At 40.4% G+C, this 234623-nt stretch overlaps 1 protein-coding gene and 1 long non-coding RNA gene across 3 annotated transcripts; one reads left to right on the top strand and one right to left on the bottom strand.

Moving 5' to 3' along the window:
- The first annotated feature begins 10715 nt into the window (after positions 1–10715).
- ATP10A (ATPase phospholipid transporting 10A (putative)) lies at positions 10716–127511 on the top strand. Of its 2 annotated transcripts, XM_085321522.1 has the most exons (21): positions 10716–11286; positions 57825–58029; positions 76085–76170; positions 82742–82848; positions 82958–83089; positions 85542–85675; positions 87313–87565; positions 97137–97354; positions 99461–99655; positions 101137–101698; positions 107197–107300; positions 107470–107596; positions 109284–109468; positions 110840–111161; positions 112983–113059; positions 117421–117546; positions 122042–122242; positions 124582–124662; positions 124751–124855; positions 125142–125329; positions 126062–127511. In XM_085321522.1, the coding sequence occupies exons 1-21, from the start codon at positions 10844–10846 to the stop codon at positions 126768–126770; spliced, it is 4560 nt and encodes a 1519-aa protein (XP_085177648.1). In that variant the 5' UTR covers positions 10716–10843; the 3' UTR covers positions 126771–127511. The 2 variants fall into 2 exon arrangements, with proteins under 2 accessions (XP_085177648.1, XP_085177650.1); XM_085321524.1 differs by lacking the exon at positions 122042–122242.
- Positions 127512–232778: 105267 nt separating this feature from the next.
- On the bottom strand, positions 232779–233555 carry LOC146586322 (uncharacterized). The gene is made up of 2 exons (XR_014897828.1): positions 233484–233555; positions 232779–232871 (listed from the first exon to the last, which is right to left on the bottom strand). It is a non-coding gene; the product is annotated as an uncharacterized LOC146586322 (long non-coding RNA).
- Positions 233556–234623: the final 1068 nt, after the last annotated feature.

The following is a 234623-nucleotide window of genomic DNA, read 5'->3' on the forward strand; positions in this document are numbered from 1 at the left end:
AAAAAAGAAAAGAAAGAAAGAAAAAATTATCCTGGTAAAACAACACTTTTGCTGATGTCTTAATCTACACTAGGGGTTTGTGCTGGCACAGCTATGCTGGTCACAGCTTTTACACTTCATCACTCTCCTGATTGATGTTCATACCTTGCAACGGTTTGTCATGTAGATCTGGCCAAGGTCTGAGCCAGGAGAGAGAGAGTAACAGGAACAGGCAAGGAAGGTCAGCAAGCAGAACAGTGGTAAGATTTTCATATTGTAACTAGGCGAAGTATGAGTAATAGGGGAAAGAAAATCAAATATTAAAACAAACAATACTTGCCACTGCTTATTGGCTGGATTTTTAAATCCAACCATATAAACTTGGGGGTTTTTTTGGTTTAAAAAAGAATTTCTGCTTTTCCTTGCTTTGTTACCTGGCTGTTTTTTCTGCCTGATGGTATTCATTGAAAGAGAATTATAAGATATATCCTTTCTTAATATGAAGATGCATTAGCCTGTAAAATTGAAAGATATCCTGTTCTTGTTGAATACATGAGTCTTAAAAATTCATAGGCTGGTGTTTCATTACATGTGAAAAGTACTTTATTTTCATCAAAACATTATGTTGCCATTGGAATTCTCCTCCACCCTTTAAATTTATTATGTTGGCTACTCTTCAGATTTCTTCTAACTACTGTTGAAACACCACACTTTCACTCACATCCTTTTGGTTTCCCACATATAATTTATTTAAAACATTAGTTATCTCAAGTCCAGTGCTTTTCCTGCAAGGAATATTGGAGCTTAAGTTCCAGTATGGGATATTATTCCTGAAATTATTGCTGTGGATTAATGAAAGTGATTAATAGAGCCTACCGATGCTCAACTGAATTCTCTCAGATTCAATATTACTATATGCAATACTATATGTCTATATACTAAATATGATCGATACAGTGTGTGTGTGCATGTGTGCRTGTGTGCATATGCATGTATAGGTGTGTGTTCATATAGTGTATGTATGACAGGTATTGTATGGTATGTATAATGTATATATGGTCACTCTCAGTCATCCGAGGAGCATTAGAATTACCTAATAACGCAAAACCACAGATAGTATAAATCTGTTTAAATCAGGCCAGCAGGGCATGCAATGAGGGAAGATTGGAGTAAGGAAAGATAACTAGATCAGTGACACTGCTGATAAAGCAAAAGTAGCAATTTCCAAAGCCAGAAAGCCAGCACAGGACCACAGAAGTACTCTTTGTGAGGAGCCAGTCTGTATGTCTCCCATCCTCTGGGTGACAGAGGAAAACAAACCACACTTTTTTTTTCACTAGTGAGAGTTACTTCCAGATCAGAAAAATGGCAGCACTGATTTTCTGATTTTTCAAACCTGGGAAAAGCTAGTCAGTTTTAAGAACTTCCCCTCCCATTTTTAACTCACAGTCKTTGATGTACAAGCTTCCATCTATTGTGTTAGGGAATGCTGAATTAGAAGTCATCTTACAGGACTTGCAGCTGTTTCTGTGAAGCTGTGATACACATTTCTCACTTGTACCTAGCTGTACCTAATACTTGCATATACCCCATTTGCATGCACCTTTGACAAGCTATTGCTTGCTACACAGTAGAGAGGCCTACAGCAGAGTAAGATGAAGCCATTTCACTATTACACCAAAGTCAGCACCTCTGARTCTTTATCAGTTTTTAAATTCATTTTATGAGATCTTTTTAAGTGACTTCAGTAGAAGCTAGACCACATTTATTTAGCACTGCAGAAACACTTGGTTAGGTACTCTTATTAAAAGCAGGACCCCACTGAAGTCCATAGCTTTAGTGGGCCAGAAGTATGACTTACTACGTGCAATCGGTTGTGCGTAATACAAACACAGACAATAACGCTGACATATATCAACAGTGTTTTTAATGTATGCAGTCTTTTACAAATCAATGCTTAGAAGTTTTAAGCAATTAGCAAACAACTATTTGGTTGGATTTTAGCATTCAGCACTGAATTTGGGCACTAGTGTTAAAAGTAGTACTTGTCAGGAGATGGGGTTTCTGTATCATAAGGAATTCCTGCTTTTTTAATTTGTAAGTAATATGGATTAGTCCCAAAGCCTTTTTTTTTCTTTAAATATTTTACAAAGAGCAAGTTCTTGAACTTGATGGTTTCTCTGCAAATATAAGCAAGCAACTTAAGGACCTTGTCAACCTGACTGAGCAGCTACCTGGGCCCCAGCTGCCAGGTATGGGTGCTGCTGAGTTAGGGATCCCAGCAAGTATAGCACCGTTGCCTCCAGAGCAAGTGGAAGAGCAGACTGCTCAAGGGTCAAACCTCTCCATAAGCAGTATCACAAGTCTCAGGACAAACTCAAYAGATACCCCAGAAAATGCTGTCTTAAATTCAGTGAAAATTCTTCAAAATCATTAAGTTTCAGCCAAAGGTGTTTGACTCTATGAAATCAGATTTTTTTTTCTGATCAGTTCTACTGACAGATGAGTTCCCCTCAGGAAAGGGAGACAGGAAAGTCACCCTTTGACTCTTTTGCTGTTGGATTTTTTCTTCCCTTTCTTTTCAAATCTTTTTTTACAGTCCATTTACACCATTTAGTACTAAGTCTGACCATTCTGAGTCAATGCTAGGGCAGGAGACAATAAATCAGTGCTAGCTTAGACCTGTGGCAGACTTAAGACTTCCTTAGTTTTCCCAGGACGGAAAAGAACCTGTAAACATTTCTTTTATCTGTGTACCCAGCATCTGAACTGAAGTCTTTTCTTTTTTTCTTTTTTTTATTTTTAATCTGTCTGGTCACACAGTCCAACAAGGAACCTGACCTATAGTGACCAGTCAGCAAGCAAACCATGTGGTAATAAAGGCTTGCACAACTTTCTCTTCAAGTGATGCTGAATAATTAACAAACAGCAGAGGAGTCCCCAGCTTTCTTTTGTTAAATCTCAAGCAAAGCATAGCTTTCACAGAACGAAAGAATCACAGAATGGTTGAGGTTGGAAGGGACTTCTGGAAATCATCTAGTCCAACCCCTCTCAAACAAACTRCTTGCAAAAATTCATTCAATTTTGGGCCTTCGGGGGAAACTTTTCAAGAAACCTAGATATAGGAAGATGTAATTGTGATGGGTCATTATGGTCTCTTAATTTGAAACACTGCTACCCAGCTTGGTATTCAGGAACAATATCCTGCAATGGTATTTTCTTTTCAAAGAGACATAGAACTGTGGTTTTGCCTCCATGTATACAGGAAATCCTATGGCAGCTTCTATATGTGTAGAATCATTACCAAGCTATTGCTGTTAAAAAATACCGAGACTTAAAAACTCAGAACTGCTTTAAAAATTACAGTGCTTTAACAAACATACCTTGAATGTATTTATTTTTACATTATCCTATTTATTTTCTGCTTTTAGAGTTACAGATTCAAGTTTTTTCCAGCCATGAAGATTTCTTGCCTTAGTGAGCTAAGATTCTTATAAGATCCCATTATATGAGGATATGCACTTTTAAGAACAGCAGCAAATATTGTGAGACTCACCATAAAATAGGAAGAGTTGGCAGTGCTGCAGTAAGGATATTAACTTTTGTGTCCTCTCAAACTGCAGATTCTATAAATAGCATCTGCCTGTTCTTACTCCTTCTGCAGTTAATTACATAGGTTTTCCTACATTTCCTTTACTGCAGTGTCTCAGTGAACTAGTATTGTAGTTGATGGATTGGATATGGTTGTTCTACAGTAAACATCTCAGACATAAAATTTGTTCTAAAAAAAAATCTTATTTCTGCAAGTACAGACTTAATGAGGAGGTTAAGGGGGTGAGGAGCTGTCTCTGTRTTCCCACTGCAGCATGGACAAGTCATATTCTCTGTACAGCACCACTGTTTTATATTTTTCTGGTAGGCGTGCCTGGCATAGCTGAGTGGCCTCATTATCACCTGTGTGTGGAAAACAGGAGGGAAGTAAGGCACTCTCACATGATATGACTGCCGTTGCTGCTTCACTTATCCCATTGTGTGTGCCCCATCTGGTTTAACCTGATTTTTTTTTTGCAGTGGAGAGATGGTCATTCTGTGTAGTCCACAACTAGTGGTCTTGTTTGGGCAAAGCATCAAGGATGCAATTCACTTCACCCCACTTTGGATAGCTACCAGGAAGACATGTTCCTCTGAGCTAGTCATTTAAGACTTCCTTTATCAGTGGAAGGTAATAAACATTTTCAAGCATGACTTTATCTAACCTATTTACCTACTGACCTGTTTTAGGATGCTTTAGAAGTGCTCTAGAAGTGCCAACCTCTCTCCACAAACTGTGGTGAGAACTGAGCTTGGGTGCTTGTACTTTGTCAGATGAAAACCACCTTTTACTGTTCYAGCTAGAACAGAACTGGCACTTTTTCAGAGTCACTGGAGGTCATTATTTTAAAGTGCCAGATTTTATCGTTCTAAATGTTGATCAATAGTTCTATGTGGTTAGCCCTTACAATTAAAATATTATTGATCATTAAGTATTTGCACAGTGGTATTTTCCACACATCTTAGGCCTTATGCCTAACTATGTCTACTTGAATGCTTTATTTCTTTACTTTCCAGCCACTGCAATACTTTAACTAGTTTCTTACCTAGTTTATTATACAGTAGTATAAATCTTTAAATTCTTTGTCACCAGTCCATGTGGCACCACAGGGGCTAACCAGCTCATTTGACAGGGATGTGCTTGCAGATAGGGTCATAAAACAGATGTGGCAGTTCAGGTGGTAAAGTCCATGGCACCCATCTGCTTTCCCAATACACTTCTTTCCACACAAAACACCAATAAAAGGTACACACGGTACAGTGTTGCAGCCTCCTTCCCACTCTAGCACCCATGTGCTAGATACAACTAGATTGTGAATTTCAGATCAGGCTGAACAGCTGCATATGGAGTCATGGAACAGAAGAGATTCTGCAACATGCAGCTGGCAGGATGCGAAATGCAGGTGCCCTCAGGGAGCAGCAGATGGGAAAAACATTCAAGCAAAACTCATGCAGGATGTGAGAGACCTGCTGGGTCTAGATAACATTGCTGTCACTTTTGAAAGGTAGAAATTGCTCCTCAATAATGTCTTACCGTTACACTGGAGAGTTCTAGTTCTTAGTAGGACTGTTCAGGCTCTGCACATGATCTGTTGTCCGAGGCTACAACATTGAACCTCTCTTTCTTTCACACATGGAACCCTGCTCATGTTGGGATATGAGCTAGAACTATAGAAAATACTTCAAATACAATCAGAGTTGATGACTCTGAGAAGATGAAAAATTTTGATCTCCCAGCTCTAAGCAACCAGCCTGTTCACAGAACAAGAACTGGATTATGTTTTAAAGCTGAAGGGCATGTGGTGCCTAAAAGGTCAAGTTAATTTGATTTTGGGCTAGACAATCCTGCAGTTCCTTCAAACCTTAGATGCAGTGTCATATCTTAAGACTGAATTCCTAATGGTTTAGGCAATCAAAGATGAGCACTATGCATATTATAATCTTAATTTATGCTTATAACCTCTCTTTTTCAACATTAGTCCTTGATTCCAAAAAAAACAATCTTATTCCTCCACACACAGGAGCTATATAGGGCTCTGCACAGTTGAAGACAGTCAGGCAGTGGCAGAGGGTCTGGGAAAAGCTTGACATTCAGAGATGTTGGGCGCTGGAGATTGGAATCTGCTTACTGTCAAGAGAAATTGGGAAGCAGGTACTCAGAGAAATGCAGAGAGGTCTGGGTAGTGAGATGAAGGACAGTGAGAAGCAGCCATGAGTCAGTGAAGGAAGAGCTGTGCCAAAGATGGAGACATTTGTGGGTGGCAGGGACAACTAAATTTGTGCTCCGAGTAATCCCCAGACATTCTCCACGTTTAGTGTTTTGCTCCAGTGACCCAACAAAATGGTGAAGGGCCTGTGTTTTAGTTCAGGTTATGCAGTAAATCTAGTCTTTGGCAATGACTGAGCCTTCTCCAGATAGACTATGTTTCCAAAGAGTGATGCCTTGCAAGGACTGTGCATCTGGACTAATCTAAAGCCAACCTCCTTCCACCCCTTTCCTCCAGAAGACTCCATAAAAAAAGGAGACTCTGGTGTATACTAATTAACACGGACAACAAATCGTACTTGTCATTCTGCAACCCAAAAGCGAGAGCTAGACGTGTGAATGTGGATTTTATACATGTTGAGGGTTGAATCTGCAGTCTGCCTCACATTTACAACCTCATATACTTGGATGGTGTGGGCAGGGAGAGCTTAGATAAGTGCTCAAATATAAACATTTATGCTTTCTCAAACCTCATGTCCATAGCCATACTTAGAAAGAGACAGGAGAGACTGAACTCTAAGGAATGCCTACATTGCCAAAGTCTTGGAGTAGCAAAACCTCGCAAGCRCAGGTTTTTATAGGCATTTATAATAAGCCAAACTCTTGTTTTTATTAATCAAGGATCACATGTCCTTAGGTTTAAAAATAAATATCCAAGACTTTGGATCTCTCATGCAATTGAGAGACTGTTATAGTAAATGTAAAAATGTTCACTGCCTAGTGATATTCTGACTTGCCAATATTAATAAAAAAGCAGTTTAGTAGCAAAAAAAAAAGAAAGAAAGAAAGAAAAGAAAAAAGAAAAAAGAGAAAAGAAAAAGAAAAAGAAAAGAGAGAGGGCAGGTCAGTGGTACCAGAACAAGAGTTTTGTCTGTACTGGACCAGTGGGGTGTTGCATACTCTCTACTCTTTTTTTATGGCTTTTCAAGAGTGACCCTTGAGTTTGGTGTGGTCTGATACAGTCTTTAAACTGTTTAAAAAATAAAGTTTTAGCAAACAAATACAGAAGTCTTTAGAATCTCCCACACAACTGTTTGTTATCATTTCGCTGCTGTATCTATTTGTAAAACTCAATTATGTGAGCTGGGGATTACATAAGAAGTTCAGCTTCAGTTTAATTTTGTTAAACTGAATTTCTCTCCTGTTCCTCCTTTGTGGAAAAAAGCATGTTAATGTGAACCTGGAGTTCTCAAAAATAGAATGCAAATAAAACAGGTTTTAAAATACAGTCCAATGACTTTTAAAGTAATTCTCACAGTTGTGAGGCTATAATTGTCAATTTTAGAATACTTGAGGTTGAAGGTCCAGTCAGTATCATTGAGTCTAAGCACAATTCATCCCTGGCTAGGCTCTCAAAACTTGCCATCACACAGGCATTTTCCCTAAATTAATAACTTAAGGGATATATGACTATTTGTCTTTTCTTACCTTGAGTTCATGTCTGTGATTGAAAGTTTAATGTTATTACATATCCAATCCTTAAATCACTTTTGGTTACTGTTTGCTGGACATGCAACAGAAAACCTTGTCTATATACCATTTTTAATAAAGCAACAGAGTGTGGACCAACCTGTTTCTCAGTGGCTCAGCTCAACAAGATGGTACTTTTACATTTTTGAAATGTCTCTGTGTTGTATCATCTCTGCTAGCACTTATAAAATAATAAAAAGAGGTTGGACCACACTTTAATGAGAGCTATATGCTGAATTTTCAACTGCTCAGCAACCACATGCAGAGCCAGACTTTTTGAAGGATCCAACTTGCATGTAGAACCTTAACTGAATCCCAGGGAGATAATCCAACCATTTTCCAAATTGATGGAGTTAGGAATTCATTTCTAGGTTTTTCTTCTCCATTAAAATTAAAATTCCTAAAGATGTCCAACATGCTGMGCCCTTTCAGAAAAATATGCAACTACCCGAGACTTAAGGGTGAACATGATTCAAACAGCAGAGCCTACAGGACACGGGTTTTGCAGGCATCCTGCCTTCCAGACCCCATGTGTCTCAAGACAAAGCACTGACCTCCTGTGTCAGAGTAGAAAGATGCCCTCCACTCTGAGAGTGGGGAGCAGTGTCTCAGGAGTGAGCAAGGCCAGGAATGCAGCTGGATCCAAGGTCAGTCCAGCAAGGCCAGCCTAGCCACTGGCTAGGCCCCCCCCTCCCAGCAAGGATTCATGTCATCCAGCAGTCTTGCAGTCTTTCTGCTCAGACATGGCATATGTGAGTGGCTCAAGAGCCATGTGGCTCTCCAGAAAAGGTATGAAACTATGAGGTGTGGACTTTGCCATTTTCCTCAAGGGGGGCTGCACCCATGTTAATTGGTGGCTGTAGTTCCACCGCTGTCCACAGGCTCCATGCTCTTAGGTTTACTAGGCCCTGTGCTGCTTGATTTCAACCAGCACAGTGGGCTGGGCAGGTTCAGCACAGAGTCAGATCGGCTTTGCAACTGTGAAGGCAAAGAACAGGCACATATGAGTGTTAAGTTACGTGACTTAAGTTGGCTCGAGCTTCTGTGAAAGCACAGCTTGCCTTAGCTGTCTTATTTTAATGGTTTACATGTCAGTACAATTTAATTATTTCTCTAGTAATCAGCACATAAGACAAGAGGAAGTAGTCTTATCATAAAGATCTGCAGAGTTTGCTTTGAGAGGTGACAGGCATCAGAAATGAGCAAAGATTACTGTCACTTCTCATCTAACCCCTGAATGTTACATAGATGAGGGACATCCCAGGATGGGTGAAGGCTGGGTGGTGTTTCCTGGGGAGGGTTAGATGACTGAGATTCCAGAGCCCTCCAACTCATAGGTAGAGAGTCCAGCGCCTGAAAGGCCCAACAACACTTCTGGGGAAATACCTGCACAGCTTATTACAAACAGCCCACCTTCAGTGTCTCAGGCGGATGAAGCTTGGTTTCTGGGTACTCCGTGGAGTAGTACTGTAGCACAGTAATAGGATTTTTGTTCATTCCAGCTTTCAGTGAAGTTAACCTGAAGTGTAAAGAAAACTGGAAGCTGATTAGAAAAGGTAAAAACTGACATAAACATTTAAATTGGGATGTTTTATTTTTTTCCTATGTTTTATTTTTGTTCCTTTCTACTTCTTTTTTTATCAACAAAGGAGCAGACTTAAGAAACTCAGACCAATTCTCCCTTCTCCCCTTGTACAAATCAAAACCTTAGTGTATTCGAGGAGTTGGGAAGCCTAGGAAATACTTGCACTGGCACCATAAGAACTGACAGCTAAGGTGGTAAAGTACTCTACTCTAGCACAGGATTTGTGGATTCACATTGTACCAGTATCAGGCCAGGTACTTAAGCAACACCTAATGCTTCAGGGCTTCAAAGGAGTTCATCTAAAATACACTGAAACTGCCATGAGCGTATTGCAAAGATGGGGAGGGAGGGATGAAAATACAGCAGTACATTATGACTGTGGGCTATGAGATTCAGAAGTCGAGGGTTTTYTGGGGTTTTGCGATGGCACCATCTGAACGGTGGGACCCACATATTCTTTATTCCCAGAAGATTCCCCAGTCACTTCCTGACCTCGTAGGACGACTAGGGATATATGCTTTATCCCCTTTATTTCCATAACAAGAAACCTGGTGACAAGCACTAGGTGCTTGCTATTGAACTCAGYATCTCTCCAGCTTGGGATATCAGAGAATCAGGACAGATGGTAGCACTACAAAATACATCTGTCCTACAGTTTAGACACAACCTGAAGTGATCTGTGGTAGACTTTTATGCCTCTTTTTCCTGTGTATTCATGCTGGCTTTTCAATTCATTATTCTGTTATTTGCTCATGACTTTACACTAAGTCCTTCAACCTGAATTACTGTATCTTCTGTATTTTAAGCTCRTCTATCATGTTTTTGTCTTTTCCTGCAATTACCTCTCTCTAAAAAATGTGGTGTACAGACCTTATRGTGTGTTGTTCATGTTTTCTTTTCCTCACTGGAAAAACCCACCACTGGGGAATAGAAAAATCCATATAAAAATCAACTACACATTACAGCACACTGCTAGGTGTGTGTACAACCGAAAGTGCGTAACACTTTCCATTAGAAGACTTGGTTTTGGTTGCAACCTCTGTGGCTGGCATTTTCCAAGCATCGCGTCCACTGTGCTTACGTGGTGCGCCAGAGACGAACAAGAATCTGGGAGACACCGTGTTATTTTGCCCATGTTAAACAAACAGATCAGAATAACTAGGGCACACAATTTCTGTCGGAATACTCTGAAATGAGTCAGCCAAAAAAAGTCCCATTTGTCCGGTGCTTTCGGACCTGGGATAAAAAACGACACAGAAATATTTTAAAGTAGATTTTTTTTTTCCACTAAGCCCAAACCTCCTCCTCCACCTCCTCACATGTAATGGAAAGTCCGAAGCAGCGAACAAAAATGTCACGGGCYGGTTCAGGCCCGGGGCCCGGCGACAGAGACCCGCGGCTTCCCCGGCAGCCGAGCCGCCTAAGCGAAGACACTGCCGTAACGGCCCAACGAGGGCGGCGGCGGCAGCGGCGCCCAACAGCCCGCCGCGCGCTTCACAGGTTTCCCGCCCCGCGGGACCGGCGCGGCCCCCCCCCACCTCGCGCCGCGCCCGTTGCTCGCTAACGGCCCAACGGAAGCGCGGGCCGGCGCGCAGGCCGGGCCCGCCAGCGGGCCGGGGCGAGGCCGCGGGGAGGAGGTCTCGGCTCACCGCCGGCCCACGTCCCCTCCCCGGCCGGGGAGGAGAAAGCGAGCGAGGGCCAAGCACAACAGTTAGGAGAAGGTTTGAAAGCGCCCTCCTCCCCCCAACCCCCGCCCCGCCGGGGAAGAGGAAAGCGAGAACCGCCGTGAGTGGCGGAGGAGGATGATAACTTAGGCGGGAGGGCAGGAGGGCGGGCGGCCGTGCCGCGCCGTGCCGCGCCGCGGGGCTGCCGGCGGGCGCGGAGGGGCGCCCGCGCTTCCAGAGGGGTTTCTCTGCCAGTGCCGGGCCAGAGCGGCTCTGAGGGCGGCAGAGATGTCGCAGGGTACAGCTGGGGCAGAGGGTGCGCCCCAGGTGCAGCCGGAGGGGAAGGAGAGGCAGAGGAAGAGGAGGCGGAGGAAGAAGAAGGAGAGTAAGACGCGGCTTGTGCGCTCCAACTTGCTGTTACCCGAGCCCGAGGCAGAGAAGTCCAAGAGGACCATCCTGGCCAGCAACCGCCTCAAGACCACCAAGTACACGGCGCTGTCCTTCCTGCCCAAGAACCTCTTCGAGCAGTTCCACCGCCTGGCCAATGTCTACTTCGTCTTCATCGCCCTGCTCAACTTTGTGCCAGCGGTCAACGCCTTCCAGCCAGAGCTGGCATTAGCCCCCGTGCTGTTCATCCTGGCAGTCACTGCCATCAAGGACCTGTGGGAGGATTACAGTCGCTACCGCTCTGACAAGGAGATCAACCACATGGAGTGCCTGGTGTACAGCAGGTGAGGTGGCTTGGGCCGGGTGCTGGGACGGGGAGCGCTGTGCTGGCAGCACCCCACGGGGCTTGTGCAAGTGCATGTGTGAACACAGCAGTGGGCAGCTCTGCTCCAAAGGGTTTTGATTCATCCCCCAAGTGCGAAGAAACACTCGGTTATCTTTGGGATGGGCGTCTCCCATCTCTTTATCCAAAATTGCGGGTGTTCCTAAAGTTCTGTGGCATCAGATGAAAGTTAGTTCGCTCTGACCAGTAGGAATGCCACAATAAATTACTGAATTATGAGTAAGCAGAATTCTTGTATATGTATATGCTCCGGTCTTCATAGTGTTTTATGTTTTAAAGGGAGGACGGTGCATCACAAAATGAACATAAGTATCACAACCGCTGTTTGATTTGCAAGCCTTTATGGGAGTACTTCACAGTGTGAGTGGTCGATTCTACTGGGGTGTAGTTTTAGGCATTAATTTGCCTTTAGTAATAGGAGATCTTACTCAAGTTTTCTGCTATTATGTCTTTGCTGAGCAAAAGATAGAGGCCAAAGGCTTCTGCGTTTGAGTTGCAGCGTGAGGTTTTGTGACATGCAAATTAGTAAGCCTGAGCTGTGTTTGCTTTTCTAAGGMATGTAAGACAGTCCTTTCATTAAACATTTACTCTGAAAGTGAATACTTTTAAATTTATTGTCTCAACTGTCATAATTTCCTGTGACTTTCCTACCTCCCGCAGTGTTAGGTCATTCAACTCCTCCAGACAGAAAGCTTTTATTTTTTTTTTCTTATTTTTAATGATCTGGGCTGTAGTTTTAGATCACATCCTTGATACCTGTAAGTCAGACTGAAATGACCTTTGTATTAATGTTTCTGTGTGCTCAGAATCCAGCTTCACAGAACCTTTGTTTTGCTTTACTTTTAACTTTGCTAGATAGTCATCTCCATAGTAGCTAAAGCTGAGATTTTTCTGGGAATTGAGCATAGCTTCCACAAGAGCAAGTTTTAGTTCTGTCTCATGCTTGTAGATCTAAAACAGAAAAGAAACACGTGCCAAGAAGCTTACACTGATTCCCCAAGCTGTCTGGGAGGAGTCCTCTGGCTGACGTAAGCATGAAGACAGAGAGTAATTGGCCCGTTGTGGGGAAATCGTGTGAAAAAAAAAAGGAAAACCCCTAAAAAGTCTTATTTTCAACATTCAGTAGACAAAGTTTGTTATTTCACAGACTCGTATTGCACAAGAAATCTCAGCCTGGGATATACCTCTTCCTGTAGTTGCACATGTGTGGGAATACAAGTAAAGTGCCCTTATTTACCTAAATTAAAACTAAAGTAACTAACCCAGCCAAATCACACATGTAGACAACACTAACAAAATGCTAGCTCACCTATAGCCATCTTTAACTCTGTGAATAGTTCTGTGATTGGGGGTGCGTGTGTGGCAGGCTGGCTGATAAGGGATCATTCTTGAAGTAAAGTAAAATAGTGTTAATGAGAATGATAAAATCTAGTTCCCATCAGATAAAAAGCAGTTTAGAAATGGGTTATCCTGTGTCCAGGGTTGAAAAGAAAAAAAGTACCTGTTGCAAAAACTGTTCAAAGTATCAATGAATCCTAGTACCAGAATATTAAGTCTGGAATGTTTCTTCCCCCTGCAACTTTCCATACCCTTGTCTGCAGCCAAAAAAGAGAGAAATGACTGAGAAAAGGTGTACCTTCAGTGCTGAAGTCACTTAGGCTGTTTTGGGAGTCCCACCTAAGCACACAATAGTGCTTATGCTGTGCCAGACTAAAATCAGAACTGTTCCTTAGACTGCAGAATTTGGATTACTTTTGAGTGACATTTACATTGGATTAATTTGGGAGTAGTTTGGATAGCCGCTGCATTTGCATGGATGGCGCRTGTCAGCTTAATCTCTGTGGGACAATGAATGTGAAAGCTCAGGAGCTCTCAGCCACCTATTCAAATACAGTAGGACCAAAGGGTAAAGCAGCCTGCAGAAGCAGGGTAGCAGCTCACCTATTTTCACCTTTAAGCAGTAATTAGAAATCAGTCCTCCTAGCCCCAGTTAAAAAAAATGAGGTAAAATAATTTGGTTTTATGTTCTTAATCTTTSCTCTTTTTCAGTTTTAGTCTTTCTTTAGTCTTTTTAAAGCTTTATAACCTTTTTGAACATCCTCCAGCCCTAGTGCAAGCTAAGATTCTCAGTAACTTGCATGGCTTCAGTAGCTGAGTCTTGAAAGAAGAGAACCAAGACTGAGATACGTGTCAAGCTCATGAAGGTCACTGGGAATGAGTCCAGAAAAGCTGTTTTCTCAGAAAGGTGTAATGCCAGAAGCACAAGCCTGTGATTTTAATTTGTTTCCTTATACCTTTTGCTTCTGGAAAAAATGTTGAAGGATAGATGTCACATAAGAAAGCAATAAATGACAACTTTTCTCTCCACTTATGCTGATCACTTTATTGGTTCTACTACCTTTTGTCCAAGTGGCTCTCTTCGCTCTCCCTCTCCGTCTCCCCCTCCCTTTTTTTTTTCTGTCACTTCCTTGTGGTGTCATACAGGCAGACTTTGATGCAATACTGTCCTCAATACAGATGCTTCTGTAGAGGTAGGGCAGGTTAATGAACTACAGTCATGTACTCCCCTAGGATTGCTGGATTTGCTCTCTCTTCTCTTGCAGATTCTTCACAGGTTTAAAAGAGGCCTCCTGAGAGATGGGATGTGTCTGAGTCCCAAGGAGGTCCTCTGTGGTGTGACGGGCTCCTTTTCCTGCCACCCTCCCACACAGCTGAAAGAGAACCACTTCAAACACGGAGTATAGCAAACGGCAGCTAATTATAACAGTGAGCAGCCTGCAACAGGGTCCTTTGCTATGCTGTAAATCCCACTATCTTGTGTTGTATACTCTTGGCTCTTTCATGACCACATAAAGATTCAAGTCAGATTGTTTTCTGTCATATATCCTGCATGTGTTKCTTTCCTGGCTGCTGAAGTACCAGTTCCCAGTTATACACAATTGGCAATTAATTATGCAAGATCTACATGATGGAGAGAAATTAGGCAGAGGCAGGACCTATGTCTATGTTCGTGCCAACTCATCAAAAAGAGGCTCCAACAGCATGAGAGCAATGTCTCCTGTGAGATTCTCTGCAATAACATAAACAARTAGACCCCATCAGGAATCTGAACGTGAAGGGGGAAATACTGTTCTCCTGCTCTGCAGACTGCTAACAAACTGTTGTGTAGGCTGGGCCTCGTTCCTCCTGCCTTCCCAGTGGTGTGGACTCAGATGACCCTTCCTCATAAAACCACTGCTGAATCAATGACTCAGTGGCTCGTAGTTGGCAAACTTATCAAACACAGCAAAAGATGATGCAACCTGAAGTAAAAGCTAGAGAGAGATGGAGCTTTTTTTCAAAGAAGGAGAAGAACACTTTTGTTTAGAAACTCTGGATGTTTTGGAGAGTCCCTCAAAAGCTATTGCTTTCTAGAGTTGGTTGGTATAAAGGGAAAAGACCTGATTCTTTGAAATAATTGAAAAAAGCTGTTTGAACTGGCAGCCTGTGTCAAGGAATGAAGCATGCTCAAGAATGCACACTTCTGTTGCCATGTAATGGAGTTTGCAGGTCTGCTTCTGAGAGCATCCATGATCTTGATAGACAAAGAATGGAGTTTTTTAGCTAARAGAAGTTAATGGGGCCTGTCTCTGGAGGTCTTTAAAGGCACCTTTCTTGTTTAACTTTATAGAGGAATYTAGGCACTTACTTTAGGAGGCAGCTTCATCTAAAACTTCACCTAAAAATTCAATTCAGGTGCTTAAGTTAGACAGCCTGGATCACAGCCAAAGCTCTTGCTTAGTCAGTTTAAAGGCAGGTTTAAAGTCCTGCATTAGAACCCAGTCTACAGAAAATTCTGTGTGTGTAACCTTCGCAGTTTTGTTATCATCTTTCCTGGTCTCCTCTCTCCATCCTTCTTCCTCATTTCCACCACTCAGGGTTGGAGGAAGTGGAGATGAGTGGAGATCACAAATTCACAGTCTCATGGTGAAATCTCATTAGGTTAGTTGCTTTTCTGGATTGTTCTTTTTGATTCAGAGAATTAGGAGGGTGACTTTCTGTTTGTGGTTGTTGACCTCCAGTCTTTACCACCTTTGGCTACAGATATGGATCACACATGTGAACGTTTTCTCCAAATAATTCTAAGATCTACACATTGCTGCTTGTGCTAATATATGATGGAACTTCATTTCTCCTAGGAGTGGAAGTGTTAAAACTCTTAGGAGCAGGGGCTTTGCTGCTGTTAGAAAGTACAGTATACATTTACATGGTATGTAAATAGAAGACAAATAGTGGTAACTACAATAACAGCAAATAGTGGCAGTCCTCCAGCAGGGAATACTCAGTGCTGTTTTGGTGAAATAATCTCAGCTAACATTTTTCTMGGAGCCTTATATTCTAAATATAGGGGTTTTGCTTTTTCAATCTACTCTCTTATTCTTGCTATGTCCATTGAAGAGTATTGCTAAAGAATGTGATGGTCTCTGCATACTGATCAGGGAGTGGTAACTGTCTCTTCTGTCAACCCGTGACTTAGAAAATTCATGACAATCTGGAATTTATGACTTGATATTTTTCTCCTCTTAGGTGTGGAAGATGTTTAATGGGGCACTCCGGCATCTATGAAAGCAGGCTGTTTTATGCTAAATACTAATTTCTTCTTGCAAAACTCAGGAGGAGAGAAGAGTTTGATGTAGGCAAGTTGCTTCATGCAATTGCCAAAATACACCCTCTTCTTCTTCTCTTTCAACCCCCACAGTGAGGCACTTCCAGCCTCAGAGAAGAAGATACAGCAGTGCTACCAACTTCTCCCAATACCAAAGCATATTCCTTCCATGGGTTCTAAAAGAGCTACATGATGACTTGTCCCATAACCACCCCACTTCTAATCTCCCTGCTTTTCTGGCAACACCAGTCTCTGAGGATTTGGGTAGTGATTATCTCCTCACTCTACCCAAATGGACCAGAGTAGCTTCTGGTCCCAAGAACTGCAGACAGGGCAAGACATTTCTCACCATAAGAAATAAACTTGTCTCATGCCTTCCATAAAGCAAATGTCACTAGATGTGATTCAGAAGGAAACTACCTGGGATTACTCAGTTTCCTCTGTGAGTGAGCTTGGTGCACAAAAGAGCTGACAGCAGAAAACAGTAGTCTGGATCTGTGTCAGTGAAGTCAAATGTTCCCTCCTTCAGTTTCACAGGGGTGCTGTTCTCTTCATGTTATAGTGTCTTTGTCCTTCAGTATGGGCCACTCTGGCAATGAATAAACTAACTGGGAGGTGTAGCAGAGGCTCTTACATTAGACTAAGRAGGTGCAAATTCATTCTGCAGAAAAGGATGTTCTAGTAGCAGAGGAGATCAGTGCTGGTCTTCTATAAGATGTAGGCAGCTGTAATACATGGGAGAAACCATCCATYCTTGCAAGTTCATGCATGCAATATATTTGCTATTCAATGTCAGACAAATTTTCTAAGTGTATAAGTTTCACTACTTGAAAAGAAAAATACTTCTCATTACTGAGTTGCTTAGTTTGTATAGGATAGATGTCATGAGAACGGCTGTGGGCTGTTTCACACACTTCTGGCTAACTGCCAAAGACAGTCCTGCTAATCTCCACTGAAAGAGCTAGCAATGTCCCTGTTAACTTTTGAAGATATAGACTGCATTCTGAAGGGATGTTGCAGCTTGCCTTAGGAAGAAGACACCCAACAGGTATAGCTGGCCACTTTGTGCTCTGATCCAGTTGTTCTTTTGTGTCAGTATTATCTTGAAATTGTGCTTATTGCTAGAGGTAGTTGAAAGAATCAACTTGAGTCTTTCAAAGTACATTTCCAAAGAAAACTATAGAAGATAAAACAATTGCATTTAAGGTTCAACTCTGCCTGATATTTGGTTCTTGATTCCAGTTTTTCCAGGTCTCATCCAATTAGCAAAATTGAAAATGTATATATTGGCATCCTGGCACGTTACAGAACAGTATTTTATGGAACTGCTCATTAGCCAGCRTGGTATAACATGGCCAGGACATAGCAGGCTGGGCCTACAGAAGTACTTTTTAGAGCGGCACTCTCAAGCACTGCTTGGGAGGCTTTAGAGGAAGGATTAAAAGGCTATTTGTGGCTTCCTGTCCTTCCTTCTGACTAATGTTGACTGATAAGGTGAAGACAGAGAAAGGAAGAGGTTCCTTGCCGCTGGACAGTGCATATTCAAATGTCTTGTCTCAGCCCGCACAACCCTTAATGGAGGAACAGGTTGCTTACTCTGCCACAACAGCAGCAGCAGTCTCAGTGCCAGATCTCCCTTGCTAGGTAATCCAGCCTGCTGCCCATTTGCAGTGTAGTTGCTCTGCGCAGGAGCAGGCTGAGAGTACCCATCCCTCACCCCACAACACCAGGCCTTTTGGGTATATGCAGCTCTTTTGTGTATACACAATGTGTGCAATGCAGCTGTGCATTGCAAACAGATGGCTCCAGGGTTGTGCATAATTTTCAGGATTTATACTGTGCAGGTTTGGTTTTAGCAACCATATATATTGAGAACAATTAAGTATATGAGAAACAGAAGACTGTTTCTCTTCATATAGCTGCAGAGGAGAACCAGTTTTGTCAGCTTACCTTCCACCTTGGGATTTTTATTTGGGTGTTTGCACTGATACAAATACGAGTGACCAGTAACATAGTTGTATCCAGAAGAGATCCACAGCAGAAACAAGATCTGGACACTGCTGTTAAGGCTGCAGTAATACACTCTGCCTGACCTTGTCCCGCTAGGAAGTAGAACCAAGACAGTGGGAGTCTCCACACGCTGGGCCAGGGAGAGCGTGTTTTAGTGAATGGCGTAATTTAAGAGTGCAGAGCAGACACAATGCTAAGAGGCAGGACACTGACCCCTTACAGATGCTGTGTGCAGACACAGGCAGTAGCTTTCTCTGATTCATGACAACCACAAGAGATGACCCATAGCCAAAAGGCACCCAAAATACAAATATGCAAAAGACACTAGTTTGCAGCTTTTCCTGATATGGGTGTTTGTGGTGTCAGGGGGGGGGGGGGGGGGGATGGAGGGGAAAGAGTATGACACTGACATCCTGTGCCAGGAGCTTGAGTGGCCCTGCTGCTGAGATCAGCTAAGGAAATGTGCACAAACAAAATGCATCTTTGAAAATGAAAGATTTGATAATGGTCAAAAAAGATTTAATTTGAGGAAGATGGCTCACACAGTCCTAAATGAGTTGGTTTAGTCTTTCTTGCATGTCCAGGAGGTGGGAATGAGAGGTTTTCAAACTAAGAGTTCTCAGTGGATGAAATATCTAAGTTCATAAGCAGAACTCCGTCTTTTTTTACTATCTCTGGGATATCAATACAAAGTCTGTACATGGAAAACTGCTAATTGCCCCACTAATAGTATGTTCTCTCCTGTGGACTGTTGAGGTTATCTAATCCTTAAATAGTATGTTCTCTCCTGTGGACTGTTGAGGTTATCTAATCCTTATGAGCTGGCAAACTGCCATCTAGTTCTTTGCTCCAAGAGGGCAATGTTTTATTCAGTGTAGCGTATTGCAGGTTAAGACCTCCAGCATGGTCATCCTACATCCTTAAGGCCATGCTGTTTTGTCAGAAGACAGTCTTGCACTGTGAAGGCACACATTTTAGAGGCAAGAAGCATCTGCCATCTCCTGTGCTATTTTATTATAGTTTTATTCATGTCTGATTACAATTTCTCCAGAGTGGTGTGACAAGTAGGCCAGCCTCTCCAGTGCAGCAGCCAATGTTTGCATCATGCCCAGTCATTTCATAAACCCAGACTCTGCTGGAGATTTGTTATAATAGGCATGGAGGTCACTTGTTTTGTTTTTATGTTCTGGTTGCCTGGAAATACTGACCTACTTCAAGGAAGAGTTTAAGTACTTGACTGACAGCTGCACTCCAGTTCCGATACGTCTGTGCTGCTATTATTTTAACACTGAGCCTGTGAACACAATTACAGAATATTTAGTTCTTCTGTATTTTTGAGGGAGATTTTAGTTTTGTCCTTTTGGAGGGAAAGAGAAAGTCAATTACGAAGTGACAGTATTTGTAACCTTAGCCCTTTCCCTTTGTTATCTGATGCTTACCAGACTTCTCCTGTGCTGTATAGCCATATACCTATATGCTGCCCCTTCCTGCCTCCCCTTGGCCTGTTCCCTTGAGTGAAAACCACAGTGTGCCTRTTTTGGCTCTGTTAGGTGGTTTGTTCACCAGTCCTTGGGACAGTTTGTTTTGAAGTCTCCCAAAACACTGAGGGCAACACAAGAAGTCCTGAATGTTAGTCTTCTAAATACCACAGCGAGGATGTTCATGATCTGTCAAAATYCAGACACTGAGTATGGTGCCTCAGGAGAGATGCCAGTGGACAGATCTTAGCATGAAGATTTAGCAGCCAACCTCTTCAAAATCTAGGAAGTTCAATAAGCACTGAAGAAAAAAAAATCCATTCTGAGAAAAAGTAAATTGTAAGAAATTTARTATAACCCACCTAAGTCTGATATTGCAGTTGTAGTGCATTACTTTTGTGTGAATCCACACTTACATTTTGAGATTCAGATGATCTCCATATTTTTTTCTCCCTTTCTGGAATTTCCATGTTCTCACTCTCAGCTTCCCCTTGATGTAATTCCTTCTTTCTATACACCTGCAAAGCAGGAAACAAAAGCTTGATCATACAGTTTACCAGAGTAAACACACATTTCATACACAGTTTACCAGAATAAATATACATTTTATTTTTATCTGCACAGTTGAAAGCACTTTGATCTTCCTTCTTTCACTATCATATGTTCATATTTTATCAGCAGTACTTGGAATTCCCATTCTCCTGACAGACAGGTTGTTTCGTGTCTTACCTCTTCTGCATATATAATTAGCTGTCTTCCCCATAAACAATAGTGAACCAGTTACCTGTGGCTGGCTGGCAGGAAAGCCRCTCGAGTGCTAATTAGGCGCTCTCTGACCTGACAAGAGTATTTCCTGAGCAATTTGTCAGGTTCTTTCTGGRACACAAGAGGTGAGATTTAGAGCATGCCACTTTCAGCTGAAAGTTTTGCATCCAGTCTGACAGTGTCATCTAAACTTCTGCCACAGACATTGGAGAGTATTAGGCACCTTGGAGTGTGGGGAAAGAAGGAAGAATCTTTCCTGTTTATCTGAGACAGTTACCTTAGGAGAGGTTAGGAGAGGAGGAGGTCCTTACTTACCCCTCTTCAGTGGCGATACAGCAGAAACCTGACTAGAAGGCTTACTCAGCTAAATTTGAGTAAGATGAATCCCACCTGTAAAGTCAGAAGGGCTAAATTTTAATTCCTATCCATGTTCCATATGATTTTCGGACTGTAGAGGAATGACCTGTCCTGCCAAATGTTTTTAATGATTTATTTAAGAGTTACACTTTGTAAATCATGGCTGCAAGTATATTCTCCTGTCAGGTGAAGGAGTTAACCCAYTCTGCACTATTTCATCTGCTGCCCTACTCTGCCTTCAGCTTTAGCCATTAACATATTTTTCATACTTGTGAATTACATTTACCTCAATTTATCTCAAAGCTGGAAAACAATGTAAAAGATTGGCTGCTATCAATAAATAATTTCCCCCCTTGAATAACTGATGATATTTACATTTCTGTGAAGTTTTTCAGGCTGCCTAGATGGATCTTGATATTTTGGGATGTTAATTGCTTTTCAACCTTTTCAACTTCTGGGGATGGATGTTGAAACATAAGGTAGAAGGTGCTTAGTTCTGCTGACTTCCATTTATCTAGATGTGCCAGCTGGGTCAACTAAAAGGGCTGTGGAACCTCGATGCAAAAGGTCAGTGCAGGCATGCCTGTTGCAAGGGTGAAAGTGAGGCTTTGGCGGCAGGTATCTCACAAATATCAAGTATGGTTATTGGACTTATTTTTATGTCTTGTAGGATCAGATGTTAAAACCAGTAAGGGATAATGCTGGGTAAATAGGTATTGAATCAGGTGGGTCAATGGTGAAATTATTCAGGTCACTTTGAATGTCATCGTTTCACCCTTGATCACCATCTTACTATGTTTGAATTTCAGTTCTTGCCCATATGTGAGCATAGGTGTGTGCGTCATAAAGCCATGAGAGGTGCAGCAGCATAAGATGTCCAGTCATGCCGATGTTTGCTGTGTTAAAAGTTCTAAGTTCTGTTTGCTTGACTGTAGTACTGACACTGTGCTCTTCCTGATTCAAGCATGTATGTACTCTGTCCTGTGGACTTCATTCTTACATATGTCTCTCCTTTATTTTTAGTGCTGTTCTATCTGTCTGTCTTGCCTCTGTGATAGGATCATGGTTGTGTGTGGGAGCTCCTATTTCTGTCAGATCCTGTGGGAACTTTACAAAATAAAAGTTAAACAGAAAAACTATGCCAGGGCTGAACCAATTGTCGGTCTAGTGGACTGATGTTTAATCTCCCTCCCCATTTTTCAAAAATCCAGTGTAAGGTCCAATAACAGCCTCTATCATCAATCCATGATACTGTCTGAATTCCAGGAATCACAGTAGACTCCATATTTGAAGTCCTACCGACATTATATAATAAACCTATTGACATATTAGTGAAATAGCTTGCCTTTTTGGAGTGGAACATCTGTCAGCTCATGCTGGAAAAATGTACATGTACCCATAAGACCCTATCTATAGTCTGCCAAAGAATATTGCAGCACAGGATCCCCAGCCTGACAGGGCATCGCTATATGTAGTGCAAACAAAGCTAGCACTGAAATGTAGGGGAATCTAAGGGAGAAAGTCTAAAAAATTTTGCATATTTGTCCTGTGGTCAGTTGTTTATTTGTTTTTAATTTGGGGCTTTTTATCCAGTTAATATGCCAGGCAGAAATTATCAGTTGTTACTCCAATTTCAAAACTAGTTAATAATCAGTCTGATCATTACCATTCTCGCTAAAGATATTACTCATAAGAAAACTTTAATCAAAAACATTTGAYCCTTTTTTAGACAGAAGTACTGAGGAAGGATCTAGCATGATAAGGACAACAGTAGTGTCTTTTAAGCACKGGCAGTATCAAGTGCATATAGTATCTTTACCTTTTAAAGCCTGTATCCAGTATTTTAATGTAAGATTTCTCTAAAATCCTGAAGGGTTATTCTGAATTCAATCCTCCTTGGAGCACAATGAGCAGGAGAGAAGGAGAAGGGTTCCTGAATTTATTTTCAATGGCATTTATTTTGGCTTTGAGAATTTTTATAATGATTATTTGGTCCTAAAATTATTTATGTCCCTCTGCTGCTGCTCCTAAACTGGAAACTTTCCATTCTACATCTGGCATCTTGTCCCCAGTTTTTAACCTTTGTGCTTTATCACTGGCAGTAACTGTTTTGTATAAGTGAGTCCAGCCTTTTAGTCATAATAACATTCCCTTGAGCTGTCCTATCTGACAACTTCTGGAAAGAATTTTTTTTTTAAACAACTGTCCACATTTACAGAAAATGTGCCTTAGCTGATGGTGCTGCATCCTCCCAAAAAAGYAAGAAAAACATGATCAATGTTCTTCCCTCTTTACCAATGGAGGGAAGTTTAGGAACATAACCACATCTACAGAAGTGATTAAGGCCAATGGTTCATTGCTTCAGCTAGTTGAGCAGTATTGAAACCATTTGCAGACCCTGTTGCTGTTCTTTTGAGGGCAGTATTCTTTTTTTTCCAGTTACTGAATATTCATCCAGATGCCCTGCACTTCAGTGAGATGTCTCTTCATAGATGTCTAATTTTTTTTCTGATCTGCTTTAGTAACTAATTATTTCTAATTAGATTTCACAGCAATTGGTTCCATGGAGGACATGCACAATATGAAAACATCATCTGCACAGGAAGAGTGCCCAGTCAGTGTACCYTGTAAATCTTATGACTGTGCCACATATTTGTACATATTTGTGGGAATGCTAAGGTATGCAGTACACACTGGGAAAACATAAACCATGTATTTAGAAAGCTTAGTCTGTTCRTCTTTTTGCTCCAGTATAAGTCAAATGAAAGGCAAAGGTCAGACAAATAGATTTTTCTTAAATGATGATTTCCCACTCAGTTGCTTCCATGAGTGCCAGTGCTTAAAACCTTGCAAAAGGCATGTTTACAGTGCACACATTTAGCAAGAAATACTATCCCAACTGCTATAGCCGAATGCCTCCAGAGCACCGTGCAGAGGAGCTGCCTTCTATGCAAGCAGTATGGAGCATTACTGCTGTGCTGTCTCTTAGGAGGGCTCATCAGCTCAAACATAGCCAAGTTCACATGAGTAATAACTTTCTGTTTGTGGAGGGGCATAGCTGATGGGAGTTTGGGACCCTGCACCCTACGCTATTTTATGCAGTGCAGCGGTGCYCTTGGACTGAAAAAAAGCCAGTGAAAATTTTCGGTACACGCCAATGGAAATTGCTTGACTACACTTGTTCTTCAGGGGGTTATTTCTGTTTGACTGTAATCAAATGAATGGTAAATGGTGATTTTTATTGCTGGCAGCTAATGCAGCAGTGTTTCCTGAGTAATTTTTGATGAGGAAATAATTTGGAATAAGTAGAGCCCTAGTGAAAGCACTTTTTTGTTGCTTTTTGAGAAGCATTTACAGTATAGGTGTGATTTAGCACATCAGCACAGATCAACTTACTGGAAGATTCATGATGCAGGATTGAAAARCAAATTAAACAGACTGAACTTAAGTTTAAGAGATTCAGATGAGGCAGATGTAAACAAGTGCAGCTACGTGTTGCTCTCTTTCTGCCTTATTTCTGCCATCCAAGTTCATTTTTACCAAGAACTTAAATGGACTGAAAAAGTTTCTTTGGAATTCTTAGGAAGAGAGCAAGACATTCTTAACAGTTTTCTGAGGCTTCCAAAAGGTAACCCAGTGGTGTCACAGCAGCTTAGGAAATTCATATTCCAGGGCGATGTTTATCATGCTTAAAGTCAACAGGACAATTCTCTTTGAGCTATGAGTTTTCTCCGGCTTTTTAAGTAATAACCTTTCTGYTAGTCAGATATAGCAGCATCTGATTTTCCCAATAATGACTGAATCAAATTTTACTAAAAATGCTAAACAGTAATAAAAAGTAAGTTTAAAAAAACATTAATAATTTCAGTTGTGCTATAATCATGTATCAATAACATTGGGAGAGGGCAATCTTCTAGAAGAATAGAATACTTCCAGTAAGCRTAAATAGCAAAAAGGCAGACAGTACAATTACCATAAAAGACTGAAARGTGAATATTATAATACCTCTAAATAGCTCCACTGTCTAACACAGCACGTCTCCCCTCAAAAAAGAGACATACCCACTTCCCTAAAAGAAGACACTTTGGGCTTCAGAAACTCAAGACGGTTTGAGACCTAGCTTTATTCAGTCTGACATTCAGAACATGATGTACTAGGTCACCTCCAGTGGCCTTAAACTTAATGGCCTTTGTAGTTAATGTCTGTCTAACTCTGTACCTGCCCTAAGCCCTATCCATGGTGGTTTGTGCAGAGAATCAAAAAGCACATTTGTGTTGCGCAGCAAGGAAATCTCTGGGCTGGCAGTGAAGCAGACTGATGTGTCTATATGGCAACCTACAACACAGCTTTATTCAGATTAGTGTTTCAGAGATGTTCRGCAAAGTTTGTTTGTCTGCATGAGGCACGTTATGGTTGATTATGGTTGTATTGTTTTGAGATAAAAGTTGGCTGTACAGGAGCTAGTTCAAGTTTCTCTGAGTGTAATTTCCAGGATCAAAAGGAAAGATGGAGGTTAAAATGTTTGCAGTTGTAGGTAGCACCATTAAATGTTCAGTCTTTGAACTAGGAAAGTCTATTAAAAAAGATGATTGGGAGTTCAATRGACCTTAAAATGTTTATGAATGGAATAATAGCTGTTTTTTCCTTCTCTGTAGTGGAGCAGAGGGCATTTTGTAAACATCAGTCAGTTTGCTTTGCAACAAGGTGGGTACAAGGAGAAAATTGAAGCAGAAAAGGATTAAGGCATTTGTCTAAGGTCACTCGGAAAACTGCTGGAAAATACAAGGGAGGAATCCAGATGCTAAGTATTTCCCTTTCTCATAGGCAGAATGACAGTCTTGCTGCATTGTCACGGGAAAATGTGTCTTGACAGTTAGCAGTGATCAAGTAGRTGGCATTTGTATGCTGGGACAGTTACCTATTACCAATTTTTCATTCACTGATGTCCTTAAAGCTCACTCATGAAGAATACAGCTTGCTTGCGTTGGGACACTTGACTCCTTCACAGGTGATGTTCCCATTTTGCTGGAAGGAGAGCTCATATGYTTGTGAAGCAGAATTATAGCATGTCACAATATAGAACTGTCCATCATAAACCTATGTCACCTATTTGTACCGCAGTCCTGTTTATCAGGAAATGTCTGAGTAGACAGCAAGTGACCACCTAAAGCAAAGGTAAGTCATCCTCTGAGGAGTGCAGAAAATAATGGCAAATGTGATCACTGTATTTCCTCCATTCCTTCTTCTGAATGCAGATGATACGCAATAGTTCAGAAAGTTGAAATCCAATCTTCTTGCCATGGCGTGGGTTTATACTTTGGCTGGCTCAAACTTCTGGTCCCTCCATGTCCAGGCAAGCTGCTTTACTATTGAACTTTGAACTGTCAAGGCGCAGAGATGGCTGACGGTTGACAGAGACATCAGGCTGCAAGGGTGGTATGGATAGTCCTTAATTCTGCCTGTAGGGATAGGTAAGAGCAGGGGCAACCTTCATGGCTCACTAGCATTCGCTCTGTCTCCATCTCTTTCAAGATATTAAAACAGCACTCTGTGGCTTTTAAAAAGCATTTTCTTAAATACTGTTTAATGTCCATAATAATCTTAACTGCTGTTTTTCTCTACCGGTGTTGTTTTTCTCTTGATAAGCMATTGTGTTTGGGGGGTTTCTGTCTTCCTTTGGTTATTTAGGATGAAGTAGAAATCAGCTTTGCTACCAACACCTTACAGATGCACACACATGAAATACTTGAACTTGCCAAAACAAGTTATGTTTTGCATCAGCATTCTTGAGTTTTTTTCTGCTTGCATGCTTTCAGAAAAGAATGCCTCTTACCAGCTGTTGTGAACAAAACATTATTTCTACAAGGTCTGCAGACTGATGGCTTTTAATTAGTGATTTAGAGGTCAGTTATGGGAGAGGCAGTTAGAGGAAAATAGGCAAAATTTGATTATTTGAAGGACTTCTTGGATAAGAAGATAGATTAAAAAATAGGGCAAAAGATAAATGTGGTTCTGTCTTTTAAGGACTGAAAAAGGAACTGTCGAAGCTTAGAACCTGGGCCTTGAAGCTAGCCCCAGGAAGAGACTGAGGCTGAGTGATAGCTTAGATTTACCTCCAGCCCTTGATGTGTTTTTTTATGATGAACAGTTTTCTATATTGTGACATGCTATAATTTTGCTTCACGAGCACATGAGCTCTCCTTCCAGCAAAATGGGAACATCACCTGTGAGGGAGTCAAGTGTCCCAATGCAAGYAAGCTATATTCTTCATGAGTGAGCTTTAAGGACATCAGTGAATGAAGATGAGATTATAATATCCTTCCTGTCATCCAAAGCCCTGTTAGAAATGTCATTGGTGCTTATTACTCTCCCTTCTTTTTATTTTTTTTTAATCTAACATCTTGTTAAATTACTGAAGGGCCTTCAGCTGTTTTGGGAGAAAGAATGGCCTTGTGTTTTAAATATGACTATAGAGAGTCAGCAGATCTTCACTGGGGTCTTCAGTCAGATTTTGAGCAAGTTATATTATCCTTTTATGCTCCAGAGTCACAGTCTACAAAATGCGAACAGCATGATTTACCTCATGGGGTTTTTGAGGTTTGAACTGGAACTTTTGAAAGATATCAGTGTTTGAGTCAATTCCCCTATAAATTGAATGGGAGTTCTATGTCATTTTCTTATGCCAGGGATTTTTGAAGGCRCTTGCTTATATGGAAGAAAAATATTTTTCCCTGGATTTTTGGGTCATTAGTGACCCAATTTGAAAACTAGTTTGAATGGGGTAAAAGATGTGTTTGGGAAAAACTACAGTACCAGTGATAAAGAAATTTGTATATCTGCTGTCCATAAGCACTTGATTACTGCCAACATTGCTGACAATATCTGTGATAAATGGGTTATAATTCCTCTACTTCTTTTATAATTCTCCGAGAAACTCTGAAATCAAAGTTTTAAATTGGCATTGTCAAGTACCCCAAAAAGGATYGAGCATTTAGTGTAGACAGTGCAAAGTATTTGGAGGTGCTTTAAGCAGAAGTAACTGTTTTCAGAAATACTTGTCTACCAAAAAAAAATGCTACTGCACAATAGCCATTGCCCTCAGGTAAATATGCAAGAAATTAGATAGAAAGGAATAGAATACAGAATAAAAATGCATGAGGAGTAACAAATGATGAGTAGAAAGTTCTTCACTGTATTCCTTAGCTACAAATAATCCTGTGAAATGTTTGTTTGAAAGGCCAGATAAAAAAGACTTCAAAACAAAAAAAAGGATTATTAGAATCACTTGTATCATCAGACTAGAAAAACTTTTTTTGAAAAACTTGATTGGAAAGAGTGCTGGTATTTGAGGGAAACATTACGCCTAATTCTCTATTCATTTCAGTTCCTAAGGGCTGAACAGCAGCATAAAGGACTTCAGCATCAATATCTGATCAGAGGGAAAACTGGGATTCCCAGAAAGGGAGAGGATAAAGCATTTATCGCCCTCTATACCCAGCAGCAACTTCATCATTTAAAGTGCTGAAATTTCTTGTTTTTCCCTGAAACATTCATGACATTTATCTTGCCTCATTTTAACTGTTCAGATACTAGTTGTTCAGTCACATCTACCCCTTAGACCCTCTTACTAGCCAGGGCAGAAAGATGGGCACCTCCACAGAAGTCCAGCCCATGTTCCCATGGGAAGATTGACCCACCAGAAACTTTCCTTCACTTTCCATTTGATGTAAAGGAGCCTAAATGAACCAGCGCAAATGAGATTTCTCAYTTTGGGACAGATGAAATCGAATAATAATATTGTCTCCCCAGAAAGGCATGTGGGGATGTGCCTAAAGGTTATGTTAACAGGAAGGAATTACCTTTGTACTGTTCATAAGAAAATGCATCATGCAAATAGATCTGGCACCTGCTTGTTTGATTTTGTTGTAACTATCAGACTTAGCCCCAAAGTTATCTGTAGAGGTCCCTGTAGCTATTGCACCTCACCTACTCACTCATATTCCATTGCTTTGCACAAACGAGCATGAGCTTCTTCARATCATGGAATCATAGAATCAGTAAGGTTGGAAGGSACCTCTGGAGATCATCTAGTCCAACCTCCCTGCTCTGCAGGGTCGCCTACAGCATGTTAGACAGGGTTGCATCCAGGCTGRCCTTGAATATCTCCAGAGAAGGAGACTCCACAACCTCTCTGGACAACCTGTGCCAGTGCTCCATCACTCTCACAGTGAAGAAATTCCCCCTCACATTCAGGCAGAACTTCCTGTGCTTCAATTTCTGCCCATTGCCTCTTGTCCTGTCCCGCGGGACAACTGAAAAGAGTTTGTCTYTGTCCCCTTGACACCCTCCATTCAGGTACTTATACACGTTGATAAGATCCCCCCTCAGTCTTCTCTTCCTCAGGCTGAAGAGGCCCAGCTCTCGCCAACATTCCTCCTAGGGCAGATGTTCCAGCCCTCTGATCATCTTCATAGCCCTACACTGGACTCTCTCCTTAGCTCCCTGTCTCTCTTGTACTGGGAAGCTGAGAACTGGACACAGGACTCAAGATGAGGCCTCACCAGAGCTGAGTAGAGGGGCAGGATCACCTCCCTTGTGCTGATGGCAACACTCTTCCCAATGCACCCTGGGAGACCATTGGCCTTCTTGGCCACAAGGCCACATTGCTGGCTCATAGGCAACTTGTCATCCACCAGCACTCCCAGGTCTTTCTCTGCAGAGCTGCTCTCCAGCAGGTCAGCCCCCACCTTGTACTGGTGCMTRSGGTTATTTTTCCCTAGGTGCAGGACTCTGTACTTGCCCTTGTTGAACCTCGTGAGGGTCCTCTCWGTCAGAGCTGGTAAGGTTAAAAGGGACCTCTGGAGATCATCTAGTCCAACCCTCAAGCAAGCAGCCTATACGGGGATCAAACCCACGACCTTGGCATTATTAGCACAACGCTCTCACCAGCTGAGCTAAACCTAACCCCAGTCTTTTCGTGGTGAATGTATCACTGTGCTGCTCATCAATGCCAAATCCCATGTCCCGTTACAGGCCCAATTTTGTCAAAACTCCTGTGATTTTGTTAGTGCATCTGCTGTTTTTTTAAAAATTGTCATGCTTCTTTTCTCACCAGAGTGGTTTTACTTTTCCCATCAAGTGTTTTTGAAGTTAGCAAACTTATCAGCAAGTCAGAAGTCAGGAACTGGGCCTTCCTGAGCTCCCCACTTGCACAATGCCGAGGGAGCCCTCTAATGCCTACGCAGTATTGCCAGCAGACAGCGCTTCTCTGCTGATGTACTTCTGCCACAACCCTAACACAGAAAAAGCAGTTGTCAAAAAGCTGTTGGCCTATCTGAGTCCATGCAGAGCTGTTACCAAAGTAAAGATGATAGATTAACCCTTTAAGGCATCATTTCAATGAATTATTTGGGAGACTTTCCTACATCTTTTAAGAGTACTCAGATTTTCTTATATAAKGTGGGATAACAAAATGCTACTTGTAGATACCACAATGAAGAAGTTTATAAGGAGTGTTGAAGTCTTTCTGGCAAAGACTATCTTTGATGATGCTACAAGAAGGGTTCCCACGTCAGAGATACATTGCCATTTTAAATGTGCTTCCATTTCCCATAGCAGTGAGATCTCTACAAAATGGAGTCCTCTATAAAATGGGAGAGAATCTGAAAATGTTATGTATTTCGAAAAGTTTTCCCCAAACCCATACTATCTGCTAAAGCTAATCATTTTATAAACATTCGGCCATTTTAAGCAATATRGTTATAACTTCAGCTTTATGCAGGGAGAGATTGCTAAGGAATACCTTGACAGAAATATATTGTGGCAGTGTTTTTGAAAAAATACTGAAGGTTTAAATACAATGTGYATTTCTTCAGATTTTTCTGGTGATAGTGACACATCCTTTTGCTTCTTTCTGAGCTCTTCTGTTTTTTCCTTCTGTTTTGTTCTCCGCTAGAAAAAAATGAAGAGCAAGTTTATCAGTAAGAGGAGAAAAGGGGGATCAGCTTTCTTTTTCAAAACAGAATACGTTTTATTTGTTGAGCCCGAAAAATGATCTGTTTTTACAAGATTTAAACTTTGTCAAAATCTGTTGAAAACATTATTTCTAAAAAAAAAAAAAAAAAAAAAAAAAAAAAGTGAAAAATGAAGGAAGTATTTCCAGCCAGGCTTGCAGAAGATCTTTGGACTAGTAGTTCAGGTATGAGAGTGAACGCTAGCATGCAGGAGGGTTGGGGTCTGTTGCCTTCCCCAATTCTCAACAGTATCCCTGTGTGCTTTTCCTCCTAAAATACATCCAGCAGTAGTTTTCCACCTGCATCTACAGATCCCAGGAGATGCGGGAGGCATTGCTTGTAGGTTTTGCGAAAAGTATAAACAAACTTATTTTCACTAGGCTTAAAAATGCTGGGTCTGTACCTCAGTAGAAAAAAAGTGTGCAAATAAAAAACAAGACAGAACTCAAAAATCTCTGCTATCAGTTACACAAAATGAAATGATAAATTTCATAATGTCTAGTGCTTGGGACTGAACTTCACACTGCAAAGGCTGTGAGACAGTCTGCTTAGCTGAACTTACCAGTTGAGTTGTTCTGATCTRTCTCAGCTGAATGTTCACCCAGCACCTTTTGGCTCAGTTATGGAACATTGCAAACACAACAAGTGGACAAAACGTAATTTAGTGCACTCAACAGAACGATTGAGCACATTTTTATCACATTTACTGCCATCACCCCATTGTTTATTTCTAGACYATGCAAAGTTAAACAAATGAGATTTTTGTTTTTTCTTTGAGCTGAGAAGCTGTAAGTTTATTCTATAAATACAACCTGAGTAGACTTGTAGGAAGGGCTGAGTTGYGTATTTTCCTTAAGGAGTGCTGTGCAGGTAAATAATCTTTCAAATAAAGGGATCGTTAGTCATCTTTTCCACATAGAACAGAAAAAATCCTGTTTCCTCCAGCGTACTGAATTGCTTTCTCTTGGGTGGGAGGGGGGACAACAACAAATAAATAGAAAATAGAAGTCTTCCAACTGCCTATAGAAGTTTTGTTTTTACAGTGTGCTTCAATCTTACCGCTTTTGAGGAATACTAGTGATAGTCAGACATTCCTCAGATGGGAAGTGATTAGGGTGTGAATTGCTGTAGAAGAGCACTATTTCTAGTAATAACATGGCAGGTGTTTGGAAAGAATGTTGCTCCAGCCTTTCAGATTGCAGATGCATCCCAGTAAATATAAGAATCACAGTCTACAAATGCCTAATTTCACTTCTGCATTACTAATTAAAAGGGGGGGGAAGAGCAAGAATGCCAAATTTTAAAAGACAAACTAATACAAATGAACAACTTCCCATTTCTGATCTGTCGCTGTAAATGGGAAGGTCATTCACATACARTCTCAGGACCTGCATGCCTGAGTATAGTGCTGTTAGCACCGGTGGGAAACCGAAGTGTAAAAAGACATACACTTCGATCAAAGCTTAAGAAATGCAAATGCATTGCACTGGGGAAAATACATTGCAGTCAGTGGGACCAAGATAACTGTTGCCTGATAATTACATTGTCTTTATGGCACAGGACGCAAATTCATTATGAGATTCTAGTGTCAAGTGGGCATTTGATGTGTGTAATCTTGATTTAGAGATTTCAGCTGACTGCAAATCCACCATATCCCTTTGGAAGTCATCCTGACGCTACAGCGAAAAACTTGCACTTCATTTTCCATCTGACCTTTGTTTAGTTTCAGTTCTCAGCCAGTGAATCTTGATCTTTCTTTGCCTGATCATCTCTCTCAGAAAGGTTCTTCCTGTGTAGATATTAATATATCAAGCCACTTCTCAGCCTTCTCTCTGTTAATTAAATAGCTTGATCTATGACATAAGAAAACCAGTATTATGCTTATCATTCATGTTCTACCGTAAGTTCAAGTTTTGGTTAGATTTACTGCCTGCCAGTTTTACATCTATTCAGCTCACCAAAAAGGGACCTTTATTTAAATGTTAATCCATTTTGACAACCTGAATTATGAATAGCATCAAAAGAATATAGTCTTCTCCCACTTGAAATCAGTAGCACAAATCCCATTATTTTTAATGGATGCAAAATTATTCCTTCAGTTCTGCATTGTAAAAGGGTAAGAGTCAGGAGTAAAGTGTACTGGTAGAGCAAATAAAATTAATTTGTTATTTGTAGACCACATACTATGTGTTGCTTTTTTTGCTTTAGAACAATATTCTATTTTTCATTGCTCACTAAGGTATATTTTGCCTTTAGTTTTCCTGCAAATCAGCCATTAATATAGGGGGAAATTCAGTGTCAAATATTGTGCAAGATACGAACGCTGTGAGAATTAAGCCCATTCTTCTCTCCCACCCATGTTAACATAGAAATGTCAAGGTTATTTCAGAACCTTTTGCGTGGCAGAAATTTGAACTCACTAGAGACCTGTTCCAAAGCACACGGAAATCAGTGCAAAAGAACTCACTCACTTCAGTGAGTTTGGGATAAAGCACTGGGACTTTCCTGAAGGGAAAAAATTGCAAAATATTTCTAATTGTAAGTCATTTTAAAGCAGACTGCTTTGTTCTCYGAAATCACTTTTAAGGAGCTGCTGGAGACTGAAAACGTGTATAACTTGATTAGTTTGATGTCTAGGATTTTTTTCCTGCTTATTCTTTTTAGCTGGTGGAAAAAGAATGTTATTTTCTTACAACCTTATTCCAGATTGATCACAGATAAATTAAAGAGCTTTGAAGTGGTCAGCAAAGCATACTTACTGATTTAATAACAAATACAAGTGTTCTTGGAAAAAACCTCTCGGGCGTATGCTGCAATTCTATGTTTGTTTTTCTCTCCTTTTTTGAATAATAATAATAAAAAAAWTATTTTTTTAGAATGTTTCCTCAACCTGATTGTTCTGATTCAGCTAAGCATACACTCTACAACAGAAAGGATAAACAAGTGTAGCTTTGTACTTGGTCCAGAGCATGAGAAGTTCTAATCATAAAAGTTAYTGAGAACTTAACCTGACTTACATTTCTGTTGCTTGATAGATACTAGGTGTCTTTCACTTGACAAAATTAAGAAAGAACATAGAAAATTATCTTCTTTTCCTAAAATTCAAGGGCAAAATGGTAACATTAATAACATTAACTTTCCATTCCTCTGGGTGTTACTAGCCTTTCTTCTTTAGATGGGGAACTTGCAAATTACAGAAAAGCCCCATGACAACCCTCTGKGTCCTCTTTTAACTGACTACATGACAGGTTGTTTTCAGTTGTTGTTACATTGCTGGTGCTTAGCAGTTTTGAAAATTAGGACACTTACTCTTAGGTACCTGAAAGAGAAATAGGTCTTAAGGCCTTACTAATCTTCGCGGGGAGAGGAACTTGCCACCAGTAGAAACACAGAGCTGTGTAGAGTTCACTACCGTGTCAGAGTCCTCATTTTCAGAAACAATTTAGGTTCCTGCGTGGCTGACCCAGAACTGATCAATTAGTCTCATTCGTAAGTGCATCATACTCCACCTTAAAATACCTATGCTGTTTGTTCAGACTACTGCTGTAGTAGTAGTTAATCTTACTAGTTTATCTTTCTCCGAACCTTAGAAATCGTGTTCTTTGCAGCCTTAGTTTTTGATAGCCAGTTTTATACCTACTGTCTTGTAGGTTTAAAACTCAATCTTGTCTGAAGGCTTCCCTCATATTTAAGTAGCAGGTCCTCTGAAGTTTGCCCTTGTGGAAACAGTCCAGTTACTGTCTGGGCTTTGTTTCCTAGGCCAAGAAAACCAAGCAGAGGTGGGTGAATTTTTCCTTGAATTACCTTGAGATCACTTTAAAAGCTCAGAATGAAAACAGAAGCTTTTTAATGGACCCAGAATGAATTCTGTAATCACTAGGAAATGACAATTTGAAAATAAAAAGTCTTTTAACAGGAAAACATCAAACTATTGACAGCGGTGATCTGTTGGTCAGACATCTCTGRGATTCACTAGTGCCTGTGGAATAACTCTCGCCTTAGTTTTTCCTTTTAAATTAATCCTTTTGCCCCATCGTTAATAGTTTGATTCCTGTTCCCTGGGTTCTGTCCTGAGACCAGATGACAAGGCCCTATACAGTATGCAGAATGGGGACATATTAGAGTCTTGTACTCTGGAAATAACGTTTCTCTCACTGCATTTGCCACCTTGACAGTCCAGTGTGGAGCCCAGGGCTGTGGAAGGATAAAGTATCGGTAATTTCCAGTTTCCAATAAATCATCAGTTGTTTTTGAGAGTGCCAACTCCTGGTAAGTTTCCCATGAGGTTCGTGACCTTGTTTTTATTTCTGTTTGGTTATTTTTCTTGGAGAAATATCTTTGAACACCCTTAAAATGTGTGCTGTGCATAGCTGCTGAATTAACAAAGAGTGGATATACTGAAAACTAAAAGCCCAAGGATTTTTTTTATCCCTTTAAGCTATCTAGTAGATTTCTGTCATGGTTGACTCAAAAACAGAACAAAGTTGTTGGGAGATGCACAAACCTAATATTAGTTTGGAAGGAGTAAATATTTATCCAGGGAGAAGAGGATGACTTATTTAAAGGCTGACCTAATTTATTATTTAGGAAAACCACTTTTCTGTATCCACCCTGCAGCCAAGAATTGTCCTTCTTTTTCCTAGGGAGTATTATAGTTTCAGAAATGAACCACACAACCCAGAATATTTTGGCAGGGGCAGTCTCCCAGAATGGAACTAGTCATTAAACTCATTTATCCTCCTAACAGATCATTCTGAAGGTATTGCAGTGCATTAGGGACAAAGCTGAATTGCTGAAAGGTCACCGTTCTTAGAGATGGTAACTGTAGCCAGAGGCATTCCAGGTTTGGTTTGCTGCTAGCAGTTTCACAGGACACTTGTCCACGATAGCAGTTTCACTCAGCAGTTCTATTTAATGTTCTGTATTTAAACTGCTTGCCAAAAAAAAAAAAAAAAAAAAAAAAAAAAAAAAAAAAAAAAGTCTCCCAAAATTAAGTCTTGGGAAGTATGAAGGTGGTAGGGAGGTTGGTTTTTTGTTTTACTCATTTCATCCTCCATTATGTTAAAATACTGAATGAGATAGGGGATTAGAAACATAATAGAGTTTCTTCCTTGAGAATGATTGGTTTGTGTGTGTGTGTGTGTGTTCTGTCCGGGCTAATAAGAGTAAGGAAAATTTCATATTTGCTGATAGTGATTCAGGTGCCAGAGAGGACCTGAACAGGCTTGGAGAAAGAACTTCTTTCCTCTTCCAGGAGCACCCTCTCTGAAATAGAGAGGGAACAACCGTGTGGTTACACATCCTGTTCTAGCTGCAGCTGAGCCCTGCAAACACAGTTACCCTTCAGACTCCCTTCCACTCTCTCAGCTGCACAATTTAACTGCTTTGATGTTGCTTCCAAGCTCAGTTCAGTGAAAAAGATCCAGATTAGCTTCAACATTCCTAATAGTGGGATTCGCTTTTTGACTGAGCTGACCTAGGAAGCAGTGGCACAAGTAGTTGTGCCAGCAATCGGAGTGATCAGTCATCTGTAACAGGAAGGCAGCGGTGAGCAGTCTGCGGTGAGCTAGAGACAGTAACCAGTGTGCCTTCCCCAGCAGAATACAGCTCAGAAGATGTTACTGCAGTATCTTCTCAGAGCAGTGCAGGGAAAACATGAAGTACTGCTGCCTCTGCTGTGTTAGTGCTTGAGATGAGCCACAGAGCTCTCCAGTCTTTCCTTTCCTCAAGTGGGAATAAAATACAGGTACAAGTTTTTATTGACGTGGCTGGGTGATGTACTGTTTGGATTTCTAATAGTCCCRCAGTCCATACTAGTGTACTTACTGACTAATTGCAAAACACTTAAAGGGCTTTCATCCTGTTGCTTCTGACTGTCCCTCTGTGTCACACTAAATAGGCTTTTCCTCTTTCATGTAGCAGCTCCCAGTATTTGTAAGGTTATCACATCTCTGTGGATGATTTGAATGTGCTGTGCAACACAGTTATTTTTATATTTCCTCATAAAGCCCTTTCCATGTTTTTGTTCTCTGAACTCTGCCCAGATTCTCATCCTTTTCATTCCACTGCTGAGGTATCTGGCAATATTTCAAAATGCAGAGCGGTAGGAGAAATCCCTGCTAGATCATGGGATCATCTCTGCCTTCAGCTGCAAATTGTGCTGACACTCTACTGCTGCCTTTCAAGATAGCATTTCCGTCCTCAGCCTCATCCAGTGAGAGCAGGGCACGTGTGCTTCAGTGTATTCTCAGGTCCTCACCTCTGTCACCTAGACCAGTGACTTGCCCGGACGGTGTCATAGCCCTCTTCCAGCCACACTCTACAAGCCTATGCTTATGTACAGTATTTAATAAGACATTTTATTCCTTCCTCACATGCCTAATTTCTTTTGCRTGTACAGGAGTGGAGTCCTCAGTGCTCTTTAGTGTGCTGAGAAGCCCTATACTTAATCCCTGTATCTCATGTCTTTCCACAATAACTTAAGTAGGAATCACCATCCTCTGAAATAAGGAATGTTCTTAAAAACTGATTGAATACAACCCAGTGCTARTAAAACCATCAGTTTTATTTAACATTGCTGTGTCTATGTGATAAAACAGATAGGAGGCAACWTTTTTCAGTAGGTCCTGTACTTGATGTATTTGATCTATCTAGTTTACTGTGTTACATACTACTGCCTGCAGTTCATTAGCTTTTGTGGTGACTAAAACTGGAGTTAATCARACGCTCCTCTGTGACTATTGTCACTCTACTCCATATGCTGTCATTCATTATTAACGTATGTCAACAGCTCTTCAGCTAATATATGTCATATTATACTGCTCTTTATGCCTGATACCATTAAAAGTAACAGTTCTAGAAAGCTTTCATGAAATGCTATATTGATCACTACACTTACAGTCAGATTTTTATGTACTCTTTTTTTTCTCTTACTTGTAAGCTTTTGAAAATGTAATCACATTTCAAATTAYATCCTTGTAGGTGTTTTTTTGTGCAGGTGTTTTTCTGCTACTGTTTATTGCTAGACAGGCCAACCAGAAATCTGATTGCAAGCAGTAAGAATTTTGACATATGAGTCTTTGAGAGGTCTGTGTTTCTTTTATCACTGTTCTTCATTAAGTGTTTAAATTATTTCTTCATATATTATACCCATACCCTAAAATTATGATTCTAAGTTTCAAAACTCATTATGCAGTTCTTTTTCAAATTGGAACAAATGTGAGAGCTTTGAGAATATCTATATAGTCTCCTGTTACTCTGGGGACAAAATCCAAACCAGGATCTCTCATCACTATGTCAGTTCAATTAAGAAACCATCATAATGGTCCACAATTTTCCATAAACTCTAGATTTTCTCATCAATAGCAACAAAATATTTTTATTAAAAATTGATTAAATACAGTCTAATAATCATACAATCAATAGTTTTATTTACAGTTTTGTCTCCATGTGAAGATGTATACAGTGACTTCACTTCATGCATAAAGTTGAATGAGGCACATTAGCGGTTAAAGTAGTCATATTCCCCAGATAGYTGCAACTGTTCCCATTTTTCCACTAAGATGTTTTAGATAAATGTAAAAGTATGGATGATTCTGCTTGAGGAAGGGAGAATATGACTTTGTATAAAAAGGAGGCATAGGTTTATACTATAAAGAGATCAGAGAATTCACCTCCATAAATTGTAGACATTGTTACATGATCAKAGATTTGCTGGATAATGCATTATTAGATTAGAGCTCAAAGGTATTATTAACCACCTTTTTAGTTTCTGAGCTATATGAAATAGATTATGTCTACCACAGTTAGACCAAGAACAATAGTTTTAGTGATTCTTCCTGCAAAGATTGTATTCCATATACTATTGAAATACGCTGCCCATGAAGTCTCAAGACAAGTGTCACCTGAAAGCAAAATGACAATAACATTATTAAAATATCCCAGCTTTTTTGAAATAGTGTGATTTTGACACTYGGGGAGAATAACAAAATTATCTATRTATTTCTAAAGATTCCTTAAAAGCAAGATTACAYGATTTTAAATTATTTCAGTGTTTGATGGTATGGCAGTTTTGATTCTTTTCTTGCTGTTGTATACTTTTCCTCTTAGTAAATGGAGTCATCGGTATTCATTTTCTCTGGATTTTAGATGATGATGATATTGACCCAATGCCAGGCACAACTTGCCTTGATTTAGAGTTCAATTTTGACCAGTCGTCTGTCACTAGCTTGGCACTTACTGATTGAGTGAAGTTGTAGGTGTAAAGTGCTGGAATCTGGCTAAGCGTAGGTTTCAGTGCCTTGCTTGACAGATTCATGATCTGTGGTAAAGCTCAGATTGCTTGACTATCAGTACCATATTTTAAGCCCGTATTTCTCACTCTAAAGCTGTATTGTGAATGCTAGCTCAAATAAATTGTCAATTGATATAAGTAGGTTTTGTAGAAATTCCGATCTGGRCTTCTGTAACTTGAAATACGTGTCATATGTTGCTGGGGAAATGCTGAATCCAACCTGAGTGCCTAGGACCAGCAAAACACTAGGATAACTTTAGTGACAGCCTTCAGCAAACTGRACTCAGATGAGCTCAGAGTTGAAGTTTAGGTGTGTTTTACAGAGCAGAATACTCAGCCCACTGCAAGATTAAATCATTAGAAGCAAAAAATGTTTTATTTCCTCCTAGTGGTAAACCCTCCTGAACATTTCTGACTCAGAGGTATCTATCAGTGTGTACATATGTAAAGATAAAATATTTTCACAGGAATATTTGGAGTTCTGCTGCATATCCTGCTTATCCATCTGCTATTGTGCTTCACCTCTCAATTAAGGGCTGAGGAAGACACAGAGAGACTACTGTAGCTGGGTTGACCACTGAGAACGATACAGCCTGCTCTTTAGTTTTAAATTGCTGGATTTCTTTGCATAAAATTATCTATAATAAGAAATAAAAAGCATACATTGCTAAGGTGTGCTGATCATGAAATCCCAAACTGCGGATGTTAAATGTTCTGGCCTGGTTTTATCATTCTTCCTTATCCTTCAGGAACGTACCCTTCAGTCCCACCATCCTCAGTTTACAGATTGATTTTAAAAAAGTTTAAATGAATTCTAAATCAAGGCAGGAAAAATATATCTCTATAGTTTCTGCACAGGAACACAAATGTAATGTTTCCCATTTGAACTAGTATGGAAACAAAGTGTGATTGATAATAAAGTGTAATAGGATAYACTGTACATACCTGCAAAACTATTCCTGGCTCCTTTACTTTCACATTAAATGTATAAAATCAAGAATTTGAAATCTCTTAGTACTTGCCCAAATAAGCTAAGGCTAGCTGTGAAAGCCAAGAGTAGGCATGCTCTGTGTTCTAACTATAACATTGTACTTTCTACAGTGGAAATAAAGCAGTATAAAATATTTTATTTTAAGAGCAGCAAACATTTTGTCATTTGATAACTTAATTCCATAATTTTAAGCTTTCTTTGCCCTATTTAATTTCATTCCTCTAATTCTGTTTATATCACTTGAATGTGTTCTTCTTGTTCATTTGTATGTTTGGCTATCAGATGTTAATGAATTACGATTGAAATAGTCAATTCCTGTTCTTTAAAACATAGGTTTTTATTAAATTCAATAAATGTAGATTCCATTTTCCTTATTTCCCTCACGTATCAGTTTACCTTCCTGCTTAATAGTTTATATCACATTTTCAGAACTCCTCTTGAGTTAAAACCAGCTTGATTTTGAAGAGGCCAGAAAACTGAGAGCRTCATAAGAGAGTACATAGAAAACAAGAATTATAATTTATAGCTCATGGATATTTACTCCTACTTATTTTAGGTTTCTGAGTTTTATGGGTTAYGAGTATGGGAGGATATGTGTGATTATTGCTGATTTTAATATCAGTAGAGAGTCAACTGCATATAAATATTGCTTGCACTCCCATTGTTTCAGATTACTATAAAAGTAGACTAAGGTAAGATTCAGTGGTGATTTCCATGATTCTCTTCATATATTGCTATTTTGATTAGATATATTGCCATAAAACCATTTGAATGAATGCTGAGATTCAGATCTTATGAAATACTGGCAAAATGGCTTTGCTTAACCCAAGCATATTATTAGTAGGTTTTGCAAAGGCATTTTCTAACGCAGCTAGGCTTCCAACTTATTAGTAATTAAAGTGAGATTCATAAAAGAACAGAGCCTAACTCCTATTAAAATAAGAGCAAGCATCTTTCAGATTGCAGTTGTTGCCTTTACAGTTGTGTTTAGTGGACAGGAGATTTGGTTTCTATTCCTAACTCTGCTGCCAAATTTCTAGGCCTCTTTCTGCTTTTCTTCATAGCTGTACAAGTTACAAATGCTGAAAAATAGAGCTTGAAGTTTCATCTACCTACATTTTATTGTGTTTCATGACCATTCTGGAGCTTCAGTTTTATTTTTCCCAAAACAACAGATACTGTTCTAGGATACTTAAAGGCAGAGAAACAGAGAACAGTATCTTCCATCCATTCAGTAGTTGAGCTCTCCTGCACGGGAAAGCTATCCCGAATCAAATAGAGAATATTCATCTCCCACATCTAAATGTCAGTTTGTAATGCTGTGCATGCTAAGTTGCAGTATTTTATCTGTAAATTCTCTGGTTCTCKTCAAAAAAATCATATTCATTTCATATTAATTTTTTGTAGATATAGGTAAAAGAGAGATGATTATGTCTTAACCCATAGGAAGGAAAAAAATAGACAAAGAAATTTCTTTTTTCCTTGGTGTCTAGGGAGATACTAAGGAATCAGCAAATCCTTCTGATCTGAGGTGCATCATTTTCAGCCTTGGAAATAAAATACAGCATTTTGTTTCTGATAATTCCTCTGCTGTCCCCTTCTCCCTGAAAACTAGTATGCCATGTAAATGAAAGTGAATATGAATAGTGTATTGAGAAACACTTAAAGTTGGATTCCCTTTAATGTCTCCCATCTACTTTGCAAAAAGTCATGCTGAGAGTGCAGCCYTCAGCATATATTCAACAGGTGAATTATTTCCTACACCTGCAAAGAGTTGTGGCCTCAAAACTGACGTGCCAGATCAGGAAGACAGAGCTGTGTGGTACTACCCTATTTTGCAGTCCCATGGATGAAGCTTAGAAGCCTCCAGCAGAAGTAGAGTCACAAAAGCAGGAACCTATTACCAGCCAGCTTTACAGTTTTCAAATTTTTCATTTCATATAACTGACTGAATTTTTCCAAAAACAGAAGGTTTGTTCTTCTGCTTAAGTTAAAAGACTTTCCCTTGACATGTTATGCTCCACATTTTCAAACAGCCATTAGCTYCCTTTCTCTGCTTTTCTTCATCTTTTCAGGCTCTCTTATGTGTATATCTCATCCTTTCCCATTCTATGTTCATGTACCTCTTTTTGTTGCCCAGTCCCATCCAGCGGATTCTGCCGCTGTCTTTCTCTTCATCACTGTCTGAGATTTGCATACAAACTCAGGGTTTTTCTAAAGGGATGTAAACTCAGTCTGAAGAGGACCTGCTCACTGATGGAGAGATGGGAAGAGAGAAATTGATCCTGTTCCTTGTCAAAAATGAATGAATGAATTTAAAGACTAGCAAACACATACTGTTAGAAGTCATCTTTTAGTCTGAATTGAGTTCAGAAAAATGAGCTACATTGTAACTAGTTTGGTTCCACCAGTGGCTGTCCTAAAAGTGTTTACATTGAACAAAATGCTAAATGGAGATTCCTGCAGGAGTCTAATTTGGTGCTGCCTCAGACTGAGGCAGATAAACAGCATGATCTGAACAGTGTCCTGGTCTTTTACAGCAGGTTGCCATCTGTGATGGAGTAGCGCATGGACAGCAGTGCTCAATTTCATGGGTTTTGGAAAGCGGTTCGTTAAAGTTTCCTCCAAGAATGCCACCCTTTCTGAGGGTTCATTTGACAGTCTCCAAAAACTAAGTATTCAGTCATTAATGTATCAGAGAGAATATTACCTGTACATTAGGAGTTAATATGTATTTGACAGACAACTTTATCCTTGCAGAATGCAGTGGTTCCCATTTATTTTGAGAATTCATCATTTTGGATTTTCTGAAGGCATKCTTTGTAGTCAGATTAAGTATTGGGGGCTGCTTACAGCATTGCCTCTCTGATTAAGATCATGTCACCATTTTTGTTTTGTTTTGTTCTTTGAAAAGATGAAGGAAAATGATACTTTGCACATAGAGTTCTCAAGCAAGGTTTTTGGGCCAACAGTTTTTTTTTCTGTTCTTAAACAAAAAATGATTGAAAGTATCTTTCTATATTTCATAAAATATTCTGCTTATTTTTATGCAGAATAAATGGATGTCAGTCTATAACTGTGGAGGAAGCGTATTTGTTTGGATTATTCTCCCCCTGAAATTACAATATTTAGTTTAATCCTGAAGTATTTATACATCTTTCTCACACCACCCTCTTGCTCTCATATCACAACTGAGCTAGCAGAGTAGGTCAGAGGTTTCTCAAGTTTCCTATCCTATGGCTTTTATCTCCATAGATAACTTAAGGAGGCACCCTGTTCCCATCTCTCTTTGCTGTATAGTACCACAAGGAAAGATGGAATAACATCCCTGGGGAAACTCACGGAAAATAGTTTTCTGTTATTTGTCCCATGGTACCACTGAAGAGCTTGGTGAGAGATTGGGGACCTATTGGGTGGCAGACACAGTGAATTTAAAGAGGGAAGAATATTCCACAGAGCCTACATGATACAAGGTGAAACATTAGGCCCAATTCAGTTGCCTAAACATAGCTGTCTACTGCCGTTTGGAATGCTTTGGGATTTTCAGACTTCCACACCAGGCTAGAAAGTAGGAAAAACGACCCAGGAGAGACCTATGTGTTTCTGGAGCGGCAGCTAGAAACTAGGCACCGTGGACATCTCAGATGACCCTGGATACTTTGCTTAGGCCACAGAAACAAACTCACTGTGTCCATGAAGCTTCCTGTCCATTTTCTGCCTACMATTAGCAGCTGACTGCAGGCAAGCTTGTCAGCAAGAAGTCCAGAAGGTGCCAAGTCGCCAAGTCCCCGTAGGTTCAAGGCAGGTGCAAGACTAGCTGCAGCATGGCTCAGTTAATGGCTCCTGTGTGAGAGAGGCAGGATCCTGCACCCACCCCTTATCAGATACCAGCAAATCCAGAGGCTGAAGCCTGTCAAAAAAAAACAAAACAAAACCCCCCAAACCAGTTACATTCATTTTGTACCAGAGGGGCCTCAGTGGGAGGAGGCCAGCAGAGTTAACCCAGCGCAGTGGCTGCATGCTAGACACTAGCATGCTAACAGAGTGGCTTCTGCATTGGAAGGCCTCTGAACTGAATTTTCTACCAGATGATGTGAGTAATTTGGCATATTTACAAAAGAAGTGGATTGTTTTGTGGGTGGTCAAAAAAAGCATTTTCAGAATTTGCACTATGTATTTACAAAGTAGCTTGGTTGAAATTAGTGCCTGGAGATGGATGATTATTCTTTTTCTTAGATTAATAAGGTCTACCTCACAGGGGAAGTGCAAGCACAAGTTTCAGTTTTAGGCATTTTACAAACTCGGATTTCTAATTACAGAGAATTTTCCTTAGCTGTCTTTACAGATGTGGCCCTAAATGCAGTCCATATCTCCAAGAGTCATAACAGAAGATATACACAGTCAATCATGAGGTGCCAAAAATGACAGACAAGATCACCATCCACAGGGGTGTAGAAAAAGCTAGATAAGGAGGAGAAGTGCTTTGGAGTAGATGTGACTTTCAGCTGGATGTAGCAAAGAGGAGCCACAGGGTTCAAAGTCATTATTTGCTGACAATAGAGAAGGCAAGTGATTGTAGCAGTACCAGTAGTACCAGTGTGGAAGCTGACAAAGCAAAACTGGAAATGAGGGTCTTGTTGAGAGTTTGGCATTAGAGAGAGAAAGAAAAGTGTAAGTTTTTGCTGTGGTGTTTTTATGATGAGGAGAGAAAGAGTAAAAAAGTAAACTTCAGTTATGGTTTGGGGGAATAGAATTGAAGATGGTGATGTGCAAAGGAGGAGACTTCCTATGCAAAGGAATTTTAAGTGTGGGCTGTGAGTGTTAAAATTCATCTAACTGGAAGACCTTTGTGTTATCTAAATATCTGTGAATTTCTTTTTTAAAACATTTTGAATTTCTTACAGACTTGTGGGGGAATGGTTCAGGATAAATAACTCTTTTGTTAGATTTGTAAATTTTATCTGCAGGCTTAATTGATTTAATTTAGAATAGTAAATTGAGGCACCAGATTGAGGTTTGATTTTTAATACTTATATTCCTGAATTTTTAAGTTGTATTTTGCCTTAAGAATGTGACACAGGCTTTTTGGTCTCTCTGTATGCACCAGGCTGCTGAATGCTGGCTTTTCTGCACACAACCAGGGTGGCCTGTCACCTGCTGAGGTGTTTCAGACCTCACATCAGGCTATTTGTTCTCCCTCTATGATTCAAACCCTTCCAATAAATAGTCCCTTTGTAATTGCTTGCTCTAAACTTCAGTTTCTGGGTGTTTGAGAAGAAGAGTTGTTTGCAGTTAGTCACTTTTTTCTTTTGGCTACAGTAAAGACATTGAAGGTGTTTTTGTGTGTTTGGTTGTTTTTTTTCCTATGGTATTGCATTTCAATGTCCTATCTTTTCTTTCACTCAAGGAAGGTATGAATCTTAACTACAGAGAAGTTTTCTTTCTGGACTTTGGCCAAAAAATTGCCTTTCTGGCTGAATTTAGACATAAAATTAGGCACCTTCCTGAATTGAGGCCTAGATTTTTAGCCTATTTTCGGAGTTTAGTGAATAATAGGTGAAAATTATTCATGAATAATTTCTTTCTGGGAATAATATTTGCAAAGAACTTTAATAATTACCAAGAAAAATTTTAACTTAATGAGGTATCCCACTCATCCAGAAAGAATCAAAACAGTGTTCATTCCTATTAATTGACCTGCTTATTTTTTAAAGAAATAAGATACAAGTCTTCAAAAATGAATTTAGTTTCCACGAGCAATCTGAGTGCTATAAAAAGTGCTCAAGAATGACACTATATCTATTTATTTTAGCAATAGTGAAAAGAAAGATTATAAGTGTCCATCTTTGTATTTAAAAACATACAGATACATACAGGCCCGCCAACCAACATACTCTCGAAAATATTCATGCTGTAACTGCCTGAATGATTTAAAAAATGTGGGATAATTATTGTATAAAGATACATTTTGTTGTGAAAATGTATTATCTGGTAAACTGATGGAAACAGACTACCAAAATTTATATTGATGGGATATAGTTCTTCAGAAATTGTCCTCTTTATTGATGATAGTTCTGTAGTTGTGGACAAATGGCAAAGATAACTTGGTTCCCTGCAGAGCTCTCTAATTACAGAGTCTTTGAATAACTAAGTTAACAGGTTGTGATATATTCCATGTGTCAGCTGACTATACCTCATGAACCATAATTCATAGCATTTGGATTGTAAATCAATGCGACAGAATCCGAGTGCATTTATTTCTGCAAAAACAAAAGTACTGTTCCAGCTTAGAATTTCATACTAAACTATATTCATTAATTATCTCCAGGATGTTTGGAATATTAATGAGATGAAGACCAACYATCTTTAGTTCTGGGAATGGATAGGTTGTGTAAAGGCAGAGGCTGTCAGTATAATCAAATTGACATTGAAAACACTTAATGAATTCATCTTCTAAATTTTTCATCTGCAAGTACCAGCCGTAGTCAAATTGTCGAATCAGAACTACTGAAATGTTACTAAAGACATCTTAACATTTCATTTAAATAGTAGGACACTACATTTTGCGGTTTTCACTTCTTCAATGTAGATCTCTATCATTTATTTTTACCAAGAATTTTGAATACACGATTTGCATTCATAGACGTATTTGTTTTGACTCAAACCCTGAAAGATTCGTATCACTACATGGCATGTGCATACAGTTTGGCCTTCTAATTCTTCTCTGATGTGAATGACGAACATTTTTATATTCTATGAATTTGTATAAAAGCAAAACAGTCCTATAAAAGGATTGGTATGTCTGCATTTAGACTGCATCAGCACCTAGAGCATAGCAAATTGGGGCTTCTGCACATCCTTGTTTCAAGCTGACAGAAGATCAGGATTCGATCGATGCATGTACTCAGTCATGAGTACTGAGAATTGTTGCCAGGTCCTGGGTTAGGTGTGGCCTTATCAGTCTTCATTAAGACAACATTCTTGTGAAACACCTTGTTATTAGTTTACACATAATTCTGGAGACTTTTAGACTTCTGTTTTGTTGTGAGAACAATATGGTAATTTAAACATTTCTCAGTACTAATGTTTAGCTTGAGGCTGTTTGCTTTTCCTTGCATGAGTGTTCTTGTCTTGTTGGAGCAAGCAGTGATCCAGAAAGGTAAAGACAAACCACATAACCTGTGGGAGCAGCTAAATATAGAGAAATTGGGCTATACATAGTCTAGGATAAGTCACTATGTTTAAAACTTGAACTATATTTTCCGAATCAGCCTGAAGTACAAGATAAGGCCTATTCTCCTGGCAGCTTCACAGAAGAATTAGGATTCTTTTGAGTTGTAATGCCTTTTACAGCTCCTTCTCCCTTGGGGGTGTACTGATGCTGGAAATAGATGTTTATACTTCSAATCAGGGGCTCCCCAGGGATTTGTACTAGTATTGCCTCTCACAAAGTAGCTTCCAGATCTAGATTGAAAGTGTCAAACAGTTCTTTCACTTTGAGCAGCAGTGCAAGCACTATGAGAGCAGTGCAGCAAGTTCCAGTTCTTCTGTATTTCATTTACATCTTTTCTGAGAAATCTCATTGCTCTTGTGCTTAAAAACCTACATGGAAAAATATAAACAAAGAATTAATAATAGTAAATACTAAAAAAGGCATTAAAAAGATCTTTCTGTTTGTGTTTCAGGGCCTTAGCTGACCTTGTGTGCCTTCATATTAGGAAGAAACCTATGGGAACCCAGTTATCCTAAAATTGCTGACCTGTTTTTACAGAGCCATAGCCAGTTAGGAGGACATGAATGTGGTATGACAGAAGCAATGCCTCAGAAGCGAAGCATTCTGCCACCCTGCTGGGGATTTGTATCAGGGGCCTAGGGCAGCCAGTCATGTTATACCAGGGACAGGGCCCTAAAAGCAGTATATGGCATCTGCTCAACAGATATTTGCCAGTGATACCCACTTTGGCCAAATTCTGAATATTTGGGGGCCTCTTTTATTCTTGGGTAGACATTGAAGGGTAAGATCAATGTTTGCACAAAAATCCTACCAAACCATTCTTCCATGGTTTGGCAGGATTTATGTGCAAATATTGGTTTTATTCTGTCACCATCACAAAAGCACATAGATATGTCCAGTTTGCTTTGCCTGCAGCCTGTAAGCATCCATGAATGTCAGGTAAAACTGTCCACTTTGCCATACCTGCCTGGGACTATTTGGTGCAGGCTTCAGATAGGTGGTAGATAGACCATGGTTTTATCGAGGATAATGCATTACATCTCCCTTTTTACCTCTGAGGGTCAAGAGAGAAAACAGTGCCTGATTTTGAGGTTTCACTCTTTTGCAATTTCCCTCTGATATATCTACTCTGACAGAGAGGAAACTAATTCCTTAGTAATGATACAGTTAAATAAAGTTCATGAGAATTAAGATAACAGTACAATGAAACATGCTCCAGTTCAGTTTTGTGTGGGAGTAGCAAGATCTTGTTTATGGGCCAAAGCAATATTCTAGGAGTACAGTCAGAAGTATTTTAGAAGCAACAACACGTAGAGCATCATCTCAGTTGGTTGAAGTTTGAGCACTGAGACCARTGAGGTGTCAGTTGGTGTTTGGACAGGTTAATATTTTTACTATCCTCAACTTGAAATTTAGATTATATCCTGTATTTCTAAATGTTAACATAAATGTTAACATATAAACACCTTTTTTCTTTCCTTTACTCTTTAGTGAATGTAAGAAATGGAATGGGACACTGTGTGACTTCTTCCAGACAAGAATAGAAATGGAAAAAAAAAATGTAAAACTTCATAATTTAAGGAGGAACTTGAGAAAAAAGATCAAAGATTTATATTTCAGCCTGAGAGGCTGATTTTGCTTGTTTAATTCTGAATTGGTGAATTATTAACATTCTTTTCAACAATGGTCTTGTTAACATAAAGTAGTAACTGAACTACATTAACTTCTGGAGTCCTTTTGTGTGGTGATTAGATAACATGAGCTTCAAAGCTGACTTTAAAGGAGCTATGTTCGTATGCCACAGCTATGTGCAGGAGGATACTTGAAAAAAAATAGTCTCCAAAACTGGATATTAATCAACAACTCCAGCAGGTCTCTGCACGTAATTACCAGGAAATACCTTTCCTGCTAAAATTCTTTCAACTGTTTCATGTTTAGCTCAAGGTACTGGAATTATTTCTTAAATTAAAACTGTTGCATTTAGGAAATGCCTTTCATTTAAGAGATTTTGTATTATTTTACAAAAAACTTTCTGTGTCTGGATAAATTGTAYGTAGTGAATACATCAATGCATATATGATGTGTGTCATGTGGCCCTGAGATCAAATAGGCAGGTGTGTAGAATCACAGGAATTAGAAGGAAAAAAAATTCCATCTGAATCTTGTTAAAGAATGGGATTTCCCTTACTAGCTCTTCGGAGCCATGCTAAATTTACCTTTTAGGACATACAGTTAAGATACTTCAAGCTCCTTTTCAGTACTCAGCTGATTATACTGGTTTAAATGCAGTGGGGGAGCACCAAAGGGTGAGATTTTGCTCACTAAATTTAGGTATCTAATTTGCACCTAAAATTTATGTACTGAAAAAGTTTTCCGATGTTTCTTCATTCGACTGATCATCAGTTTACAGAACCAGGGCTGTGGAAAGCTTCTGCACAGAGATTATTCCTTACCAAAACTGAGCACCTAAGATCTCCCTTGGAGAGGGTTCATGCCTCTCCTGTAATTGTTCAGGAAGTAGGCACAGGCATGGATTTTTATCATTACGTGTCTACAATTTAAATGGCCCTCCTTTAGGCAGGGATTGTTTCTCATCCATGTCTGCACAGCGCTAGATGCAATTGAATCTTATCAAAATGYGTGGTTTGGGGCTCCACTCTATAATGCCTGCAGTGATCCTGAAATTCAGGATRAGAATCTTAGCTGGGTGCGGGTCTAGTGCTGAGGTGGCCATCTCCTTTGTATCTGTGGGTGTTTGGGAGATACCAGGCTGGTAAGCAATGTTGTCAGTGTTGTCAAATGCAGGGGTTATGGTGAGTGATGGTCAGAAAGAAGGCATCAAAACCAGATGAATACTTTGTTGCACTATTTTACTCAGAAGAGAATTTCTAATACATCAAGCTGTTGGAAGCTTTGTGGCATTAATATGGAGGTAACTGACTCATGGATTTTAATATCTGTAGGACAGGTTGGACATTATATCAGGCAGTTCTTTCACTTTTTCCACTTCCCTGTATAGTACCCAGTTAGGAAGCCTCTGTACTAACCATTATTTATACATSCTGCTAAGTATAAGCAATAGATAATCTTCTCTTCCAATATATCTGTTTACTGGAAGAATGATAACAAGTTTATTAGCATTTCAGTCAGTAAACAAAGGAGTATCTAGGATCATACTACTTATAAAAAAAAAGATGGATACTAGATGTAACTCTAAAACAATCTGAGTTTTAAAATGGAGTTCTGGAAGACAGCTTTTCATTCTTCAGTTTGTGTAAAGTAAATGTTATGCTTTTATATTTCATGTTGTTATCTCAACAACAATTTTCTTGGCTGAAAAATCATTTATTCCGGGTAGCAAATGTTTCATTACAGTGAACAACAGTAAGATTTTTTTCAGCATGAGGTATAATGGAGATAACACTGCCAAAAGAAGTTCAGTGATTGCTTCCACATTCCTAACCTGAGTCACTGAGGTTCCCTGACTACATTTTATTTCAGAACAAGTTTAACTTTTAACAGAAAAATTAGCACTTCTTAGAAAGCCTGAATTTATTAAAAGGCACCTCATTATTCCCATACACACACAGGCTCCTAGTCCTTTTGTTAGGATTAACATCTGTAACATATATTTGCACTTGCTAATCCCCCCAAAAAACTTAAAGTCCATGAAAACAAGAAAAGTTCTAAGTCCTTTTAAAATAATGTGAAGATTAAGGAGTCTATTTAGCAACATCAGTCACAGAGAGATTTTGTTCTCTTCGACATTTCTCAAGAACATACACTATTAATCTGTTTGTCTGATTAATATCATATTCAGAGCTTCTTCATGATTTATTTTAATAGAAACAGATGTTATCGTTTATGGTAGAATGAAGACATATTCTGGGCATTAGGTAACCTGCTTTGGCATTAACTTACACTACATATTTTTCCTTAATTCTGCCACAACATTGTAATTGTACCCAAATGGTTCCCAGTGTGTTTCCATAGATATTTATCATGTTCAGACTTAAAGTAATACATGCATTCATCTCGTGGATAAACGAGAGTTTTTAAACTCTGAAATCTGATACACTTACAGCTTTCAAACTATAATTGATATTGGTCATAATACAGTAATTTTTGTGGACTGCTTTGTGGACTACTTTATTATGAGTGTAACAGAGCACTGGAACAAGTTGCTCAGAGAGGTTGTGGAGTCTCCATCCATGGAGRTATTCAAAAGCCATCTGGACATGATCYGGGGAAATGTGTTCTAGGTGATCTCCAGAGGTCCCTTCCAACCTCAACCYTTCTGTGATTCTGTGATATATTTCAGTGTTGCCACTAGCGCTGATTTTGTAGTCTATGATGAGTTACACAAAATCTGTACTTGCTGTCCATGTTAACAGAGTCTTGGGCTCAGTTAGCGTTAAGCATCCACTTCTGCAGTAGTGTCAAACACCAATGTAGAGGGTTACAAAGGAGAACTCTAGCCCAGGCAAGGGCAGACTGGAAAGAAGAGGAGACAATTTGTGAAAAACCCTTGAGTGTGTGAAAGACCTGTTTAGAAACAGCTAGATACTAGAGCCTCTCATAAAGATAGTTCAGCCTGGTGTGGAMCATCTTTTTACTTTGTTATTTGAACAAGGCTCTCTTTCTTGGTGTGTAATAGTGAAGTTGCCATTGTGCTTCAGCTCTGCCAATTGAATCCTCGTGTTTTTTTAGTTAGCTTGTTCCTAACCAAGAGACTTATCCCAGCACCTGTAACCAATCCACTAGAACATGTTTTAAGGCATTGGAGACAGAAATGTTCTTAATAATTTGTTTAGCTCTACCCCACCCTCTTTCTGCCTTCTCAGATGTAAAGAAAGGACTTGGTTGACATCAAGAACTGCTCCAAGGTATACTTTGTATATGCCCGCTGTCTTTGACCTGCCTATTTTGGAGGACTTTTTCTCTTCCACAGAGTTAATTTAGTACTGTGTTTCTGCTGGCTCTGTGACCAATCTGGGCTTGAAGAGAAGGCATAGTCTCGTCTCTTTTGAAGCGAGGACAATTGGTACTTCAAAAGCAGGTCATTTGACAGGCTTGGACTGGGAAACAAACTTTCATTTAAGTGTCCTGAAAGGCTTAAAATCTCCTAGGCTGCAGTCTCAGCCTGTGCAGGGAATGGCATATTGGGTAGGCCAGACTGAGCAGCCCAGGAGATACACATGCGTGTCCCCCTATCTTTTACTACATGCCTTTTCCAAGGCCCTCCTAAAACAGAAGTAAGAGATTATGCTGGGTCTGAGACAGAATGGTGTTACGAATACATAGAGGCTCCCCAGCCACTCCCTGCAATGATGGAGCAAATCTGTGTCTGCTATTCCCACTCATTAAATGCAGTTGTTGCCAGTGGAGAAACATAAGAAGTAAGAAATGATTACCCAGTAATCTCATCTCCTGGGCTTAAGATATGAAATTGCTAGTAGTAAGGCCTTGCACGAGTGGAACAGATTATACTGCACAGCCTTCACATTTTCGACTTAATCTTGCTTGTGATATTTTCCTCTAGACTTTGGGGGGGGGGAATAAAAGGAAGGAAAAGAAAAAAGAAAGGAAGATTTCTCCAAAATTTTATATGCATATAAAGCTCTGTTATCTCCCTTTATGGTTAATTTGGATAATGTCTTATCACACCAAAACAGATCAAAGCTATTCAAAATAAGGAAACCATGTTATTTTTGTGAGGCTTAGTTAGAGATCTTAAATCTTCAGCCTTTTGTAGTTTTAAAAAAGATGTTTATAAGGTGAGAAAAGTGAAATTATTGGCTTAATCTTCATCAGGTCAAGCTGCAGGGAAGACCAGAAGAAGGAAGAGCATGTTTAATAAGGAAGAAAAAAAAAAGTAATATCTGAGTTTCTGTATTTTTAAATTTCGATTTGAAATTTAGAGACAAAAAGTTCATCAGTAACTTGGGAGTTCTGAGAAGTTTTGCTGTTAGCCAAAGCTATTCCTAAATTTGGTATAAACCTGCAAGCTGTACTGGTTCAAAACAGATCACAGGCCTAAGCAGTGGGTAGGGTAACACAAGTTTTTAGACAGCAGTTAGAGTCATTTTCTCTGTGTACACACATTTGAAAGAATGTTGCAAACTTTACCTTGTGTGTTGAAAAGTGAACATGTTAGAATAATTGCACTTCACCGCTGCAAAAGTACATTAACCTCTAGAGGTGCGTAAATCCACCAGTGCCACAGATGCTGCTGGCTGATGGTATTGAAATCAATACAGCTGAGCCAGTCARCTCTTTAGGCTTCCATCTTTAGATTTCAATCAACATCTATCTGTAAAGATATGCACAGAAAAGCAGAATCAGTGGCAATTTCTGTTTCAGATCATGACAGAGAAAAGGAAGATTTCCATCAGTAAGGGTATGCAACCTGAGCTAACTGATACGTTCTCTGCATGTAAATGTGTTGGTGGAGTTTAGGTTGTGTGCAAGGGGGCTGGACATTTTTAATATGTGGGCCCAGTACAAACCTTAGAGTAGTTGGGCATAGCTCTCTGAGCCTAAGTGTTCCGCAAAGTGATTTAACTAGAGAGTAACATGATCTATTCCTTCTTGAAGAGTGGCAAAAGTGTGTGACAGCATTTTAGTTTAGAAGACTTTTATCTAAATCTCCAAGTATGAACAATAAGAATTAGCATCTCTGACCTCTTCCTGGGTTCATGCAGCTTTGGTATCTTGCAATATCAGCGTTAAATTTGTTATAGGTCCTATATCTTGAGGCTTGAGATAAGTGAGGGCAGGTAGAACTAGAGTTGTGGGGTGTTAGCTTCTGACATAAACATCCATGGCAGCATTTTCCGTGACTGCAGGGAGGAGGCTGAACTCACTAACCCAGGAGTTCCTTTCCAGTCCTATGTTCCTGCTAGGAGTTTTTGAGCGCTTCAACAAAATATTCCAGAAAACCAGATGATGTTTAGTTAAACTTACGAGGAGCTGTTAATAAAAGTTCCTTGCAAACAGGACCTGAGGCCCTCTCATGGGAGTGCAGAGGACTGTCATAGACCACATAGCTGTGGACAGAACAAGGATAAATGGCAGGATCTCAGAGGAATAGACCAAGGCATCTGTGTTCAAAACATTGTCAGCTGGGTAATTAAAAAAGGGAAGACAGCAAAATTTTCAGATGATTTTTAGGACATTCAAGACAAAATGAAGACATTTCAGAAGCTCCTACCAGATAAATGAATGGATAGAACCATGACAGGAAAAATCATACTGATTATTGGATAAGTAATAAATACCGACTCGACTGCATTTTGTTGAATATGCTTTGCATGAGTATACTTCCACCTGACAGCATTTTGTTGCTGTTGCATAAGATTATATAGAGTGGTGGTTGTTTTCTGGGCTTGGTCTCCATTACATGAATCCCTGCAGTTGCAATGAACTGGTCTCAGTGATCTAGGTATTCCATTCAGTCCTATGTTTCCATGTTTTAAATTGTTGATATCCTCCAAACTTGGTCATTGCTGTGAAGAGCTCAGATCAAGTATCTGCTTAAACATTACATTTGCTGTTAAGTTGAAAAATAAACTGAACCATTTAAAAATATGTACATGCCACTCCAAATATGTAATAAAGTKGTACATATGCTCACCTGTATTTGATCTAGTTTGCCTGTTGCAACAGAGCTATGCAGTATGCTCCTCAGAGACTTTGCCGTATGTCCTTAGAGACATAAAAAGAACTCCTTCTGAAAAGCATCTAGAAAAATAAAGTCTATGAGGTTACACTGAGACAAAAGTRCTCAAATCACTGAACTCCAAATAAATTTTAAGTCAAGTGTTCTTATATGCTCCACCTTATATAAACACAAAGGAGAGCTTAAATATTAAAGAGAGCATTTCTCTTATAAGAAGTGTGACATTCCTAACTCTTTATATCATATAACTTATGGAAATTACTGGCACAATATAACAGCAAGAATAAATATTTAGTCAGCAGTATAAAACTTGGATGCTAAAGTCCTGTCTGTGCAGAAGTCAATGACAAATCACTTGACAAATCATACTGTATTAGTAGGGTCAACGAAAATTTTCTCCAAATGAACTAACTTTTATGTTCAAAGGAGTAGGATGAGCGTGTTAAAGGAAGAATGTTCCTAAAGGGCTAGAGCATCTATGCTGCATCAATACCTGAACCAACACATTTGAAGATGGTATTGTGCCTTATTTTGTGGTGAATACTAACAGTGACAGTTCATTTGGTGCAGTGAGAAAATTCTGAGTTAAAAACTTTGTTAGAGGATGTGGGTAACTGGTTGAGTAGGATAAGGAAGTAATTTTCCGTGCAGGCAGAAAATTTGTCCTCTACTGGCCCTTGTTAGCAGAGAGAGATGGATTAAGTGGAGTCCTAGGCCAAATTATTTCTGAACATCTACTGAAGGGAATTTTTCCCTGGGGCCCTGGCAAGTGTGCAAGAGTTCTTGCATTCGTTCTATCCTAGCAGAGCCATTTGGCCTGGTGGTGCGAGATACCCACCCTTCCTGCTGCAGACAGAATATGTAGTGTGACAGCTGCCAAACATGTGGGAGATCAGGAAATGCTAAAATAGCAATGCTTTTCAAACAATGGAAGTTACATAAAAATATTAGGCCTTACAGCATGGTACAGGACTACTTGCTAGTTCTGGCCTGGTAGTACTTATATACTGCCATTCACTTTGCGTGCACTTGAACATCACCCAGTTTCACAATTAAATGAAAAAGGATCAAGAGTGATGGCTACRTGTGAAGGGGTTTGGATTTACAGATTGTGTGGCTAACAGACCTTTCTGATCTGTAATGGAGTGATTTGCACTACATTATGGCACACTGGATTTCAAAGCAATTCATTCATTAACAGAGAAACTTAGATGCTGGCTTCAGCCTGAATGTGAAAGGAGTGGGTAATATCTGCAGCTAGTACATGAATTACTTGCCCTTGTTAGAGTATCACGTTTTACACTTTGCTGTTATTAATCATTTTTAGGCTTTATCAAAATAGAAAGCTCATACATGGTTTTCTTTTGTCCTTTTATAAATTACATCTAAAGAAAGGTCAGTGAAGCAATTCTGGGAGGCAAAACTTATCTGATTCATCCTTGTGAGGTTACCTGAGAAGTTACTGCTCAGGGCTCAGGCTAAATAAATGAATGAAAGCAAACTGAGGTACTAATTTTTTTAATACCCTCGAAGGCATGATAAGGATGAATTAGGGATAGCATCACTATCAGTGATTAGCAGGACATCTGTATTTCCACTTAGTTACAAGCTTATTCACATTACTACCAAAAGCAATGTGTTTTAAATAATATACTTTGAAAGAACATAAAATAGCATGTGTGCACGCGTGCGCACACACACACACACGCATGCATACACACACACATTTCAGAATCCCATTCTGCCTGTTTAAGTACTGCCAAGGAAGACTATGCCTCACTGTCAGTGACAGGATGCCAGCACTGACAGTAGCCTAGGTGCTTGCGCTGTCTGTGTGATGTACATCCCAGCAGCTTAGAAGTGTCAGACTAGCCACTTTCCACTTTCAGTTAATATTGTGGCTGTTTTGAAAGGAATTTATTTCAAAAACATAAGGAAAGCGATTTACACAAATGCCAAGAAAGCACATGAATGTTTTAAAGCTAGAAATGTGGATTTTAACTAGAATTAATTAAACAAGCACCCGTTCCTTTTTTCCCTTTACTTTGAATAAAAAGTAAAAAAGTAGCCAATTGTCATGACTTTTAAAAATAGAGAGATTTAGTGGCTATGTCTAAATGAACAACATACACATGTATGTTTCAGTTGGATAAGTCTTTGAAGTAACAACGAAATTGCACTCCAAAAGAAAATGTTCACAGTAACTAAGCAGAACTGAGCTAAGTAACAGATGGTACAATGGTTAATATGGTGGTACTGCAGAAATATTTAAAAGAAATAATAGTGTCCTCCCCCTGTAGAGCACTTGGGGCTATGATTTTCCATTGAAGGTGTTCTTGTGATTCTAGAGTTAGTGATTAATATTGGAAATTTCTTTCAGATACAGTTTTTTGGCTCCTTCATCCAGATTTCACATGTAGTACTATACAAACTTCGTCTATATTGGAAGGAAGGCAAAGTGGGAGCCAGCTGAGGGTTTGTCACAGGGGGATGTATGATGGAAGTCATTCAGGAGYCGAGTCAAGGAGGTATTGTGCTTACGCATCTTCACAGTTGCAATGCTGTTCCATCGCTTGCCCTGAAGTGTGGGAGATACCTCAGTCTGTGACTCATCCTCACTCCTGGTGCACAGCAGCTCCCTCCACTTCATGGGATCAGTGGTTGGACCATTGAGGGAAGGAGGAGAGTGTGCAGCACCCACTTGCCCTAGGATCCCAGCTCCAACAGCCACATGTGGTATTCTAGGCCTTAAAGAGCATCTGCTTGCTTGCTTGCCTTTTTTTTTTTTTTCCCCGTTTGTTTAGTTTTTAAGCCCTTGGGAATTCTGACCCGGTTCTTAGTTGGTGATAATTGGCATCCATGCAGCCTGCGTGACCTTTTCGTGGCATAACTTGAAAGTACTTGAGGAACTTCCAAAGAAGTGCTCCTGCTGCAAATCAAACCAGATCTTATCTGAGGCATGATGATCTATGCATTTTTTTGATATATTTCCTTTAAATGTCTTTTTTTCAGGAATGAAAAGAAATATATAAGCAGATACTGGAAAGAAGTGAAAGTTGGAGACTTTGTTCAGCTTCGCTGTAATGAAATTATACCTGCTGACATACTGCTGCTCTCTTCAAGTGATCCTGATGGGCTGTGCCATATAGAAACAGCTAACCTGGATGGTGAAACTAACCTAAAACAAAGACAGGTGGTGAGGAGATTCTTAGAGCTGGTAAGTCACCATTCTTAACCCTTGCTTATGATAAAAAATTGTTTTGAAAAAGTAAACTACTCACCAATGCATTCCACATCAGATATATCTGCTTGTTCTRGTAGTGCTGATGAGTTACTGTTACGATTAAAATACTAGCACTTGCCAACAGCTGACCTCGTAATAGTAGCAAACGTTTTACCATACTTTTTCCTCAAATTTGAATAGGAATTGTTTGGGGCAATTGTGTGTGACTGAAAAATATTGAGGGTTTTTAATGGCTTCTATTGTAGCTTGATTTTTGAAAACACATTTTAAGTGTCCAATGAGAAGATATTTTAATATAAACAAGTACTTTTTCTGCCTGCAGACCAGATCAGTTTCAATTAGGAATTCTGCCTAAAACTCCATGTTGCAGAATAWCCCTCTAGCATTTGGAGCATTAAAGCTCGTAAGATTTAAAGGGGTAGCATGCATGCATTCTAGAGGTGCTGAAAATTTGTTTTACTGCTCTCTCATTATACTTATCTCTCCCCAACAGCATTGTTTTAAAACAAAGCAAAATCCAGAAGATCAGATGCTGTCAGCAGAATTAGAGGAAATTACCTGAAGTTTTACTTGACTTAATAACGTTTTATTTAAATAATATTTATTTGTATGCTCTCCTCTCCCATCCCTCTTGCCAGCTAACTCCAGTTTCCTGTGCTTTGGCTGGGATATGAAAAAAATATATTTTTTCCCTAGAATTCAGCTGCAATCTTTTTTCCTAGTAGCTCTTCTCATTTGACAGGTTATGCAAACTATGGGAGTTTCTGTCCTTATGACTGTCAGCAGCCTGTTGCTGTACTATTACAGCAGCCTGTAATAGTACTGAGGTATATCAACATTAGTGAAGTCATAATTTAACCAATGGGATGAAAATCAATGTGCCTTCCTAATAATTCTTTATGTCGGGCAAAGCCTTTCTGTGAAAAGCTTGTAAAAACATGAGATAAAGACTTGTTTAATCATCAGTGATTCCCACATAAATATTAGACATCACGTGTCAGTTAACACCACGACAAGAAACTTAATCAGCTGCAGGCGAAATGTTTAAAAAACTTTGATTGTTCCAGAGAAGCTAATTGGGTTGCTTTCAAAAGTCCTAACCTGCTCCTACTGAGGGGAAATATGTCCCAGTGGGTAAAGCTCCTGGGAGGCATTTAGATAATGTGGCCCAGTTCTCTGCCAACACAGAGTTCCTAGATGACCTCGGGCACATTTTAAAGGACAAAAACTAGATGTTGTATATAGTCTACTGAGTACAGGGATGCCTCCATATTCTCAGGTACAGTTATAGGCTAAGGGCATATAACAGCTGTCTCAAAAGCAAGAGCTGAGGAGACACCAACTTCCCCACTCACCGACATTAGATGATTAGTTCTTCATGATTCAAGACCTTCTGRCACACTGAAGTAGATGATGGTAAACACAGTAAGTGGGATTTAAATGTCCAAGTATAGAGTATCTCAAGACTGACTTTTAAAAGCCTTGCTGTCAAGGAGAATCCACTGCACAGTGTTAGGTACCCAAGCCTCCCTGGCAGCAGAGGCACAGTTCAGCACTAGGATTGTGATTCCTGGAACCTAGACAGTAAGAACTTCTAGGAATTAGCACCTTGCTCCTGGGAGCTGGGAAACAAAGATGTGTGCCCAAACCATCAACTGTGGAGTCACTCTTCTATCTCTGTCCCAGTGAATATATATATTCAATAATTCAGCTTTAGCAGGAATGCTGAGAGGAAATACCCGTGCGATCTGGTGTTCGGCRTACTTGCTGAAGTTTAGATTGCTGACCCAAGCCAGGCAGCTAGAAAGTTTAAATCTGGGTGTTTTACGTATCTGTAAGACTGTTGCGTGGGAGTGAATAGCAGTGTCATTTCCTCCTCCATCAGGTTAAAGGTTTCTAGAGACTGAATTGAGCCCCACAGGGGAAGGAGGCTGAGGAAAGAGTACCTTCTAGGGAATCAAGACTAGATTTATGTCCCAAGTGGCTCAGCACACCAGGGCAGATATGGCTTGGCTTACATGGCTTATCCTGCTTTGCTGAGTGGCATCTGAGAAGGAGTTCTGAGGAATTTAGTTGACCTTAGAGATATCTTTTAGTCAGCATTATAGATCACACTCTTTGAATTTCCAGGCCATCCACCTTCTGCACCTCTGTTCATTGTATTATGATAAGAATATGGCATTTATCTGTCTCAGAAGAATGCCCCCAAACATGAGGATAAATAAATCTTTAGATCACAAGATGCCCAGGTGCAACAGCAGTAGGGTCCATAATAAATTTTAAACTGGGTTCAATGACAAAAAGCTCATTCATTTCAATGAAAGCAGGACTGGGCCTCAAGAAGTCCAGTATTGAAAGAAACTCTGAAAGAAAACCACACATGACTACCTCCCCTCTCCTAAAATAGCTGAAAAAGCAGGAAATATCCAAGCCCSGGTTCCTGTGTCAACTAAGTTGTAGGCAAAGTGCACACCTGCAAGTTCCAAGTCCTCAGCAGCTACAGCATCACAGAGCCTCTCTGTAAAAGCATTGCCTAAGTTCCCAGCAGAAAACTTGCCATCCTCATTAAAGTTCTTGCCAAAGCCTGTTGGAGCACACTGTTAATTTATGCAACACCTTCCCTCCACCCCAACTGGTCAGCATATGGTCTTACTGGTTCCTGAAGGTGTTGCCCTGCAGAGGGATACTCAGTGGTGGGATAGAGGGAGCTGCTTGGGAAATGTTGGATGAATAGTAGACTCAGTCAAATGTCATGGAATATAACATGACCCAATTTTGAGGCCCAATTTTGAACTGAAGTTCATTCCTTGTCTAGATATGTCTATGTCATCCTTACTGGAGAGGACTTACTGGTAGATCTCATAAAATACTTTGGAAGAACAAAAATTTTTTGTACCAAATACTGACCATCCTTTTTAACAAACCTCACATGGGCTTGTTCCGAGACCCGTTGTAGAACCTCCATCCCAACCCCTTCATACAGTGGACAAGAATACCTTTATATTATTATATTATCATTTTATTCAGCCGAATAACTCTCACTAGTTCTTCAGTACTGTCTCATTCTACAGTACTGTTGTTCAAGCAGGAAGACAAACAAATAGATTATGTAGTCCTAACCCTCCCTTTCCCACACTGCCAAAGTCTTCCCCCACCAGCCTTACAGTATGACGTGCTTGATCATGCGGTTTTTCATAGGACAAGAAACAAAGATTTTTTGGAAGCCTCTTCTTAAACTATCAGCTTCCCATAGCAGGCTTTGAATAATGTCCTTGTAGCAGTATCCCAAGCATTTAAAAGAAGCTGTGTTACAAAGCTCGGCATTTGTGTGTTTCTTGTAGGAACTCACTGATTGCTTTTGAGCACGTGCCTGGGAAGTAGGTCGATAAAGGATAGCTATTTCTATCCTCGTAACTCTACTGGGCATGGGAAAGGGGGGAGGGTAATAGCAGTTGTTTTAAGCCACTTTTATGCTTTCCTAATTCTGTCCCTGCCTTGTGCCCACTCATGCAATTTAAAGTTCACAGATCTACTGCAAACTGCGTTCCATAGAGAGCCAGGTTACCAGTTTGGAAAAGCTGAAGTGCAGTGTGCTCCGGACAGCCCTCTTCCAACCACAGCGCACTCTCCAAATGTCCTTCCAAGGGGAAAGCAAGCCCAGAGCTATTTTGCTGGGCAGGGCTCTGGACCTCTGGAGTGGTAGTCGTTCTGCCAGCACGGTCTAAAGTATCTTTGCATGTCTCTTTTCAGTATTAACAATATACGAGATCAATAGTCACAGGGAGTGTAAAATGTCTTAGAGTTCCCCTCTTCCAAACCTTTGCTTAGAGAATACTATCCTGTCACTGGGAAAGGTAGTGATCTCTTTTTAGAATGACCCTTGCGGCAGCACTAAGCAATTATAGAAGCAGTTCTGTATCCTTGTCTCCAGTGTTTTGCAGGCATTATTATACTCTAAACATATGCTCAGAAATCCAAGATCAGCATTTGTGGGCTTGGATTAGACCTCTCCGCTTGTGAATTCCAAGAAACTGTTTTCCTTTATAGCACAAGTGACCAGAAATACTGTKTTTTTTTAGCACCACTTTGATTTATCTGAGTAATTTATAGTAGAATGAGAATATATTGCTTGTTATGTTTGTGTATTTCTTAATGAATGTGATTTGTCTGACATGAATCTGTACGTTCTGTACACAGTTCTACATCCTATCGATATACAAGCTGTGAAGACAGTTAATGATGTATTCCTTTGTGGCTGTAAATCTTGTATATCTGAAGACTGTAGTTTGAATTTATGCATTGTTACTCTACATTCACAATAATCAGCACATAAAGAAATTAATTAATAGGATAAAAAAAGGAAAGAAAAAGGAGGCTTTTCAGAGGCTTTTGAACTGTTTCCCCAGAGACTCTAAATCTGGTCTCATTATCCAGATATTACCATGAGAGTATGTGTTAAAATGTCAGAAATGTACTTCTACATTCTCTCTCTTTAAAGTCAAAAAAATAGTGGACTGTCTTCACATTGAAACACAGGTCAGGTCTGTGTGTGCAGCATGAAACACCAGAGAGCTAAGCAAGGAGCAAGTACTTTATTGAACCCTTATGAGTGGTATAATGGTGCTAGCAGTGAGTGGTAAGCATCTTTGGAAAAAACAAGTGTTTCTTGCTTTGACACCAGTTTCCTCCTGATTCCTGATCCACCCTTGTTGCTGTCTAGTCACAGCAGCCACTTCTGGTGTGCTGAACCTAATAGGAGATGCATTATGAAAGAAGAATCAATGTGTTTTCTGTATTACTCTACAGGCTGTTTTGCCACCGCACCCTCCATAATTGCTTGTGGAATGTTTTACATGCATTTGAAACATTTTGTCAGCCACTCTTCAGAGCGTGCATAAGCAGATACAGCTCTGACTGCAAAGGCTCAATCCTCCCTTTCAGGTTTCATAAACTTGATTTAGGATATTTTGATAGTATGAATCTAGACTCATGAAAAATATTTACATTTTCTTGCTGCCTTGTAGTACAAAACAAACAAAATACACCACTGTTTTTGCTCAGTATGTCTTTTAACAAAATCCACAAAGATTCACTGTGGATTCTGGAGCAGTTTATGGTTTATTAACCACTGGCCATGTCAGGGGTGTTTATGTGGAAAGCTTCAGTTCAGTTAAAAGCTAAGTTGAATCCAGCAGCTGCCACCCTTTTTGAGAAGATGCATATGTCCCTCTGAGAACTGATAGGGTAGATCCCTCTCTTTTTCTTGTAAGATTATGCCTTTGTTCAAAATAAATTTATACTATCATGATTAAACAGATTTAGATAAACTTTGCAAATGACTTTGTGGCTGCTTATTTAATTTGTCTAAAAAAGTACGTTTGGATTTGGTGTCTGCCTGTATGAGAGGGTTCACTTGCGTGCAGATTAGAATCCAAATAACTTATCAGTCTGATTTCCTTGCAAATCAGTATGTCCACACTCCTGGAATATGTGTAAACTCAGAACCTGTGTTTACTGCAAATACTTTTGCACTTCCACCACAGCCTGGAAGCTAGGCTGAATGGACAGGTCTAGCTTTCATGCCAGCCCTGCCTATTCTTGCACGGTGTTGGAAGCATACTAAGTACAACTAGTCTTAGAGAAACATTCCCACAGTTCCCTCTTCCACGCTTTAGGCCATCTTTACTGTCTCTTCCCCTGTAAGTCCTAAGCAGAAAGTGGTCAGAAGAAAAGATGAGACTGCTTCCTAAAAGGGCTTCACTCTAAGCCTTACTTTGTTGGTGCTGCACCACATGTGAGTTTAGATTTGGAGGAGGGCAGCTCATACTATCTGGGTGAAAACAGCTCATGAAGTGGACACAATATCTCACTGTAGATATTCACTTTGCATTCAAACTCTTTTTCTTCAGTTTTCTCCCTCAAAATTTTTTTTTCAAGTTCTGATTAACGCTATACTAAACTAAGATTTCTCATGTAGCCACCATCTGTATGGGTGAAGTAGCCCAATTTGAGAGAACGGCTAAAGTTAAACCAGCACAATTCCCGGGTGAGACTAGCTTTCATTCATCTGCTGAGAGGAGCTCTATATCTCGAAGAGTCTGATAGGGTCTTCTAAAGCAACACTGCTTTAAAGCAACAGGCATGGCCCTATCACTCTTTGTCCCGCTTATACCCTCACACACATCTGTAAAGAGCCAGCTCTGTAAATGCATCCAGCCAAAATTATCAGGAATGGTACTGTATAATAATCAAGTGAATGTGATCAACCAGCATGCTCAGCCTCATTTAGACGGTAAGTACTTAAAAGGATAGAATCAGGCCACATGAACAGTGGAGACATTTCTAGTGTCTTTTTGTGGTTGTACCTTGTGTCTTTCTTTTTTCCAGTATTTTGAAAAGGTTCACAAGGCTAAGAAAAATGACTTGAAAATTCCAGACATGCACATGTTAAAAAAGCAGATTATTGCTCCATCCCACACACATTGCCAAAATTAGATTTCCCTGAGGGAAAAGAAAGTTAAAAAAATAACCATCCAAACAAAAGAAAATAAATGTTTTCCCCTATGTACTACTAGCATATTAAATTAAAAACTATTATTTTTTACATTCTAGCTGAAGCTTTTAGTGAAGCAAGTCTTTTAAAAATTCCCAGACRTCATGAATATGATTATGTAGTCTTCTTGTGTTTCTCAGTGCAAAATGCTAGTATGTACATACCATGAAAACCTATGTTCAAAGTCGCATCTTAAGTGTTCAGTAAATTTCTCTGATAAAACCGAAATCGCTACGAAAAGCTCAATGTCTATACTGTTCTTTTTAATATATTTTTGGATAATACCACGTTCAGAAACAACTTCTATAGAAACTATGGACATGTCTGTCTAACAGAGAAACAAAAGTATAGCAGCTGCACACAGAATGGCCTACTGCAGAGCAGGCCTGAGTCAGTGGTTTTGTATTAGCTACAAATCCGTAAGAGATGCTAAGAACAGTTTTTCACTGTGCCATTTTACCGTGGCATTTAGTTAGTAGTCTAGGGGGGAGTTGTTTAGTTTGTAGTTGGGGGGTGAGGGGACAGGATGCAAGTTTTGACAAACTCAAGAATTGTGGTTCACTTCCTGTTGGGTTGGTTTCAAGCAAGATGATCATCTCTTTCTAGTTTCCATTGTGCAGGTGTCCAGACCACAGTTTTGGTTGTCAAGACTCATCAGAGGGACAAAGGATTTGAATAACTGTAACAGAAAATTTTGGGTACTTTAATTTAAGCATTGGCAAAAAAAATAAGAGTCCAATTTGAATGGGTGCTAAGTCCTTAACTTTTACCGTTGACATTGGCTGTTTATTTTTTGTGCCTAATTGTGAATGATAGGAGATAAATTCATGAATCTAAGTTTGAACATCTTGGCTGYGAAGGACCTCCTATCTTTAGGATAATCCTTCCTGCACCAGTAGAACAGTGGTGAAGCCACATAAGGAAATGTATCATGCCTGTTCTTGTGCTGCAGCTGACCTCTAAAGAGGTAGCAGGTTTCATTCTCCGTGTGGCAAGTCTCGCATCTCTCCAATCCTTTGTTTCTGTGAATAAACGTTAGAAAACAAGAAAGCATTTCAAGTCTGGGGAGAAAACGAAATGCTCTACTGCTTTCTTGTTATAGGAGAAGTAAACATATACATTTAAATCAAGTTAAGGAGAGGTTTTCCCAATCAGATCTTCTTTTCTTATTGGTTTGTTGTGACTTTTCTAATCCCCTAGCCTAATTCAATTTTACTAAAAAAAAGAGTTTTATTTCTGGGATTGCTTATTCCTTAGATTTGCATTGGCTTGTCATCTGAGAGGGCAAAATATCTGGAATATTTATTCTTAGAAATGGTATGTTAATCAGATGCTGAGAACTCCTGCTTTTAGAYGGAGGAGTTTGGAGCTGGAAGCATACCACAACTTCCTAATCTGATACCATAACCTAATTTGCAGTATCAGTGATTAGGAAAAGATAGAAGGACTTTCTTTTCCACAGCAGGAAGGTTTACAGTAAGTATTAAGCTGTGTGTAACCCCAGCAGTGGTGACATAGTCTCGCTTTCCTTTTGGAAGCAGTGAGGTAGAGAACAAGTCTTTTTTTTTTCTGCCTGAGAAACTAGAGCAACAGTATGAGGAACTCCTCTGTTTATCTCAACATCTAGGATGTGAACTTAATCCCACTTCTCTTTTCTCCACCTGCTACCCTCCAAGTCCTTTATTTGTTTTAATACTAATAAGGCTACAAAGAGCAGTAAAAGTTTGCATTAAAGTCCTTATTACATGGGAAGTGGCTGACCATATGTCTCAAAACTGTTATTTGTAATAACTTACGAAAATTTCCATTCTTTGGTTATACTCAAGTTCGTACTTTCAAGGTCTGCTATGACTGTGTTGGTTAGACAGTTTATATATGCATGCACATATAYGAGAGAGAGAAAGCTATGGTTTTACTATAGGTACGTGACTTGAGAAGATACTGCCCTCAGCATAGAAGTATAGTGCTTATACTTCCATTTGGTTTTGAATTAAAAATGTCAATTGTGCGTACAAATTTATAGGCAGCAGTGCTGATTTACTAATTCAGCTTTCTTATTGACACACTAATCCCTTCCAAAGGGAAGAGATTTTGATGTTTAACATAGAACATGATTAGAAAGCATGTATAAGTTGCTAGGAGCATTACCGCCCTCTCTGTATTTTTTCCAGGCATGTTTGCCTATTAAATTTTTGGCCTGACTTGGTTAAAGAGCAGATTGAAAAACAATCTATTATGGCTAATGTATGCTCATATGCCTGCATAGCCATGTGGCCAGTATGGTTAAGATCACAGGCATCTGACTTACAGGGTGTTGAAGTATAGCAGGAAGGGATAAAGGTGGCTTTATCTTGCTGGTAACTACAGGGAGTTATTGAAGAAAAGACCTAGGCAGGATCTCCATAATCCTTCTGCGTGCCTGAGGTGTGAAGCTGCTTGCAGGGCTCAAGAGGGAAGTGAACCTTAATAGCTAACCCGGTGATACATGTTTATCCTCGGAGCTCATTTCCCAGCTCTATTGTGCAGTTTTGCAATTGGCAGTGTGCTCATGATTTTCTTTTCATAAGTCTTCTGCAAACTGCTGGTGTCTGCAAAGAAAAACAACGCACTGAACTCCTCCAGCTTTTGAGAAGGTGTGCTTCCCTTTATCTCAGAAGTCTTCAGTGTATTGTTTGAAAAGGTATTTGTTCAATAAAACAGGTAGTAGGTGAGAATGGACAGACAGGACAGCAAAACCGTTACCTAAAAGCGTTTTGGCAGCTCTCTAGACTTCCCTCTTGTACTCTGCATGCYAGTCACAGCCTTACTGTTCTCAGATTGATTGTTAATCTTCATATTCTTCCCACTACCCTCCCAGTAGGGCTARAAGGGAAGTTCAGAAACAGCTGGGATTAAGTGGGGAAGGTGCATTCTTAATGCTGTGTTTGAATTAGGAGCGTTAGTAGAGCAGGCACGCGATGATGAATATTGTTATTAAGATACGATTCTAAGCAAAGACTGCATGCTRGTGTCCAACTTGGAGAGTTTTTCATAGTTATATAACCTTCACACATTAAAGACGCTAATGGAAAGACTGACAAAGCTGTAACAGTACTGATATGAATGCTGCTCTGTAATACTTGAAATGAAAGATTTATTTTCATTAGGACTGCTTCTTTGCCCTACACTTTTCTTCAAATGGTGAGGACTGGCATCTCTAAGTAATCTGGGAGGTTGCTGAGTGTTACAGATTTCATATTACAAATCAAATTTCACTCAAATCTTAGGAACATTTCTTGCACATAATGCCTTGAAATGTAAAGATTGTGTTATCCAGATTTCATGTCTTCAGGATAAGTGAGATGGGCACATCAGGCTTTGGTGCACGTAACTGCATCCTGGCGCTGTAGCCTTTAGTGGCAGGTTTTACCATTCATAAGAAAAGCCTCCATCACRAGCCACACACTCTGCTGCCATGACTCTGCAGTTCTGTTTTTTATTTATGAAACAATGTAAGAGAGGTACTTGGCATTTTCCTCTTCTTCTTGAAGGGTCTTAGGTTTTCCTGTTCCTTTTTCTGGCAAAACTTCGTCCCACAAGTAGTCTGACTCGCCAGCTGCCCAGGGTGAGAGCGTGAGAAGGCCAAGGTATATTTGGAAGCTAATGTGAGCTGTTGTGCTACCAAATTAAAATGACTGTACAGGCACTAAGCAAATTAAATCTTTTTCCCGTCAGTTTTGAAACGCAGCAGAAATACTGTTGGAAACATCTCCTAAAAGAAGAGAGTACTGTAGAGTGGGGAGGGTTGCATCTCACTGCAGACTATGCAAACRAAGCCAGGGAAAGCCACTGGCGGAACAGGGCATGCTATATGCGGAGCTTTGTGAGCCTTTAACAGGCTTGGTCTGTGGCTTAAGAGCTGAGCTCATGCTGAGGTTGGTTCCTATGGACTAGGAACCCATTCACTTATTTCAGCAGCTGGCCTTTGGTACAGGTAGCTACTACTTTGTTAAATGTTCAGATCTGGATCCGTATTTCAGCTTTAACATATTCTATTTCCTGACCACTTGCCTGCGCTGCAATACTCAGTCAGCTGGTTCTTTCACATCACTATCATTTTCAATGCATTGCTAAGAATTGCCATCATTCTACGGGGTGTTAGAGTATACAGTGTTGTATAKGTGTATTTTCAGCATTGTTAGCATTTTATTTTGGGACTGTGTTACCCTGTGACTGACTAAAAGCAGTTTCTTCAGCTGGCTGTCATAGAACTTTTGAGGTTTTCATAGGCCTTACAAACAACACATTTTTTTCCCTACAGGCGGAATATTGTGCTATTCCCTCATAATATTTTCTATTTTTACTTACGTCAGCGAGAGGAAGATCAGCCCTCTAACATGTATTTGGCTTGCTCAGCTGTTCCAGTGTTTCTAAATACTGAACATCTCTGTTCCCTTTATACAAACACTTTGAAAAAATCCAATTATAGTAGTAGTTGTCAGTGTGGAAAACAAAACTATTAAATTCTGATGTATGGCTAGATCTTCTTAGTTCCTAAATAGCATAGATCAAACTGTTTCTTCTTCTTCTTGTGAATTAGTGGCATAGATAAATTCTGCCAGGAAGACTAATGCAGTTTAGACATTAAAACATTTCACTGTTTTAGTATATAAACAGTCTTCATGCTTTGGATATGTAAAATCAATATGTAATTCCAGTTGCACATTAATAAAAGGTCAGATTAATTTTATTTGGTAAATGTAGTGTGCTGCTGTATAAAGCGATCATAGGTGGACCAATGTTTTAAGGGAATAAATTCTTACTGCAGTTAAAAGCTTTTAAACTGGAAAGCTGTTTTTCTGGCTGAAGCAGATTTTTGTCTATTAAGTATTTCCTTTGAGTTGTCCCCTTGACTTCATTTCTCCCTGTCTCCCTCCAGACATACAAGTCAAAACAAATACTAGACTCCTCATCCAGCAGTTTTACTTCAAGGAGAAGCCTGTGTAAGATCCCCACCATATCCCGTAAAGAGACTATGATGAGTGGGTAACTCTGTCCCTCTGATGCAAGGGCATCTTGGTGTACTTATGCCATCCTAGTGAAAGAAAGGACCAAACATCAAACTCAAGTTTCTGCAACAGTAAAGTAGGGCAGGTGAATAAAGGAAAGCATTTTAATGCTATGTATTATTAATAACACTAGCAGGCCATTAAAACACCCATATAACACGCGTTCAATGAAGAGGAATATGTTGTTTGAACATGGTGTAACTGTCAAACTAAATCATTTGGCAGAGCAGCATGTTTTGCTTCTTGAGCTATGACAGTTCGGTACGGTTGCCAGCAGAGCCAGAACGGTTGGCATTTCACTGTCGAGATTCAGAATGATGTTACAGCTGAGGCTCCAAAGTCTCCTTTTTTTTTTTTTTTTCTTTTTTGTGACAGGTCTCTACACTTACTTCATCTCTCTACCTCTTGTTTCCCACTCATCAACAGTCACCTGAGAGATACGGGGCGGTGACTTATTTTAAGGGAAATCTTAAAGAAAACACTTTTCCTTTAGCATACCATTATGTTTTCTTCTCCTGTATACATTTCTGCTTCCCTCAAGAGACACAGCCCAATTATTCAGGACCTCAAGTTATTGTTTTAAATGGAACTCTTTTCAGGTTTAATTGGTTTTAGTAGAGCATTAAAGCCTAGTCACAAAATCCTTTACATCTGCAATTTAAACTAACTTTCATTTGATGTTCAATTTTGAGAGAATCAATATTTGCAGATTTCTACAATCTGCAAAAGTCTGCTTATGTAAGGAAAGTAAGTCTTCCCATTGCTGTGTATAGAATAGGAATATAGTTCCTAAAAATTTAAGAAACTGAAACAAGTATGATTTATAGGTAACTTCAACTTTTTTCCTAGTAAGAAAACTCCTGAAAAAATAAAATATGTTCTGTGGAATCCTTGAGTACATTAAATTGCTACTAGAAGAAGTACTATCTGTCCTTTTGACAAGTTTCAGCCTTTCAGAAAATACTTATGATTTCCTAAAAGGTCAGCACTTTTTCAGAAGAAGGCAGTGAACTAGCTTATGTTACTTCGGTGAAATCAAAATGAAAGCCTGGTATTTGAGGAAAGTGAGGCTCTAACTATTGAATCAAGTCCCTGCTTCTCTCTTTTTTTTTCTACTTTTTCTCTCTTTTTTTTCCTTTTTTTTTTTGTTTTTGGTATGCCATGATACAGCATAAGAGTTAAGCAAGAGTTGTCCTCTTTTTCTTCAGTAAGTGCATTATTTCATACTGCAGAAACCTGAAAGATCTGTTCTTAAAGTGGTATTACTAAAAAAGAATTCTTACACTAAAGTAGTTTAATAATAATCAGTGACTGAAAGCTTCCAAAATACAGAACATAAACATCCAGAGTGTGGGGATATACATGAATGTTTTTGTGCATTCATGGTTGACCAAATGATGTATTTCTACTTCTGAAATGCTCAAACCTTATGGGAAGAAGTGATTGAAATCTTTTTTCACATTTTTCAAGACCATATTCTGACTTAAGAGAACTGTGTTGTACCATGATAGGAGCAGCAACAGGTTCCTGGTGTTTTGACTGGCCACACATCACTGGACAAGACATGCCGCCAAATTTATCTTTTCATCCGCTATGTGCAGGCCTGTGTTCATTCGGTTATTCTGGCAGCATTTTCCAACCAGCCAGCCATTCCTCCAGAGGATAGGCAACCAGACATAATTTTGGGGTTTAGTGTTTGAAGTAACTTGCATACTGTAGTTAGTATACGCATAGTACAGCTTGGAACCCCTGTTGTACTGTTATAATGCTCTGATACCATGATTGTGATATAAAATTGAAACTGCACTGGAGGAAGAACATCAGGCTGAAAGACCAACAGAGCACTAAATTGGAGTGCCTGTGAACGATGCTTGCATCTGTGCTTGCTGTGTCAAAAAAAAAAAAAAAAAAAAAAAAAAAAAAAAAAAAAAACAAAAAAAAAACAGGGACAATACCTAACATTTGGAAAAGAGCTGCAGCAGTTGCAGTGACAGTAATCATTTTGCTAGAGCCTGCAAGTACTAAGATAATGTGAACCACATAGACAGAGAGGTTTACACTAGTACTGTTAACCTCAAAAGAAATGGAAATGTGTTCATTTCCTTTTTCAGCTTCACAGAAGCCAAATTCACATTTCATGACTCCTGAATACGCACCATCTTTCATATTGTAGCTCTTTCATAGTCTCAAAGAGAATTTGAGGTTCATTGGAATGGACAGGGAGAGCACAAGTGGAAATATGATTGTGCAGCCTTAGACTATTAATGCAGGAGCATAAACTTTTAAGTTCTGGTTGTTGTTTCTTACTTTCTGTTAAAGAAATTGGATATGCTTGACTTTGCYTAGACTTTGGCATACATGGTGTTCATGTCAGCTTTTTCAAAGTCAGCACTCACTGCCTTCTGGCCCTTCTTCTAGAACTCTTTTCTCCCCAAGTGGCCTTCACATATCCTTTCAAAGAGTATTTTGCTGTTTCTTAACATTGATGAGTTTGTGCTCCTAATTAAGTCCTACTTAGCAGTAAGAACTCCACCTTAAGTATAAGCAAGGTATTTTGCCTTGATCATGTTTTGCAGATACTCATCCTCAGAATTAGTGCTGACAAAATTTAAATTGCAGCAAAGGGAAAACAGGTTAAGAAAAAGATTTGACTGACATAAGCATAATTTAGCTCTGGCATTTGCCCTGCTACAGTTTTGTGAAATATTTGAGATAGTTTATTTGCAATCAGCAAATCTCTCCTAGGATTTTATCAACTAGGAAGTCAATTGACATTCAAATCAACAGTGCACAAGCCACAAGTTTGGGAGATATACAAAGGTATCATATGATAGATGAGACACCATCACATACCTTCAGAAAAGAAAAAATGCCTGCAACTGCTTTTTATGAATGACCTGATCTGGCTGATGTACACTGGGAGACCTTGAGAACACCAAATAAGTCAAGTTTTCAGGGAGACAGAGCTTTGGAAAGCCTCAATGCAGATCAAGTGAGGCTAGGCATGGAGCTTTTCATCCCTCTCAAGACTGGGACAGCTCTAGTACCTAGCAGTTCTATACATTAAAAGAAAGACACCAAAAATTAGGCACATCAGGCAGTTGCTGCACAAAGCTCTGGGGAAGTACTGTGTTTGACCGTATTTTGTTGTTGGGGTTTTGTGTGTCTTAACAGTGACAGAAATTCCCTGAAGGAGAAAAATCAAATTAGTGGCAGAGTGTTTTTTTTTTCATGGACTTGTACCCAGAAAACAACACAAATGATACTTTGTGGACTATAAAACCAACACTTTACTTTCCTTCTAGCTACAGCTTCCCTTAGCTATTAATACATGAGAGAGTTATCATGGTTTGTTCCACTTGCTGCTGAAGTGTGTGTAGCAGCATAAAAAGGAACAAAATTTTGATCATTGAGAAAGCTTATGTTGACTTTGTGCTTCTTTATAACCACTGAAAGCAGTTACACATGGGCAGCATTTACATATTTTCCCATTAACCAAAAGATATTTTTACATCAAAATGGTGTCATCAGCTGTAATGGAATATGGTGTATATCTACACTTCCATTTCCGAAGGAAGAGATGGAGCTATTTGATTTACTAATAAAACAAAGAGCTTTTGCAATAAATCAGAATTTAGTAGCTTTGTTCCCTTACGTAAACTACTATTCTGATTGAATTTCTCCCCTCCCAGGTATTATCTGATTAAAGACCGTAATCATATATTTCAAGTTAATTGTAACAGAACACAAATACACAGACAGTTAGATTTCATGATAAGGGACTTTTAGTTCCAAAACTGAGTCATAGAAGAGAAGAACCCAACAAATAGAGCAGAAAAGCTACATTGTAGTAGTGTGGAAGTAGGATAGGTTTAGTCTTGTCTGATCTTGACAAGATCTTTGTTTTGTGAAGACTTTAGCTCTACATTTTAAAGGTGTGGGTTATTTTATTTGTGAAGTTACTGGCCTTGTCAGGTATTCCGAGGAGAAAGGAAATTCAGTCTATAAACTTCCAATTGCTGGAGAAGTTAATGTGTCTATACAGCTCTGAAACCAGACTCTCCTTGCTGAGTTCAGCAAGGCCATAGAAAACCTTCATTTGGTTAGGTTGGCCTTTGCTTTTAGGTGTCTCTAGGATTCCCTCTGAGGCATTCATCAAAGGTACTAAGATTTCTCATTTAAAAAAAAAAAAAAAAAAAAATCAATGAAAATTTGTGTGAAACAAACTAGAGCTTGTAACACTGCTGCATATGATCATAAAGGACAAAAATACTTGTCTTTCTGGTCCAGTCTTTTCCTGCCAATTGATGAATGCAATTTAAACTACAGTGGTGAATCTTCTTTAATACAGCATTAGGCAGACAGACGGTATATTATTGAAAAACCATGAGTGAAGTTTGTGTGTTATTTTTCCTGGACTATTTCTTCTGTGAAGAAACATACTGAAGTAAGGAAGGAAAAGAAGATTGTGCTCTGGGGCAGCCGAGCAGGTGTTTGTTATGTAGATAACACAGACTTTACAGCCCCATAAGCTTTGGCATCGCTTGGAAGACATTTACTTTCTACAAAAAGCTCAAGCAAAGCCAGCTGCCTGGTAGTGCTGGCTGCTAGCGTAGTGTCTCTGCAACATGAACCTTTGAACGCTGGAGGCAAGGACACAGGCATAGCGCGCAGTTTAAGTGCTGTGGTAACAGATTTCAGATGCCAAGGCCTGAAAGCTTCCTGATGGCTGTTCTCACTAGTGAGCGAGTCCTTCCTTGTGACTGCGAATGTCTGTGCTGCTCTGAGGTTGCGACTGAGGAATAAGGGTCAGAGAGGATGAATGCGCAGCTTTGCGATGTCTGCCTCGTCCCTAGTGGCGTTCTGTGAGCCTCCCTAGAACGAGGYGCTCCTTGAGTGTTCCCAGCACCAAACTTCAGTCATTGAGACAAAACTAAGACTGACCAGGAAAAACATCTAATGAGCTTAAATAGCAACAGTATGTAGTGCTGAGAAGGCCATCTGGATTTCTTGCTAAGGCTTAGGTATCTGACTGCCTATTTTGACATAATTTAGGAAGTCTGAATCTCAGCATAGTATTCTTCTTCCTCAGAGCTGCCTGTTGTTTTTAATATTTTTTTTCCTGTTTACAAGCTGAATTCAGCATCTAAAAGTGATTATTTCCTCCAGTGGGCTGTAGCTGTCTCTAGATGACAGCCCATCTTCAAGGTTTTCTTATCATCTCCTGCTTCTTGAAAATATTGTAAAGATTTCCGAAGGTGTCAGGTGTGGGTGGTTTGAATTACCTCCTATATACTGTAAGTCTGTCTTTCTCCCAAACATGGTTGGTAGAAAAATAAAGAAGGGGGTTGACAGTGATGCTGGCATATCCTCTAGTTCTTTTACCTTTTATTTACAATCTATTTTCTTCCTCTCCTTCTGAGTGGAGTCAATATTAAATKTTTTTTGATATATCTGTGTTTTTCAGAAAATCTGGCAATGAGACTGTTTCTCTGTTCTTTGATTACTGATCCTTGGCTGTTCCCATAATGTGATCTAAAAGACTGTGCTCAGGGACCTACAGCAGCTGCTCAGTAGAACCATTATAAAAACATAACATTTTCTGTGTTACAACTGTTGAAAACTTAATAATGTGATGATCCACAATTAGTATTTTCATTCAGAAGATCTGTGAAGCAGTTTTTAAAAGGCATTCCTCATTGATGGAGACAAACAGCTGTCTCAGCAGCACCAGAACTACAGACCTCTACTGGTTTCACTATGTAGTTCATTTAGTCTGGCCTATCCATCTTAGTTTGGAAGACGGAAGACCCTTGATTTATATTTAACAAAATTAAACAATTGTGCTGTGATAGGACATTTTTCCTCAGGCCAAGAAGTTTGTAACTGTGGGTAAACATCTTGTATGCACAGTCAGCAAAAATGCCACCTTCAGACTAATTAGCTAGAGAATCAAGATTTTTAAGTGTTAATTAGGAAAAAGATAYTCTTCTGTATGTGAATAATTTTCTGTAGTAGATTAATTTATCTGTGTTGACATAAAGCAAGTAAGAAGTCTTACTATATCAAAAACTCACACTAGCCTTTTTATAACTGGCAATTTATTGGCTGATGTTGTCCTAGATTTGCAATAGCTCCATTTGGACATTATGTGTAGTGAAACTTCTGAATATTTTGAGCCTTCCCAGAAAAATCTTGATTTTTTCCCCTCTAGATAAACTTACGGAACAAAAAATCTTTTTTGTAAGGGAGATTTTCCAAGTCACCTGAGGAATTTTATTACCTGTGTTCCTTTGATTTTTCAGTGTCATTTATATGCTTTTGAAAAGCCTTAACTTTGATATATTATAAAAGCTAGCGAAGAAGGCAGTTCTGGCTRTAAGTTGCAAGTCTTTGCACTAAGTGATTGATACTTTTATTATTCCAGGACTCAGAATTTGACCCCTTGAAGTTCACCAGTGTCATTGAATGTGAGAAGCCAAACAATGACTTGAGTAGGTTTCGAGGTTACATGTGAGTATTTCATATAATATGCTTTAGTATATACTCCTTCTTTCTCTAATACGGGATAAAATACAAGCTGCTTTGGTTTGGACTATGTTCTGCCCCTCACATCATCATCACTTCTGAATGTCTAGAGAAGGATATTCAAAGCTCTTTTAGAGGATCTTCTCTTCAGAGACACATGAGCCTCACATTTCCATTCCTTYGGATGGATTTAGTTGCCAGCCTTGATCAGTTTACACTCTAGAAAACAAATGCATGAAGCAGTGAAGTTACAGACACTCTTTTCCCTTTCCCTCCCTCCACAGATCAAAACAGACCATCTGGAAATGGGAGGAAATAGAAAACCAGGCCAAAAGAGCCAACAAACAAACACAGTCTGCTATACGTTATTTTTATGAAGATGTGTCTGTTTGGTGTTTCTTTTAAAGTAAGTGTCATTGAGGAAAATCAGAAGGTGAAACTGATATTTCAGCTATCCTGCTTTTCTCTTTCTCTCATTCAGACAAAATTAAGCAACTAATTCACACTATGAGTGTGCTTGTTCATCACCATGCAGAATCACATACAGCCACTTGACTTAATTCTAACCAAACAGAACTCCCTTAATAGGATGCTCGTCTCTGGCCCATTAGTTGTGCTCAGTGTACAGAGCACTTTGCTTCTAACACACAGCCAAGGACTGTGCTATGTGGGCATGCATTCTTGCATGACTTTTCTTTTTTACAGTCTGTGACCACATGCAGGCTGAGAGACCAGGATACTTAATTCTTTGTCTAAATTTTGATGAAAAGAGTTAAGTACACACTACTTCTGTTTAGAATACAATGATTTATTATCCTTATGGATTAGGAATGGTAAGCAGTATTGAATTGCATAAATGGCACGAGCTGAAATTGCTGAGGCTTGAGGAGCTTTTTATGGTTATGCTATTTATCAGCTCAGTTACTACTCTCAGATGTCAGAGATTGTGTAGGATGTACTGTCAACTGGTGTAAATCAGGAAAGCTCTTTTGAGGCGACATCAAGTTGTGCTGTGGGAAGATGTGTTGCTTTATTTAACAGCCACCAAGCCCTATAGTTCATTTAAAGATAAAAGTTCAGTATTAGACATTACTGCATGAGGGCGTGTAACTGTCTAAAATGATAGAGAGCTTTCTCTACTGCAGAAATGACATTTCCAGATACAAAAAAAAAGAAAGTTTGGCAGCTTTTCTAGCACACTTCATATGTGTTGATCTTAGTCCCCAAAGTATTGAACAAAAGTAGAATACAGCAGGATGTATGCACAAATTTGTCTTYCATTATGTATTTACTTATGTACTCCATGTGGAAAATGCATGTAACATTTAAGTTACTCAAATTATGTAGCAGATAACATGGAAGCCCTTTGTTCAAGATAAATTCTAATTTATCTTCTCAATGTTTTATCTTTTCATGTTTTACAAATGAAGTGGATGGTTTTTGACATAGCAAGAGGTCAGACATCAGTTGTGAATATGGCAGAAAGCATCAGGTCTCATCAGCTGTGCTGCCAGAGATTTACGACTAAAGGAGCATGTGGTATTTGAAGTGAAAAGCAGGCACTGACTCTCAAAAATAAACTTTGTTTTGAAAGATCCTAGATTCAACCTCCCAGTTTGTCAAGAGAAAGAGGGTCTTTTTCCTTCTTTTATTCTTTTTAGATTTTCTTCATTGGTATCATGAAATCATGGGTCTATTTCAAATCATATGTTAGCAAGATGGATTGTAATTAGTACATCTGAATTGAAATATGTCATTGTCATGTCAAAATCAGATCTTAATCATGTCAAAATCTTTCTGATAGTCAGTGCTTGAAAGACAGGTTCAGATAGCTCTCAGCTGATCAAGTAGTAGCTCAAGTAAAAAGAAATGTTATTGAAATTTTTAAATAGGGATGCTGTGAAACAGTAGACTTTCAAGAGATCCATATTAAAAAGCTGTGCTGACACATTACCGTCAAAATTTGCTTTGACCCCTTCGTAGGTTTCCATTTTAGAAGATGACTATTTTTTTCTGTTTGAAATATGAAAAGCACCTCTGGTTCCAGTGGCTATGCTGACAGTTTTTTAGGGAGTCAGAAATACGTGTGTGTGAGTTGTAAACCGGTGTTTGGTGGAGGGGAAATTTCGTTCCCCACAACTAATCTGAAATGTGATCACTATAGATAACCAATGTAACACAGGCAGGCCAGGATGACAGGAGACATGATAATATAAAACAGCAAAAATACTACAAAACGTTCTGCGACAGGCCTGGTCATACACTTCCCTATGTCTGTAGATGTGTAGCATACTCTCTGTGTGCAGATGGGCAGACAGACTGGCTGTTCTATGCAAGCACTTACTTTAATACTGTTTTGTAATTTCTGCACCTCATATATGCCGAGCATGTTTCCTCATTTTTATTTCCCGTAGAAGAAGTCCTCTATGTGAAACGAACAGAATAAAATCTAGCATGCCCCCTGCCTGTTTGGATCTAGCCAGGTTATGTACAGTATGCATGGCAAACATTCAAAAATCCTATGCCGGATTCCAGAAATAACAAATTTGGGCTTTAAAGTCTCTTCTCACTCTTTTTGTGAGTGTATGTGCAAGGGAAAAGGAGAAGGGGTAGTTTGTATTCAGGCTTTCCAGCTTTTCTCTGAAAAACAGATCTTTTATTATTAACTTTAGACAAGAACAGAAATCTTCATCTAATCATGTGATGTCAGAAGACTTGCCTGGAAAATGCCAAAAGGAGTATACAAGGAGTGATAATAATATATGAATTCATGTGTGCATTTCTACTTCAAAGCTTGTCATAAATTTACAGAACAGTATTAATAAAAAAGCGAATAAAAAAGCGAGTATTAATAAAAAATGAATCAGACTTATTCTTTTATTTAGAAAAGTACAAATCTGTTTCTTGATATCCCTTTGACYTGCTGCAATGACACAACCTCTTCAGAGTCCGGAAGGTTCAGACTGATGATCTGCGCTGGGACTAATGAGGTTTAAGATTATTGAGTCTTTGGGATTATCAAGGAGCAGGAAGTAATGACTGCTCCACCATTTGCTTTGTAAGGACTCAAAACTGCTCAAGGAACCAGAGAGTGAGAGAAAATACTTGAAAAAATATTTGAATATAATTTTGATATGTCACCATGTTATTGAACGCCAGTGAACAAACCAGTAAACAAACAGGCAAAAATGCCATAGAAGGCTGAAATGAGCTATCATAAGACTAATTTTTGAGTTACTGTATTAAACTGTGAGGCTTATTTCTATACAAACACTTCCTYACTGCTGTAGTAAAGTGGTAGCTAACTGCATCTGGTGAGCCCATTTCTCATAATATGTGGTGTGTGTGTATTTTAGATGTTTATATACAGCGTGTTGGTGACATCCATGTGAGAAGTTGCAGAGATAAAGGGTAGTGCACCTGTGCTTACCAACACATTTACATGGGGACCAGCCTTCACATTCCAAACTTCTGAGCAGCTTCAGCAAGCAACTCTTTTAAATACTGACAGAGAAAAGTTTCCTTCTTTGCCTCCAAAACTATACTGACCTGAATTCAGAAAGGGGAAAAACAGACTGTTCAACCTCTGTAACAGGCTTAAGGTTTATAGCTCTGCAGGGCTAGAAATGGGATCTAAGCCAACTCAACATAAGGTTGTAGCCTTGGCAGGTTTGTTACCAGAGTGGTTTATCTAGCTCTAGTTTTCATTATTTTTTAATTCAGACCTTCAGGTCTGTAATTTTGTTTTCCTTTTATCATCTGTGCCTGATTGGGTTATATGTATGTTTGGTTAGTGAGTCACTGAAAATGAGGTACAGACAAGAAGGAAACAATGAGTTTCAGTTCATCTAGCTTATGTCTCACAAATTTTGATTTTATCCATCCTGTTTTTTAAAGGTCTGTGAGCAGTAGGTGATTTAGGCAACTTCATTTGGCAGTGAAAACGTAAAAAGCAGTACCAAATGTGTATAACGATAAGATGAGCTTTGGTGAGAAAGCCCAGTCTGTGACTAAAGGCTAGACTGGCGTCTTGGCACCAACAGGTCAGCTTCAGATGTTGCACCGTTGCTATGGAGTAAGTTCAGATGTTGTRTAAGGCAGGATAATAAGAGCAAATATGTAATTGTATAGAACACATATACAATTAATTGTATATAAAAGTTATCATGTACAATATACCTATCACAGTCCACAGTTACTGTTATGCGTAATGAATGGATGAAGGTTATAAAATCATCAGCCAGATCAATTACTTCTTAAGTAGGTTTATCTTTAAAAAGTCTCTGTATTAGCAGGAGCTGTAACTATGATTTGGAGACTTTATTGGAAATTCAAGCTAGTGTCCTAATGATTTATGAGAAAGGCTAATGAAGAATTCAGTATTAAATAGCAGAGGAATGGCAGAATACTGGTAACTATAATTTCTGCACTATGTATTCATTAAGGAGTGATTTCCCGAAGTATAAGCCCAGCCAAATTCAGGTAATTCTCAAACTGGCAATCAGTATTTACAGGTACTGTCATGCTACAAGAGGGCTGCTGGGCAGTCTTCAGTTTTTGAAGCTCCATTGACAAAAGGTGAGGCATTGAATTAAAGAGGTTTACTGAAGAGGACAGAAGCAGAACTTGCAGCCTCATATCTGCAGGACTGCAGAGAGGATGGGTTGAGCAGGGGAAATTCTCTCCTAATGAAAAAAAAGCTTCACTTTTACATCAATCGTGCAAACTTGATGTTAGCTGTTTCCTCCTCTGTTCATTTTTGGTCTCTAGTCAGATGTTATCACTGCTGCAGCCAGCTCAGTTCTCAAATCCACCGCTGCTTCTCCATTCCTTCTGAAAAAAGCTGAGCATACTTGTTAAAAACCCGTGCTTTGAATGTATACTGTGAGCTCTTAGAAGCATGGAGTGGGTATATTACATTATCCTGAAATAAAGAGGACTGTGTATATATATATACATATATGTGTGTATGTATATAGATACATTAAAAAGTGTGCACATATGTAAAGCATCGACCACAGGCTACTTAACATAACCAGTTCCTTAGTCTGCAGCTGGTCCTGCTGATACAGACTTCCTGCTCCTTGATAATCCCTGCTGATATAGGGAGGAAAATATGGAGGATTTCCAACTATCACTATTTTTTCTTGCATATCTCAGGATGCTTGGTACAGTTCTTCAAGCCTGAGATCCTAGAAGCGTGTGCTAAAGATAGAATTTAGGTTTTCATTAAAAAAAGTTCTAACGGTCAGAGAAAAGTGTAAATATACAACCCAGGTATGAAGGCTCGGAAAACAGGAAGCAAATAAAAAGAACTCAACATTTTTGTAAAAGTTACAATTTTAAGCCAGTTTACAGATTTTGTGGGACACAGGCTACTCAAAATGCTCTAAATCCAGGTAGCCATAAAGTTTGACATGACAACAAGAGCAGTTAAATCAGTCTGTTAATTTTGCACATTACATTTTTCCAGGATTTCTCATAAAACTCCCAACTTTTATTAGTTTTTTTATTGCATTAGGTTTTTAGAAGGGATAGTTTTGATGCTATGTAATTTAAGGCCAAACATTTAAATATTTCAGACTTTGCTTTAATCTGCTCTGAGGCATTAGGATATTGCAGTCTATTAAATGAAATTTTATTCATTCAGAGAAGGTCTAGAATGATTATTTGATTTTTTTTGTCTAATAGAACATTCTAATGCTATTTTTTAAATGTTGTTGTTATTATTTAGCATTTCCCTTGTGACAGTTAATGCTCATAAGGCTACTTTCTATTCTTCTTTGTCTACTGAAATTTGAGTCAGTCTGTATACAGTAGAGAATTAGGAGTTGTAGTGGAAAAATGTTACTTAGTTCCATTTTTCTCATGTGTTCCAGTGCTAGTTGACAATAATCGTAAGGGTGCGTGCCATTTCTTCTTTCTTAACCACTCAGTGAGGCTCTCGGAAAGGAATCTGTCTTATTCTCACTGATGAACCAATGGAATTTTTCTTGCTTTCCCTTTCATTGAACCAACATGTAGTATCCCTGACACATCATCCCTAGTGTCACTGCTTCTGAAACACTGTCCTTTCCCAAATTCACCGTATTTCCTTCTAGGAGTTCTTTAATACAAATGTGTATAGTATGTAAATCATATGCATTGCATATCTGCTCTTACATGGACAGGGTTAATTGTGATTGCGCAGTCAATCTGTGCATGCTTAAAAAGTCCAATGCAATTTCAAAGTTGTAGATTTGACCTGCATGTTTCTAGTAACCATTCTTCCCATACATTTGCACATCCAATAGCCTAGTCAGGGCTACTGCTACTGCTCCAACTAGGCTGCCAGACTTTTGGGATTCCTGTGTAGGTATTCTCAGTTTTCGAAGGTTGCCAGAGAATCTTCCAACAGAGAAGAGGACACATCTAAGGAAATACCTCACCATCAGGCTGACATGACTTCTTAAACTTTGAATATGTTTCCTGGGCTTCTRTTAAAGAATAGTAAGATTGAAAAAAATTTAAACTTTTTGACATGCTGTGCTTTGTTCTGTTTTTAAATCTTCTGCAGGATACATGAAAGTGGAAAAAAAGATGGATTGTTCAAAGAAAATCTTTTGTTACGTGGATGTACCATTAGAAACACAGAAGAAGTAGCAGGAATCGTAATCTATGCAGGTAAAAGTTGCTTTTCATTTTTCTGCCTAAGCACACTACCCTTCTTAGAGTTTACTTAAAATACTAACAAAAATCCATATTACATCATTTGATGCAATTGCTTCTGCAGGGCATGAGACCAAAGCTTTATTAAATAATAACGGACCCCGTTACAAACGCAGTAAGCTTGAAAGACAGATGAATGCTGATGTCCTTTGGTGTGTCCTCATACTTCTAATCATGTGTCTGTTTTCTGCCATTGGTAAGTGTTCTTTAAAAATAGAAGCTTAAGTAACATACTCTCCTAGGATTGATGTGCTTTGCTATGTCAGAAATATATGTATCTGCCAAAACATGACATCCATTTAGCTGCTTCCATACGATCTAATTTTTTTTTTGTATTTTCTTTCTTTGAAATCAAGATGTCTTGATACATAAGCCAATCTAAATTACTTCTTACCATCAGACAGATATATGCTATTAGTACCAGAGATATGAATGCTTAGATTCTACTAGCCTTTATAACATCAAAAAATGTCGAGTCCAGAAGCCACTTTATATGCAGTCCTCTTAAAACTACAGGTGGTAGAGTGTAACATGTCATTAATCAGACAACAAAGTAATGTATGTGCAGAGGGTAAACATAATTAGCACCCTGCTATTTCCCAGTACTGTTTATTAAATCGAGGGCACAGTGTACAGCATTTACTGACTGTCCCTAAGGCTGCAGCTTTAACATAGAAGAAATACATAAAAGTCCAAATCTGCATAAATCCAATTAGAAGACTCTTTAGATTTCATGAAATGTTTAAGAAAATGATGAGGTTCAGGTTAAAACTCTTCAGGCTGTTTTTCTATTCATCTGTGGGAAAGAATTGAATTTTACATTTGGCATCCAAAGTGATTGTTTATATATTGCATATGAATTTCATATTCTTGATGTTTGTGTGTTCTGTAATGTTTGGTATGTGAGTAATACGGGCACAAACACTGGAATGTTTCCTAACAACCATGATGCAGTTTAATAACAGTCTTATGTCATTTTAATATCTCTCTGTATGCCTTTTTCCAGGTATTGTTAAGGGTTACTTAAAGACAAGGGTTTAGAGCTGTGAATGAACATACTTGTTTCCGCTGAGTTCACGACACCCTCCATGTCAGGGAGCTCTGATGTTGGAGGCTCTGATGAAGTCCTGTGGTAGGCTTAATTGCAGGCAGTTGCTGCCTACGCCTGTCCATTCTGCTGCTCCATCAGAGGTGATTGCCCTAGAGCACTGGCAGCAGGGAAGGTGCCACAGTAGCTTCAGTTCAGCTTCAACTACTGTGATGCAGACTGTGAGAGTGTGTGTAGGTGACACACAGATACACCTTTCATTCTATCACTGTTACTACAAGCATAGCGATCATCAGCAAGGGGACTGTGCAAACTACTAGGAGTGGTAACATCCAGAACAGCTGAGACAAATTTGCTAGAACATTTAAAAACCAGAAGTGCCTGGTGCTTCAAGAAATGCAAAGTTGTTTTCTGTAACAGTCAGGCAATTTTTTTACTTTCTCTYGGGAAAATGTAAAGGAGGCATAACACCTCAATAATTCTGTTGAAAATCTCAGAATATTTATAAAACAAGTCTTGACATAGTTCATTGTAAGTGTGGGACTTCAATTTTTGCTCTCAACTATAAAAAGCATAGAGAAAGACATTAATATAATGATATGCTCATACTGGTGATACAGGGGAGAAATAACTTCCCTTCTTTGATTTAAGAGGGTTTTTTTTTAATTATCAAGAGTTCAATGCTGTTTTTATTTAACAAGATTTAAGGGGTAGTTTAAAATATTGTCAGATGTGGCTTACAAAGATTATATTTAAAGTAGGCTTTTTTGTCCATTTTCTGCTTTCTGATGTCATGTGGAGAAGATAATTTGAATGGTTCTTATATTGTTTGGGGGTTTTTTTGTGTGTGTTGGGTGGGGAGGGGAATTAGTGCTTGTTTTTAACCTTTAAAACAGGCATACCATCTTAGATCTCTCCTGGAAGATTTCAAGAAACTGCTGTGTATCTTGGAAGATGCTGACYGCGAATTCTAGCACTGTACTTAGAAAGGCAGCTTCTTGTCCCTTCAAGAAGAATGTTGTTTTCCCAAAGTAATAACAATTATGCCTTTAGTTATTAGCTCAGTTAATAGAAAAAGGGCTTGAGGTCTTCTGTTCTAAGATTCTCAGCTTCCATGCTGATGGCTCTGCTGGTGGTGTTATTTCATTAATTCTGCAGGCATGGTGGGTAAGATTCGTGTGTAAGATTAAAGTCTCTTTTGACTTCATCCAGCTGAAACTAGCCTAGTGATACCTGGCTAGTGATTCAGTCTAGTCAGTGTAGTTCATCTTTCATTTTAACACAACTATCCATTGAAACAAATCACTTTCTGGAAATACCTTTTTTTTTTCTCTGCAGAAAGAGCCTAAACTATCAATTTTAACTAGCCAGGTTTATTTGGATAAAGTTAAGCAAAATGAATCTTACATCATGACCTTAAGAACAGACAAATCTCTCCCAATGAAGAAAAAGGTTTTGGGGCCTTTTTTCAAAAATCCTACAGAGTAGATGAAAACAAAAATCAATTTCCTGTGTAACGCCTCTTAAAGTACAGATTCGYACCTTAAGCATTTTTTTCTTGAGTTAATTGGCATTTTCTTCTCTTTCAACTCTTCTGCAGGTCATGGCCTATGGGTATGGCAATATGGTGAGAAGAAGAAACCAATTTTTGATGTTCCAGGGCCTGATGGCAAATACTTGTCCCCCATTCTAGCTTCAGTATATTTATTTCTGACAGTGATAATAGTTTTTCAGGTAACCATGTTGTACATGCTGTCTTTTGTGTTCATAGTTTGCTGACAACAATAAATGTTCAGTATGTGCAGTATTTCTTCTCCCACTAAGTCACGCACAAAGCTCACCAAGCACTAAAAAGAAGTACATTTATTCACTTTAAAATTTAGGTATAACTATAGGAAATGTGATAATATATAACCAGAAAAATAAAACAGCATCATTAAAGAAAAAAAAAGTCTACCAAATGGTAAAAAGAGGAAAACCTCTCAAAAATAAACAGAATGATCCACACAGAAAACTCTCAGAGATGCATAAATTTTAGAAGGGAAAACCAGTTGAGAACCTTCCTCAAAAAATCCAAACGTTATATTTTATTTTAAACAAATAGGAGGAGATAGGATGCAGTAGGTTCTCTTGTGAGAAAATAAGCTTTATACTTCATGTCTACCCACTGTGGAAGAACACTGAGAAGATTAAGGGTGCTACTTTGGGTACACTGCCCAGTTAAGAACATGAGTCAATATGTAGCTTTTTTAATCTCTTCCCAAGATACATTAGAATGCCAAGAGAGTATATGGCTCTTAACTCCATATCTTAGCTGAATAACAAGCTGAGTAAAAGGTTTTCAGATCATGAAAAGAACTATATTGAATGGTGAAAGTGATGGTAAGTTAAGAGAAGTAACAGAGACTCATGTCACTGGGACATGTGAAAGTAGGCTCAGTAGGACACTAGAGAAAGGTGTATTAATGGAGGCAGTAACTCCTTTAAGAAGAGAATGAAAAAGGATGAGTTAAATAACTTTTTACTCTAAGGTAATGTTTATGGTATTGGTTAAATAAAGTTCACCACAGAATTATTTTAAACACCCACCCTTGTGCTGTAGTTTTTCTTTAAACAACCACATTTGCCAGTTATATGTCTGCCATAATTTATCCCTTACGTCTAATGGAGCAAGCTAAAAACGGCATGCAATCAGGAATTTCTATGCTGAAAAACATCTACAGAGAAAAACTGAAGTGAGATCTTTCATGGGATTTTGACAATCCTAAAGAAACTGTTGAAAATAGTTTCTAGAGAAGCTTCTTACAGTATCTCTTTCTTCAGTAATTATAAAATGTGTTCTTCATTCAAATAATCAGCAGTACAAAAGCCAAGACCAAATAGGTTGTTTCTTTGGAGAACTTTGCACTTTTAATTTTGTTTTCTCTTTTCCTGCAGAGTGAATTTGTGAAAAGTCTATTATTTATGTAGAATAAACTTGATTTTTTTTTAATGCAGAGTATCCTTTCACATTTGCAGGATTCTGACTGTGCTGATTTGTTTTTTGCTGTATTTTCCTTTTCTGGCTAGTTTCAAACTTGCGTTATTAACCATAAAAAGATTTGCTTCTGTCCATGTTCAGATAATCACTCTTCCAGACATAATAATGGATTTCAGCTCTGCAGCTGACCATAGGCTTTCCTGATCTAATGTAGCAAACGCTTCTCAAACTTTCTAGTAACTTTAGTTAGTAGGCTTGTATGCCTGTTAAAACTCTTTAAGTACATAGTCTCCTCGTGTTCTAGTCTATAACCAAGTTAATTAGATTTTACCAATTCAGTGTAGCCTTGTTTCTGTTTTCTCCTAATTCTCTTTCTTTTTATGTATTCTAGGTTATGATTCCAATTTCTTTGTATGTATCTATTGAAATAGTTAAAATCTGCCAAGTATACTTTATTCATCAAGATAAAGATTTATATGATGAAGAAACAGACTCTCAACTACAATGCCGAGCTTTAAATATCACAGAAGACTTAGGTCAGGTGCAGTTTATCTTTTCAGACAAGACTGGGACACTTACTGAAAATAAGATGGTTTTCCGACGATGCACTGTTTCTGGAATAGAGTATTCCCACGATGCAAATGGTGAGCCCATGATCTTGCTTTCTGTCTAACAGTTGTACTTTGGTTCAATCTAAAGTTTACATAAAAGTTACTGTAGTCTTAAATCAGAGAGAAAAACAAAACAAATTGCATGTATCCACTCAACAAGCTTCATAATAGCTGTTTTCAGATTATTACAAATTGATGGCTGTGTTCAGCTGACAATGACAATCTTATCAAAATACTCTGTAACATCTACAGTATGCTGTCAAGACAGTTGCAGCTTCTAAGTTTAGTTTTTGATCTGGTAAAGCACTTGAGCACATGATTAATTTAAGCAAATTGAATATGCCGTTGGTTTCAAGACTGCATTTGAAGTATATTATGTTAAATACCAATTTTAAGCATAGACAGACTAGATGATAGATTTTTAAGCATACAAGACTAGATTAGTCTCTGAATATCTGGAATGAGATTATCCTTTTGTGCTGAGAACAAAATGTAAACAGAATTGTTGATTTTCATATTAACAGGAAACATAATCTGATATAATAGCATTTTTTATGTTAGCTTTGATAGATTCTTTGTGCTCTGAGTAACAAGTGTCTGATTTAAGTTGTCTTCACTACTGCATGAACATTTTAGTTGAGAGAACATCCCAAGTATCAGGTTTTTGAAGTACTAAGAGTCATTCTTTGTCAGAAGGGAATGCGAGGATGCCTAAATGATTTCCTACTATGTGTTGTTTTTTTTTTTTTTTTTTTTTTTTTTTTTGCAATTTGTGCTAAGCTATTTTCTCCTAACATTTTGTTATTATCCTTTGTGCTATAACAGATCTTAAGTCTTCAAATCCTGCTCTGTCTGTATCATGGAAAATATTGATAACTACAGTATTGCATTCTTAATTGCAAAAATTAGATTTCTTATCTACAGAACATGTTAAAATCACTGATTAGAAAGTTTTCTTGAAGAGTCATTACAGAATTTCAGTTTACAAATAAGATATGGAATAAGAAAAATAATCAAAACAGATTGGAAAATCTAAAACGTGCCTTAAAAAGTACATGAGGTTGCCAATTGATAAAAGATATTTTGGAGTTTGGGTTTATGAAGTGATTGTTCTTTTCTGTCCTACTTTAAAGTAGTACTGAGACCTTACATTTAAGACACTTTTCTTCCAAACATTTGGGTAGTATTATTATCCCAGTATTACTGAAAGAAGAATTTAAACGGGGAGAAGCTGTGACTTCCTACCTCTACAGTCTACGTAAGACAGAGAGAATTAGGATTAAGAGTACATTTCTGGATTCCTAGTTCTGCTTGTTCTCTTTATTTATTCTTTTTTTTTTCCTGCCACTGATTGTTTGCTTGTTTAGACGAATTTCAGAGTGTACTGTGTTCCTTGCAGGAATGATAACATTACTGCCAACTAAAACAGTGTAGAAAGGGTACTTTTATAAGCACAGTATCATCAGCTGATATGGAGGCTGAACTCAGGCTCCCAGAACCGAGAGCTCCCAGAGCTTCAGATCTTTATTCTTTAAATATAACACATTTAGTATTTCTATTTGTTCATACTTTCTAGTTGCAATTTCAATTTACGATACAAATGTTAAGAAAATAGAGTGAAAATCACTACACAAAAAAAGATCATTTAAATACATAAAATGAACTAAAAGATTTTTTTTCTTTCACTTACAGCTATGTCTGTGCTTTCTTACAACTATAGTCAATATAAAATTTCCRATGTAAATTTTTTAAAATTAAAAATCCGCTTTGTGCATGGTATTTTAATCATTTATTTTCTCCTCTTCAGAAAATAGATCTTTCTGTGCCTTTCTAAGCATAAATGGTAATCATTTCTATTGATTTTGTTCCATATTCTCAAGATTAATGAGGTAATAAAAACTATTCTTCATTCACGTCTTTGGTTAGTTTCCATTCTCCAGTCTGATTTCTCAGTCATCTCATTTAGATATGGTAAGATGTCTTCAACAGTCCTGTGAGTTGTTRGGGAGTATGTCAATAACATTTCATTGCTTCTGTGCTTAATGGTAAATGATTTGTCAGCATCTCTTCTATGTTTCATACCAGAGTATTTAAGGTCTTCTCTGAGGTATTTGGGAATTACATTATAAATGATGCCATCCAGCTTTCCTCCTGAGATTTTTCTGAGGATTTCTTGAATTACAAAATTCTAAAATCTTCCACCTGACAAGTGATCCAGTGCTGCCGTATGGGATCCCCATGCAGGGATCAAGAAGATCAAGTAAAATGCATCTACCTTTTCTCATCCACTTCAAAGGTGATATATGTCTTTCTTCACTTATCTGGGTAAATATTCAGGCATAGTGGTTTGCTGCTTGGAACCAAACTCTGAGTAGTCTTTCAGATGAAGAAATGAATTCAAAATTTCTGTATGGAAGTCAAGATTCAAATGCTGAAGATAACAAGTCATTTTCTAGTGTGGTATCTTGTAGAAGCAGATTACTCAGGATGGAAATATACTTGTTCTGAGCTCTTTGGCRTAAGTTTGTTATTCTACTGTGGCTGGGTAGCAATGCCTGTTATTACAGTTGCTTGACCCTTCCCATGATAAGATCCTGTTTTCAGTTATGGATAGTTTTACAAAACGTTAACTATTTGGTTAAAGTTTTCCATGACAGATGTCTGCCTGAGGTATGAACATGGGAGATAAATTTCAGTTAGAATAGTCCCATTTAGGCATATCCAAGAAAAAGCTAAGATGAAACACACTTTTTTCCCACACTGAGAAGTTCCGGCAAACTTTAGTTTGAAATGATCTAGAGGCCCTATATTCTGGAGCTCAGCTACCCATACACACAAGGGAGGAAATTTATGCCTACGCTGGCAGCTTGGGCATTTCCTCACTTTGGAACTTTAATTTTTGTTTTAAAGTATTTTTTCTGCATAAGCTAACACTGCCATATATGTCTATTAATTACTCAATCAACAGACTTCACAATGTTTTTCTGTACTGCATTTTAAGATCTCCATAAAATCTGTCCGCTGGTGCTGCCCCGTTCTATTCTGTTCTACAGGGATTATTATACCACAGTTGTCCTCATCATATCTGAGTGCATTCCACCAGTGCAAAGCATTGCATTATGCATAGTCTGTTCTTTCCCCTTCTTCCTCTCCTTGTGTGGGAATTTTGGGTCTGCAGTGTGCAGTTTGTTTGAGTTTGGGGATATTTAAAAGGCGTATGCTGTACTATGTTCTTTTAGGGTTGGCATATTTGAGGAGACTGAAACCTTGAACTAAACTCATCACTTCATGGGTAGGTAGTGTAGGGAACAAGGGAAAGATTTTATGAATTTGCTGGAGAAAACGTTTTGCTGCAGAATGCTGTATTAGCTCTAAGTTTCTTATGGGGCTGATGGCGCTATGCCCAGGAATATTGCATTGTTTTGGTCTAGACAAGAGGTGACAAAGACATGAGTAATGGAGGCCAGTAAGTTCCACCGGTCTAGGACAGAATCTCCTAGCCAACTGGAGATAGTACAAAGTATTACTCATGGATACTGCTATATGAGAGCTTAGCACCAAGAAAGAATCCAGAAACACATCTGAGGGCTGTGAGGAGAGGTTTAAGTGTGCTCAGCACTTTTCTCACCCAGTTCGTTGAGTGAGGCAAGCTATATCAAATATATGTCATTGTTGAGGTCATCTGTAATATCTTGGTGATGGAGTATAACCTGATCAGGATCAAGCTACAGGAGTTTGCCCTGCCAATTTTGGCCCTGTGAATACCATGTTGATAGGAATGGGATTCTTGTTACCTAATTTTAGATACCTGTATTTAACATAGTCACCTAGTGACTAACATCTAGTTAATGGAGAAAATTAAGCATTTATATGATGCAATAGGATGCAGTTCATCAGACCTGTTTTAGACAACTACATTTGTTATTTAGTACATGTCTTTTTCTCTGTGTTTCAGAAGTCTAAAGACAGGTGGGAAAAAATCCAACTTCATATTTGTGGTACATATTTTCTTAATTTTTTTCCATTGTTTCCTTCCAAGGTCCTTCCTGATTTGGTGTGTGAATTCAGGATTCAAGAATGTCATGGAACATTCCAAGTATAAGAATGATTGTCTCATTCATAAATGCTTTGGGCACTTGTGGAATATCTTTTGGCAGTATAYTCTAGTTAAAATGCAGAAATAGATAGATCTGTATCCATAAATTATTTCTTGAAACTGTCATCTTGCTATGTGTTTCCATAATAAGATGATATTGCAAAGGTATGCGACACAACACAAAAAATTATTCTTCTAATCAGTCCATCCTCTTAAGCCAAAAGAATGGTAGCCTCAAAGAAGAGGGAGCTGCTGCCCAGTATTTAAAATTGTGTTGCCATACCATGTGTCTTCTCTTCAGGCTATTAGCCAACTTCTAACACTACTTGAAATTGGCTATGCCCAAGTTTATCTGCTGATCCCAGAGGTAGTAGAWGCCCAAAAGGTGGCTACACTTGTGAAAGCCATTATATGGTTTAGCAACAACCAAATGCTCTTGGCCTAACATTTGTCCTCGATGTTTTCCAAATGCTAGATTAAAACCTTCTTGTCTATGGGTGTGGTCCCTGTTTTTCTAGTTTTTGCCTTTCATTGTATGGAAGTTTTGATTGAATATTGAAAGTGTTAGATTTTAAACTCTTGTGGAATACAGAATAACTCGTCATAGGCATATTTTGAGACAATTAATACTTTCATTTTACCTACAATACAATTGCTCTGGAAATTTTCTGGAAGAATAATTTCCATTTCTAAAGGGAGTACAGAGTTCTTCATGAGAGATGTAGGATTATTCTCTTTAGTCCTGGGAGATGACAGGAGGGATGAGGAAGGAAAATAATGATGTTTCCTAATCTSAAGACTTGTCCGTATAGAGACATTCTTGCAAAGTATTTCTGGTTGTGTTGACTCACTCTTACAAATTTATAGCACACTATTTGACTGACTCTGCATAGACATTAGAGTGCACTTCGAAGTAGAATAAGCTTGCACTCATAAAGTAATAAGGAAATAAGGTAATGTAAGTAGTTACTGCAACACACAGAAGACTTCATGGTAATTTCATGATAACAGTCTTATTAAAATGTTTTGGAACCAGATGGAATCATCCCCGGCCCACATACAAACAGCTGATTTATTCTTGTTTAGGGGGTCTGGAGCTGTATTCTGCTTGGAGGAAATTCTCTTAAGAATTTCCTTTCTAGTTAGTGGAAGATACAGCTGGGTGGCCATGGTGTCTCTGCCAGCCAGTAAAATGGATGCCCCAGAATAGGACACAGGTAGCATGGAAGATACATTTATATGCTAAGTGAAGCAGGTGGTAAGCAAAAACAAAAATAAATGAAATAAAAGAGTTTTTAAAATAAAAAATAAAAGAAGTATCTGTAAAATACTTCAGCAGCTACTACTGGTGATTTATTGATTGTTTACTGTTGTCTTCTGAAAGGTGGAAAAGAGTTCGTGGAATAAGTATCAATTATCATTTCTACTTTGKGCTATAAATATAACATGAACTATAAGACTGTGAAATTTGACTTTCATGAATTGCATTGCTGTGTTTCTAAAGTTGTGTCTTTACCCTTAATAAAAAACTCTCTATCAGACAGAAGATCAAGGCCATCAATTTTCAGTGCTGAAACAGAAAAGCATCAGAACAGAAACAGAAAAAAAAACAATGTCTTTCAGGTTATAATGTTCATAGGAAAAGGTTCTGAATTTGAAAGGGCTGAGTAGGTGGAGAGAACTTAATGTTCCCAAAGAAGCATGCTTTGCACAGCTGAAGTATTATGAACCTTAGCCATAACATAACGATGGAATTATTTCATTATTTCTTCAAGCTTCTTAATTCTTGCTGCATAATGTATAAGCCTGCACTTCAGAAATTGTTGAAAAGTTCTAAGACCTGTTTTTTTATATTAAGCTTACCTTGATATAAAAATGATATTACACCATTCATAACAAAAGAAGTACATGTGTCTTTGTAAAATAAGATTCTAGTATAAAGATTTCAAATTTTTGTCTTGTATCTACTTTCCTTTTTTCTCTTTTTCCCAGTGACAGTAACAGTTAAATGAATGAGCTACCGAGGAAATCTGTATAGAGAATGAGAGATAGCTGGTACCACATAGGCAAAGTAGGGAGGACTTCCCTATTGGTATATTAATAATAAATAAGCTGAGTGCTGTGTTAGGAAACAGCCTTGGCTATGCTGAATAAACCAAGTATTTTTAGATACGATGTAGTAAGAAAACAATGAAGAACACAGAGATAAGATATGCAAGCATAACTGATATTTTGTGCATAAAATGCATTATACTTTTAGCCAGAGAGTTTTTATATGTGGAAAAAAATAATTAGCTCAGAGTCTCCGGGGGTCATGCATTTCAAGATATATTTTCAGAGCGGAAGCTTAAATTAAGTCTGATTATGAAAGATCGTATTAATTTGGAAAGACTTAGCATGGTAGGCAATCACCCAAAAACGTGTGCCCTTTTATTAACAGCTGTGCTTGGAAAAGAGTTTGACAAACAAGGTAGCGCGTTTTGCAAAAGCTGAAAAGAATAATTGCACCTAGACCTTTCCCTGTCGAAGAATATTCCTGTTATGGCAAGGAGTGCAGCATTCTGTCAGTCTGCCTTTCACATGCACACATTCAGAGTAAGAAAGATCATTCCTGTGGCACACCCAATCCTATGCCTTTACTGAGAGAGGCTGAGTGTCCACAGACTCYACCAACTCTTCTTTAGATTGGACTTGCCACTTCAGTCAAGATCAGGCATTGAAATGGGCTTCTCATGATCATTTTAAAAGAATGCAAGTAAGATGGTTACATGCAAATAGCCTCGCTGGTATGTCATCCTGAGCAACGATTTTCAACCTGGGTTTTGCGGAATGCAGCTAGGAGCCCGCAAAAAATAGTTAAGGCTAAACTTGCAGTGTCAGGCTAGGGACTGTCCTCCACAGGCTGCATATGAGGATGCACACTCCATCTTACCTCCTTAGTGCAAAGAAGGACATACATCCTTCAGTGTGCTGCTCAGTTCTTGTACTTCAGTCATCCCCTTGGGAGGGCTTGCCAGGGTTTCCACATGGCTCCTTACTTCCTCACCTACCTGAGTTTTCTTTGGATGCCCCTTGCATTTGGATGCTGGAGGGGAATGGTGAGCAGTCTGGCCTTCTCCCAGGAGGGACTCAGACAACAGCAGTGGGATCAAGGGCCTGAACAGGGCTTATGGGCACTCTGCAGATAATTTCTAGCCCTCTGCRTAGACTGCGTAGACAGAGGCTAACCTGTGATCAGTTGCATTAAACTCACAGAATAGGTGTCTCCACTTCCACTGGGAAATAGCAGAGAGGCTTAAAGACCAAAAGAAGGTGAGAATGAGYGAGCAAGAATAAGACAGGTTGGACCTTTGCTATCTTAAGGTGTGTGCAACAAGTTGTGGGAAGCAGCCTATGTGGGTAGAGTGACCTTTATTTTTTGCACCTCATTAATGTGCAGCACAAGTGTCAAGGAGACTACTGACCACCCTAACTTTCTGAAACATCTTGTAGATTTGGTCATCAAAGGACAAGATGGGCATTGAAAGGGGGAGAAGCAGACAGTGCTGTGCTACTCYATTTGCAGCTGTGGGACTCGCTGTGCAGCTGCCCCTCACACTGCGGGATGTGCCATTGCTCAACTTCTATCCCATCATGTAATACAGAGGCGCATGAATCRCACCAAATAATGCTAATGAAGGAAACTCCAGAGTCACCACAGTTAGTCTGTAACCACCTCAAGATCTGCACTGCATAGCTGTGTCTAGACTATGGGGCAGTCTTTGTTCTCCATGTCTATCTGCACACTACAGCCCTTTCTACCTGCTTGGCCTGAATTTTCTCCCAGTGCAAGCCAGAGTGTGGTGGACAATGTTGCAAATCCAAGCCTGCTCCTRGCATGCAGTTAGAGCAATGCCTGGGTGTTAAGTGTATTCACAGCCAGGAACGGGGAAGCTCTCCCAGCCTCCACGTTTCAGAAACAGTCTATACACGTTCCAAATGGAACTGAAAAAAAACTGACATTCGATGCTGTAGTGATAGACCATCACCATATAGTGTGTGGGGTTTGACTGCTTTCTGACAGCTAAAGCAAGATTGAAAATTACGGTGGATAGGGAGGATGGATTTTTGTTTGATTGTAAAACTAGCCACATTAAAAGTGATCCCATGATAAATTCACTGTATGTAGTGCAAGATTTTTCTCAGGGAATATTCTGATAGAAAAATCTTCGTGTACCAGTTTTCTTTCTTTTTTTTTTTTTTTTGGGGGGGGGGGTGTTAAATGCCTGATAGGAAAATCCAATTTGTTACACCAGAGAACTGAAACAAAGCAGAGCCATGAGTATGTAACTTGTACTGAGTATCTGTGTAAAACACATTATTTTGAGAATGTAATGAAAAACTTTTCAGTGAATACCTAAGGAAGAATTAATAAATACCTGTTAAAGTGATGAGTGCTTGTCTAATGAATAACCCAAATTATTAAATATCCATGATCTTTTGGGAATGAAAAAATATGTTATAGATCAGTTAGAACTAAATGGAACCTGTCATTAGGTGGGCTGGATTCTATGGCTGTTTTACACCTTTCTTTCTGTTACATTTGTATCTTCTGTATATCAAACTGCCAGGGTTTGTTTCTCAGATTAATTTTTTTAGTTAGTTGCTCAAATAGTAATGTATTTGTTTAAACTTTTTCATTTGGAAAACTGTATAAAGCTGTTTCATTTTGTGTACATTTGATATTGCTCTGTGCAGCAAATAATAAAAACAAGTGTTTTAATGGTTGAAGGTACAGTAATTTTGAATATCACAGGCTGCATTATTCTGCCTATAATCCTATTCAAAGAGGAGAGGATAGATTCCAGGGTTATCTTAGCAGTAGGCTAGAAGTCAGGAACCTGGATTTAAGTCTCCATTCTGCAACAGATGGCCCTGACCTTGAGCAAGGCTTTTACTCTGACTGTATGTTGTACTCTCTCTGTATGTAAAATAAGGGCAGCAGTGCTCTTTAGGTGTGTTCTGGAGAAAAATGCAAGACAATTTGTATGTCAGTTAACTGGTACTGGGTAGATGTCATATGACATCTTTGCTGAAAAATACTTCCTATGAAATGTCCATATTTTATTGGAAAGGACAAGAAGGTTTTTTAGATTGCTTATTTCCTTCTCAGACTGCAAGTGAAGACCAAATTATTTGATTGGTGTCATAAAGCTGGACTATGAAATTCACTTCAGGGATACAGTGAGTTACTGCAGTCTAACTGCCTTTCAGAGAGAGTGTGATGATGAGGGAGGCAGCGTATTGCATTATGTTTCTAATTCTGATATCTGCATCAGCCTTTAGGTGTAACCATTCAATTAAGACTAGAATTTTTTATCCCTTGATAACAGAATCATTCATTCTCATCATGAAAGCACAGTCTATTATAAAACTATCTCACTTCAAAAAAATCACTTTGCACCTTTCCCTCTTTATCCACCACATTTAACATATGCAACATTTCATCTCTTGTGTTTTTACTAATAGCTAGACGCTTAGCAATGTACCAAGAACCTGATTCTGAGGAAGAGGAAGCAGCCCCAAAAGGAGGAACTTTATCCCAGCGTGACAGTATCTGCAGTCATCAGAGCATTAAAGTAGTCCACAGAAGCCAGAGTACCAAAACTCATCGGCGCACTGGCAGCAGAGCTGAAGCAAAAAGAGCAAGCATACTCTCGAAGCATACTGCATTCAGTAGCCCAATGGTAAGTCATGAGAAATAAATGCACAATGTCCTRTATCTTTTAATAGAACAATGTCCTGAAAAGGGAAAGACAAAGATATCTGTAGCACATTGTGTACCTCTCACAGATTTCATCTTCTTGGCATTTTTTCCTCTGTAGTCACAGTTGTTTGTACAAAGACAACCAAATGTAGGCATAGATCTTATCTAAATACCTTCTCTTTAGGAAGAAGCTAAAGCAAAAGATAATTTGAAAGCTTTAGTTAAGGTATCTTTTCATTCTGAAAAGGTTTCCCTTCCCTTCCCTTTATTTACAGAAGATGAGGGTAGCATAAGGTTTGAAATCAAAGAGTCTAATAATTGCTCTATGTGTATTTCTTCTCATTTTTGTCAATGGTTTTATCAGAGTGCTGTGATACACTGTGATACTCCGATTCTCAGACATTATGGACATACTCTATAACATCACTTTCAGTATGACTCAAAAGTAGTGGAGTTCATGTGTTGCATTTAAAAAAAAAATTTCAAAAATTTTGAAGATGATGACAATTTTCCTTTGGTTAATTTATTTTACACTATTGTAATTCTGTTTTACATGATCTGAATGGAGCAGAGAAGCTCGATCTTGTCTGTGTAGAGAATTTGCACTGATGCGCTGTTGATACAAATTCACCTTCAAAGTAATTCACAAGTATAGACAGAGAAAGATGCTGTTTGCATTGGTGGAACTTCTTGCTTTCAGTCAAGAGTAAGCTCATTTGGTAAAATTTGGATCTGTGTTCTTTACACATGAGGTCCAGTGTTTGGGCAGATTCATTAGCTGCTGATCATGAACAGATAAAATCAAAATAAATTCTTCTGAAGAAAGAACCTTAGGTCTGTTTGTATTCTAAAACACTTTCTCTATCCTAGCATTCCTGTACAGTGAGAAATACATGAGTTTGCTCTGACAAGAAATAGACAAAACAGTGGAAAGTACTGTTGAAATAGAGTGGACAGTGCTCTGTATTTCCATATAAAAACCACATGAACTACTCTCAAATGTGTGGATAGTTTTTTGTTTTCTAACAAACAATCCAGGATGGTTTCATTTTTCTGTGCTGACATAAGGCCAAGCATTTAATGTCATTGATGTTCAATCTTTCCACACTCTTGGTCCTTGCAGTGTAACACCCTTTAGTAACAGCTAATAAATGTCTTGAATTGGACAGGAGAAAGGAAGGAATATTAGTRTATAACTCTTCCTGTCTGCTACCCCCAAATTGGATGAAAATTGCAGTTATAATTATCAGTAGTGAAAAAGTTGATAACAAAGTTATTCCCATTTCTATTATTTCCATTATTAGGCTTATTATTAACTATATATTGTGCAGAATGGGTGTGTCACAGTTCTCTCCACCAACTCTCTKTAATCACTGACAGGGCCTGGAGAGTGCAGGGGAAGCAACAAAGCGACCAGTCAGGTTCACAAAGTGAAGCTGAGGCTTCTCTTCACCATGCCAAGCTGCAAAGCTCTTCAGCAGCCAAGGCAGTATTTCTGTTCAATAACTTCGCACCCTATCCGTGCATGCATAGTAGGATCTCCTCGTATTGTCCCCAGCTTCAGGCATACCATGAATGCAGTCTGAAGTGGTTCCACATATTCCTTAGGGCCCGATCTGCATTCTCTCCTTCCCTTTTTCTTAGAGCTGCACACGCTTGCACCAGGTTCTGTTCTGCAGCAACTTGTTTTCATGCCAGTCACACTGGAGTTTCTGTGACAGCAGCTCATTTTGTGCTTCCATTGGCCAGAACAAGCATTTTTCTTCCCCTCTATACTACAGGTCTAAGTACTGGATCTTCTCTGAGTTTAGGAGATGAGCAATGTGCCTCACCTGCAGGACTTGTATGAGAAACAACATTGATGTCTCAGAGACATTAATTGTAGTCATGAACCATACAAGCTGAAGTTGAACAACTCCTTCTGGACCCTGTTGTCCCTGCATAGCTGGCAGATGGGAGAAAGAGAAGGAGGAGAGGGTTGAAAATATACTGTGTAAGGCTACCGTAATGTTCTTTGATAGTAACACTGGATGCTGCTTGAAAATCTGCAGAATCACAAATATTAATCACTGCCTTTTATTACTAGGAAAAGGACATCACACCTGACCCTAACCTGTTAGAAAAGGTGAATGAATGTGCAAAGCATCTGGAGATCATGAGGAACCACGAACAGCCTTTAACCCACCTGAGCCCTGAACTGTGTGACATTTTTGACTTCTTCATAGCTTTGACTATATGTAATACAGTTGTGGTTACTGCACCGAATCAGCCCCGACAGAAGGTAAGTTAAAGAAACAGCAAAATAGAGTTTAAATCTCCTTTGTATTGATACTAATTTATCTTGTAAATTGAGGAAGTGAAAACCACCTGTTCTAATGAGAAACATATAATCACGAGACAACTCTTTATACCCCTATGTGAATGAATGGATTTACTCAAGCATTAGCTAAATGGAGTATTTCAGTTGTTTCATTTAACTCTGAGGTATGATTTCATCTACAATTTCAAGATACTTTTGAAGCTTCTGCGAGTTCTTGTAACTTACTCACTTATTAAATTTATACATGTGTATATGTTTGTGTGTGTGTGTGTGTGTGTGTGTATGTAAATGAATTTGTAAATGTGCAGGACTTTCCAGGAAAGACAAGAGTATAAGCTGTCTGTAAATCTTTTGTATATATAGATTCAGTTTTCAAAAGGCTTAGACTTTAAAAAAAAATAAAAGGAAATGCTTGAAACACATTGCTTAAATCTTTCAGATTGTGTAAAAAGTGCCTCTTAAGCTGATTATCATTAATAGTGATCAGCCTAAAACAGTGTTACTGATGAGTAAGAATTTCAAAAAAGCAATCCCCCAAGGATGATCTCTAAGACAAAAATATAATGGAATGTAGTATTAAAGCTAGCCAGCATCTGGAATTTCCATTCTGGAGGAAATTCTGAGATTTGTTTCTGTTCCAAATTGTAATAAAAACTGAACTAGTCTGCAAAATGACATGTTTCTGCACCAGGGAAACATTTGGAAAATGCTGAATTTTGCTGTTTTGGGAATGCTAAACTGTTATAAAAGAATTTACTGTATATTACTATGAATATGTTATTACAATTACTAACATTATATTTGTGTAAAAGATCTAAATAAACTGAGATAAGTGATAAAACTGAAACAGAATGCTTTGATACTAAAGAAGAGAGTAGAAATTGCTTATTTCAACATGTTTCTATTGAAAATGCTATTGACATTGGTATATTCTCATAAAACATTTCTAGTACCACAGTTTTCAATAGAAAACTGTTACATCAACATTTTTTTACTGCCTGCACTGAATATGCACAATGCCAGTTTCCTACTAACAATAGCTCTTATTATGCCCTACTGGTGGTGGTCCAACATTGATAGTCTGTCAGTTGGTCATATCTGATGAGATCAAATAAGAAAAAATGATTTTAACAAAAATGTACGTGCTTTCACACAGGAAAAGACCAATAGTGGTACTGATTTTAACAAAAATGTACGTGCTTTCACACAGGAAAAGACCAATAGTGGTACAGTTCTCAAGTTCCCTTTTTTTTTTTTTTTTTTTGCTCCTGAATCAAATCTGTCCATTTACTCTTCTGTCTCAAAATACAAATGGCATTACTTTTTGCTCTAAAAGAAATATTCTTTTCTAGTTTGAGTTACTTAGGTTGAGTATAAATGTCTGAGTTCTTTTACAGCTTTTCTTTGGGTTTTGTTCATTGGTTTGTTTCTTACTTCTCAAGGTTAGAGACCGATTTGAACTAAAATCTCCAGTAAAAACCATAGAAGACTTCATCCGAAGATTCACTCCAAGCCGCTTGACCTCTGGATCTAACAGCAGCAGTTCATCTAGTCTAGCTACCAGTAAATCAGTGCACAGATTCGGTTTAAGTATTCTTTCCTCTACATCTACTGAAAGCACTTTATTAAAACTGGAAGAGAAGCTGGCATACTCTGCACAGATGAATAACAATGGCTACAGCTCACAGCAAGGCAGGACAGCTATAGGGAGTGGACCTGAGGAAGGAGAACTCCGTTACGAAGCAGAGAGTCCAGACGAAGCTGCTCTCGTCTATGCAGCAAGGGCATATAACTGTTCCCTGGTTGGAAGGCTGTCTGACCAGGTATCAGTGGAGCTACCTCACCTGGGAACATTGAACTTTGAAGTATTGCATACATTGGGCTTTGATTCCATCAGGAAGAGGATGTCAGTAGTGGTCAGACATCCCCTCACAGATGAGATAAATGTTTACACTAAAGGAGCAGATTCAGTTATTATGGATCTTCTTCTACCCTGTTCTTCAGGTATACCACTTACTTAGCTTGGAGGAGGTGGGGGGTTCTAGTTAACTGCTAAAGAACTCATCATGTTTTATGGCACTCCTCTAGCAAGTAGATCTGCCTGTTTGGTTTGTGAGTATTGGGAGTTGCAGAATGGCAACCATCTCTGTTTTTTAATAATACTTTATTATTATAGCAAATTTCCTACAACAGATTACTGGTTCTTTACCTTACAAGAATGAGTTAAATTAATTTCTTTACAAGATCTTCTACTGGCAAACTTTATTTTGAAGGAATGTTTTGAGACTTTGCCAAAGCAATTTACATTTCTTCGGGAAACCTTGCCTGGCAGTGCTTGGCTATTTCAATATTTTATATGAAAGCTAGGTATTTCTTACTGTAGCTCCTCTATCTATTTCATTTGTGAATCTTAACCTCCTTTTGTTGCAATATGTTTGTATAAATTGTATTGGTTTGACTATAATGCTAAAGGACACTGTGAATCAGTCAGCCATCAGAACAGGAAGGTTGTAGCAAAATAAGGAGAGATACTATTTAGACTAGAAATCTTTGCTAGTAGTTGGTGAGTAAGGAGTAAACATAAAGTTGCAAATGTRGAGTATTTTTCCGAAGTGCTTGACACTCAAATGTTGCATTAAACAGACAACTTTACATAGCTACTTATTGTAATCAATCAGTTGGATTCAAGAAAAATTCTGTAAGCTTTCAGAATTTACAGGAGACATAAAGGTTTCAGTTTGCGTGAATCAGTTTGCATCTGATTTACTACATGTTCAACACTGAAGCTAACCAGTGTTTAAAGGTTATCCCAGAGTGAATGGACAGAAACCTAATGTGCTAGAGGTACTTCCCTTGTGTCCCTTATGCATTGACTTTGTGGTTACTTTTACATTAGTTGGTGTAAACAATGGTGAAAGGCTTATACTGTGCAATTTTAGTTTAATGAACTACAGAAAAATGTTGGCATTAGTTTTGTGTTTACAGCCACAGGAGTCAAAGCAGAGCCAGAAAATTAAGAACAACTTGTCCTTAACTAACAACAAAGTATTCATGAATAATATTCTGGTAAAGATCTGATATCACAGAGGTACACAGAGCATCTGTGGTAACTTGTTTGCCTCCAAAGTACTGACAGAATACTGGGAAGACTTACTAACAGCATACCTGGCAAATAGTGTTTGGAAATGAGTTCTTTAGAGTTATCTAAAAAAACCCAACTGAGCATTACAAGAAGAAAAACAAAAACGTGATTTTATGATGAGTCTCACATACATTGTCACCACCTTAAAACAAAAAATAAAATAGACTGCTTAAAGCTACTGTGTTCATTCGCAGTGGATACAATGGATCGAGGAATTTTCAGGCAAATTCCAAGATAAGTCTAGGACTCACCTGACTAAAAGGAACAAGACCAGTTAGACCCCCAAAATTGCAACATTGCAGCATAAGGTGGTATCTGTCAGAGAAGAAGAGCAGTGTTCCTGAAGGTCGTTGTTAGCCGTGAGTGAATTCCATAGCTGGGCAAAGAGAGTGAACTTGCACCATCTTTACAAGCAAATGAATTAAATGTGACTTTAGAGTGGTGCATTTTAAAATGTTTTTAGCCCAAATTGAACTATCAGTTTTAGTATAGTTTGCTTTTTCAAACAATATAAAGTGCAGTCACTGAAACTTCCAAAGTAATTTCCCTTTCTTTCGAGCCTTCTAATCCACTGCTGGCTTGAGTAATTCTGTAAGTTTCAACTGATTCATCTGAGGAACATTTGACATTTCTCTTGAACAGCTTCACTCGTGGCAGCAGATTCATGGCTCCTGTCTGCAGTAGCCTAACATCAGTGGATATTTTGTCAATTCTTGAGACATTTTCACCTTTTTCACAGCATGGGGCTGTATAAAGGGAGAGGGAGTCTCAGCATATCTGTGCTATGAAAATTGTATGTCTTCCTGGATCTGTCAGTGGTTTCATTCTATTCTCATGAAATATGATATGAATATGATCATGAAATACAAGTGTGAGAAGAAATGGATATACTAAAAAAATGCAGACATTTATCATTTCAAGCAATTGACCAATATGTGTGACAGCTAATCCTGTTGTGCTTTTATGGCTATCTTAGTTCCTCAATGACATGTAAATTGTATACAAGTCAGCTATGCATTTTGAGACTTTGCGGTGCTTGTGTTCTGAGACTGAAAGTCCAGAACACCATAATATGTATCCGAAATCTGCATATGCATGTTGCATGACTGAATCCTAACAAGTGACAGCCCAAAATCAGGTGCAAAAATACTGTGGTGCGTTGTGCTGAATGCTGTAGCTTCAACCATATCTTAAGTAAAATCAGAAATTATCCAGTGAGCTTCAAAACTTAGAGTTTCAGATTTCACTCAATTTCTTCTGCCTATCTATAGTCTCAACTACATCTAGTTGAGACTGTGAAACTTGATATTTTTTGATAGCATACAAATATTTTCAAAAGACTTGACGTGATTCCCAAGTGTGTATTGTTTTTACTTTATCTCAGCAGTCACCATGTGGATCATAAATAAGAAAGTTGCTATTTGAGTCAATAACCAACTCATACAGCAACTGTGAATGTAAGTCATTGAGAAAACAATGATTGGGCTGGCTTTCAAAAACTTATGGTTGTGGAAGGAAATAGAGCAAGCAGAATCCTACTAGCTCTCTATCATTCTTCTGTAGATTTGTTTACTTGTTTTCACTTCTGTAGTGCATGTGGTCACACTGCTAGACAAAGAAAACTGCATCCCAGCTAAAAAGGATCTCAGCAACTGGGTGTTGGATGCCAGAGATTTCTTTCCTTCTCCCTTTTAACTTCTGAGCACAAGATGAATTTCACAGTAAGATTGATAAGGCATATGAGGAGCTAAAATGAGTTTTAGCTCCCATTGGTATGCTGATGGAGAAGGGAGATGCAATCCTTCAGGCTGGAATTGAGAATTCACATGGAAAAGGTTGTGTACATCTCTACTTGGAGAGAGTTGCTGCCTTCGTACATCGAAGGCAGAATAACATTTGACATCATAAGCACTGCATTAGTGCCCATAGTATTCAGATAGATCTAGTTAATGGTATCACTTAATGGTAAAGTGATAGAAAAGTTTTGGAGATTTTTAAGCAGCCATTCAAGTTTGCACTAATTGGAATCTATGAATGATTGGAATGACCACTCCCTTAAGATAATTTCTTATGGGATATGCAAGAAATATGTCATTTCTCTCTAGAACAGTAACTTATCACAATAAATTAGGAACAGTGCTTGTCTACTTTATTCTTTTAAAGTTTTAAAAAGCTGACTCACTAATACAAGTCTCTAAGAATAGGTTTGCTGCAGTACTTCTCCCAGAAAAACATTTCTGATATTACACAGCCAAGTCACATATGCCAAAAAAGACTATTATGCACAAATAGAAAAGAAGCTATATGTAACTGTATGAGGTTACCAGTTTAGAATATGCATATTTCCACTGCATATTGCAGCTGAATCTGATGGCAAGCTGTTATAATAATTTCTGAAGGAATCTGGTGGGGTGTGTGTGTAGGAGAACAAGCCACAGTGTAAGAAATGGCTCTCTAATTGCAAATAATTATTCACAGGGATGTTCTTCCAAAATAGTATATCTGTATTGTCCTCATAGTAAAATCTATACTGATAGCACAGATAGGATTGATAGATAGACAAGCCCACTAGAGTTTTTCTGCAGTCTTCAGCACAGGACCTTAATTAGAGATGGAACTGAAATGAAGGAACACATGAAATACCTTCAGCAATCTTTATGTAGTTCTTTAGGAACAGCTAAGTGTGTACACTAGGCTTTACAGACCTAGAGGGAATAAGACTGTCTTTAACAGTGGGAAAAGAGCTATATAATGAGTAAAATGTGCTGTTAGATGGTTGAGATAACTAGACTATTGGGATTCCAAATTACCAGCTCCTACCTTCCAACAGTATCAGTATTTCTAAAAGCTTGTATTGGAGCCTCTAAAGGCCCACATAGGCACTGTGCCTCTGTATAAGTATGAGAGTGCTGAATGTGTCTATGTTTATAGATAGAGAGACAGATAGTCATGTGTGTACATTGTCCCTCATAGCAAGCTGAAAATGAATATGAATACACACTGGAAACATGGGAATTGAAAACAAGAAGATATTCCTATCATCTAATTTAGATACCTGAGTTAACTGCATCAGATAGGGGCATAGTGACCAAAGGTTCCTAGTACAGTCAGTTGAGAGAGGTGGACAAATTTGGTGGTCAGCTCAGATCACCCATATTAGGCCGTTAAGTGTTCAGACCTCTGGTGATGAGTGGCATCCACCTAACTCTGTGAATGGTTATTGTGCAAGTACCAGTAACACTAATACTGTCTTAAGGAACGGTTCTAATTACAAAATTATAATCCTGAAGTAATTCTACAAACTCCCTAAAACATGCAGACTTTCTAAAAAATTATTTGGATGACATCAGGGGATTGGGAAAGTTGCCTGAAGGTACCAGTCATTCTCACTCAACAGTTTCAATTTAAAAACCTGTAAGTTTCCTTTAATGCTAACATTGCAATTCATATTGCTGAAGATTGCTACAACAGTATATTGTACCTGAATCTATCTTGATCCTAGATGATAAAAAAGATACATATCACCTTCTTTAAACTTTCAGAGAACTCAGGTAATGAGATGGAACAAAATGTGTTACCATCATGTGCATTAATCTTTCTCGCTTATGGTGTGAGCACATTGAACTAATCCCAGCTAAAGAGGGAAAAGAAACAGAAGCTCAGTCCTGATTTTGAATTCTTACACATGGCTTTAAATGAGGAGTAAAGTTAAGTAGAAGTTGTGCTATTGCATTCAAGGTAGAAGCTAGTTGTCAGGTCTGCGTGAGTGTAAATTCTGTTATAAATGAAATCAAAGTCAGACCCAGATCTTCTTTTATTGACTCAGTCCCATAGGAAAATGAGTAAAAGAAAACAAGGATTTTAGTAACAGTAGTACCTTCCTATACTTAGATATACAAAACGGAGCACATCTCTGGTTCTTTTTAGAAAGGTCTTAACCTTGGTGGAAACCTACGTGCTTTTGTATAATAAGTGTCATTTTTCTACACATAATCGTATGTGCAGAAATGTTTGCTAATACTCCATTTGAAAACGTACTTCTCTTTCTCTCGTGATTGTTTGCTGTGGAAATTAATCAGGATTTCCCAAAGTACTCAGGGCAAACATAAGAATGAAAGATTTTTTTAACACATGTCCATGGTGACTTCTGAATAAAGAAGAAAGAAAAGACAGTAGAAAAGGTTTTTTTTCTAAACAGAATGTTTTACTTAAAAGTTTCCCAGGAGACATCAGTAGCTCTTTAAAAGTATCAGTTTTAAAGCACCAGTACAGAGTGTACCATAGGCACAATCTTATTCTCTGAGGCCGTTCAGCTGCTGCTATTTTTCAATCACTAATTTCTTCTTTTATTCTTATCTAGATGACCCTCAGGGCAAACATCAAAAAAAAATCCAAAGCAAAACCCAGAATTATCTTAATCTGTATGCTATAGATGGGCTGCGGACCCTGTGTATTGCAAAAAGAGTAAGTAAATGCATTCTCTTAGTTTGCTTTTATGGAGAGCCTTGACAAAGATTACTGAAGGCATTTATTAATATCTTGTACTTAATTTATAACTTTTTTCATTTTGTTCAATAAAGTATGAATGCCTCTACATCATTTTGGCTGTGTCTTCACATCCTCTTTTAAATAGGTTCTCAGCAAGGAAGAGTATGCCTGTTGGTTACAAAGTCATTTAGAAGCAGAATCCTCTATTGAAAATCGTGAAGAACTTCTGTTTCAGTCAGCGCTGCGTGTAGAGAAGAATCTGCATCTGCTAGGTAAAGAAATGAGAGCTGGACATGAAATTAAAATGTGTTGAAGAATTCCAAAAGCTTGGCTACAAACTCTATTCTTTTCTTTAAATGGTTTCTGACAGTACAGGAATTGACTTCTTCTGGACTTTGTCATGGCTGTCTTGTGCAGCAGCACAAAGGAATGGGATTATAATTAACATAACAGACATAGCCTATTTGCTTTGCTCATGCAATCATTTTATCACTAGTGAAATCAGTGGAGTAATACCAGAGATGAATCTGACACAATAGCAAAAATGGGAACTGCTGATCCAAGTACAGGAAGAAGGACTTGGTTTTGCCTGTCTACAGAATTTCATTAGCTTTAGTGCCACTTTAACATGTCACAGGCCCATGACTCCAGGGGCACCAGAGACACTGGTAAAGCAAAGCTCATAAACAGCATTTGTGAGAGGCATCAACTCTCATATACATCAGGTTCAGCACAGGCACTCAGGGCCTGTGGGTTCTGTGGAAAGGGACTGCAGTACTTCACAGTGATGTACTTTGATTCTGTATATGTAAAATGTATTCCAGGGACTAAGTCATACTGTTTCTTTGCTTCACTGAAATATTGAAAGCACTGATGTTCTAAAATGTGTATATATCCACTATTACCAAAAGCAGAGGTAACTGGGACAGTTAAAACACGTACTGGTAAAGATAAAACCTTCACTAATTTCCAACTTTTCAGTCTTTGGGAGAGGAGATCCACTTCATCCAGCTTCTGATGCATCCAATGCAAATATCTAAGGCTCTCTGTATAACCAGTGGAGAGAGAGAGGTGGGGGGAAAAAAGGCAGTTCATTTGATATGTCTTAGATACCTGCTTTAGGATTACATGAATCACACCCAAAATCCTCAGACTGTGATTTGTGTCTTCAAGTGATCACTTATGATTAGCCTGTTGGAATAAAAAAAGTATGCCTGGAAAAGGAACATCTTTTTCCTTAGACACTATTTGGATAAGAGCTTCCATGGCATTTCAGTAAGAATATGCTTTCACCTGCATGACTGGTGCTCAGACTATTGCTAAAATGTTTTTCTTCAAAGAACGACTATAGGAATAATAAGTAGCTAAGAGAATTTTACTTTGCTTTTCCTGTTGCTCCAGGTAATTTGCAGGCCTTTCATATCCAAGTTACCTAATAGGGAGGACTTACATTTACTCACATTAACCTTCTCTGAAACTCAGGGGACTACTGATGTATCTGTGGTGACACTGAACTTGGTCCTGAACTGCTTTTGCTATAGTATTTGAAAATCTTGTCTCCTTCAATTGATGTATGAAAACATAGGAAAGATACTCAGTCTGTTATAAACATACTAGTAGCAAGATACATTGAAAGCCTGAAAAGCAGAGATGCACTTGCCACAGTACACCAGCCTTGTGAAGCTCTGAGACTAGAAATGGCATCATATTGCTTTTGAGGCTTTGAATTCTGGATGTGTTGCTGACTGTTGATGCAAATGTTTACCCCAGCTACTTTCTACTCCTCTGTCTGGATACTCCAAAAACCTGCCCATATCTTGCATTCATTATTAGTTTAGCTGTTTACCAGTAAAGGTGACTGCTGTTGATTGAAAACTTTACCTTCTGGAGTTCTGTCTTTCAGTTTGAGGCAAAGCCCCATTCATATAATGTGGACTAATTTTCTTCTTCTGTGTTTAGGTGCAACTGGCATTGAAGACCGTTTACAGGATGGTGTTCCAGAAACCATTGCAAACTTACGCAAAGCTGGGTTACAGATTTGGGTTCTTACTGGAGATAAGCAAGAAACAGCTGTTAATATTGCTTATGCCTGCAAGCTACTAGATCATGATGAGGAAATCATCACTTTGAATGCTGAATCACCAGTAAGGAGTTCCAATACTATAATTAAGTCTACTTGTAAACTAGCTTTGCTTTATTTTCAACTTGTACAATTAAAAGTTTGATGGCTTTTTTTCCTTTCCCTCTTTTTTTCTTTTTTCCTGCTTCATCCGTAATTTTCAGGTAGGACATGTCTTTGAATACTTTTCAATGAATTAACACTGTTAGATCATAGTGTCATGCATCATAAATCTATTGAAGATATGTTTGGGTAGTGGGCTCCACCGTGAATGAAAATATGCCATAACAGCATAAATGCCTTTCTTGGGTATGCATTCTCAAAAACTTCCCTAGTTTCACTTACTGGAACCACTGGGTCTCCAGTAGCAACCTGTTATTAAACATGTGTTGAGGAAGAAAACAATTGACTACCTATTGAGAATTTATGCTTTATTTTAAGTCACTGAATTGTAGTATTTAGATAACTCAGTCATTCATGTTTTCTCAGATGGCTTTTTCTCTGGAGATAGAAGCAATACTTAAATTTCAGTGCTAGCACTGAGAGTCTGAAAACCACATCTACAGTAAAKCCTTGCTTCCTAACAGACCTCTTCTAACTCTTCTGAATTTCTGATCTTTCCTGTGCTCAACTGGTTGCAAGCAGACAGTCACACAGACTTTACTGATATGGTCAAACATGCAAGGAACCAGACTGATAGTGCTGTAGTCCTTTAATGGGGTGATAAAATTGGACTTCAGATCAGCAGAGGAGAGGTAGGCCAACAGCATCAAGCTCCAATTCCTTTGTAAAAGAAAGAAAAGATAMGAGTATTTTCCCTTCTTGGGTATATCAACTGAACTGGTAAATTGATTTTCCATGTTCTTTTTTTTTCTGTCATGTTTTGCTGTAAGACAACCAATAGTATTTTATATTAAATGTTCAGATATTAGCAATAGTATCTTTTAGTTAAGTATGGCTAGGAAAAAGACTTTAAATTCAGCTTAAATAACCTTTAATTGGCCTTTAACAATGCATAAGTATTTGATTTGAGTTGTAGGCATTTASAGGGTGCTCATCACCATACTTAACTTGGTACTGATACTGATTATATCATTCGCTAGCACTGTTATTCTGAGAAGGAGCTAAAAGAAAGGAGTTTAGCATGCATGTTTAAGAGGAATTAGATTTTAAGTCTTTCATGTACCCCTTGCTGTTGTATCTTCTGCTACAAGATTTAAGTGTGTTAAGAGGGAATAGAGAAGAAGAARAGAGTATTAGAAATTAAAACTTTCATAGTGGAGCACATATACCACATTCCCAGTATTGCTTATACTTAAATGTACAGCAAACACAAATGTTCAAAYGTATGTTCCTTCCCCTCAAGCATATTTATTTTGAATTTTTTGTTTTCCAGGAGACATGTGCTATCTTGCTGGAACAGTGTCTACAATGTGTAGAGTCTAAATTTTCAAACAACACAATAGACAAAGCTACTGGAAACATGACTGTTGGGTTCACCCCTCTCTATCCGTCATCTTCCCCTGTGCTTTCCAGCTTGGGCCTAGTGATTGATGGAAGGACTCTAGCTTATGCCCTGGAACCTACACTAGAGGATAAATTTCTTGCTCTAGCCAAGCGATGCCGTTCAGTACTGTGTTGTCGCTCCACTCCACTCCAAAAGAGCATGGTAGTGAAACTAGTCAGAGACAAACTCAAAGCAATGACCTTGGCAATAGGTAAATATCTCAGTTTAAACTAGCCTTCCTTGATGTATACTTTCTTGGGATTTTTTTTTCTTTTGGCTTGCAAAGGGATCCTTCTAGCTGCCTCACAACACAAATAGCATCTGATTTTGTTTGAAAATTTTTCTGATGRCTCTAGCATTTCTATTCAAACCAGATATGGAACTCTGAAGTAGTATTTGGGCTTCCTTCCTACAGAAGGTAGGTACTGGGGGCCAAGCTATACTATGTGATTTCAGCATGTTCAGACACTGCTGTGAAGAACTGAGTTAGATGATACTGTGTAGAACATCATCTTGCAATCAGTGTATTACTCAGGCCAAACTGTATTCAGTGTCATTTCAGCCAGTCATGATTAAACTCAAGGTCCTGCATTTTCACCACAAGAACCCATACAGCACAGGACATGAGTTGGCCTTATCTGTATGGACAATGGATTTGTGAATGTCATCCTGCCAACTAATACACTTCTTCCCAGCTCTTATTTGATTAACAAAGGAGAGATTTTGTAACTCACTCTGGTTTAAATCTGGCAGCATCTTCCATGTCTCCAGGATTTTTACATAAGAAAAGTCAGCCAACTCTTCTCCTCTCTCAGATTTAGGCTTGTGTTTATTAGAAGATATCTCTATAGTATATATTGTCACAACCACCCTAGCTTTCATCTACCTATCTTGGTTAATGATAGCAATGAAGACACAATGACACATGGGTTGGATCTGTCCTTCAGAATCTCTAAGTACATGCTGTGAGTGACAAAAGGCTGTGACACATCATCAAATGTGTGTTTATTATAGTAATCCTCATGCTCACGACATTAAATCTCACTCAGATCTGCCTTTCTCATGTTGAATTTGTATCTTTGACTGACCATGAAATAATCATTTGCCTGTGCTGCCAAAAAAGACTGTCTGGCTAACCTGAATTATCCAGCATGCTTAAAAACACCAGTGGAGATTGGGCAGCTTGTGTTTTCATTCTTTCTGAGCACCTTGAGCCTGTGGGTTGAACTCAAGTTCCTGCTTTTACTTAAAATTTGAGCTGTCCCATCTCACTTTTAACCAACGTGAGCGAACTTGAGGCTGTCTYAGTCACAAATTGATCAGCTTTGTCAAGTAAGTGGATACCACTCTTATATGTGCCAACAGCAGGGGAAGTGGAGTGAGATGTGAATGCACATCTCAGCCACTGCAGTTTAAAATCCAGGGTGTTTTCATCAACTAATACAGTTTCAGTTTCCACTAGTACACTGGATGTAAAGCTCAGAGATTAAGCAGTAGGTACATGTCCCATTCYGGTATCTTTTCTAAGGTACCTATCACTTGTGATATCATGATGGGAAGTAGAGCAAGGGGTGGTGACTATGAAAGCACTGCTGTTAAATCTACCTGTAGTGATATACCAAGGAGCTCAGACTAGCCAGCCAAAGTCAAGAATTTATCTGCTTTTTGTTTTATTTTATTTTTTTGCTSTGTAGGCATCCCCACTAGCTTTAGGTCTTCTTGCACGTTTCACTTAATCATACCTGATTGCAAGTAGACAATTACCTGACACTTATATTTTAGAACTTATTTAAAATAGAAGTGTTTGGCTTAGTTTTGCTTGCCATGATTAAAAAAAAAAAGAAAAAAAAAAACTACAAAGATCAGAATGTCTTGGCAGCTTTGCCAAGGTTTGAATGTTATATTCCAAACATAGATCCTTTCCAACCCCACCTCTCTCTTCCTGTATGCACCCAACACTAGTTTTCCTTTGCTGCCACTAACTGTTTCTGATATACTAATGGCAAACAAAACTGTATCTTGTCATCTCTAGGTGATGGTGCTAATGATGTCAGTATGATCCAAGTGGCAGATGTTGGCGTGGGGATCTCTGGTCAAGAGGGCATGCAGGTAATTTTGTTTGTTATTGAAACACATTTTCTTGCAAAGAATGGGATAGGCACTTCCCATAAGTTAGCTTGGGTATCTTTGGATAGCCAGCAGAAGCTGTGCTGAGGAGGGCCRGTTGCGCTTCATAAGGATACCTTCAGCTTGAGTTTGAGCCTGCATTTTAGGTCAGTGGTGAGCATAATCAGGGTACTTCCTCCTCAGAAAATTCAACTTGTGAGATCTCTCTAAGCAGTATGTTCTAAGAAATCGTTTATTAAATACTGGTTCTCAAGAGGAAAAAAGGTATTATACAAGAAATGAAGATGTAYCTTATTCTGATTTTATTATTCCTGTCTCCTGCACTGCTCAGTTATCCTCCTGTGGAATAGCTACACCAGCCCATCCAACTGCAGCAGCTATTCTCCATGGTGTGGTGATGTCCCTTAGCCCAGACACCCACACATCTCACTTAAACAGCTTATTCTGACAGCAGAACAGTGAAGAAAGAGAAAATTGCAGGCCTTTGCAGAACTAGTGCTCCCTACAGCACTCTTCCAAGTTTTGTTTTTCTCAGGATTTCCTTCCACAGGGAACAGCAAGWTAGAGGGACTTGCCCCACAGTCTTCTGGACATATCCAGCCTGTGATTACTGCATTTACCACTSTGTAAGAGGAACTTCTCCCATCCTAAAAAGGGAGGATGTGTGTATATAGAGTTTATGCCAAAACTATCCAGTGATCTGAATGCCATCTCTGTCTCTTCCACTGCTAGTTCAGTTTAGTTGCCGTGCCAGCAGTGTAAGAGGCAATAAGCTGCAAAGAATGAGGGTGATAACTAATTTCCACAACTTAACCTTGTAACTGGGGTGGGTGCAGATAGTTTGCATGAGAAAATAGAGTAGTTGAGTATGAGTATGACAAAAAGCTTTTTGGAGAAGATGAGAAGTGTTTCCATCCTGAGGACCTGAGTAGAATCATAGAATCAGAGAMTSRGTAAGGTTGGAARGGACCTCTGGAGATCATCTAGTCCAACCTCCCTGCTCTGCAGGGTCACCTAGAGTATGTTAGACAGGATTGCATCCAGGCAGGCCTTGAATATCTCCAGAGAAGGAGACTCCACAACCTCTCTGGGCAACCTGCTCCAGTGCTCCGTCACTCYCACAGKGAAGAAATTCCCCCTCACGGTCAGGSGGAACTTCCTGTGCTTCAATTTCTGMCCATTGCCTCTTGTCCTGTCATACAGGACAAGTGAAAAGAGTTTGGCCCCGTTCCCCTGCCACCCTCCCTTCAGGTACATATACACATTGATAAGATCCCCCCTCAGTCTTCTCTTCCCCTAGCTGAAGAGCTCCAGCTCTCGCAGCCGTTCCTCACAGGGCAGATGTTCCAGCCCTCTGATCATCTTTGTAGCCCTACACTGGACTCTCTCCAGTAGCTMCATGTCTCTCTTGTACTGGGAAGCTGAGAACTGGACACAGGACTYGAGATGAGGCCTCACCAGAGCTGAGTAGAGGGGCAGGATCACCTCCCTCCACCTGCTGGCAACAGTCTTCCTAATGCACCCCAGGAGACCATTGGGTTTCTTGGCCACAAGGGCACATTGCTGGCTCATGGTCAACTTGTTGTCCACCATCACTCCCAGGTCCTTCTCCGCAGAGCTTCTCTCCAGCAGGTCAGCCGCCACCTTGTACTGGTASCTAGGGTTTTTTTYCCYTAGGTGCAGGACTCTGTACTTGCCCTTGTTGAACCTCTGAAGGTTCCTCTCCACTCAACTCTCCAGCCTGTCCAGGTCTCTGAATGGCAGCACAGCCCTATGACGCATCAGCCACTCCTCCCAGCTTGGTATCATCAGCAAACTTGCTGAGGAGGCACTCTGTCCCCTCATCCAGGTCGTTGATRAARARGTTGAACAGGATGGGACCCAGTACTGAGCCCTGGGGGACGCCACTAGCCACAGGCCTCCAACTAGACTCCACGCCACTGATGACGACCCTCTGAGCTCTGCCTTTCAGCCAGTTCTCAATCCACCTCACTCTCCACTCGTCTAACCCACACTTCCTGAGCTTCTCTAGGAGGATGTTATGRGAGACAGTGTCAAAASCCTTGMKGAAGTCAARGTACACAACGTCCACTGCTCTGCCCTCATCTACCCAGCCAGTCATTCCATCAGAGAAGGCTATCAGATTAGTTAAGCATGATTGCCCTTGGTGCCCACCTAACCCTTGGTGAATCCATGCTGGCTACTCCTGATCACCTTCTTTTCCTCCATAGGTCTGGAGATAAGTAGATGAGCATGCTTCTTGACTTAGTTACCAGGGGGTGATTCTCTGACCCACACTGCATTTTTTGCAATTCTGGGTGGATTTTTAGTTCAAAAGCAAAGAGAGACCTTCCTTACTATGTGCACAAGTTGGCTGWAGAACTTTACTCCATGGAGCTTTGTGAATGCTATAATTTAACTGGGTTAAAAATATAAATACATGGAATAAAAACCTAACCAAGCCATGAACTTCGATACCACCTATGTGAATCTTTTGAGATGCAGATTGCCAGAAACTAGGACAGCACTCTGGTGAAACTCAGTAGGTGTTYTCCATATCCATGTACTCTTCCCAAGGCATCCTCTCTAGACCATTGTTGGAGGCTAGATACTGGGGAAGATGAGCTTTCCTTTACTCCAAGGTCCKAAGGAATCATGCAGGCATTTTTACTATGAACAACTGTCATAATCTTAYATGTGCAGGTACTCAAAAGGCATTGAGCATTTAGGTGACTAAGACAGCAATACTGTCTGTCTTACTTTYCTTCCACGTTCTATGGAGGGAAAAGCATGGGGAGGATGAATCACTTTTTCCTGTGAAAAAGCTGGAGGAAAATTAAAATGTGAAAATCAAGAGCACATTTTGAGATGAAATAAACTTGCAGATGTAATTGGATAATAACTTGATCCAGTTAGAGTTATCTTTCCATTTTTCTCACTCTAATCAAAATGGAATTAAAAAAACAGATACTTTTCACAGTGTGTTGTGAAGTAATGTGATAGAAACACAAAAATGAAAGGACGCTAACAGTTTTGTCTTAACACTGAAATAGAATGAGATTCGGTAGAGGAGGAGGAACCAGATGTAGCAGATCTCTCATCAAACTGCAAGATAACTGTATGTCTGCAAGGCAAAACAGACTGTTCTATACAGTAAGATTCTAACAATTGTATCCCAGTACTTGAGAAATCCCAAGATGGGTCAACATAATAAAGTGTCCCATTGTGTTTATATACATCTTTTGCTTAAATTATATTGGATTAGTTCAACTTCTCTTGCATACTGTTTTACAGTTTACTTTAGTAGKTTCTGAAAACACTTATTTTGGAAAAATTGAAACATTTTTGTGATTTACTAAGAAAATGATTTAGAAAGAATGAAAAGGAACGATGTCACTTGTTCAAAAATACAGCCAAAATACACTGTAGAGTAGGAGGAAGACATTGGTCCTTTGGAGATAATTCACCTTTTGTGATGTTTTGCTGAGCTATGAGAAGAAAGATAATACTGAAATCAGAAATGAAATATAAAACAATATAACATGAAATCTTAATATAATCCTAGTCATATGGAGGCTCATGAAACAACTGTGATGCRTCATCATTTACAAGCAGTTTTCGTCTAGTTGTACAGTGCCTTGAATTTTAGTTAGTCAGAAGTAGAGAGAAATTGTGATTCATTTTGTCAAAGTTATTTGGCAGGCTGCACAGTCCCAGAGGAGTCTCCTCTGGCATGATTTTTCATGGACATTTTTAGACAGCATATAATTTTAAAAATCCCTCAAAATAAGAGACTGATAGGAAGATCAAATAAACTTTGTAAACTAGGATTTTGAATATTAATGAAAACTAATACTTSTATTGTTTTACCTTTTAAAGTCCAGCAGTTAAGATGCAACCACTTAATCTTGTTGTTCTCACTCCATTTTCCTTTGGAAATTCAGTTTCCCTGAGAGTAACCTTGTAGTTTTACAGAGAAGGATTTTAGCCAGCCACCCAGATGTTTACATATACCTTGAGCGTTCATGTTTATGCAGCTGTATGTAACCCTGCCATTCTCCCACCTCTCACTTTTCTGCACTTTGTCATCATCCAGGATGCAGACTGAGATCTCTTYTGGGCAAGGACTGGGTCTTCTCACRTGTTCTTCTCACATGTTCTGTAGAGCAGCTTATGGGTATTGCAAAGCAGAAGGTGCATTTCAGGTGCACGATGATAGATTTGACTCCTCTTCATCACAATTCTCATTGACTTGACATTTATATGGAGTTGAGAGGAAGACTTATTGCCAATATTGAAAGGAGCACTTTGCAGTATTGATTCCAACTCTTCTTTCATTGAAGGCGGTGATGGCAAGTGACTTCGCGATCCCAAGGTTCCGGCATTTGGAGAAACTCTTGCTTGTTCATGGACACTGGTGTTATTCCCGACTTGCCAACATGGTGCTGTATTTCTTCTACAAAAATGCAGTAAGTGTTTGACTTGGCAGCTTTGTGGCGCCACATGTTTCTAGGGTTTATTTTGTGCTAAGTGAGCATTAGGTCAGCCTTCAAATGGTTTATAAATAAGCTGCGAAGAAATTTGCAGAGTTGAAAGACAGCTGGCTGCCATTTGCAGAAATACAGACCCCACTCCATAACAGCTACAGTGTGCTGCTGAATGTGCAAATTAGGTAACAGAAATAACAAGCAYTGCTTAAGAAAAGTTTCTTTATAGAGCAGTGTTGCAGAAATTTAGCTGGCTAGACACAGGAGTCTTTAATGCCAAGGCTATCCAGCATTGGTCCAAAATAGCAGTTGGGTGTGTTTTCTCTTCCTGACCCTGTCTTGTAATCGGTTATGAATCACTGTGCATTTTCCCCGGTGACTTGAGATACTTTGAATCCTCTGTGTGTCTCAGATGCAGAGATTTGGAAAAGTTTTGTAGATTTATCTTACTTCTAACTAACCAAATGTAAGGGAAGCACACTGTGGTAGAGAGCAGACTAAGAGTCTGCATTTCCTCTTTGGTATATGAAACAGGAATTACTGCAGTACTGGGCACTGGGCCAGTAGAAGTTCAACTTATTGGCCCAGCAAAGTCCCTTTGCATTACTCATATAGTACAGAGATGATTGAAAACTGCCTAACACAACAACCAAGAATTCCATCAACTGTGTAGGAGTCACTGGCAAGTACAGAGACCTGCACACTTTCAACACTTACAAATCACCTTGGGAGCAAGGGATATGGAGAAGCAGGAAAAAGAGCAGAGCCAGAACTCTCAGACCTCTATCTGCTCCAGAGGGTAATGTGTGAACCATCAAATGGGAGAGTGGATTTCATTCTCTGTGTCGGTCTTGCAAGAAAACAAGTAGTTCTCACTTTTGTAAAAGTTACTTTCCAGATTCCATCTAATCCTCATTTTTTTCAGTCCATATTAAYTTTTTCATGTAAATTCCTTTTGTCTTGAGTAATCTCTACCTGATCTGAATCTGAAGATAGTTATTTTTTCAGAAAAAGACTATGATTTGTTCAAAAAATTATGAACTGCAAGGAATACTTACAGGAGCTAAAAAATAAATAGACCAGCTTTGTGTTGACACAAGCRTGATAAAGTACCTTCTGTGGTATGATCAGAAACTGTATGCAAGCTCCCTTCCAGGCACAAAAGTATGTAGGGGCTTGCAAAGTCTGAATTTGTCCCTGAGTCTAGAATAGCAAGCAGATTTAAATACTGCTGTGAGTGGAGAGCAGCAGTGAAGTACATGCTGGTGTTAGAAGGCCTGAGTTTTAAGGCTTGATCCTGAATCATTCTAAACATCTGTACTCCTACACCCAATTCTGTATGTTTCTAAGATACCCTTTGGCTTAACAGTATCAAATCTCATCAACTTCCAAGAAATATATTCAGAGCCATCTTACTTTAAAATAAAAAAAATTAAAATACTACACATAAGGCATTCCAGCAATTGACAGCCAGAGATGTTTATACATTTACATTGTTGTAAAATCTTCCATTTCCTGTGGTATAACTCCCCTTGATTACAAGCATTATTTCTTAAGCCATTTTTAGTAAGACATTTKCAGAAATTGCTGCCTTAAGGCTAGAATATAACTGAAGAATCTCTCTTTGTCTTGGCTCTGCTTTTACAGACTTCAGAGCTTTATGAGCAACACTTCTTGCTACTGACTCTAAAAGTGTAGTGGAGTATGCAGTGTATAGCCATGAATATGTCTGACACAGTGGTTGTCTTCCRGAAAGAATATTCAAAAATGTAAGCTGTGAGCACCTGATCTTTTTGCAAGGAGGTTGTTCTGGATGATTGTCCATAGTTTTGAGATAGCTACACTTCATATGTTCTGCAAGTTTTCTACTTCATCAAGCTTTTTTTTTTTTTTCCCAGTTGTTCATATGATGACATTTTCCATTCTCCGCTACAATCTATGTAACTCAAAGTTTAAACTCCAGAATACTGCAAAAGCCATTTGGAAACTCATTTGACTTACTCAAGAAGATGTTTGGCTKGGTGGAAATAATAAAAATACAAATAAAACTTTAAAAAAGCATAACTGGAAATATMTGCGATTGATACAAAGGGGGCTCATATAAACAATCTTTTACCTACACAAGCATGTACTGGTGCTTTCCCTTTATACAGTACCTCTGCAAGGGAGCGCTGGACTTTTTTTGACTAATGCTTTATTCACTGAGAAATTCTTCGGGGCGAAATTCAGGAAATAGTCTCATCTGGAAAAKAAAGAAAACCTTTTTTWAAAAAAATCTCATTCAGTGTTTATGTCAAAACAAGCATGTTTCATTAAATTTGATTTGTTCCAATTGTTTTTCAGAGGGGTAATGCATGAAAACAAGAGGAAACATATTTGGAGTCAAATTGAACACTTTGTTTAACTCAAAATAAAATTTCAGAGAGAAGAATCTGATTTAAGCTTGATTACTGAAATGTCATTTATTTGCACAGCCTTCTCTGACAGCACTGCTGAGGCACGTTCTAGAGGTTGACTCAGCCATAGAATCATAGAATGGTAAGGTTGGAAGGGACCTCTGGAGGTCATCTAGTCCAACCCTCAGCATAGCCCCATATGGGGATTGGGCCCATGACCTTGGCATTAGCAGCACCACGTTCTAACCAACTGAGCTAAACTGGATGGAAAGTTTTCAACTAACTGTACTTTCATCAATATACACATTTTTGTCAAAGCCAAACTGTTTCACCAAGACATGTTAATTTTAGCAAAGTTCTAAACAGAAAATTTTCTGAGGCCCAAGATTAGCTGGCTTTTTGTTAGTTCTGATGAGAAAAAATGTCTAAATCCCTATAGTACTCCAGTTCTGTTTTGAAAAAATACTCAGGAAGTTTTGTTGTATTTTGGGTGTGGAAATAAATTTCAAAATCTATTCAATTGCAAAATGTAATTGCCATCTTCCATCCAACTGCTGTGTAAATGGTAAGCTCTGTTAAGTCAATCTTGTTTTGGCCAAAGAATMCTGCCTAGGATAAGGAAGGCATTTTTCTTGAAATACATTTATTCACAGGAGCACTTTCAGAGGTGATCCTTAAAAAAAGTGCTACMATTTAACAGGTTAGTTTATTCAAAAACAGTGGGACATACATTGCTACTGATATAGAAACTACTTCAACATAGTACACAAACATTGACTCAACACATATATATATGTATATATGTATACAGTCTGGTTGTATATACAACAGGATTGACCCTCTTATTCTGTGGCAATTTTCCTTCACAAGATGTGTTTCCTTGCCCCTTAGCAGWTTTCATTGACTGAGCAGACCATAGCTTTTTTCTCTCGTGTGAATTTCACAGGCATTTTAGGGTACAGATAAAATATATTTATATTTTGCTTTGTCTGTCTGAAGATGATGAAGGGTTAATATATTGCAGCTGATTAAGAGCTTTTGGGAATAGAATATAAAGCAAAGAGGAAATGAAGGGAGAGGCCATGTAATTTCTCTTCATGGTTAAATGGGGAAAAACCCTGAGGGATTATTGCCCAGGTTTTTCTAGTAGATTTCCATTTAGTGCTTATCACTTTACAAAGGATAGTATAAATTACAATTTTAGGAGGACCAAGTCTCGGTCATTTACTTCCTTCTCTAGGAAGGTGTCCATCTTTTTCTATGGCTCAAATGCCCCATCATAAGTGAAATCAGCACCTCTCTTGAACCCCCCAAAACTTTGGGGTTTTGATGCTTTAGTCATAGTACAAGAAATGAGTTGCATATTTCATCCCTATTTGGGTAATTCGAGCCAAATTACATGAACTATCCCTCTGCACCTATGTATGCAATTGATTTCTTCATTCACGTGAAGAGAACAGGAAGACTGAGGAATCTTTAGAGCACTGTTGATTTGCTGAAATTCAAAACACAGAAATCAGAATAGTTAAGCATAACTTTGTTAGACRTTATAGTTTCACCTCCCTTGCTGCAGGTAGTCTAATTAGTCAGTCTTGAAAAAGCTCTGCATTTACTACTTGTAGATCAGCTGAACCTCTTGAAACATCTCAAGCCATCAGAAGATTATAGAAATGGTTATTCTTATGACAATAATATAAGTGCTATGAGATCAGTACTCGTATACCTAGCTGTCAGCAATGGTTTGGAAAGCTTTTTGTGGCGAGCTAAATTGTATCTGAGTGTTCCACTTGAATTGAAAGTTAATTTCTTGTGAAACCAGCTCTTACTCATGATATCTGAGGTTCCAGTGGYGCAAAGATGTAGAGATGTGCCAAACTGCAGCTTAGCTAAGTGGAATTTTCATCCAGAACAGTGTGCTAAAGACTGGGCATCTTCAAAAGGATTGCTTATGTGTTTGAAGTTCATGTGAGTCCTTGCAGAAGCTGGAATCAGAATGATTTCAGARCACAATGGGGTAATGATCCCTCTTTGTCTTAAATTCGAGACAAATCATGCTTACAGCATTGCTGGTTTTGTTTCAGATGTTTGTGGCCCTTCTCTTCTGGTACCAGTTCTACTGCGGGTTCTCTGGCTCATCGATGGTTGATCAGTGGTATCTCATCTTCTTTAATTTATTATTCTCTTCTCTTCCACAACTGATTACTGGTGTGTTGGATAAGGACGTTCCAGCTGACATGTTAATTGCTGTACCTCAGCTCTACAAAAGTGGCCAGAATATGGAGGTAAAAATGCTTTTTGTAATTTTTTCCCTAAATAACATCGGTTTCAACTGAAAACCAACCTTGCTTCCAAAGGATGGATGACTAATAAAAAAATGACTGAGAAGTGACTGTTGTTATTTCTTGATACTTCTTATCTAAGTATCTAGATGTCAAAAGGATATTTAACCCCCCCCCCCCAAAAAAAAACAGCTATATTTTAAAATATATAAAGGAAAGGAGCTGGATGATTTCATTCAAAGCTGAACATCTGTCTCATGGTCTAGGCTCACAACCAGCCGGAGAAGTAAAGCAGATTATACCTTGTAGACTAGTGCAGATATTCACAAAATAACCTCACGGTACTTACTGACTTGAAAATTCAGGTCCTAGCTGTTTGCAGACAGGCAGAAGAGAAAGATGACTTTAGGAGTAAGCACTGAGGTTGACATACTTAGGCTCCGAGGCAACTAGTCATCAGCAGATCACATCAGCAGATTCAGAAAGCTTTTGTTGAAAATACCTTGTCCCCATCTGCTTAGCTTGTACAAAGACTGAAGAGAGTCATTGCAGAAGAGATTCAAGCCAAACCATTTCTGATGATTGCAACTACAATTTACAGTGRGAAGATTTTCTGCTTGGCAAAATGGTCCATATCCAATAATTACTTCCAAGTAAATGCCTTTCTTAAAAGTGTCTGACATTGTGCCTTCTGAGAGGAGACTCTGASTGTCTTTTGCCTGCAAATGTACACCTGCCTTTGGTATGCTACACATCTAATGGTATTGCTAGACACCATTGTGGAAAGACAAGCAGAGAATTTTAGTATGGCTTATTCTTAGCGCTTTAGTCCAAATTCTTTCTTTTTCACCCAGCTGTTGTTTTTCATTTTTTGTATCTGTTTATCTGTTCCAGTGTGTTACACTTTAAAGATGCATAACAGTCATGCCTTTCTTTCTTCCCCACTCTTAAGGTGACAGAAATCTTGTCACAGCTTAAGCTTGTTGGAAAGTTTTATCTGCCTTTCTCCAGCTGGCAAGCTGAAGGAAAGTCTCCCAGGTTCACAGCAGAATTACTTCTCAGAGGCAAGCCTAGGGCTTATTTAAGTTTGTTTGAAATCTAGTGAGATTTTCTCTGAGTACTTACCTAAAAAGGCATTTTAAAWTCCCTATAATTCTGCTTTAGATTCAATGCATATAGAATTATAGAATAATTTAGTTTGGAAGGGACCCCTGGAGGCCATCTGGTCCAACTACCTGCTCAAAACAGGTCTAGCTCCAAGGCTAAACAAGTTTGCTCAGGGTCTTGTCTAGTCCGGTTTTCAATATCTCCAAGAATGAAGATTCCACTGCCTCTCTGGGCAACCTGTTCCTGTGCTTAACCATGTGTTATTTCACTAGATCAAAGAGCACCATAATTTTTTCTTAGCTTCCTTTATATCTCATTTTCAGGCTGAAATGACATTCATCATGGAGTGAAAGAGTTGTGATGAGCCCAGTGGCTGGAGATCTAGCCTATATCCCAAAATTAACAAAATAAGTATTTTGAAAATTAACCATTTACAGATTATTTTCCCTTATACCCAGGTCTTTTGTATGAGCATCTCCCTGAAATTGTATATTCCTTTAAACCAAAATGCTAGTTTAGTATTGTTTCTTACATATATATATATATATATATATATATATACACACACACATACATACACACACACACACACTATATATATGCATATATATGTATAAATTAGCATACTCTGGTGTAAATTATTACTAAAGATCATTGTGGATCTTCTTTTCCAAGTATTTGGAAACAAGCATTTTGTTTCCTCTCTTGTGAGTAGATACTCTGTGTTTGTTTGTATATGGTGTAGAAGGCACTTACTCATGTGCTTACACCTCAGATAGCTCCTCCTGAATCAGTGGTTTAGCTGCAGTGCATAAAGTTGAACCTTTGTAAATTTTTGCTGGTCTGAGTACCCTCTGTTGGGGGTGCAGGGGTGGAAATCAGCAGAAGATTCTCTGCTCCAAAGAGAGGGACTTAATTCATACCTCAACCCAGAGGGTACCTAACTGATTGGCAAAGCAGTAAAGTTGTTTGCACAAGCCCTGAAAAATGTCCATTGGAATATCCCCCAAAATACTTATACCAACAAATAGCATCTTCATTGGGCTCTAAATTTTTTTCTTTTTTTTTTTTTTTTTTTTTTTTTTATTGGAGTACCAACCACATATGTTCTGGATGAACATGATTGTTGCTATGTATCAAAGCCTGGTTTGCTTCTTCATCCCTTACTTCGTAAGTTTGGTTTAAGACAATTTCAAGCATTTTGAGGAGAACTGGTAACATCNTTTGTTCTATAGGAGTACCAACCACATATGTTCTGGATGAACATGATTGATGCTATGTATCAAAGCCTGGTTTGCTTCTTCATCCCTTACTTCGTAAGTTTGGTTTAAGACAATTTCAAGCATTTTGAGGAGAACTGGTAACATCACTTGCACTAACTAAATTCTGACTTCTTCTTTACAGACTTACTATGATTCAGAGGTGGATATTTTCTCCTGGGGAACTCCCATCACCACAGTAGCTCTTTTCACCATCATATTACATTTGGCTATTGAAACCAAAACTTGGGTAAGACATCCACGGACTATACAGAAACTTGCTGACATATCATAACTCTTCTCTGAATGCCATTCTTATCAAGCATTTTAAACAAACATGAAAAGGATTTTAAACTGTGACCTGCAAACAGTTTTGTAATTCTTTACATATAATATGAATTTCTGGAAATAATGAGGCTTCAAACACTTTCATGTGCATAGATTTGTCTCCAGAAGTTAAGAACTATTAATTCATAATCACAGCGAATTTCTCAGAAAATAAAGAATCATTAATCTTTGGTTCTTGTTTGTTCCAGACTTTTCTCCACTGGTCATCTTGCATCTTCAGTATCCTTCTATTTTTCTTTGTGGCTCTGGTTTACAATGCTTCCTGCCCAATATGCCATCCTCCTTCCAACCCCTACTGGACTATGCAAAGGCTGATGGGAGACCCTATGTTTTATTTTACTTGCATTATATCACCAGTCATTGCGCTGCTGCCCAGGTATTGTATCTTCTTTTGTATCTTTGTTATATATGAAAGCAGTTCATGCATGTGATTGGGAGAGCAGGAAAGGTTTCTTGCTCTTCTCTCTCTCTTTCTTTTTCCCTGACTAGCCAAGCAAGTTTTTTCAGTCATTGATTATAAAGCCAGCTTGTGTAACCTTTTCTGTCTGTGCTTCTGACCACAGGAATAGATCACATATCCTGGCCATAGACCACAGGAGTGGGATAATGGTAGATTGTTCAGCAAATTTCCTGGCTATGCAGAGATTTTGGAGAAGGTGGTCAGCTAACATGTTTCATTGTACTACCCTATGAAGTTTTCTATGATGCTTTCAGATGCATTCCATCCTCCCATAACAGTGCACCATACAGATGTTCTGATAGTTTGTTGTGGACTTACATACCTACTTACAGATGTAGGAGCGTTGTCCTATAGACTAATCCCCACTAACTCTGAGTCTGCATCAGAAAGATGAAAGACCATGTGTAATCACAGGTGGATCAATGGCTAAAGATGCAAATATATTACACTACTTGCTATTTATTAAAATATTACCAGAGCATTCAGAGCTTTTCTATCTGCAGTCTTTCTTGTGTCAAATGTAAGAAAAGCACACAAAACTCTCTTATTTTCCTATATGGTACTTTTTTTCATGATATTTTTCCTTAATAATATCTTGGATACTTCCTCTCTTTCAGTTCTTTTCATGTGCACATTCTTCTCTTGCAGATTTCTGTACAGAACCCTTCAGGGCACACTATTCCCAACTCAGCTTCAGCTTGGACGCCAGTTGAGTAAACTATCCCCAGAGATTCGTACCCAGCTTCAGACTAAGTTGAATGTCAGAAGGGAAATGATTCTTCAGACACAGCCCTTTGCAGACAGCTTCTCACCAAACTTTGGYTCAAATGCTAGTGATTGTTACACAGCTTATAACCAAAACAACCCTTTGCCAGCATCTCATCAAAGAAATGTATCACCTTTCGCAGAGCCAGCAAGGGYAGAACATACAACAGATCGGACTGTAGCTGCTTCTCCCCAGGGTGCTCTGTTGTACGGGGAAAACAAACTCTCCTCAGCAGCAAGTAGTCCAGGAAGGCCCGTGGGATTTCATGAGGTTACCCACAGCACTTCAGAGGTGGAGTCACTGTCTGTCGGAGCAGCATTCCCATGGAACTCAGCAGTAGATCAATCAGACTTCAGTTTGCTGAAGTGGATCACGTCAACTCCACTATTCAGTCGCTTTGGAGCAGTTTTACAGGTGTCATCTAGTAGTTTACAAAATGAATCACAAGACAGTATGTCTGTGCTTGGTTCTTCTTTGCATGTAGACTTCAAAGGCTTGAAAGAACAGAGCTCAAACAATTTCCAGGACAAAATGAAAGGGATCCCAACTGACAATTGTAAAAGTGACAATTCTGAAACCACCTTTTTATGACATGGGCCTCAAAGATATTTATATATTTTCTATTTGCACACATTTATAGTGAGATTACTCTATTTGTTTCCAAAGATGAAACAGAAAATCAAAGGTACAGAATGATTATTTAAGAATATGTAAATACAGTATATTGAAATAAGAGCTTTAAATATAAAAAGAAACACTTGAAAGTTCCATTTATTTTATTTTTTCATCTCATTTTGTAAGGAAATGCCATCTGTTTGTTTTTCAGATGCTTCTCTTTTATTCTGACACATACAGTAAAAACAAACAACCTATCTACCATATCCATAAGGATTAGATTCAGCAACAATTATTGATATCAATATAGACCATTCAGTAATCGAGGAGGAAAAAGCGTGATAATAAATAGACACTGTATTCCATCCATCATTTATTTGCCAGGGTGTTTTGTCACAGGAACAAACCATTAAGCAAGACTTCGGAAATATTTTACACTTCTCTGTAAATGTTAACAATATCTTACCATCGCATTAATAATACTGGTATTTAATAAGTGACACCATATTTTGATATTTCAGCCATAGCATTTTATGTGTCATGATAAAACAATAAATAAATGACGGTCCATATTACAAAGTAACTCCTCAGTCTGGCATTAATAGTAACTCAACCTTTCATTTGAAGTAAGTAGTGTTTGAAGGTCATAACCTTGTATCAGACTGTTCAACTTTAGAAGAAAAAGTCTCATTTTTGTGGAATTATTTGGTGGCAAAGAGCTGGTGCAGTGTGTCCACTGTAGAGCAGGACTTGGGGAAGTCTGATCTTCTGTGCTGGAGTGCTACAGAAAGCAGGCTGTTTTTGCCGAAGAACTCAGTCCTGCTTGCTAATGGGGGGGTGGAGGGCAGGCAGAGTGGAAAGCCTTGTTATGCATCTTTTACTGTTGTTTCAGCCAGGTTAAATCAAGCCCTTCCTGATCAGGAAAGGGCATGACCAGCTAGGGCAGGGCAATGCAGTGCAGAGGTACCTCAGCTCGATCTGAAACAGGCTGAAAGCAGGTAACTGCACTGCTTTCTGAGGTTGTGCCTGAAATGGTTGKACTGCATGCACCTCACAAACTACGCCTGGTATATTGGTGTGCGGCTGCACTGTGTCGACTTGATGGATCCCAGGGATTTTTAACTTTGGATGGCTGCTCAGTTCTTTCATATGTAGTCACCATAATTGTGTATAAACTAGCTGTTTCACTTCTTAGTTCCTTTGTCAGAGGTTTTCAGACTGTCTTTGCCTTGTTTACCATTAGTTGTTTAAGGCYAGAACCTTCTTACATCATGCTGTTTCTTGACAGTACAGCGTCAGGTTCCCACGCAGATTGCCTCAACTATTAAACCATGGGTTGTACCATATGCCACTTTCTAGTCCATTTGGGATTTTATTTTAGGATTTATACACTAGCCTCTTCCCAAAAACAGAATTGGTAATGTCAAATTGTAAAATGCAATAAAAGGAAGAGATGAAAACAGATCTAAATAAAAACTTTCAGCCTGTATGTATGTTACCTTGATTAAAAATGGCTCATCARTATGTACCTAAACTATGTTCTGGGGTAGAATTAAATAGGGACAGATAAGCTAAGAGATTCACAAGATTTTCAGTCTTTTCTGTGAAGAGAAAATTGTACCTGAGGCACAACGTCCTCCTTTTAGCCTCTAGTTAATGAAGAATTTTGGTCTACGTGTGTAGATCTTAGCGGAGGGAAGCAAACCTRTTGACTCATTTGTTACTGGCTCAAAACATTATGACATTTTTCTACTTTGTTCTCACTGTGGAAATGAGGCAGTAGGAGTGTCCTTTCATTTCACTGACTGTAGGCATCCACACTGAAGGCATCAATGTATGAACTTTTTGCTATAGGCCTCTCAAATAGTCCTGAAAACAGGAACTACTGGGGCATGCCTCCTGATGTAGACCTCTGAAACAGGGCAGAGGTATCACACCTTGAAAGCACTTGTTTCTCTTCACTGACTGGAGAGGGAGCTGGAGCGACTCAGCACAGGTGGGGAAATCTCCACTGCAAGGGTCAGCAGCTGGGTATGACAATTCCAGTTTTAGACATCTACTTGCTCTACCAGCCTCCTAGGTCTTGAGAAGAACTCTGTTGGGATTACATTACAGGTCATTTTTTTGCAAGGCTAATCAGCTGTATTTGATACAAAATGTGTAGTGATTGCCATTCTAAATAACTCCCCTGTTTGGAACTGCTGTATCTTTTAGTGTCAGTGAGGAAATCTAATGACACTTTGAAATGTGTAAATATTGCCATCTGGTTATAAACAKTCCCTTGCTTGTAAAACAGGACCTCACATAAGGACAGAGTATCAGATATCAAGTAGGTAGATTTGATAGTTTGTGGGACCTTAAATTCACTCTTCAGTCTAAGAGATCTTGGGGTCATAGCAGGAGCTTGCCATGGGTGGTGTGTGTGTGTATGTTTTTCCTCCATGACTACATCACTCAAGGTGGGTGAGGATCTTTCAAGCCTGTTAAATCATCTGCATCTTTCCACAGCATATCTGGTGCACTGCAACACAAAAAGTAGCATTTCTCAGGTCACGTCTGCTGACTGCCAAGGTCTATGGCTTGCTATGAGAGGAATGTAAAATATAAGTACACACACACACACTTTCTTCTAGTTCAGTGCAAATTTAGGCTCATTTCCATTTGATTGTGAATGAAAATTATTATGGCACCTCTGTGCCAGATACCTTTCTTCAAAAGGTTGAGGAGTCCCTAGATGGAATAAGTGAGATACTAGCTTTGGTGAGATCCACCAAAAATGGATCCCTGTAAGACAAGGCAGCTTGCAATTAAACTGGATAAAAACTGCCTTACAGAGTTTTCAGGCTAAAAGTTGCAGGTTCCTTTCCAGAAGCAGAGTTTTCAGGGCTCAGATATTGCTCCTGGCTCTATGCCTGCATGAAATCTCTCCCCAAATATTGCAGTGATTCATGCATATGAGAAAAGCTTTACTGATTACACAAATGCAGCCACTCCAGGAGAGAACGGAGACACATAAGCCATTTTACCCATTTACAGCTAGTACTCCCCCCTAGTGTCTCCCTGGGACAGGCCTGCTGCATCTGCTGGTCTTTGGCTCGGAGTAGGATGTCCTTATCAAAAAGAACCTAAATTCCTGGCTAACAATGCTCTTATTTACTGTTTTTATGCCTTTTTGATACTAAGATATGCTCACGTGCTGCCACTATGACTGTGAGAGCAGTACACCTGTGTCATATGTTTAGGGAGTCAGTATTACCATCAATTTAGATCCTCAGCTGCTACAGCCATCATAGCTCCATCAGTTTCTGCAAGCTGACTTAAACCCAGCTGAGAATCAGGCCTCAGTAACTGCTGTATTTTGCTAAAAACAAAAAAACAAAAATACCCCTTAGAGATGTATTTTGAAAGAAATAAACTGTAAATGTTTCTTTGTAAAAGATACAAAATCTTTTTACGGCTGCAGTCCTGCAAACAGATACGAGTTTAACCTCAAATAAACCAAGTAATCCCACTGACTTTAATGGTGCAGTGACCTCAGTTGGACTGCTTGTGTGCTTGTAGATAGGAAGATACATAACACTGAGGTCTCCATGCACCAAAGCTACACAGCAAGATACCTAGGAGGACAGAACCAGGTCAGTAAAAAGTAAGCAAGATGTTTCCATTTTCTTTTGAGAGAGAAATTTTTAAAATAATATAAATAAAATGTAAATTTAACTACAGAGTCAAGGAGGAAAAAAAACATAGCTGATTTCACATTTGGAAAGAAAATATTAGGCTTCTCATTTCAAATCAGAAGATCTCTCTTCAGCTGCCAGAAGATAAATACATCAAAGCGTATTACTTGCTGGCCTTTAAGGCTTGTCGACAATTTGAAACTGCTATTAATACTAATATTAATATCAATACTAATATTCTAAAAAACAAATACTAATGTTTTCGAAGCTGTATACATTGCTGTATGCGCCAGACATGCACCCACATGTCGTACCCTTGCATCAGAGGTAGAACCCTGGCTCTGTCCCCTCATGGCCATTAAATGATCATTTATGCTTTTCATAGGTTCGCTGACTTCTCACTGCAGTCAAGGCCAGGGACATTTATTCTGGGCTTATACAACCCAAATGTTGTAGGGTGATTACCCCATCCACCTAGAGCAGGCATGGAGGATTTGAGGAAGTATATACATTAAAGGTGCTACAGAGAAGGGTTTTGCACTAACAGTGACTGCAGTGTATGGACACGTTAAGGTTAAAATAAATGATGTCAGAATTGGACGTTGCTTTATTGGACAGTTGAATCATGTGGGAGTAACATTCAAAAATCCGCCTCAAAACCATTACTAAAAAAAAAAAAACATCTTTTTTTCAGCAGCAAGTTCTCAGCTCAAACTGTTTAGAGCCTGAGGCATTACTCAACCTAGCATTAAATTTAGAAGTGTACTTTTGTAACCAAATGCATGCAGAAATCCGGGAAAACACTGCTGGTAGAACACAGTGTGCACAGAGTAGTAGCAGATACATGTCAAAGACACTGCAGAAGCCACTAGAGACAAGGTTATGCAGATGTAGTGTAGCTGGGAAGGAAATACAGTGATAGAAGTTATTCAAAATCCCCCAGATAGAAAGATGAGTGGAATTTTAAAGCTTTCCAACTGTGTTGATTTTATGAATTGCTGCTGCATGTCTCCTTCTCCACCCGCTGGCAGGCTTCTTCATACCAGCATTAAACTTCAATAGCGTTATACCAAGAGAGAATTTGGCTCGTCGTCTGTATCTGAACAGTGATGATGGGGTTGGATACCCCGCTGACGTCAAGCGCTGTAGCTGTATTGACTTTAGCGGAGGTAGGAGGTGTTGGTTTTGCAAACACAAACTTGCTGACTGTGCACCCCGGTTAGGCGTGCCCCCRAGACCTAATACTAAGGCAGCTCCCCGTGCAGTATTACTGTTCCTTCCCACAGCCTAAGCCAGGACCCTCCAAACCCTTTCCACCCCCAATCTTTTCCCGTTCAGCAGGAAGCGAAGCAGGAGCGCCAGCTCAGCCGTTGCCGAAGGCAGATGTCAGATGCTCTGCAGAGGGGCCGAGCTGCTGCCCCTAAAGCACCTGCCCTGCTGCCCTGCGCTGCAGCGTCTGCTCTCCCACCTACGGGGTAGCGTTCACTGCAGTCCTGCTGTATTGGCGYTCGGTAACAGCAACGGGCAGAAGCTCTTCAAAGGGTGGTTTCCCACCCTCATGGAAGTGACCCTTTCCGTAAACAGCTCCTCGCGCAGAAGGGCCAGCACAGGCCGGGGCAGCGCAAACCTCCCTCGTCCTGCTCCGCTGGTTTATTCCTATCCAGGGGGTCCTTTTCTGGGCAGCCTGGCTACTACATCTTTGGCCACGCTGTTGTCTTGATTTCCAAAACCAGCCCCGGTGACTGGCTGCCCGGGGTGACCCAGGTGTCCTCACACACGTGCAGGACCTGAGCAGCCCTCCCCTGCTCACTCACCTGCGCCCACCCGTGGGTTTGCTCTGCCCATGGCCACTCCTGGCTTTCAGTGACCTGACAAAGCAGCAGCTGCTGAGGCACTAGGGATAAACCTTCATGCTCCATCAATAACCTCCTGAGACATCATATAAATGTCTCGTTTTTTCTCGCACACTTTCCAGGAACAAGGCTGGCCACCAGAAAACCTCTGAGATGGGTACACGTCCTGCTGTCGAAGATGTTGCAGAAAATACTGGGCTGTAGTGAAGAAGGGCCCCTTGAAAGCATCTGCACCCAGGGCCACCATGCTGGGGTGCTGGAGGCCCTCACTGTTAGCAATAGCGCCAGCAGCCCTGGGCGTGCGATTCGTTAACTCTCCTGAAGAACAAGCCACTTCATGGCCACAGCCTAGGTATATTCAGTTAAAAAATACATATACATACACATAYACATATACATACATATATAAATAYATATATATCTCCAAATGCTTTCACTCTGACTGAAGAGGCACGTAGTAGGGAAAGGTTTACACATGCCTCTGACTCTGGACACCAGGATTTAGACAAGCACTTCCCAGCTGTCCTGCGCTGTGAAACCCCGAGGCACTTCCCAGATTTCAGGTGCATCTGTGGTGCTTCGTGTGCCTGAAAGCACGTGCGGTGGGAGGCTGCCCACCCCCAAATCCCACATCCAGAACTAGCAGCTGCTGTTCAAAACAGCACCTGGGCCACAAGGACGGTGTTTCATTTGCATGGCACAGGAACAGTCAGCAGAAAGGGCCAGCTTTTAAGGAAGATTTTTCTATTATAGCTGTAGAAGAAATTATCTCTAAGCTGCGCACAGCTTCCTCACAGCTTTAGGCAAGGTTGTTTGCTCTGTTCGGTAACGTCTCCCTCGATACATAAAGTGCAGCATTACGGAAATCCTTCCAAAAGGAAGTTTAGCATATCCTAACCCAGGTGGGCAAAGACAGCCCGGTCCTGCTGTGGGGAGGACTTCAGCTAGCTCAGCTCTTAAAGACCTCTTACCTCAGCTTGCCTTGTGGAAAGCCTGGCTGCCGTTTAGCCTAACACCTTGTTGAAAACAGAATAAAGACGTCAACATTTAGCACGGCCATCCCCATATTATTGCAATACCTATAGCACATGCATGAAAAAAAGTCTCGTAGTGAACATACAACACTTGGAAAGGACCTTTTAAGAGACTGAGAAATGTGCCAGTGAAGAACTAGCGCGAGGCAAATAGAAGCTGCTCCAACCAGGTGGAGCACCTCCTTCCTTTCGCAGGAAGATGGCCCAGCAATTTAACTCCTATTTATTAACTAGGAAGTTGCTGCAGGAAGGACTGGGCAGAGTATATGTTTCCAAACACAGTGTTGAATAACTGTTGAATAACGGTGCCTCGAACACTCAGACACCTAAGTCTTTGGGGCATTAAAAATAAACATTGTGCTGGTGTAACCAACATTATCAGTTCTTGGACTGCTAATATATTGCTTGTGYTTATTCATTACATCTTCCAAAAGCTGTAGGTTTTAAAGTTTCCCTTTTATTCCTGGATTGCCTGTTTTATGTGCAAGATTGCATCTACCTCGTATCGTCTTGGCCTCTGCCCTCCCTCGGCGGAGGGATGCGCCTCCTGCCCCGCTTTCCTCCCCGCCGCGTGCAGGTGGCAGAGAAACGTTTCAGCCTTCACAGCTCTCGACCGTGACTCTAACATCTTCAGAAGCATCGCCCAGGATCTACAGGAGGCCTGGAGGGTCTTTTTGTTAATGCAAAGCAGCAGAGAGGCCCCTGAAGCAGCCCGGGTTTGAGTAGCGTATCAGCGGATCTATCGTCCACAGCCGGCTGCTGAAGGGGATCTGGCGAAAGCTGGAGCTGCTCGTCACGTACAAATGTTTTGTGTGCAAATGCTCAGAGACCTGGGCGAGAAAAGGGGAATATTATGTAAAAAACTGAAAATGCAAAGCACTTTTTTATCAAATTCCTGATGAAAACTYGGGAGTTCGATTTCAAATGAAGAACAGAAACTCTTCAAAGCTGCAAGTCTCCCGTTAGTTATGTTTACGTCAAACTGGCGACGCGTGCAACGTTACGAGTCGGGGGCAAACACGCCGCTGCACAGCGCTCGCCCGCGGGAAGGGAAGGGAAGGGAAGGGAAGGGAAGGGAAGGGAAGGGAAGGGAAGGGAAGGGAAGGGAAGGAGCAATTGTGCCCGTCCGGGCCAGCTCTTCTCATGGGGGGAATATTGTAATTTTTTTTTTTTTTTGAGGAGGAGGAGGAGAATATTTTTGTTTTTTTAAAGCCAGACAAAAAAGAAAAGAGAAACACAGAGATCTTCAGGCTCTTGAACACTTTTTAAAGGTAATTTCAATTTTTCTGAAAGGAAAAGCAATTTGTATTTTCTGTTGTTCCTAGTTTGTTGGAAGTAAGAAAAAAAGAAAAAATAAAAAAACAAGGAGAAATACAAGTGACTGTGTTACCCAGTGCAGACCTTTTTATTTTAAATCAACTGCTTGAAGTTCAAAACGTATTATGTTCCTTTTTCCACCTCAGCTTAAAGAAGCCCATATGTTTTAAGGCCTTTGCTAGTCYGTAGCCCCATGATTCACTCTGGAGAAACAACTGGGGCGCTGGAAATGGGAAGGGAAAAAAAAAACAAAGAAGAAGATGATTTTAAGGTGCCTTTATGCAGCTTCCTCCTCCCTGRCCAGAGACTGGACCAAGGTGCCCGGAGCTATATTAAAATAACAAGCGCAACAGCAACAACGCGTCAGGACAAGGCGAGCGTTCGGTGGGTCCCATCAAACCTCAGAAGAGAAATCATCAAACGAAGGGGAACTTGCCAGGGCCCCTACCGGCTGCGACGGGTGGATTTTCTACGCGGGCCGTTTCCTTCTCGGAGCTCCTCCGCAGCGCATACAGGCGGGCGGGGGTAGGTAGCTTGGCTTCAGGGCCGAGGGGGGGGACCCCGATGCGGGCTGGGGCAAAGAGCCTTCTTCCTGCTCGGCGGGCACCACCTCCGCCGTTTGCGCGCCGGGTGCCGTCCGTGCGCGAGCCGGCGAGGGCTGCTCGGGGAGGCAGGGCCGTCTCGCTAGACCGGCCAGCGGAGCTGGGGGAAAAATAATAAAAAAAAGAGATATCAACGGTGCTTCCTCGTCTGCCGCGAGCTCGGGGCTGGCCCAAGCGCCCGGGAGGTGGGGTGGCCGAAGCGCCCAGGAGGTGGGGTGGCCGCGGGAAGGGGGCCGCCGGCTTGGCCCCGCGCGTGCCCGGGGCGCGGATACGACCCGTGCGCCGAGCAGCCGGGCATGCCCGCGCCTGCGAACCGGCCCAGCACGCTGCCACCACCTGCCCCCGCCGAAGATTTCACCCCCCTCTTTTCACACTGCTATTTTCAGCACTCCGTAACCACCTATCTTTTTGCATTSACTCTAGAAGGAGCGGTTTTTTAAAAACTACTCAGCTCCCTACTAAACAGCTAAAATTAGGTGAGCAAAGCTCAACCTTCAGCTTTCGCCTTAAACCCACCTGTGGTCCATAAWGATCTGTATCGCTTAGGGGCACTCCACATTTTCCTCCCACAAGTCACACAAATCGTAGGACTTTTTTTTATTAAAGCCACCAACACTTTAATTTCCTTATCCTTGAACTCATTGATTAATCCAGGAGGGCAGCCTCTCTGTCCAGGAACAAACCGATTTCCTTTGTATTTATTCACACATTCAAGAGCAGACCATCGTGTTTTTAAGGCATTTGTTTCCTTAAAAATATCAAATGAAATTAAGGCAAAATCAGATACATTCTTTTCTATGTAACATGATTCTTGTCAGCTATATTGATTTAGGAAGGTGCTAGTTGATTTTCATACTTTTTTATTTTCCAGATGAGGAGTTTCTAGAGTTACCGATCACAAAACATCTAGGATGTAAATCAAGAAGTCAGGAGTCCAGGAAGGAACTGAGTGTCACTGTAAGTGAGCCTAGCCTAAACATTGCTTTTGGGTCTGGCTGCTTTACTTCTCCTTCCCTCCTTTTATTTTTTACTGGTTTTGCTCTGTTTCCAGACTCAGTTAGCTAAGGAAAAATCTCTGTATGAAGAGTGGRTCCCCAATCATGCTCTCAAAAAAATTAAGGCTTCATTTAATTCTGTCCTTTCACTGCAAAAACATTTTTTGCTGCAGAACCGGTAGCCCAGAGCCTTGTTCTGCTGGGAAATTCTGGTCTATGTGGGCAATACTGTGCATCTCYGGGAAAATTTAATTAACTTTGGGCTCCTCTTTGCATTCCCTCACCAGAGCTGCCGTTAGGTTGGCAGGTACCTCACGTCCCCCTTGACATCGTCGCTATTTAGGGATGCCCTCACAGCGTGACAAAGGTTAACATCAGTCGGGCAGAGGTTAGTATCAATTGACGCTTAAGTAGATTAAAATAGGATTTCTGCTACCGGCAGTTTTGACAAGAAGGCATTTTCATGGCTCATTCAGATTAAAGTCACTTAGGGCAGGCTGATCCTTAGAGCGACAGCTAAGAAAGGATTTAGGAACCTCATGCTGAAGTGCTGCAGATCCTACTGTCTGGGTTTGTCCTGTTTTCTTCAGCCACTTCAAAAAATGGGTCTCTGTGCCAAGAAAAATCCCTAAATTAGCTCATTCACTTGCTGGCAGCTCTGAAAACTCTGCCGCAGGTATTTTGATCACAAATGCATCGTGTTACTAGGAAATCTGTGAGAAACACTGCTCTTTTTATTTGGGGGGATTTTTTTTGGGGGGGGTGTTTGTTTTACAGCATGCCATTGATACAATACAGGCAGGACTTCCCGTGGTTTGGAGGGTGGAGTGCCAGGATGGGCTGGTGAACGACTTCCACCCCGCAGGAAACCAGCCGAGCCACGGCTCAGAGGGGCGAGGCGAAGCCGATTCAAAACCACCRTGGTCCATGAGGACTGCCAACTCCTCCGCAGCAAGCAGAAGTACCTCCGTTCAGGGCCGGGGTGCCTCGGAGAAACCTTGCAAAGAAAAAAAAAATCACCTTTATAGCCAAGCTCCTCTGTGCCAGGGAGGCCGTCTGGGAGTCACAGTGGCTCTTCGTGGCAGTCAGGGCAAGGGAGCTGTCAGACCCAGCTGGGTTTTCACAGCCATCACTGAGCCTGCCTGGAGCATTATTTTTTCTGCAGATGAGGTGCAAGGATTAGCCCCCCTCCAGGTATGCTGTCCTGGCTGAAGAACTTCAGCTTTAAGACTTGAGCATTTGCTCTGGCAAATGTTTCGCAAATGCAGCAGCTCAGCTGAGCAAAGGTTGCTGCTGAGCTACGTGTGGCCCTGGCCAACTCCCTTGGTCCCTTTCCCATCTGTCCACATTTCCACCTGCGAGGGAGTACTGCAAGCGGAGCAAAATTTGCCAGTGGCCACTGCTGAAGCCTTGCAACAAAGTCACTTTTCTGTGACCGAGCGCTTCAACAGCAACAGCCCAGGCATTTTGCAGAGAGGTCAGGAGCAAGACATGAATTTCATCCCAGATTTGTGCTCCAGTTTAAGGGGAATATTAGGGAGAGCAGGACCCTCTGGCCTCCKCAAGAGAGGGTGCAGAACATCTCTCTAACATGGCAGGACTATCTAGCTTAGAGTCCAGCACACTGTGGCTATCTCAGACAAGATTTTTTGGCAACCTCCAGTTCCCAGGACCCAAGAAATGCATCTGGGCAGTGATAGCAGCAGCCTTGGCCATGTGCACTGCTGCTATGCAGTCAGCTCTTCTGCACTCCCCAGGAGAGTTCCCATGTGTTTCTAACGACCCGGTGGGGAGAGCCCTACTTCCATGCATGTGCGTTTTCACCATAGGACCCAAAATCCCCAGGGGCATGAGTCTCAGAGATCTTTTCAGTGAAACAGAGAAGACAGCAACTACAAGCTGCCTGTTTCTGATTTTCCCCTGGCCCTATTTTTCTCGCAGATCAGTCCCTGAGCCAATCATGAACTCAGGAAGGGTAGTGAAGTACAGGGCCTCCAAAGCAGGGAGATGTAACTACCATGCGATGTAAATACCATACATCTCACTACCATGAGATGTAAATACCCAGCTGGGGTAGAAGAACCACCACTGGGGCTGGGTGCAGATAACCCATCCTGTCCTGTCCCATCCCATCTCATCTCATCTCATCCTGGCCCATCCCATGGCATCCCATTCAGTTGCATCCCATCTAATCCTATCCCATGCCATCTGGGCCCATCCAACCCCATCCTGTCTCATCCCATTCAGTCTTATCCCATCCCTTCCCATCCCATCCTACCCCAGCTCATCCTATCTCATCCCCCTCACCATCCCAGGAGGAGCCAGTCTGCCAGCAGCCTCCAAGGGAGCTTCCCAACCCAGGTGAGAGAGAGACCTGCAAGAAGGTGAAAAGTGGGTTCCTCTTTCCATTTGCGTTGAGCAACAGAGACCTAGACACAAGATAATAGATGTGGGAATGTGTTAGTTTTGGAGACAGTGTGGTGTGGGAAAAAGGCAGAGGGGGTGATTTGTGCCCACCTGGACAGCTTTGGGATGCTAAAATGCATTTAAAACAACTACACCAGCTTAGTATTCATATATTGCTATTTTCAACAAAACAGACTGCTTGAGCCACCATGCGGCTTTTGGGAGAGTGGAAGGACAGATGTTTCATGACGGAGTCCCAATATAAAAGCACAGTCCACATGAGGAGAACATTGGTCGGTATCTGCTCTACACAAGAAAAAAATCCATCCAGGGCATCAAGTAGTGTTTGAGGGCCTGGACTTGTATCTACTTACACCACAGTGAAGTTTGCTACAAAGGCTTGGAAATCAGCAGTAGTTAGGATGTTTTGGGTCTCATTTTTCTGCACTTTTTTCAGCATAAAATACTACTTGGTTCAGACTAAGATAAAGCCAGCTGTGGGGAACATGCTACCTCCCTGGACCTCATCCAATTTAAGCCTGTCCTGGAGTCTTTAGTTGTGCCTTGGTGAAGGGGGTCTGCTAGAATTGGCTGCTGGGGAGATTGATGATAGCACAAGGAATTTTTCCATGTAACAGTTGTCTAGAAATTGTATAAAGCCTTTTCCCTATTCACCTTCCCCCTTTCCCATCTCACTCTGGGAAAATACCTTTAACATTAGCGGTTGGACTTATTTTCTTTCCAGAGAACATTGTGTTCTTACCGAGAGTCTGCACAAACAGCTGTCACATTTCTGTATCACACAATTTCCCTCCAATGTAAACCACCTTTGCCGAAAGGCTTTTTTGTCCTGACTGAAAAATGAATGAGCATTTGCTGTAAAGAAAAGGAATCATTAATGAAGGTACTAAGCAGTTTTCTCCCTACGTATACCCTGCACGTTATGTCCAGATTTAATTCTTCTTCAGCTACCTATAAAGCTCCGAGCAGGGTGTTGTCTTCTCCCTGGTTAGGCTTCAGCAGCCATCTCTGAGTGCAAAGGCTGACGGTGYTCTCCAAAGAGCTGTGCCAGTACAACTGGGCAGCCTGTGGGAGAACTGCAGGATAAAGTGGGTAAGCCATAAGCTGTATACCRTGCGGAAAGCCTATAGCTGAGTGAAGAAATGAAGCCGCGCTTTCTGTAGGCCAGCACTTCACCAAAAGAGATTGTCTTCTCTGTCTAGCAGTCATTGCCCCGGGGTTCATTTTAAGAAATTGCACAAAAAGGACTTACTTAGTCATCTATTCTGTGGGTAGGTTAGGAACACAAACAATCCTGAGCCAAAAGGTTTGGCCTTAAAAACAGATATTTTCCAAGCTCCAGAACATTCAGGTGGAGGCTTTTGACTCAGCCCATTGCACACGCGTGAGGAAACCTCTCTCTGTCCATGGGGCTGTTGTTACCAGTGCTATCGAACAGCAATTTCCCTATAAGGCTGCTGYTAAATCCTGAAATGGTTGGAGTGTTTGTGAAGCACCAAAAAGCTCAGCCCTTAGCCACTTCTGTCACAGGATGCCAGCTCAGCTCCTCCCCAATCGCTACAGCAGTGGCAATGCTGTGGCTCCTGCTTTCTCATTTCAGCTCTTCTCAAAAGGCTGTTAAGGAGAGAACAGTAGAAAACCTCTGTCTGGGTTTTTTTTTTTCCCATTAAATTGCACACAAACATGAGAACAGATTAAATAACATGCATTTCAGGGCATACATTTCATAATACTATAAAGAGTATAAGCTTTTAAAGCAATTCTCTCCACTAAAATTAAAACAAACCATTCTGAACAGCACTTCCGAGGCTCATTGGAGGCAGGGAAGATGCTAATTTCCATGCTGCTCCTGTACAGCTTGTTCGCAGGCATTGCAGAACATAGGCAGTTTCCTTAAAAAAAAGTATTTAGGAAGTTATTATCCATTCTTCAAATTATTTAATAACGTGCACACTTGCATCACGACAACGATGAACTCTGTATCAGTAGAGCAAGCGATCACTCACGGGTGTGCAGAAAGCAAACAAACCCGAGTCCTCCAGCAAACTGTCCCATCTCCCAGCACCCGGCCCTCGGCCCAAGGTGTGGATGGGGAGGCCCAACAGCTGCGCTTTGGTGACACACAAACACAGATATTCAGCAAGGGRGCTTGTTTTCATCCCTGCAGGGACGATGATATAAAAAGTCACCTCAGGCTGAGATTAGATAAGGAACTTCAGAAGGCCTAGAGCCTTGGGGAGGCAGATGGGACACTAGCAGCTGGATATGGTGTGTTTATTTTTTCCCAAGCCCACATGTTCCTACTAGATTTTTGCAAACCCTGCACATCTWTCAGAAGAACCCTTCCCAGAAAAAAGATCTTGAAAGTTTTAAAGCACTGCTTAGCACTTCCTTCCATTTTTTTCTTCCTAGAGAACTGATATYATGAGACCACAAATACAAACGCAAGTATGCCAAAGGGAGAAGAAAATCATAAATAAAAAATGTTACTTTCAAAACCAACCTGCTTTTATGGCAAATAATATCATGACTATAATCTGGTGTCCTGAGAGTACCAGGACTACAAGTAAATGCTATGCCCTACTTCCACTTTAAGGCCTTAAATTGCCTTATATGACCAGGCTAGCCAAGAAAAGGCCAAAGGACCTGTAGAGGAAGCTCAGTATCATCAGCACCAGCATTTATCTGATTCTCTCTTTCAGTCAGTGAGCAAACAAAGCCCAATGTGAAATCCTAGACAGAGGAATTTTCATTACAGCCCTCTTCCAGCAGAGACCCCATGTGATTTCAAAGAGCAATATTGATCTAGAAATATTTTGATAACAAAAGTGTGCATTATGTTTGCCCAAATAAAGCGCTTTGGAAATCAAGCTGCTTTAAACTGTGTTTTGACTGCTTGGAGAGACACCCACATTTTCCACATTTAACTACTGTATTTTCACCCAGGAGGCATTCTGTTCTATAGCAATCCTTTAACATTGTTAGTAACATTTAACTCGGCAGGAGGCACGGTCATAACAGCCACCTATTTATGTGATGGAGCTGGTAAACTGGAGGAATCATATGCAAAAGGAAGGGGAAGCAAGGAGCTGAGCCTAAATAGTACAGGGACCGCTAGCTGTGGTCTTTTGCCGGTAAAAGGTAAAAAAAAACCCAGAATACTAGGTTTCAGAAACAAACTCAGGGACAAAAAGATGACTCCAATTTTTTAAGCTTTGAGATTATAAATTCTGAAAAGCCGGAGAGATGATTGCCTTTAGCAATAAGTASAAGAAAGCTTTCATTTAAAAGCCCAGCAGGAATTTATTTTGCTACCTGTTTGGTTTGTACAAGTAATTCTGAAGCTCTTTATGTGGTTAAACTAGAGACATTTGCTCTTATAGATTGAAAATAATTTAAATCAGACCTGAATATCATGGGACCAACTCTAGGGACCAGCCGGACTTCTCCAGCCGTCAGTTTTGTAGACCATGCTCTGTTAGACAGATTTTAATTTACTGCAGCTTTCATTGTGCCATGATTTAAAGAGTGGTAAAAGAGATGTAGGAAAGCAGCCTGCAGTTGAAGAATGGATTCAGGCAGTTGGTGATCGTCAGCCCTGTAAAAGTTCAACCTTCAGGAACTGCCCAGACACCGCACCGAGATGGGGATGTTGATGCTGGGACAGCACAAGATGCCAGCAGGGGCAGAGCAGGCAGTTGACTTGATGGGTGAACTGTCTCACCAGGGTGAACGGGTCCCACTGCTCCCTTCCCTGCMCCAGAGCCTAACATACAAATAGCAGCTGCCCTAGCCCACAGACCCTCAGTTCAACGGTGCGGATCAATATCGCCTCCATCTCCAAAGGACCCCTATGGCAGCTCAGCACCAGTGAGACTCTCTGGGGTCCTGCCATCTCTCCCTCACATGGCTATGCTCAGAGAAGATGCCTCAGATCTTGCCACCACAAGCTCAGTTCTCCCTCAGCAAAGCGTACGCTGCTGGCTGGACTTACAGACTTAGCAACTGAAAGCAGACCCAAGCACCTGCTCATCAGGACTAGGCTTTCCTAGTAAAAGTGCACCCACCCCAGTCTTGTAGGAAGCTGTTCATCCTTTGTAGAAAAGTCTACTGCCCTGAGATCAGAGGTTTTCCCAGATAAGGTTTGCACATTAGAGGAATGGGAAGGTCACAAGCAACCTTTGCTCTGAGGTTAGAGGACATCTCCTCTGCTGGCTGTGACAGGCCTTCAACATCTCTTCCAGGCAGCTATTGAGAGTCTTTAAAGGGAAATGGAAAATGCTRCACTCGTAGGAGACCACAGTTACAGTGGTTTGGCTCCCAACCACTAGTGGATATGGGATTCACCACACACAACTACCTCCAGTTGAAGATCAGATTGTCTTTTGTTGTTTTCCAAGCAGTATAGAAATTGGAAAGAGGTAGACACTTTTCCATTGATTATASAGGAAATCTCCATCACTATTTTAGAAGGATAAAGTAAGGCTTTGCAGAAGACTCCAGAGTTTGTAAGGATTTTCCCTTCATTTGGAAAATTGGTAGCTTTCGACCCAAACGCCAAGAGTAGACTGTGCTCTGGAATTGCGCAGCTTACAGGAGTGTCTGAACATTTGCATGTAGCACACATCTGCGGTAGGCTTGGAAGAAATGCCTGKTTTTTTTCAAGGTAGCCACATGTGTACCAGTGTAATGACTGTCATACCTTGACCTGGTAGATTGTTGTTATAGTTACTACCAGCAACAATTCACATCTCCTGCTACAGCACACAACTTGGTCTTTGACCTCACAGCTTACCCTCCTGGGAAGTGCGYTATTACCTCGTAAAACAGAACAGCTAGAGAATTACTCCTTAAGTAAACGCGCTACAGTGCTGAATTCCCTGCTACGGTGCAAGTAMCATCATTCCTCCATCTCTCAAGGTGTGCATGTTTTGCTGCAAGGCTTTCAAAAAGTAAAGAGCTTTATCTGCAGCCCTGGAGCTTTTGTGCTTTTTTTTTGCATTCATACTGTAGAGTTATTTCTCCTATTTGGAGAGTAAAGGAAGGATTTTAGGTTCATTCATTTTGCTTATTGTTTCTACCTTTTTGGGGGGGTGTCAGATAAACAGGGGAGGAGATCAGAAATAAAGTACCTTCTCTTTCTTCACTGGACTAATTTTGAAATGTAATCAGCTTCTCAACTACTCTCTGAGGACTATGTGCACAAGAGTTTCTAATTAAAGAGAGTATGTGATCACCGCAGCCGCCCATGATGTGGGGGCAGGCAGCAGGCTGCAAAAGGCATGCAGCCTCGAATGGTGGCAGCTCTTTCTTTGTGGTTTTGCTTGGCTCCAACACAGGAAACACAAATGTGCTGCGGTCAAATATTAGAGAGCTGGGTGCGAAGGTAGACCTGCTGCAACAGAGCCTCAAGAAGCATCTCCACTAGAGAGAGAGAAATTCTGAATCTTTTTGCTAATTTTAGATCCTACGTAGTATTTATCTGCTCATCAGTAAGCCAGCACCACCCCAGCAGACATGACTGCAGTGAGGGCAAGCAGATCATCTGCAGAGGAAGAGCATGGCCCCTGTAACCCCAGGTCTCACTAGGTGACACCTCCCCTCTCTGCTGTGGAGCCTCCCACTGGCTCCTGATGCCATGGATCAGGCCAGCTGCCCACTCGGACTCGCATGGGCAAGAGGCAGGATGCAGCCTTGCAGAGACATGGTGCATGCAGTTGGGTCTAAATGCTGGGGCTGGCAGGGCAGACGGGGCTGTGCAGTTGGAAACTGCCCTTTGCCATGTGACATGGGAGCCAGGTCTGCGGTCACTATGGCCCAAGGACGGTGTGTTTTAGCCCACAGGAAAATCTACCCTCCAAGAAAGGCCTGGGTGTTGGGGAGGATGAAAGGGGAGGCAGCCCTGCACGAGATCTGACAGCTTTGCACTTAGAGACCTTTACTGTCCCTTCTGGAGCCTGGCACGTGACAGGCTGCACCAGCAGAACTAACAGCTGCGTAAGAGACATGATTTATTTTTCCTGTCCCTGACATAGCTAAGTTGGTTAAAATGCCTGCACTAGGTGCAGAGCAGCATTGTCGCTATACATCCCTTCATCCAACAACAGCATAGGGGTTTTTTTCACTGATAAAAAATAATCTCCAACGTGAGGACGGTTTTCATCACAGCATCCCTACAACACCGCTGAAGGAGCTCTCCTACTTTAACTATGCAGAGATGAAGTTGCAAAATACATAGGTGCGGATCTGACCCCAGTTGTCATTCGTGCTTGAGGAACACCTGGAGGCTCCCAGGCAGAAGAGGCAGAGGCAGCACCACTGAAGGCAGCGATGAAGGCAGTGAGCTGCAGACCCAGCTGAGCAGGTGAATGACAGCTGTCTTACGGGAGGGATCTCTCTTGTGCCTCTGTTACGCCATCGCTTGCTACAAACCTAAGAACCTGAGCTGAGACAACCACCTCCAGGGACACGTTTTTTTAAGCTTCCTTGATCTCATTCTTGTTTCATACCTGCTGCAGTCTTTGCCAAGACATGATACTTTGCCATTGTTGCTGTTGTGACCAGACCCGGTCTGTCCATTCGTCCATAATGTCATGCAACCCTCTATTTGCTGGCTCTAATACAGATTTTGAAAGTGCTGAAGAGAGTTATTGCTATATAATGCACTCAGTCTAATCACAGGAACACGCTACTGCTGAAGAGGGGTTGACAGGATTTCTCCAGGGGAAAGTCACCCACTTGCACCTGGCCTTACAAGCGAGGAGCGGTATTTATTCACTCTATTACAAGCCAAGAATAAGCCATCTGGAKCAGCTCCAAGATGACCTACTTCGCTACTAAAGCAAATGCATCAAATCAAACATGCTTGTTCCTCTGCTCTCTACCATTAGAGGAAATTAGTATTTCTTACGCAACCTCTTTCTGGTATTTTATCTTCATATACCTGTGCTAGCTAATGAGCTGATGTTGCTAGCTGAGCTTAAGGCTCCATCTCTTTCCTTGTTTTACGCTGGGGGAGTGTTATGGTGCTAATACTGGAAGTAGGGACAGATCTGTAACGTAAGCGTGAACTAACAGAAGCAGACAAATAAATCTGGCACCTGGCCCTCCTGCCAGCGTTTTTCACCAGACCTTTTTACTCAGTATGCTGGACCTCAGGCACATCAAAGAGTATAGATGGTTAAAGTGTGCTTCATAAAATATACTTTCCCTAGTACTCTCAAAAATTGGGAATGAATTTGTGGGTTTTTTAGTACATAGCAAAAAATAATGTCAAAATTTCCCCCCCAAAAAATGAAAAATAAACTTGTTTTCCAGTCAATCGTCCTTTCCAAAAATAAATAAAAAAATCCTTCTTCTCCAAAAAAAATCCAAGGCCACTAAAATTTAGTATATTTACAGCTGAAAATGATGTTTCCTATACAGACTGGAAAGCTAGGCGTAAGCCACCCATCATTTCTTTTTTGGTGTTTTTTATAGCCATGCATACAACATACATTTTAGATGCAGGTGCTACTGAGATTCCAGAAAGCTACATTGCATAACACACTTACGAACATGTCTGTGAGAACAAGGATAGATTAGACATACAGTTTCCCTCCAGGCAGTTTGCAGAAGGCCTAATTCCATGCAAGGTAGCCGAGGTAAGGAACCCACCAATGCATTACAGGGGTGAAGGGGGGCCCTCACAATGCGATTTCATTTCAGATCCAGGATTAAATCATAGATCATAGAATCRGTAAGGTTGGAAGGGRCCTCTGGAGATCATCTAGTCCAACCCCCCTGCTCAAGCAGAGTCACCTAGAGCATGGTAGACAGGCTTGCAGCAACAAGGACCCCCCTTGCTGAAGCCCAGACTTGAACCCCGGACCTTCAGMTCTTTAGCCTAATGCTCTTCTAGCTGAGCTATTACAAATACTGCCTTTTCGTCTCTTTCACACATGTTTTTTTCTGTGCTTTTATTTCTATGTCTGTGAAAACATAAATATTCATATAACATATGTGTCCATCCATATAAATATAAATATGCCTTGTTTGATAATAAAATACACCCTTTTACCTAGGATATATTTAAAAATATATCCAAGGATGCCAAACTATACCAGGCTCCACAGAAATACATAGATATTCACACTTAAACACATGGATTCACATATGTAGGCTGCGTATAAAATTATAGGAAGCTTAGGATGAAACTTCCTTTCGTTCTTTCGTAGGTGTCGCAGCAGAATTGCATAAACAAGCACAATAGAAAGAAGCCGAAGGGGGGTCATTTTTTATAACACATAGTACTACAAGTAGCTGATTACAGGAAAAATAAGTGATTGCCTCCAAAATTGGAAATCTCTACAGCTGAATGGTGCATTTTCTCCTTTTGACCTCAAGAGCATTTGGGACTGAAAGGTTTTTGTCCTGCTCTGCTGTCTCGTTCAAACCTGGCGCTGCAGCTCAATTTGAGCACAGAACATGTGCTCAAGGACACAGTTTTCTCCCACTTCTGCTCTTGTTGCAGCTATTCACAGAGTAGTAAATTAAAAAAGGATGCCAAAATTCAATTCCCAGAGGCAGGCATTTTTCAAAGATTTCTCGTCATTGACAACAATTTTGTCTAATAATATTTAGGAAAAAAAAATCAGACGCCTTTCAGCTGGTACCTACTTGTCATGAATGTTCAAATTAAGGAAGCTGAGAACTGAAGGGTACATTATCAGCAGTAATCGTGTTAATAGATATGATTGCTGATGGATGTGGCTGGTAGCCTTGCAAATATTGAGTGCAATTCCTTCTTTTTCTTTTCTTTTCTTTCTTTTTTTTTTTTAAGATTGCCTGGCACAACTAGGACTCTCATTCTTCTGAGCAGACTTCAGAGCAAAGAGGTCTCTGTAAAGCTCCCCGGTCCTCTTTGTAGGGTAATAATCCCAGTGTAGCCTTGACAGGGCAAGCTACTTCTCCAGGAAGTATCTACCACAGCATATCTTGCTGTCCTGCAGCTAATACCCCTTGGAAATGCCCGACTGTCTGCCCACAAGGTGGTACTTGTTTAAACTCTAGGTTAAAAATGCTGCCTACAGCCCATAAAAGCCTGGAAGGGAGCTGGGCCTGTCTCCCCACATCATACTACACAGCAGTGTAAGTAGCAAGTGTGGAGAGGCCTGGAAGGTGCCCATGGACCCATAGAAAGGACAAGGCAAAGAGCAGCATTCAGATAGCTAGGAATGAAAAGCAGCATCAGCTTCAAATTTTGGTGGACATGCAACAGACTGAGTCTGTTTGATAGCCTCTTAAGGAAGTCTAGATGACTTTGCAAGGTCTGGACTTAGGTGAGACAAATCCTGCCTTCGGGAAGTCCAGAGCTCTGGACTGCTGTTGCTTAGGCTTATGACCCCCTGGTTTTGAGCTGCAAGCACCCTGGGAGGAACCCGGTTCCCCTTATCCCGGCCTGGGTGCGCCACCTGCAGACAGTGCATCTCACCCAAAATCCGTTCTGTTCAAACCACCGTCAAATATTTGCTTCACAGGGTATCGACGTGCCATTTACCAGTGACCTGTGAGTTCCGCTGTTGGCGGGATCTTAGTGCAGAGAGTCGCTTTAAGATTCCTCAAAACATGTCCTTTCACTTTCCCAAACAAGATACACTGAGGAAAATGATCATTTCTCTACCGTTCTGGAGAGGGATAACACAAATTGTAATGAAGAGAACTTAACYCATTTAATTAGAAAACTAAGCCATACTGGCCTCTTTTTTCATCATTCTGAATGACTTTAGCATGAAAAAAAAGGCACTTTTCTCTCTCATTCCTCCATGGTAGTCACCAAGACTTGCTTGCAGCTCGATCAAAGGCAGCCAGACAGTTCAAAGATTTATAGTATTACTTAGTAAGGGCAAGTGCGAAAGTCAAACGGTAACTTCCCAAGAGAGACTGATTACTCTGAACTGCAGCTAATACAATTCACCGACAGAGAGTTATGAAGACATTAGTTCACACCAGGGCAAAGGAAAACTGCTGCACAGGTTCTGGTGTTCCCACCAAACATGTTCAGCAAACTGCTAGCAAGTTATGATCCAGAAATACCGCTGCTCCAGACACCCGTAGACCTTAGTAAAACTGAAAAACTACTGTTCTTGGGTAACTGTATTTTTCATAGTATTTTGTTCAACGTTGCTGTATTTTCAAAGTGGCAGAGCACACGTAGAGCGCTCTTAGTCTCRTCCCTTTGCCATTTTACCCTCACCAAAGGGCTTACGCATTTTTGCTGCTCCCACCTTTGCCTGATCGCTGTGGAGGTAATCTCACCCGTTCCATTTTCTTCAAATCGATGTATTTCAAAAGCGGTTCTCTTCATTAGCCAGCAGTCAGAGCCATACTGAGTGGGTGTGCAGTCAGGCAAGGGTCATTTCAAGCCCTTTCCCAAATAAAGACTTTGGGGGGACACGCTGGCTGCACGCTGGCATCTCCGTACCCAGCGGCTGACTGGGGCTCAGCTCCAGAGGAGCCCCACATCTGCATAGTTGTTTGCACAGTCCACCASGTAGCCCTGGGGCTCGGTATCCTTACACTCATTTCTGAGATTGCTTCTCTCCTCTCAGTCAGTCTCAGCTGAAAGAAGGATGATCCCACTGCTTGCACCAGGGCTCAGTTTGGCCTTTCTTTTTAATTACCAAAAAAAAAAAATCCTACCTTTTTCTACTATCACATTTTTTTTAACAGGGCAACTAGGGAGGGGAATAACAAGGAAGGGCTGAATATTAGTTTTCATTTAATGAATTTTGCACTTGCCCTGAGAGCCTACTTGGGAGAAAACACCTTGTAGACTTTAATTCACAGAGCAGTCATGAAGGAAATTATGGGGAGGGGGCGCGGGGGGGAAGGATGAATAATTCTGATGGAACCTCTCTTCCACTTACAGAAATAAAATGTATTGAAGCTGTGGGAATGGACATTGCCTTCTGGGAGCTTTAATTCTCTGCACTGCCCCCGTGTCCCGGGAAGACTAATAGCTGAAGGAGTCCTCCACAGATCACTTCATTACCCTCCAAAGACCATCAAGGGAATAAGAACCTCTGGAGGCGTATAAACTGCCATTTCTGGGGAGAAGGTATGGGGAATTTCACTACCCCACCATGATACTTTTCTATTTGCTTATGAATAATACWAAAGCTGGATTTGCAGAGACACTGACCTCCATGTAGTTTTCTTCCACAAGAACTGCAGGTACCCCTATCAGTGCAAAACCACCCCAGCCTATGAACATGTGCAAATGTCTCCTCCTTTATTCTGAGCAAACACCACCAGCAGATGTCATGCTGTGTGTCAAATAACCATGCACGTGTTTCTGAATGTCATTCATCACCTCCATGAACTGCACRTTTGGCTGTAGTTATTCAGCTACAGCTAAATCCCACTATAACTGATTCATTCTGTCTCGTCTTCGTTCCCTACTGCTTACCAAAGCCCTTCACCAAGATGAGTTCAGCAAGCTGCCCTGGAAATACAAGAGGAAACCCCAGGAGGAACCAAGAAAATAAAGAGAGGACCTCACAAGTGCTCCGGACCAGAAGGCAGAGGTTGCTACGTGCCACTGTCCTGCTCCTTGGGCAGCTGAAGGCCAGAGACTTGTYATCAAACACATTCTCTCCAGCCCCTGTACAAACAGATGTTTACTTCTTCCCTGTTGCTGCTATTCAGTCTTTACCCACCTTTTGTTTTGCTTGAGAGAGGGAGTCACAAGGACGGTACCTTCCATCTGTTCCCAAATTCCTCTGCAAATCACATGCAACTTTCTGAAGCAGAAGGAGATTTCCCCTTTGGCACACCAGGCAGTTTTGTTTCCTGAGGCGACAGGTTGCACCCACACAGAGAGCCAGTACAAGAACAAAAGGGCCATTGAAGTCTTCAGAAGTGACTCGTGAAGGACACAAGCTCTTGGCTGAAATCCCCCCCTTACGTGCGGGCCTCTGGGTAGACTAAATTTTTTGTTCAAGAGAAATCATCATTTAGCTGGGCAGCRCTAGAGGACCTGAAGGTAGGATGACCACACAGCGAGCTGAGCTGTTGTGCTGTAAAATAAGCACGGGCTCCTTCRACAGACGGGCTACATGGACGTATCCAGGATTGTAGCAGCACTTGCTTTTGYTGCTGGAGGTAAGTTCTGTGACTTCTTATCCACATTTGAGACATCAAACTTGAATCCCTTCTCACAAGTCCAGAGGAAAGGAATTAGCCCTCAGGAGCACAGTTGAGGAAATCCTTACGTTTCGTCCAGAGCTTACGGAGCAGGGCTAGGCCATAAGTGAAGACTTTTCAATTAGCCTGCCATTAATGAACTGGGTAACATTAATATAGAGGACCAAAGACCTTTCCTGTGCTCTTCTGAGTTTAGTCGGGCTGTTTTACAGACGGGAATACAGATACAATGAGACAAAGCCCAGTATTGGCAAAATTAACTCTGAAAGACAGCAGYATGTCACAGAAACATTAATACAGCAGGAATAACCTTGCAGAAGAAAAGAAAAAAAAATGGAAGAAAGGCAAGAATGTTCAAAGCACAAGCAAAAGTTAAGGATTAGTTTAGAAGCACCAGACTGTATTTTTCTGCGTTAAACGCTTAGCAGTGACCTTTCAATATGGCCATAGCTTTCTATCAAGGCCAAACAAAGACACACATTGCAAAACATTAATTTTTCAGAGGCCACTCKTCATTTCAGAAGATTTTGAGTGACAGGTTAAACCATAATTTTACTGTAACTCATTCCATCGCTGAAGTTGCAGACATTTATGACTGTGTTTTGAAATGTTGGTATACCCAGGGATTTTGCAACATTAACTTTGACATCCCAAGTCAGTCTATCGGCCCATTCTAAAGCTAATCTGTGGTGTAGTGGATGAGGGCAGGGTAGCTGAGAGCTGCAAGACCTGCCTTCAAAATGAGTCACCCAAAGCCTCATATGCTGTTAGCAGACATACTGGGCACCCCTTTATTGCACTGATGCGTGCATTCAAGGAGCAAACGCTTTGCCTACAATTTATGAAAAATAGCATCTAACAGCAAGAAAGTGGACATGTGGTGAGCATTTTAACGGAGGCCACCAGCTCAGGTCTCAGGCATATTCTTTGTCCTGAGGTCTGTTCTTCTGTTTATTGATAAGGTATCAGCATTAATCCTACCATGGATGAGAGCTGTAAGAGGAAGCCTCGGGACATTCTCATCCTTGTAGAGGTGCCTTGTGCCACTCTTGRGAGAGGTGAGCACCTAAAGAAAGAAAAATAAAAGCCCAAGAACCGAGCAGATCATTGTTCCTGGGAGAAAATAAGAAACAGAAGAGGCACGGGCTGCCCTTTCTAGGATTTAGTYGGGGAGAGAGCTGCAAAGACCCTTACACACTCTCCAGGTTGTGGTCAGGGGAACCCGCTTTCAGCAGGCACTCTGAGTGCACAGTCTAAACACCCTTCTTCCACTTCTGAAGGGAACAGAGTGAAAAATAATATTGGGAGACCTGCTGGCTTGAGGCTAGAGAACAGCCCCAGGCATGTTTAATTCAGATATAACATAAATATCTTATCCTGCTAGCAGATTATGCAAATGTTGAGTCCAGGTGCCTTGGGAACTCATCCCAACGTGTYTCCACCGAAAGCCTCTAGAAAAATAAGCTACAGGCCATGCTGCAAGCTCTTCGTGCGCTTTCGCTGTGCCTTTAACAGGTTATTTTAAAATGTCGTGGCTGATGGTGTATTTTCCTTGAATCCAGTTTTACATTTCTTAATCAGCAGCTAGAATGCTTCGCCTCTCAGCTTCGTCTGGGATTAAAGCAAAGGGAAGCTCTGCCGGGTAATGCCATGGTGCAGATCAGGTCTTTAACTGGCCCTGCCGTCTGCCCTCAGGTGAAAAAGTAGCTTTCTCGGTGCTCACCCAACATGAATTACAGAGATGCATTTTATTCGAGACAGAAGAAAACGCAGAGGATTAGCTGGGTAAACTCATCTGGCTTTATCGGCAGTAAATCCRTTGTTCAGGCCACTTAGTTCCTGTAAATTCCCATTAAATTACAACCCCCCGTCTCCAGCGCGCCTCGACAGCCCCGGTGCAGAGGAAGGGCAGCGGCGGGACGCCCCTGGGTGGCAGCGGACACCGGCAGAGCACCGCCGGGAGAGCCTCGGCCGAGGCGAGCTGCAACCCCGAGCCCGGCGGCACCCGCTTCCCGGTGCCTCGCTCRCGTCCGCCGGCGTGAGCTGCCTCAGCCCGCCGTGAGGCTGCTCCAGCGCGGCACCTGCCGAGACTCGGTGAGCCCGCTCGTTGCTTCCAAGAAAAACGGTATCCTCCGCCCCTCCGGAAATACCGCCGTGGAAATATCGCTTTCCCCTTGCACTGTCCTCTCTGCTTTGTCCTTCACTTTTTCGGAAAAAAAAATCTTATATATTTTGATGCTGAGACAGTGATTCGTAACACTTTAAATGCTAAAGTTGAAGCTAAAAATTACCTTTATCAAAGTGTGTTGCTTGGACTATCCATGCATAACCTGGAAAAAAGAAGGTAAAAATAATGCAAAGACGTGTGAAGAAGTACTCTGCGCAAGGCATGACAAAGTGTGTAACAAAATAATTGAGCTCATTGCCACAGGATGCTGTAGCTGTCAAAAGTACAAATGAGCAGACATCTCATGCCCCGAAACAACTTAGTTTATGACCCACCTTGTTTTTTTGTCCTCTCTCGTCTATCTATGAAATGTTTTGCGTTTCATATAAAGGCGAATCATCTGGGGAAAAAATTTTCTTTTGAGCATTTAAAAAAAAATGCCCTAAAATAATCATTGCCAAGCGTTAAAAAACATGGTTCATTTCAAACGTTCYTCAGACCTGCGTGAAACCCGTCAGCAGAATTTCGTGTGAATATACAAGCCCGTGGAGGTAGGGCTCAGGAAATAATCAGAGCTTTAGATCCGTACCAATAAACAGAATTACTGAATGGTCTCTTCTGATAGTCTCACATAGCATCACTGGTTTCCTGACAGAAATTTCATTTCTTGATAAAAACAAATACAAAACCCTCGGTGGTTAAGAATAAAGTTCGCCCTCCCCTTGGCAGCAGTGAATTCTTAKCCCATTTCCTTAATTCTCCCTTTGCTCAGGCACAGTCCAATGAAGCTGTTTAGTGTATACTGTATATAACTGGAGAAAAGGCAATTTAACATTTATTTTGCTCTACTGAGGGTTTACAGTTTTTCAGTAACTCCTGAGAACTTTCAACAATGATTTCAAAACACAACATCCTCTCAGTAGAAATTTAATTTATATTCTTATTTAAAAGCATTGCCATCRTTGGCCCAATATCACTTCTATATCTATATCACTTGAGCCTTAGTATCTGTAACTAGTATTTTGTTTAGTTTTTTAAGAGGTTATAGTGCTGCCAACTTTGCAGCATCTTTCTGAACACATCTCCCAGGTGTGAGGTGATATCTGTAATTCARACACTTAATCTTGGCACAATAAGGGAAGAAGAAAAAAGTATTCAGTGTAAAGATGAACATCACGTTGACAAAGTGGGCAAAGCCGGAGGACACAGACAGATCTGTAGWAGATCAAAAGCTCTGTAATTCATGTGATCAGGACAGATATTAAGAGGTCAGATGTTATAGTCAGAAAGAAGTTTGTAAAAAAAATAATTCTTGCCTCTGTGCAATTACATTTCCAGTAGATCCTTTTACTTTCACCAGATACATGATTGATAATGACAGTTCCCATTTTATTTTAATTTTAGAAAAACGTTATGCTATTATATTGTTAGACAAGAGGAAGATTCTGCCATCCAGTGGTGAAAAACTACTGTTTTACTTTAAGGCTGTAATTTACAGTAAATCGATATTACACCTTTAATTAAATTAGGATGTTGGGGTTCCTATAAGAACTTCTTTTTCTTTTCTTTCACCCTAAGGGGAGTTGCCTAAACAGATTGGAGTTATCTTCCAAGCCCTAAAGCACAGGAGAATTACCTGTGCTGTTTTAGGACAGTGCATAGGCATGGTGGCCAGGGAGAAACACACAGAAGACCAACAAGGCCATGCTTTGACAACACTGATAACCTGAATTTCTGTCTGGTACCAGCCCTGTCATGAGCTTAAATATACTTACCAGGGCTGGAAAACCATTCTGTTTTACCAGATTTGGCTTAGGAGATTTAATCACATTGATATCACATTGACGAATTAGGTAAACGAAGCTTGGGCATAGGATTGAGCTAGGAATTGACCAAAAAAATACCTTAAATACCCTTAAATATAGGAATCCTTAGCTGATTACTGCATTCACTTATCATTCCTTTCTGATCATAAAAGTCTGACCCATTCCAAGTGCCTACAGGTAAGGAAATAGTTTTGAGTGTACTCTTGATGTCCAAATTTCTACTCTGGAAAAGTACATGAAGATATTTTGACTTTAAGGATACCAGCAGCACAAGAGTCCAGATGTCCTGAAAAATTCCTTCTCTCTGGGAGGACACAGTGCTGCATCATGTCTTGTGAGGGGGGTCACCCCTGGTGTCCCTGGACTGGGAGAAGGATGAGCAGCGCAGCAACATGCCCTCCACCAGTGCCACCATGGGCAGGACTCACCTCACAGAGGAAGGTACCAAACTGTAGGTGTGTTCATGGAGGTCTGAAGAGCAATTCAGCTGGCCAGACATCAGTCTGTCTTTTGGGGTGCCCTGGATACCAGGATGCCCTTGAACACATCCACGTTAATGATAATGGGAGCCGAGCTGCCTACTTTGCATGAGGCTCCTGCATGTGGGCACGTAAATTTACACATCAGAGTTTGGATGCCGACCGGTCTGTAGAGTCAGGGAGGAGGAGAAGACAGAGCTGGAGAGCAGGAATGTCTCAGGTAGACTTTTACCCATAGGGAAGCAGGGAGAGGGAACCAGGCAAGTGAAATGAGCTGCAGCCGATTCAGGAATATTCATCCTTTCTAACACAGGTCTGAGGGACAACCATCAGGGGGACCATGCCCTGGGAACTTGTTAACCTGCTGCATTAATGCCCAGTGCCCCCATTTGCAAGAGCTTTCTGAGGCTTTCTTTCTATATGCAGCTTCTTGAAATATTGACTGGGGGGGTGCTGAATTTGCTCACCTGTCAGTAGGAGAGCTGAAGGCGGGTGGATGAAAGACTGTACGGTGCTCTCAAGCAATATCTGTCAAAGAAACCAACTATTTTTCAGGCCAAAATCATACATTTTTGTTGCTTTTTACATGCAAAAGAAAATTGTTCCTTGGACTAAAATTAGTTGCAGAGATGGTGAACTGCTCTGGCAAAAAATTGAAAATATTTACATTTAAAAAGATGAGATTGTGAAACTTTAGTATAATATGGGTTTTTCCACCTTTGGTGCATTGTATCCAAGCGTTTGACTTGGTTTTATTTTGCATTCAGATTTTAGYTGATATCTTCACTGAAAGGATAAAACTATATTATGGGCAAAATTGATTAGTCAAAGAGAAAGCACAATTGACCCGTCTTTCCCATCTAGTATCCAAGTAGATAAAAAGCAACTGCATAAAGAAATTCATTTTTAGATAAGTGAAATCTCTGCCTCAATCATCCTTTCTTGGGAATTAGTTTTACTAGCAAAAACATAGACTAAAATCACAAGCACAACCTCTGCACAAGAACAAATCCTTGTGCAGCAGATACACTATAAAAGAAAGCTGCATCTCCCAAAGACACTTTTGGCTATGAGATTCACATTTTTCACAAGATCTACTTCTTACTGAGCTTTATTCTTGCAACTTTATGTTCACAAGACAGGTTCTTTTGATTAAAGTTATACATATGCTTAATCAAGTGCAGAATAAGATGGCATTTATTCACTATTTTTATAAAGCAATTACGAATGACTCACTTGCATGTGATTTGCTCAGTAAGAATTAAGAGCCTTTTACCTCTCTTCTGGTAATGTGAGAGTGCTTTGCTTTTTGATTTATTGTCATTTTCTTAGGAGGGCTGGTTCCATAGATAAATGATCAAATACTTGTCTTTTTCCTTATCTAAGGTTTTTAAGGATTATCCTTCCCTCTATGATGGCCTCCTATGATGACCACGATAACCAGAGTAGCTCAATCCATGTCAGCATCAGATTGGTCTGAATGCAGGACAAAGCCTGAGAAAAAGCRAAATAAATACACTCATGGCTGGGTTTGGACCCACTTCATGCAGTTCTCCACATCAAGTAAAAGGCATTGTAGCTCACAGAAGAAATTGTAGAACCAGAGTTTCTGCTAGCAGCTGCCATCAATGTCAGCAGAATTATACTCCGAGCGAACTTAGACGTTTCAAAAGTGGCAAATATTTTAAAGACTATTTTAAGAAGGTTTCAATGGGAAACATTACTCAAAACAGTCAATACTCCCTATTYCTAAGAAGTCAGGAAAATCTGAATTCCAGAAATGGGTTATTTCCTCTCTGAGGAAAAATGAGCTGGCAAAGATGCTGGATAGCAGGGAGGGAAAACAGATGAATATTGGTATTATTTTGTCTGAAGAGTGTGTACGCCCCAAGGAATTGCTTTATTTCTGGCCTACTGGCTGTGGAGTTAGATCAAATGCATTTTTTAAAGGAACCAAGTAGGAAATGTGAAACAATGTCCTACTTAAAAAAAAACACTCCCACAAAAGCTCAAACCCTCATCCTGCCAGCTTTGGTGACATGGCTGTTTTACCAGGGGGAGGTGCTGGAGGTGAAAAGATCCTCAGCTGCTCCAAAATCTGCCTCTCAGAGAGCAAGGAGGAGGCTGAGCTGTCAGCTGGACCAGGAGTCAGAGTCTGCAATAAGGAGGTTGTAACTTTAGTGGAAGGAGAAGGGATAAATCACAGGAAAGAGGTGAGCCGCTTCTGGGGACCTGAGTGATGTATTGCCAAGGCGGCATGTCAGCTGTCTGAAATCCAGATATGCTTGTTGTTTATCAGAATATAAATCATGCCTGATTTTTGAACTGACAATTTTCAATATCCCTCCAGCTTGTTCTGACACTCTACGATGTGATCCCACTGAAGTCACTGAGATTTCTACTGGGGTAATAGTCTGCTCATCCCCAAAAAGACATGACAATCTAGTATAAAAATGCTGACATTCTGCAAAGCTGCTGTACAGTTAAATGACATTTGGTTGTCACTCATTAACAATATGATACATACAGCAGTCACAAGAAAAAATATCTATCACCAAAGCCTTTAAAAAAAAAAAAGACAGAGGAAGCCTATTTCTTCAAGACGATGAAGTACTCTCAAAGACAATATAGAATATTTATCCTGCCAGTGACTGATTCAAGAACAGGGGCTATTCATTTACCTACATAATATTTTAAGAGCTAGCAAGGAGATAGAGGAAGTAGGGGAGAGTAGAAAAGCTAAACAAATAATGTAAAGAGTGCCTCTTCCCTATCTAAATTAACAGAAAAAATCTGGGCTGCTCAAAGTTTCTGCAAGTTTCTATGAGGTTCTGATGGGATCCAATTCAACAGGATTCAGTACAGTTCAGTAGGGGATGGAGCACTGGAACAGGTTGCCCAGAGATAGGTCACCCTTGGAGATATTCAAAACTCACCTGGAAGCAACCCTGAACAACCTGCTCTAGGTGACCCTGCTTGAGCAGAGGGTTGGACCAGATCTCGAGAGGTGCTATCCAGCCTTCACTGTTCAGTGTTTTTTCCTTCTACTCCTCTTCACTCCTGACTCATTAGCTCTGGGTTCTGTTCCCTAACTTGCTTTTCTAGAGTAATCATCTGGAAGTATGGGATGGGCTGTACCACCAAATGTACAAGTTACAAGTGTTTGCACCTTGCTGAATTTTTTTTCCAGGATATGATTCATTACATGAACATAAACAGATGATGTTTTCTTCTCTTTAGAAAGGATTAATTACAGTTACACTGAAATCAGCTCTCAGCAGCAGTGCAACAGGCATCCTCTGAAACACAGCGTATATTGTTAGGATTGTATCATGCAAGCCTTGCTGAGGACCAAACACCTCTGCAGTTGTCTGTCATGAATGACAGAGCTTGGCTGCAAATTTCAAATTTGATCTAAATAGTCACAAAATCTGAATCTGCTTGAATCTGATGTTCTCGTTCAAATCAGTTTTATATAGCAAAATCTAGATCAGCTAGTTGACCTGAAATTCCCCAGTTGAAAAAATGTTTTAGTTCGGGCCTATACATTTTGTGGCAAGTAGCTCTGCAGCTGTTGCCGCTTGCCAAAAACAACATATTGTAAAGCAACATTTCTATAAAGAAAGTGGTTTGTATCTTCTGTTACTTTCAAGCTGATTATAGAGGCAGATAATTGCCCAGAGAAGTTGTGGAGTCTCCTTCTCTGGAGATATTCAAAAACCCACCTGGACACAATCCTGTGCAACATACTCTAGGTGACCCTGCTTGAGTTCCTTCCACCCTCAACCATTCTGTGATTCTGTGATAATRTAGAGTATCCTCTAGTCCTTGGCCCTAAATCTGACGTATAAGCCTCAAAATACAATGAAACAGAGTCCTTCGCTCTGGTCCAATGACATATTTTACCTGCTTGTGAGACCAGGAAATGAGATGTCTATAAACAAAATAGATCAAGTAAAATATGAACTACTTGCATAGTTTACAGATAACTCTAGTCACCTGGAGCTGGGAAATACCTTTTCTTGAATGTGGTCCTGCATGTCTTTGTTTTATTACTCGCCCATTCCAAACTTTCATTGATGCAAGGCAATTTCATTGCCTTCTTGAGCAGGCAAAAATACAAAAGGGCTTAGCAAAACAAAACATTTTTCTCAAGGAGGGCTGATGCACCCATAAAACAACATGCTGTACATATTTGAACCAAAAGAGAAAAGAATATTTTCTGTGGAAGTGAACAAGATGCTGATACACTAGATTAAAAACAAAATACAAAAATGAGTCAAAGTCTACGAAATCTGGCTCTTCATTTAACAGATGAGGAAGCTCATTCTGTTTAGTTTGTAGGGTAAGAGGAGGGGATTGTTCGGATGTAAGAGAAGGTAAGTGCTGAGAAAAGCTTGGATATGAGAAGACTCTTTACACAACAGACAAAGGCACATTGTGAGTTATGACAAAGTCACAATAGAAATAAGGCAAAATATTTTAATGTTGAAAGTAATTACCCATTGACAAAATTACCATAGGAAGTCTTTACATCTAGAGTTGCTAAAGTGAGATCGGTTATCTTTTCAAAACAATTAGGTCTGGTTAGAGCGGTTTTTGTGAGAATTTCTGAGTAAATGTCTATAAATTGGGTTATACAAGAGGTCAGATTACACAATCACAATGTTCCTTTCTGGATGTAAAATCTATAAATTTCTATTAGGAACATTGACTTTCACAGGCTGCTAGCTTTCTGATAAACTTTCTGCTGGGTCTCAAATTCTTCATGTTTGGTTTCAGGGGACAAAGTTATCCATACATTAATTTTGAAAGAAATTTTTCAACTGCCTAGAGGTTCAGTGAATAAAATCTGCCTTCAGCTTAATAAAAAAATCAAAACAATCATTCAGCTTCCTCCGTTGAGACTTTTTGCTCCAAACAAAAACTGCTAATTTATGCAGTGGAGCCTGTGTGATCATCGGGAGGCAGAGCATTCATTTCCAGAAGAGAAGAGATGCCAAGTGAGAAGGTTAGGTGGGAACTTGAAAGCAGGCTCTTGAGGTATATCCAGAGCACCATGGTACAGCTGCCTTACAGGGGCTGTCCTAGGGTCCCACCTGCACCAGTTGCAGTCAAGGACCACAAGCAGAATCACAGAATCACAGACTGGGTAAGGTTGGAAAGGACCTCTGGAGCTCATCTAGTCCAACCTCCCTCCTCTGCAGGGTCACTTAGACCATGGTAGACAAGGTTGCATCCAGGTGGCCTTGAATGTCTCCAGAGAAGGAGACTCCACAACTTCTCTGGGCAACTTGTTCCAGTGCTCCGTCACTCTCACAGGGAAGAAATTCCCCCTCACGGTCAGGGGTAATTTCTGGTGCTTCAATTTCTGCCCATTGCCTCTAGTCCTGTCACATGGGACAACTGAAAAGAGTTTGTCCCCATCCCCTCGACACCCTCCCTTCAAATACTTCTGCACATTGATAAGATCCCCCCTCAGTCTTCTCTTCCCCCGGCTGAAGAGATCCAGCTCTCGCAGCCTTTCCTCACAGGGCAGATGCTCCAGCCYTCTGATCATCTTCGTAGCCCTACACTGGACTCTCCCCAGTAGCTCAATGTCTCTCTTGTCCTGAGGAGCCCAGAACTGGACACAGGACTCGAGATGAGGCCTCCCAAGGGCTGAGTAGAGGGGCAGGATCACCTCCCCTGCTGGCACAGTCTTCCTAATGCAGCCCAGGAGACCATTGGCCTTCCTGGCCACAAGGGCACATTGCTGGCTCATGGTCAACTTGTCCACCAGCACTCCCAGGTCCTTCTCTGTAGAGCCGCTTTACAGCAGGTCAACCCCTACTTTGTACTGGTGCATGGAGTTATTCCTCCCTAGAGGAATAACTAGGGAAGAATAACTTATAAGCATAAGGTCACCAGTGCCATTATACACCAGCATCACCTAGGAGAGAGACCCAAGCCGGTGCTGGCTGCCTCCCCATTTGCTCCCCCACAGCCTGACTGCACCTTTCCCTGTGCCCATGGCAGATATCAGCCGCTCCCAGTAAGAGTGACCCCAAGAACAGAGAAGTAAGGGGGGGAGGGTACCGAAGGTGTGCAGAAATCCCGACAATGCTGTGTGCCTTTGGTTGAGATGAGCCTCAGGAGACCCAAAATGCTGGAGTATGGCCAGGCGGGCAGCCAGGGTGAGCTCATGTCAGGGAGGTCATTTGTGATGAAAAATGAACACCATTCACCCTTCCCTTTTAAGGCTTTGCAGCACTCAAAATATATTAAAAAAAAGGGGGGGAGTTTGTAAACCACCTAAACTGCTAAAATAGCAATGCCAAAAACACTGCAGCAGAACCTGCTTTAACCTTCTCTTTTCAAATAGTCTTCATCTATTATGTCTTTCCTTTTCATCTTCACGAGAAATATCCCCATCTGTTTGGTGGCAATAATTCTGAGTTTTGGTGTTTTGCTCCAAGGTGAAGGAAAAACCAAACTATTATTCTGTTCACTGAAGATGAGAAAAATGGTGAATATTGTAATAGACTCTAAGACTGAGATGGGGCACATAAGCTTCCCTCTATATAAAAGAGCATTTTGAAAAATAATCTCCTTAAAAGAGCATGTCTGACACTTGCTTTTTTTCATTTTCTGGAGTTCTCTTTAGAGACTTACTGGGTCTCCAGTTGTTTAAGGCACAAGGACAATATCATTTGCTACAGACTAGTAACTCTTTTCTTTCTGCAGAGCAGATACAACCCTTATAAATGGATATCTTCCCTTTTCTTTTTTTTCCCCCCCTCTGGAAACACGCCTGCTTACTGCAGGTCTGCATTTAGCCCTTTGTCTTTAACTACAAGGCCGCTTGCTTGACTGATCGTGGACGTAGGAATTTACATCCACATTAAAAAAGCTATTTCCCTTTATATGGGTTAGCTGAGAACGTTTAGATGGGAATTGAGCTCCTCCTTAGCCATCACCCACTTGCATCCTTTTTTTTTTCTTCATTCTCTCCCAACCCTGTCTCTCGGACCACTTAATATCAAATGAGATTTGAGAAACCCGTTGCACCAAGCACCGTACAGCTACGTAGTCAGGCAGTCTTAACACCCACCGCTCCCCCCAGGGATTTCAGCGGGCTAAGGGGAAGCACGGAGGGGCGAGGAGGTGTGTTATCCCAGCCGATCCCGAGGGAATACTTGCGGAGCGATCCTTCTCCTTGGCTGCGCTGCTCCCTCTGGCTCAATGGGGCAAGGTGATCTTGGAGGGCATCAGCCTCCGAGTCAGCGGCTTTAATCCCCGGCCACTGTGAGAGATCAACCTTTCCTTGTGATTTGTGGAGGATTTATTTAGGATTGCTAGGGAGCTGTCTCCCAGCTGTTCAGGATTAGAGCCCTTTTACTCCCCAGTCTGTCTGGAACCACTTATATATTTACTGGAAGTGTTTAAATGGAAATTTTGACCTGATGTTCCAGCAGCACGTGGCTCCTGCTGGACATGGACTGAGAAACTGTGTTGCAATACAGACTGTTGTCCATTATGTTGAGTTCCTATAGCTAGAGATTTATTTGTAGAGGAAAATATAAGGAAGATGTGGRCCTCTCATAAATAATTGCAGCAGTTCTCCCGAAGTCAGACAAATACAGATAATTAGTCATCACTCAGGGAAAGKAAAATGAGAGATGATCAATATAAATACTGAAATACAAGGGCAGGAGCCCTTGGCTCCCAACAGTATGTATTGAAACACAAAGTGTAATTTGGGGCCATGCTGAGGGTTTTTTTACAGAGAAAGACTCTCTTTTTCCAAAATCTGAGAAAGAGCAACCACTTGGAATTAAGATTTCCAAGGTGGTATCTCAAAACTTTTCTGAAAAGAAGATTTGCCACTGTTAGGTATCATCCTTATTTCCATATTTCTTCTGACAAAAGCAACGTTAGCTACTACCAACTTGTGGTATCTAAAAAGTATGAAAAAATTTGTTCTTTTTGTTCTAGTTCAGTCAGCAATTATCTTTTTTTTTCCTTTAATTTCTTTACATAGATTTTTTTCTTAGTAGCATCTGTTTTGCCTTTTAAAAATTAACTGTGTAAGCACAACAAAATCAAAAAAATGTCAAAGCTGTGGAATTTTCCCTTACAACCACACAAAGCCAAGTTTTAGATGATTCTGTTCCAAGACTATAAATCATCTCAGGTTATGGAATTTAGGTTCAGGTTCACTAAGGTGGCTATTATGAAGCTCAGCAAATCTATATCCAAGTGTGATTTGTTGCAGGGAGAGTAGTTTTGTTTGTTTGTTTGTTTTTTGTGGGAACTTTCAATATCTTTATCCAAACATAAATTTTGCCAGGTTCATATTTCAAAACCTTCCTTAAATGGACTAAAAGCCCTCTCTCAAGCCTGTGACAACTGTGATCAACCATTCCAAACAGAGTAAAAACAAGAATTTAGAATCAAATATTCTCAAAGGCAAGTGTTTATAGTCAGCAAAAGAGGTTTTAAATACAGCTCTCTGGGTAAATTCTGGCAGATGAATTTAATTAAGAGAAGAAAACAATTAAATAGCAATGTGCAACAAAAATTTGGTAAATTAAAATTCTCTATTGAAGTTCCTTATTAGGAAACAAGAGCATGATCGTTCTTCTGTTTTCCACAGAAGGAAGGATAGCATCTTTTGTGTGYGCTCATGGGGCATCTCCCCTACAATATAAGCCTCTATTCACAGTGGTCCAACTGGCAGCCCACAGCCCATGGGATACTTCCATCTGGCCCCCTGCYTTTCCCTGCAAAAAGCCTGACAATATTCAGAAGGAAAATGATGCTGGGGCAGCCAGCGTGTCCTCCTGTGCACATGCCACACCACACACAGAGTAGCTCGGGGGCTACTGCCTCCTGGAGCAGGAACAAGGGGTGCAGGAGATCAGGGTGCAGGTGCATGGCCCAGCTCAGAGGCAACGGCAAGCTTTTCCAGGCATGAAAAAGGTGCCCAGCAGCAGCTCTGGCCACCACAGCTCCTGAGCTTTGACCAGCCCAGGACTCCCTGACTGACAGACAGATGTGTAACAAGAAATGAAACTCAGATTTAATCCTCTCTGCCATGACTGCCCCATAGAACATGAATGAGAAACGCGAGTCCTTTCTGATCCAGGTAATGCAGATTCTGGGCTTTCCTTTTAGAAAGGATACTACTTTTTGGAGACCAATTAGATGCAACAGTCCTCCAGAAATTTTGTGGCACAAGCTCTTCAGAAGATTTAGGGTAGTCCTGTGCCATGTTCTCTGCAGAGGGTGGGCAGCTGAGGAAGCTTGCTGGTAAGCACTACTATAGGGTGCCCCTGAGCTACAAGTGGCCAGAGGCTGGTGACTGCTTTGTAAAATGTCCCGTATATTCTAGTCCTCCTTCCACTGTGTCCAGGATTACCATTCTTGAATACTGATTGCTGTCCTCAAAGATCTGACCCAGAATATCATTTTTTTAATGCTCCTATGACAAGCTTGAAATGATCACTGAAAGAAGCTTAGTCCAATGGCTAATGAAATGAATAGAAAAATTCACATAGATTCAGTGGGCTTGGAGCAGTCTTGTAATTCTTTCTGATTATCATTCTGTTTTTACCAAGATATAAATTAATTTAATAAGATCAGAAACTCTAAAATTTCCAGAAATAAACAGTTCTACAAATCTTTGAAATAATAAACCACATAAACTATTGTATTTCAGCTGTTATTGTCGTTGTCATTATTTTCAAATCTGGCTGGGAATTCAAGACACAATGCCCAGTATGCTGAAGTTAGAAAGAAAAATTCCAGAATCTACAAGAACATGAAAACTTCAGAGTAATAATGTTTAAAAGAAGATAAAGAATACCCTGAGTCTCCCCCCGCCCCCCCCCCAAAAAAAAAGAGAGAGAGAGAAAGCGAATTTACAGCAAGTGCCAAGCAATCTTGTTTGCGCCCAGATCTTCCATGTGGTATGTACAATAGGATTAACTTTAATTGTTTCCAGTCTATATCTAAAGATGAAGAAGGGGTTACCAGCTGGTTGGAGTAGAGCTACCTTGTCAGTCAACACCCATTAACAAATTGTTCAGCTCATGCACCAACTGCACATAAATTGGGTACCTCTTCAGTTCAACTTTTTTACCTCACCAGATGTCTTAGCATTTCACAAACCTCTGTCCTCCCCAGAAGCYATGTTCAGGATGTTTCCTCTTCTCTTTGGGGCCTCAGTCCTGCATGATCCGGGGTAAATCRCTCTTGCATTGTGCCTAAGCAAGGACTTGACAGTTCACACGCAATTGGGTCCACAGTTTTCAAACTAGGGGCTTGTTGTGCASCGGGGTGGTGCCAGTTCTTTCTGAATCTCTGGAAGGAGGAAAGCCCCCTCGAATCTTTGAGTTTAATATTCAAAGACAGGAACACAAGATATGTTCAAAGATAGATTTGTAAGCATCAGGTACAAGGCAAGAGCTGGAATCACGGAGCGTAGGGCCGTCGGTTATGTACAAAGCAACGGGGCTCCTTGGGCAGCCTCATCATAAGACACGTGTGTGGGGTTGCACCCAGCGAGAACTGCAGACCATTGCTGAACCAGGGAAGACACTAGGGCACTGGCTAACGTAAAAGAGTGAGTGAGTGTGCAAAATAATCAAATTGGGTCATAGTCTAATGCTACTAAAGGGGTCTCCGGCAGGAGGGTGTGTGGGTGTTTCAGTGTGCTGGATTACAACGCTGATAGCTAGTATACTTCAGGGCAGCAGATCAGCTGGTTGAGGTTTCCCAAGCCAGTGGGAATGTCACTGGAGATTCAGCACCCATAACCCTTATCCCTTTAGGCAGCAAGTGCATGGGTCTACCAGCTAGTTGGGGTCTGTTGGGGCTTCACCAGGGATTTTGTGTGCCTGTAACCACCACRCTTCTGGGGCAGTAAGCACACAGGTCGGCCTGATTTGGGGGTCTGTGAGGCTGGCAGGCCCCCACTGGAGACCTAGCATGCACATAAACATCATCGCTGTGCTTGAACCTCCCCACACTGCACACTGTGTGCTGACTGAGAGGTYTGTCCAATGCTGTATTATCTCACAGCTCCCAGCATCAGAAGGGACATAAGATGTAATTGCTAATCTTTTATTCCACTCTTATCTTTGAAAATTCTGATTAAACATCATGTTATACCTAATGATTCCAGTGGGCATTATTTCTTACCAAGATCTGGAAAGAACCAGCACCATCCCATGCAAAACAGGACTGTGCTGGCTCAGTGCCAAACTGCTGAGCATCTTTTAGGATTGAGCCTTTTCTTAAGACTGCCATTTTTTTCACTGAATTATCTCTTCTCCCACAGACGAGACTATTTGTTTCAACTGGGCAACTTTTGCAGTAACTACTCAGATTTAGCAGACAGCAGAACTACACCTTTGCCTTCACTTAGTGTGCAAACCAAAGAGAAAAGTAATTCCAGTGAATGAGTTCTCTTAGCCTGCAACCATTCTCTTCACTAGAAAATATTTGAAAGCGGAAAAAAATGTGGAATGTAAATGGGCAACATTTTTTAATGCTGAAAATGTTTTGTATGATCTTATAAAAGGTCCTTTTTTCTCCTGGATGAACACCAGTCTCATATATGCAGTAGAGTATTCATTTATCTTAAAGAAATTTCTTTCTCAAAGAAATTTATCTTTTAGTATTGCACTATGGATTCCTTTTCCACAATAGAATTGCTGTTTTTTCTGAAACTAGTAATAGATTCCAATCTATCCCCATGCTTTTCTTTCTACTCTGTTCTCCAGTAAGTGTTTTAGACCATAGCTGCTTCTATTCTTTTTATGGAACAAAGCAAGTAGTAAAAAATATGGCAAGTGACTGGAGGATTAGAAAAGGATGTCAGATGTCAAAAGCTCCTACATGATTTAAGAGTGAAAAATCACATTYAGGTCAATGAGTCTTGTGATCCTAAGTCCCTTGGACATCTCTTGGAGGGGGCATCTTACCCCATGCTTTATTGCATCTTATTATTTTGCCATTTGGGGAAGTGAGACTGTCAGTCAGCATAGCATTACCTTGGCTCAGCCTAGGCAACTTTCCATCCAGCCTGAGGTAATTTATAGCGCAGGCCAGGCTATACAAGGTGCCACTCCACATTGCAGTTTGTGGGGTTTGCGCGCAGTCCAGTGAGAGTGTCCACACGAACGGCGCACACACGTGTCCCTCTGGTGCTCTCTTGCAGGTGCCAACAAATGTTCACACCACAAGAACGCTACTCCTTCATTCTGCAGGGCTCACTTCAGRTACAACTTACACCGAAAATGCTTTCCAAATATGGCTACTTCTCCCCAAACTGCAGTGTTTGCTGTATTCTTCCTATTGACCACAAGGCTGTGATTGTCCTCACCTGGGCCCTGTCAGCTGGCCACTATAAAAAGTAGTGGTAGAYGCGGAAGCAAAGAAGCAGTAGAAGGCAGTTCCAAGCAAATACTGATGTTTCTGCAGGCTGCAGACTTTCGCAAGGTACGTGAGATATTATTGTGTTGTAGGGTCACCCTTGAAGGACTTCACCAGTGAATATATTCTAACTCCTGGCAAAACTGCGGCCAGACTGCAAGCTGTATGAAAAAGCCAAGGCAAAGCTTACGAGTTCAGAGGCTATAGGAAGCTTCCTAGGTGTATCCTAGGGCAAAGTGGAGGGAACTCCAGTGTGGAAGGAAAGGACAAGATTCACCTAGCTAAATACAGATGTCTACTCTGTAGAGATTTCCACCCAATTTAGTATTCCTTGCTGCCTTGAGAGAGAAAAAAAAGATCAGCTCAAGAGTATGATTCACTTCATCCTAAAGTAGATGTTGAAAATATGTCAGATGAGTCACAGCCTAAAATCGCCTATTTTGCTCCATTAACTATAAAGGGAGCACAGAGTAATTATTTCAGATGAAGACACCTACAATTATTAATAAAAAGAATTAGATGAGTTGAATCTCCCAAAAAAGTTCTCAGCAAGCATTCAAGTATGGACACAGGCTTTGGTACCCACTGTAAATCACTACAGAGGTGTCCTCCACAGGATTTACACTGAGACCCATCCAGAAAAAGTCTTGCGACCGCCTCAGCCACAAAGTGCAGAATTTGTCCTTATCGATATCATCTCTTGATTTAAACACCAAGTCTTAAATCTACCCTAACAGAGCTCTTACCTTTGGGTGTGGGGGGAAAAAAACAAAAAAAAACATGATTTCTGAATAAAAAAAATACACCTGACATAAATTGTGTAGATTTCTACATCACAGTTTCCACATAAGTGCTTTGTGGGGTCTGGCGTTTGAACATCTAAGTCTGTACTTGGATACACAAACTGAATTTCTATGGTGAACTGAGCTAATGCAGAAGTAGGAGTTACATATCTTTTTATTACCTAGATATTTAAAATCTGGGCTATCACAGCTAATACAATAGAGTGTGAGAAAATGAGAATGGTTCAAGGGTTATTTTGTACTGGAATATAACTTAAAGGAAGAACGTAGTTGGAAGAACTTCTACAGGCTGGCAGATGATCAGAGGGAAAAGAAGACACGGGGGCAAACTGTGCATCCACTAGTCCAAAGCAAAAGCTGGCTCTGAGTCTACATTAGGATCTCTTCTGATGTGAGAAGCATTTTCAGACCTCTGCAAATAGGACATACCGAGACAAACTGCTCCACTCACTTTTTCTACAGTCCAACTCATGAAAAGGGAAGAAATGGCAAGAAAATAGGGATCCTGCCAGTGGAACCAAAGCACAGTGGAACCAAAGCACAGTAAGCAGTAGGTTTCATTATATATCCAGCCAACTTTCCCTCAGACACAAATAAATTATACAATTTATTGAGAAACCACACTAAGGGGCAGAAATACAAAGACTGCTCTCCTCCACAGCCCATCCTGTGTCCAGCACCATCATCTGGATCGAAGATGCCTTCATGAATTTACACAGGGATGCAACAACTAGGAAGTTTCCTGAAATTTCAAGTTTAGTGCAGAAACCAGTGCACAACCAACACTGAGAGAATCAGCTCAGGACTGGTAGTGTCATACTGGGAGTAAACTGYTGCTCCCTGAACTATCACCACACATAATGGAGAATTGGCTGTGTGAACAGACATCTGTCTATCTTCACTGACATACATAACTCAATTCTACAGCAGATTTATTTGCCTTTTCCAAATACTTGTTTTCTGTAGAGGTGATCCAGGCTTTGCAAAACTAAGGTTCCAGATTTGCTTTCATGTTTTTTTGCCTCAAAATGCCCAGACCGTTCAGACGGGAAGATCTGAAGCCAACAAAGAGAGGTGATTAAAAGACTGAAACTTCTTTGTAAAGAAATRCTTCTTACATCCCCAGCAAACTGAAGATAAATCACGGAGATTTTCCCTGTTTAAGAGACTGGTGACATTTGCACATCTGGTTCGTGGAAGTCTTAAAGGGCTTGACATCTGCACATGGCAAAAAGCACTCAGCTTCAGATATACATTCCCACTGAGTGTTATCAATGTGTGAGAAATTCTGTTCACATAACAAAAGTGCATACATAGTTTTGTGGTCTGTATAACGTTTTAAAAAAAGAGACAGCAGGAGTATTCTTAGACCCATCAGTAGGACAGTCAAAATGGTATTTAGCACAGACAGCCCCTCTGCCCATGAGTCCTACACAGACTGATATGAAACGGCAGTGTGGACACTGGTCTGCTCGGGAGAAGCTAAAGACATGGGGATGTGATGGCACCAGTGAACCACAGGCCTGCGACGCAATGGCAGCAGAGACATCCAGCTGCACGAGGAGGCAGGCAGCAGAGTTTTCAGGAGGAAGGCAGCTGAAGTGAAGATGTTAAGGCACGCTGGTTGGCACCGTGCTGCGAGTACAGGTCTTGCCCATCTGCAGGCACGTGCACCTTCTGCACCGTGTCCTTCTGGCAGGGACATGTGTCCCAAGGGAAYTGACTGGCTTGGCTCAGGATATGACTCTTCGCCCTGGTAGGGCCCCTTGATCACGATGTTGCCTCTGTTTGGCGGTGGCCATAACTGAGGATTTTGTGTTTATCAGTGAAAGTGTAGCTCAGAAGTAGCATCCAATAACAAAGGAATATCTTCCTTTGGTCTTTCACATTTCCTCTGTGGCTTATTTATAAGAAGTAGGTGCAACAGAGAGAGAGATCAGGAAGTGTTTAATAAYCTCCTGGTTATTTAATCTGTAAATACCAAGCTCTGAGGGGACTTTGATGTGAAAGTACGTTAAGAGACAGGATTAGAATTCAAAATTGTCCTGACAAACAGGAGATGTAGGCTGAAAAAATAGCATAAAATTTAGTGAGATAAATGCAAGTTAGTTCAGGTATACAGAAAATATCAACAACAGACRTACGGGGTGACGAAGAACTGGGTGTGAGTTGTACAGGAAAGGATTAAGGGGTTATGATGTATCAAAGGTTGAATGTGAGCCAAGAATTTTATATGAAGATAATACTAAGGTGTATGAACAGGCATGTAAGACACCTAAAATACCTTCCATCCAAAGTTCAGCTGTAGTTCAATGTCTGAGTATGGATATTGCATTTCAGTAAAGTTAAGAACCATCTGGGAAGAGTCCAGAGGAAAAAGATGGATTATCTGGAAAATTTAGGTTGAAAGGGACTTCTAGAGACATATAGTCCAACCCACCACTCCAAACAGGGCTGATTTCGAATCGCTRGTCAGGGCCTTGTATAGTCCAGTTTCGAAAATATCCAAAAATGGAGATTCTCCAGTGTCTGTGGGCAGCCTCTTCCTTTTTGTCCCAAGAGAAAGATTCAAGAAATTGGAGTTTATCTCCAAAGGACACAAGTTCAATTGGCTTCTTTTGAAACTTGGAAGATTTAGACTAACTCTTAGGAAAAATATCCTAAGTTACTTAAACACCATAGGAATCAAGAGATAAGAAAATAATACTTTCAGAACAGAAGCCGTGAAGGAAATGGGAAAGGAAAAATAAAAACATGAGTGGGAAACCATCGTACAGTCAACAACTCTTCAATGCTTCCTAATAACTATTCTGAGGAAGTGAAAAAGAAGAGAGTTTTTTCATTTTGAGGAAGTAACTCTTATCTTTCTAAATAATSTTATAGGTTTGCAACATTAGTGAAGGTCAAGTACAGTTCTTGAAATACTGAGGATTTTTTTAAGAAAAATAAAGAATAAGTCCTAAGATTTATTRTTTTTCTATTCGGTCCTTCTTATAAAATGCTTACCACTAGACCGAGTATTCAGAATTACCGTGATGTAGGGCATGACATTATAGTAAGGACAACTGGACAAAGAAAACTSAGCCAGAACTTCAGCTGTGTCTTCAATGAAGCCTGGGTCTTCAATGAAGGAATGCTAGTGTCCCCATAATTTTCAGATATTCCCATTTCCTACACCCCATGAAAAAAGCCCAGGATGGAAACCTGCCCTGCTCCCACCATACAAGTAGTTAAGCTGGTCATGTAGCTAGTTCTTGCCCCTGCAGCTATCTGAAACAATCTGGTCCTGACTAGTCCTAGAATTTAGTTACAATTACCTTTGTGCTGCCATTTTCTAATTTATGAATTTAAAAGATTTATAGATATCTATATGTTTACTTATCAAACATCTAAGCATATTTAAATGACAGCATAGCTAGATATCGGAAGAATCATGACAGAGGGATTATTTTAAAATCTAGTTCCACCTTTACTCTRATCATGTCTTCACTGCAGAGTGAGCTTGGATGACCAAGCAGGGAACTTGACTCCTTCCTAGGCAATTTGCCCAGTCCAGGGTGAATGGTGGAAGAACGCCAGAAGACTAGCAGCACTTGACTGGGCTTCAGGGACCTTTTAAACTACATGGTAGAACAGAGAGTCTCAGCTTAAATTTGGATAGGAGCTGAAGCTAGCAGTAGACTGAAGAGATACTCTTTTTTGCCGGCTGGTACACATTCATGCCCTGCACACACACACATAAACACACCCACACCCCTTTTTGTTTTGAAGTGATGAATTCACCACCATATAGCAATTATCCAATTCAAAAGTGAGTCATTTTATCTACCAGAAGAGTGAAATCTGTCCCCGCAGTAAYTCTTGGCATTATAAATCTCTTTGAAGAATATCCTATTGGAGAGGCTATTTCTACATGTTAGGGAAAAATGCAAGGGTTGGTTTTGGTTTGGTGGCAAGGATGTTATCCATGCCAAGAAAGACAAGAGGCAGGTGCTCCAAGCTGAACCCAAATCAAATGAGAWCTGAAAACTCTTAATGTAAATTCCAGTACTGTGCTGGAAGCCAGTGAAACCTTCAAACTCATTGTTATTCATTAAGCAGATTGAAGGAGTGAAATGAAATTCARCAAACTGTCCGCCCCTGCAGAGTACAACATGTTCATTTTAAAGGGAAAATGGGGTATGGATGGAAGGTGAAGCGTAGAAGTCATATATGCATTGTGGGAGGGGGTCAAACATTTTTTAAAAACTATGTCCCTCTTTCAGCACACTTGTACATCAACTCCTTGGCTCAGAAAGCCCACCTGTCTCCCTGTACATACATATGCATGGATGCCAAGACATCAGAGTTACACATACCCGTTTACACATGATGGTCTCACTGAGGCCCCTTTAGGAGTCAGACTCTTGGCTGCCCCTTTATTAACACTAACTTTCTGGTTCAGCCCTGATCCTGCAAAACTCTGTGGGAGCTAACTGAAATCTTCTATGTTGCCTGTTTGATTGAAATACAAAATTAAAAGTGAGTAAGGAAGACTTTTAATTCATCCGTTGTGCACATTACCCGGTTTTTGGCATTTGAGGGATTAATTTTGTTATGTTATATGGACAGACCAGTTTTTTATTTGCTCTGTTATGGTAAAAGCTCCACCAGAGCATAGAAGAATTTTTGTGGAGACGGTGTCCAACAAGGAGCTCTGCTACTAGACGATACCAACAAGGCAGAAGAAGAAATAAAGGCATATTTTCTCCAGGAGTACATGGGAGCTGAGGTAGAAAAAAACAGGCAGCTTGCTCAGGTAGTCTGTGCAGAGCTGGGTTTCAACATTGCTTGCTATCTATCATGCTGCTGCTCTGCTGACCTGGAGGGGGGATCTGTTGTGTCCAAGTTCAAAAATTCCCAGGTAAGATCATCCTCATCTCTGTTCACTCCTCCAGCTGCCACCTGCAAATGGGGTGGGGGATGGCGACAGATACTCACCAGATTTATCAGACCTATTTTAGATGCCTACCTTAAGATAAGAGAAATTGCACTCAAGGAATGCCTGTGTGTTTCCACTAGCTACAAAGAGAACCTGGGRAAAGTAGCTGAAATGAAGACATTAAATTAAATTAGATGCAGACATTAAATGGGATGATGCTCACCCAAATAATTAAAGACTAGCAGATGTTAGGGCTAAGTAGTTTAAAGCAGGAGGATTTTTTCCATCATGTATCTTTTATTTCCCAAAGAAATTGTAAGAAGACCAGTTCTTTGAGGTCCTAAAGCCTGAAGATTGCAGCATGTTGCTCAGAACTTGCCTGATTAATATTTGATTCTAGTCAGTCATCCACACCTAACAAAATRCCTCACCTGTAACATTTCTCTGAGCTGTGGTGGCATATTTTCAATACGAAATCATCTTTTAACAGGAACAGCACTTGTATTACCAYGGTTCCTTTCTTCCAGTGAGTGCACAGCATGGTACAGTTGTTAACAGAGCCTCTCAGCATATTTTAGCTCTCTCTTGTTGGTGCAAATAAACCAATAAACAGGGATTTCTCTCCAGAGCAAGTTCTTGCCTTTCAGATGTGTGCGATGTCTGGCAAGAGGGGGCCCTGATCGCATTAAGGTCAATCTGTCCCACTCCTAAGYGGTGACTGAGCTCTCATAACAAATCAGTAGCTGAGCCAAGAACAAGCTCAGGGTGCTCATTACGCCTCGCCGACTCGCTCGTTTGTTGATTGCGTTTGGACGACAAAAAGTCACTCTGGAATTAAATCTGACGTAGCGGTCCTTAACCAAGATGGGTATTTGCTTGTGATGTGTTGGAAGCAAGACKGTGAGGGTAGATTACTGGTGTCTTCTTGTATCCCCAATTGCATAGCCCTCGAATGCTGTGGGGCACAGCCACGGTACCTAAGGTACAGGCCAGCGTCAGCAAAGGAATTCAAGAGCCTCATTTACTCAAACGAGTAAATTCTGACACTGACACATTCTGACACTGTTCACAGCACTAAAACACTAAAATTACCCATCTCACAGGAAGGGCAGCAGCCAGCAGCAGAGCCCCCTCGCCGCTGCGCTTGCTTTGCACGTATTCCCGTGGCGGTGTTCCCACGGCGGTATTCCCGTGTCGGTATTCCCGCGGAAGTAGGGAGTTTGGTTGCCGTGGCAACGGCATCAGGCAGGTGCAAAACACGCTATTTTCTCYGCTAGATGTAAAGCAAAAGCCTTCTGCTGCAGGGAAGACGGCTGCCAATGTAACGAAGATGCTCTGTTTTTTTCCCTTCGCTAGCAACATAGCGAACACAGAAAACTCTTTATTGACTTTTTGTGAAGGAACTGGGGCTCCAGGATTAATTAGGTCCCACTGTTTATTTTTACTGCAAAACAGGTATTGCTGCCGAGACAGGCAAGAAGCATTCGGGCTCGGTACAACATGACCCACAGAAAAGTTGAGGGAATTTCTCTCCTCAGCGTACACAGGCTACAAGAAGGAGACGAAGGTGCAGAGTCAGCGAGCAGTTCGTTCCTTTGGTTATTTGAGGGTTGCTGCTCCTTCTTCCCAAGCGGCCCGTATTCCGCACAAAAGCCCTCTTCTACTGACGAAAGTACCGGAAATAAATAACCACGGAGCTGAGGCTGGAGAAAATTAATTGCAGTGAACGGTTGAACGCCAGAGTAGTCTCAGTTTCTAAATTGTGGGCACTGATTTTTGTGCCTTTCTCTATGGTTTGGGGCACCATTTTCATCCCATCGTTGCTCTTGGCAGTTTAAAGCAAGTTACGCTAAGTTCTCGCTGACTTTGCAGCCAAAACCCCGCTGTCAGGGGGGTGGGGGGGCACCTTGCACGCAGACATTACTCTGTTCAGACTGACAGCACTGGCCACTGAGAGAGCTCCATCCTGAACACTGCTTAACGTACAGCTGACATGTACAGCCACCTTGTGGCACGTTTGTGTGGTWAATTAAAGGCCCACTTGTACTCTTGGTCATGTCAGCAGAAAAAGGAAGAGTGTGGAGCTGGTGTGGTTCTCAGCAGGGTTTGACCRTGGTATAGAAGAACATTAAAGAAACAAGCACTTTCTAGTAGCTTGCCAATTTTTCTCACTTTTTGTTTCTTCTCCAGGTGCATACCTCAAAATTAATATTGATTTGAAGAATGAAGTCCAGGAAAGAGCCAATATCACAACTTCCCAGTCATTTTTTCCRCTGTTGTATTACCATTCAAGTAAGAAAGTGTACGCATAAACCATCAGACAACTGATCAGTATCCCTGCATTTTGTGGGATTGAATGACTCTACGATGCTATACAATACATAGCAATTATTAAATGGGTATTTGCATGCTATGTAGTCTTTCCTCCTGTCTCTCAGGTGGAGGCCAGTGTAATGCCTTAGTTTATAGCACAGTATTGTTACCATTACCAGATTCGTTACCTCAAACCAGAAGCCCTTCAGGCCAACAGAAGATAGAAAAATGGTYCTCTGCATCATGGAGCGATGAGGTGTAGTGTGGTCTGTGTCAGCAGTCCAGGAATCGATGTCCTGCTCATCAGAAATGCCTGTTCGGGAGCCCTCCACCCCCTGGCTCCAGGAGATAAGGGCTGCTGCTTTACACCCCCCTGAAGAGATTCACGTACCACTAGTGGTGCACACAGCACAGTCTCATCTAAACCGCATCACCTCTACTCCGCTCACATGTATGAGATCATTAATAGAGAAGTTCACATACAAATAACTTGCCCTCTGCCCTGCCTTGTGTAGGTTATTTCAGAAGAGCATAAAAGAAAGCTGCAAAAGCATCAAAGAAAGCTTCAAAATAATGCTGCACATCTATGAACAATCGGGACAATTGTGTCTGTGTGCCTCAATACTTAGAAGGCAACCTTTGCTTTGGGCTGTCAAGTGGAGATATTGTGTCCATAATTCCTGCCTTAACTCTTTTCATTCAATTCATATTACAGTTTCTAATATTAAGTTCTTCTAAATATAATCAGAGATGGATGAATGGGGCAGAGAAAAGTGAAATTCTTTTGAAAAATTGTCAGCCTACAGCATGAAAGTGAGAATTTTTTTTTATGGTTTCACATTCACAATTTTCCACCTTTCCAGTGTGGCTGTGGCATGCAGATTTGCAAACACAGGTTATAATATCAGTCTGGATTCAGGGAGGACAGGGAAGTCAGTCTCAGGGAAGGCCAGAACCCAGGAAGATGTTTTCAAGCATGTTTCAGGCAGTTTCAGGTGGAGTTAAACAGAGAAGAAGAAAAAACTGTTGGACTTTGTCAAAGACTAGAACCACTCAGAATTAGAAATTGTAATGATATGGGTCACAAAGAGAAAGTCTAATATCTAATATCTTGGCTAATAACTAATATCTTAGAAAGTTGCAAATGAAGACCATTGTCACCAGGTTCTGATGAGCCTATTGCCCTCTGCCATGAACTTTTTTCTTATTGTTCTGATAGGTCCACTACAAAAGGTAAAAAAGTATTGTAATCAAATATCGAAGAAAGCTAGCCTACCAACAACTGCTAATGTTACTCTGATTTCATTGATATTGAAGAAGACTTTCCCAGTCATATAACATAATGTAACATAACAGCCCATACAATAACATAGCATAGCATAACATAATGTTAAATTAAATTAAGGAATGTTGCAAAGCCAGAGGGAGAGCAGACTGGTTTTCAGCTAGGAACAGCCTATAACGATAGATTTCATTTCAGGAATAATCAAAGAACGTAAAAAAATTATAACACTTTCATACACTTAAGAAAATATTTGGCAGGTTTTCTCACAGTTCTTAAACCACTGTGGAACATCTTGAAATGTTATGATATGCTGAAAAAATCATTATCAGTTGTATTTATTCAGATGAAGTTCAAACAAGTAAAGTAATTGCAACCAAGAGTGAACTGGCTAACGTGGCTGTTCACAGCAACAGAKTGCATTCTCTCCTTGCTGCCTTTGGCATGGTCACTGACCTTATTACAAGAAACATAGTGAGACCGAGATGATACAAGCATTGCTTGACTTAATAGCACACCAGCCTTACATTTTGCTGCAGACAGTTATCTTAGTGGCAGCTCAACTTACATGTGAGTAAAAAAACAAATACTGTTTACCACCACAAAAAAGATCTAGCTTAGTGGAAGAAAGAAAAAGCAACAGCTTTCACAAGAGTAAGAGCTGAAAAAAAWTATTTCACCCAAGCAATTTATCAGCAAAATAGCCTGTTTTGACTTCTCAGTATTTTTTGCAATTTTTTCCTGATTCCACAAAACTCTTTTTCTTTCCTGAGGGCAGTTTAGAATTACTTCTTTATGTGTGATGTGAGTATTTTAGTTTCACTGTCATGCACAACTCCTATGTCATAATATGCTTGAAATATTCTATCATCTATTTAATTTAAAGGTATGAAGAGTAGATATGACTTCAAATAATTAATCGACAGTTCTAACATGTTTTTGTCTGCTGCTGTAATGAGAGCAAGACCGTGACCTGGACAGAGATCACCACTTTGCAGTACAGAGTGAATTAATGCTTTCTGCCTGAGTTCTGCAGGAACTCAAAGGAAGGGACAAGTGATGCATCTTTCTGACCAATGGCCATGATCTTATTTATGCCCAAGCGACTCTCCTAGCTTCAGAGAGGTTTTAACACTTGAAATAGAATGAGAATGAGGCCTCTTGTGTCTTAGTCAGATCAAATGTGGTCAAGAAGAAGACTACTTCATTGACAGAGATCAACAAAGGAGTTCATAAGAGCCTAGAAGAAGAGTAGTAAGGCCTTCCAGRTCAAATAGGTTGAAGACTGCAATTAACTAAGAAGACCCTATATTCTGAATTACAAAATACATGTATTCAAAGTACACCATGCTAACATCCCTTTCTTATATAGCCTTTCAGCTAGAAACAATACATCTAAAAATACATCCGCTGATGTGGTCAGTAGGATTATCCCTGGAGAGAGTCCTAAGGATAGGAATGAAATAATAATGCAGAATCAGAAAAAAAATGGCCACAGCTGTGGGAAAAAATCAAGCTCTTTGTTCACAGTTTCAGCTTTCCTGACCAGCTCCAGTTATGTGATCTCCTTCCCGTTGCTAAAGCTTCAAGTTCAAATGAATACCGCCTACAATGCAGCATAATTATTGTAATAAAAAGGTATTGAAAAACAGCACAAACAGCTACTAAATAAAAACCATTTCCTTTTTTGAAGATGAAGATTCTCCTACCCCACAACCCTAAGTAAAGACAGAGATGGAGTGTAATTATGGCTGACAGTGACTAATTTACTCATCACTAGACAATAATGTCCACTGGAGTGTCTGTAAGTGAAAATGAGATGGTCAAACTGTATTCACAGAATCCTGTTCCCCTGCAGTTATGTGTTTCCTGAGGCTTTGATTCATGCCTGGCTCATAAGATATTTCCTTTTTCCACAGCAGCCTTGTGTAAAGAAGAAAATGTGGTAATGTTTAGTCCTCTGAACATGCTCCTCAAGCCATCACCAGAACAGAGCTGCCAGAGGCTTCCCAAAATAACAAGAGGTGACAGAACTCTAGCGGAGTCAAGAGTTCCTATAATGAGAGAAGAAAATGGCAAAATTAAACTCTACAACTGCTTTGAGGTGAAGCAAATGAGTTTCATCAAGAGTGTGACACAGGACCACTGCAAAGGTAAGTAAGTAAAAGTCAGTAAAGCAAGTAAATGGAGGTGAAAAGAAAGCATCAGCTAGCTCAGTAGCACACGCATTCACTGTGCAACTCCTTTCAGTGTAAAGCAATCCAAACTGATGCCTGCTTCAGTGCAATAACCTGTTTAAAAAAGACTGACGAGGAAAAAACGGAGGGAAAAAAAAAAACAAAAAAACATGAACCAGGCTTTACACTTCTGCCACACTATCTGCTTTCTGCTACAGCACAACCTGAAAATGTGTGCTGGGTCTGCAACTCTTACTAAAGCATCTGTGCCTCGGGACCAGGCCTGCTCCTAAGTCAGCATTTTCTCCCCCTGAGGCCCAGAATGACAAAACTTGACCATACTGACACCACTGCTCTAGAGGAAATACAAAGGATCGTTTACATCACTAAAACGACTCCACTGAGGCGAAAATGCCACAGCACCCAAGGCAAGCCCTGCTGAGCGGTGAGGTCTCCCAGMACAGCTCTCTGTGTCTGCATCTGCTCCGACTGCAACGAGTGCCAAAATTGCCCCTGACTGGAGCAGGAGGCGGGTGCTCTATCATGGGAAAGACAGTGCCGTCCTCAGAGAAAAAAAATCAAAGCCTTTCAAATAGAATAAAATACAGAAATTATAAAGGAGGGGACTTTGAGGGGAGGCATCCCTGTATACCCATCACTGCTCCTGGAATCCCTTGATTAGCCAGAGCTGGTTGAGAAACTCCAATTYTGCTCTAGAGGGAATGGGCTGGCAGGTTAAGACACAGTTATTTTTTAGCTAAAGTGGTTGCTTTGTTTTTTAAGCTCCCTGAATCACTTTGGGTAGCTGAGTAGAGYTGTCAATATTAATAAAAGCCAAGCAGCTAAGAGGCAGCCATAACACTCTTTGCTGGGCATCAAAACAAGAGGTCAAGTGCACTGACTTCAGCCACATCATGTTTGGAGTAAATGGGACCCATGGGATTTCTGTTTGGTTCACAACTGCACACTGATAGGCTTTTTAAAAGCTCGTGGTTACACAGGCTGGTGCCCAGCTGAGCATCTCACGCTGCTGCTCTAGGTCCAGCACTTGCACCTTCGGGCTCCTGGGGCTTAGACGCATCCAGGCATTGCTTCCAGCTGCTCTCTCYGGGCTTATTCCTGGGGCTGAGCAGCTGGGCTGTGCAGCATCCCTGGCCAAGGGCTGGCACTGTGGCAGCGCCAGGTCCCAGGCACAGCCTCTCCAGCCTCCTCCRTACCTGAAGCCCACTTTTTCCATGGGTGAGCCCTTGTGGGGCCAGCTGAGTGGTTTACAGTCATCCCTCTGGGRATCCTGAGTATTTGCGTGCTAATTCTGCCAAAGTATTTTTTTGGTCCGTTTTGGTTTTTTTAATCTCTTAGTTCAGATCACACAAGAAATACACAGATTCAGACAAAACAGCAAATCATCTATATGCCACGCCACCCTTGCTTTTTCTCACTACAGTAAATTGTTTTTTTGAATTTGAGGGAAATGCATCTCAGGAGAGGGGTTTCTGTCCTCTCTCTGGGTTTCTTGAATTTTGGTGACATTCATCTGACAGAGACTCTCTGATTTTGCTGTTTCAGTCTTTCAGATGATCCYATGAGACATTTATATTCTCTATTTTCTACCATGAAGTAACCTCAAGTCCACTTCAGTCAAGTGATCAAGGTCCCTCAGAACATGGGCCATGTCTTAGGGGATAAAATGTCTTTTCCAAATAATCACATACAACACCAACAAAATAAGGCTTATTTAAAGAATACTCAGGCAAAGTTGTTATATATCCTCGGTGTTGTTTTCACAGAAAGAAAGTCGATTTTACTTGAACTAATCATTATTGTACATTAAGGGCATTAGCCTGTGTTTGTTCAGGAAAAAAAATGCCACTTCTGGAATTACAAATGCTAAACGCAATCAGAATCAATTTCTTGATTAATTTTTTAAARAAGTTTTAAAATAGTTTTAAATATGTATTATTTTAGTCTGAAGATTTTGACRTGTCCAATATATGTGGAATTCCAGTCCGAGCCTAAGTTTCATCAGCTGCTTAAAAGAGCAGTAAAGTTCTCCTCTTGAAAACAGACCACACTTTGGAGACCAGAGTGCAGCTGGCTATAAGGTTCTGCAAATTCCTTGTCCTCTGCTTGTCATTAGGCACAAGAACGTCAGTCAATTATGTAGCATTAATCATATATGTAAGTATTTGCAAAGTGAGCCATTATTTGATCCTACCGTACTGCTGAAGACATGCAGTGTTAGAGCAAGGGAAYGAACTGCAAAGTCAGTTCATCCTGTTTCAGTTACATCTGCTCAGTAAAAACCTTTCCGTATGGAAATCAGTGGAGCGCTGCCTAATTAGATACTGGACCGCGTCTAGCATCCAACGAGAATCTTTTCAGGGAAATTGGATATGGGTAGGAGTTGTGATTACATGTTTCTGACACTGGCTGCTGCTGGCGAGTGAATACCAGATGAGATGTACTGTTCTAGCAAGTGCTAAGTTCTTAATTTAGGCACTTTATGGAAATTGTTGAAAAACATTCTAATTGGAAGCAACTTCTGCTTCTCCAGCATATAATTTTCTCCACTTTTTAGCACTGAGACATTTGCATGAAAACAAGCTCTTTGTTTTTAAAATTCCACTGCTCTTGTTGTTTTTTACCCCACTGGAATTCATAATCCTGTGTTTGCACAAAGCACTATAATTGGTTGCTGTGGAAGTGCTTCTATCAAAAGGAAATGACTATTAATAATCAAGAATGAATGGCTGCATAATAGAGATTAGTAAAATAAGCACCATTCTAATAATAACGCTGATCTCCACAAAACCAATCTCTTCAAATGTTTTGAAAAATAAGCACATCCAGGTGATAGGAATCACCTCCAAACATGAAGAGTAGTAAAAATTGCAGGACAAGAACAGGTGGAGACTGACTGAATCAGCACCATATTTTGTAACTGTTAATAAGATCAAAATTCTACAATGAGCTACATGTGCCCCAAGACAAGCCAATATTTATAGGACTCAAATTCATACTTCATGTATGTAATCCTGTGGTGCAAATACATGTAATAACGAACTGGTGCAAACGGTGGGTTTCTCTATGTCATTTATTTCTAAAATTCCTGAGCAAAGGAGAGGCTTTGCTGGTTGTTTGCGTTACTTCAGATGCATTTGCTGCAGACATGGAAGGCTTCATTCTCTGATCAATGATCATGAAACTCAGGAACTAAGAAAGTTAAACACAGGAGATTCTGTTTCTAAATATCCTGGGAAATCAATGGAGAGAGTCCTCCAATGGACTTCAGACCAGATCAAATCCTGAGAAGGTTTTTGAAGTTCATGAGAGCCTGTCAGCAAAACATAGGCTCCCTGCAGACCTTCAGGGCTCCGGCATACTCTTCCTTGCCAAAGAACTCCCTAACCTTCCCTTGTAAAATACATTTCTTCTTTTTCTGTTCACCACTTTCATACCAGACTACTTCATACCATGCTACTTCAGCAGGGCAATCCTCTTACTAACTTTTAGCTAACTTTGGAGCAATTCCCAGCCAGAATTCCCAGTGCCTGGATATACCCATGTCCAGCCTCTGGGGAGGAGTGGCCTGCTGCCCACCAAGTCACTCAGTGTCAGGTTTAGCACCAGTCAGAACTTAAGGATAAAATATTGTTTATTTTAAAATGCAATAATGGAACAGTGCTATAAAAAGATCAAATGAATTGCCTTAACAAGGGCATATTCAACCATAAAGGTCCTCCTCCGTAGCAGCCACTTTCCACCTCTTTTTTTGTCCTTGTAATAGCAACAGTAATATCACCCAACTAACGACAAGTTCATTTGTCTGAGATCGTTTCTACCTCCTCTTCTATCTTTTCCTCGTTCCTCCCCGCTCCCCTCTCCCTGCGAGGCAGCAAAGGGAGGGACAGAGAGGAGCACTTGGACTGCTCTTCTCTGCCAGCCCTAACCGGCATGCTCAAAGCTTCCTTGCTTGCTTCTAACCTAGGAAACCGCCCTCCTTGCTGCCTGTGACTGGGCATTAAACTCCACTTGGGGGTCTTTGTTTGGGAAGGAGGGATGGAGAAATCATCTTTTTTTTTTTTCCTTTTTTTTTTCCACACAGGTAGTTTCACAAACTTTTCAATAGCAAGTCTTAAGCAACATATTCCTGGCTTCAGGTTTCTTCTCTGTTACAATATACTGAGTTATCCTATACACAACATTATGATAAGCATTAACGTTCAGTCTTCTTGCTATATTCATAACTTACATTACTATTCAATTATCATCTAAGTCTAAATACGGTATTTCACAAAGCACAGCTGGGAATGATTGTTYTGTCATCTGCAGGTCCCTGAGACAGTCGTGCTTAGCAGGGGAAAAAAAGGTGACTAAACCGATGGCCTCAAAGTTTGGGTCACCGCTGTTGTGGAAAAAGGGAACATCACCTCCGTGTTGAAGCAGGCTGGAGGAGTTTACCCACCTCTTTCCTTGCCGTGCTATAGCTTTCACGCAGAGGCCAGCCTGGCTGGGGTAATGTGTGCAAACTTTGTTCAGGTCTGGCTATCACCAGCCTCCTATCACTAAGCAAGATAGTCATGCAGTTAAAGATTTTCCTACCCTGCCTACCTAGCAGTTCAGTTCAGCGAGGTGATCAGCAAAAAAGACAAAACTCGAGATACGTTCCAATATCAGCCCTATCCTAAATGGGCATATTTCAAATGAAGTTAGGGCTTCTGGTTTTTAAAAAGGGCTAACTTTGCTGCTTCATATGAATATATTTTCTGTTAACTGCTTTGCTTTAAGATTTATTTTAACACATGTTCATCTAAGATTTGTGCATACTATCTTTAAAAATGTATATAGAAATTACGTCTTAGTGAGTGTTATTTTTACATGATAGGAAAAACACTGAAGAAATGAACAAATAAAAAGTCTCCAAAGCTTGAATCTGCTTCATAAAAACAACTATCTTGAATTGTCTCCTAGGTTTGGTTCTTGGCAGGCAGAGGGATGTTTGAATTTTAAAGGTGGCACAAAGGTATTTCCAATGTAAATATCATTCTGACATATAAACAAGAAAACAAAGTTCATAATATGAGCTTTAAATTATTTCATACTTGCATTACAAAGGTGCATCAGAAACCTCTATATAACTCTCTTTTGCCATAAGCTTTGCCAAAGCCAGCAACTTGTCTTTTCATTCAGTGAAGGATGGTGTCTTGTCTGCTCATGCTGGTGTCTTTGGCATGAGCCGGAGGTGTTTATTTCTCTATTTTGGCAGGTAAACAGTTCCAGGCACAGGTACAACTTCTCCACCTCCAGCCTTCATCACTAAGTGAATTGGTCAGTGGATATTATGGCACAGCAGAACTTGGAAATACTCTTTCATTTGCTCTCTTGATGAAGAAGTTAGCTCTCTGGTGAAAATATACATTATCAGAGAGCGAAGGGGTAGTGGAATCTCTTGCTCTTCCTTTTGCTGAATAAACTGCATTGAAGTAATTAGCTAAATTCAAAGCCAGCCTTATTCATGTGGGTCACCTTAAACTTGTTCAGTAAAGAGCATTATAGAGCTGTAGTTATTCTTTGCAAATGATCTTCATTTATACATGAGTAACAGCTTTCAAGCCCTACACAGGCATGCAGGAATCCTCCTTCCAGAGTTTATGTTAGACAAGAAATATTCAGTGCAAACCAAAGAAATGATATATTGGCAGGTAAGCAAAGGGGTAGTGTCTTGTATAAGGATTTTCTAAAGGTTTTGAACAGGCTCTTCACTAAAGACTGTCAAGAATCTAGGTCGTTAGGATATATGTGGGAAGACACTCTTCTTAATTCAGACCTTGCAAGAAGATGCAAAACAAAGGATTGAGGTATGGTCCAAATTCACTGTGGAGTGACTTTCCCAACAAGGTCTGGTAAAGATTCGGGACACCTGCATTAAATAGTATAAATAGCATACTCATATATGACTTGGAAAGGGGGTAGTGAAGTGACGATGTTCAGAGAAGATGCAGAATTATTCAGAATAGTCAAATCTGATTGTGAAGAAAAAACTGAAGTAAAGTCAATCGCGCAGAGCTGCAGGGGCATTACACAACATGGAGATAATGGCAGGCAAATTTCAGTGCCAGTATGTGCAAAATAATACATCTGGGGAAAACATAACCGTAAATTATATCTGGTGGACTCTGAAGTAGATATAACCCATCAGGAAAGAAATCTTGGAACCGTGTGGCTAATTCTCTGGAAATAACTTAGTGTTACACAACGGTTAAAAAGGCGCTTGGGGAATTACTTGCAAAAGAATAACGAATAAACAGAAAATATCATTATGCCATTGTATAAATCCCTGGAGCACATATTCATTGAATATTCAGCACCATTCTCGACATGCCATCTCAAAAGGAATATAATAGAATTGGAAACCGTGCCGAGGGGACAAAAGGATAGTATGACTTCCATATGAGGAAACAACTACATAGACCAGAAGTTCACTGTGGAAAAGATATGACTGAAGGAGTATATAGGTCTCCACAATCAACAGTACTGTGGCTAAAGTAAACAGGGAAAGGTTGTTCTCTGCTTCATATTTTCCTGGGAACAGTGACATGATCTGGCAGCAGCTTTAAAACAAAGCAGAGGAAGTACTTTTTCACCTAGCACATTATTGGGTCGCTGAACTCCTTGACACAGGATAATAAGAAGCACAGAAGTAGTTCATGAAGCTCCACCAAAGGATATTAAATGTAATGGTCTGCCTGCAGCTACCTACAGAGGAAAAACCTTCAACTGTGGATGGAATGAAGCTGGAAAGGTGTACTGGGTTACATGTATATACTCCACACCTGCCATTGGCATCTGCTGCTGGCCACGGGAAAAAAAATAAAATAAAATAAAAGGGAGTTTCCAGACATCTGAGAGCGTGAAATTCAATGAATATCAGCCTATCAAACACGGTGAATAAGTTTGTTTTACTGGTGTCAGAGAAGGGGACAAACGCAGAAATTCTGGTTACCCCCTGGAGTTTCTTGAGGAGTGAACTGACTATTTTCTTCTGAAACAAAGCTGAGGTGCTCTTATGGGGATACTTCACTCCAGAGATTGCTGAAAAGAGACAGAAAGGACAAGATATAACCAGGATTGGATCTCTCCACCCCACGCAGCCCTCTAACATCATTCCAGCTGGCTTTGCTCCCTCAAACTCTCATTCCTGCTCTCACATCATTCCCCAGGGCCTGCAACGAAGACGGCAGTTTCACACTGTAAAAGTGTCACTCTGGGGGGCTAAAGCATAGCCTTCCACTTTCCCCGACCCTTTAAATGAAAAGAGGAGAAAACAAGAAAAAAACARCCCACACAAGAAAGCCACCGGCGTGCCCCACGTGGCCCAAGGAAAACTCGGGACCAAGCTGTACGCGGGGCGAACACAGCCGGCGTGCTCTGCGGGGCACGAGCGGCGAGCAGGCTGGGCTCAAGCTGGGCTTTGCCCCACACGCTGGAGCACGCCTCTGCAGCGTCCGTGTGCCCGCGGTGCCGCGCTCCCCATCACTGCGGGCGGGGGGGGGTCACCTGGCACCTGGGGCAGAGCCCCGGGACGCGGAGGGCAGTCCAGCGGGCCTCGTGATGTTGAAGCTTTCTAGAGGACTGGCGTTGCTGTCGGCAAGCTGAACAAGCCCAAGAGTCAGGACCGATCCTGAGGAGCTGGAGATAAAAGCCAGAGAAATCCAAGGGGAAGAAGCGAAAGCAAGTCTCACGGAGACCAGGTGTGTGAAGAGCGGGGGGTGCTGAGCTGCAGCGAGTGGGTCCGTACAGGGTGAGCTGTATGCGAAGGTTCGAGCCTGTCCTTAGAGATGTTCTGCCTGTTGGAAGCTGAGTGAAGGACCGCAAAACTTCTGAAAAACACACGGGAGCTCTGAGGTCAGAGAAATCTGAAACCAGCAGCAACCCTAGCTAGAATTTTCCCTACAAATATTTCCACTTCTCTGATAGCCAAATGAAGATTTCTGCTTTGCTGCTTCAGCTTATCCAGAAGTCCTTGTACCAGGCAATGCACTTACATTATTTTTAGCATACCCTGTAAAATTCCATTTTGTTTCCAAAACACTCCAATTCTACCAGCCTTTACTACTGAACCTTTGCTGAGGCCATACGGTTTTACAGGATTATAACCTCTGCACTTTAGCATAGTTGTGTTCATCAGATACTAAGAAATCTAAAATTGCAGAATCCAAATTACGGAAACAGTGGTCAAAATGAGAAATTACATTTAACATAGGACTTTTATTTACCCAGCTTAAGCAAGCAAGGTATATACATGAGCATTTAGGCTTTAGGACATGTAGAAGCCATATTAACAAGTAAGTCTGATTGACTGATTGTATTTCATTACGACTATGGGAGCAACTGAATTATTGCAAATTACACCATCTACATGTGTGATACATAGGAAATTTACTGTAGAAATTTCAGGACTATGTGATGGATAAACTCCAGAAACAAAATGAATATTTAAAGATTCTTGCTAGCTTTACAAGGCTGAAAATAGTAGAACCTGGTTCTTGCTAAATTAATGAAGCACTGAAGTATTGGAACAGTTACAAGAGYAATATATTTATATACAATTAAAAGAAATTAAAAAGCACAGATATTCAACATATAATGAGGAAGAAAACCACACAAAAAGGTAAAGGAAAGTGCTGACAGTGCAAACTTATGTCAGTAGGAAGAAGGAAGATAAGTATTAAAAAATGGTACTGGAAAACTGGTACTTTTATGGAGGAAAAAATATTCTCCAAAGGGTAATATTTCTGAAAAGGTAGCCAGCACACACTATCCAAAGCCAGTTTAATGAAGGTATGAGTACATGAATAGCTGATCAGATCTATAACTTGTGTAGTTTTATACTTTTGTATGAATTTTTCTTACTAGTCAAATTTTGTTAAAATTAAAATTGTACTTTAGGCTCGTAAGACCTGGAATTTTTCCCATTTTTCCTTCCTCTTTCTAGGTCAAGATACTTTTTGCACTTGAAGCAATTTTTGTAGCTAACCAGAATGGAAACAAAACTTAGATAACTTTAAAAGGAATATAAGTATTGCTAGTTTATTGTAATCTCATTAGTAGTCCACTAAGGGTCTGGGAATCCAGGTTTGATTCCCTCCTCAGGAAATCAAACCCACTTCTCACCTCCTAATCCCCAGATGATAGTCTCTGCAGGGGACAGTACCGCGCAAGAAGGCCCAGCAGAGGAAGGATGTCTTCGCCACATCCTCTGTTGCATTTGCATAGCAAAGATTCATCAGGAAGACAGAGGACAGGAGAGGGTTAGACACTAGTGGTTAGACACTGATCTTGGACATGAAAGTCATAAGCCCCAGTCCCTGCTCAAGAACTATATTTTTCTTTTTCTAGTCATTGCTTAAAATGCATAAAATTCCTGGGAGCAGCTACCAGCACTCCAGACTCTTGCCTTACACTGAATCCTTTACCCTAGGCTACAGAGTCAGATCACATTTACAATGCATTTGAGGCAGCCAGGAGCCTCTAAGCTTGTTGCACTCAAATAAGGACACAGGTCTCAGCCATGAGGTGAAAACCTTCAGCCAGCACTGCCCTGGTTTATCAAACACAGGGCTCCTGACTGCAGGCACCAGCAGCACCATCCTGCAGATCAGCTTGAGAGCATCCTGCTCCCAGCTGAGGAGGGACAGTGCTGGTGCCCTGCAGCTGGGAAGAGGGGGACATGGCCCCTCCTCTTCTGTTTCCAGTTTGGGGGATGCAGAAGTTGCCCTGAAATGCAAGGTTTCATCTCTGCTGGCCTCTCCCACACACAGAGACATAAGAATGCAGATATAATGAGGTTTGGTATCAGCTGACTGGCAGCTGAAATGCATTTAAGTGCAGCTGTTATGTTTACATTGTTAAGTCTCTGAAGAGATTTTCAAGAGTCAGACTTGAAGGAACTATATTCCAGTCAAGAGGGTTTAACAGCATGCATGGTAGGCAAAGCTGGGGYGAAAGCCAGGCCTGAGACCAGGGCCACATAGCCTCAAGTTCCCTTGTGTACTCTTTTAGCTGCCACCAATCTTGTCTTCTTTACAAGACAACCAGCTCATCCAGGAAGCAGAAGTGTACCCATATGTTTAGTTCCCTGTGTGGCCAGGTGGAGARGTCACTTTCTTGAAACACAGGCAACACGCTTGGCAACCCCCTGTCTCCCAGGATGGGATGGGTCCCGTGCATGCCGCTTCCCTGATGACAGCATTAACAASACGGTCATGTATACCGATACACTGCTTCTTTCCCTTTCTAAAGCACTGACCCGCACAGTTCACCAAAAATCTTCTGCAAGTCTCTCTCCTCAGATGAGGCCCCCAGCATATGTAGATGGCCAGTGTATCCAGTAGTCCTYCACATGTTAGGGAAGTGCCCATGAGCTAGAGAAGACAAGATTACTATACTGTGCTTAGCATTGTCCTTACCTCTCTAGGCAGATGCCTGTGATATCGGTTTCAGACAGACCCCTTCCCAGGTGCCTGGCACTAACTTCAGGGACCTAAGTCTTGGCTGTTACTTACCTTACAGGATCTTGCCTGGATCTAGCCCTATGCTGTCCTCCTGCTTATGAATTTTGGTAAATCCCAGTAGAAGCTTGAGGGTACTTTTAGCTGCCTAAATGCCATGTTAACTTGATCTACAGTGAATAAGGAAGGCCTGCTGTCTGTATGAGTACAATGAAAGAGTGGAGACTATCATGTTAAGCACTATTGAATGTTCCTTGTCCAAACATTTGAAACACTCAATAGAAAGACCTGACAGGGACATGCTCACTCACAGCCCATCCACCCCAATCCAGATACCTCCAGCTGTGTCCAGAGGAAAATACCAGTTTTCTGATATCAGACATGAATGCTATTAGAGGTGGGAAATTTTTAGGTGAGTCACCAACGTTCTGTGAAAGCTAAGAAAGGAAAAAATGTAACATAAGATCCAATAGATTTAATGATTTTGTGATAGGTTTAATGATCTTGTTTTTCAGGCTATTCGTAGACCATGTCAATAAAACTCCCAATTCGAGGTCCTGTTCCCTCAGTCTCTTCCTGCACTGAGGTTCTCCTCTGCTTTCCAGTTCCCATGTAAGGATATATCTTTTGGTATGATGATAGTGGCACCTACCAGCTGTGGCACTTACCAGAATTAGTTTAAGGGGGGAAAAAAAAGTTGTTCTGAATTGATTTGCTGTTGTTTGTAATCAGCAGCAGTATTTGCCTTCCCATTCTTCTCAGTGTCATCATTGCCCCTCCTGAGGCCCAGCCTGGTTTACAGTAAGACTTAACCTTTCAATTTATTACTGTTAATTCAGTAGTTAAAATCTTGACCAACCATTCAGGAAGTCAAATAAAAGCTGGAAGTTTTTGGAGTAATTGGCCAAATGCTATGCTGATAAGAGTTCAAAGAATATAATTGGCTATATTACAAAAAAAAGAAAAAAGAAAAAGAAAGAAAAAAAAAAGAAAAAACTTTCTCTGTATAAATGTACTTCAGACAGCCATAGTCCTACAACTAATCCAATTACTTCATAGCTAGTTACTCTTCCAGCATCAATTCCCTTACAATTTAAGTAGTGGAGGAGAACAAGCTCTACAGCTGAGATTTACACATCCTCTGTCATGGATTCATGGAAATTGAAAAAGATCTTTTAACAGTCTGCAGGATAATGCTGCTTCTTGGCTCATGTAGTACACTCAAAAATAAGGTGGATTGTTTGGCCTGTCATTTCTTCATGCAACAACAATTGTAAGTTGCCAATACTTGCAATTTGAAAAGAATGTCCAAATGGAGAAGTGATACTGAAAGGTTTAAGCACTACAAATCATCACTGATTCATTTTAGTGCTCTGGAAGACTGAATATCTAGAGAAGTGGATGAGCTATAAAGGCAATTGGACTGTGGGCTAAAGTCACAGCTACAAAGATCCCTATCTGTTGTACAGTGAGCTTTCAAATCCTCGAGAGCGCTATCTCCATTCTACTATTCAACCATGATTTTGCATGAGAAGCTGCAGATGGGACAAAATCTAGCACCTTTCTCTGGAAAGAACCCTCACCCCCGAAAAAAAGAGTATTTCTTCTCTCAGGTAAGAGAAAAGTGCTAAAGATTTTAGTTTAAGGTCAGTGAAGTATAAGCTTAGTCAAGACTGGACCTATTTTCTAAATAAGAAGTCTTGCTGAAGCTAGATGAAGTATTAACTATCAAGACAAAAGGATGAAGAGGGAAGAGGCCTGAAAATCAGACACCAAGACATGGTTCCACCTCACTTAATACGGTCATGATAGAAATACAGCATGTCCAGGTCCCTTTGTAGGCGCTAGAGAGACAGGCACTTTCAAAGGATATTTAGATCTCATGTTGGGCAATTCAGCTTTTGGATTTGCCTATCACTCTCCACGGGTGACAGAAGTAATCAAGGACAGTGGCCTTCTTACCTTTGGAGTCTGTCTTACTTACATACTAATGTTAAGTGTGCTGAGTCTAAGCCAGTCCTGTAAGTAATTTTCTTCTTGTGCTTAATTTCACCTTGATGACAAACAAGTAAAAACCATAAGAATCTTAAATTATTATCCTTTGAATTTGGCTAACGCTGGGCTCCGCAACCCACAGAGAAGTTACATGTGGTAGGACAGGAAAAAATAGTAGCTCAGATTAAGGGCATTGCATCGAGGGCAGGTCATATTCTAGAAAGCTATTTATGTCTTTTTGTTATTGTTGTTGTTGTTGTTGTTAATGCTGCTCCATTATAAAGCATGGAAATTATTTACAAACTAAAAAAGKGGTAACAGTGTTTGTGTGCAAAAGGTATTAGAGAGAGGCCATTGCCTGATGTGAAAGAAATTGGTGTAATTCCTAATTTTTCACACAAACCTTGCTTCCAGAAGTGAATTGTTGTAAGTGTTGATAAATCTTTTCTATGATTTATTTAAACACAGTTCGTGAACACTGCAAGACGTAAATCACAGAAGGTGGCATTTTAACCAGTAAATAAAAAATAAATGAAAATATCATCACATAGATTTAGAGAGCATTTGACAACAAGGACCTGTGAGTAATTCTTTTAGTGGCAAGAGCTCTAAGGGGGGAACAACAAACACTGGAAGTCTATATTGGGACCCTGCATTTCTAAGGCAACACTGTGTCACAAATAAACCTGAATATGAATACCTCCAGCTGAGAAAAATGACCAAATCTGGCCCACAGCATTTATCAGCATCCACTTCAGCAAACTTAAAAGAATCTGGTGCTTTAGAGGGATGGGATCAGATGGACCAGTTCAGAGAGCTTAGAGTTTGTCCTAAACAGGGGAGAAATCTTATGCTTTTCTAAACAAAAGAATATATAGCAAACAATAAGAAGGCTGAGGACATGCTGGCTGGGAAGTTCCGAGTTCAAGATGTAAATGGAAATAATAAGCTTCAGTTTGCCRCTATCAAGGAGTAATATGCATGGATGTACAGGATGAAAAGTATATAATCTATAAGTTCTCCTATGAATAAAATTTAGATTTGACTCCATATGCTTAACCTTCAGGACACACAGTATGTACATTGCAAACTGGGATGTAGCAGCACATGGTCAAGATACCAAAACACAAACATCCTGAGTCTCACCTTCTGCTCTCCCTATAATCCAATGTTGTCCATATTAGATGATGGAGTAACGCAGTTCTTCAGCCCCTCTCTGATACAGGTCCTCCCAGACTACTGTGAGTATTAGGAGATGCAGACAAGGGATGATGTCCTACCTCATTCAATTTGGGCATGCAGTCATGCAGTCATGATAGCACAGTATGCAGATGTGGTTTCCATGTAGATTCAAAACCAAGAAAGACTGTCATTTTTATTCTTTAAAGAGRTGAAGGGCAGCTTTCTCCAGTTTTGACTATACACAATTGAATTTTTCAGTTTCTTAGAGTTCACAGAGTTCTGTCAGAGTATATCCAAGCTACATGAACACCTTTGACATGTGTTATTTAAGAAATTTAGAAATAAATATGAACTATTRAACTTTTATATCTTAAAGTTTGTTCTTATACCTGACTATACTTCCTGTGTTAAAGAAACTGTTCCCCACTACCAGGAACTACAAAAATCTTTTCTGGAAGAAGAGTTACCTAGACATCTTAGCYTGTTGTTTCAATAGTCCTATATACATTAGATGAAGGCTGGTTTTTTTGCTCAGATATTCTATCTGAGACACACGTCTGTCCTTGTATATGCATTATTTTTTCGTGCTACAGTGAAAAGTAAGATTTGCCTTTGTCCACGGGAGAAGGAATGGATTCTTGACACATTTCATGCTGTTGAAGTTCTGAAAGGGTCAAATCTCTGCTTTTTCTGCTCCCTTACATTGAATTAATCAGCTTTTGTGGTTTAAAATCCTCTTCTGCAAATGGAGTGTTGAGGAAGTGTACGAGTATGAATTCGCCCGGATGGAAAAACTAATAAATCCCACATTTTTAGTAAGTCGGTCCAGATTTTTACTGCACAGTCCTTTGATGGAGCCAAGGAATGGTACAAGGTCATTAAATCAGTGGAGTTATACCTTCAATTTTATTTTCTTCATTTGATTTAAATGGTGTTGCCAACATTTCCCCCTTTTAAATAAACACAGATAAGCTTTTTCATTCATCAAGGTTATAGCTAGGGGAAAGGACAGGGGAAAGTTAAACTGAGTTTGTTTTATTGGATTGTTGTTTGCATGATTACTGTGATACTGAGATTATGCAGCTGTTACTATCTGCAGGTGTTAAAYGCTGGGCAAGACTTTTGTGACATTACTATGAAAATTTTTAAAAGCAACATCAACATAAATATTAAGTAGCAACATTGTGCATATTTAGCATTTTAGGTAAGCTTCCATTTCTGATTACTTTGGTCTACTTATGTCTTCTCTACAACTACAGTTGTAAAGCTGAGTATCATACAACAAAACTATTTCTTGTATTATGACGCAGTGGTCACAGCAGGAGAGCAAGGGATATTAATTTTCTCAGACTGTCCCTGAACAAGGCATGACCTCTGTCTGCCTCTCTACACCATTTGTAAAAAAGACTTCTAAACTATCCACCTCAAGAGACCGTGACCTGATCCGACTTTTTAGCATCTGCAAAGCAAAGCATACTCTGAARGAAGGCTCAGGAGGAGCCATTTATTCAAGGGAAAGCTACATTTTTGTTATTAGCCTGTGTTCTGAAGAAAACAAGCCTAATGCAATCATACACTCTGCCTATATGTCCATTTTTTGTTAATATTTGAACTCAGTGGGCAATTTCCACTGTACTGAGGCAGTAGCAGCCTCAGCTGTGTTTCCTACACATTTCAACATGATAGGTAGGAAGGAAAGGAAGGAAGATAGGAAGGAAAAGGAGAGAAATCCTATTAATGTTCCCACAGAGGAATGGCAGGAAGAGTGCAGCCATTTTTAGTTTCATTTAGCAGTGTCTGCCATGATTTTCCCAGTGTCCTTCACACCTAGGGATTTAAAGAAATACGTGTATTCTCTCAGACTGCTGCTTCATGAACTGTATCACTGACTTTTCCAAGCCTCTTAAAAGCCACTGCTTGATTAGCTCATTTTAGCTCTGCTTGAAGCCAGCTATTAAAAGATGTTGCCATGCCTCCCTTGTAAGGCCAACCTTCATAAGCATTCCCTGTAACTTCAGGCTTGATGCTGATGACCATTGCCATCTGAAACACATCATCTGCTCATGTTTTCTGCCCTTTACTGAACATCTGTGAGCTGCAGCCCTCACCTTGTCCTGGATGGTGCTCTCCAAGGCTGCTCAGAAAATGAAGCCTTTTCTCATCATAATGTAAAGAAATGAAAAGGTTTTATCAGCATTTCCATGGAAACGTTTGACTTTCAGGCAAAAGCTCAGATACTGAAATTGTCCCCAAAACTTGTCAAGGAGTATTGTTGTGTTTCATGAGAGTGTTGATCCAGGTGCCTCTTGCTTCTACGTTCTGCTATAGTGTGAGCTGTTGGCTGAGATGATAGGTCCCACAAAGCAACACAGCGCCCGGCRTAAGTACTTGCATGTAGGGAGCATAGTCCATGAAGGGAATGGGAGCTAGGGTAGGGTAGGGTGTCTCTGTGGTACACCACAGCCCCTCATCCTAATCAAAATATTATTTTTTCAGGAACCTGCCTTTTAACAACAAAAAAGCAGCATTTTTCTGTGGGCTTTTTTTCATGAAATAGCATAATTTAGCAAAGCACAAGTTTTCCATCAATAACAGTTTACATATGATTTTTCCAACAATTCCCTAGTCCCCAAATTTTTCCTTTGGCACAGTTTAGAGGAAACACATGAGGATACACAGGAGCCCCAGGAGTGAGCAGACRGATTGCTTCCAGCTGAATCGATTAACAAAACTTGTAACATTTCTGAATGATTCAACCTGTGACAGCTTGCTTTGATAATGTGTGTATCTGGATAGGGCTTTTTTAAGAGCCAGGAATGGACTTGATTCACTTTTCTCTTGATTACACTATGGGTGAGATTCCTAAATCCAGGTGTCTACACATGGGTTCAGGATAGAGTTAATGCCATTGTCATCTGGTGCCATCTGAGACGTGCCTCYGGTTGCCACTACAGAAGGACATGGGTCACCTGGTGGTCCAGTGTTATATCCACCAGTGACAGTATCTCAGATAACCTCAGGCATTTCAGATGTTCCCCAGCATCTCTGCTGAGGTGACTGAATGAAGCCTTACATCTCCACCAACAGGGCTTAGACACTTGGTTCATGGCTAGATGACTAGATTTGCTCATCTAATTGTAGATTTCTATGCTTATGTTTATGTTGTTCTATTTTAGATGACACTGGGGCTGCAGAGCCCAGCAGCAAATCACTGGGCATAAATATGAATATGCTTGCTCCAGTATGGGCTCTTTGAGGAACTGAACTTTTTTCAGTACTCCTGGAAGTGTATACACTGCATCGGCATGATGCGCAGATTTTATGCTTCCCATTTCTTCATACTCCAGGTCTGTATTGGGCCTAATTTACACCCCTGACACTGATAAATTCCTCTCACAAACAACATTYTCTCTGGGGGCTAATTTATTCACTGTGGTGTATTTTAGTCTCAGTAAAACCCAAGGAATAGAATATGTCTTCTCTAACTCTGTCAGACAAGCATTTTGCATTTTATGAAGGGCAATTTATAATGGTTCTCAACTAAGCTGAGAGCAGGGAAGTGCAGTAATCTTATTTCAAATATAGAAAGACTCTGATAATGAGGAAGTACCTTATCATTCAAGAGCYTTATAATAATACGCAGTCACTCTCGGAGCAGAAAGCCTTTGAAATGGCTCACCCTGAACACTGAAGGGTATCCARAGTTGCACTCTCAATTCCCCCAGGGAGGCTGGCGTTGGTGGGGCTCAGTTATTGCAAGAAGTACATGTCACAGCTGAGTCGGCAGGTGCTTCCTGCCCGGGACTGATGGTTTACCAGAGCACCAGGCAGCACTGGGCAGCCCGTGCATCGCCCCACTCTCTTCTCACTGCCTCACCAGCCCTGGGAGCAGGAGTGCCTCCATCCCCACTTCCCACCCTGATTCAGCCTCAGTAGCATCTCACTGGCTGCTTCTCTCTGGCCAGCATCCCTCTCCCATCCCCYCCGCCCCCCAGAATGATCCCTCTGAGCATTTTCATCTCCACTTTGGCCAGTWCCACCTTGAATATTCTCCATAACAAACTGTTCCCACTCCAGCTGAAGCTAAAGGACATATTGAATGCACTACAGTGAGTTGGAGAGGAGAGTCAGAGCTTGTGTTAGAAAACAAACACCACAACTGAGCGGAGGGAGGTTTCGGTTACTTGATGGTTGTTTTGCCTAAATCATTTATTTTTATATTAAGGCTTCRTGAACAATGGAAAAATAGAAATGGTTTAGGCCCAACCATGGTATGTTTTGTACATCTTCCACATGGAGTCATTTCTTATTACTGTTTTTCAATTTTAGAAATAGAGTTTAGTGTCAGGACATGCAAAACAGATAAAGAACTATTCAAAGGGGAGACTGAAATAGCTCCTCCAAAAGCAGAGCTCTCAGGCTAAAAGAATATCGCTAGCCAGGTTGCTCAATGAACTCTGGTTCGGGACAATTTTGGGTAGTATCTTCACAGTAGCAGCYCTTGGTCTGAATACAGACTCTTGTTTTCAGACTCCAGCGATGCTCCAAGTTGCTCATCATGAGCTCYTTAGCAGAATAAAACGTCTGGTAGAACGAATGTAGGAGGCCCTAGTGAGACTTCATCTAGCACAGCACATCCACTTCTGGTCTCTCCGCTTCACACGGAGGAATTTGGAAAAACATAGATACCGTTAAGAACTGCGAGGGGAGATAGCAGACAGGCAGCCAACGTTCAAAGCAGAGACTGAAAGAGCTTGGTCTGTTTATCCCACAGACGAGAGGCTGAGAGGGGATGTGATTGCTTTCCCAGAAACGCCTGCTGGAGGGGAGAAGAGCTCCTTACCCCAAAAGACAATGCTGGCACAAGGATAAATGCCTCTGAGTAATTCAGTCTGGAAACTCTACCAGAGAAGGGAGATTCTGCAACAGACTTCCCATAGGACCAGTGCAGGGAAACAGTCTAAACTTCTTTACAGCCAGAGCTTGCTATTTTTATGAAAGCACTGCAGCACAAGTGAGTTAGTTGGGTAAGCACAAGTGAGACTTGGCTTGTAGGAGAAGGCAATATTTTTTTAATAAGCCCAACTGTCATGACTGGAAAAAAAAATGAACACGTTTTCAGGTAGACAAGCCCTTCCTCAAGGCATTTTATAACTTCAGGAGTATCATGTATGGTGAGGGTCTGAAATGAGCAGGATACCGTACAGCTTTATCCTTTCCATTTCTGTACTCTGTGTTCCTACTGGTGTCAGCATGTTATGTGCTAATGTTACATGCCAGCAATAAGATTATTATTTTCCTTTTCATGTGTGCTCTCTTGCCTGCTTTAAAATGCAGAATTACCAGGAGTGAGATTTGCAACTCTATAATTACACAACTGGAAATTTTTAATGTCCCGTACCGAACATACGCTTTACCCYGTTTACATCCCTGCGATTAGGACAGCAAGCTCCCTGGCTACCGATCAGCTGCTCTGTGCAGTGCAGCATTTCGGCTCGCCTGTCACTCTGGTGTCTTAGCTTCTTTATTGTAGTATCTGCATATCTCTGCAGTGATACTTTGGTTGTGCGCCAGGCACAGCTCTCGCTAAGAGCAGGAGCTCTGCCATACCACTCCGAAAATAACGCTCTCCTGTCGCCTTCCTCCAAACTGGAGAGTATCACAGAAAATCTTGAAAAGGGATAGGGCTATAACTTGCTTCTAGCAGGACCTTCCTAACCTCAAATTGTTCATGGCTAATTTATGTACTGAAGCAAAAGAATTTTCAGCTCCTGCGATATGTAAAATGATTTTTGCAYCTATATAGCTATCTTACGAAGCTCGGTACTGAATAAATAAAGCGTGGGCATGGCTAGTCATGATTTAATCCTACTAAATCATGTCATGTTTATATCATTAAATTATTAGTCATGATTAAATCCTACTAAGCTCTGCACTGCAGTAACGTTAGTGAGACCAGCTCAGGCTTGTCTCCACCCTTGGCCATGCCCGTCCACCCCCATCACCTACCATAAAGCCATATTCCAGGTATCGGTGTGGGGCCGAGGGGCTGTGCAGCGCACAACTGCCGGGTTTACAGTAAATTTGTGTCCCCCATCACCTCTTTTAAAAATAAACTGCTCTCACTCTTACTCCCAAGTGAAAATGTTTTTCTGCGGTGGCGTATTTCATTTTTAAGTAATAACCTGCGGTGGCTTTTTCTTTTCTTTTCTTTTATTTTATTTTTTTTAAGCAGTGGCCCTTCTTGCCTGGGAGCGTTTGCATTTGGTGGGTGAACAGTGACATCTGCTGGGTAAGTCCCGGGGACGAGGCCTGGGCGCACGGGGGCACCCGGCACCCACAGCCTCCTCCCCRTCAGCAGGGACCGAAAGAGCTCTTACTTGCCAGCGGTTTTATTAGGCGCACGCAATTCATTCTGCTCAGGCAAAGTGAAGCCTCTACAATAATCGTCCGATGACGTTAATGGGGTGGATATATCAAAGAGCTGCCATCCTAACGTTCGCTGGAACTTTACCTACTTTTTAATTATTTTTTTCAAGCGCTGAAGGTTTCTTGGTGGGCTGATGTAACAGCAAATAAACTGCCTGGCAGGCTGCAGCTGAGCCAYCAGCTCCCGTCCACGTGTCTCGCTGAGCCCTTCAGTCCTCCATCTCTCTCGCTCTCCGAACTCCTCCGATTTCCCCGCTGCCGCTCCTTTTATTATACCATATTTATAATAGGCCTTATTTGAAAGGGGAATGTCCCAGCGGAATTGCTGGCAATAACTCACCGCGAGGACCGGGTAATTCCACTCGCCGGGGCACCTCTTCAGCTCAAGTGCGGCTTAAATAAAGAGCAGCGCGCGCTCGATGCCCTGGATAAGCGGCACCGCGTTACGCCGGTCGGTGGCTCCTTACAATTTGCCCCCTAGAAAAGAGCTTTACTTTAGGAAAAATACAATGCACTGCTTAGGACGTAGCACTGCTCCTGCCAGGTGTATTTTCTTGGCTTTCTTTTCAGGCATTAGCTAGAAACTTTTYTAAAATATTGTTATTAAGGTAAAATGGGTAAATGTTAGCTCAAGGCATCGTATGAGACTTGCACTATGGTCAGCAGCCYTCCGGCTATATGTCAATGTTTACGTGGTTTCCTTAGAGTTCTGTGTCCCCTCGTTTCTCCTTTTATTTCAAAAGTGCCCAAAGACAGAGGAAGGAGGGGTAGGAGTCCAGCACCAGGCACGAGACATGCCCTGCACATTTCATTTCACTCTTCTGATCTGGTTTYCCTCTCCTGTCAATAACACAGGAGCTATTGCAATTTAAGCATATCAGCTCACTCTGATAATTGCGTGACTTTAAAAGAAGAAAATTACGTATGCCTGGAGTCTAAGCACTTTCTGCAGCAGGAAAAAATCTGGGCTGCTCACCAAACAGGGCTGCTGCTCCTTCTGGCACAGAAACACYCTGGTGCAAGAAGCTCTCACCATTAGCAGGAGGAAGAGGAAAGTGCGGCAAACCAGAGCGTGCTTGGCCACGGGAACGCCCACGGTGCCAGAGGTGAAGCCCAAATCTGCTCTCAGCTGTCTGCTGCAGCATAATCAACCTCGCAACCCACTGGGGATGTCCAATGTGGGGGAGCACTCCCCGTCCCTCCACCTGCCCTCTCCACACCCAGCCTGGGCTAGTAATTTATATACTCCTCTCYGCAAAATCAAATCCCGCCTCTCAAAACACGCGGTGTGAAGCGGGAGCCGTTCGCCATGCAGGAAATCACAGGTGCAGCAGAGGAAACAACGGCAGATCCCGCACAGGTGCCACACGTGTGACCAGCATGCTGCRGCCTCCGGGTGCACCCTGTCACGCTGGTGCTCAGCGCTGCTCCCCCACGAAACGGCTTCCCCCTGCTCCCAGGGGCTGCAGCCCTCACACATGAAGCCATCTTCCATGGGTGCCCATGGGAGGAGTCTGCCAACGTGCCGCTGRCAGCCCTGGAGCAACACCGCTTTTTGCAGTATGCGTGCGCTTTGTATACGCATGCTCTGCATACATGTACACAGAGTGATTTTTCTATCCCCATGCCCCTAGCTGCCTCCTTTCCGTGCCAGTGGGGCTGAGGCTAAAGAAAGATTTGGAGATCTCTCAAAACAGCTGCAAAGCATTATAAAAGAGGGGCTACAGGAAAAGGTCCGCAACAAACCAAACCCCACAAGGTGGGGTGACATGTTCAAAGCTTGGAAGAAGCAGGGGGTAAAAGTGTGAGCTTCCATTCCCATAAATCTGTGATGGGAGCTTGGTAGAGGCAGAGAGATGGAAGAGAGAGGAAGACATCAGAGACACTGGTGAAGCAAAGAAATACAGAAAATGGGACCTGTTCTAAAAGCATATTTTTTATTTTCTTAACGTGTGGCTTGGGGGAACGTTTCCATCTGAAATTATACAGGAAACTACCATGAATTTTTAGCTGGGAGGAAAAAAAAAAGAAAAATAAGCCCTCCTGGAATTCTATTTGTGATTTGGAGAAGGATAAAATCAAACAAAACTTGACAAAAGCTTTTTTTTGGAAAATAAATCATTTTCCTATTACTCTTCTGTTACTCTTCCCAGACAGCTGAGCACATTCACGTGTATCACTGTTTTGCTCAGAAGGGTAAAGTTCCAGATCACGTCATTGAGAGGAAACCCTGGGACAGCCAGAGCTATGGCCTGAATGCCACGTGCTAATTTTAGACCTGGAGGTGGCACCACGAGTGTCAGGAAGCCCTTTCTCACTCATGCGCCAATACAGGAGAAATCCTGATGAAGACTCACAAGGAAAAAACTACCGAACAAAATGGTCAGGAAAGGACAAATAAGGAAGTGACTTTCCACAGGCAGAACAAACTTACCTTGCTATGAAGCAATCACCCTGAATCTGCTAGCCAAAAGCCACAAACAAGCACAAAGATTGCTAAATATCCCCGCCTCAACAGGAGGCTGAGTATCTGAGCCCAAGGACAGCCTCGTGTGTGTGTACAGGTGCGCTTGGCTGTGTGTTCAAATTCAGCACACTGGCAACAACACAACCACCAAGCGGTCAAAATCATGACGTTAGCACAAAGAACATGAGGTTCAAAAAATAGTCTGGGGAGTCTTGCTGGTGATGAATCCCTTCTGGTGATGAATCCTGTTCATATTTTTCAAGCTTTTCCCTACAACCAGGCAGGGTTTCTTGGGGAAATTAAAGTGGAAGAGTAAAATGCTGCACTTTTGAAACATGGATGTAACCAAGGGTGAATGTTTCTTCACTCTTCTGTCATGCTTTYATGATGAGAGCTCCTGAAGAGACATGGGCAGCATCTCCAGGTTATTTTGTGAAAGGAGCAAGTACATCTTGGCCATGTTCTATTTCATGTTCTGCCTTGGTWTATTGAAATCCAGAAACTAGGAATAAAATAATATATACCAGAATTGTTACAGGCTCTCTCTACTCTAGATTTCAGAGTTACTCTACTGCTGATAAGTACTCAAGAGACTGGCTGGTTTAAGTAAAMGCACAAAGCTTTTTTTAAATTCATGAGCACTATACTCACACTGAGTCTCCAGATAGGTAGTTACTCTCATCCAAAGAATATCTTGTCTCCTGAGTATTGTCCGTATCAGTAGCTCAGTAAGAGAGCTTCCACTGACACTTTCATTGTTCCAGAGGGGTTACATATTCCCAGATCACTGCAATAAATAATGCAAAACACGCCTTGAGAGTACCAAAAGAAAAGCTCTGCAGCACATAACGTAACACAGGTACAGAGCTCCTGTATAGCTTTTCACAGCTATAGCATCTCTGCGCTACCTGATGTATATTACACTGAGCACTGCTGTCTTCCAAAATACAGTAATTTTATCATCCCCACAAGAAGAGGTTAGACAGGCTTGATAATTTACAGCGGCTTACTCCCACAGTGGTAACTGCTATTAGAAATGTTAACCCTATCTAAGTGCACTGGATAAAGGGAATCAAGGTAGGTAATGACAACATATAAAGTCAAGTGTGGCTCTTGCACTACCAATTTCATTTACTCCCTCTCCTCTGCTCTGTAGACTCTCTTCACAAGGGAAGAGCTCAAGTCAGGGGGCTTTTCCTTTCTTCAGAGTGAGCATTGACTGTTCAAGAACTAGTTTTTCTGGTGTTAAAATGCAAGTTTCCTTTTTTCCTCTAGAGTATGGAACCAACATGGACAAAAGATACTAAAGGAGTAACAAATATTTTCCATTTTCTCTTGACCTAACTTCAGAAGAAACAGCAAGCACAATGATCTATATTTTTACCAGCATCTACAACCTGACAGGAAGGCAAGGCAAGGCAAGGCAGGGAGTAAGTCTGTGATCTCAGACTTTAGGATCTCTTTAAGTCTAAATTTGACTAGCACTATTGATCTCTGGGTCACTATCAAATACTCACTTTATGTCTTCAGGATTTCCCCAGCAACCATGTAGGGTCGGCTCTATATTTTAAAATGGAAAAACAGATACTCAGGTATTTGAGGGTTTTGCTAGCAGCTTCTGATAAGACCAAACAGTTTTTAAAACTACCAAGAGGGAAAAATTGAGAGATTTTGTTTTCCTTAGGACAGGAGGTTTCCGTGTTTTTATGAAAGGACTAGAAAGAAATCATATCCAAAGAGAGAAGCCAAAGCAAATAATGAAGAAGAAATGATCCTAAAATCTCAGCAAATAGTTGAGAGAATAATAGCCATCGAGSAAAGCTGGGCGCCTTCCAGTCGGCTGCCCCTGCCTCACTAATAGTTTCCATGACCTCCACCTGCAGGCAATAAGAGTGGACTTCAGAACCACCTAGGCTCCTTGTATGCAGGATTGATGGTGAGACACTTTAGGGGTCTCAATAATTTTCACAAGCAAATCTATGAGCATTTTGTTTCTGCTGCATCCAACCAATTCAATTGGTACATTCAACTTCCAGYGCTAATGAGCAGATGGCACTTAGGTGGGGAAACACTCCTGTTGTAACAGCCTATCTGCTTTTCAACAGCTTTTGTAAGATGTGATGCAGAGTGATATGGAGCAGAATGGGGAAAAGACTATCAGGCTAAAGACAAAAGCATATGTATAACTGTGAGTTGTGGCTATCTCTACAGAAAGAAACAACATGGGACTGTGATCTTCTCCCTTCCACTCTTACTCAGGCGTTCAAGTACAATCATATATATAGCAAGTCCAGATATCTCATGGCTTTCAAACTCTGCAGCCATCTCCCATTCTTCCTGTATAACCATGTCCTAGATATGCTTAATATATATCCTTAACGTAGCTGGGATGTGAGAGAGAAGAAACCGATAGGCATTCTTCAAAAAGTTTTTATACTCAAGTAATGTAATACAAACTTGTACTAACTAGAAATATACATTGTAAGAGCCTGCCTGTTACTAGTAGTGAGTGATCAGTTCTACAACTAAATAGAACAAAATGAAAATTCAGGAAGTTTGTATTTCAAGTTTACTATCAACATGATAAAGATGGAAAYCTCAGTTTGTTAATTATATCATCCTTTTATGGACGGAGTAAGTACTTCCATCATAGGTAAAGTAATTCCTGAGTCTTTGATAACAGTTATTTTAGGAATAACCCCTTTTTAGAACTGTTAACCATTCATTGACGGTAGAAAAATGATTTGTATTTTAATAATAAATCTCTCACCAGCAAAATTACAATAAAGGATTGATCTATGTTTGTTCAGTGCAATGCCATGAAATAAATACAGAATAAAACAATATTAAAAATTGGAATTAATTGGACCAAATAGAAGTTTTCTTTCAGGAAAATCCACAAAATTCAAAGCAAATGTAAGATGAAGCATTTGTGTAGCRTTGTCTATGAACCTAAAACTGGAAAGACCATCCTATAGATGGTGTGATCTTCTGTGAGGAGAAAACAACTTTGTGTTGCATACAACCAAAATATGTCACATATCTTTCCTTTTTTTCTCTGGAGTCCAATAACAGGAGTTAGTTTGATCTAAGGAGAGAATGTACTTGTTCCAATCTGGATATGTAAATCAGTACAGGCTCCATGACTTCTTATCAGTTTTGCAACTAGTGCACAAATAAGTTTTTAATGAGTGGAGGGATGGTTCTATTGTAGCTTTCAAAAAATATGACTTTCATGAATCACAAAAGAAGATATTGTCTTTTTCAAAATGCACTTTTTAAAAACATCTTTAAAAATCTATTGGCATTGCAATTCTKAGAGCTTGCATTTTTCTAGGAGATGAAGCCTTTTTAACACTGGGCACATGTCAATCAACTAATGAAACAAGGTTCAGCTATCCCTCCTTGGTATAAATACCATAATATCTTGGCTAACATATTCAATATGTTTTTTAAAACATACTTCTAACCTATTTAGACAATCCAGAAGAAAAAGTATATCACCAAAACTATAGTCTTTAGTCTATAGTACTAGAAAATGCAGTGATGTTATCATTCATAACTGGTTCTGGAGTCATGTTTTGATGAGGTCCAGTTCCTCAATGGTGAAATAAGAAAATAGTTCATTAGTTTTAGCTCCAGTGAGGGTGCCTGAGGAAGGTAACGAATAAATGTTCAGATTGCTAGCTCCCTCCGTGACTGTATGGCATGTTAGCACAGATATAGAAATTATATACTGGAATCACAGTGGCAAGGAAACAGCAACTCTTTACAGAGGTTTCATTATTTTAAGTGATAATAATATTATGGCGACAAGAGTTTCTCAGGAATCAGTGCAGTAATTTTAGGCTTGAATTCCTGTTTTGTTAATTTTTTTCTCTTTTATAGTGGCTCCATTTTAAGATCTAGTCATTGAACACAGCAACAACTGGAAGCACTCATGTACAAAACGGGAACAGTCTTTGCTGTTAATCAAAAGAAGAATAAAGAAGGATATAGCACTTTAGCTTCACAAAGGTGTCACTGGAAAGGTTTATCCTTTGCCCTGTTTTTTTTTTTTTTTTTTTTTTTTTTTTTTTTAGTAGTGAATTACCTATCCTTGTCTAAGGTTAACTGTTCCAGATTTAATTTTGCAAGCTCCTGGATTAGCTCTTAAGCATGTAATACATTCTGAAAATTTTTTGTTTTTAATTAAAAAGAGAAGTTCCATCTGGACTGTAAAACCATTCATCCTGAAAAACAATATTTCTGAAGCTTTGGTTCACTGAGCCAATATGCCTTTGTTGTACTCCAAAACTTTGTTTCCTCATCTCTCAAAGTAAAAGAAACTAAAATAGAAAAATAGTTTCTTAAGATTTTCAAAATACATGAAAGTATTTAAGTTCATTTAGCAAAAAGGAATTTTCACATATTTCTCCAAAACCAAATTATGCTAATTGGAACAATAAAATAGTTACATTCAAACAGAAAGCTCACAAATCTCACAAATCCCATGGTTGACTGGAGATGCAAACTGCACCATTTTGGGCATCCCTCAAGAAAAGACAGTGCAGAGATTTGCAGTGCTCATCAACAGTCTTGGAGAACAAACTGAGAAATATTTGCTTGCTGCTGTCCCTGTTTCTTGATCTCACACTTCCCTCTGAACATTTATCCTGTTTCGTACTCTGGATAGAAAGCGGATGAGGAGCTAATGTCTCTGCCTCCTGAGGGCAGTTCTCAGTCTTTAAGGGGTGCATTTGGAAGATACTCATGAAGCACTGCCATATGAAGTCTCTCCTACCATGTCCTGCCTGKGAATGGGAGGTCTACCAGGACAAATGCAGCAGAACAGCACTCACATGTAAAACTGAGCACTTCTAGTGAAAGTGTAGATCAAGACAGCAAGTGTCAGATGCCAGAAAGAGTTTTATAAGCAATCTCTGCTCTGTATTCCACCCTCTCCGTGTGGAGTGCCCAGCATGCGACAGGTAGCACACTAAAGTGCACCTGAGTAGCAGCACTGAGAAGTCCCAAGAAGATAAGAAGTTGAAGGGCTGGGGCCTGGACTCTGCTCCCCTCTTCATCAACACTGCGTTAATGCCTGTTCACTCCTGTCTTCAGGCAACAGCAGACTCCAGGAACTCCCTCAATGGTCAATATGGATGTGACTGCATCAGCTCTGGTTCTCTCCAGCCTCTATCTTCCTCCAACACTGTCCCAGCAGGCTTTTAACCTTCAAGTACTCCTACAGGCTTTCATGTCACAGCCCCATGCATGAAACTTGCATCCTCAATTTCATGCCATTAAGATGTTGTTGTGCTAAGTTAGAGCACATCCTTCTGACTGTTTTGGAGGCTTGAAACTCAAAAAGTCACTAATAATAATAATAATAGTTATAACAGAAATAGGAATAGGAACAACAACAGTTAGGGCACCACATGAAGCCCAAACCCAAGAGCTGAGTGCTGCACCCTGTGGATACAGCCAGCTTGGTCTGTACAAAGTCAAACCCAAGCCATGTGAGCAAGGCTGCTTTGCATAGCTTGGCCAGCGATGAGGGGCATCCCTTCCTGGAGTAGCCAGGATACATTCAACCATTTTGCTGTAGCCCACTTCTTTGCCTATAGAAGTAAACAGCACAAGGCTGGGGTTGTTCTCTGGTCCTGAAGTCAAATGGCACAGTACAGCTTTCCCCATGTGGCTGAACTCCCCTCCTCCCTAAAACAGGGTGGCCATATCCAGATCACTTGGCAGGAATGATCCTTGGAGTATGCTCTTCTCCCCATTGTACYGAGTGTCTGCATCTGGTAGCCAATAGAGGCCAAAACCACGCTGGAAATCGGGCTAATTCAACCTAATAGTATGGGTCATTGCAAGACACCACTCACCCTTACTGCATGGACACAGTCAGAGGCCAAGATAATAGGCACCTCCATGGATTGCCCCATTACCCCACTGCCCATCTGTGCCAGGGAACGGCAGACCCAGTGTCTCATATTATAGGAGCATGAAACTCAAAGCCATCTGAAAAGCAAAGCTGACCCAGGATCACTGATGAGAAACCTAAGGGCATGAGCTGCTAAGAAACCAGGCAGATTTCCACCAGAACTAGTCTTTCTGATGGCTTAAAGATCTAGGAGTTGCAAACACCTGTCACTACTAAAATATACAACCAAAACACCCAATCATTCAATCACTGCCTATGCCTTTCCATAGAGGTGTATGCTGCACTGGAGGAGGCTCTCCAGAGTGGACTGCAATAGCAAAGGAAATAACCTGATGGTTTTACAGGAGGAACAACAGGTTGAACTGGAAGCTCAGGAGAGTTAAGGGAAAAACTAAAGAAGGTTCTTCAGGCATCTTGAATCATAAATTGTTACAACAAAGTGCTGCAGTGTTGCTCTTGATGTAAAATCTGGCAGCCTGTTGCCATATCAACACAGTGCAGGAGGTTTGGAGGGAACAGCTTGAGCCATAAGCACAGAAGAAAGGCATTGGCTTTTTTTCTTTTCCAAGTAAATGCACTGCTTGTGAAAAGTACCACATTGACAGCTCCAGAAACTGAAGGTCTTTACCTATCTTTTCCATTTTCCAGCATTAGCAACAACAGACTACAAGTAGCACAACCCACTCCACACTGGTAAAAAAGAGAAGTGTGAGTTAGAGCCCATATAATACGATGAGTCTTAAACTTAACAAGTGAGATTAACATGAGCAAAAATGGCTTGAGAGGGAAGGAGATCTCTGCRTTCCTTTCAGGCTGCTCACCCCAACACACAGGAATAACTGATCTGAACCACAATTTTCCAAGAACTGTTACATTCAACCCAAGCTGCTCAAAGGGCAAATTGCTGTTACACACACTACTCCAGCAGATGTTCTTCACATTGTCCTGAAGGAATCCCAGAAAGGCTGAGATAGTAATTAGGTCTCCATGCTTATTCAGTTCTTAGTCATTTTTTATTCAGCTAACAGGATTTTTTTTAATGTCTTAGATATGAGCCAATGGTAACAGTGAGTTCTGGTAATACAGAATACAGTCCCTTCCAAGAGATTCCCAAGAAGGAARAACAGAATGGACTTCAGTATGAATAATTCAACAGCCATGAAGTAGCAGTGATTTGAGTCCATCTGCCCTACTATGAGCTCCAGGTGTTCAGATATTTCCCATATACTTCCTCCATGGGAAAGTCATCATAAGCTGAAACATTGGCAGCTGTTGTGTCCTATAGGAAATAATCTCCTGGCATCAGGCATTTCACCTTGACTACTCAGTGCTGAGTAGCCACAAAACTAGATAGTACTATCTCATTTTTCCCTTTGCCACTGCCAGGCAGCTTCGCAGGGGCCTGCCCCACAGYAAGGGGCTCCTGAGCTGCTGGATGTGCGTGCCTGCCCCCCTCCCAGCACATATGGGGCCAATGAGCCCAGGAGCTGGAGCCCTGCGATGGCTGGGGCCGTGGGAGGTGTGCTGGGAGAGCCCTGCCTGTGGGTGCTGAATGATCATCAGCCCTGAGATGCTTCCATGAAACACTCTAGATTCAAAAGTCCGTTTTTTATCCATGTTTTATGAGAAACATGTTCCTGACCAGCTAAAGAGAAACACATTGACCATTCCTATCTAGTGGTCCTGCCCCTCTCTGCTCCTCTGTTCATACTTCCCTCTTAAAAGCTCCAATGTGTTATGCATTTTTTTCCTCTCTTCAGTCTTATGTGTAACATTAGAGTCATAATACACAGAGGGATTTTTTTAAGTACTGTGGTATATACTCATCCCATTATAATCCTTCCAAATTGACAATGAATTATTGTTAAGCAAATGGCCAAGCACACGAAAGAGCAAGGGTTTAAATATTCCCAGCATCTGATAACTTTTAAAATTCCTTAAATTTGAGTCACAATACCACATGGCTTATTGGAGGAGCAAAACTAAAACATCYATGAGACATCTACTTGACCCAATACAGTCTTAAAGTATTTAATATTATTAATATTAATAATATATAAATTATTATAAATATATAATTATTATAAATATAGTATTAATATTATTAATATAATTAATTTCAGCTAGAGAGTGAGAAAAGCTATTACATAAATAACTGCTGAATATTTTCTCTGGTCTCAAGAATTAATTGCAGACCTAACCATCAAAGGGTACCTGTTCTGCTGAAAGTAGGCATGCTTGGGCTGCTAGACCCACAGTAAAGGCGGAGCGGAGCATTTGTAACATCTAACATTGCCTTTGGGGGCACCCAGGTGCCGTGATAAGCACTCCAACAGTAAAAAGTGGTTACTTAACTCTAGCATTTTATTACAGATACCTTACCTTTAATAAGCAAAGTACGTGCACATCATTACATCATTTAGCATATCAAATACCTATGCAGTGCAAAAATATTGCTCCCAAWTGCTTAATTAAAATACAGTTTAGTTCATATGTATGTGGTTTGTCTGCTCTCCAGTGCATGGACCTGCCTTTCTTAAAACTTAAAACAGCTGATATATGTACACAAATATACTGGCATCTCTCCAATGCTAAGTGAAGTCTTTAAGAGTTTTCTATCAAATCTGGTGAGAGTCACACTGAGCCTCTGACCCACCTCTCTGTCAATACCCACATAATAATGGGATAATAGTAATTCATTCTCTACCTCCATAAAGCAGAATGTCCTTAAACTATGACAAAATGTATCATTATCTTTATCCATTATTGATGTTTTTATTTAGCAAGGCAGAGAGACTCAGACACAGAGGTTCAGTGAATTACCAGGGTTCACCTACAACAACAGTTTCTAACCAGCAACATGAGCTTCAGCATGAGGAACAGGCATTTTACCCCTGAACCACAGCCCAGTGCCCAATCTAACAAACCTGCCAGACCTGTACTGGCTCCACAGTGACTCATTGGCCTTAGGGATGTGCATATGAAAACTGGGAATCAGTGCTCTAGTGGAGCATGTGGACCTGCAGGTCTATTTATCAGAAGACCTTAATTCTTTCATTTACTATACTAAAAAAAGCACCTTTTAAGAAGTTCTGAAGTCAAGTTTTTCAAGTTTTTTTCTTCTAAATGTAACACAGATTCCTCTCCCATCCCTTTTGACAGCAAGGCAGGGGACAGAGCATACTATGCTGTTTTGGAGCTACACACAGACAAAAGGTACATGTTGCCTGACCAGCTGCCAGCCACCTGCAAGCAAGGATAAAGACCCAGTTCTCTCCTCTTTTTTCTCTCTCATGGTCACTAATTTGGGATTTTCTTCTCTACCCAACCACCTAGCAACAGACTGACAGACAAATGGGCAGCATGATCTCTCTTTTCATTGGGAAGATACATTTAAAAATGCCTATTTCACCAAACTCTGCACAGTCTAAAACTCCAAACAGAGCTTGGGGTTGCTATGYAGTCTATCTGCCAGCCAAGGCCAATCATAGGCAAAAAGAACAGGAATTTCAAAAATCAGCAAGCAAAGAGTTGCCTCTGACAGCTGAAATACCAACTACAGAAACACTGCATGATCCTTATCCCCGAAGGTATTTGAACCCCTAACTCTGGTCAGTATTCCCAGCCATTATATTTCTCCTGGAATTAGGCATATAATACAGGTCAGCCTTTTCCCATGGAAAAAAAAAAAAAAAAAAAAAAAAGGAGAGAGAGAGAGAGAGAGAGAGAGAGAGAGAAAGGCATTCTTCAATCCTATTTAGCAAATATACAAGTGATTAAGATAGATGCTTGGGAAAAAAAGGAGGATTTTCTTCTGTGCTCTTCATTTTTGAGCTTCTTTCTTTTTGATATGGCTTCACTTTATATAACAAACGAAATCTTTATTGGAAGAGAAGGTCAAAACTGTTTTGCACAAATCTTAGGTTAGAATTGGAAGCAAAGGCACAGACAGATTCAGCTCCCTCTCCCTTCCTCTCTCCCTCAAGAATGGGTTGAAGTAAAAATTACTTTGCAAAAACCTGTTAGTTCTGGCTGAAGATTCATTAAGCATGACAATTTTGAATTAAGAAAATGAAGTAGAGCAGAGATTTTAAATTGGACATCTCAGAAAAATGCCCCAAGTGCTCTTGGATTCAAGAGGATATTTGGGTAAGGCCGTTCACGCCCTGGCTCTGCTCTTTTTTGCATGAAGACTAGGGTGGTAGATGAGATGTACTGTGGGAAGATCCAGAGGTTCAAGTTAACTGGGTAGCAGGAATGTCTATTTTGAGAATCCCCCCAGGGCTTAGATATGAGTGGGAGGCTGATTAGCTTAGCCGTCTCATGATTTAGATGATTTTGCCTATATGTACTCCTAAAGGAGCTGTAGGCAATCCTAGGCTGTTATGGGCAGGTACAGACAGACCTGGACCCCTTCCACCTGGTGGGAACCTGGAACGGGAAGGACAGGGACCGTAGGGCAGATGTGAGCTGACTCAGAGATCCGAACACCGGATCGCTGCTATAACCTGGAGCTGAACCCATGCCCTGCTCTGAGAGCACGTATTAGCTTGGCTTTGCTCTGTGCTAACACAGGTTTATAGCTTCCAGAGCTAAGCACATAAATCCACATGCCGCTGGACATTTCATGGATTAACAAACTCAAGTCTCTGGTAGTTCAGGGATCTCYTTGTTATGTTCTTTCTCCCACTGTAGGTGCCTGGAAACTTCAGACATCCAGAGGGAAAAGAATAGCTGAGAAGAGGTTTTGAATAAAGCCTAAATTGTGAAGTTAGCCCCTGAGAATCATCTGCTGATGAAGAACTTTGCAGTGCAACTGGTGTTTTTACAGGATTGTATGTAAGGAATGTACTTTGCAAGGCAAGTCCAAGGCTTTTTCAATCCTGTTACTGCTCAACTGTGGGACTACTGAGCATTTTCTATAGTATTAGCTGACTAGAGGCCAAGATCCACCAAGATTAATACAGTTTGTTTCTTGGCTTTTCTCAACCACAGTTTAATGAAATAAATTGGAAAGAGTCGGCTCAATGCCCAAAGCAAGACTTAAAGACTATCATTACCAGGGGGAAATCAGTATGTATCAGTACGAGAGGCTATAGGCTCTTGCTGCCAAGAGTTTATTTTATCACTTCTGTTTTTCAGGATCAGACTTGGTAGGTGTCTGACTCTGCAGCTCCATCTCTTGGCAAACATCAGGCACCAAGCAGATTGCRCAGGCTCTTCATAGTGCATGCACAGAAGCAGTATAAATCCTTTTCAATACACAATACTCCTTATTTCCTTAGCAATAACCGAAGGGCATAACTCTTACTTAAAATAGAACAGGGAATTCTCTCATGCGCTTCCTTCAGTGTTTGTTATGTTATCAGCTGTTGCCCTGGAAACCAAGTCCTAAAGTCAGAAACTGGCAATTTATATAGAAGAAATGGTGTTTTGTGGGTTTTTCAAATGTTTTTGAAAAATTACTTTTTTTAATCTGTGACTATTTTCTGGTAATGAGGATTGCTTAAGCAATTCCTGGATAAGCATTTTTATATATTAAAAAAAAAAAAAAAAAAAAAAAAAAAAACTTTTGGAATGTTCCTCTTTTCTAATCAGCAAGTTTGCCTCTGTGGTAGCTGATGTAATCATGAAATACATAACTACTGTGTTCTCCTGTTGCCTAGTTTATAGTCCAGTATCTCTAATGAAGAAGAAAAGCCCACAAATTATCAGTCAATTACTATTATTTGCTGCTCCCTCCACATGTATGATTGATGAGCTTATCAGTGTTTGTGCTTCTGAGTGAGTCTTGRCAATTTGTACTAGTTAATCAAGTGTTTGTGTCATAAGAACAGACTAGTTAAGCCAAAGATTTTCAGATCCAATAATAAATCATAATAGTGCTTTGATATGCCCCAGATTTAAAGTATTTTAAAAAAGGATTATATTAATGTAAAAAGTATAGAGAAATTCAGGCTCTGGAAAGGCAATGGAATAAAATGCAGATATAAAACAAACCTGGAGAGTCAAGTGACAAGATTTTGGCTGAGAAAGTTTGAAAAGAAAAGAAACAAGACAAAGATAATGGTAGAAGACACMAACTTTTAAGTAAATCAAGACAGGTAAAAAGTAAAAGGAGCTGGGGTGAGATACTAGCAAAGTAAGATGCTATTTCAGAGGAATTTGTTTTTTCAGATGAAAAATATTGCACACTGGGAGGCAAAATATGAACTACATCTTCTGGCTTCTAAATTTAACCRTAAAGAGTCAGAAAAAAAAACACTTGGGTGTCACTAGGCAATTTGACAAATATGTCTTGCAGTGATAAAAAAAGGGAAAGTTAGGAAGGGAAAAGAATAGACTAGAGAAGTGATACTGAAAATACTTTTTATCATCCTAACATAGTGCTTTGTGATCAATTCTGGACACCCTGGAAAGGATAAAGCAGAAATGAAATGAGTTCAGGGATGACAATGAAAATAATTAGAGGCAAGAAAAGCTTCTAGGTGAACAGTAAAATTGAACCTGTTCACTTCAGAGAAGAAGTGAAAAGATAAAGGTGTTCAAAATAATGAATGGCACCAAAGAAAGTGAGTACTGTTCATCATTCCCCATCACACAAGAGCAGGAAGACATTTGCTGAAAATGAAAAACAAAGGGTTAAAAGCAGTCCTTTCCCACAGCATATGATTGCCAGGTGGAGTTCATTGCCACTAGAGGTAATTGAGGCCAGGAGTTTTATGAAGTAAAAGGGAATGGAAATGTGCATGGAAAAAAGAATATGCTAAGTTCTAAAAATAAACTGTGATTGTGATCTGAATTTAATGGAACTCATCTTCTAGCTTAGGCTGCAGGACATACAGCAGTCTTTGAGGGTGAGCAAACTTTTTTTCYTCAGAGCAGTTTTTCTCTAAAACTACCTGCTCTAGGATTTCTCAAGCCTTCCACTGAAGCACCTGACACTTTCTGCTGTCTCAGAGAGGATGCTGCAGCAGATGCATGAAGGGCTGGTTATAAACTAGTAGGTCCTGTTCTTATGCACTGACAAATGGGAACAAAGCTGGAAGAAGCTAAATGTAGCCATGAGAAGACAAAAAGAGATAGAGTTTGCAAAAGTGTAGAAATGAAGACTAGCCCCAGATCAGCCTCAGTTCCTAAACAGTCAAACATTCAAAGAATGATGCTTCCATTAAGAAACTAGCAGAGGAAAACAGAAGGACGCTTTGAAAAKAGTGTTTTTCAGGGAAGATTATTAAACTGACACAAGCCATTGAGAAAAAGTTTCATAGTCTGTGCGAAGTGGAAGAGCCAAGGAAGATCCAGGAAGCATCAAGGACAGCAGGAGACAGTAGCTGTCCAAGTGAAAACTGGAGATGATGTCTTGACTCCTATAGAGGAAGAAAGAACAGATACATTTATTTCTTCTTAGTGGATTGGCTAAAACTGAATCTTTTGGGGGCTTTCTTTGAAGATACAAAATGTCAAAAGTACGTCCAGATTTGGTCATTATTTCTATGTGGCATATCTCATTTCTTTCAGCATTCTCTGTGTTAAAATTTTCAGTAAGGCTTTCAGTATTGCCCTCAGAGACTATATGAACAAGTAATGATGCTTTACTAGCTTTGGAGATGTAAGGAATCATGCCAGGCAGGAGTGTCTCTTGCTCCACTGACTATTGAAGGACTCAAGGTAGGCTCAGTGCCTAACTTGGGCACAAAGGTAAAAGGGATGATACAAAACACACACAGGGACAATTTCAGTATTTCAGAAACATTCCATTTTCTTTCACATTCCAATCTCTTTTAGAGATGTTCTATCTCTTCCAGAGTAGCACAAGTTCTGAATTTTTTTACAWTTTGAATTTAAAGTACTACAGATATTCTTTCATGTGTATGGAATGCAGTTTCTATCTAGGCATTTTTCACCTCATAGCATTGGTTCTGCCCCGTGGTTCTTATTTATGTGCTCTCTTAACTCTGCCAATGTCACTTGATTTTCTAATGTGGCATCATCCTCAGATGATACAGTTAATTATATAGTCACTGTGCTCCAAGAGTTAAACATGACAGAGGTTTTTACAGAACTAGTTTTTCCTAGGTAGCATTTTCTAAAGCCCTAGGTGAAAAGATTAAATTGATCCTTCTAGCTATGTATTATTTGTTTCTCTTTTTGCTGAATAACTTGAAATTCTATTACATACAAAAACATTCATTTTCAAGTAGTTTTCCTCTCCCTTGGAGATATGTAAATTCTTCTGTTACAAGTTTTTTCATTCTTTTTTTATAAAAGACTAGCTACTGTCTTGAGCGCCACATACTCTCTTTGAGGTTATTCCCATTTCTACATAGAAGTTCATCCTTGGAGCAGCTAGAGAAAATGAAGAGAAGGGCAGACCAGCCGGGAAAAATAACCAAGTAAGGACTGGGAAGAATCTAACACTTCTCTCTTCTTCAGTCCCTCAAKTCTTATTGAGAGAAGGACTTGCAGCTGAGAATATCACCAACCTGATCTACTGTTTGATTTTTATTTTTTGTATAAAGGGGCTGCTCTGGGACACAGATAATTATTATAGTTGATAAGGTTTTGCAATAAACAATATAAGCTTTGAACCAGTGATTGGAATAGTCAGCATTTAAATAAATATAGAAATATTTTGCTGACCAGCATCAGACAGGGAATATTAACTAGCTGAAATACTTATTCATAGATCTTTGACAATTCAGTTCTGTGTATGCATAAGACTTACCAAGTTAATCAGAGACAAGTACAGTGAAAAATACTGTAAAGTCAAAAGTCTTTTTGCAGCTCAGAGCATATAACTTTTTGAACAGTTGATAAAAGTTAGAGAAATAGAAAGGCGCAAGCTTGTCCATGTGATCACCTATAGGTCAAATTTCTTTGCTGACCTCAGTTGCACATAATGTAAATTTAAAACTAAAAATGAAATAAGATGAGCCTGACAGCTTCAGCCTCTGCAATGGCATGAGCTGGTATAGTACAGGTGCTTTTATATCACCTGGTTCTGCATCCCTGCTTCTTTAATTAGGTGATGTACTTTCCTGGTTTCTCTGAAGTTCAGCTGTGATGGGCAGCTTGAGTTAAAAACTTAATCTAGGTAAGATCAAAGTGATTTGTCATCAAGTCAAAAAGTCAAAGTGATTTTTGTGCATGCATGTGTGAAACCTGGGAAAAAAGCAGTGATGAGATCTGTTCCACATTTTCTCATCCTTAGGCTTGCCCTGCAGGCATCCTGCCCAAAGATGTACAATTGGGATGGGTAAACAAGTAACATAGGTGGGAAAAAAAATAACTTTTCCTACCTGTGCCCTTGCAAGAAAAAGCTCAGCCCATTGGACAGCTGTGCATCTGTGTATATGGAACTCACCATTTAGGGGACTGTGTATCTTTGGAACTAAGATTTCAGTGAAACTCTCTCATCTAAAGAAAATGAATTTGGCTTGCCAAGACAAATCGACTTGGCTCTTCTGAAATAGAAKAATAAACTGGCTAGGCCAGAATGTAAAATTATGAAGTAATTTGGATAAACTGAAAAGTACTTTTGAAAATAAGAAGGAAAATATGAAGAGGGAAAATTGTAATGTACCAATTAAAGGGGAATGTGTGCATGCTAATGAAGAATTCTTTTTTCTAGTAGAGTCTTTAAAAATATTAATTTAGCTTCAGCACCTTACACTAGCTGCAAGAATGACAACAGAAATAACAAAATATCACATTTCAAATAGGCAACAGAAAAAATAGGTATTTTAGTTCTTATTCACTGTTGTAATAGCTTGTGTCCATTAAAATTCAAAGTAATTTCAGTGGTATCATAATTTCAGTCTTTTTGAAAGTCAGCAAACAATACAGTCCTGTGACAATATTTTAGACTCATGAAATAACCTTATGGGAGTCAAAAAGGTGTTTGTGTTTTGTCAGCATTAGCTGACACTATCACTTCCACTTCCAAAACAAAATTTGCACACATGCACACGTGCATGCACAGATACAYATCCTTAGATATTTTTCATAATGATTTCCCTCACCACCAGCAGCTGAGCAGGTTTTGTACTGTTTTACCAATTCAGAGTCTCAGTAAACGACACTCTGAACTGGTTCATCCCTCGATCCTGCTAAGTTTCATGAAGATCCAGGGGAAGAAGGAGAGGCGCCTTACAGTGGTATTCTATAAAAGAATTGTGTGTGAAAAAGCAGTTCCAGAACCAGTTCACAGAACTTGAAACAGGCTTTTAGTATCACAGAGTTACACGCTTTGATGTGTAACTCAACTCAGAAAAAGACCAAACCCTGCACCCTTTAAAATTAAAGCAAAGCTCGTAGCTCCATTCCTACAAAACTGTTTGAAACAGTGGGAGTGCAGCCAGCCCAGCCGCGGCTGGGCCGACCCTGGCAGCTCCTACCACAGGCTCAAAAGGCAAACCGAACCGAGGTAAAGCTGATATCTTTAGCTCAGGAGCTTTCTGCTGCCTCTTTGGCTCCTTGCCTGCTCTTTGCACTTCGCTGTGCCCTTCAGACCCAAACGTCAAACGCAAAGTTGAAGTGAAAGTTCAGAGCGTTATCTCCCTGCACCGGGCAGGGAGAAACCGTGGCCAGGGGCTCGTAGGTGGCCGCGGCAGCAGGGCGAAAGGGAGGGAAGGGGAAAAGCTGCCGYGTCGCGAGGCTGCCTTGGTGCGGGGAGCGAGGCAGCAAGGTTGGCTGCGGCTGTGCCAGCAAGGGCGGGGGGAGCGGTGAAGAGGAAGCTGAAGAGGAAAAAGTAGGGGTTTCTCCTCAGTGACACTGATATTTAGCACTATACAGACACACATTATTTTATACTGGATGGGCGCTCTCAAGATGTCGGGGGTTATTTGTATGGAAGTGTTTGGAAGARGCTCTAATCACTCTGGGAGGATCCTAAACTGAGTGTAACCCCACTAAATCTCTGGCTGGCTATGAGGGAGAGGCAGTGGTGATTTCCTCTGGCTGAAGAAGGTTTTTACAAGCTTAGAGGTTTTCCGAGACCCTTGCTTACCACAATAAGCACCAGGGCAGCAGTGCTCGATGCACCAGTTGTCTTCACCTCCTGCTTCTCTTCACAGAGGGTTGGACACAGTTATTTTCGGTGATTATTTTGCCTAGAAAACCTAGTGCAAAGGGACTTTGATCCCCATTTGGGACTCCCTCAGTCCAACAGAAATACAAATAATAGCAAAAGGCATCAAGCTAAAGATATTAAAAAAGGACTTCACCTTTTCTAATTCCACTTTCTAGGGGTCCAAGGCACAGAGGGTTCAAAGGTGCCTGCTTATTTGGAGAGATGGCCCAGCCCCACAGTCAGGTCCCAGCCAGGAACCACAGTCAAGCAAGGGAAACAGAAATGAAAAGTTCAGGGAGGGGAATCCAGAGAGGGGGCCACAAGACACCCACGTACTGCCTATTGCACCGCAGGGAGGTCCAACACACAGCACCAGCAGGAACTCTGCCCAGATGTGTTAAGCAATTCCCTGCTGATACGGATTGCATCAGCTCTCCGGATACTGCTAAATCAGGCCAGAGATTTTTACTGTCTTTGAAACTCTTTAAAACACATGGTAAAGGCTGTTGTTTTGTTTTGTTTTTGTCATTGTTAAAAACCAGCTTGCCCCACRTGTTTGAAATTTTTGGTTTGTTTGTTGTGTAAGGTTTTTATTTTCTTTAATTTAACTCAGCCATAATATCCACGCAGAGAAAGAGTTTTCAAATATAAGGTATATAAGTACAGCAGTGCAATTTCTCTGCCATAGAGATGGTGCCTTCCCTCATTACGGTGCAGGGTTTGAGGCTTTGATTTGCTTATCTTCAGTTTATGTGCTGGTTCCCCTTTTCTTCAACTATCTTCAGATAACCCTGAAATTAGGGTTAGTCACCAGCTAAGCTGGAAGAATGTTCTAACCAGCCCTGCTTGCACATATCACTTAAAATAATCTCTCACTTCAAAGCATTTCTTCAGGTCATAAGATGGCTTTCCTCCAGCAGAAGCCTAGAATGTCCTGCAAATTCATTTTATGAATGGTCCGAGCATCCTTTCTTCCCTTCCACAAAATGCTAGCTGGGTCAAGCTGATATGCACAAAAAGCGGAGGAGAACAGGGTCAAAATAGTACTAGATTTGCACTGCCTTTCTGCCGAGACAGGAAGCGGACCCATCCCTGCAAAGGGCACACGATCGGTGCTCCGGGGCTTTGAGGTACAGGGCCGYGGCCAGCTGCAAGAGTGAAGGAGCCAGGTGCTGGCGCCCCGTGCTGCAGGCTCACACATGCATGCCGAAGGGCTTTCGGAGCCATTTCCAGCTGGGGCGTAATGCTGCCACTGTGTGTATTAACTCTTACTGTCTCAGAGGGCATGAGAAAAGCAAACTCGCAAGAGGAACTAAAAATAAGAGAGCTGTCTCAAAGGCTCAGCTGCCACAAGCAAGGAAGACATAGGCCTCCTATGAAGAAGGGCCAGGCCCCCTCTGCCTGCCCTCTAGCTATGATCCACACTGKCTCCTCGCTAACCCTCTGCCACCTGCGTTGTCCCCAGCCTGCAAACTTCTCCTCTCCAGGAGCACAACCACGTGAGACTGCAACATCTCTTACTACCACAGTAATTACTACTTGTACACTTATAGGCAGATTTTCCCCACAAAAGGGGAGAATTTCATCACGTGAATGGATTTCAGGCAGCTAAGCTGAGTGAACCAAGGTCCAGTATCTGAAACTAAGGCTTTAGGTGCCTTGCCAAACCCATCCTAATGCTCCTACAAATTCTATTTACCTCTCCTGATTTTTGCTTCCCTGGTGCTCTCTGTACTTTTGATCTTCAGCCAGATCTCTGGATATAATTCCCCTGGCTAAAAAAGACAACCATTACCTAGATATTGTCATCCATTAATAACATACCAGTTACTAGTAYGTTCTAGCCACATAGTGTTGGATCTTAACCAAAGGTTTTTTGCTCATCAAGGAGCAGCCCTACCAATGGCAGTGGATTTTTTGGCCTAAGTAAGCTCTCCCCAAAGGGGCTGGCTAAGCCATCACATTCGGTATCCACCTTACTTTACACAGGAAAGCATTTTAATAGCTCTGGGATGCTTCAGGTTATGCAATGGCTGAAATGAAAAAACATCAATGACATTCAAACACCACAGTAGGAAGACAGCTGATTCAAATGCAGAGTGGACGGGAATCAACATAACTTGGAGGGTTTGGGGAAGGCAGGAAGGGGATTAGTACCAAAAGCTGGAKTGGGAAAAGGCAAAGAAAATTAAGAGGGCAAAATGGGGAACACAACAGGTTTGGAGGCAGGCAAGACCAACAGAAAAAAATATGCAGGGGGAGTAGAAAAAGAAAACTGCCTGGCTGAGCAGTGGGAATATAAAAGAGCAAAGCAGAGACTGGTATTCAACAGTAGGAAGTAGTAGGAAGACTGCTGTAAAAATAAAACACTGTACAGGAAACACAGAAGCTTGGAGAGAACTGAGAATGCAGAGAAAGGAGAGCATATGGGGTCAGGGTTAGAAGAAGCAAAATGTGAAGAAAAGGAGGAATGTTTAAAGCAAAAGTTTCTAAGCTCAGAAGCTTAGAGGGGTTTAGTCTTATTTTTTCTGTCAACAAATACCTACAAAAGTTTCTGGTAAGGTGTCCCAGCTCTCTTGGTAGTGTCATCCACCCAGCACAGGGCAGCCAGGAACTCTTCTTTGTCATGTTCTCGATTGTGTAATCGGCATTGGTTTCTGCAGAGAAACTTGAATCTGCATCCCCRCTGTTGACATGCCTACAGGTATCAACTACACGATTAAACTCTTGTTTTCTTTGCTTTTTTGAAACCTGACTCTCGATCTGGATTACATTTCCTATGTCATGTTGCATCGTATAACTCCTGTACAGAGAATCCGTATTATGAGAAAACACCCACCAAGGGCTCTGCTCCACTGCCAGAGAAGGCTGGAAATTCTTTCATACTATAGTGTGCCATAAGTAAACATAGCTTACTTTTTTTTTTAAGAGATTTCAAACGAAATTATTTGGAGCCAGAGTAAACAAAATATGTTCTTCTTAGAGTCAAGCTGACAGAAGAAAAACATTTTCATTTGATTTTCCCAGAGGAAAAGAAGAATCACATTACCAGTATTACACAGTCACACCTCCTGAACAGGTCCCCAGGTAAAATCAAAACCTGTCAATAGACATTTTAATTTTGTTGAAATGGCATTCTACCTCAATGAACAAACTTGCTTTCTTTTTATCTCAAACTTTCTATTGTTTATCTATAAAATGGATTTATACTACCTATTTTTCTCTTTGAGATGCTATGAAAATAAAAAAATGCAAAGTACTCAGTTGCTGCAATAATTAGTATTATAGGAAAAGGCCTATCAGGAAGCAAAGGATTCTGTCTTCAGAGCAGGGTTTAAATCATGAACAATATGTTAACCTTAAGGCTTGCCTAAAATGATGAAGAGTTAAAAAACATGCTGAGACCTTGCCCATTCTGGGCAGTGCATTCAGGCAAATATCTTGCAGGTAAAAAAAATGGCATGTACTGATATAATTAAAAGTTTCATAGTTCACCTAGAAGGATGCTCAGGCATCCTTCTTTCTGACATTTCCTGGAAAGTCTTTTAGGTTACTTGGCAGTCAAAGAAATGCTTTTGCTAGTTTGTTTCTTGTGTCAAACTCAATTTAATTTGCCTTGAATGTGTAATTCAGTCTCTCTAAATGGCTACTTAAGAAGTTAGGTACTTAAAAGTCCTTTTCCCATTAGAATAGGTACCTCATAAATATAGCTAAAATACACCATATTTAAAAATGCATTTAGGATAAAAGCCTTAAATTTCTGCTCTAACCTGTGTCCACATTCTATTTTTCACTTTGGAAGACCTTTTTTATCAGCTTTTAGTTTCACCATTATCTTCAATAAAAATGAAATGCTTCATCATCACAAGGCATGACAGGACTTGTTACAATTTGAAATAGCAGTATGCTTGGGTGATTAAGAGCATTTGGCTTTGTGCTGTGTCTAACCAACAACACACCTAGGTGAGTTGCCATTGGATAGTGACTTAATCCCTGTCATGTTTAATCACTACATTAAAAGATTTAAAGACTAACGTTAAAGACCATTCAATGTGGGCACGATGGACTCTTAAATGACGGAGCTAGGAAAAGCTACTTAGTTTACGCTGTCAAAACTTGTTTCAAATCTTTAACAACACAAGTCAGGAGAGGTGAGAAAGAATCTCTTTCTTTGTGATCACCCTGTGGCTCAGACATCTACTCTGATGCCCTCTGACTTCCTGTGAGCTTTACATACAAGATGCTACTTGCACCATTTCCTTAAATAATTGTCACAGACAATTAGCTCCGGCCCACCTCCGTGCTGTTTGACACCAATAAGAAAGTTATTAGGTCAGTGCTGAATGCACTGGATAATCCCGTCCCCACTTTGTGTGTAACTCTCTGCAGTGAAGACGACTCATCCATTCCCCACTGCAAAAGGCACAAGGGTCCTGTTTCACGTTCCCTGAAGAATTTGACCCCAAAATGTAAAATCTCCTGCTTGAAATGCACACTGTTTCTGGATCTCATTGCTAGCAGCAGTAGCCAGGGCTGTTTCTGTCTGTTCATTTAGTTATAGAGTCAGAAGCTCTTCTTGGAGATGTGGACTTTGTTATAATTCCCCAAGTGCTGTTACTGGGTGCTTAACTGAGATCTCAGGCAGCTGAGAAATAAAACCAGTGTGGAATGTACCTGCACATCCAGGTTTGTTCCTTGGGGCCCTGTTATTCCCATGTTGGATAAACTTCATTGGCTTCTAAGTTCATATCTCAGGTCTAAACCAAGTAGTATACCATGACTTGTAAAACCACAAACAACTTTAATCCTCTTTATCTGAAAAAGCATCTCTCCTCATTTTCAGCCTAGAAATCTATCAGCCAGAGGGCTCTGATGCTGCAACCAAACTAAGGGGCAAATGCAATGCCTTCTGCACTGTGTCCCAAAGCCTCAGTCCCTCACTGTCCAGTGACTGCTGGAGGTCACCATGGCTTTTTCCTTGAGTTTTTTACACGTTTTTTTCCAGTGGAAACAAGGGCACGTCACGAGAGAGGAAAGATGCATGCCAGGACTYGTTCTAACACAGCATCAGGATGCAGGCACTACAGCTCAGAGTTGTCCTCATAGTTCCCCAGTCAGATGCTTGATATCTCAGAGAAGGATATACCATTCAAAGTCCCTCTACTTGGCAAAGATCAGGTTTAATCAACTTCAGGAGATACTTTGAGGCTAATTAGCTTTTTAATCAGATCATTTCCAGAGTGCTATATGGAGGACCAGGAAGTTTGAGAGAGATTTTTGTTCTTCAGTTGGCACTTTGTTAACTGATGTGGTGTCAGGCAACCTTGCTGTTCAGTTTATRTATGTGTTAAGTGTAAATGCTTTTGAAGATGGTATATAGATGCATTAAACAAAAGAACAAAGTAATTAAATTAATTAGAATATTGATTTTAACCATAGTCGCGTAATATCATTCCAGTTGCATTTGAGATGTCCCCCACTTCGTAAGGAGGAAATACAGTATTATTAGACCATTTAAAGAAACTTTGCCAAATATATAAACTCTCTTTTATTGCAGTCATAAATTTTCATTCATATATAAAAAATCAAATTTCGGAACTCAGATTATGAGAAACTAGAAAGAGAGTTTGTGTCTACAGTACAATCCTTCTTCCTGTGAAGAACTGAACAGAGGTCCGAATCTGCATTATTTGCCTTGTACAACCTTCTCTGTGAGCAACAGGAGCTGTCCRAAGCCTCTCGGATTTTTTTCCCAAACAGGTAAGAAATTATATTGTGGTATCAGTGTATATGCTACCTGTATATTTACTTTATTTACACATGACTTTAAGCTTTCACAAGTAGCCCTAGAGCAATCTCTTCTTCCAGATCCCAGAACCTGCCACAAATTTCAAGGGAGCAACCCCTTTCAGTAATCAACATCTGCCAGTTCCTATGGACCAATGACATCCCTTCCTGATATTTTCCCTGCTACGCTGTACTTTATGCTGCCTTGACTAAAAACGTTTGACAGCCATGAAGCTAACAATACTACACATCTTTCCAAGCATCAAGTCTTCCTCATATGGCAAAAAAAAAAAAAAAAAAAAGAACTTGAAAAATGGCAGACTACACAGTGATGTCTGCTGTTATAGAACTTATATCATAAAGAGGTCTTATCAGTAAAGTCATTCCTTGTGAATGCTCATTCAGATTTACAGTGTGTCCATGTAAATGATTAGCAATCTATTCTATTTATCCCCATTTTATGTTAGCAATACGCAGACTCATTTAAAGCAGGCAATCTTTTTTACATTAAAAATAAGCCAGTTTACTTATTACCATTTCTTTATCTGCGTAAAAAAGTGGTCTTTGTCATAGGGGTGCAGTATCCCAATACAGGTAGGCTTTAATATTCAAAAACCACCTTTTCAATTGTTTGCCTTTATCATAAGGCTGGCTTGTTTCTTCATGCATTAATACACACACACACACACACACACACACACACACACACATACAAAAGTTAAGGAAAACAAAATAATTTCTAGATCAACCACGTCCAGCAACAGACATTTGAAGATAGGATAAATCATGATTTACCCAATAGAAGTACTTGCTTGAGTAAGGCAAGGAAGACTTGGCCTAAGATATTTAATGTAAATGTAACGTAAAATACTTTTCAGTTTCCAAGATACCATTATTCATATGATTTGCAAATAGTATGGCTTAAAAAGAATGCCAGGTGGTCTCATCTTGGGCTAACTATACTTTTTAATTTAAGAGAAAGGAAACTGAAATGCGAACATGAATGGATTGTCACTGGGTATCAGTTTGTGAGGTGGCCTCTTCAGTTCTCCCTCACTACAAACACGTGGAAAGCAAAGGCTGCAACACATCTGTGTCTGTCATGGGACAGCATTCTCTGAGGAAAGTTCTATTCTGAGGATCATAACTTCACACTTTGGTGTTAATCGTCAGAGCTCACATTGAGCCCTGAGTGCTTTAAAGCTAATTTTGATATTGTTTTCAACTACCTTCAGTTCATGATCTCACAGATTTAGCATAACTTTATTCTGAAAAAAAAAAAAAAAAAAAAAAAAACTAGGCAGGATAGTAACTGTGTTTTTGACAGTTACATCTTAATTAGTAATTAAGTGTATGGCTCACTTACGATACACTGTATTTCTAGGATTAAAATGTATATAGCATTAGAAGTTATAAGCACTTAGTATGTTATACTGCTCTTAACTGAGAATTCTACATGCTTATAACTAAGCTTTTGTGAAGCCTAAGGTCTTGGCAGAGAGATCAAACCACAGCATTCATTCTGAGGGCAAAGATTTTCTAGGGGACATCTTCCTTTCAGGTGCAGTAGGCATGTTTTTATGGGAAAAAAAAAACAGGGAGTTGCTTGCTACTTTTAGGAGCTTATTTGTTTAACTGCACAGTGGAGAGAGTAACATTGTCTGTAAATATGGAATTAACAAAAATAATAATATGAAAATGGAAGGATATTCCTTCTAGAGAATATCATGCCAGTACAGAAACATCAGTGCAGGTATTTTAATGAAAGATAAACGCTGATTTTAAATAGTGTATTTTATCACACTTCCCCTCCTTCTGAGGGACAGAATCTTAAGCAATTTCCACTTGTTTCACTGTTAACTTCAGGTTGAAGGGGGTAATCTGTAATTTGAAGAAAAAGTTATCATTCCAATATGAACATTTACACTGTTGAGTGAGTCACAAAAAAAAGCAATTCAGCTTCAACAGCAGACCAATATAAGCTTACTGGACCTTTTCACCTCCTTTATGGTCATTACAGACAGAAGTCTGTAATAACAGAAGAGCATCAAGTATTGCTCATATAGTAAGAAAAAGAAAATGGAAAACAGCACACTACACAGTGATGTTCACTGTTATGGAATCTACATCATATAAGGGTCTTACCAGTAAAGTCACTCTTTGTGAATGCTCACCCAGATGTACAGCGCCTCTGCGTCTGCAATGATATCAATTTTCATCAATTTGGAAGTGTGTAATGACATGAACTTTCAATATATTCTCCAGAATGGTGAGGATTCCAGACAAGGTACTTCTTAAATCCCTTGTCACTTGTTAGAAAGCCTACAGGCTCTCACCTGATGCTTTCCTTTGCAAAAGCAGGATCAGTTCAACCTTTTGGAGTTACAGGATAATCCCTGGACACAGAATCACATCTGCTCTGTGATTTCTTTATATTTCCTTCCATAATTGTAAGCCTGTCAGGGAACTTGTAAGCTTACATAGGAAAATTGACAAAAAGAAATTGTCAATAACATTTATTGTATCTGTTTGAATCTGCTTCTTATGCGCACTAAGACCACTTTATATTTTCTTCAATGTCTCTAAACACTGTGAAGCAGTTGTTTTGTTAAGGAAAACAAGCTACATTTATTCTGACATGCMTACAATAAGTGATCACTGTAGGTTAGTAACTATACTAGTTCAAAGRAGCTCGTCCGGTCTTTAGCAACAAGAATTTGGCCACAAGTTCAGTTTTTGCCATATATGCAAAATAAAATCAGTATTTCACAGTTCACATATATTAAACACCAGCATAGTAAATCATCACAGAAAGCTATTTCATACCTGCGATTTTTTGATAGAATCTATATTAAAGGATATTTATTTTCAGTTTAAATGAGTTCTGTGTCCAGACAGCTGCAGCCATTGCATTTGAAAGAGAAAGCTAGTGGGAACAAGGAGCTCTGAAACACCCTGGTAAAATTCCAAGGTCTATTTCCATTCCAAAGGCCAAACCTTTCTGTCCTTATTCAGGCAGATCTGCATCCACTCTAACTGGGCTCTCCTCTGTCATGTAGGATATCACTTTCTCTGTGTACTTATTCAGCATGCCAAACAAAATATTATTTGTTAATATTACAAAATGTAATTAATGAAGTAAATCTGTGAAACCAAAATCAGAAATGCAAAGAAGTCCCCTTACTAATAGCTCTATGTTTGGGAAGTGGTGTATTGAAATGTATGGGCTGGATATCAATATTTTTCCATGCAAAACACCTGTAGAACACATTTGTCTGGTACACAATGACCTAGATGGTCTCTTCCGATACATGTGCGTTAATGAGAGTCCAGAGCACATCTGAGATCCTGAGTCAAAAAGTGTTACACGGTTACATCCTAATGTCACACGGGGCTGGTGACTTGCATAATCTATCTTTTGGGTAAGGACATATTACAGAGTAGGGCCCACTGGCTAAAGGAGACTGAACCTGCAATAGCTGTCTCTGCAGCAACTGAGGAAGAGCTAGAGGAAAATGAGAAATAAATATCTCTGCTGAGGAAAGAAGGGGAGCTGGGTTTCTCACTCACATCCTCTAATGTCTGAGCTAAGAGAAGTTCGAGCTGTAGCTGATGGCATTTTTTATCATGCTAAATAAGGTTTAGTTTACAAGTAGTCAGCTTTCAAGAGCTCCTTCCTTTTTAGGAACCTAACCAAACAACAGTATTACTAATGAAATTGTACAAATAACAATGGGTGTGGAAAGCTGCACATTGTATGCTAATTACATGAGCCTTCAACTTTTCAATTATGCTATGATGACCTTTTAAAAATCACTTATTAACTGGAAAAAAGTCTAGATAGCTGGTTGGACCTGATTTCATCAAGGTACCACTGCAATGCTATTAACCAAACCACATTTGGAACTCAAGGATTGAGCTGTTTAAATCAGAAGGTAATTATGACAAAATACCAACAAATAGAAAAGCTGTAAATTGAATTTGTCACCCTCTAGCAAAACCTAAGGATAGAATGAGTTTTTGACATCATATAAGTTTCTCTTGGAAAAATAGTGTCTCATCTCAGAAGCAGTATTAGCAATTGGGCATTGTGTGGTCCCTTGTTTTAGAAAAACATGGGCTGTGTTTGTGCTGGGATTGCTTGTCAGAGGTTTTTTTTAGTCACAACAGGCTGATAAATGCAGATGCCTTCACCCTTCCAAGCATTATTAAGCATGTCACATTAATTGCAGAAAGTCATTTTGCTCTGCTCAGCATGTCAGACTTCTATATATATCTAGGAAAAATAATGTAGGCATGTGGTCAGAAAAACAGCTGTGTCAGTCAGGCTTCTCTTTTACAACCAAAACAACAGTTAACCCAAACCTRCATAGCTGTGTGATGTAAGACAGTTTCAGCTGTGTGCTGCAGAATGTACCATGATGCCCCCATAAAATCGCTGTGTAAACAAAGATATTGCTTCTATATATCTTTCAAATTGCAGCCACTGCTCAAGACTTTTTTCTGAAACTGGCCACCACTTTAGGAACTACGCAGAGGTTGTGAATGCAGAAAAGTGGGCGATTTAGCACAGAGCAGAAAAAGACAGGGAAAAATGGGTTCAAAATACCTTCAGTGCTGAGCATTCTTTCAGTACAAAATGGGAAAGAATTTAGAATGGAAGAAAAGAACTTTTCCAATTCATCCGCAGAGTGAGCAAAGAAAATGTGTTGGAAACCTACAGTGAATTGTAAGCCCACCTCTCAAGGGGAATAACAGAGATGCCTATATTCTGCTCTTTCAAGAAGACTGAATGAGATAAGTTTAAGGCCAGGCTAGCAGAAAGAAGGTACATGAAACTCAAAGATGAAGAGGTGAGCATAAGCTGCTTCCCCTTTYACTCTAGTCCTTTATTATAACAGAAGGTAGAGGCCACTATGTCGTGTGAAACATTCAGGGAAATAGTCTCTCACCAACAAGCTCATTTCAATAAAACAGCAGAAAATCTCCCTCAGTTCACAATGAGGAACTGAAACACAGTCATTGATCAAGATTAATTTCCATGCCAAAAGCGGGAAATGCTTCAAGACACCATAAATCTCCAAGCCATAATCTAACCAAAAGACCAGCTGATGGACCAATCTTCTGTGGYAGCTCAGATTCAAGAATGAAATACTGAAAATTATTTTTGATAGTAATGTTGATCATTCATCAACTTTTCCTTCCCCACTGAGAATTTAAGTTGATGGGAAGCATATCTGATAGAAATGAATAGAGAGTTTGATAATGGAATCAAGTCAACTTTTCTAGATATTGCTTATATTTAGATTGTGTACTTTTAGGACTAATGTTTCTATGTCTTGTGAATAAAAAGAGTAGAAAGTTGGTAGAGTCCAGACTTTCTCCTTGCTATTCTTGCATGCCAAGCCAATAGTAAAAGCTAAGACTAGTTTCAGACACTAAAAAAACATATTTTAAAAGGCAACCAAATGTGAGAAGAAACAGAAACTCTCTGAAATATGTCAGAYACTATTCCAAAAAAAGAGGATGTGATTGGCATTAACTTAGCACAGGCAAAAACCCCACACCTATATAAAAACATACTTGGAAGGGTGTAATGTGAAATCATATCTTGGTCATCTCTATACTTTCAAAAGTAAATTGCCTGTTTCCTTATCTCCACTTGCTTCACTCATATTTGATACTACCAAAAGGTTTGCCATAGGTATCAGTACAACGAGGGTCATGTTTCCTATAAATGGCAAATGGTTGCACAGCCAGAAAGGACAGGATGGGTTATAARATTTTGGGGGGATTTTTAAAAGTCATTAGTAATGACTTTAAACTAGCTAACTCCTCACCACAATGCATCATGGCAAGAATGGGGGGAAAGGTTCAAAGTGGTGTTCACTTCAAGTGCAACCTGCCTCTACTGCACTAGGTGCTCAACTTCAAAGCATCTTATTTGTCTGTCAAGACCTGGCCATGTAGCCTCCAAAACATTGTCCTAGCTTCATTTCTTGCTTAAACCAAGGTTTACACTGTATTAAGACAATTGACTCGCAGTCTGCTGTAGGTGACTGCRATGAAAACCACAGGGGCTTCCTTAAGAGCTCAAGTCTCCCTGTCTGCATCAAAAATGAGCAGATCTGAGCCAAGAGTGTTATCCTCACCTCCAATTTTCTAAAAAAGAAGACAGACCCCCCCACTCCTTACCTCAATAACAATCTRCATTCCCATAATTACCACCCACTCACTACAGGGTTTTTTTATCTGTCCATCACCAAGCTTAAGCATTATCTCAGACCCTCAAGGTTTTGTTATATTGTCAATGATCTTTTCCCCTTCCTCATCATTTTATCTGCAAAGGGAGGATTAAAGGGTTCAGCTATCAGCGACCTGAAACATTTGGCTCCCAAAGGCTCATGCCACTTCAGTGTACCCTTTCTGTTTAAAGAGAATAAGCTAAGATAGACTGTTCACAAAAATATACTCATTATCTAAGGAGTTACGTTTATAGAACTTCAAGATCTAATTTTCACTCTGATAATTCTTTGAAATMAATATAAAAAAGTATTATAAAGTCCTTTGTACTTGGGTTTTTCACATGAAATGAGGACAAGACGTGCAGTGTTCTCTGCATGTTTACTAAGACATCCCTAGAGGAAACTACTTTCTTCTGCAAAGCTCTGAAACATCAACAGCTACTGAAATTCATATGCAACAGACTTGGTTCACTATGGCATTTCTCCAAAATTACAAGTAAATTGTGAATTCAGTTGGGAATTCCATTTTCAATGTCCTTTTCCTCTCCCTGAAACCACTGTCTATTTCATGTAACTTGTGTATGAGAGGCAATTTGTGTCTGTTCTCTTTCAGCAGTGAAAAAAAGACACTTGTTTCCAACTGTTYAGACACTACAACTAGCTTTTCTGCGGGGCTTCTACTTAGTGATCAGGTTATTAATTATAATTGKTTTTTTTTAACCCAACATTACTTCAATCACATAATTGAAGCATCTCACTGGAGCCTGTTTATCACTGATTATCACTGCAAAGTACAGTCTAAGCACTTGTTCTCCTCAATTGCAATTCACACCCATGCCCTACAGCCACAGTAGGGATTAGCAAGGAAGCAGGGAGTGGTGGCTTTTCCACAGGGAATTCCAATCAGATTTCTCCAAATTCAGAGACTACTCAGCTGAGCAAATCCAGTTGCTTTGCAGCAGCTGGTTATACCAATGCAAAGTAGCTGAAAGCACTCAAGGCAGCAAAAGCATTTCTATCCCATAATATCTGAGCACTTTAGAATATGTAAAGTACTTACATGAAGCAGGGAAGTACAATTACCCCCTCCTCCCATAACAGAAACAACTTAGTCACACCAATGGCCATGCTTAATATATGCCAAGCCAAGCTAGTCCAGTTCCAGAAAAGCTGCAAACATATAATATGAAATCTAAAAGTGATTTAGTGCCTCCTCAACAATAGCAATTTATCCCTGGCAGAATTAAAGTGAAATTCATCACACAGCTTGGTCAGCCATGCACTACTTTTGCTCTGGGTAATTTGCTCTGGGTGTATTCCTTAATGTATCATTCTTCACATATCCACAGCCAAGAGTGTTATCCCCACCTCCTCAAAACAGAAGCAAGGTTGAGYCTTTTCAAAGCCCCGTCCTATTCAGAGAACTCTCCTTTCCCTATCTCTAGATCTGGTCAGTACAATAGACACAACCCTCCATTCTCAGCATGCACATCAGCTGGATCCAGTCCTACACTCTTCCTCCACCCGCTATTATCTGCCTCTTCCTCATATTTACATATGTGGATTCAGAGATGTTTCTCTTGTTTTTTCAGAGGAAAATCTCTGACATTTACAAGCAATAAAAGCTCAGAACAGAGATTGGCCATGAGCTGACCATTACCAATCGGGTTCAAGATCCTGGAATCAATAGTTCCATGGAAATAAATCCACTTGATGCTCTGCAAGGGCCAAAAAAAAAAAAAAAAGGCTAAATCGACTATCAGGAACTATTAGGAAAAAAAAGAGGGGGGAAAATACCATGATTATATATATCCATGGTGTCCCTCTCTTGGCTATTTTGAGTAGTTCTGGTCCTTCGTGCTGTAAGGATGCATAGGACTATAGAGATGATCAAAGGTCTTTAATAAAATTATGCAAAGAGCTTCTATACAATCACTGACTGGAGTAGCTTCCAGCAAGGACTTTAGGAGCATCACCTAAAAATGCAGGCATAAAAATATGAAGGTCAGAGAAAGGCTGGAGTTGAAACTGGGAAGGAACGTGAAGGACAAGAAGGAGGACACCTGCAGTACCAATAGCAGCAAAAGGAGGACTAAAGAAACTGGGCTGCTACTCAATGGGACAGAGCTTATAGTGACACAGGACATGGAAAAGGCTGTGTCAGTGCCACCTTTACTGGCAAACATTCTCCAGGGGCTCCCAGATCTCTCTATGTCTGGTAGTAATGCCTAGGGGAGATAGGCACTGCTCACTGAAGAGAAGGATGATATTAGGGACTACTTTAGATAAACTGGAGATCTAGAAGTTCACTAGATCAGCTATGCCAACTCTCCCAAGTGTGCAGAGTGAGCTAGCCAACATCACTGCAAGGCCACTTTCTATCACCTCTGAAAGGTCATGGTGTTTATGGGAGGTTCCTGATGACCAGAGAAAGGAAATGATCTAGTTGAACTGATCAGCTGATCAGGCTGATCAGCTTCACTTTAAACCCTGGGAGGCTATTGCCAGGCTCAGTAAGAACAAGAAGGTGACAAGGAACAGCCAGCACGGATTTATCTGTGGGTAAGTGGAGAGCAGGTGTTGCTTACCAGGGCTCTAGGAAGGCTTGTGACATGATTCCCCACAGCATCCTTATAGCCAAACAGGAGATAAGTACTGGCCACATGAAATCTGCAACAGAGCAAGAGAAAAGTAGGAAGAGACCTGCATCTTCCAGACATTGAGTTTTCTCCACATTATTATTTCTAGGGTGACAGAAAGGCTCAAGGCAGAATAAACTTTGCCCTATATCTGAAATTTTAACACATCAAAGATGGCAGGTTTTGCTATTGTGTGGGAGAGTGCCTCCAGATACAACAGTTYGTGTTCATTTCAATTATTATTTTTAGATTCATATCCAGGGTTAATGTCCATCTGAGCACACCACATGAAAGCAGAGCATTTCATTCAGTCTTAACATTTCAAATATGTCTGCCCAACATATTCTCTGAGAGTACTAGTACTTCATGCACAGATTTGTAATTACTAGTTTTAAGTCCACTGAACTAACCAGCCATTATCCTGTAACATACATGATAGGTCTTTCAAAATTGTGCTAAAATGGTCATGTATCGTCTTATGAATTCTTACAAATTCAAACAGATGTTTAAGATTCTTACAGATGTTAAATACACATTTTCTGGCCCAGAGTGAATAACTGGTTTCCGTATCAGCCTTTTGGGAAGTTACCTTTTGTGTTTTTAACAACTTATTCTGATATTTTAAGGGCTTCCCCTGCCCCTAGATTAGACYTTAAAAAATATATACTGTTTTCTAGGGTAAAACAATTTCTATTCAACTACCATTCTGAAGGGAGTATGTAAAGAAGATGCAGATCTGTTTTTTCTTTTTCTTTCTACTTACTCCTTCTCCCATTACATATGTGCATCTCCATATTTTTAATCCCTAGAAAGGTCAACACCTCAAAAAGTCAAATTTTGCATGGGTAGCCCAACCTTGATATGATTCAGTCAAGCTGCTTTAACACTGACTTATCAAGACAGAAGTTTTACTTGTGTTTTAAAATCCTCCAAAATGTGTGCATGCCACATGGAGCCTGGAAGAAGGGAGGAGGGAAAGAATTTTTCCTCTGCTTCTCAGGTCATTTATTTGTGGGTGCAAACTAACGAGTCAGGGATCAGGCAGTGCAGTGCAGGACCACAGAATTTCTTGCTAAATCTTCAGAGGAT

The sequence above is a fragment of the Rhea americana genome, unplaced genomic scaffold, assembly GCF_003343005.1.
Source record: "Rhea americana isolate MKP2758 unplaced genomic scaffold, rheAme1 scaffold_7, whole genome shotgun sequence".
Lineage (NCBI taxonomy): Eukaryota > Metazoa > Chordata > Aves > Rheiformes > Rheidae > Rhea > Rhea americana.